Raw genomic sequence first — 288,358 nt, 5'->3', positions numbered from 1 at the left:
TTAAGCCTCCAGCTCTTGATCTGCGCTCAGGTCCTCCTCTCAGGGTTCTGAGTTCAAGCCCCACGTTCTGATCCACACTGGATGTGGAGCCTACTTCAGAAGAAAAGGCATCATGTGGGTCAGACAAGTTTCCTTTCCTTCTGTCCCACACTATTCCTGTGTCACCTGCCCCCTCACAAGCAGCAGGCTGTTGGGACCAAGTAAGGTGAGAGAGGAGAAATGGAGAGAAAGGGACAAAACCTCAGCCACCGCTCTCTCACCTGGAGGCATCTTGGTAACAGGCCTCTTATTTCCAAGAAGAGACTTTTTAGACCCAAGAAATTCTATGGCCACTTGTACGTCCTGTGTATCTTCTTGCAAGCTCTCTGGTCTCCACACTGCTATGCGGCTGCTCCCTATGGGCAGCGTCTGTGCTGTTTCTGCTGAGCTCAAATTTCATTCTCCCCGGGTGTTGGCCTTCCTCTGGAGCATTTACATGGAAGATCCTGAGCACCCAGTCCTGTCTGTCCCCTGTCCCATGGATTCAGTGAAGCCAAAGCTCTAGTCCCGCTTTTCCTCCCCCGTGGATGGTGGGCTTTTCACCCTCTGTGCAGCATCAGTGATATTTTCCCAGCTTGGATACGGTTTCTGTCACGTGTCCACTCTTGGTGGCATAATGCCCTCTAAATGAGCAGCAGCCTGTGCACCTTACGTGGCTACGGGCATCATTCAGGGGCAAAGCAAAGAGTTGTTTCCCTCTCCAGGATCTTCAGAAACGTGGAGCCTGCTGAGTGTGACCCCCTTCCGGCCACGCTCACACAGGGGCGCAGGCCAAAATCCACTTCCCGTCTCTTCCCGCTCAGGCTATTTTCTGGACCTCCCTTCTGGGAGAAAAATTGGCCCTGTTAGGAGACTTTCTCTGCTGAACAAAACATGTGCTAGGGCCAGCAAGGAGTCCATGATGTTCCTTATTGGATCAATATGGTACAGTGAAACTGCCTAAGAAATGTTTTGTCCCTCAACCTTACGTGGACAGTAACAGCCTTTCCGCCCTAGGACTACCTTCTCCCGAGTTTCCCCGTCCTCCCCGAGGGCCAAAGAGACCAGGCATCCTCAGCATTACAGCAATTTGGGAGGCACAAATGAAACACACGGTTATTTAGCATTCTCCAAGGGGCAATAGAATCCAGATGAGTGGACGGACGGAAGGGCAGACAGAAATTGCAGATGAGAAGCTTCAAAAGGCTTCAGAGCTGGGAAAAGGCCCCATAAGTTGGCCCGTGCTACCTTTCCGCAACTCCCTCTTCTAGGGGTACCTGAAGCCTCGAGGCTGAACTTCTTCCCCCGTTCTTTGTTGCCACTACACATGGACAACTCTTTCTCCCAAGCCCTGAGAACTCTCCAGGAACTTCTCTCTAGGCTCTCACACCAAGGTTACTATGAACAGAATGATAGGCATGAGCTACTGGGCCCATCCGAAGGCCCTGCGGAGTCAGGGGGTGATTTTCACCTCAGGGACTCTGCAGCCTGGTCACCTGCCAACACAGCATCCACAGGCTCAGAGACAATGGGGACATCTCCTTCATAGCCATGATGCCTGCCTTTGTACCTGCTCCCAGGGTGGTCTCACAGAGGGGCGGGGGCATCAGACATGGGTGTTCTGAGAGCACTCAGCTAAGGAGCCCTGGGATGGATCCCATTGAAATCTCTTCTCGCTTCAGCTCCGATGCAGTCTCCCTGTCACCAAGGGCCATCCAGTGGAAACTTGACTTTCCCAAGAGCACAGGTGCAAAGTTCCGGGGCACAGACACAGCCAAGCACCCCGGTGGCTGATTCCCTGCAACTGCAGCTGGACCAGCATTTGGACCGTGGTGACAACAGAGCCAGGCTCAGCCTCTCCTCTGCCATCGGGAGCCTGGGCACCAACATGGGTTCTGGGGACCAACCGCCACTGCTCCGAGGTGAGAGGGAAGGTGACTAGGAAGCTCTAGGCCCTGTGTTGGTCATCACAGACTTGTGGCTACAGGTAGCAATGGGATGAGGTTGAGCCCCCACGATGCTGCAATACAGCAAGGTGAGCAAGAGCCTGGTGTTCAGTATCAGCTCTGAACCAGGTACTGGCCTTGCCACTTCCTGGCTGTATAACTGGCCAACTTCCGCCTCTTCTCATGCATTTTCCCTTCAGTCCGCTTACTGAAAACCACAAAAAATGGGGTCTCCGTCTCATTGTTCTTGGGAACATGAAATACAATTCATAGGGGCCCTGATGCAACAAAATTGCATGACAATATGTATGAATTTGTCACATCGAATCCTCAGATGCCTGTGGGGTTTCAACTCTTGGAAATGGTGTCAGGGCATTGTTTCATGTGGGGAAGAGCAGTTTGAGGCAGATCTACTATCCCCGGACCCCATCCTGCCTGCCTTTCTCAGAAAGGCTCATGCGCCCAGTTTTCTCTCCTTCAGCATCGTCAAGCCCATCTGCCCTGTTCGGTGCTCACAGACACTGTAGAAATACTGGCCTCGCAACACCGCGTACTACTGATTTTTGTTTTTTCCTTTTCTAAGCTGAGAAGGGTCCACTTTACCCCATGAAGTATACAGGTCACTCTCTCTTCGGGTCCTCCATCTCGTCCATCTGCTCCCTTCATCTCCGGGGCCTCATGCCCAGCCTCCTGCTCCTCAGGATCCACCTCTGCTCAGATGTCCTGAAGACTGAGCGTTTCCACCCTCCTCTGCATCCTGTCTTCCTTCCCCACCAGCACTCAGAGTCCCTTCCTGGAGCCTGGGGTGCCTTGGGGCTCCTCGGTCAGGAGCTGACCTCCCTGAGAATTGAGGAGATGCCGTTCCCAGGGGGAGGCCACATCAGTAGCAGCACTGTGGCACCAGGGAGGGCCCTGGAGAAAGAGCTCAGTGAGTGCTCGGGGAAGCCCAGCGCGGACCAGGGCCTTAGCACTCACCCTCCTTACTGTCTTCTCCCTGCGGCCTGTCACTTCTCCTTGGCACCCACCGTCCTGCCCCGACCCGCTGGCCCCCTCCCTCTCTCTGTGACTCACGTCCCATGGAGGCCTGAGCAAGAAAAAAAGCTCCATGCCAGCTCCTTGGTCCGCTCTGCTTATAATAACAAAAATGCCTCAGACAGGCTGACTTCTTAACAACAGAAATCGGGGGCGCCTGGGTGGCTCAGTGGGTTAAGCCGCTGCCTTCGGCTCAGGTCATGATCTCAGGGTCCTGGGATCGAGTCCCGCATCGGGCTCTCTGCTCAGCAGGGAGCCTGCCTCCCGCTCTCTCTCTCTTCCTGCCTCTCCATCTACTTGTGATTTCTCTCTGTCAAATAAATAAATAAAATCTTTAAAAAAAAAAAAAACAGAAATCGGTATCTCACCGTTCCGGAGGCGCGCCAGAACCACCATCAAACAGGGACACATTCGGGGCCTGGTGACACTGCCTTCCTGGCTCAGAGGTGGCTGCCTTCTGGCTCTGTCCTCACAGTGCAGAGAGGCGACAGAACCCTGTGAGGTCTCTTTTATAGGGCGCGAATCCCTTCTAGGGGAGGAGCTGCCTCCCAAAGGCTCACCCCATCATACCATCACACTGGGGGATTAGGTTTCATCCTATCAGCTGGGGGTGAATACACAATTACACGCTGGGGCAGATGCTTTTACTCTGACTTGTTCCCACCGACTCCCCCATGGAACATGTCCATGGTCACCTGTTTCTCACCACTGCTTTTCTCGTTCTTTTGGATTCCGTGTCTTTTCTTTTACTCGATGCAGCTGAGCAGAACGGGGGTAGAATGCTCTGGGCCTGTCCGCAAATCCCTCATTAATCACTGACTCCCTTATACATACATATATACATACAGACACAGACATTTCTATCTTAGGTCACACACATGTTGTCTATTCGGTGTGTATATTATACGTAGTGCACAGGTATGAAACGCTGGCCATGTTGATGCATGTTGTATGCATTCCCCAGTGTGCTCTTCCCTGGTTGACCCCGAAAGGCTTCCCTGCAACCTAGACTTTGCTGCGCTCTACAGTCTCTTCTCGACAAGAGTACAGCCTCTTTCCAGCACAATTTCCTTGTGTGTGGAAACTTCTCTTTCCCAGAACTGTTTCTTTTTACCGATCGTTTCTCGTGCTTTCACTTTTGTCCATTGGGAACCTGTTGGCCTCCTGGCCCAGTGAGCCTTACTTGAGTATGAGAGAGAGAGCCAAAACCGGAAGTAATCAAACTGTGTCCACGGGCCTGTGATCTGTCAGACGGCCTTTCTCATTCTGGCCACTGTCCTTCTTTGACATCAATGGAGGTGGAGGTCCAGAAAGATCATGAATCACAGCGGATCCTGTCGATGTGCTTTTCCTTGCAGAACTGGCTTTGGATGCTTCCATGTGCATGAAGAACCCTCCCAAGCTGGAGCGTGATGCTGGTGAGGACTCGAGGGACAGACAGCATGGCTGTCAAATCCATGGCCACATGAAAGCCCTCCGTGTCATGAAACAGAAGATTCCCAAGAGAATACTGCAGTTTGGCCAGTGGAGACTGGCATGCAGATTCCCTGGTCTTCAAGCTTAGGGCCCAGAGGTAATCATGCCTTTGGCGCTTGGGGCATGGACTCCTACTGTTCTCCTGCTGATTAGAGCTCCACCCCTCCAACACCCCCGACCAAACACACACTGTCTCTTCACTTGCTCTCCCTCCTTCGGCCATTCCCACAGCTGGTGCTTCCCCGGTTTCGCATGGGGGCTGCCACCCTGCCGGCCCTTGGTCTCCATCACCGGGATGCAGCTCAACTCTGCTGTGTTCCTGCCGGGGCTGTCCTGGGATTCCCTCTCCCCTCTCTCCACGCCCATGGCGAAGCAGGCCCCACGGCCCTCCTCAGCAGAGCAGCATTATTACACCCATCAAACACTTAGAGCTCTGCCAGAAACCACACGCTTTCTTGGCTTCCTTGCCCTCCTTCCCTGCTTCTCCAATTCCAAGCCTCCTCCTCCCAGGTCCGAGGTCTCAATGAGTCACTGCCACATGCACTCTCCTCTTGGGACGTTCAGGAAATCTGAGCTAGGTGGACACAGAACCCTCACCTGGGACCCAGCTGGTGGGTCAAGCTTCTCCTCAGCCCCTATCATACACGATACAATGAGGAAGGAATATTGCCTGGAAACCCAGTGTCTAAAACATGATCCCTTCCCTGATCGAGGTTGAGGAATTTCAAGTTTCTTGCTTCCTGTGGCAATCAAAACCATGGTTCACAAAGTCACTACGAGGACTTGCCAGCTCCCCGACAGGTCCACGACAGATTGAAAGAAAATAATCCTATGGTGTCATTATACAACATCTCAGGAAACAATCTCAGGACTCCTTCTCCTATCTATCCATTTGCAGGCCCATCAGAACACCCCTGGAATCCATGAGAGGCTCTACGCTTATGGAAAGTTGGGGAAAGAAGGGATGAGAATCTAGAAAGCAAACATGAATCCTTCTCCATGTGCCCTTTACACTTTGCTGAAGCTTATACCTACTCAGACTATTCCTACAAATGCCCCAAGGTCTATCCTGTGTGAGATAACATTCAGAGACCCTTGTTGTCCCTGAGGGAAAATGAAGTGTCCCTGATAACACCCAGGCTGTCCTTTGTGAATTCCCCTTGGGGTTTCTCCTCCCCGGGCTCTTCCCTCAGCACCTTTGGGCTTGTTCCTGGGAGGCCAAAAGTGACCATCAGTATCTACTGCCTGCCCACACCTGCAGATCGGGGGCTGTCCTCTCCCTCCCCACCACAGGTTTGCACAGGGCCTGAGCCTGGCTTTCAGCCCAGGCTTTTCAGTCACAGGTCACATGGCTTTCGGGGGTCCTTAGCCCCTGGGGCCACAGCTCCTCCTCTGCACAGGGCAGAAAAGAAGTTGGAGATACTCATAGGCGCCTGTGGGCTCTCCCAATCTAGGACTCATTCCAAAGCCTGGCCTCCTTTTCAGAAGACTGGGACAAGGGTGAAAAGGGGATGTGTTTGGCTGCCACGGGTCCCCTGCTTCCTGCAGCAGCCTGTCTCGGAACGCGCGTGGTGCGTGCTAGGTGCCCACCTCCCCGGGAGGCGTCGGCAAGCCATCACTTGGCTTCTGATGGAGGGGCTCAAGGGGGAAGTAGCTGCAGAGGAGGAGGTAGTTGGGATCTGGTAAAAGCTCACAGCAGCTTTGAGCTGGGACATCACTAGCCCCCTGCTGGGGGAGCCCAGGGGCCCCTGCATCCTCCAACACAGGCTGCCTATCGGTTTCGTGAAGGTATGACTTCTGACTTGGGGCTCTCAACTCCCCCTCTGCCTGGGTGCAGCTCCCCCTGCAGCTGCTCCTCTGGAGAGGCCTTCAGCTTGCTCCTGCCCTCTGTCACCTGGCCACCACCCCTCCAGGCTCAGCCACCAGTAGCATCTGACCAAGACTCACATTTGATTTCTCTCACTCTTCCTCTCTCAGATGCCAAAGACTGCAGAAACTAAGAAAAGAGAGGCCTCTGTGAATGAAAACCCCATCCTGAAACTTCATCCTAAAACCCCTTCTTTTTCCACTGGATGAAAGGAAATCTAAAGCAGCACATCAAGTTAAAGCCCAAAGAGAGCACGGGAGAGACACTTTGCTGAGAATCCACATCACAATCCCAAGCCATTCTCGATGATTTTTACTGCAAGAGACCCATTGGAGGAGAGAGTTTCTTGCCCTTCAGCTCCAGTTGTGATAAACCCCTCAGGAGACCAATGCCTGCCTAGATCACACCCCCGTTTCCAGAGACCTTCAGTCTTGCTGCTCTCAATTCCATCCTGCAGAGAACCAGAGTCAGCAGCACCACGGGAAGAGGCCACATGTCACACTGGACATTCTGGGCCACCAACTGGGCTATGCCAGAAGCACACAGCATTGACTACACCGTGTTCTTCCTGGAGACGTTCAGCCTGAATTTGAGCACGAGGGAGTTATCAGACACCTTCAGGATGTGGACCATTGAACCAGATGACCGGTCTGTCTGTCTTCACAAATCCCTGTCACCACAAATAAGAGACGGCAACATGGAGGAGAGATAGGTTGGGTTCCAAAGGACGACAAGAATGTGTTGCTGTATTTTCTTACTCCTTCAGAACCCAAAATATCTCCTCACCGTTAGGTGGCTGTCTCCGGTGGTGGTGACATTTCCTTGTTTGTAGGGGACAGGCCACATGTCTAGCTTAATGGCCTACATTCTGAAGTTATCTGATCAGTTCCTCCTGATTAAATTCAGCCTGTGCCTTGGGCCAGGACACTCCATGGTTAATGCTGCATATGTCCCGGCTAGCCTACCCGGAGACCAAGAAGGTCCAGTGTGCCCATCACCACTCCTGTGAGAGCAGCTTTGGTTGCATTGCTATAGAGTACCTATCAGATTGATCTGTTCACAGCAAGACACATGCTTTGCTTTCTGAAATTGGGAATCTGGTACGTGGTGGACCCTGAGGATGGGTGACGAGCCTCTCCTCTTAACCACTTTCTCTAACATGTTGCCATCTTTTACTGCTCCCTGTGGTATCTCCTAACCCTATCTCTGTTTGTACATTGGAAGAATTCTGATGTTTGGATATCTATACAATGTGTATTGGACGGCACTGCACTGTGGAAAAGAACATTCTGTCCCCCTTCTATGTCATTAAAGTTTTTGGTTCGGACAACCACTATGAACTTGTGGGTTATTGACATTGGATGCTCTAAGCTCTCCCTATCATGGTGATTTGGAGGATCGGGACACATGCTCATGGACATGTGCTTGGTTCTCATCGTCACAGTTATACTGAGTCTCCATCACCTTTAGGCTCTACGTACCCTACCGGGAGGACATGTTTCTGTGTTTAGCTCTCTGTGGTATTTCTTTTCTTTTCTGCATGTGCACCTGTGCGCCTATAGGCCTGTCTGCCGTTTAGGAAGGTCGTATACGTAGGGCTGAGCATTACACCGAAAGTCCGTGGACATGTTTGGTTCCCTATGAGCTTGCCAAATTTCTCCCCTTCAGTTTGTCAGTGTGAAGGGATCTCTCGACCTCAAACTTTTGACATTATTGTATTTTCCCTTTCCTTCTGTATCAACCTGACCTGGTATACTACTGTTCCCGCCCAGTGAAACAGATGTTACTTACATCCTATTTTTCCCACCTACTCCACTCCCAGAGTTGTGTCGTACAAATGCCAGTAAGTCTATTCAACAGTGACCAGCTGTTTGAAAGTCAAAGCCTCCTCTGTCATCTCTCATCCGGGGAAGTTCACTTCAAAGGACTCCTAGGGAGGGAATGAGGACTCCGTGAGGGTTGCATATTCAATACTCTTTCTCTACTGCCTGCATACGAGGACATCCTCACTGAATAGAAAGTACTTGCACCACCAGTTTTACGGAGTGTTGAAAGTAAGAGTGCCATACCAGGGAAATACAAACCACACCACGGTGAGATACCACCTCACATCAGTCAGAATGCCTACAGGTAACAACTCAGGAAACAACAGATTGTGGCAAGAGTACAGCGAAAGGGGAACCCTCTGACACTCTCGGTGCCCATGCAAACTGGTGCAGCCACTCTAGAAAACAGTACGGAGGTTCCTCAAGAACTTAACATCCCTGACTCCTAGATGACCCCTCTATGTGTACGTTGCTTTCCTTGCTCTTCTGATTATGTCATAGGGACCACGTTTCACTGGCATCGAGTCCCACATCAGACTCCCTGCTCAGTGGGGAGCTTGCTACCCCTTCTTCGACTCCTCCCCATTTATACTCTCTATCTCAAAGAAGCAGGTAAAATCTTAAACAAACAAACAAAAAACAAGCAACAGAAAGAACCAATGAGATATGCACTCACCCCCGTCAGAATGGCTAAAACCCAAAACATAAGAAACAACAAGTGTGGGCAAGGCTGCGGAGAAAAGGGAACCCTCTTGCCCTAGTGCTGGGCACACAAACCGGGGGAGCCATTGTGGACGATGGTATGGAGGTTCCTCAAGAACGTAACAACAGAACCCCCCTACGATCCAACAGTCCTACTACGGGATATTTACTCTCAGAAATACATAAGCACTAGTAAGCACGAATACATGCATAACCAAATTCTGGAAAGGGCCCAGATGTCCGTCCATAGATGACCGGTGAAGACAATGCGGTATATTTATACCACGGAATATTACTCAGCCATAGAAAAGAATAAAATCTTGCCATTTGAAATGAGACAGGGGCATCTAGAGTATATTGTACTAAGTCAATTAAGTCTGTCCGAGATAGCTCAATACCAAAGGATTCCACTCGTATGTGGAACGTAAGAAACAAAATATATAAGCAGAGCAAAAGAAAAGGGCGCCAGACAAACCAAGAAACAGACTCTTAACTAGAGAGAACAAACTGGTGGTAGCCAGAGGGGAGGGGGACCAGGGAATCGGGGAATGCAGAGGGCGTCAACAAGTGCACTTGTGCGAATGAGCACTGAGCAATGTATGGAAATGTTCAATCACCACATTCTACTCTTGAAACTTATGTTAACACTGTAAGATAACTATACTGAAATTCAAGTTTCAGAAAGGTAAAAACAAGTTTCAGAAGATGGAGCACTGCTTGATAGATTCCTTTGACTTGACCTCGTGCCATTCACCTGGCGGCCTCTTTCTAATCAAACATGGAAACTGCGCGAAGATTAAATGGGGTCAGGTGGGCCAGGTCTCCTTCCATTGCAGAGTCCTCCTCCTTTACTCCTCTGGCGGAGAGACTCGACAGAAAAGATCCGCGTTCTGCTATTCCCACTTTGCTGTTTTAGAGGAACGTTATACGACTCAGTGTTCCCTACTCATATACTCATCACTGTATCAGAACAGCCTCGGAGAGTTAGTACAAATGCAACCTCGTCCTTTTGGTTTCTAGCAATTCTGATTCAGTGGGCTGACGTGGGGTCTGGAATCTTCTTATTAAAGTCCGGTGTTTAGTCAGTTTGGAAACTCCCTGAGATCATGGACGTCCCTTAGAGTTCTTGAGACGCATGATTTCCTACATATTAGCACTTCTAGTCTTCACAGTCCACTTGTTCATGGGAGCTTTCCTTTTTCCTGGTTCACAAATGAAGAAACAAAGGCACACGGAGGACCCAGTTCCCCTGTGACTGGCCCCGGAACCCCTTGTTATGGGGGCTGGAGGCAGGTCTCAGGGAGAGTCCTCTTCTACGCCAAACCCCACGCCCCCATTTGCCAATTCGTGCCTATACCTTTCTGCAAAGGTGCTTCCTTTACCTAGACCTCATTCCTGCCCGAAACCTCCGGGAAAAATTCCATCACAACGGGCTAAGAGCATCATGTTGTCAACACTGGCTACTGACGTGAGACCCTGTGCTTGAAAATTATACTTTGGGGCACCTGGGTGGCTCAGGCAGTTGGGTATCTGACGTGGCCTCTGCTCATGAGCCCAGGGTCCTGGGATCGAGTCACATATCGGGCTCCCCGCTCAGGGGGGAAGCCTGCTTCTCCCTCTGCCTGCATCTCTCCCTGCCTGTGATTGCTTGCTCTCTCTCTTTATCTCCAACAAATAAATAATAAAATCTTTAACAAAAAAAACATTTACTTTTACTTCTTCAACTACCATCGATATATAGTGCTAAGTAGGTTTTAATGTTAACATAGTATTAAGTAGATGTTCATTCATTCCAGTTACTTTTAGTAAAAGTCTTTGGTTATCCTCGTCAAGTGTACCAATGACTTTATTTTAAAAAAATCAAAAGCTTCTGCACAGCAAAGGAAACAGTCAAAACATCAAAGAGGCAACCCACGGAATGGGAGACGATATTTGCAAATGACAGTACAGACAAAAGGTTGATATCTAGGATCTATAATGAACTCCTCAAACTCAACACACACGAAACAGGCAAACATATCAAAAAATGGGCAGAAGATATGAACAGACACTTCTCCAATCAAGACATACAAATGGCTATCAGACTCATGAAAAAATGTTCATCATCACTAGCCCTCGGGGAGATTCAAGTTAAAACCACATTGAGATATCACCTTACACCAGTTAGAATGGCCAAAATTAACAAAACAGGAAACAACATGTGTTGGAGGGGATGTGGAGAAAGGGGAACCCTCTTCCACTGTTGGTGGGAATGCAAGTTGGTGCAGCCTCCTTGGAGAACAGTGTGGAGATTCCTCAAGAAATTAAAAATAGAACTTCCCTATGACCCTGCCATTGCACTCCTGGGTATTTACCCCAAAGATACAGATGTCGTGAAAAGAAGGGCCATCTGTACCACAATGTTTATAGCAGCAATGGCCACGGTCGCCAAACTATGGAAAGAACCAAGATGCCCTCCGGCGGACGAATGTATAAGGCAGATGGGGTCCATATAAACTATGGAGTATTATACCGCCGACAGAAAGGATGAATACCCAACTTTTGTAGCAACATGGACGGGACTGGAAGAGATTATGCTGAGTGAAATAAGGCAAGCAGAGAGAGTCAATTATCATATGGTTTCACTTATTTGTGGAGCATAACAAATATCATGGAGGACAAGGGGTGTTAGAGAGGAGAAGGGAGTTGGGCTAAACTGGAAGGGGAGGTGAATCATGAGAGACTATGGACTCTGAAAAACAATCTGAGGGGTTTGAAGTGGCGGGGGCGTGGGGGTACCAGGTGGTGGGTATTATAGAGGGCACGGATTGCATGGAGCACTGGGTGTGGTGAAAAAATAATGAATACTGTTTTTCTGAAAATAAATAAATAATTAAAAAAAAAATCAAACAAACACCCAGGGTTCCTGGGTGGCTCAATAGGTGCAGCAAGCGACCTCTGTCTGCAGAGTTGTGGGTTTGCACCCCATGTTGGATGTAGAGATGACTTAGAAATAATCCAAAAAAAAGTTTAAACATTGTATATGTGTATGGGGAAATTTTGTACTCAATAGTCCCTCTTGTTCCTATATATATATACATTGTGATTCCTTATACCATAACGTAGTGCTTTAATGACCATAGCTTCATGATGAGCTTTGACATGGAGTGGATTTCTCCAGTTTAAGGCTTCATGGCCATCTTGCTAGTCTCAGTACCTCGATGTGCATATACATTTTTAGGATTAGCTTGCACATTTGCCCCCAATGTGTCTTCTCCCATGTGAGTCCGAATGAAACTCATTTGGTATTCCAATCACCTGGAGTCTCCTAATCTATGCATGGGATAGATGTCTTTCTATTCATTTAGATTGCCTTTAATTTACCCCAGCAATCATTTCCAGGCCTCTCTGTTGTTTTTAGTTACTTGATCTACAATATGGCCACTATGCACATTTCTGGAAGCCTTCAATTACATTATTTGTCAGAGAGAGACACAGTGACAGAGGGAACACAAGCCCGGCCAGTGGGTGAGGGGGAAGCAGGCTCCCCACTGAGGAGGGAGCCCGAGGTGGGGTTCCATCCCAGGAACCTGGGATCAAGACCTGAACTGAAGGCAGAGGCTCAACGACTGAGCCACCCGGGCGCCCCTATTTACAGGATTTTTATATGGAGAGAGAATACTGAAGTCTGGAAAGCACGGAAGTTCTCAGACACAAAGGCACAACATCACCGATCGTTAGGACAAGGACACCCCTATTAGACTTTGTGAACTTGCCTCGATTTCTCCAGCTGGCCAAGTCAGAGGCGGGAGGTACTGATACCAGCAGTTTCCTCCGGAGACCTGGGAAGTGTCGGCTGCTTTGGGCCACCTTGGAACCCAGGTGTTGGCAGGCAGTATCCCAAGGAGCGGAAATCTGGTCCCAGTCTAGGGTCCCTGGGCCAAGGTAGGTCAAAAACACCGTGAGAGACTGGAACAACCACTGACATCATGCCCCAGACAGCACTGGCCACTTCCTCCCAGGAACTCACCCCACCTCCGCTTCTCATCACTTCTGCTTACTCGACAGAAAGCCCTGTGACAGTTGCAATGATGTTGTATTGACCTCTGTATTCACGGCTCCAAGGACCAAGCCAAGCACTGCGGAAGCTCTCAGAAAGATCCCTTCCCCGATCCAACAGAAGTGGTCGAAAATCTCGAATCTCAACTGCAGTCCTAGACCGAATGTCCTGCAGGAATGCTCTCTGCTTTCTCCCAGAAGGCAACAAATCCCCTTCCTTAAAGAGGAGCCGCAACACGCTCGATGTCCCGTGACATGCCCTTGCGGTGCGCTCTGATGAAGAAGGGACTGCCCTCTTGGAGTCTTCTCAAAGGCCCACCCTGTCATTAGGATTCGAGTGCTTGGCCTACCCCTGCGCCCTTTTGCTGAGCAGGGAGCCCCCTGTCCCGCCCCCTCACCATGAGACTTGATCCCGGGGACCTGGGATTAGGACATGAGCAGAAGGCAGACTCTCAAGGAACTGAGACACCCACATGCTACAAGATCTTGTTTGCATTCTCCCACTCACTGCTTGACCTCCCCAGTGAAATCCTCTTGATGTCAGAATTCCACGCTCTTAACACTAAGGACTAAGACTAAGGAAAAATGAGACCCTGAACATATATATGGACAAAATATATAGTGCATAAAGCCCTTTACCACAATACATTCCAAAGAATATTATTGGTATCACTGTCTCAGAGGCAAGAGCCCCCTACTGTGGTCGTTTCTGACCTTACAACAATAGTCTGCAGGAAAGGTGGACCTCTGCAACTCTAATTCAAATGCCCCTGATCCCCCTAGGCCCACACTTACCTGGAAACATCCACCGTAAGGGCGGCTCCAAGGGTGAAGCTCGTGGGCACCTCCTCCTCCTCTGGGAACTGGTACAGTTCTCCAGCAGTACAAGCGAATCCCGATCCATCCTGTGGGGCCCCGCCCCAGGGGCACGGGCTCACTGTGGACTGTGTGACTCTCCGAGTCATCCCCCTCAGCTCATGCTGCCTCATGCATTCCTCGGTTTCCCTTCAGTTTTCTGGACTCCGCCTGGGCTTATTCTTCCCTCCTCGGGCAACCACCTGCACCACCATGGCCTTGTTCTTCTTTGCGATATTCTCGTCTTCCAGACTTGCTGATATCCTGTCTTCCAGCTCCTCTCTCCATTCTCTGTCTTCAGTGTGGACTCAGCCCAGGCTCCTGTGGGAGACACACAGAGAAGGGACCAAGTCAGGTCCCGGCTCCAGTCCCCAGGACTCCATAACAGGCACCTCAGTCCCTCGTGCACGTGCAGACACTGGAGCAGGAAGGGACTTGGGAGAATTTGAATATCAACTGTAATTTACACATGGGGAAACTGAGGCCCACAGAAATTAGGAGAATTTCCCCCACCAGCTGACAGCAGCAGAGCCCCCAGCCAGGCCTTGGCTGCAAACTCCCCTGTCCAGGCTCCTCACTCCCCCTCCAGAAACCCACCTCTGAATATCAGGGGACACTGGTCAATCGAGATTCCACCCTGAAAACAAAAATGGCCAGAAGGAATTTCCCCTGGAATATGCTTTTGTCACAATTCTACACCCCTACAGGTTATACTCAGTTGGCTTACAATCCGGGTGATCTACAGTAAGTACACCCTCAAGATGGGAGAGCAGGAAGGCCTCGAGATGGCAAATGCATCGGGCTGAGCAGTGTCTTTTCTTTTCCTGTCTCACAGAGTATGGGTCATAGCTAAGGTGGTCTCAGCTGACGTTGTCTCCAGTCATCTAAGGAACTCAACCTACTGGTCAGTAAGGGCAGGCCGGGCCCTAACCCAGTTCTTCCTGGACCTGTCATTGCAATCTGACCCCACTGGGGGACTGAAACCACCATGTAAATATAACGAAGCCATAGGTGATTGGAGGACCCAGGCTGGACAGGAGAGCACATGCCTGTGCCTGCCGTTCTTGACCCGATAGCCCCGGAGGGGTGGGAATCCACGAAAGCGCTGTGTACCACCATCCGGGCCTCTGGCTCTTATCAACCTTCCTCCCCTGTCGATTTCACACCTGGGACAACCCATGCAGGAACAAGTCCCTTTGAGCCATTGTGAATCGAGAAACTGAGACACAGGAATCTCAAGACACAGCCAAAGTCATACTTTCCCATCAGGTTTGCAGCTACAGCTACAACTGTTAAGATCCGAGCTCTCTCTTTTTTTCTTCTGCTTTAGGGATTTCTAGAGACAACGAACAAGGCCAGCCTCTCACCCCGCAACGGACACTCCCAGCCTGTATTTTCTGTATTTTCTCATGCTTGTAAGTAAATAATCATGCTTGCAGAATATCAACCTCCGACAAAGCTGCTTGGAGACCTTGATAAAACAAGACAAAACAAGGCCATCTGACAATATTGCTCAGGACAGACAAAAACAAGGTCACAACGCAACCCACAAACCAAACACCGTCTCTCTTCCTAGCAAAATGACTATGACGTCTTGACTACAATCATAGAATTGCCAGTGCTAATAGTGTTCAGTAGAGATCAAACCCCGCCTCTTTTCCAGGCTCCCCCCACATCACCTCCCCAAACTCCAGATCCTAGGAAACGGCCTCTGAGTGTGTACACACTGGGTGTGTCACTTTCTGTCCGCAAGGAATAAAAAAGCTAGCGAGGTCAATGAGAAATGTGTTCCTGGAAATTCAACAGAAAGGAATGAACACCCACGTCCCAGGAATGAACAGCTCTCAAAACCCAGCATCAGCAATAAAGGTGATACTGTCTATGGGATGCCCAGGCTCTGGAAACACAGAAGTTGTTTTAATCCTAAAACAGAAACAAATTAAAATTGAAATAAAATAAAAGTAATAAAATTGAGATAAAATAAAATAAATAATATAATATACATTTAAATAAAATGAAATAATAAAAAGACCATTTCTACCCATGCCATTAGTAAAGAACATGAACCTCGGTGTTCAGGCAGATTTCCCCAGCCCTGGCTGACACAGAGACTGCTCTGGATCTCAGGGTTGAGAGCTGGAGCCACACGTTGGGTACAGAGATCACTTCAACGTAAAATCTTGACAAAATGTTTAAAAATATGCAGCCCCTGCAGGCTGATCCAGTTAAGCCTCCTACTCATGGTTCTGTTCAGGTCATGATCTCGGGGTCCCCACAGGGCCCAGTGAAAGGACCTCTTCAGATTCTCTCCCTTGCCCTTGCCCTTGGCCTATGCCCGCTGTTTGCAGGCTTGCTCTGGGGCTCCGTCTCGCTCTCTGCCTCAAGTAAATGAAGAAAATCTTTTAAACATGACAGAAGAATAAAAACAAAATAGCCACTGAGGATAAGTTAGGAAAGAAGCTAGCTAAGAGAGAACGTGTAGCACAGTATAGCTTAAGAAGGCCTGGGATTAGCCCCCAGCTGGGCTGAGAGCTCCAGCCCTCCCCATAAAAGAAGAGTGAGCTCTCTGATGACCCAACCAGAGGCAGGCACTGGTGCTCTCTGCCGTCTCTAGCCCCAAGCTGCCACGCTGGACTCCTCCTCCTTGCCTAAGTGCATCAGCTCAGCAGACACTGAGCTCAAAAATCAAATCAGGCAAACGACAGCCACGTGCTATCATAGAACCGGGAGCTTGAGTGGGCGGCAAGAGGACAGGCTGCAGAAGGAAACGCTATATTTGCTTCAGGGATCAGTCAGTCTCAAGAGCTCACCACCCCGCCCTATTGAACTGTATGGGGCCCCCACTGCATTCCTCAGGAATCGGGGCCAAAGGCCGAGCTCCCAGGGTTCATGGCGCCTGGCGCCGCCAAGGCATCCAGGACTCCGCGGGCTCTTGGGGTCTCCTTTCAGGCCCTCCCTTCGCTCCCTCCCTCTTCCCACGACCCCGTGGGATGCTGGTCCCCACGCCGTCCCCCTGCTGAGCGGGACACCTGCATCCCATCTCTTGTGCCGCTGCAAACCGTCTTCCTCACACCTGGACCTACCACACACACCTTCGGGCGCTATCTGTCTTCTCCATTTGTTCTCTTACAATTTGGGCTCTGATTCCCAGCTTCTACCCTTCGCGTTATTCCACCAGGCTTTCGGTCGTTGTTCTTCTTCCTACTATTACAGCTTTCATTTTCTAGAGCTAGTTTTCCACGCCCCGCTCCCAGTGAGGCCTCAGAAGCCACAGGAGGCCCAAACCTTGGCGGCTGTCCACATCACTTCCGGCCTGGCCGCCGGCTGGCCATTGGCCAGGAGGGTGCGATGGGCGGGGCAAGCTGTGGGCCTGGAGGAGGGCTTGGAGAAGGGAAAAGGTAACAAGGGAGGGCTCCGCCTATTGCACCTGTCTGGTCGGTTGCTTGCATGCTTTACCAACTAGAAGCATTACTTTTATTAGTTATAGTGAAGGGTGGCAAAATTCTCATAACCTCGTATTTACCATTGCAAATATTTTTCCCAGATTTTTTCAGGTATAATAAGCACATAAAACTACATATATTGAAAGTGTACAATCTGATGACTTATAGTACATATTCCTTATAAAATGATTACTGCAAGCAAATTAATGAGCACATCACCTCACAATCACCTGAAAATTTTTCTTTCTTCCCTTCCTTTTTTTTTTTTTTTGGTAAGCAAGCTTAAGATCTATTTCCTTAGCAAGTTTCGAGAGCATAATACAGTATTATAACTACAGTCACCATGCTATACCTTAGACCCTCATAACTTATTCATCTTATAACTGAATGTTCTTCTCCTTACACCAATATCTCTCCATGTGCCCCACGTCCCAGCCACTGGTAACCATCATCCTACTATTTGTTTCTGTGAGTTGACTTCTTTATTTCTATTAAGTCCATGGATAGATGATAGCACTCAGTATTTGTCTTTCTCTTTCTGACTTTTTTCACTGAATATAATGTCCTGCAGTTACATCCATGTTGACACAAATAGCAGAATTTCCTTCTTTTCCATAACCAAATAACATTCACATTTTCTCTAACATTAACGTATAATGCACATACAATCTTATATTAGTTTCAGGTGTACGGCACAGTTATTTGACAATTACATACACTACTCAGTATTACACAGTAAGTGTAATCATCACCTCTCACTATACCGTGGTATTACAATATCATTGACTATATTCTTTTCGCTAGACTTTTCATGTCCATGACCCACATAATCTTCACCCATGCAACACTTAGGTTGTTTCAGTGTCTTGGCAACAGTGCACAATGCTGAAGTGAACATGGGGTGCAGATGTCTCTTTGAAATCCTGTTTCATTTCCTTTGGATATACACCCCAAACTGGGATTGCTGCATCACAGGGTAATTATAGTTTCATTCTTTTTTGAGAAAAAAAAAATGGCTGTATCAGTTTAGCTTTCTACCAGTGCACAAGGGTTCCATGGTCCCCATAACCTTGCCAACACTGGTTTTCTTTTTTCTCTCCTATAGTAGCAATATTAACTGTGACATAATAATATTTCACTGTGGTTTTGACTTGCATTTCCATGATCCTGTGGAAAGATATCCATTCAGGTCCTTTATCCATTTTTAATATTTATTTTTTATTTTTTATTTTTTTTTAACATACAATGTACTATTAGTCCCAGAGATACAGGTCTCTGATCACCAGGTTTACAGACTTCACAGCACTCACTATGGCACATGCCCTCCCCTATGTCCATCACCCAACCACCCTCTCCCTGCAACCCTCATCCCTGCAACCCTCAGTTTCTTTTGTGAGATTAAGAGTCTCTTATGGTTGGACTCCCTCCTGATCCCATCTTGTTTCATTCTTTCCTTCCCTACTCCCCAAACCCACCCACACTGCCTCTCAAGAACCTTCTATCAGGGAGATCATATAATAACTGTCGTTCTCTGACTTATTTTGCTCAAAATAATACCGTCTAGTTCCATCCATGTCCTGGCAAATGGCAAGATTTCATTTCTTTTGATGGCTGCATAGTATTCCATGGTGCGGGTATGTGTATGTGTGTGTGTGTGTGTGTGTATCTGTGTGTGTGTGTATACACAAATATACATACAAATACCAACTCTTCCTCTTCCATTCATCTGTTGATGGGCATCAAGGTTCTTTCCTAGTTTCACTATTGTGAGGACTGCTGCTATAAACATTCAGGTGCACATGCCCCTTGAGATCACGACATTTTTATCTTTAGGGTGAATACCCAGGAGTGTGATTGCTAGGTCACAGGGTAGCTCTATTTTCAACTTTTTGAAGAACCTCCATGCTGTTTTCCAGAGTGGCTGCACCAGATTGCATTCTCACCAAACCCGTGGGAGGGTGCCCCGTTCTCCACATCCTGGCCAGCATCCATCATTTCCTGACTTGTTTCTTTTTTAGCCATTCTGACTGGTGTGAGGTGGATCACATTCTGGCTTGGATTTGAGTTTCCCTGATGCTGAGTGACGTGGAGCCCTTAAGCATGTGCCTGATGGCCATCTGGATGTCCACTTTGAGAAAAGTCTGTTCACATCCTCTGCCCATTCCTTGATGGGATTATTTGTCCTTTGGCTGTTGAGTTTGATAAGTTCTTTCTAGATTATGGATACTAGCCCTTCATCGGATATATCGTTTGAAAGTATCTTCTCCCAGATTCTCACCCTGAATAGATTTCTTACCCTGGCCAACCCCGCTGAAGGGAAATCATAACACCTAAAAGGAACACAGTTTCTCCTCTCTTCCCCAAGTTGTCTAGGGGGAGTTTTTAGGCACAGCGGATAGATCAGCAGGAATTCAAGTATTTCCTGACAAAGGGTACACCGGTTTCTCCCAGCATTGCTCTTTCATCAGGGCCAGATTTCTGACAGAGAGCTATGCATATTGTTAGAGGAAATAGCATGCTCCTTTCTTTCTACAACCCACCCACTTATGAGCATGCTTTCTTGTTGCTGGATCCCCATCCCCCCATTTCCCCTTCTTACCTACTGGAACAACATGCTTCCCCCAGAGACACACCCAGCTCAGAGGGACCACTTAACCTGTGGGCTGGGGCGGGGGAGAGCCTACACCAAGAACACACATACCCAGAAAGGGACTGCATTCACAGTCAGCCATGATGTGGCTACGTACAGTCTGAAGACCGCCTAGAGCACCATGAGGATATAGTACCGCCCAATTAAGGCTTGTGGGCTTTGTACACCTTTTCTGATATGAACTTCTTACACATATGTTTAGATTCATGCCTGGCCTCAGACAAAATGGAAGAAAAACCATGTGAAGAGGAAAAGATATTACGGTGCTCAATTACACTGAGTTGTGTAATCGCAGTCTCCATTAACCCCTCCTACCCTTGGGCATAGCCCACGAAACTGTTCAGTAGCGTTTCCACATGGCCTCACATAGAGTCTAAGGATACAGTAACTTGAACTGTTACCCCAACGATACACTTTTTTCTCCCCATCCTCTACTGAATGCAAGGTCTTTTGAGTGCCCCTTCCCATTTTCAGAGAGAGACTGCCGTAAGGGAGGAGAGTAATGTGGTCTTCCAGGGAATATTCTCCTTCTTGGTCTACTTCTGTACTTAGTGTGCCAGCTTTTGTTGGCCAGGGGACTTCTGACCACACACAGGAACCCCAACAAATGCCCAAAGTATAGGCCGTCTGGGTTGATCTGGGGAAGTGTCAGCCAACATTTAGAATTCTCTCAGGGCTCAGAATGGCTCTTGATCTGCAAGGACCAAGATCATTCCCCTATCCATTCCTGAGGGAGGAACTCCAGATTCCTGATCCAGCACCTTATGATTTCCAAGGCAACACGCAGACACACGCACAAGCACACACACAACCTCCACTATTTTCTTTTTACTCTTCTTTTTTTAAAAGATTTTATTTGTTTATTTGAGAGACAGAGATCACAAGTAGGCAGAGAGGCAGGCAGAGAGAGAGAGAGAGAGGAGGAGGAAGTAGGCTCCCTGCCGAGCACAGAGCCTGATGTGGTACTCGATCCCAGGACCCGGACATCATGACCTGAGCCGAAGGCAGAGGCTTAACCCACTGAGCCACCCAGATGCCCATCCACTATTTTCTTGTTGGCAAAAACGTTTAGAAGTCTGGGACAGGCAGCTGATTTAGATTCAAGCAAGCATGGGAGAAACAGCGAGAGGGCAAGTCTTGGAACAGCACTGAGCTCCCCACCCAGAAGAGCTCCACAGCCTCAGCCTGGGATGCTGGTGGCAGGGAGAGGCATGTCCTTGGAATGCTGACAAGGAGCAGGAGGATGGGGGGGATGAGTTGGCAACATGGAGTGTGGAAGGCAAGAGAGAAGAGAAGTTGGGAAAGTGAGAGGGAGAGATGGCCTCTGGCCTCTTGCTTGGGGCAGCTCCAAAGCCCTGAGCATTCTGTACAGGGGCCTCTGGGGACACTGCGTTCCTTCCAGTAGGAGTCGGTGTGCAAAGAGCAAGGGCTCCCGCTACTCTTTCTATCCCTATGAGTGCTGATCCAAGACTCCAGGCCTGAGGGGACCTCGCATCTGTCGCTGCTCTTCCCTGCGGGCAAAATGCAGGCGTGTCCCCAGGCAGAGGGACAGAATTCTAGACTTGGCCAGAAAATCTTTCAAAATGGAAAGTGAGAAAAAAGACTTGTGGGAAGGAAGGAACAAAACCACAGTTGACCTTTTACACCGCAGGTTGGAACCGCAAGTACAGGTGCACGTACAGGTGCATTTTTTTTCAACTAAGCATACTACTCTAAAAATGTGTTCTCTTCCTTATGATTGTCCTTATAACATTTCTTTCCTCTTGCTTACTTTGTTTGATGGATACAGTCTAGAGTCCACAGACTTGCACAAGAGCACGTAATCATCTCCTTACGTCTTCAGTAAGGTAGTAAGAGGTGACTCTTACTACCTCAGTCATGGCATGTCAAAACTTAAACACAGAGCTTTTCTCTTTGAGGGTCAGCACCCTTAACCCTGCAATTCTTCAAGGGTCAACCTGCATCTCTACTTACAAAGGACATGCTTAAATACAGAAAATTTTCAAAGCATCCACACACAAGCATATTAGAGTCCATACACACATTCCATAAGGTTGCAGGGTAGCAGCTATACAAAAACCACTTGTGTTTCTATGCACAACCACGGAACAAACTGAGCAGGAAATTAAGAAAGCAATGCCACTTACAGTAGCACCAAAAACAGTAAAAATTTCAGGCATCAGTTCATTGTAGGAGAAGTAAGACTTGTTTGCTGAAAAGTATAAAACACTGCTGTAGGCGAGTAAAGACCTCATGGGAAAAGCCCCTGTGTGCATGTATGGATGATTTACTGTAGTTCCTACTGCAATACTACAGAGAGACCTACAGAGTCAATACGGTCCTATCAATAGTCTTACTCTGCATCTTCTAATGCTGTCAATCGCTTGCAGTACACTGCCTTTCACACATCATCGTTTTCCTCTCTTAAAGATACATAGGGCCTTGTTCATATTTTCCATTGATCTATTTTTCATTTTCAAGTGATGGAAAACTATTAAAATAAATGGTTTCATCTCCTTATCTGGTGGTTCTCACATCTGTGCGCGCTCTGCCTTATTTTCAGGTGACAGATCTGTCTGCTGATTAGGAGTCCTTTCTCCTGTGAGAGCACCAGACCCTGTTCCCTCTGCTGCTTTCCAAGAAGTGCCCCCGAGTTGCAGACCCTGCCTGTGGAAATTGTACCAAACAAGATACTGAGTTACGAAAGATGAGGTTTGGGATTTAGTAAGAGCTGAGGGGGTGCCTGTGCGTCTCAGTCAGTTAAGCGTCTGGCCTCAGCTGACATCATGACCCCTGGGTCCTGGGATCGAGCCCTGCATTGTGCTCCCTGCTCAGCACGGAGCCTGCTTCTCCCTCTCCCTTGCTGCTCCCCTCCTTCAATTCTCTCTCTCTCTGTCACTGTCAACTACATAAATCAAAACTTAAAGAAGAGATTGAGAGCTCTTATGCTCCTGAACCTCCAGGGAATTGATGGCAAGGTCCACAAAGGAGCAGGCCAATATGCCTTGGGGCTTTTCGAGTTGCAAATAGGCACATGCAAAGGCATGATACATGGTTTTGGAAGCTACCTCAGCAACAGATTTGGCCATCACGGCCCCAAAATCCATGATCCACCAGTCACACTGTGCACACATTATCCTGCTTTAACTGTGGCCGATGCAAATTACTGCAAGAACTTCAGAGCATTCCATAAGAACACATCCAACAAATATGGGAATGACATAAAGGGGTGTATTCCTAAACCGGTCCCCCAAATCATAAATCATACGCAATATCAAGTTTACTCACATTTTCAAGGGTCAAATTCTGAGGTACCAGCAAAGCACCTGAGATCCCGGCAACACTAACTGCAGGAACCTGCTTCCCACAGGATGACACGCTCTGACCCAGACAAGAATGTATTATCTCTGAGTTTTCTTCTTTTAACTTTTGTTTATGTATTTGACAGAAAAAGACACACAGCGAGAGAGGGAACACAAGCAGGAGGCATGGCAGAAGGAGAAGCAGGCATTCCACTAAGCAGGGAGGCTGATGTGGGGCTCGATCCCAGGACCCTGAGATCCTGACCTGAACCAAAAGCAGACACTTAACCACTGAGCCACCCAGGTGCACACCATGGAGCTCTTTGGGGGTGATTTCCCACGGCCATGCTTGCACAGCTGATGTGACCACTTCTAGGAAATGCGGCCGTATTAATCAATGGATTCTAAATTTGGTTCCTTAAATAGTTCTACACACATCAGATACACCCTCTTGAGCGCATGCCAGAGAGGGGCCTTCCCAGGGCTCACTAGCTTCCGGGTTGTCCGAACAGGATCTTCACTAGATGTTCACAAGGAAAACTGACCTGGGTACTTCCTCTTTCTTCTTTCTCTCTTTCTTTCTCTTTCTCTCTCTCTCTCTTTCTGTCCTTTTCTTTCTGTTTCTCCCTTCCACCATACTTCCCCTCTCCCTTCCTCCTTCCTTCCATTCTTACCTTTTCATTTTCTCTCTTCCTCCCTCTCTCCCTTCTCTTTCTCCCTTTCTTTTTTTCCTTCCATCCTCCCTTCCCTCCTTCCTTCCTTCTTCCTTTCCTTCTCTTACTCTTTCTTTCTATCTGCCTTCTTTCTCCCTCTCCCAATGCCCAGCAACCTTCTTATACACAATAAGCAAAGAAAGAAAGAGAAAAAGAAAGAAAGAAAGAAAGAAAGGAGGAAAGAAGATCTTAAAAAAGAAGACATAAAAATCAACACCAACATTTGACATGAAACTAATACATGCTGCATGTTAAGTGCAGCAAATTTTTTTTTAACTGTTTCAAGTGATACCTGGGAGGCTCATTTGTTTAAGTTCAATCTCTGGCTCAGGTCAGGATCCCAGGGTCCTCGGATAGGTCCCATGTCGAGCTCCCTGCTCAGTGGTGACTCTGCTTGTCCTTCTCACCCACCCTCCCCCTGGCCACCACTCCTGCTCTCTCAAGCACTCTCTCTCAAATAAGGAAATTACATGCTTTTTAAAAACACTGGGTGAGCCTGGCCGTGGGTATTATGGAGGCTACGTATTGCATGAAGCACCGGGTGTGGTACATAAACAATGAATTTTGGAACACTGAAAGGAAATGAAAAAATAAATAAAAACTTCTAAACAAAACCAACAACAATGCAATTGTCCTCTCTGGAATCAACCAGCTTAGGGGCCTACTTTCCTGTTCCTGTTGCCTAGACCACCCTCCATTTCTCTACCTGACCTACATCCTTCCGCAGGAATGGAGACAGCTCTGAGGTACTGCTGACCCTGGAGGTGGGGCCAGAGAGAAGTCTACACATGGTACAATGGGCTGCCTTTGGAGTCAGCCATAACGTAGCTACAGGCACTTAGAAATGGACCCGATGTACCATTAGGTATGAGCACTGTGACAGTCGGGGGTACAGATTTTACGTATGGTATTGACATCATCTTCGTTGCACAAATATGTGTAGACTCAAGCAGGAGACCATGGGATCAGAAGATTGAAAGAAAACCATGTCAATGGAAAGATACTAAGTTACCAAAGTTACTCTGATGTGTAGAGCTGTTTTCTGTGTTAGCCCTTATCTCCACCACAGAAGTCAGAAAATGTTCAACAGGGTTTCCACTTGCCTTCAGATTCAAACTGAGAATACAGTAATTTAAACTGTGAACCCAAACCTTCCATTTTTTTTTTTCCAAACCTGTGTTGAATACCAGGGATTTCAATTGCCCTTTCCCATTTCCAGTGAGACTGCAGTGAGGGCAGACAATAATGTGGTGCATCCAGGGAACATTCTGTTTCTTGGTCTCCTTCTGTTCTTAGTGTGCCAACTTTATTCAGCCAGTGCACTTCTGAGTGCACATGGAAAACCCAGCAAATACTAAAATGGTAGGGTCTCTGGGTTTCTCTTGGGAAATGCAGACCAATAATTAGGATTCCCCACAGGCTCAGAATGGCTCTTGAACTGCAAGGACCAAGCTTCCCCATTCTTTCTTTCTTTTTTCTTTCTTTCTTTCGTTCATTCATTCTTTCATTCTTTCTTTTGTTCTTTCTTTCTGTCTGTCTGACTGTCTTTCTTCCTTCCTTCCTTCCTTCCTTCCTGTCTTTATTTTTTAAAAGGTTTTATTTACTTTTTTGGCAGACAGATAGCACAAGTAAGCAGAGTGTCAGGCCGAGGGAGCGAGAGAGAAGCAGGCTCTCTGCCAAGGAAGGTCTCCATGTGAGGCTTGATCCCAGGATCCTGCAATCATGACCTGAGCTAAAGGCAGCCGCTTTAGTAACTGAGCCTCCCATCATCCTGACCACATCCTTTCCTTCCTGGGAGGGGAGGGGGGCACGGGGGTATTTCTGGATTCCTGATGCACGCACCTATTTATTTCTTTTATTTGTTTTTTTTGTGTTTTGATTTTTCTGTGTGTGTCTTTGTTTTTGTTTTTTAGCTAGTCTCCATCACCAACGTGAGGTCTCTGAGGTGAAGAGTTGAGCCCGCCATGTGTCCTTTCATACACATTTGATATCCAGGCACATATCATGATTTTCATGTTGGCAAAAATAGATCAAACTCTGGGAATTGCCTTCCATCTGCCCTACTTCCTCTGGGCATGTTTCCTGAGTTGCTGGTGTGTGGGAGTCCTATTTCCCACCCCACTGAAGGAAGACCCTATAGTAAACCATACCACATCCCCGGGGTTCTCTTTTATCCTTTCCATGTAATCCTCTCTGGCTCTCAGTGTGTCTGTGCTCCTAAAGACACCTCTGACTAGGACGCCCCGGGCTCCTGGAGCTACTTTGTACCCAGTTACCCAGTCTGAGAGAATGGGGTGTAAGTGCCGAATATGACCACTAGGACCACCTAACTCTCCTCCCCAAAGGCACTCAGATGCCCATGAAGAGGTACAGGAGGGTGACATCCCCTTTCCTGGCCTGGGGGAGACTAACTCAGGACCACAAGCTACCTCACGGTTCTCTTGCCCCTATCAGGACAAACTTCCCCTACAGTGGTTGTTGAAAACCACCCCTTTCGCAGCCATGAACTCAAAATGGCCACAGACTTAAGGAGAAGAGCCATAGCAATCATTCAAGATGATTACGCAACAGAAAATGGTCAGGACTTTGCATTTAGTGAAGAGTTCTGTCACTGGAGCAAGAGTAAAATATGTAACAAGAAAACTTAAGATGAACAACCTTGCTGCATCCAACATTACCACCGAGAAAAGGAACAGAGAAGACACTGATAAAGAGACAATATTTGCAGATAAATACCCAATGAGGACTCCCATACGCAAGACATAAGGGTACTTTGAACTCACTGAATGGGCAGAAGGAACACGCTGCTAATACAAAGCGAGCATAAGACTCGGATACACATGTTCCCAAAGAAGACACATGCACGGTTCATAAGCCCATAAAACGGTCATCAATGTGACTAGTCTGCAGGGCAATGTATGCCAAACCAGGGACCATTTTGTACGAATGAGTGTGATTCTGTACAAAAGACAATGCCAGATGTTGCTGAGAAGCATTTCTATTCCTTTTTTCTTCTTTTTTTTTTTTTTTAAGATTTTATTTATTTATGGAGCAGAGTGAGAGAGCACAAACAGGGTAGAAGCACTGGGAAAGGGAAGAGCAAGCTCCCTGCTGAACAAGGAGCCCAATGCAGGGCTGGTTCCCAGACCCTGGAATCATGTCCTGAGCCAAAGGCAGACACTTCACCAACTGAGTCACCCAGGAGGCCCTGGCCATTGTTTTCTTAGATATGATACCAAAATTCTCACTAATGAAAGAACAAATTGGTCAACTGGACTGTATCACAATTTAAAACATTGGTGTTTCAGAAGACATTGGTGAGAGAACCCAAGCCATGTCACACATAGAGAGAAACTAGGTGTAATTTCCATACCTGCTGAAGGTCTCCTAAGAGAACACTGAATGAACGCTCAAAAGTCTGAGTGAAAAAAGTCAAGCAAAGAGAGTCAATTATCATATGGTTTTTCACTTATTTGTGGAGCATAACAAAAAGCATGGAGGACATGGGGAGTTAGAGAGGAGAAGGGAGTTGGGGTAAATTGGAAGGGAAGGTGAATCATGAGAGACTACGGACTCTAAAAAACAATCTGAGGGGTTTAAAGGGGCAGGGGGCGTGGGAGGTCGGGGTACAAGATGGTGGGTATTATAGAGGGCACGGATAGCATGGAGCACTGGGTGTGGTGAAAAAATAATGAATACGGTTATGCTGAAAATAAATTAATTAATTTTTTTTAAAAAAGAAAGTCAATAGGAAGAAGACAAACAATCCAATTTTAAACGGGTCAAAGAAAAGGGCCTGGGTGCCTCAGTTGGTGAAGTGGCTGCCTCTGGCTCAGGTCACCATCTCAGGGTCGTGGGGTCTAACCCCCGACCCCTCCATCACTCTTCCCGCTGAGCAGGGTGTGTGCTTCTCCTCTCCCTCTGGCCTCCTCACCCTACCCAACAGCCCTGCTCTTGCTCCCCTTCCCTCTCTTGCAAATAAATAAATAAAACCTTTCAAAAAGGACATACAATAAAATGGATTCAAAGATTTGTAAAAACACTTTAGCAAAGAATACACATGGAAGAAATGGAAGAATAGCGCACGACCTACATCATTAGTTATTAGGAAAATGGAAATTTAAACCACTATCTGTCAATGAAAATGGCAAAAATGAATGGAATCTCCATTCTGAGCCATAGCAAGGAGTCATAGCAAGGAGCAAAGTCACCTCCTTGCTATGATTTCTCATACACTGCGCATGGGAATTTTAAATTCTACAACCACTGCAGAAATAGTTTGGAAATTCTTATTTTTTTGTATCTTTGATTGACTAAAGACTGAGCGACTAAAAGTGAGTGGAGGGAGGAGCAGAGAGAGAGGGAGAGGCACAGAAGCTCAAGTAGACTCCCACTGACCATAGAGCCCTACCTGGGGCTCTGTCTCGCCACCAATGAGATCATGACTTGAGCCAGAATCCATGTCAGATGCTTAACTCACTCAGTCACCCAGGCACCCTAACAGTCCAGAAATTCTTCAAAATATTAAACCTATACCTACCATAGACCACCCCCATTCCACTCAAATGAAAAAAGAAACGGTACATTCCCAAAAAGCTACTGACTATTTCTAATTGTCATTCATCTCCATCCACAGAGGAATGACCACCACAAATTGTGACATATCCAGCTCATGGAATACTATGCGGTTTCACAGAGTAATCTCGTCGCTTACATAACACTATGGGAAGACATGTTCTTTTGCTCTGATAATACCTCAGAGCCAGAAAACATCAAAACAAAATAATTTACATAGCATACGATGGTGTTAAGAGAAAACCTTAGAAATTGCAAATAATTCTACTGTAACAGAAAGCCAATCAATGCTTTCCTGACGTGCAAATGGGAGGGAGGAAATGCTAGAAGGACAAGGAAACTTGTGGGGGCGATAGATGCCTCCACTACCGGGGTGATGCATATATATGCTCAAACTTAATAGACGTAGGACTTTAATTACATACACTTTACTGCATGGAAATTATATCTCAGCGTCCCTGTAGAAACACTTTAAAATACAAAAACAACCTTTCATACCCTGAAACTCAATAAGTGGTTTTGATATCTCCCCCCAAAATCAACCATATGATTTGCAAGGTCAAAAGAGGCAATGCATCATTTCTGGGGATACGAAAATGAATTTATTTATCTTCATCTCAACCTCAAGAGAATATAAATGGAAGGCCCAGTATAGAAGCATGTTTCTCTCTGACAAAGGACTTTTTTCCAGAATTGGGTATCATCTAGTCTGAGGAGATCATCAAAAGAATAAAAGAAATGGCCAAAAGACTCGAAATGAAACTTCACAAAACAAGACGTACCACTGGTTCTAATACTAGCCCACGAAGAGACACAACTCTTTAGCCGTGAGGGAAAGAAATCAGTATACAACGAGATACCATAGCATATGGTAATTGCTTCATAAGCATAGGAAAACCCAATGGGATACCGGCTACACTGGTTTCTTTTTTCTTTTCTTTTCTTTTTCTTTTTTTCTTTTTTTTTTTTTTAAGCAGGACCCAACATGGGGTTCCAGTCCTGAAATCCAGACTTGAACAGGGATTAAGACTTGCATGCTGATCTGTCTGAGCCAAACAGGTGCCTCCAGAAAAGGTTTCAAATGCTCGCTCCTCACTTCACTACAGCTGTGACCTGGGACCTGTGACAAAGATCTTGGGAAGCTTGGTGTTCTTTGTATTTTTTTTTTCTCATCAGGAAACGATACCATCTGAGTTACAAGATAGTTCCTAATATTAAGTATGATCACCTGATACTCTACAGGAACTATACTTTTTGCATAGAAGATAGTTGACCTGGAATTCTCCTTGACACGTTTTCAAAAGCACAGACAGACCACTGACAAAGAACAGACAGGCTGTTTGGAAATAAATATCCTTTCCCCTTTTCCAGAAAGAAATCATGTACACATTAAAGAAAAAAAAAAAAAAAAAAAAAGGAGAGGAACCAACTTGCATGGAACAACGTTCCCAAAACCCTGAAGCAGGTCTACTTTCCATTCCAGTAGACCCGAGATGAAAGTCTTGACGAGGTCCAATCCTGGCAGTCTTCTCCGTGTGGAGGCCACTGAGAAAGTCCACTCTGGCCCTACACGATCTGGACTAGCACACAAGTGTTCCTCAGAAAGATCAACAACGACTCAGCTCGAAACGGCCTGAGCAATTTGTGCAAATGTGCTTGAGTTTAAGACCAGCTCCACTGCAGAACCAGGATTCACCCCTGAATCTAAGCCAGGATGTTCACAGATATCATTTCCAAAATCTCTGTTACAGGCCTTGGCACGCTCCACAGGTGGGAAAACAGGCGCAAGACTATCCATTGAGAGAAATATCAATCAACACTCAACAGGCATTACTAAATAATGTCCAGCAACTACTAAAATGCAGGCAAGCTCTCTTTCAAAAGCCATGTTTTGAGGAACACAGACTTCTACATCTTCATGATTTGGGGTTGGAAGCTGATTGCAAAACCGCACCAGCAACCCAAGAATAAACAGATAAACTAGAATTCATCATCTTAAAAGCTTTTTGTTTCAAGGGTCACTATCGAGGAAGTGAAGTGAAAAGACTATCCACAGAATGGGAGAAATATTTTAATCGTATATATCTGATGAGGTCTGCTTCCCCCTCTCTCTCTGCCTGCCTCTCTGCCTACTTGTGACCTCTGTCTGTCAAATAAATAAATAAAATCATTTAAAAAAAAAAAGGATATCACAGTCACCAAATTCAAGGGGCAAGGGTCCATTTGTGATCTTTGGCACAGTGAGCACATGAACAATCTTATGAGATCAACTTCCTTTACCTTTCACATGGTTAGGACCTAGCTGACAACAGCCTGCCAACCTCTCTTCCTGGAGCAAATGCTGTCTTTTTGACCCTGTATTTGTCTTATTCTTACTGGCTTATTTCATTTAGCATTATGTATCTTATCTCCATCCACATCACTGCAAATGGCAAAATTTCATTTTTTATGGCTGAGTAATATCCCACTGTATATTACTCAGCCATAAAAATAATGAAATTACACACACACCCAACCCCTTCATCGATTCATCAGCTGACAAAAAAATTGGACTGTTTCTGTAATTTGGCTCTTGTAGATAATGCTCCATGTATCCCTTTGCATGGGTTTTTTCAATTCTTTGGGTAAACACTTAGTAGTAAAATTGTTGAATTATATGGTAGTTCTATTTTTTAACTTTTTGACAAAACTCCAAACTGTTTTCCAGTGTGGCTTCACCATTTTATACTCCCACCAGCAATGCAAGAGGGTTTCCCTTTCTCCAATTCCTTGCCAACAGTATTATATTTTTAAATTATTTTTTATTTTCAGCATAACAGTATTCATTATTTTTGCACCACACCCAGTGCTCCATGCAATCCTTGCCCTCTATAATACCCACCACCTGGTACCCTGACCTCCCACCCCCCCCCCCGGCCCCTTCAAAACCCTCAGATTGTTTTTCAGAGTCCATAGTCTCTCATGGTTCACCTCCCCTTCCAATTTCCCCCAACTCCCTTCTCCTATCTCCCCATGTCCTCCATGCTAATTGGTATGCTCCACAAATAAGTGAAACCATATGATAACTGACTCTCTGCTTGACTTATTTCACTCAGCACCAACTACATTGAGATATCACCTTACACCAGTTAGAATGGCCAAAATTAGCAAGACAGGAAACAACATGTGTTGGAGAGGATGTGGAGAAAGGGGAACCCTCTTCCACTGTTGGTGGGAATGCAAGTTGGTGCAGCCTCTTTGGAGAACAGTGTGGAGATTCCTCAAGAAATTAAAAATAGAACTTCCCTATGACCCTGCCATTGCACTACTGGGTATTTACTCCAAAGATACAGATGTAGTGAAAATAAGGGCCATCTGTACCCCAATGTTTATAGAAGCAATGGCCACGGTCGCCAAACTGTGGAAAGAACCAAGATGCCCTTCAACGGACGAATGGATAAGGAAGATGTGGTCCATAGACACTATGGAGTATTATGCCTCCATCAGAAAGGACGAATACCCAACTTTTGTAGCAACATGGACGGGACTGGAAGAGATTATGCTGAGTGAAATAAGTCAACAGTATTATTTCATCTGTTCTTGAGGTTAGTCATTCTGACAGGTTTGTGTTGATAGCTGATCATAGTTTTGTATATCCCTAGTCATCAGTGATGTTGAGTATCTTTTTATGTGCCTGTTGGCCATCTGTATGTCTTCTTTGGAAAAAGAGCTATTCATGTATCCTGCCCATTTTTTATTTCAATTATTCATTTTGGGGGTTTTGAGTTTCTTAAGTTCTTTATATATTTTGGATACTAATCCTTTATCAAATATGTCACTTGCAAATATCTTATCTTATTCTGTAATTTGCCTTTACATGGTGCAGAAGCTTTTATTTTGACAAAGTACTTGATAATGACATGCAAAAGAATGAAAGTGGACCATTTTCTTATATCATACACAAAAATTAATTCAAAATGGGTTGAAGACCTTACTGTGAGACATAAAAACATAGGAGAACTATAGAAGTACTATAGGAGAACTCAGGAAGTAAACTCTGACATTGGCTGTAACAACTTCTAGATATATCTCTTGATGCAAGGGAAACAAAGGTAAAAATAAAACAATGGGACTTCACCAAAATAAGTTGTCTTCTGATTATTAATCAACTATCTTTTCTAAAGTATGGCCTGGCTCCCTTTTTCAGATTGACAGGTCTTTTTACTTATCAAGCAGATACACCCAATGTCCTTTATGTTTATTGTTGTTTTTTGGTGATTGTCCCTTTTTTTGATTTGCATAGTATATAATCAGAATAATTCCATTAATATGTATTTGGCAAGATAAAAGAATTGTCCACTCAGTGACCACCTATAAGATGACTCCTTCTCATTTTTACTCTAATAGCAGGAATAAATGTTTACATGGAGTGGCCCCAAACTATCAACTCTGTATTTTTTTTCATTGTCTATGAGATTCAGTTGGGAAGATTTACTGCCTGTTTCCTTAGAAAACATAAACCTGTATTTCTCAGTGTAAATGTTAAACAGTCTATTCCTTTTTCTTCTTCCATTCCCAACAGTTTGCTCAAGGAAACTCTAATTTGAGGATGCAGTTAGGAGTGACTAAAATACCCACAGTGCGTATTTTAGCACAAGTACTGATATACTGATTTTCACAGTAGTTTCAAGTACAACTAATTTAAGACCAGATCTCCAAGTGCCATTTTAAAATAGTACCAGGCTAGTAAAGAATCACTAAAGAATGACAAGATCCAGTAATGATTTCAAGACAAGTAATACTCAAAATTATAGTTAATTAATTAAATTATTATAATCCATCACAATATGTTAGAAATGAAAATTTGTATTGATACAGAAAATAGACATGGGAATATGAACCCTTTGAATACATAAAAGTAACAAGTCCTCTGCTAGATGAGATCCATGTGGATTTAACCTTTAAAAGAGAAGTGAGAAGAAGAAACCTCCCTAAGTGCTGTTAAGAGGAAAACAGCTGAAATTTAAACATGGGAAATGACTGTCTATCCCTGGTATTGAGGCAGGAGAACTAAGGGTCACTTGTTGTCAAAGGACAGCAAGGGGCCTGGTAGAGTAAGGATGAATGGAGAGGAAAAGTAGAAAGTTAACAAGTGGCTGAATCTTACATAATGCATCAGGGACTCTATCCTTCAATCCCAGATGAGTAACTTGGCAGATGAAACAGTCTCATTCTTATAGGAAACAATTTTATCATTTTTTATACAAAGTCCCTCACATTTAATAAAATACTAAGAAATATGAAAACATATTACTATCATAATAATGCTATCAGACCCAGAAATGTCCAGATGTTGGAATTATCAGAAATAGATTGAGATAATTATGATTAATGTGTTAATTAAGAGAAGTAAGCAACATGAGGGAATAAATAATGCTTTTCAATAAAAAGACGGAAATTTTCAAAAGCACTGAATGGAAATGCTATGATAAAAAATAATCACATTAGGTATTAAGATTTATTTTGGGGGGCTTTCGAGATAACTGTAAATAGCAGATAAAGATCAATGAATACATACATTTCAGACAATATGTGGAAGAATTTATCTCCAGTAGACCTGCTAATTAAAGTCTGTTAAAAGAATTTCTTTAGACTGAAGAGAAAAGATGCCATATAGAAAATTAATTCTGAACAGATAACAATGCCTGGAAGAATAAATATATGGTAAATACAACAATCTCAAAAAAAAAAGAAAACTAAAAAACCTCTTCCTAAATTAGTAGTTGGCCTCATTAATATCCTTCCTCCAGGCTTTAGTTAGGCAAAGGAAGTCAGTAAATATATAGCAGATTGGAAGAGCTATACCATTTTGACTTAACTGATATTATATAACATCACACTGAATATTGGTAAAATACACATTTCTCTCAAATATACTGGATATACTCAGTGATAAAGGCCATATGCTGAGCCATAAAACAGGTCACATTTTGTTAGAAGAGAATTTGTACAGAATTTGTTCTGTACTACAGTAGTATCTAATTCTACTTCACTAAGTAGTATAAATCTAGAAAATCTCCACATGCTTGAAGATTATACAATCTATTTCTAATGGATCATGGGTCTAAAAATTTAAAAATATCAAAAATAATTGAGGAAAACACAACTTATTAAAAGTTGTCTAATAAACTAATCAGTGCTTAGATTTACAGCATTAAGTGCAATAAAGAAAAAGGAAAAAGGAATCCAATCTAGGACATAAACCCACATTAGTGGAGGGATGCCTAGCTGGCTTGGTGAGTATAGCATGTGACTCATGATTTGAGTTCAAACCCCATATTGGGTATTGAGATTGCTTAATAGAAATTTAAAATAATGGTCAATTTTCTCAGCCTCCTAAATTAAATCTCAAAAACAAAATTGAAACCAAAATCTATGACTGATACCATAATAATAATAATGCTGAAATACAGACCACGTTACCCATAATCAGGAACAAGGCAACATGTTTCAGTCTTACCAGAGAAATTAAACAGTTTATCTAAGACCATATAGCTGGTTCAGTCAGTCAATAGTTCTAAAGTCAAATTATACCTCAAAATAATATTTTAATAGCTAAGAAAATAAGAACCAGAGTGGTATTTTGAAAATAAGATATTACAAAGACTGAACAACCACCACCACAGTAAATCACATAAGGAATAATCATTTAAGGCTCTCATTCTCATGTTTTCCGTAGATAGATAGATACACACACACACACACGGATCTCCAACTCTTGTCAATACCAATATTATCTGAGGTTTTCCAAAATTAAATATAAGGCTGTATCAAAATTTTAAAATGAATTATTATAATCCATCACAATATGTTAGACATGAAAATTTGTATTGATACAGAATTATTTGAAAAATGCAATACCATTAATGATTTAAAAAAAAAAAAACTTCCAACTAGACATAGAGGGGAAAGTAATCAAGTTGATTTAAATTAAAACTAATGTCCTATTTAGTGATGAGAAACCAGATACCTTCCCCCTAAGATTATCAATAAGGCAAGGAGATCACCTTTCACTCCCCTTACTACTCGTTGTACTGGAAGTCCTTGCTAACATAGTAAGAAAAAAAAGTACAAAAAAGGGACACAAGTTTAGAAGAAAAAATAAAGGGCAAATGAAAGCACAGAAGAAGCTGCCCGGTGTCTTAGGGCGTTAGGGAATTGCAAATTAAAACAAGATACCACTGTGCATCTAGGATTATTAAAACCCAAAACACTGACACCACCAAAATACTGATGACAATGTGGAGCAAGAGAAACTCTCACTCGTTGCTTGCGCGAAAGAGAATGGTCTAACCGCTTACATGTAGAATACAGTTTGGACGGTTTTTTACGATGTTCGTTACAGTCTTATCACGTGATCCATCAGTTAGTCTTCTAAATACTTACTCACATGAGTTGAAAACTTACATTCACACAAAAGCTGCCTATAAAGGTCCTATCACTTCATTATTGTAAAATATGGGAAACAACCAAAATGTCATACAGTAGGTGAACAGATAAATTGGTACATCCTAACAACAGAAAATTATTCAGCAATAAAGAAACTATCAAGTTTTGAAAAAACAGGGAGAAACCCTCAATATTTACTATGGAGAAGGCTGTCCACAAAGACTACATACGGTATCCTTCCAACTAAATGACATTCTGAAGAGACAAATATATGGAGATAGTAAAAAGACAAGTGGTTGCTGGGTATTAGGGGTAAGAGTGAAAGACAAGTAGACAGAGTACAGGAAAGTACAGGGCAGTGAAAATATTCTGCAGCACATTGTAATGAAACATATACATGATATTATGCATTTATCAAAACTTCCAGAATATACATAAACTATGTACCTCAGGAAATGATAGCATATCAGTAATAATTCAATTTTAACAAAGGTATCACACTAATGCAGCAAATTACTAACATGGGAAACTATATGTGGAGGAAAAGGATATATAGCAAATTCGCAGTTTCTGCTTCGTTTTTCTATAACCCAAAACTAGACTAAAATATAATCTATTAATAAAAAAAAAAACTAATTTCCAGTCTCAGCTCCACATATAAAGAACTTGGAATTTCTTGCTAAGCTATAACAAATAAAAACACAGGAAGACACGGGAATGACGACTTACCGCAGACTCTAGCAGAAATCACCACTGAAGGAGAACTAGGGTAGGAAAGCCCAAGCGAAGTCCCTCTGTTCCTACAGGCTCAACACTAAGTACTCTGACAGTTAAAAACTCGGGGAGAAGAGTCATAAAATGCCGCCACCAGATATACCTCCGCGAGCTTGACGAGGTTTCCTCAATACGTAATGGGGAAAACTTCCCCCACTTGTGCTTCGGGCAGGGGCTGGGGAAAATTTGAAGTTGGTAAAGGTAGATAATTATTCAGGATGAAATGCTGGGTATTTTGGAAGTTATTATACTATTCCTTCTACTTTACTGAATGTTTGAAATTTTCCACAGTAATAAAAACAATGATAGAAAGCTAAAAAAGAATTTTTGAAAAGAAAAAGGACTAACCAGAGCAAACTGCTTTCCCCTTAACAAAGCCTGCCCTCAAGGGAAACTATTTAACCGTAGTTTAACGCGCTGGGGTGTTAGGAGATCCACCTCACCTGCTGAAAGAAAAATAACCAAGTCCAGCCAGTCTAATTTTCTATGGGAAAAAAGTGAAACAGCCAAGTACAGATCATTCTATCCATCCTGTACCACCTAAAGGAAAGGAAAAATCAAACAAAACAAAACTGAGAAATGCTTCTGAAATTCATAGTTCAGAAGAGACATCCATTAACTAAGACTCTGTAATAGATCATGAGGCTTAATCATAGGACTATAGAATGCTTCCCCTCTCCTCATACGCAACACCAAAGGTATTTTTTTTTTTTTTTTAGATTTTATTTATTTACTTGGCACAGAGAGAGAATACAAGCAGGCAGAGCAGCAAGCAGAGGGTCAGGGAGAAGCAGGCTCCTCATGAAGCAGGGAGACCCATGTGGGGCTGGAACCCAGGATCCTGGCATCATGACCTGAGCTGAAGGCAGCTGCTTAACCAACTGAGCCACCCAGGCACCCTGCAAAACTCTTCTTATCCTGGTCCATTCACACAGTACATCATCTCTATCTATGGGGGGGGGAGCATATCAGAAGGGCAAAGAAGACAATTTGAAGAAACAGAGAAAGCATTGGAAATAGACATGGTAAGGATATTGGAATTATCAGACCAGACCAGGAATCTAAAACAGCTGTAATTAATATTCTAAGGGTTATAATGGATGGAACAGATAGCATGCAAGAATACATGGGCCATATGAGAGGAGAAATGGAAACCCTAAGAACCCAAAAGAAATGTTAGAGACAGAACAGACTGTGATAGAAATGAAGAACACCATGAATGGGCTTGTTAGTAGACTGGACACAGCTGAGGAAAAAAATCTTTGCCCTTAATATCTCAACAGGAGCATCCAAACCTTAGGGGAGGGGGAACACCTCAAAACAGACACAATATAATCAGTAGTAATAACATCAGTGTAGCTAAGGATTGCCTACTAATAAATTCTCTAACTTCCACAAACTTGATGAAAAAGTTGTCCTCAAAATACACACTGAAAAGGAAAACTATTCAATTTGTTAATTTCCAAGATGTTTTATTTGTTTTATTAAAACTGAATACTGAAATGCAGCAGATTCAAACATAAAACAATCTTTTTTGTCTTAAAGAATGTGCTAAATTACAAAAAAGAAAAAAAAAGAAAGAAAACAGGAACTATTGGTCCAGGTGCATATTTACTAATATAATAACTTCATATTTTCAGTGGCACTAAAATTCTAAACAACAATAAAAAGAATATATATATACACACACATATATGTGTGTGTATATATATATATTTGTGTGTGTGTGTGGTTTTGGGGGGTATTTGTTTGTTGTTTTAAAGAGTTTTTTTATTTATTGGGCAGAGAGAGAGAGACAGCAAAAGAAGGAATACAAGCCAAGGGAGTGGGAGAAGGAGAAGCAGCCCTGCTGCTGAGCGGGGAGCCCAAAGCAGGGCTCCATCCCAGGACCCTGGGATCATGACCTGAGCAGGAGACAGCTGCTTAATCAACTGAGCCACTTGGGTGCCCCTGTGTATGGTTTTCTGTTGGTAGATAAAACATGCTAATTTACTGGTTATGTGCAAAGGATGGGAAAATAAGTGAAGAGTTTGGAATTGGGAAGAGGTATTTATAGTTTAAATTGGAAAAATAACTATAAAAGGAATTTTCATAGAAAAATATAAAATATAAGCATATTAAAATCATTTATTTCAAAGAAGAGACTATTAAAATGGAATGAAAGAGAAAACCTGTCATATACAGAATATAATAAATATATTTAAGGTACAATATTTTCAAAATTTTAAAATCAAAGAAATGTAAAAATATTTATTAACCAAATGAAAGATGAATGGGGGAGACATTTGATTATGTAATTCAAAATAGAATTAAGACATAAATCTTGACATTTGGTACTGCTTAATATTAACTACAATCTGAGGGTTTTGAAGGGATGGGGGGATCGGGGTACCAGGTGATAGGTATTATAGAGGGCACAGATTACATGGAGCACTGGGTGTGGTGCAAAAATAATGAATACTGTTAGGATAAAAGTAAAAAATAAATTTAAAAAAATATTAACTACAAAGAGAGGTTTGACCAAATTATATAGTCTGTTAATTATATAGTATGTAAATTATATCTAAAGTATAGTACATTATATAGTATATAAATTATATCTCAATAAAACCTTTTTTAAAAAGGTTTCTTTTTGGCATGACCATTAAAGGTAGCAAAGAAGAGCACTACTTGACATCCAAGCATAGGCTGGCAGTTGAAAGCCTACATTAATGTATCACACCATTTCCATTTCTTCTCCCCATTCTTTTTCGTCTCTTTTTAAAGATTCTATATATATATATTTAGAAAGAAAGAGAGAGAGAGAGCACACAAGTGGGGAGATTAGCAGGAGGAGAGAATTAGAGAGAATCCCAAACAGACTCCAAGCTGAGTATGGAGGCTGACTGAGTCTCCACGCCAAGACTCTGAGATCATGACCAAAAGGTTAAGTCACATGCTTAATCTTGAGCCACCAGGGTGCCCCCTACTCCGTTCTTCTTAAGCATCATGGGGCTTCTATTTCTCCAGCTTAGGTTAAATGGGGAAGGATTTATGGTGCCTTTGAAGAGAGGCAGCCACCTGAGCTGGGATTCATTACCATTGTGATCTGGTAATTATGTGTCAACAGTATTTAAGAACAACAGTGCCAATTTCATTCTGATTTTCATCCTGTTCTTTATCCACCACCTCAACAGTTGACTCACCTAAACCAACTTTTTTTCATTTCTCTCATTATCATTTTTATGTTTCTGATAGCCTTCTTTGTTCTTTGGAATGGCTTCTCATTACTAAAGTAATACATAGCAGCTATGGTAGCCAGAGGGTGTTTCCTATGTGGTTTATTGCCCTCTGAACATGAGGTTGAAATATGGTGGCCCAGACAGAAGGAACTGCCTGTATCACAAGGTATATGGTTGTTTGGACCAGAAGGCACATCATTTTGCCTGGGCGATTGCTTGTAGACATAAAACCAATCTCACCTTGCTTGTACATTTAACATTTTAAGGGCTTCAGTGATACTTCATTATATAAAGAAGGCAAGACAATCAAGGGGTAAAATTTTCAGCATAAACTTGCTCAATTCATGACTTCATTTATTCCAAATTCGTCAATTCAATTACATCTAAATTATGGAGAATTTTCTGTCCGTTGAGTTCTGCTGGGACTCAGCCAGACTAGTCCATTCTGTTCAATGATGTCTACCATGAAATTGTAAGTCTCCTGATCATTTAACTAACAAATCTGAGAGAATGAAGATTTATCAGGGACTTGCTAATATTTTCAAACAAAATGTCACACTCCTTTGAACTATATTCACAGGCTTCTGTGGTCCCCTCTCTCCTGTGTCATATGCCTGGGAGTATGACTAGTGACTATTGACCATAGCTGAAAAGATCATAAATGATTACAGTATTCCCAACAGAAACTTCCTTGTACAATAACACTTTTTTCAGTTGTTTGTTTTACCTACTTTGATTGACTCTTTTCTTCTGTTTTCAGCAATTCTACTTACACTAAAAATCAATTAAGTACTAACCCAGTTAGTACTTAACTTCTCGGTCTCCTTCTCCCAATTGTCCTTTCCTTATGAATTTATTTTGTCAGCTCAACAGGAGTCAAATCTTTTCACACATAAATAATAAGCAAACATACAAACAAACAAACCTCTACTACAGAAGTTTTGCTGCTTCATTCTGAGAGTGAGTCAGCAACTGTCCCGGCATTGAAACCTTAGCTCACTCTTCCTTCCTCCTTGCCATATTGAATTGTAGGTCTGAAAGTCAATTCTTCCTCTTCAAGATGCCAGCCTGTAAGATCTACAGTGATTAAATAGCAGCAGTGGTCTTGGGTTCTGATTGATAATCAAACTCATAAAGCACAATAGCCTTCACAAAGCACTAAGTTCATCAGCTTTCATGAAGGTTAAAGATCAGGGGACAGCATGCATAGTGGCTGAAGAGCAATTGTCTCTTGAGTCTCAGAACCAGTTTCTAAATATTCCCGAAATTCCATATTAAGAGTATGGCTGAGATCTGGATTTTTTAAATATTTGTATGTATGTATGTATGTATGTATGTATTTATTTATTTATTTATTTATTTTCATGCACATGCATGAGAGAGAGAGAGAGCACGAGAGCGAGTGTAGAAGCCAGGGAAGAGGGAGAGGAAAACTGTGAAGCAGAATCCCTGCTCAGCAGGGAGCCTAACTCAGGGCTCGATCCCAGGGTCCTGGGATCATGACCTGAATGGAAGGCAGATGCTTAACTGATTGAAGCACCCAAGTACCCTTGATATTGGATTAACTAACATGGAGGTTGACTGGATACTCTGACAAAAAAGTTATAGTGTTATCATGGGTGAAAATCTAATTAGAGAGAGTTAATGAGAAATAGAGGAGGCAGTATAGGCAAAAACTATAGTTAACACTCTCAGTGAGATGTACAACAGGGGAATGGGCAGAGACTTGAAGCAAAGGTCAAGTCAGAAATGGATTTGAAATGGAAGCATTTGCTGATGGTGATAAACCAGTAGAGTAGGAAAAATAAAATATGCAGAAGGAAGAGGGATACATCGCTAGAATGATGTACTTGTGTAGGCAAGAAGTGAGTATTGCACATTGTTGGAGTACTCAGAATATTTCCAGATTGTTCTCGGGTGTCATTATGATACTGTCATTTCAGGCTTCAGAAGAGATAAATAAATGCTAGCAACTCTTTGTTTCATTGCTAGTATTTTCGGTTCCTTTTTGAAAATTTAGCATTATAATTTCTTGTTGAAATGCTTTAGGGTGTATTTTAATTCAGGGAAATGGGGAAATCCACTAATTGTGTCCCTATTCCATTGGCCTGTGAAGAAATGTTTCCCAAGATTTTAATTGCTCCGAGAAAAGTAACAAAATCAAAATCAGTGTAAAGAATCCATGCATAGCTGAGATTTTCTAGGCACTTAGGCAGGAAAAAAAAAAACTGTAACTCACACAACAATGGCACTGTAATCAATGATTTCTGCTGAACTCTTTGCAGAGTATTCACTGGGATTCCAAGTGTGTTTAATATGCAGGAGATGGATGCAATCAGACAAAAAAGGGGAAGGCTTTGCAAATAGGAGGAATGCTCTTCTCTGCTCTGGTTTGTAGTCCCCGCTATACTGATTGTGTTGATAGAGTTTTATTTCTCCCATTTGTTCTTGCCTTTGTCATGATGACATTAATATATTTTTAGGAGCCAAGCAAGGAGAGATGTTGCTTGTATCATGAATTACTAGGATGACAGCAGAGATATTAGATGAAAATCTCTCTCAGGGGGCACCTGGGTGGCTCAGTGGGTTAAGCCTCTGCCTTCAGCTCAGGTCATGATCTCAGGGTCCTGGGATTGAGTTCCACATCGGGCTCTCTGCTCCGTGGGGACCCTGCTTCCTCCCCTCTCTCTCTCTGCTTGCCTCTCTGCCCACTTGTGATCTCTCTCTGTCAAATAAATAAAATCTTTTTAAAAAAAAAGAAAATCTCTCTCAGTACAAGACCAAAGGTGGTAGGTATTAAGGAAGGCACATATTGCATGGAGCACTGGGTGTGGTACATAAACAGTGAGTCTGAGAATGCTGAAAAAAATAAATTAAGATGTTAAGGAAATAAATAAATAAAAGGTAAAAGATTAAAAATATAAATAAATAAATAAATAAATAAAGCAATGCAAAACAAAACATGGAAATCGTTCTTTTCCTTCTCTATTATTTGCTGACCAGCAGTCTGCTTCTTGCTTCTAATCAGATTTCTTCAAGTCCAGAACTATTTAAGCATAGCCATATTTCTTATCCTGGACATTCAAATTTGGCCTCTTTTGTTTTTAAGCCCTCTTTGGGAGTAAATAAATGACTGAGAGTTTTACTGATTTTAAGTTAGAGGATAAGCAATCTGGCCACAGCTAACAGCATCTAGTACTTAAGGGAAGGATTTGACTCCAGTATTAGGTTCTTTCACTTTCCCATCACCTAGCATAGATTGGCTGCAAGTGGCCACAGCAATGTGCATGTGTCCCAACTTGAAATACGTCTTTCAGGCAACTTTGACTTCCTCAGCATTCTTGCATTCCCAGTGATTTAACGATAATGCTTTCCAGCATGTTATTGGTGTCACATAATAATAACAAAATCCCTCCTCTGATTCTAATACATGTTTACCATCTTTTTGAGATTAATCTCAATGAAATAAATTACAGTTTGAAATGTATCTCTCAAGATGAAATTCTGCCAAAATAGAATGTTCCATAATTCATATGATTAGGACAGTTGTGCCATTTCTCTTCTGTGTAGCCCAATTTACAGATGATAGCATAAGGCCCAGGCAAGCTAGTTGATCTCAGGGCACACAGGTTATGTAGCATCCTGTCCTACTGGTGCTTCCACACACCTACCAGGAAAAGACAGCATGATCCAAAAATGCCATGGGACATGAGGTCTTCTAAAAAAACCCCACTGTAATTTTTCAAATTGCTGCCAAATGTCTTCTTCAGAATAGCAGCAAATGTCAATGAAGACTCAAGTATCTGTTCAGGGTAGAATCAATGTTATTCAAACAACAAGAGAAAAACAGACCAGATGCTCTCTGGTGCTGAAGAGAGGAAGAGAGAAGGGCCACTGATTCTACCTATTATTTTGGAGACAATATATCTCTTCTCTGAACTAGAAGATCAGTGTGGCATTGGCTTTGCCTAAACTAGGCTTATTAGTGTGATGACCGAATTCAGCAGTATGTGAGATTTTTTTTTTTTTTTTTTTTTTTTTTTTTTAGGATTTTACTTACTTATTTGACAGAGATCACAAGTAGGCAGAGAAGCAGGCAGAGAAAGGGGAAACAGGCTCCTGCTGAGCAGAGAGCCTGATGTGGGGCTCAATCACAGAAACCTGGGATCATGACCTGAGCTGAAGGCAGACATTTTAACCCACTGAGCCACCCAGGCACCCCAATATGTGAGATTCTTAACTATTAACATAAAAGTGGCAGCAAATACTACATTGCTACCATCTGAGCAAAACAGCCTATAACATCAGCCTTTACTGGCAATGACAGCACCTTTACCTGGCAATTGTTAAATGTTTCACAGAATTCAAAACAGGAGACTAGAGCTTAGATGTCTGGTTGACTTATCTGCATGCTTGTCTAGACATCATCTTGTAGAAATAGTAAAACTTATGTGTTTGGAGAAAACTTTGATTTTGTGGTGGGTGCTCTGATATAAGCATCAAAAAGAAGTTTAGATCATCTTTATAATTTATATAAAAAGGTTCAAGGGAGTCAAGATGGTGGAGGAGTAGCAGGTTGAGATGACATCAGGTAGCAGGAGTTCAGCTAGATAGTTATCAAACAATTCTGAACACTTACATATCTAACAGGAGATCAAAGAGAAGAAGAGCAGCAATTCTAGAAACAGAAAATTGACCACATTCTGAAAGGTAGGATCTGCGGAGAAGTGAAGATAGACCACGTGGGGTGGGAGGGGGTGGCTGGATCCCAGCAAGCAGCAGAGCAATGGAGCACAAAATCAGATTTTTTTTTAAAGATTTTATTTATTTATTTGACACAGAGATCACAAGAGGGCAGAGAGGCAGGCAGGGGGATGGGAAGCAGGCTCCCTGCTAAGCAGAGAGCCCAATGCAGGGCTTGATCCCAGGACTCTGGGATTGTAACCTGAGCTGAAGGCAGAGACTTTAACCCACTGGGGGTACACAGGTACCCCCAAAATCAGAACTTTTAAAAGTCTGCTACAATGAGGGACATTGCTCCAGAGGCTAAGTGCGAGTGAAGCCCTTGCAGGGACAGATGGTCTCGGGCCCCACGGGGTCACAAAAAGGATCAGGAGTGTCTGAGTGCAGCAGACCTCACAGGTATTAAAGTGGGGAAGCTGGCTACAGAGACATAGAAGAGGAGTGAGCTCTCAGCTTGGGGTTACCTTAAACTGTAATCCGTGGCACAGTGAGACCACTGCTCTTTGAGCAGGGACCCCACAAGTGACAGATCCAGGGAGACCCCCTCTGGAAGAGCAGCAGGGATCTGCTGGGCTTGGAGACTCCAAACAGGGCTGTGTGACAGAGACAGAAATGCTCAGTCACAGGCTTGATGAGCTTAGAGGGTGGCCAGAGACCAGGGAGATGGGAGTGATTTAGCGCTTTTCTCTGAGGATGCACTGAGGAGTGGGGCCCCTGAGCTCTCAGCAACTTCAGGCCAGAGACTGGAATGCCACCATTTTCTTTCCCGTCCTCCAGAGCTCTACGGAAAGCATTCAGGGAACAAAAGCTCCCAAGAGTGAACAGGAGCAGATTACTTAGCCTGACCCCTGGCTAGGGTGGTGCAATTCCGCCTCGGGCAAAGACACTTGAGAATCACCACAACAGGCCCCTCCCCCAGAAGATCAGCAGGAACAACCAGCCAAGACCAAGCTCACTGATCAAAAACAGTGGAATTCCAGAGGAGGGGAAAGTGAAGCATGGAATTCATGGCGTTCTCTGCATGATTCTTTAATCTTACAAAATTAGTTAAATACTTTTAATTTTATTTTTTCCTTATTCTAATTTTTTAACTTTTACTCTTTCCTCTTTTAACATTTTTAACTAATACATCTTAACAATACCTATCCTTATTTTTTTTAATTTATATTTTATTTTCAGAAAAACAGTATTCATTATTTTTGCACCACACCCAGTGCTCCATGCAGTCCATGCCCTCTATAATACCCACCACCTGGTAGCCCGACCTCCCACTCCCCACCCCTTCAAAACCCTCAGATTGTTTTTCAGAGTCCATAGTCACTCATGGTTCACCTCCCCTTCCAATTTCCCCCAACTCCCTTCTCCTCTCTAACTCCCCATGTCCTCCATGCTACTTGTTATGCTCCACAAATAAGTGAAACCATATGATAATTGACTTTCTCTGCTTGACTTATTTCACTCAGCATAATCTCTTCCAGTCCCATGTTGCTACAAAAGTTGGGTATTCATCCTTTCTGATGGAGGCATAATACTCCATAGTGTATATGGGCCACATTTTCCTTATCCATTCGTCCATTGAAGGGCATCTTGGTTCTTTCCACAGTTTGGCAACTGTGGTCATTGCTGCTATAAACATTGGGGTACAGATGGCCCTTCTTTTCACAACATCTGTATCTTTGGGGTAAATACCCAGGAGTGCAATGGCAGGGTCATAGGGAAGTTCTATTTTTAATTTCTTGAGGAATCTCCACACTGTTCTCCAAAGAGGTTACACCAACTTGCATTCCCACCAACAGTGGAAGAGGGTTCCCCTTTCTCCACATCCCCTCCAACACATGTTGTTTCCTGTCTTGCTAATTTGGGCCATTCTAACTGGTGTAAAGTGATATCTCAATGTGGTTTTAATTTGAATCTCCCTGATGTCTAGTGGTGATGAACATTTTTTCATGTGTCTGATTGCCATTTGTATGTCTTGATTGGAGAAGTGTCTGTTCATATCTTCTGCCCATTTTTTTGACATGATTGTCTGTTTTGTGTGTGTTGAGTTTCAGGAGTTCTTTATAGATCCTAGATATAAACCTTATGTCTGTGCTGTCATTTGCAAATATCTTCTCCCATTCTGTGGGTTGCCTCCTTTTTTTCTTGACTGTTTCCTTTACTGTGCAGAAGCTTTTGATTTTGATGAAGTCCCAAAAGTTCATCTTCGCTTTTGTTTCCTTTGCCTTTGGAGACATATCTTGAAAGAAGTTGCTGTGGCTGATACCAAAAAGATTACTGCCTATGTTCTTCTCTAGGATTCTGATGGATTCCTGTCTCACATTGAGGTCTTTTACCCATTTTGAGTTTATCTTTGTGTACGGTGTAAGAGAATGGTCTAGTTTCATTCTTTTACATATAGCTGCCCAGTTTTCACAGCACCATTTATTGAAGAGACTGTCTTTTTTCCACTGTATATTTGTTCCTGTTTTGTCGAAGATTATTTGACCATAGAGTTGAGGGTCCATATCTGGGCTCTCTACTCTGTTCCACTGGTCTATGTGTCTGTTTTTATGCCAGTACCATGCTGTCTTGGTGATCACAGCTTTGTAGTAAAGCTTGAAATCAGGTAACGAGATGCCCCCAGTTTTATTTTTGTTTTTCAACATTTCCTTAGCAATTCGGGGTCTCTTCTGATTCCATACAAATTTTTGGATTATTTGCTCCAGCTCTTTGAAGAATACCGGTGGAATTTTGATCAGAATGGCATTAAAATTATAGATTGTTCTAGGCAGTATAGGCATTTTAACAATGTTTATTCTTCTGATCCAAGAGCATGGAATGGTCTTCCATCTTTTTGCGTCTTCTTTAATTTCTTTCATGAGTGTTCTGCAGTTCCTCCAGTACAGATCCTTTACTTCTTTGGTTAGGTTTATTCCCAGGTATCTTATGGTTCTTGGTGCTATAGTAAATGGAATCGATTCTCTAATTTCCCTTTCTGTATTTTCATTGTTAGTGTATAAGAAAGCCTCTGATTTCTGCACATTGACTTTGTATCCTGCCACGTTGCTGAATTGCTGTATGAGTTCTAGTAGTTTGGGGTGGAGTCTTTTGGGTTTTCCATACAAAGAATCATGTCATCTGCAAAGAGAGAGAGTTTGACTTCTTCGTTACCAATTTGGATACCTTTTATTTCTCCTTGTTGTCTGATTGCTGTTGCTAGGACTTCTAATACTATGTTGAACAAGAGTGGTGAGAGTGGGCATCCTTGTCGTGTTCCTGATCTCAACGGGAAGGCTGCAAGCTTTTTCCCATTGAGGATGATATTTGCTGTGGGTCTTTCATAGATAGATTTGATGAAGTTCAGGAATGTTCCCTCTATCCCTATACTTTGAAGCGTTTTAATCAGGAACAGATGCTGGATTTTGTAAATGCTTTTTCTGCATCAATTGAGAGGACCATGTGGTTCTTCTCTCTTCTCTGATTAATTTGTTCTATCACATTGATTGATTTGCGAATGTTGAACCATCCTTGTAGCCCAGGGATGAATCCCATTGCTCATGGTGGATAATCTTTTTAATGTGCTGTTGGATCCTGTTTGCTAGAATCTTGTTGAGAATCTTAGCATCCATATTCATCAGCGATATTGGTCTGAAATTTTCCTTTTTGGTAGGGTCTTTGCCTGGTTTGGGGATCAGGGTGATGCTGGCTTCATAGAAAGAGTCAGGAAGTTTTCCTTCTGCTTCAATTTTTTGAAACAGCTTCAGGAGAATAGGTGTTATTTCTTCTTTGAAGGTTTGGTAGAATTCCCCAAGGAATCCATCAGGTCCTGGGCTCTTGTTTTTTGGGAAGTTTTTGATCACTGCTTCAATCTCGTTACTAGATATCAGTCTATTCAGGTTGTCAATTTCTTCTTGGTTCAACTTTGGGAGTTTATAGTTTTCCAGGAATGTATCCATTTCATCTAGGTTGCTAAGCTTATTGGCATATAACTGTTGATAATAACTTCTGATGATTGTTTCTGCTTCCTTGGTGTTCGTTGTGATCTCTCCCTTTTCATTCACAATTTTATGAGTTTGGGCTTTCTCTCTTTTCTTTTGGATTAGTGTGCCCAATGGTTTATCGATCTTATTGATTCTTTCAAAAAACCAGCTTCTAGTTCCTTTGATACATTCTACTGTATCTCTGGTTTCTACCTCATTGATCTCAGCTCTAATCTTGATGATTTCCCTTCTTATGTGTGGAGTTGGTTTGATTTGTTGTTGATTCTCCACTTCTTTAAGGTATAGAGACAGCTGGTGTGTTCCAGATTTTTCAATTTTTTTGAGGGAGGCTTGGATGGCTATGTATTTCCCCTTTAGGACCGCCTTTGCTGTATCCCATAGGTTTTGGACCAAAGTGTCGTCATTCTCATTGGTTTCCATGAATTGTTTCAGCTCTTCTTTGATCTCCTGGTTGATCCAAGCATTCTTAAGCAAGGTGGTCTTTAGCTTCCAGGTGTTTGAGTTCCTTCCGAACTTTTCCTTGTGATTGAGCTCTAGTTTCAAAGCATTGTGATTTGAGAATATGCAGGGAATAATCTCAGTCTTTTGATATCGGTTGAGTCCTGATTTGTGACCCAGTATGTAGTCTATTCTTGAGAAGGTTCCTTTTGCACTTGAGAAGAATGAGTATTCTGTTGTTTTAGGGTGGAATGTTCTGTATATATCTATGAGGTCCATCAGGTCCAATGTGTCATTCAATGCTCTTGTTTCTTTATTGATTTTCTGCTTCGATGATCTGTCTATTTCTGAGAGAGGCATGTTACAATCTCCTACTATTAATGTATTCATATCAATATGACTCTTTATCTTGATTAACAGTTTTCTTATGTAATAGACTGCTCCCATATTGGGGGCATAGATATTTACAATTGTTAGATCATCTTGGTGGATAGTCCCTTTAAGGATTATGTAGTGTCCTTCTGTATCTCTGACTACAGTCTTTAGTTTAAAATCTAATTTATCTGATATGAGAATCCCTACCCCAGCCTTCTTTTGAGACCCATTGGCATGAAAGATGCTTCTCCATCCCTTCACTTTCAGTCTGGGTGTATCTTTAGGTTCAAAATGGGTCTCTTGTAGACAACATTTGGATGGATCCTGTCGTTTTATCCAATCTGCAACCCTGTGCCATTTTATGGGTGCATTTAGGCCATTCACATTGAGAGTGATTATTGATAGACACGTTTTTATTGACATCGTGTTACCTTTGAAGTCTTTCTTACTGTAGATTGTCTCTATATTTCTGTTCAATGCTATTCTTGGGATTTTTCCTCTTTTATATAACCCCCCTTACAATTTCCTGAAGTGTTGGCTTGGTGGTTGCATAGTCTTTTAAGCCTTGCCGGTCTTGGAAACTCTTTATCTCTCCATCCATTTTGAATGTCAGTCTTGCTGGATAAAGTATTCTTGGCTGCATGTTCTTCTCACTTAGTGCCCTGAATATATCTTGCCAGCCATTTATGGCTTGCCAGGTCTCTGTGGACAAGTCTGACGTTATTCTGATGGGTTTTCCTCTGTAAAGGAGGAGCCTCTTTGTCTAGCAGCTTTCAAGAGAGTATACCTACAATTATGATTCCTCAATTTGACTATCAGGTGTCTTGATGTTTTTCTGGAATCTATAATCCTGGGTGGAGACCATTCAGCCTCTAGTACATGAACACTGGTTCCATTCACTAGATTGGGAAAATTTTCATGAAGAACTTGTTCCACTATATCTTCTCGACTTCTTTCTTTCTCCTCCCCTTCAGGGATTCCAATAATTCTGACGTTGGAAAGCTTCGTGGCATCTTTATTTCCCTGATTCTGTTTTAGTGATTTCTAAGCTGTTTGTTCCAGGCTTCCTCTTGATCCTTTCTCTCTATCTGTTTGCTTTCCAGATCACTAATTCTTTTTTTTTTTTTAAGATTTTATTTATTTATTTGACAGACAGAGATCACAAGTAGGCAGAGAGGCAGGCAGAGAGAGAGGCAAGCAGGCTCCCCACAGAGCAGAGAACCCGATGCGGGACTCGATCCCAGGACCCTGAGATCATGACCTGAGCCAAAGGCAGCGGCTTAATCCACTGAGCCACCCAGGCGCCCCCAGATCACTAATTCTATCTTCTGTCTCAGTTACCCTCGCTTTGAGAGAATTTAGATTAGATTGGAACTCATTGAAAGCATTGTGAACCTCAGCCCTGGTAGCTTTTAGCTCTGCCTTAACATTGTGAACATCCTGTCTGGTCGCTTTCAGCTTGGCCCTAATCAATTCCGTTTGGTCATCCATGGCTTTCTCCAACCTAGCTATTGCCTGGATAATTGTTAGCCTGAATTCTCTTTCCGACATATTGTCTATGTTGATAGCCATTAGCTCTGTTGCAGAAGGTCCATCCTCTGTATTTTTCTTCTGTTGGGCATTCCTCCTCCTAGTCATTTTGGTGAGAGATGACTGAACAGATGTAGCTTGATATATCGACTGTGGTGCAGTCAGGGTGCACCCTGGAACACTTCTGATCAATTAGGATTCCCCACCCAAATGAGAGAAAAAAGAAAAGGAAAAAAAAAAGGGAGAGATAGGAAAGAAAAGGAAGATGAAAGAGAAGGTTCAGCCGAAATGGGCCCCAAGGTAAGATTTATGAGGTATACAAACAAAAACAGACAAACAAAAAGACTGATAAAAGTATATAACAAGAGAAAAAATAATATACATATATGCAAATAAAGGAAGAACCTCGTCGAAAAGAACCCCAAGTGTAAGATTTATATACTATCAGGACAAACACAAAAACACAGAAACACTGGTGGAAGAAAAAGATGGGAGAGTGGTTATAAATTCTCAGTGTGGGTGAGGAAGGTTGTTTTGATCCTTCCTGGATGTATCTTGATATCTTTGTTAAAGGACTCAACTTTCCTAGGATAAAGGGGGATTAAAAATTGGTTTACCGGGGCGCCTGGGTGGCTCAGTGGGTTAAGCCACTGCCTTCGGCTCAGGTCATGATCTCAGGGTCCTGGGATCGAGTCCCGCATCGGCCTCTCTGCTCAGCAGGGAGCCTGCTTCCCCCTCTCTCTCTGCCTGCCTCTCCATCTACTTGTGATTTTTCTCTGTCAAATAAATAAAATTTTTTTAAAAATCTTAAAAAAAAATTGGTTTACCTATAGGGGTAGTATTGAATGGGGAAAGGGGATTATTTGAAGTTTAACACTATATGAATATTAGAAAATAAAAATTAAAAAGTAATAACTAGACTAAACTAAACTAAAATTTTAAAAAATTCAAAAAAATAGAAATGCAAAAGAAAAAGGTGTATGCATCAAAACGTTCAGGTTAGAAGGTTATTATGGAATTTGATGTACTGGACAGCTCACTGTGATGGTAAATAGGTTAAAAAATTATCTATATTAAAAAAATGAGCCAGAATAGTAGGAACAAATTAAAAATAAATTCGTTCTGGGGGAGGGGCCTGCCACGTGGGTTTTCAGTCAGTGATGTTCCCTGAGTTAAGTCCTCTAGTCCCCCTAAAGGGGCGGTGCTCAAGCGGGTGGGCTCTGAGGAAACCGGTTTTTTCAGGCTTTTGTTCTCTGGAGGTTTTTAATGTTTGTTCACCTTTTTTTCCCCCCTCTCACCTTGACCACTTTTGATGGTTTTTGTAGGTTTAGAGAAAAGCAAACTGCACCCTGACCTCCCTCTCAGAGAAAAGCCTCAGTCTGTTCTTCTGTGGGTTTTGCAGAGCCCATATAAATTTCCCCTTGGCCGCTGGCAGAGCAGCTTCCGAGTCGCGATCCCTGGGGACGCAGGATCTTCTGCTTGTACCCAAAATCATGGCAGCGGCTGCTGTCTGGAAGATTCAGACCACCAGAGAGGTTCTAAGCAGCGATCACACACTGAGATTTTCCCGCTGGCCCGGGCTGGGAGTGCCTGGTCTTTCTGGGTGTAAGAACGCCCAGCTTGCGCACACCTCTTTCAGGGGAGGCTGTGGTTCGTGCGTGCGTCTCAGGCTCTGCGAATAGGGTGCAGGTCTGAAAGCACCAGGCTGGGCCTTCGCGCACCTCTCTCGGGGGAGAGTTTGGGGAGCGCATCTTGGGCTCTGAAACAATGGCGCGTATCAAAGAGCGCCAGCTGGGCCTTTGTACCTCTCTAAAGGGAAGATGAGGGGCGCGCGCATCTGAGGCTCTGTAGCAGGGCTCGCGCGTTCTGCCATCCGCGTGGCTCCCATTTCCTCACAGGAGCCAGAACCCACGCATTCTCGGGCACGCTGGCGGCTCAGGGACCAAGACCTGGTTTCTCTGCTGCACTCTCTGGCTCAGCGCCGGGGGAGGCTGTCCTGGGACCGGGGACTTAAGCCCTGTCCATAGCCACCCGGATTCCCACAATTCCCCCCCCCCCCATCCTTTGCTCTTTTGGAGTGCTTTCAACCAGTCTCCAAGTTAATGCTGGCCCCCAGACACAGTGCACTCTCGCTCGTATTAGGGGTATTACTTTCCAACCGCTCACCTCTGGTGGCTCCCTCCCCCTTTTGTTTATCTTCCGATATCAGTCTGCCTTTCCCACTCCGCTTTACCTGCCCACTGGCGTCTTCTGCCCCTGTAGAGATCCAGATGTGTATAATTCTGATCTCAGGCTGATTTCATGGGTGATCGGAGTTCTTTGGTAGGTAATCAGCTCACTTCAGGGTACAAGTTGAAAAGGCGCCTCCTCCTACTTCCCTGCCATCTTGTCCCCCCAAACATCTTCTATTCTTAACAGCTTGAAAGAATTAGTTTGGTTGTTAAGAAATTCTACAGAGTTACACTTTTCATCATCTGTACAATGATCTGTAAACATTGAATGAACAGGATTTGACAGGATAGAGGAAGAATGGACTTTGCTGTGGGGTTTGTGACACTGTTTACTCACTGTTGCCCCCGTGTGGCCACTCTCCAGATAGCACGTGATCAAATGGGTTTGAATTTACTGGATTCAAGGGAGAATAAGACCCAAGAAGGTTGGTCCCTGAATTCCTTACCTCCTAAAAACCATCCTCTTATGAGCAGTGCTATAGATCATGTATCTCTTAACTAGATATTAGCGTTAGGGTCAGGGCCAAGTTACATATATTAACTAGGGACAGCTTTTTGTAGGCCAATCTTACTTGCCTAAGTGGTTTTTAAAAACTATAATGGGAGAGGATATAGTCACCAAAGCACTGAGCACACGACCTGTCCCTGGAAACAGGTCACTAAATATAATTATTGTTTCCTCTTAGCTGAGGGCTAGGAGCTGGTCCTATAGGTACTTGGCAGGTAGCATCTGTGGCCAGCTGGCCATCTCCCCCTGACAGCCACACTCAGCTCAGCAATCCTCTGCTCTGCTCAAGGGCAGCAAAAAGATAGACCAGTCACAGGAGGGACTCCCTCCTGTCAGGTATGGCTTGATTCAGACAGGTAGAGAAGTGGGCCAGCTCACATGCCCATGACATGTTCCTTTGGTTCCTTGCTATTGGCCTCGCCTTTCTGTCACCCTGGTCCTGAACCTTTAGCTCCTGAGAGAACTCAGGTTTGCAGATTTGTGTTGACATTTTGAAGTGTTGTGTTGCCTTTGTTCCCTGTCCTGGGGTTGGAGATGAAGGTGAGAAAAGTCATCCTACTCTGGAAGCAACAAAAAGAAATATCAAGTGTGCTCTGCTGCCAGCACCTCAGGTTTGAAATCCATGGCGAACTACGTACTTCATGTTCTACACAATCAGCTTTAGGGACTCACAGACACAAGTGAAATGAAATCGTATTGAAAGTAATCTTGTTGCCAAACTTTTGCCTTGCAGAAGACAGTTTAGGAACATCGCCCCTTGCCTGAGCTGTCATTTCTGGTCTGGCCAATGCCCAATCACACTGACACATGTAGCCACATAAGGGCACAGCTGTGACATCCTCCTGGAGCACCCCTGGTCCTCCTGCCCCCCAGTCTCACAAACCCTGCACACCCCCAGTCCTCCCAAGCATCCCCATAGTGACACAGCTATGATCGCCCTCCTGGAGCATTCCTGGTCCCCTGACCCCCAGGTCTGGCCAACACTGCACACCCCCAGTACTTCTGTGCATCCCCGTCACGGTACTTGTCACACAAGGCTATCATTTGTTGTCTCTTGGGCTGTTCTTTCTGCTTGGAGTAGATCTCTCTCACAGATGCCTGGCTGGATGACAAGTGGATGAATGGTTTCAGGATCTTTTGTCCTGGAGCAGCAGGCATCCTATAAAACCCCGATGGGCAGGGGGAGTCTCTGTTCCTCTGTGTGCCCCCAGCCTCGGTGGAACCTAGTGTCCAGGACAAGAGACTTGGGAGTCCACCCAGATGAATTTTGTTCTGTGAAGGTGGCTTCCCTCTGACATCACTATGCAACCACATTGCATGGCCATTCCTGTAGGACAGAAAGCATGCTGCTCTATTGTATCCTCCTTGCACACCGTGGCTACCAAAGAGGAAACACACGCTCACCCTCACAAGCTGACACTTACACCTCCGTTTCTGAGCATCACTACCATGGAAATGACAGGGAATTCCCATTGGGCTGCAGACCTATAAACTGCCATTCAAGGTGTCAGTAGAGGAGGATGGAGATGGCGTTCAGGCTAAAAGGATGGAAGTCCTTGCCTCTGGAGGTGAAGAATTTAGATTTGACCCATAAGGCGCTATGTTCCACTCAAAGAAGGGACATGATCTTTGGATCTTTGATACCAGGGCATCGGCACAGACTTTTCTGGAAAGTCTTCTTTAAAGACTTTCTGTCATGTGTTGCAGTCCATGTGGTGTCTCTGACAATTACTCTGCTTTTACATTGTGGCTTGATAGCAGTCACAGACCATCCATAACTAGTGGTCCAGACCCACTTGATTGAAAGAATATGGGGAAAGGTCTCATTTGGCCCATGGGTGGTAGTTTCCCACACCCCAGATATGCAACATGATGGATGGTGGGGGAGAGGGCTCTTCTTTCCCAGTGGCAGAGTGAGAAAACACTGGAATGTATCCTGCTTGACCGCAGCCCCTGCACTTGAAAGGAAAACAACATGATAATGAGATTGGCCAACAATTACAGCCTCAGGAATTCTCCCCCTCAACCCCCACCCTTCTCTGAAGGCCTCAAGCTTCCCATAACACATTTGTCTGTGGTTGAATTCCATGTAGGTATTGTCTGGCTGAGTCATCCCCATGGCCTGGAGGGTATATTTTGCAGGTTATATACCACACAGATGATCATCTTGTTAGGTCAAGACCATGAACACATTTAGGGTTCTCCTGAGTTAGCAGAGGATCTAGCATGTGTGTACTTCCAGGCGAGTCTGATTCAGCCATCTGCAATGTTATGGAGTACCTGAATTCCTGGGCCCTCTATGGCACTGGAACAGGCCTGATCTAGGCTGCTTTTGCAGTTGTAATGGAAAAGACCCTGGCCTGGGTATTACACCCCATGCTTGGTTCTGCAGGCTAAGATCCAAGGTACCTCCCACTTCTTGGCTGGAAACAGGTAACATTCCCATGGGTGAAATAATCCCTGGATCCAGGGAATGGAGCCATGGAGTTTGGCACAGGTTGTTATGACCTCTGTTGTAATAATGACTTTTCTATTGGCCATGGTGGCCAGATCTTCTGAGATGCATCTGTTAATATAACAGATATTAATTTCTGATAGTAAGTGGGTCCAAGGTGCTGTCTTACTGATTAAGTTCTAGAACCTAGGTGAGGTTTGGTGGGCTGAGGTCCGGAGCCGATGACCAAGAAAGAATTCTTGAGACATCTTTGGTGCAAAATGGTGGTTTATTAAAGCACGGGGACAGGACCCTTGGGCAGGAAGAGCTGCTGCCCTGGGTTGTGAGGGATGGCAGGTTATGTATCCTGCTGTTGGGGGAAGGTGAGGGGAAAGGAGGTTTCAGTGGAGTTTTCATATGCTAAAGAGGGCCTACAAGGTGCCAGGATGTTCCAGGCCTGCCGGAGGCCTTGCCCTTGCTGCTGGATCAATGTTGTCTTTAGACCAGCCATTAACATTAAGATCCTTGGAAGACTTTTTGGTGGGGTGTCACAATCCTGCTATCAATCGTCTTTGTTAGTGAGATTTAGGACATTTGTAAGCCAGCTTTTGCTTTGTCCTCAGCCAGTCTCCTGCTCCCTCATCATTACCACCTAACACCTCAGTCCCAGCACCTCAGTACTACTGTAACTGTGCAGAGACAGTGGCTGAGAATGAGCAAAGTGGATGGAAACTTGTCTGGAGTGCACAAGGGAAGCATGTGTTTGTGTGTGTAGGGGGTTGCAGATAAGGTGCTCTGGCCAAGATGTAGCTACAAAAAAGGGGAGACAAGATGGTGGGGAAGTAGGAGGAGGCACCGTTTCAACCTGCCCCCTAAAGTGAGCTGATTACATACCAAAGAACTCCAATAACCCATGAAATCAGCCTGAGATCAGAATTATACACGTCTGGATCTCTACAGGGGCAGAAGACGCCAGTGGGCAGGTAAAGCGAAGTGGGAACCTCGGACTGGTATTGGAAGATAAACAAAAGGGGGAGGGAGCCACCAGAGGCGACCAATTGGAAAGTAATACCCCAATATGAGAGGGTCCTGCATCTGGGGACCAGCATTAACTTGGAGACTGGTTGAAAGCACTCAAAAAGAGCAAAGGATCATGGGGGGGAAATTGTGGGAATCAGGGCGGTTAGGGACAGGGGCTTAAGTCCCTGGACCCAGGAAAGCCTCCCCTGGTGTTGAGCCAGAGAGAGTGTGGCGGAGAAACCAGGTCTAGGTTCCTGAGCCGCCAGCACGCCTGAGAACGTGTGGGGTCCAGCTCCTTTGAGGGGCTGGGAGCCTCGCCAGATGGTAGAACACCGCGCAGTGCTATCAGAGCCTGAGACACGTGTGCCCCACACCCTCCCCTGGGAGAGGAGCGCATGGGTGCCAACCCAGTGCTCTCTGACCTGGAAAGACCAGGCACTCTCAGCCCGGGCCAGCAGGTGTTATGCCCGAGTTTTCACGTCCGAGAGACAACCAAAGAGCCAAGCACCGATGCAATCACACGAGGGTTTATTTGACAAGCTTAAGCTTGGGCCCAAGTATACCCAATGCAGCAGAGTAGGGACTTGGACCCCGATCCAGATTACAGTCAGAGTTTTTAAAGGCAGAGTAGGGGTGGACTCGGTGGTTGGTGAAGACAAAGGGGGTTATGGATGATGTAAGTCTCTAAGGAATTTTGGAAGCAAGGTCTCCAGGACCTTGAGGGGCTAGCTGTTGTCTGGGAAATGGATATTCATTACCAATAATAAAAATCTTCTTGTGAGACCCTTTAGATGTATATTGATGAAGTTCTAGAACCTAGGTGAGGTTTAGTGGGCTGAGGTCTGGAGCCGATGACCAAGAAAGAATTCTTGAGACATCTTTGATGCAAAATGGTGGTTTATTAAAGCATGGGGACAGGACTGTGGGCAGTAAGAGCTGCTGCCCCAGGTTGTGAGGGATGGCAGGCCATGTACCCTGCAGTTGGGGGAAGGTGAGGGGAAGGGAGGCCTCAACGGAACTTTAACATGCCAAAGAGGGCCTACAAGGTGGCAGGACACCCGAGGCCCCACAACTTCATCAATGCTGTCCCCTGGCAAGCCATTAACATTTCTACTATAAAGTGTCTTTGTTAGTGAGATTTGGGTTTAGAAAAAATTTAACTTTATTTAGGGCTTGAGGAACTGAGTTATTTGCCTCTGGAAATTGTGCTATATATAAGGTAACTTCTTTGTTTGTAGATCTCTAGGACATTTGTAAGCCAAAGGAGACTCCTGTCTTATAGGATTGTGATTTCTGCAAGTTAACTATTTGTTTCTAATGGCCATCAGGGGTGCCTCAGGAATGCTCCACATATTACCAAGGGGAGCGGATGGAGAGGGTGTGCAAGGTGCCAGCTTTTGCTTTGTCCTCAGCCAGCCTCCTGCTCCCTCATCAATATCAGTGGGTCATATGCTTGGGAATGATCGCTGACACTATCTTGGAGGTTTAGAGATAAAGTTTCACATTTCTCCTATCAAGTGTCCTTGTTAGTGAGATTTAGGTTAGGAGAAATTTAACTTTATTTAGGGCTTGAGGAACTGAGATATTTGCCTCTGGAAATTGTGCTATTGTTAAGATAGCTTCTTTGCTGCAAATCTCTAGGACATTTATAAACAGAGGGAGACTCCTGTCTTGCAGGATTGTGATCTCTGCAAGTTAACTATTTGCTTTTCCCCCAGGGAGCCAGGGGTGGCTGAGGAAAGTCACACATACTACAAGGGGAGGGGAGCGGGTGGAGAGGGGGTGCAAGGTGCCAGCCTCCGATTTGCCAAAATGGCTGTACTTATGTCAGGGCTATACTCGAGGTGAGTACAGCCTTGTTTTTCTTGGCCTCCACATGGGAAAATCTCAGTATGTGATCGCTGCTTGGAACCTCTCTGGCGGTCTGGAGCTGCCCAGACAGCCACCGCTGCCATGGTTTTGGATACAAACAGGAGATCCTACATCCCCAGGGACCCCGACTTGGAACCTGCTTTGCCAGCAGCTCCGCAGCACCCACAGGGGAGCAAACTGAGGCTTCTCTTTGAGAGGGAGGTTGGGGTGCCGTTTGCTTTCCTCTAAACCTCCAAAAACCATCAAAAGCTGACAAGGTGAGAGAAAACAAAAAAAAACAAAACGAACATAAAAACCTCCAGAGAACAAAAGCCTGAAAAACCGGTTTCCTCAGAGCCCACCCCCTTGAGGAGGGCGGGAGGACTTAACAGCAGGGAACATCATTGACTGAAAACCCAGGTGGCAGGCCCCTCCCCCAGAAAACAAACCAGGAAAGAAAAAAAAAAAAAAAGACAACAAGAGAATGACCACCACTTAATAGAGACAACTTTTATTTTTAACTCTTTCCCACTATTCTGGTTCATTTTTTTTTATAGATAATTGTCGCGAGCAAAACCCCTGCGTCCCACCAGGAGGTTGCAACGTGTAAAGAAGAGATAGAGAGATGGATATGATGTAACTCACTTGATCTTTATTGGGACGAGGTCCGCACCACTATCATGGCCCGGTCACGGTCCCCTGACATTGTCACGGAGAAGGAGACGTCGCCTCACAATCTAGACAGAGAGGTCACCGCAGAAGTTGAGACTGAGAACCAGCGAGTGGTCGGCAACAAAACTGTCGGGGCGTCGGTAACACCGGCGATGATGTCCTCCCGACAGGGAACTTGCTTCACCTCAGTCCAACCCGATGCCTCTTTATATACTGTGCTAAGTCTCCTTCATAAACATGTTACATCACTTATTTTTCTTATGCTTACACACCAAAAACATACACACGTCGTAAACATGTTTTGGTCTACGATATTTCGCACAAAAAAATATTTACAACTTGTTACTCCGCGCTAATCATCACTACACGCATATGGTCTAGGCTTACTTGCTATGTGGTTAGTTTGCAATTTGTTCCTGTTTTTCATTTAGTAGGGGTTTGTACTTACTACATATTATTTATTTATTCATTTATTTATTACACTTTATTTATTAAAGGTTCGTACTCACTACAATAATTTTTTAACCTATTTACCATCACAGTGAGATGTCCAGTACATCAAATTCCATAATAACCTTCTAACCTGAACTTTTTGATACATACACCCATGTTTTTCTTTTGCTTTTCTATTTTTTTAATTTTTTCAAATTTTAGTTTAGTTTAGTTTATTTATTCTTTTTTTATTTTTATTTTCTAATATTCATATAGAGTTAAACTTCAAGGTAACCCCTGTTCCCCAATCAATGCTACCCCTATAGGTAAACCAATTTTTAATCCCCCTTTATCTTAGGAAGGTTGAGTCCTTTAACAAAGATATCAAGATAACATCCAGGAAGAATCAAAATAACCTTCCTTGCCCACACGAGAATTTAGAACCACTCTCCCAAGATGTAGCTCCAACTTATTTAGGTTCAAGAGGGTGTGAGGAATCCTGGTGTTTCACCGTCCGTCATTTTGCAGATGGAGACTATGCCTTTTGCATGGAGTATGGAAAGGCTTGTTCCAAGTATTCTCTTGTTGGTACAGAAGTCGGGGAGAGCAGCACCCTCCATCTGCTTGGATATGCATGAGAGGCTGAGTGCTCTCAAGAAGCTGTCTGGCTTTTGCAGGGCTCACTGTGAGCCTATACACAGGACTGATGAGGACAGTTTACAGTTTCATTCTGAGGATGGAGTCTTGGAAGAATGTGGTGCCCTGGGTAATCCTGGGAAGGGGATAGACCTGGAGTCCACTGTAGAATTACTTCGTGGGAGTGGTGGTGATCTGCAGCATCTGCTTCATGAGATGTCTGTCATTTATTGAGTTCTGGGTATGGTTTCTGTGACTGTGTCCTAATGGTTGGAACTTCCAAGGAGTGGGATTTTTTGGCTTCACTGTAAGAGTTGGTCCACTGGGAGTTGACAAGTCCCATTCTGCTGCTGAGAAGTGTGCCTCCAGAGGTTGGGAGTACAAGCCTAGAGGTCCATGGTGAGGTGGTTACAGTGGTCAGCGTGCTATTGTTATTGAAGTTTTTATGGGTGAATTCCATAGGATGAGATGTTAGATATTATGGTTAGGGATCCTCATTAAGTGCCCATCAAGGGTGCTTTTTCTGAGTTTCATATTTGATATCTTTTTATTGCTTCTAATAGCCCTCCTTGTACTTGGTATTCCAATGAGCAGTGCATTACAACATTGCCTGCATTTGACCCATGTGGTGATGAGAATTTGAGAAAAGAAAACGCTGTCAGTGCTCCCACAAATTATACACTGGAAGAAAAAAATTATAAAATTTTATTTTAGACACAAAGTAGGAAGTATCCTGCTGTGATTCTTAGTTTAAAGCATGGAAGTGGGCCCTCTTTCAGTACTGGTAATGAAATGAGTACCATAGGCCTTCCTAGGGAACATTATCGGATACTATTGGAAACTTGGTCTTTGTTATTGTGGCAGAATCAGGAGTTGACCAATTATTTGTCTCCTGTTTCATTTTCCATGAACATTTCTCCTGTATTTGGATTCACACCTCTACCATTGTGAAGTCATGCCAGCTTTGGCAACAGCTCACCCTTCTCTGTCGAGGGTATGTTTGGGCCAAGATAAAAGCTGTTTCTGGGTACCTGGGAGACTCTAGGACCAGAATACTGTCAGTAGGGAGTTACTGGGATCCTGAATTCCAAACCAGTTCCTGACACCCAGACGAAATACATTTCAGATTTAGAAAGTCCAGATAGAAATTTTGTGTCCACGATGACAACTCAAGAAAATGTGTCATCCCTAAACCTAACCTTTATCCTTAACTTTTTTTTTAAAGATTTTATGTATTTATTTGACACACAGAGATAGAGAGCTCAAGTAGGTAGAGTGGAAGGTAGAGGGATGGGGAGAAAGCAGGCTTTCCACTCAGCAGGAAGCCCAATGCAGGGGTCAATCCCATGACCCTGGGATCATGACCTGAATGGAAGGCAGCTGCTTAACCAACTGAGCCACACAGGTGCCCCCCTTAGCCCCAAACTTTGACACTAACTTAAAGCCCAAACTGGAACCCTGAATCCCAACCAGAAATTGAACCCAAAGCCTGGACTCCAAACCTGAGCCCTGGATCCAAGTCCTGAACCATGAACCCAAACCCTAAACCAGAACTCCGAGTTAATGAACCCTAAACCCAAATCCAAGCATGAACCCAAACCCCAAATTTGACCTTGAACTTTATCCCATTATCCCTGAGTCTTTAGCCCTAAATCATAAACTGAAAGCCCTAATCTCTAACTCTGTTTCCTTGCCCCTCACTGTAAATCCGCACCCTGACCCTAAACCTAAACACTGATCTAGAACTCTGACTGAAACCTGAACCTGAACCCACATTCAAACCCTTCACCACACTTTGTTTATGCATTCGCCATATTTGCACTTTCTACCTTTTGATTCTTGTGAACATTGTTTGGGTTGGGGGGTTAGGTTAGGGTCTTAGATTGGGGACAGAGCCAGGCTTGAGGGTAAGTTGAGGTCAGAGTGTGGGTCTGCGCCAGGGTCATGGTCATATTTGGTGCCATGTGGACACTGAGTGGCAGGACCTCCCTTCTAGCCTCAACTTCTGGCGTCCCAGTCCACTTTACTAAGGCTTCGCTTCATGCTTTCCACAGTTCTAACCAGGTTGTTGTGGAGTGTTGTAGAGAATTGTAATTCCAAATCCCACTGCTTCTACTCCACCCAAGACACAGGCACCCCTAATTTAATCCTCCCATGAGTCCCTTGCTAGCATGCGGCCTCCTGCAAGGGAGTGTGGCCTCTCCACAGTGGGTGAACTGGATCTGGCAGGGCTTGGTCTCCATCCCAAACGAAGTCTGATGTCTTCTCTGCTTCTGTGATGTGGTGCTAACATGGATGTTTGGAAGAGTCATCTCTTCTGTGGTGATTTCAATGTGCAGTCAACTTGTTACAGAAGCACAAATGTGCTTTATCTCCACACTCAGATTCCCTAACTGTCATTTCTTAACCACATTTGCCACTTCAGATGGGATGCTTCAGTGTGTTTAACCCCAAACAGGAACAGTGTCCTGCAGAACCACCACATGACCTGAAATGAGGAGATCCTTACAGCTTCCACCTTATAAAAAAGACCACAGACCCACTTCAACTGTGTCCACCTGCCTGACCATCTGCAATGTCTTTTATTATTCTCTAGGTTTCTTCTGCTGCTTAGGGTAAGGGTTAGGCATTAGAGGTCAGGAGATAAGGTTACAGTTTAGGATTTAGGATTAGGGTTAGTTTAGGGATAAGGTGAGGGTCAGGCTCAGAGTTTGTGTTCGGGGGGTTGATGAAAGTGGGGAATTGCTGGGATGCACCCAGTTTTGCCTTCAGATTTCTCCTGTCCAGAAACCTTTCTGGTGTTCCAAATGGCAGTGTTCTTCTGTGTTTCAGGCTTAGTCTTCCAATATTGCTCAGCCGTCCACACTCCCTTGGGCATTAAAGGCAGACCCTTAGGGATAGACCTCTTAGAACACAACCTAGTGTAAATGTTAGGTGCTAGGCCATGGCAGGACCAAAGTGAAGGTGCATTGCAGCTTCCCAGGAGGCTGAGATGAGGGCATGGGGAAGGATGACTGTCAGGATCCAGATTTGTGTCCAGGGGTCCACTGAATGTGGGCATGGCCTCAGGTGGACATGCAGATTTCTCCTACTCTGAATCCTTATCAGATTTCCAATTGGCATGGATTCCTTCTGGGTGGCAGGCAGAGTCCTCTGGTATTGTTCTGGTGTCACCAACATGTAAGGCATGCATGCCAGAGTCTGGGGACAGAATTCTGAAAACCCAGCCTAGGGCTAAGGTTAGGGCCTATGAGCACATCAGGCATGAACTTCCCAGGGTGTTTAAACCTCTACTGGGGGATGAGTTGATAGAGAACATCAAGCTCCAGCTTTGTATCCAGGGGGCCAGTGAAGGTGGGGGTGACCTCAGATGGGCATGCAGATTTCTCCAGTACTGAATCTTTGCCAGAATTCCAAAGAGAAAAATTTCCTTCAAGGCCAGCTGAGTCCTCTGCTGTTGCCCAAGTGTCCTGAACTCCTGCCCTTTAGAGCATGGACACTAGGGATGGACCCCTCAGAACACAATAAAGGGTTAGAGTTGGACCTAGGGGCATGGAAGGACCAATCTAAAGGTGTTTTAGGTGTGTTCCCAGGGCTGACAGGGTGAGTGCTCTCTCTGAGTTTGTATCCAGAGGTCCACTAAATATGGGCGTAGCCTGAGCTGGGCATGCACATTTCTCCTGTTCTGAAACCTTTCTGAAGATCTAAATGGCACGGTGTCCTTTTGGCTGACAGACTGTGTCATCTGGTATTGCTCTGGTGCCCCCAGTCCCTGGGGATTTGAAGCAAGGCCCTTGGGGAAGGTCCTCTCAGAACCCATCCAAGGGTTAGTGTTAGTGACTAGGGGCATGGCAGGACTTATCTGAAGAGTCCATGGAGAGCTGTCAAAGGGGACAGAGGGTTGAGTTGAAGGCATAAGTGAGGCTGAGTGTCTGGCTCTGGCTTTGTGCTCCCAGCTCAGCAGGGAGTCTGCCTCTCCCTCCCCTCCTCCCTCTTCCCCTGCTTGTGCGCTCTCTAATGAATAAATAAAATCTTTAAAAAATAATAAAATGCATAACCTCCTTCTCTTTTCTACATGTGGTTAATTCCAATTTTTCAGTTCAAATATAATTCATAGGATAACTTCTCAGTTTTATTGACTCTCACGTAGATATCCGTAATATACTGTGCATATTTTTATCATTACAATTTCCATAAAATGATTATAGGTGTGAGACTATGTGTTACTCTTTATCACTAGACCTATAAGAATGAATGATAAGCATATATATTTATTGAATGATAAATATATATACTTAGATGTAGATGCTTATACGACAGGAAATAATGTTCACACTACACAGTATTTTCTTTTAAAGATTTTACTTACTTATTTGACAGAGATTACAAGTAGGCAGAGAGGCAGGCAGAGAGAGGAGGAAGCAAGCTCCATGCTGAGCAGAGAGCCTGATGCGGGGATCAATCCCAGGCCCCTGGGATCATGACCTGAGATGAAGGCAGAGGATTTAACCCACTGAGCCACTCCGGTGCCCCTACACAGTATATTTTTGAAAGGAAAAATCCCAAGAGGAATTTGATAACATTCTTCTAGACTTTTTTTTTTTTTGCCATTTGTACTTTTTATTCATTTTTATTTATTTTCAGCATAACAGTATTCATTATTTTTGCACCACACCCAGTGCTCCATGCAATCCATGCTCTCTAATACCCACCACCTGGCTCCCCCAAGCTCCCACCCCCCCCCCCACTTCAAATTCCTCAGATTGTTTTTCAGAGTCCATAGTCTCTCATGGTTCACCTCCCCTTCCAATTTTCCCCCAAACCCTTCTCCTCTCCATCTCCCCTTGTCCTCGATGCTATTTGTTATGCTCCACAAATAAGTGAAACCATGAGATAATAGACTCTCTCTGCTTGACTTATTTCACTCAGCATAATCTCTTCCAGTCCCATCCATGTTGCTACAAAAGTTGGGTATTCATCCTTTCTGATGGAGGCATAATACTCCATAGTGTAAATGGACCACATCTTCCTTATCCATTTGTCTGCTGAAGGGAATCTTGGTTCTTTCCACAGTTTGGCAACCGTGGCCATCGCTGCTATAAACATTGGGATACAGATGGTCCTTCTTTTCACAACATCTGTATCTTTGGGGTAAATACCCAGGAGTGCAATTTCAGGGTCATAGGGAAGCTCTATTTTTAATTTCTTGAGGAATCTCCACACTGTTCTCCAAGGAGGCTGCACCAACTTGCATTCCCACCAACAGTGGAAGAGGGTTCCCCTTTCTCCACATCCTCTCCAACACTTGTTTCCTGTCTTGCTAATTTTGGCCATCCTAACTGGTGTAAGGTAATATCTCAATGTGGTTTTAATTTGAAACTCCATGAGGGCTAGTGATGATGAACATTTTTTTCATGTGTCTGATAGCCATTTTTATGTCTTCATTGGAGAAGTGTCTTTTATCATTTTTGTCCCCTCATGTTTTACTTTCAGCATTACAAAATTTTTTTAAGCCCTGTCCTGTTGTGAATTAGTTTTTCCTTCTCTTTTTCATATAGGAAGCTTGAAAAGGTTCAGTGTTATGTAATTCCTTTCCACCATATGAAATAAGGTCTGGCTAAGGGGGATTCCCTGAGATTTGGGCTTCATGATGAGGGTTTTAAAGGGTATCATAGTGGTGTCTCTTCATTTATTCCTTCATTTATTCCTTCATTGCTTTTCTCAGATTTTTTTCTGTGAAAGCCTAGTGCAGCCTCTGGAAGGAATTGTGACACTTACTCCAGTCTACACTCCAATGGCATCAATTTCTAATTTTCCAATAAAGCAAGTCTTACTATCATCAATGGCTTCCGGCTGCTGCTGCTCCTGCCTCTCCACAACTGAGGATAACTGTTTGCCTTCTGCTCTGAGTTTTCTGACAGTTCTAAGAAAGTTTTTTATTTTCAGATTGTCCAGATTTCCTTACTGTAGACAAAGAGTGCCAAATTATGACACTTTAACAACTTGGACCTGAAATGAAAGGACTACCTGAGTGAGGTAATGTGATGCTCCCAGTTTTATTTTTGTTTCTCAACATTTCTCTAAGGAAATGTTGAGAAAAAAAAAAAAACAAAGCTGGGGGCATCACGTTACCTGATTTCAAGCTTTACTACAAAGCTGTGATCACCAAGACAGCATGGTACTGGCATAAGAACAGACACATAGACCAGTGGAACAGCGTAGAGAGCCCAGATATGGACCCTAAACTCTATGGTTAAATAATCTTCGACAAAACAGGAAAAAATATACGGTGGAAAAAAGACAGTCTCTTCAATAAATGGTGCTGGGAAAACTGGACAGCTATATGTAGAAGAATGAAACTAGACCATTCTCTTACACCGTACACAAAGATAAACTCAAAATGGATAAAAGACCTCAACATGAGACAGGCATCCATCAGAATCCTAGAGGAGAACATAGGCAGTAATCTCTTCGATATCAGCCACAGCAACTTCTTTCAAGATATGTCTCCAAAGGCAAAGGAAACAAAATCCAAAATGAACTTTGGGACTTATCAAGATCAAAAGCTTCTGCACAGTAAAGGAAACAGTCAAGAAAACAAAGAGGCAACCCTTGGAATGGGAGAAGATATTTGCAAATGACAGTACAGACAAAATGTTGATATCCAGGATCTATAAAGAACTCCTCAAAATCAACACACACAAAACAGATAATCATATCAGAAAATGGGCAGAAGATATAAACAGACACTTCTCCAATGAAGACATACAAATGGCTATCAGACACATGAAAAAAATGTTCATCATCACTAGCCCTCATGGAGTTTCAAATTAAAACCACATTGAGATATCACCTTACACTAGTTAGAATGGCCAAAATTAACAAAACAGGAAACAAGATGTGTTGGAGGGGATGTGGAGAAAGGAGAACACTCTTCCACTGTTGGTGGGAATGCAAGTTGGTGCAGCCTCCTTGGAGAACAGTGTGGAGATTCCTCAAGAAATTAAAAATAGAGCTTCCCTATGACCCTGCCATTGCACTACTGGGTATGTACCCCAAAGATACAGATGTCGTGAAAAGAAGCGCCATCTGTACCCCAATGTTTATAGCAGCGATGGCCACGGTTGCCAAACTGTGGAAAGAACCAAGATTCCCTTCAGCGGACGAATGGATAAGGAAGATGTGGTCCATTTACACTATGGAGTATTATGCCTCCATCAGAAAGGATGAATACCCAACTTTTGTAGCAACATGGAGGGGACTGGAAGAGATTATGCTGAGTGAAATAAGTCAAGCAGAGAGAGTCTATTATCTCATGGTTTCACTTATTTGTGGAGCATAACAAATAGCATGGAGGACATGGGGAGTTAAAAGAAGGGTGTGGGGGGAAATTGGAAGGGGAGGTGAACCATGAGAGACTATGGACTCTGAAAAACAATCTGAGGGGTTTGAAGTGGTGGAGGGGGTGGAAGGTTGGGGGAGCCAGGTGGTGGGTATTAGAGAGCAGGGATTGCATGGAGCACTGGGTGTGGTACAAAAACAATGAATACTGTTATACTGAAAATAAATAAAAAATAATAATAATTATACAAAAGAAAAGACTAGCTGAATTTTAAAGATAAATTAACTTTAAAATTATATCAAGTATCAGTTTATTAATTTTAAACAGCATTATATTGCAAAAGATAAAATCACTATGATATTATTATTTAAGTGTTAAATTTGTGGGAGCATGAATTTCCAAATATTCTATCCATGCTCAAAAACAGAATAGCCAAAATGATTTGAAACATTTGGATTTCAACTTTTCAGTTCACAGATCACCTCAATTGTACTTCTGAGCTCTCACAGTAAACCTATCATAGCTTATTATTTATTTTCAGTTGTATGAAGTATTCTCTTCAGAAGATTATGAAGTGTTTAACTGTAGTATAGGAGTGTAACAAATTTTTTTAATTAAATTTATTTATTTTCAGCATAACAGTATTCATTATTTTTGCACCGCACCCAGTGCTCCATACAATCCATGCCCTCTATAACACCCACCACCTGGTACCCCAACCTCCCACCCACCCGCCACTTCAAACCCCTCAGATTGTTTTTCAGAGTCCATAGTCTCTCATGATTCACCTTCCCTTCCAATTTACCCCACCTCCCTTCTCCTCTCTAACTCCCCATGTCCTCCGTGCTATTTGTTATGCTCCACAAATAAGCGAAACCATATGATAATTGACTCTCTCTGCTTGACTTATTTCACTCAGCATAATCTCTTCCAGTACTGTCCATGTTGCTACAAAAGTTGGGTATTCATCCTTTCTGATGGAGGCATAATACTCCATAGTGTATATGCACCACATTTTCCTTATCCATTCGTCCGTTGGAGGGCATCTTGGTTCTTTCCCTACTTTGGCGACCGTGGCCATCGCTGCTATAAACATTGGGGTACAGATGGCCCTTCTTTTCACGACATCTGTACCTTTGGGGTAAATACCCAGGAGTGCAATGGCAGGGTCATAGGGAAGCTCTATTTTTAATTTCTTGAGGAATCTCCACACTGTTCTCCAAAGAGGCTGCACCAACTTGCATTCCCACCAACAGTGGAAGAGTGTTCTCCTTTCTCCACATCCCCTCCAACACATCTTGTTTCCTGTCTTGCTAATTTTGGCCATTCTAACTGGTGTAAGGTGATATCTCAATGTGGTTTTAATTTGAAACTCCATGAGGGCTAGTGATGATGAACCTTTTTTCATGTGTCTGATAGCCATTTGTATGTCTTTATTGGAGAAGTATCTGTTCATATCTTCTGCCCATTTTTTATATGTTTGCCTGTTTTGTGTGTGTTGATTTTGAGGAGTTCTTTATAGATCCTGGATATCAACATTTTGTCTGTACTGTCATTTGCAAATATCTTCTCCCATTCCAAGGGTTGCCTCTTTGTTTTCTTGACTGTTTCCTTTACTGTGCAGAAGCTTTTGATCTTGATAAGTCCCAAAGTTCATTTTGGATTTTGTTTCCTTTGCCTTTGGAGACATATCTTGAAAGAAGTTGCTGTGGCTGATATCGAAGAGATTACTGCCTATGTTCTCCTCTAGGATTCTGATGGATGCCTGTCTCATGTTGAGGTCTTTTATCCATTTTGAGTTTATCTTTGTGTACGGTGTAAGAGAATGGTCTAGTTTCATTCTTCTACATATAGCTGTCCAGTTTTCCCAGCACCATTTATTGAAGAGACTGTCTTTTTTCCACCGTATATTTTTTCCTGTTTTGTTGAAGATTAATTGACCATATAGTTTAGGGTCCATATCTGGGCTCTCTACTCTGCTCCACTGGTCTATGTGTCTGTTTTTATGCCAGTACCATGCTGTCTTGGTGATCACAGCTTTGTAGTAAAGCTTGAAATCAGGTAACGTGATGCCCCCAGCTTTATTTTTGTTTTTCAACATTTCCTTAGCAATTCAGGGTCTCTTCTGATTCCATACAAATTTTTGGATTATTTGCTCCAGCTCTTTGAAGAATACTGGTGGAATTTTGATTGGAATGGCATTAAAAGTATAGATTGCTCTAGGCAGTAGAGACATTTTAACAATGTTTATTCTTCCAATCCAAGAGCATGGAATGGTCTTCCATCTTTTTGTGTCTTCAATTTTCTTCATGAGTAACAAATTTTTTAAAAATCCTATTACTTACTCATAAAAGTTAATAAAACTGTTTTTTATTTTTAAAAAAATCCTATTACTTCTACACTCGTTTGTACTTTATCCTTACCCTATAGGAACTCCATGGACCTCATTGTCTTCTACTTAGGCACCAGAAATAGTCTTTACTCTTCTACCATCTCCAGCTTCACTGATACATACAATATCCTATGAGGCGCTATATGATAGTTGTTTATCTTAATGCTCTTTAGGCATATTGAGTTCCTTGGGATTCTTAGTCTTACTGAGTTTTGGCATTCAAACTAAAATCTTTTTTCAGACATCAATAGGATTCCTAAGCAAGTATTTGTATTCTGTCAATCATATAATGTCTTGGGTACTTCCCACTTAACAGTGGCTCTTATTATTCTTGATTTATATGTTAATTTAATTATCCACCCATCTGTGCCTCAGTTTCCACTATGTAATTTTCTTAAATCCTTAAGTAGACATGTAATTCTTTCTTCCTTCACTCACTAGTTCCCAAACCCCTAAATTTCAACTCTACCCTTAGAATTGGATAAATGATGCATGTAACATATGGATATTTTATAAAATTACATGGTATGAATAAATAAATGTACATAAGGTGGGAAAGAAATGTCCATAAACTACTCTTTCTGGAGAAGTTAAAATATACACATATTTATCTATTTTTCCCCTTTCGTACATTATAACTTGGGATAAGGATTCTTCTTCTCTGCATTCTATGAAAACTAGTAAGATGAGTTAGCAATTGGCTAGGTTTGCTTTGTGAAAGTACTAAATGTGATCTTTCCTTAATATGAAAATGCTATTTTAAGTAATACAGAAAATTTCATCAGACATTTTTAATGAAATTTTATGAATTTAAATGAACAATATGAAAATTAACTCCAAATTTAATGATAGTCACATTAATTACCAAGAGAGTTTGGAGTTCAAGAAAGTTACTAACAGCTAGACAAAACTAATTTAATCATCAAATTTAAAATCATTCAAGTACTATTTGTAGGAATTGGAGAAAAAGAAAACATCATGGAAGAAAAAGAAAAAATGATGGAAAGGGTGAGGAGAAAAAAAAAGTAGAGAACATGATCTTGGGAAAAATTATTTCAGCTTTTTAACTATATTCATCAATTTGATAATATGGTTTAAAATCCCATTATAGAATGTATGTATATTCATATTTTACTAATTCGTGTTTTTAAAGATTTCACCTATTTGAGATAGAGAAAAAGAGAATAATTGAGAGAATGAGTGGGAGTGGGACAGAAGGAGAAGCAGATTCCCTGAGGAGCAGGGAGCCCAACCTGGGAATTGATCCCAGGACCCTCAGATCATGAACGGAGCCAAAAGCAGTTGTTCAACTGACTGAGCCACCCAGGTGCCTAGGCATTCATTTTTGATAGTGCTTAGACCAGTTAAACATACTTAGTTACAAAAGACTTTCATTAGCATCCCAAGACAACTCCATGGAAATATAGTTGCTATCAGTGGTATCCAGGGTTGTCATTTTTAATTTCCTGTCTACAGAAGTTTTAGAAATGGAGTCTAAGTAAAAGCATTTGTGCACAGAAGAGAGTAACAATGAGTTAAAATAGTTCAGGTCAGTGAAATATTCTGCAAGGTTCAGGAGAGTGTGTGTGTTTATCACTGACAGACATTTTATGTTTGTTCTATGGGTACAAAGTGAAAAACAAACATTGATCACTTCAAAGCTATTTCAGCTAAAAAAGTGCTAATACATTCTTAGCTTTTGAGCCACAGTGAACTCTGTCAGGTCTTGGAGGGATAATTGTGGACTTTTTCAAAAAATAAGCTATGGTTATCAATATTCCCAAATCCTGACAATTGCTCATTTTTTTCCTTTCATCCCAAAAATAAGATAATCAGTTCTTGTGTCCTATTTACCCTGACTTGTTTTATTTCTGTCTTGCACTGCGATTTCATTATTTTTAGTGCTAGAGGCATGTAACCTATCTAAAATACCTGATTTGCATGTTGAATAATTCAGTTGATTCTCTGCATCCATGAGCATGGATGGAACAAAAAACTAATGTTTCATCCAAATAGGACCCAAAAGTATTGGATAATTGCCAAAATAAGAATATAGGAATGTAGTCAAAATATTTGCAGTTGTCATTCTATGAACAACAACAAAAAAAGATTTTAAAACAGCTTTCAGAAAGTATGTTGGACAATAAGTCAGAAAATTAAGGGAGAACTGGGGGGGAAAGGCTAATGGAGAAGTTAAAAATACTAATAGGTAAAGGAGATAGCAAAGTTTACCACACTGAAAGAGAATTAAATGAAGGAATATGTCTTAGAATAATATGAAAATGGTACTAAAATATAGTAGAAAGTTTCTTTTTAGTTAAAAGTAAGGTTTTTTTTTTTTAATCATCAGCAACTATAGTGAAAAGAAAGGTAGTGAACATTCTGTTACTGTTTAATCATTACAAAAAGAAGGGACTTCTGCTTCTCATAATGGAGTAATGGGGAATAGACTTATGTTTCTACTTAAAACAATGGCTTTCAAGAAACTGGAAATCCCAAAAGGTTGATATCCAGGATCTATAAAGAACTCCTCAAACTCAACACACACAAAACAGATAATCATGTCAAAAAATGGACAGAAGATATGAACAGACACTTCTCCAATGAAGACATACAAATGGCTATCAGACACATGAAAAAAATGTTCATCATCACTAGCCATCAGGGAGATTCAAATTAAAACCACATTGAGATACCACCTTACACCAGTTAGAATGGCCAAAATTAGCAAGACAGGAAACAAGTGTTGGAGAGGATGTGGAGAAAGGGGAATCCTCTTCCACTGTTGGTGGGAATGCAAGTTGGTGCAGCCTCTTTGGAGATCAGTGTGGAGATTCCTCAAGAAATTAAAAATAGAGCTTCCCTATGACCCTGAAATTGCACTCCTGGGTATTTACCCCAAAGATACAGATGTCGTGAAAAGAAGGGCCATCTGTACCCCAATGTTTATAGCAGCGATGGCCACGGTTGCCAAACTGCGGAAAGAACCAAGATTCCCTTCAGCGGACGAATGGATAAGGAAGATGTGGTCCATTTACACTATGGAGTATTATGCCTCCATCAGAAAGGATGAATACCCAACTTTTGTAGCAACATGGAGGGGACTGGAAGAGATTATGCTGAGTGAAATAAGTCAAGCAGAGAGAGTCAATTATCATATGGTTTCACTTATTTGTGGAGCATAACAAATAGCATGGAGGACATGGGGAGTTAAAAGAAGGGTGTGGGGGGAAATTGGAAGGGGAGGTGAACCATGAGAGACTATGGACTCTGAAAAACAATCTGAGGGGTTTGAAGTGGTGGGGGGGGTGGAAGGTTGGGGGAGCCAGGTGGTGGGTATTAGAGAGCAGGGATTGCATGGAGCACTGGGTGTGGTACAAAAACAATGAATACTGTTACGCTGAAAAGAAATAAAAAATTTTTTAAAAAAAGAAAGAAACTAGAAATCCTACAAAAAAGGAAAATAATCCTTGAAAAATGTGAAACAAACCAAGTGAGCCCTACTATCACCCAGTTTACTGTAATGAGAGTTCCCAGGCCTTAAAGCCAGAAGGGTAACCAAGGCAGAGGGGTAGATTCCCAGAGTGGAACAGATGTTGCTGAAAGTCTACATAGTTCTAGAGAGTTTGGAGATTATGCTGAGTGAAATAAGTCAAGCAGAGAGAGTCAATTATCATATGGTTTCGCTTAGAAACCTTCTATTTGGGCCTTCTATTTTTGGGCCTTCTATTTTTAGATTTGGGCCTTCTATTTTTAGATTTCGATGAACCTTCTTACTGTTTCTGAAAGATCCCCTTCCTCCTTGGTAAAGGCTTGTTTTAGCAATCTGATGTCCCCACAGCACCCCCTCTCCCCTTGCTGAAGGCTTGATTGTCCCCATAGCCGGATGGCAACACATACCAGGATGTCTATTGTTTGTGATCACCCAGTCTGTCAAGAGAAAAAACAAATGAGGAATAGAGTGTACCTGGGACTTTCCAGAGTGCTGAGCCAAGGCCCACCAGAACAAACCGATGTGTCCTTGCCTTAAACCCAGTGCCTGACAATGCTTGATTTAAGTTAACCAATCAGATCCCTGTAACCAAGCATCTGCTTCTGTAAACTCGCTTCCCGCCACCCCAACCCTTGCCCTATATAATCTGTTCCCCAACTTAGCCCGGCGCGCTCAGCCCACAAAGGCTGTTGCATCCACAGCCGCCTGTGTAACCAATAAACCTCTTGCAATTTGCATCCAGTGGAGGCGTGCTGTTTGATTCTTGGGTGCGGCTCCAGGGTCTTTCATTTCCACGGTGGCTGAACCAGTTTACGTTCCCACCAACACTGTATGAGTGTTGGTTTTTCTTCACTTCTTCACCAACACTTGTTTCTTGTATTTTTGATTCTAGCCATTCTGACAGGTGTGAGGTGATGAGAAATAAAAATTTTTTTAAAAAAAGAAAGTGTTGGTTTTTCTTCACTTCTTCACCAACACTTGTTTCTTGTATTTTTGATTCTAGCCATTCTGACAGGTGTGAGGTGATGAGAAATAAAAATTTTTTTAAAAAAAGAAAGTGTTGGTTTTTCTTCACTTCTTCACCAACACTTGTTTCTTGTATTTTTGATTCTAGCCATTCTGACAGGTGTGAGGTGTGAGAAATAAAAATTTTTTTAAAAAAAGAAAGAAACTAGAAATCCTACAAAAAAGGAAAATAGTCACTGATATATGCAGAGAGTAGCTCAGCATAGTTTTGATTTGCATTTCCCTGATGTAGAGCATCTTTTCATGTATCTGTTGGCCATCTGTACATTTTCTTTGGAGACATGTCTGTTCATGCCTATGTCCATTTTTTAACTAAATGATTTATTTTGGGAGGTGTTGAGTTGTATAAGTTCTTTACAGATTTTGGATACTAACCCTTTAACAGATATGTCATTTGAAAATATCTTCTCCCACTCCCTAGGTTGCCTTTTAGTTTTGTCGATAGTTTCCTTTGTGGTACAGAAGCATTTCATTTTGGTGTAGATCCCATACTTAATTTTGGCTTCTACTTCCATTGTCCTAGCAGACATATTTAGAAAAATGTTGCTACAAATCATACCAGAGACATTAAATCCTGTGCTCTCTTCTAAGGTTTTTATGGTTTCAGGTCTCACATTTAGGTTCATAATCAATTTTGAGTTTATTTTTGTGTATGGTCTAAATGGTTCATAGTCTTGCTATCTAGTTTTCCCGAACACCATTTGTTGAAGAGAGTGGCTTTTTTCCCACTGTATTTTCTTGCCTCCTTTGTCAAAAGTTAATTGGCCACATATTTGTGGGGTGATTTCTGGGCTTTCTATTCTGTTCCCTTGATCTTTTTGTCTTTTTTTGGTGCCAGTGCCATACTTTTTTGATCACTGCAGCTTTGTAAATTAACTTTAAGTCCAGATTTGTAATACCTCTAGCTTTGTTCTCCTGTTTCAAGATTTCTTTGGCTTTTCAGGTTTCTTTCTTGGTTCCATACAAATTTTCAGATTGCTTGTTCTAGTTCAGTGAAAAATGCTGCTGGTATTGATAGGGTCTGCTTTAAATCTTTAGATTGTTTTGGTAGTACGCACATTTTAACAATATTTATTTTCCAATCCAGGAGCATGGAATATCTTTCTTTACCCAAAGAATACAAAAACACTACTTTGAAAAAATTATGTACCCCTAAGTTTATTGCAGCATTATGACAATAGCCAAATTACGGAAGCCGCCCAAGTGGCCACTGATAGATTCAGATGTGTGTGTGTGTGTGTGTGTCTGTACACACATATGAATATTAACCAGCCATTAAAAAAAAAGAATGAAATCTTGCAATGTGCAACAACATGGATGGATCTAGAGAGGATAATGTTAAGTGAAATAAGTTATTCATAGAAAGGTAAATACCATGTAATTGTACTCATCTGTGGAGTTACGGAACAAAACAATAAACAAAGAAAAACAAGACAACCCAAAAAAGTATACTCTTAACTGTAGAGAATACACAGATGGTGCCTGAAGGGGAATTGGGTGGATGATAAGTAAAATCGGTGAAGTGGATTACAAGTATACTTATGATAAAGAGCACTGAATAATGTATATGATTGTTGAATCACTACATTGTACACCTGAAAATACTACAACACCATTAGTTCACTACACTGAAATTAAAATTTAAACAAATAAAAATGAAAGAAGAGAGTCTACAGATCAAAGAGAGAAGACAAGTCACTGATATCTGCAGAGAGTAGCTCTAGAATAATTATGGCATCTGAACTGACACACACACAGGTGAAGAACCTGACAGCTGAAAAAGGACAAATGAAAGGGGCTAGAACAACAGTATCTGTTGCTCTCATGGGGCTGTGCTATTGCCTGTCTGCAAGCCAGAGTGGAAAATCTAATAATTCACAAACCAATGGCAGAGAACCTGAAACGGTTTTCCCTTAGTGGTTGGTATAATTAGCCTTAGAATAAACATCATTCTGTTGTTGCCTTAAAAAAATCTTAAAATACAGATTCAATCAACTAAACTGTCTTCAAGTAGCTTAAATATGTCCTAGCATAAAGCTCAAGAAACTTAGAAATTTTTTATCCTGTGAACTTCCTAACCTCTAAAAAATTAAAAGTCACAGTATCTTTTCACCATTCAAAAATTACCAAGTGTGCAAAGAAGGAGGAAAACATACCTAGAATGAGGAAAAGAAATGAAAGAAACCAGACACAGTAGTGACACAGATACTAAACATAGCACATCAGTAATTAAAGCTATTGTTTATATATTCAACAAGCTAAATAACAGGTTCAACATTTTAAGGAGAAAGATAGGAAAAGAATCAAGTTGACCTTATTGTAGCAAAAATTATGTTTAGCATAAAATAAATACATTGGATGTAATTGCTGTAAGATATTGCAGAAAAAAATTCATAAACATGGATACTTCACAGTAACTTTAAAACAGAAAGCATAATAAGAATGGGAGGAAAACAATGTGATTTGTGATACAACTTCAAGCAGTCATTATACTTAAAATCAGAGTCCCTGAAAGAGACGGATCAAAAATATTTGAATAAATAATTACCCAACAATTTCCCAGTTTGATAAAAACTAAACCCAGGTATTTAGGATGTTCAAGGAATGTTGAGCCCTAATAACACAAGGAAAATTCTACCAAGGACTTTCTTGATTACATGGCTCAAAATAAATATTGGTTTACTGGTTATAAATATTTAAAGACATCCTGAGGAAAAGTATATGTACAGAGAAACAATAGTAAGGATGAAAGTGATTTTTTTGTTACGTCAAAGCAAGAGAGAAAACAATTGATCAACATCTTAGAAGTACTGAACAAAAAATTAAGCACAAATTTGATGAATTAGAGAAAACTCTTATAAAACTGAAGGTAAAAGAATTTTTTTTCAGCTACAACCTGAGAGAACTGATGTACCAGATCTATACTATAAAAGCAAGTAAAGGTAGTCTTTTAGAATTCTGGTCCCATCTAGCAAAGAAGGAAGACCCTGAACTCATCTCCATAGACATCCCAAATTTACACTATTTATATATAGAACAGTTCCTCCTGCAGAAAAGCAGAGGGCATAACTGAACAACCACTGTGCAACAGAAAACAGTAAGAGAGACTTGGCAACACAGGTAACCCCCTCCCCTGACAATGCAGATTGCAACATGGAAAAATAGTACTAAGGGACTAGGAACAGATTTGTCTGTCCTGGGGCAGAGAAAAAAAAGCTGCCATTTTATTTTTAATTTTTAGACAGAGTGTGGGGAGCAAGAGGGAGAGAGAGAAAATCTTAAGCAGATTCCCCACTGAATGAGGAGCCCTCTAGAGGCAAGGCCTGGTCTCATGACCTGAGCTGAAATCCAAAGTAAGATGCTTAACCAACTAAGCCAGCCAGGTGCCCCAAAAGCTGCCATTTTAAAGAGCAACTTCTATATGAAAGATCCAGTTACTTTCCAAGTGCTGAAAAGTTCTCTGGGTTGAAGGGACTGATGAAAACCACTGTTGACTTTCTCCCTCCATCCTGAGAGAGTAGCTAGGGACAGGCTTCCATATGCCATAGGCAGCCTGCAGCTTCAGTGTGCCTCCTAGGTCCTAGCCCACATGAGCCATGAATATCCTGGCTATAAAAAGCTGTAATTTAAAAAGAACGACTAGAAAATAAAGGACCTAGCCGTAGGACCTCCAAATGGCAAGGGAGCTTCAAGAACTTTCTCTGAGTCTGAGGGTCTGGAAAGTGCCACTGCTGACATTCCTTATCTACCTCAATAGTGCAGACAGGAGCAAGGTCTGGCCTGCAGCCTCAGAGAGTCCTGGGCCCCTAAACCATACCCACCCTAACCAACCCATCAAGACAGCCCCACTGTGGAGCTCCCACTCCTGAGTAGCACTCACTACAGCTCTAGCCACTGGGCCAACCACCACCAACTGAGTGCCACAGAGAACTCCAGGCCCATATTGCTTTGGCTCCACACAGCTTGGTAGGGTATTCTTGATGTAGACAGAGAACTCTGTGACCTTCTGGCTCATATCTTCTTCTGCAATAGCCAAAACTCTCAGAGTACCCCCTGTATAGAGTGCCCTGGGAACTGCTAGCCTGTGCCTACCTTGACTCCAGCCTCCCCGCCAGGAGAACCCTTGTGCCGAGCACCCCACCATACCCTAGCATGCTTCACTTGAGCTTCAGCTGTTCTGCCAGGGCACCCTCTCTGTGGAGAGCCCTAGGCCTACCCCAGCCTATGCCCACTTCAGCTGCAGCTGTCCTGCCATAGCAACCTCTGTTTGGAGTGCCCCAGGATGCTGGCCTGTACCCACTTTGGCTCCAGCTGCCCTGCTAAGGTGTCTCCTGTACAGAATACCCCAGGCCCCCTTGCCCACATCCTGGCACAGCTCCATTAATGTCACTAGGGTACTCTCTGCACAGAGAGCCCCAGGACACACAGACTTCCCCTGTATCTTCAATGGTCCTGGTCTCGCCACAGGACCCTCTGTACAGAGAGTCCTGGGACCACTACAGCCCATGAACCCTTGAGCTCTGCCACCCTATCAAGGCACCTGCACAAGTGTCCTGAGATCCCACAACATTACTCCAACTAGTCAGCTAAAGTCACCAGGCATACAGAGTCTACACAGGGAATGACCACACACAAGATCATGACTTCAAATTTAGGAGAAGTAGCTGTGCCACCTAATTCATAGAAACAAATGCAGAAAGTGAAGCAAAATGAGGAAATAAAAGAATATATGCCAATGAAAGAACAAGAAAAAAATCTCAGAAAAAGCACTATATGCAATCTGCCTGATAAAAAGTTGAAATATTTTCCAGAATAGGTCACATCTTAGACCCCAAAACAGTCTCAATAAACTTAAAAGGTTAAAATTATATCATCCAAATTTTGCAATAACAATAGCATAGAACTAGAAAATAATTACAAGGAAAAAAATGGGGGGAAAAAAACAAGCATGTGGAGCCTAAACAACATGCTACTAAGCAACCAACGGATCAACAAATAAAGAGGAAATAAAAAAAAATCTATGGATACAAATGAAAAATGTAAAAAAACAACAGTCCAAAATCTGGAACTCAGTGAAAGAAGTTCTAAGAGGGAAATTTATAGAGATATAGGGCTGCCTCAAGAAACAAGAGAAATCTCAAAAAAAAAAAAAATAATAATAATAATGAAAGAAATCTAATGTTACACATAAAGGAACTAGGAAATGGAAAACAAAGCCCTAGTAGACAGAAGGAGATAATCAAGTCCAGAGAAAAAAAGAAAAAAATCAATGAAACCCACAACTGGTTCTTTGAAAAGATGAATTTACAAATGTTTAACCAGACTCATGGAGAGAGAGAGGACACAAATTAAATGAGAACTGAAAGAACAGTAACAACCAATACTGCAGAACTACAAAGGATAATGAGACTACAGTGAAAAATTATATGCCAATTTATTAGACAACCTAGAAGAAATGGGTAAACACCTAGAAATATACGGTCTTCCAAAATTAAATCAGAAAGAAGTAGAATATTCGAACATCCTAATTACTAGTAACATAATTCAATCAGTAATCAAAAACTCCCATCATTATGTTTTGTGGGCTGAGGGTTGCTGGGGGGAGGGGGGGTTGGGAGAACGGGGGTGGGGTTATGGACATTGGGGAGGGTATGTGCTATGGTGAGTGCTGTGAAGTGTGTAAACCTGGCGATTCACAGATGTATACCCCTGGGGATAAAAATATATTAAATGTTCATAAAAAATAAATAAAAAATGAAAAAAAACCTCCCATCATTACAAAGTTCAGAACCAGATGGATTCATAGGTAAATTCTACAAAACATTTAAAGAACAGTGAATACCTACTCTCTTTGGACCACTCCAAAAAATCTAAGAAGGAAAGTTCCCAAATTCATTCTATGAGGTCAGCATTACCTGACACCAAACTAAAAAATGCTGCAAAAGGAAAACCTGCAGGCCAATATCCATGATGAATATAAATGCAAAATTCCTCAACAGGCTAGTAAAAAAATTTCAACAATACTTTAAAAAGGTCTTTCACCAAAATCAAGTGGGATGTATTCTGGGATGTAAGGGTGGTTCAAAATTTACAAGTCCATCATGTGATAAGCCACATTAACAAAATGGAAGATGAAAGTACTTTGATGATTTGCGCACCTGGGTGGCTCAGTCAGCTAAGCATTTGCCTCTGGCTCAGGTCAGGATCCCAGGTCCAGGGATCGGCTCCCTGCTCAGCAGGGAGCCTGCTTTCTCCTCTCCCTCAGCTGTTCCCCCTTCTTGTAATCTCTCTCTCTCTCTCTGTGTCAGATACATAAATAAATTCTTTTTTTTTTTTTAAGCCACCTGGGTGGCTCAGTCAATTCAACATCCAACTCTTGATTCCAGCTCAGGTCATGATCTCAGGATCATGGTGGGATCAAGCCCCACCTCAGGCTCTGGATCTCTCTCCCTTTGTCCCTCCCCCACTTGCATTCTCTCTCTCTCTCTAAAATAAAACCTTCAATAGATGCAGATAAAGCATTTGATGAAGCACACACCCATTTATAAATAACTATCAGCTAAACAGGTTTAGAGGGAATATACCTCAACACAATAAAGACCACAGATGAAAACCCACAGTGAACATCATACTCATTGGTGAAAAACTGAGAGTTTTTTCTCTAAAATCAGGAACAAGACAGAGATGATCACTTTCACCACTTAAATTTAATATAGTACTGTAATTCCTAGCTCTAGCAATCAAAGAAATAATGGGCACCCATACTGGTAAGGAAGAAATGAAACTGTCAGTGTTTGCAGGTAACATGATATTATACATAAAAACTCTAAAGACTATATCAAAACATTATTAGAAGTAATAAACGAATTCAGTGAAGATGCAGGATTTAAGCTAATACACAGAAAATGAGTTTGAGTTTCTTTTTTTTTAATTTATTTTTTTATTTTCAGCATAACAGTATTCATTATTTTTTTTACACAAAGTAGAAGAAAGAGAAATTAAGAAAACAACTCCATATACAGTTGTAATAAAAACAATAAAATATTAAAGAGAATACAAATATAAAATTATTTCAGGTTCATGGATTGGATTAATCAGTATTGTTAACATGTCCACAATGCCCAGGAAACCTACAGATTCAATGTAATCCCTATCACAATACCAAAAGGGGTACCTGGGTGGCTGTCTTCCTGCAGCTCAGGTCATGATCCCAGGGTCCTGGGATCTAGTCCTGCATCAGACTGCCTGCTCAGCGGAGATGTCTGCTACTCCCTCTCTCTCTCCCCCTGCTCTTGCTCTTTCTCTCCTTTGCTCTCTCAAATAAATAAATAAAATCTTTAAAAAAAAAAAAAAACAGAATTTTTCACAGAAGTAGAAGAAATAGTAAAATTTTTTATTATGGAACTCCAAAAAAAAAAAAAAAAATACAAACAAACAACAACCAAAAAACCCCAATAGTCAAAGCAATCCTGAGAAGGAAAAACAAAGCTGGGATATCACATTCAGATTTCAGAATATACCAGGAAACTGTAGTGATCAAATCAGTATGGTACTGACACAAAGATAGACACATAGAGTAATGGAAGAGAATAGAGAACCTAGAAAAAAAAAACACAAACATATCATATAGTCAATTAATCAATTAATCTATGACAAAGGAGGCAAGAATGGATTCTGATTCTGATAATAGGAAAGGCTTTATAAAAGTGAGGGCAAGAAGTATACAGAAAATCTCTGTACCTTTAGCTCTCTTTGGCCGTTGATGTAAAATTGCTCTAAAAACAGTCTATTTAAGAAAAAAAAAAACAATAAAGGCGCCTGGGTGGCTCAATGGGTTAAGCTGCTGCCTTCGGCTCAGGTCATGATCTCAGGGTCCTGGGATCGAGTCTCGATCGGGGTGTGGGGGGGGTCTCTGCTCAGCAGGGAGCCTGCTTCCCTTCCTCTCTCTCTGCCTCTTGTGATCTCTCTCTGTCAAATAAATAAATAAAATCTTTAAAAAAAAAAACAATAAATGAGAACACCTGAAAGAATGGATTTGTCACTTATATTGAGAATATAAAACCTATATCTGTACCTGTCTTCTAACATGTGTACCAATTCAATGACCTTTGAGTAGAAGATTATAAGTATGGGGAGAATTAGTATTTCTGTTTTCAGTCTAAATTGCATTCCTGCCCCAGTAGTATTTATTATACAACTGATAATCAGTTCTAAAAACAGATAATCTCACAGTTTTGAAGCTATTCTATTGGATAACTGCATTTCTCATAAAAAGCCCCACAAAGGTTTACAAGGTGCAATCACAAAAACATAATTTAATAATTGTCAATCAGGCTTAAAAATGTATTTAAGAACTACATGGTTACTTTTAATGAAAAATGTTTAGAAACCATTAAAATATGTCTTTAGATTTACTTATACAAACTCACCTATTGACCATTATTATATTTATTTGTATTATAAATATAGTTAGATTTCTTATTCATTGAAAATCCTAAAGAACAATATCTTGTGTATATAACAATATCTTTAAAGAATGGATGTATATTCAATACATTCATATAACATCTCTCATGGACACCTACAAAGTGAATTACATTTTGGTTTAATTACCACTGTTACCAACTGGGAAAATGATCAATTCAAATTACAGTAAACAAATACATGAAAAAACTGACTATTTGCAATTACTTAAGCAGTTTACTTTGCACAAGACATATTGGTGCCAATTCTCAGAACTTGTAACCAAATTACAGGTATTATATTTCATCAGATGATTTGGAATGAAAAAATAATTCTTTAAAATTGAGTCAGTTCTCAGAATTTCTCTCAATTGTAAATCAAAATGGCAAAAGTTAAAAAAATTAGCCTATATAAATGTAAATAAATGCATGGAGTAGTGACTTAAATGTGAGTACTAGATACTAAATAACTAATTCATACAGTTCCATAAGAAGTTTAAATAAATAATTTTAAAGGACTTATTTATTTTAGAGAGAAATCAAGAGTGGGGGAAGAGGCAGAAGGAGAGAGAGACAGAGAATCCCAAGAAAATCCTCCTCTCAGGATAAGGCTCAATCTCAGGACCCTGAGATCATGACTTCAGCTGAAATCAAGAGTTGGATGCTTAACTGACTGAGCCACCCAGGTGCCCCAAATGAATACTGTTTAATATGGTCCAACATGACATTAAAGATGATTATCTGACTATGGAACATGTACATTTTATGTTAAACTTAAAATGAACCACTAGACAAAATACTGGTATAGCAATCTGCTTCCACACCACCACATACACATACATTGATTGGAACAACTATTTTGCACACAGAACCAAAGATTCGGGTCAGGGATTATAGCATATAAGTAGAACACAGAAATTTAAGAAGATGCGCTGAGGAAGACAGTATCACACCACTCCAGTTGGTCTGAAGGATTGAATTGCTTTCTTTCTTTTTTTTTTTAAGATTTTATTTATTTATTTGACAGACAGAGATCACAAGTAGGCAGAGAGGCAGGCAGAGAGAGAGAAGGGAAAGCAGGCTCCCTGCTGACCAGAAAGCCCCATGTGGGATCATGACCTGAGCTGAAGGCAGAGGCTTTAACCCACTGAGCCACCCAGGTGCCCCGGTTTAGTTGCTTTCTGACAACACACTCCTTACCTGTTGAATTAAGACCCTTGATCTGTAACAGAACAAATTTATTTTGTTTGATATCTGCAGACTACTGCCCTTTGAGAAATGAAGTATCAGATTTCATCTTACCCACAGAGGCCAACAAGTCTGTTTGAAGCTACCTCAACTCTCTGATTAGCCCAGCATGTTTTTAGGAAAATGTTTTTCTTTGTTTAGGTCACATAAATGATCTTACTAATCTTCCTTTGTGGATCTGTAGACCGTGCCCTCCTTTGCAGAAAGAACAGAGTACCCCTGAACATCATAAGAACAAGAGCCCATTGGAACAACCCCTCCCACTGAGATCATGTTTGGAGTTGGCACCATCAAGTCTCCACATAATCAAGAAATGCTAGACGCCACTACACTTCCTTCTCTGATTTACTTCCCTAAACCCTTTAAAAACACTTGGGCAAGGTAGAAACCTTGGAGTTGGCTTTTGGACAAGAGTCCACCTTCTCCCCAGCCTCCTGAATAAAACTCAAATTCCTTCCAACAAAAATTCATCTCTTCACTACTGGCCTCTTGGGCAAGGGGCAGTCAAATTTGGGACTGGTAACAGGACAGACTCACATATCCCACATCACACATCCCCCATGTCTAGGAAGCTGATCAAAGACAGAAAGAGTGAGAGAGATGCTCTCCCATGGGCAAAGGGTGGTAAAGTCAGTGTCCAATTTCAGGGCAGACACCAGAGCCAACCTATCCCAACACCAGGCTTATGCCCATTATCCTAGGTCACTTCCTGTAGGTTCTAGGGGATGTGGGCACATGCCATGCTCCCAATGTGACTTCCACTGGCAAGACTCCAACCAGAAAAAGAATAAGATGACATTAGTGAGTCTTTACCTATTAAAAGTTACCTTAAATGTAAATGGACTAGAGGCATAAGAGTGGCTCACTTGGTTAAGTGAGCATTGGTCTCCCTGTTCAGTGGGGAGTCTGCTTGAGTATTCTCCCTCTCCCTCTGCCCCTCCCTCCTGCTCTCACAAATGCTCTTTCAAATAAATATTTTTTAAAAAGGTAAATGAACTAAACTCTCCAATCAAAAGACACAGTGGCTAAATGGATTAAAAAATAAATTGTATGCTGGGGCGCCTGGGTGGCTCAGTGGGTTAAAGCCTCTGCCTTCAGCTCAGGTCATGATCCCAGGGTCCTGGGATCAAGCCCCGCATCGGGCTCTCTGCTCAGCAGGGAGCCTGCTTCCTCCTCTCTCTCTGCCTGCCTCTCTGCCTACTTGTGATCTCTGTCTGTCAAATAAATAAATAAAATATTTTTAAAAAAATAAAATAAAATAAATTGTATGCTGCCTCCAAGTGACTTGTCTCTGCTTTAAGGACACAAACAGGCTCAAAGTGAAAACAGGGAGAAAGACATTCCATGCAAATGAAAACCAAAAAAAAGCAGGGATAGATGTACTTGTAAAAGGAACAAAAAATAGACACTCAGTCAAAAATTATAACAAAAAAAGTCATTTTACAATACACAGGTCAGTTTACTGATAGGCTGTAATAACTATAAATAAATATTCATCCAAATAAATAAATAAATAAATATTCATCTAATACTGCAGCATGTAAATGTACTAAGCAACTACTAATATTATCACTATAGAGAAACTTATTGCAATGATAATAAAGGACTTGAAAACCCCACTTTAAACAATAGATATATTACCCAAACAGAAAATCAATAAGGAAACACTGGACTTGAACTACACCAAATGGACCTAAACACATATTCCGATAACTTCAAGCAACATCACCAAAATATACATTCTTTTCAAGCATTCATAGACCTTTTTCTAGGATATGTCTTATCTTAAGTCACAAAATACATGGTGGCAAATGTAAGAGAACAGAAATTATACCAAGTATCTTTTCTGACCACAATGCTATGAAAAGTGAAATCAGTAACAGAAAAAAAATTCACAAGTGTGTGGAAATTAAACATGCTCCCAAACTGACAATGCATCAAAGAAATAAAAATAGAAGTCACAAAAACTTGAAACAAACAAAAATGGAAACATAATATGCCAAAATTTACGTGATGCAGCAGCAACAGTTCTAAAAGGGAAGTTAATGTCTACCTTAAAAGAAAGCTCTCGAATAAGCAATCTACATGTACACCTCAAGGAACTAGAAAAAGAAGAATTTAAGCCCAATGTTAGTAGAAGAAAAAACACGACAAAGATCAGAGCAAAAATATATGGAGGTTAAAAAGACAATAATGGAAAATATTATAACTAAAAGTTGCATTTTTTAAAATATAAGGAAGTTGACAATCCCTTAGCTAAACTAAACAAAGAAGACTGAAAAAGTAGACATTATACCTAGCAGGAATCACCAGGACCAGATGATTTCACTGGTGAATTCTACCAAACATTTAAAAAAAATTAACACCAGTTCTTCTCACACTCTTCTTAAAAACAGAAGAGGAGGGAACACTTCTAAACTAAACTTTTTTTTTTAAGTTTTTTTTTTTTTAATTTGACAGAGAGACTATGAGAGAGGGAACACAAGCAGGAGGAGTGGGAGAGGGAGAAAAAGGCTTCCTGCTGACCAGGAGGCCTGATGCAGGGCTCAATCCCAGGACTCTGGGATCATGACTTGAGCTAATGGCAGATGCTTAACCAACAGAGCCACCCAGGTGCCCCCTAAACTAAACTTCATTTTATGAGGCCGGCATTACACTGCCAAAGTCATATTAGGATACTACATATAGGGATGTTGGCCTGTGGTTTTGTTTGTTTGTTTTAAAGATTTTGTTTATTTATTTATTTGACAGAGATCACCACCGAGCCACCCAGGTGCCCCTGTTTGTTTTTAAGATTTATTTATTTTAGAAAGAGAGAGAGAGCATGAGCAGGAGGGGCAGAGGGAGAGAATCTCAAGCAGACTCTGTGCAAACGGAGCACAGAGCTTGATATGGGGCTCAACCTCATGACCATGAGATCATGACCTGAGCTGAAACCAAGAGTCTGTCACTCATCCAACTGTACCACCCAGGCACCCTCCTTGCCTGTGGTTTTCTTATAAATATATTTGCAAAAAATCTCAACTAAATTCTAGCAAACCAAATCGAACAGGACATTGAGAAGACTATACATCATGATCAAGTAGGATTTTTCCCTGAGATACAAGGGTAGGTCAATATATGCAAATAGTGGGTGCCTGCGTGGCTCAGTGGGTTAAAGCCTCTGCCTTCAGCACAGGTCATGATCTCAGGGTCCTGGAATCGAGTCCTGCATCGGGCTCTCTGCTCAGTGGGGAGCCTGCTTCCCTCTCTCTCTCTGCCTGCCTCTCTGCCTACTTGTGATCCCTGTCTGTCAAATAAATAAATAAAATCTTTAAAAAGAAAAAATATATATATATGCAAATAGTTAAATGTAATAAATTAATAAAATGAAGACAAAATCAGAGAGGGAGACAAACCATAAAAAGACTCTTAATCATAGGAAATAAATTGAGAGTTGCTGGAGGGGAGATGGGTAGGGGGATGGGGTAACTGGGTGCTGGAATAAAGGACAGCATATGATATAATGAGCACTGGGTATTATAAAAGACTGATAAATCACTGACATCTACCTCTGAAACCAATAATACATTATATGCTAATTAATTGAATTTTAATAAAAATAAATATGGAGAAATCTTATAATCATTTCAATAGATGCAGGGAGAGCATTTGCCAAGATTCAACATCCTTTCATGTTAAAAACACTCAAGAAACTGAGTATAAAAAGAATGCATCTCAACATAACAAAAATCTATATTAAAAAACCTCAATGGTATAAAACTGAACTTTCCTGCTAAGATTAAGAATAAGATCGGGGCACCTGGGTGGCTCAGTGGATTGGGCCGCTGCCTTCGGCTCAGGTCATGATCTCAGTGTCCTGGGATCGAGCCCCGCATCGGGCTCTTTGCTCAGTGGGAGCCTGCTTCTCTCTTTCTCTCTCTGCCTGACTCTCCGCCGACTTGTGATCTCTCTCTCTGTCAAATAAATAAATAAAATCTTTAGAAAAAAAAAAAAAAGAATAAGATCAAGGTGCTCACTCTCCGCTCCTATTCAGCACAGCTCTGGAAGTCCCACTAGAGCAATTAGGCAAAAAAAAAAAAAAAAAAAAGAAAGAAAGAAAAGAAAAGGCATCCAGATTAGAAAGGGAGAAGTAAAACTATTTCAGTTTACAGAAAATATGATTTTACATAGAAAATCCTACCCAAAAAAATACTATTAGAACTAATCACCAAATTAAAGTTGCAAGATATGAAATTAATAAAAAAGATTAGTTCTGCCCAAAGAACAAATAATCCAATCAAAAAATGGGCAGAGGACATGAACAGACATTTCTGCAAAGAAGACATCCAGATGGTCAACAGGCACATGAAAAAGTGCTCCACATCACTCAGCATCAGGGAAATACAAATCAAAACCACAATGAGATATCACCTCACACCAGTCAGAATGGCTACAACTGATGTCAGGAAACGACAGATGCTGGAGAGGATGCAGAGAAAGGGGAACCTTCCTACACTGTCGGTGGGAATGCAAGCTGGTGCAGCCCCTCTGGAAAACAACACGGAGGTTCCTCAAAAAGTTGAAAATAAAGCTACCCTACAACCCAGGAATCACACTACTGGGTATTTACCCTAAAGATACAAATATAGTGATCTGAAGGGACATGTGCACCCAAATGTCTGTAGCACCAATGTCCACAATAGCCAAACTACAGAAAGAACCTAGATGTCCATCAACAGATGAATGGATAAAGAAGATGTGGTATATATCTACAATGGAATACTATGCAGCCATCAAAAGAAATAAAATCTTGCCATTTGCAATGACAGGGTGGAACTGGAAGGTATTATGCCTAGCAAAATAAGTCAATCAGAAAAAGACAATTATCATATGCTCTCCTTGATATGAGGAATTTGAGAGGCATGGCAGGGGGTTTGGAGGTTAGGGAAGAAAAAAATGAAACAAGATGGGATCAGGAGGGAGACAAACATAAGAGATACTTAATCTCACAAAACAAACTGAGGGTTGCTGAGGAGAGGGGAGTACGGAGAGGGTGGTTGGGTTATGGGCATTGGGGAGGGTATGCGCTATGGTGAGTGCTGTGAAGTGCGTAAGCCTGACGTTCACAGGCCTGTACACCTGGGGCTAATAATACATTATATGTTAGTAAAAATAATTAATTAAGAAAAAAAAGATTAGTTATGGGGACACCTGGATTAAGTGTCTGCCTTCAGCTCAGGTCATGATCCCAGGGTCCTGGGATCTCAAGTCCCACACTGGGCTTCCTGCTCAGTGAGAAGACTGCTTCTCCCTCTGCCTGCTTTGCCTGCAGCTCTCCCTGCTTGTGCTTTCTCTCTCTCTATCTCTCTCTCTATCTCTCTCTCTCTCTCACACACACACACACACACACAAACAAATAAATAAAATCTTAAAAAAAAAAAAAAAAGATTAGTTGTGGGACGCCTGGGTGGCTCAGTTGGTTGGACAACTGCCTTCGGCTCAGGTCATGATCCCGGAGTCCTGGGATTGAGTCCCGCATCGGGCTCCCACCTCCACGAGGAGTCTGCTTCTCCCTCTGACCTTCTCCTCACTCATGCTCTCTCTCACTGTCTCTCTCTCTCAAATAAATAAGTAAAATCTTTAAAAAAAAAAATTAGTTGTGTTTCTATACACTAAGAAAAAACTATCTGAAAAAAAATACCATTCCATTTACAAGAACATCAAAATATGTAGGAATATCTTTAACCTAGGAATGAACATTTGTGAAAACAAACGGACTTTTAGGACCTTATTATATGTGAGGTAAGTCAGAGAAAAACAAACTACATGATATCAGTCACATGCAGAATCTAAAAGAGCCAAACTCACAGAAACAGTAAAATGGAGGTTACCAGGGGCTGAGGGATAGAGGGAAAGGATAAATACTGACTGAGGTTACAAACATACAATGAGTAGTAAATAAGCTCTAGGGATCGAATGCACAGGATAGTAAAAATAACAATGGTATTATAACCATTGAATTTGCCAAGAGACTAAAACATAATTATTCTAATCACTAAAAAGAAATGTAATGATAGAAGTGCTAATTATTGCTACAATGGCAATTATATTGCAATGTATAAATGTATCAAGTTAATATTTTATACAACTTAAATTTTAAAGTATTGTATATCAAATCTATTTCAATAACAAATTTTAAGATACTGATGAAATAACTGAATTCACTGATGAATAAATGAACATTGTTAAAATGTCCATAGTACCCAGAGCTATCTACAGACTCAGTGCAAGCCCCACCAAAACTCCAATGACAGTTTTCATAGTAAGAGAAAAACTATCCTAAAATATTATGTAACAACAAAAGACTCTGAATCACCAAAGGAATGTTGAGGAAAAACAAAGCTGGTAGTCATTATACTTTCTGATTTCAGACTTTAATACAAACCTGTAGTAATCAAGACAGAATGGTACTGGCATAAATACAGACACACATAAAAACAGAACAGAATCTAGAGCCCAGAAATGAGCCCTTGCATATATGGTGAACTCATATTTCACAAGAAAATCAAGAAGATTCAGTAGAGGAAAGATAGTTTCTTCAATCAGTGCTGTTGGGAAAACTGGACAAAAACGTGCAGAAGAATGAAACTGGACTCCTGTCTTATACCACTCCCCAAACTTAACTTGGAATGGCTTAAATTCTTATATGTAAGATCTCAAACTGTGAAACTACTGAAAGAAGGGAATATGTTCCTTGGTATGGGTCTTGGCAATGATTTTTTTTTTATATGACAACAAAAGCACAAGCAACCATGGCAAAAATAATCACATGGAACTATACTGAATTACATGGGGCACCCGGGTGGCTAAGTCCATTAAGCATCTGCCTTTGGCTCTGGTCATGATCCCAGGATCCTGGGATAGAGCCCCACATCGGGCTCTCTGCTCAGCAGGGAGCCTGCTTCTCTCTGCCTCTCTGCTACTTGTGATTCTGTCTCTCTCTGTCAAATAAATAAATAAAATCTTAAAAAAAAAAAACTATACTGAATTGCAAAGCAAAAGAATTAGGAAAACAAAAAGCAAAAATCTATAAACAGCATAATAAAAACAGCATAAAAAGCATAATCTATAAAAAGCAGAAAATATTTTTTAAAACCATCTATCCAGATAAGGAGTTAATATAAAATCTATATAAATTATTCACACAACTCAATAGCAAAAACCCAAGCAATTTTATTAAAAAATGGGGGGAGGGGGCGCCTGGGTGGCTCAGTGGGTTAAAGCCTCTGCCTTCGGCTCAGGTCATGGTCTCAGGGTCCTGGGATCGAGCCCCACATCGGGCTCTCTGCTCAGCAGGGAGCCAGCTTCCCCATCTCTCTCTCTGCCTGTCTCTCTGCCTACTTGTGATCTCTCTCTGTCAAATAAATAAATAAAATCTTAAAAAAAATAAAATTAAAAAAAAATGGGGGGAGGACCTGATAGACATTTTCCAAAGAAGACATACAGATGGGTAACAGGTACATGAAAAGTGTCCAACATCACTTCATCAGAGAAATGCCAATCAAAGACCACTGAAATAGTATTTCACACCTGTTAAAACAGCTATATTGAACAAACCAGAGACACATGTTGGCAATGCCATGGGGAAAGGGGAGCCCTTGAGCACTACTTTGGGAATATAAAATGGTAAGCCACCAAGGAAATATAAAATGGTTAAGCCAACATGGAAAACAGTATGAAGTTTCCTCAAAAACATTAAAAATAATACTACCATATGATTGAGCAAATGCCCCCCTAGATAGTATATATAAAGGAAATGAAAACAGAACCTTGAAGAGATATTTGTAGTTTCATGTTCATTGTAGCATTATGCACAACAAGCAATACATGGAATCTACCTACATGTATATCAAAAGATAAATGATTGGCCACACTAATCCAAAGGAAAAGAGAGAAAGCCCAAACTCACAAAATTATGAATGAAAAGGGAGAGATCACAACTAACACCAAGGAAGTAGAAACAATCATCAAAAGTTATTATCAACAGTTGTATGCCAACAAGCTAAGCAACCTAGATGAAATGGATGCATTCTTGGAAAACTATAAACTCCCAAAATTGAACCAGAAAGAAATTGACAACCTGAATAGACTGATACCTAGTAATGAGATTGAAGCAGTGATCAAAAACCTCCCAAAAAACAAGAGCCCAGAACCTGATGGATTCCCTGGGGAATTCTACCAAACTTTCAAAAAAGAAATAATACCTATTCTCATGAAGCTGTTTCAAAAAATTGAAGCAGAAGCAAAACTTCCAACTTCCAGACTCTTTCTATGAAGCCAGCATTACCCTGATCGCCAAACCAGGCAAAGACCCTACCAAAAAGGAGAATTTCAGACCAATATCACTAATGAATATGGATTCTAAGATTCTCAACAAGATGCTAGCAAACAGGATCCAACAGCACCTTAAAAAGATCATCCACCCGGGCGCCTCGGTGGCTCAGTGGGTTAAAGCCTCTGCCTTCGGCTCAGGTCATGATCCCAGGGTCCTGGGATCGAGCCCCACATCGGGCTCTCTGCTCAGCAGGGAGACTGCTTCCTCCTCTCTCTCTCTCTCTGCCTGTCTCTCTGCCTACTTGTGATCTCTCTCTCTGTGAAATAAATAAAATCTTAAAAAAAAAAAAAAAGGATCATCCACCATGATCAGGTGGGATTCATCCCTGGGCTACAAGGATGGTTCAACATTCACAAATTAATCAATGTGATACAACAAATTAATATGAGAAGAGAGAAGAACCACATGGTCCTCTCAATTGATGCAGAAAAAGCATTTGAGAAAATCCAGCCTCCGTTCCTGATTAAAACGCTTCAAAGTATAGGGATAGAGGGAACATTCCTGAACTTCATCAAATCTATCTATGAAAGACCCACAGCAAATATCATCCTCAATGGGAAAAAGCTTGCAGCCTTCCCGTTGAGATCAGGAACACGACAAGAATGCCCACTCTCACCACTCTTGTTCAACATAGTATTAGAAGTCCTAGCAACGGCAATCAGACAACAAAGAGAAATAAAGGGTATCCAAATTGGCAATGAAAAAGTCAAACTCTCTCTCTCTTCGCAGATGACATGATTCTTTATATGGAAAACCCAAAAGACTCCACCCCCAAACTACTAGAACTCATATAGCAATTCAGTAACATGGCAGATACAAAGTCAATGTACAGAAATCAGTGGCTTTCTTATACACTGACAATGAAAATACAGAAAGGGAAATTAGAGAATCAATTCCATTTACTATAGCACCAAGAACCATAAGATACCTGGGAACAAACCTAACCAAAGAGGTAAAGGATCTGTATTTGAGGAACTACAGAACACTCCTGAAAGAAATTGAAGAAGATGCAAAAAGATGGAAGACCATGCCATGCTTTTGGATTAGAAGAATAAACACTGTTAAAATGTCTCTACTGCCTAGAGCAATCTGTAATTTTAATGCTATTCCGATCAAAATTCCACCGGTATTCTTCAAAGAGCTGGAGCAAATAATCCAAAAATTTGTATGGAATCAGAAGAGACCCCGAATCGCTAAGGAAATGTTGAAAAACAAAAATAAAACTGGGGGCATCTCGTTACCTGATTTCAAGCTTTACTACAAAGCTGTGATCACCAAGACAGCATGGTACTGGTATAAAAACAGACATATAGACCAGTGGAACAGAGTAGAGAGCCCAGATATGGACCCTCAACTCTATGGGCAAATAATCTTCGACAAAACGGAAAAAATAGTGGAAAAAAGACAGTCTCTTCAATAAATGGTGCTGGGAAAACTGGACAGCTATATGTAGAAGAATGAAACTAGACCATTCTCTTACACCGTACAAAAAGATAAACTCAAAATGGATAAAAGACCTCAACGTGAGACAGGAATCCATCAGAATCCTAGAGGAGAACATAGGCAGTAATCTCTTTGGTATCAGCCACAGCAACTTCTTTCAAGATATGTCTCCAAAGGCAAAGGAAACAAAAGCGAAAATAAACTTTTGGGACTTCATCAAAATCAAAAGCTTCTGCACAGCAAAGTAAACAGTCAAGAAAACAAAGAGGCAACCCACGGAATGGGAGAAGATATTTGCAAATGACAGTACAGACAAAATGTTGATATCCAGGATCTATAAAGAACTCCTGAAACTCAACACACACAAAACAGACAATCATGTCAAAAAATGGACAGAAGATATGAACAGACACTTCTCAAATGAAGACATACAAATGGCTATCAGACACATGAAAAAATGTTCATCATCACTAGCCCTCAGGGAGATTCAAATTAAAACCACATTGAGATACCACCTTACACCAGTTAGAATGGCCCAAATTAGCAAGACAGGAAACAACATGTGTTGGAGGGGATGTAGAGAAAGGGGAACCCTCTTCCACTGTTGGTGGGAATGAAAGTTGGTACAGCCTCTTTGGAGAAAAGTGTGGACATTCCTCAAGAAATTAAAAATAGAGCTTCCCTATGACCCTGAAATTGCACTCCTGGGTATTTACTCCAAAGATACAGATGTAGTGAAAAGAAGGGCCATCTGTACCCCAATGTTTATAGCAGCGATGACCATGGTCGCCAAACTGTGGAAAGAACCAAGATGCCCTTCAACAGACAAATGGATAAGGAAGATGTGGTCCATATACACTATGGAGTATTATGCCTCCATCAGAAAAGACAAATACCCAGCAACATGGACAGGACTGGAAGAGATTATGCTGAGTGAAATAAGTCAAGCAGAGAGAGTCAATTATCATATGGTTTTACTTATTTGTGGAGCATAACAAATAGCATCGAGGACAAGGGGAGATGGAGAGGAGAAGGGTGTGGGGGGAAATTGGAAGGGGAGGTGAACCATGAGAGACTATGGACTCTGAAAAACAATCTGAGGGTTTTGAAGGGGGGGGGGAGGTCAAGGTACCAGGTGGTGGGTATTAGAGAGGGCACAGATTGCATGGAGCACTGGGTGTGGTGCAAAAATAATGAATACTGTTATGCTGAAAATAAATTTTAAAAAAATAATAAAATATGATAAAATTTTTAAAAAGATAAATGAATAAAGAAAAGGTAGTATATACCCACAAAAACGGATTTTTTAAAAAAGATTTTATTTATTTGAGAGAGAAAAAGAGCACAAGCAGGGTGAGGGTGGCAGAGGGAGAGGGAGAAGCAGGCTCCCTCCCTCCCAAGGTAGGGTTTGATACCAGGACCCAGGGATCATGACCTCACCTGAAGGCAGATACTTAACTGACTGAGCCACCCAGGTGCCCCTGTCCACAATAATGGAATATTATTTAGCTCCATTAGAGGAGGGAATTCTGACTTTGCAACAACACAGATGGAGCTTGAGGACATTGAGGGGAGAAACTCAGAGAATGACAAGTATTTTTTTTAAGATTTTTTAATTTATCTATTTGACAGAGAGATCACAAATAGGCAGAGAGGCAGGGCGGGGTGGCAGGCTCCCCGCTGAGCAGAGAGCCCAACTAGGCTCTCAATCCGAGGACCCTGAGACCATGACTCGAGCCAGAGACAGAGGCTTAACCCATTGAGCCACCCAGGCAACCCAAGTTTTTTTTTTTTTTTAATCAAGTATTACTGACTAGTTTCAGGTGTACAATATAATAATTCAATAATTCTACATATTTCTCAGTACTCTTCAAAAGAAGTGCACTCTTAATCCCCTTTATCAATTTCCCTTATCACCCTGCCTACCTCCCCTCTAGCAACCACCAGTCGTCTAATTTTAAGAGCCTTTTTTGTTATTTACATCTTTTTTTTCTTAGTTAGTTTTATTTCTTCAATTCCATATATGAGTGAAATCATATGGTATTTGTCTTTCTCTGACATTTCAGTTAGATTGTACTCTCTAGGTTCTTATGTTGTTGTTTGTGTGCAGACTCTAAAAAAAAAAAAATCTCATAGACAGAGAGAGCAAAATGGTGGTTCCTATCAGCTGTGTGTGGCAGAAATGAGAATTTGGTCAAAGTGCACAAACTTGCAGCTATAATATCACTAAATTCTGGGAATCTAGTGTATAACATCATGACAATAATTAGCGATACTATATTATATACTTGAAAGTTGTTAAGAAAGTATATCTTAAATATTACCACTCTTTCCCCAAATTAAAAGTGAGAAGACAGCGGTATTAACTAAGATTACTGTGGTAAGCATTGGCAATGCATGCCTGTATTTGATCATCAGACTGTACACCTTAAACACATGTTATATGTTAATATTTCAATAAGGGTAAAGAAAAATGAACTTATAAAAATTTAAGAAAAAATAGAATATAGTTAAATCTAAAAGAAGTTACTTGAAGTAAGGGCAAGCTAAAGAGGAATTTTATACAATGGAAAACATTCCCCAATTAATGCTTATGTCCTGCTGACTACATTGTCAGTTGCATGAGAAAAATTTCCTCCTTATTTAGTTAACCTTAATCATGTCTTAATTCTTAGGAATCATTGGGAATGAATGCATGCATCTTTCCAAGGAAATTGCTGACTATTTTATTGAAGCATATTGCTGATTCAAACAAAACTGAGGTTCGTTACTCAGGAAAACCAGGTTAATTAGTGACAGCTTTAGAAACAGTTCCTCTTTAATTCTTGTAAACGTTTGGAAATTTTAATTTTTATTAAAGAGACTGTAATTTTATTATATTAAATAATTAATTTTATCTTCAATAAAATATTTTTGACATTTGTTCATTTGTATCAAAGAACTATAAAAACAACCTAGCAACTTTGAAATGATTAGGGTGTCTGGGTGGCTCAGTAGGTTAAGCCTCTGCCTTCAGCCCAGGTCATGATCTCAGGGTCCTGGGATAGAGCCCCACATCAGGCTCTCTGCTCGGCAGGGAGCCTGCTTCTCCCACCCTCTCTCTCTGCCTGCCTCTCTATTTGTGATCTCTCTGTCAACTAAATAAATAAAATATTTTTAAAAAATGAAATGATTAAACATATAATTCCTTAAATATTTGTTGTTTTTAAGATTTTATTTATTTGACAGAGAGAGAGAGATCACAAGTAGGCATAGCAGCAGGCACAGAGAGATGGGGAAGCAGACTCCCTGCTTAGCAGAGATCCTGATGTGGGGCTCCATCTCAGGACTCTAAGTTCATGACCTGAGCTGAAGGCAGAGGCTTAACCCACTGAGCCACCCAGGTGCCCCTAAATATTTAATTTTTAATTGACTATACAAAGTCTCTCACATTGCAAATAATTTTATAAGCCAAAGTTCAGCTAGCAAAGTAGTGTCATTGTTATTGTACATTATTCTATATTCTCTTTGATGACAGTTGAGCACAATAACAGTCTAATTATATTTCTGTGCTAACATAGAATGCCCTTATTTTTTTCTGAAAATCACACTGGGATTAATCGTTTCATAAGCCCATAATAGCTTGGTCAGTATAATATTACAAGTGTTGAATAATTTAATTTGAATTAATTTGTAGATTATGTCATTTAGAAAAACTATTGATACCTATACAGTTCACTCAAAAATGCTTCTGGTAAATTTTAGGCAAAATTGTTTTTGAAAAATATTTTTGAAAATTTTTAGGCAAGAATTGTTTTTGAAATTTTTAGGCAAGAATTATTTTAGTATTTTTAAGACTTACCTTTCAATATGATTTTTAAAATAACAAATATTTAAGTTGTTAGATCTCTAAGAGAAAAAAAAGATAATTGTGAATTTATTCACAGATCATTGACTAACCTAATGGTGTTTTATAACAAATCATGTCAAGAAAATTATATTCAGTTATTATTTCATTTTACAAGGACATTAGAAATAAAATGGCATATGAAGTATGTAATGATAGTTGATTTTTGTAATATACTTTGTGACAGAGTTTTAGTGGATTTTCTTATAAGTTTTTCTCATTCAGAAAATGATATAACTAATTTCTTCTTTATAAATATTAAAAGAAAATTAACCATGATCATAGAACATTCTTTTCAACATTGATTGTAACATATTTGAACATTTTTATTTGAACATTTTTTAAGCAACAACCAACATTTGATAATCTTTGATTTTTATCGAGATATTCTTATTAGTATCTGTACATATCTTTTTTCCATATTGTGTGTGTATATATATATATATATATATATATATTCATTTTTTCTCCAGAAGTCTTTAAGTACTCTAGTAGCTTATTCAGAGTGGCATATTAAATAGTTAAAAGAGAGAAAAATTTTTGCTTTTGACTCTACACTCATTCTGACCACTTTTCAGGTAAAGGAGACTCAACATCTCCTTCATTGTCTTGTACATTTATATGGTAGTCCTTTGTGTTGACGTACCATTTTTTAAAAATTTTTAAACAGTACCTTAATTTGAACATTTACACTGTTTTAAATTTTTGCCCTAACCAGTGCTGCAATAAATAACACTGGCATCAATTTTTTTTCCACCTTATTTGCAAAGGACTCCATTTAGGTCAGATGCCTAGTAGTAGATTTGCTAAGGACTACATGTAGGTTGGATACCTAAGCAGTGGATTTGCTATCCAGTGTTTCATGGCGGTGTCAGATTTCCCCCAACATATTTTGTATCTTTTACCCATAGACACCAGTAAACTATGAGAATAGCTTCCCCCCACCAAGAAGGGCAATAGTGTTTTGTCCATTTTTGTAGATTTTGATGTACTAACTATTAAGAATTTAAAATACGGTTCTTAAAAAAAATAAAATTAAATAAATAAATAAATAAAATACAGTTCTTCATTTGAAATTCTTTTATTATAAGTGAGTCTGAGCATTTTTCCTAAATTTAAACATAGTTACACTATGCTTTCTGTATTTTTATGTTATTTGTCCATTTTTTTTTTCAAATTTATTTGACAGACAGAGATCACAGGTAGGCAGAGAGGCAGGCAGAGGGAGAGGAAGGAAAGCAGGCTCCCTGCTGAGCAGAGAGCCCTATGTGGAGCCCGATTCCAGGACCCTGGGATCACGACCTGAGCCGAAAGCAGAAGCTTTAACCCACTGAGCCACCCAGGCGCCCAGTATTTTGAATCTTTAAAAGTTATGTTATGTTAAGTTGTGAATGAGAGTCCCTACTGCTCCATATCTTCCCTAGCATTTGGTGGTGGTGTTAGTGTTCTGGATTTTGGCTATTCTGATAGGTGCGAAAGAGAACTTCAAACTTGCTCCCCTGTGCCCCAGCTACAGATGGGTAGTGGCATCTCATTGTTTTAATTTGCATTTCCCTGATGACATATGATGTTTAACATCTTTTCAAATGCTTATTGGCCATCCTACATTTTCTTTGGTGAGGTGTCTGTTAATTGAGTTGTTTGTTTACTTTTTTAAGAAGTTTTATTTATTTAAGTAATCTCTATACCCAGCATGGAGCTGAAACTCACAACCCTGAGATCAAGAGTTGGATTCTAGGGGGGTGCCTGAATGGCTCAGTGGGTTAAGCCTCTGCCTTCGGCTCTGGTCATGATCTCAGGGTCCTGAGGTCAAGCCCCACATCGGGGGTCAGGTGGGGGGGTACTTGGCTCTCTGCTTGGCGGGGAGCCTGCCTCCCCCTCTCTCTCTGCCTGCTGCTCTGCCTACTTGTGATCTCTCTCTCTGTCAAATGAATAAATAAAATCTTAAAAAAAAAAAAAAAGAGTTGGATACTCTAGGCGCCTGGGTGGCTCAGTGGGTTAAGCCGCTGCCTTTGGCTCAGGTCATGATCTCAGGGTCCTGGGATGGAGCCCCGCACCAGGCTCCCTGCTCAGCAGGGAGCCTGCTTCCCACCACTCTCTCTGCCTGCCTCTCTGCCTACTTGTGATCTCTATCAAATAAATAAAATAAAATCTTAAAAAAAAAAAAAAAAAAGAGTTGGATATTCTACTGACTGAGCCAGCCATCCACTCCTTGGCTTTTTTTTTTTTTTTTTTTTTTTAAGTAAATTCTACACCCAACTTGGAACTTGAACTGAGGCCCCTGAGATTAAGGATCACTGCTCTACTGACTAAGCCAATCAGGTGCCCCTTCTTTTTGTTCACTTTTAAAGTCTTCATATATTTTGGATAATAATCCTTTATTAGGTGAGTCTTTTACAAATACTTTCTCGCAGCCTGTGGCTTGTCTTCTCATTCTGTTGATCTCCCACGCCTTTTTAAATTGACATTTCTATAATTTTTCATCAAAGGCTTAAGTGGTTGTAATGGATATAATTTGCTGCAATTTATAAATACTGACATTTGACAATAATGCACTACTCCTTTAAAGATACTCAATGAAATTAGGCATTTTAAAAATACATGACGCTGCTTTGGAAGTGAGAAATGTTATCTCCCTTTCTCCCTCCCCCTCCACTTGTGCTGTCTCTTGCTTTCTCTCTCTCAAATAAATAAATAAAATCTAAAAAAAAAAAAAAAGTGGGAATCTGGAAAGTGAATCTCTTAACACATTCTGAATGTCCATGCATCCAGACAGACCTCACAAAACCATATGAATTGTATACTTACGGAATTTTTAAAGGCTAATATATCAAAATATATCAAAATGTTTTAATTTCATAGTACACTGGCTTGAGAACAAAACCTTTTCTCAACTTAATAGGTCTGCTAAAAAAAAAAAAATTCAACTGAGTAAATTTAATTTATTTCCTTATTTATTTTTAAGGGCAATGGAAGGAGATGGAGAAAAAGAATCTTAAGCAGGGTCCACACCCTGCATGGGGCTCAATCTCAAAACCCTGAGATGACCTAAGCCAAAACCAAGAGTTGGACACTTAACTGACCGAGCCACCCAGGCACCCCCAACTGAGTAAATTTAAAGAACTAACTGGCTTTTTTCCAAGGTTCCATGAATGGGGCAGGAACCCATTTAGCAAATTGAAAGGAGGTCCTAGGGGCTCAGTGGGTTAAAGGCTCTGCTTCTGGCTTAGGTCATGATCCCAGGGTCCTGGATCCCACAGGACCAGGAAGGGAGCCTGCTTCCCTTCCTCTCTCTCTATCTGCCTCTCTGCCTACTTGTGATCTCTGTCTGTCAAAAAAATAAGTAAAATCTTAAAAAAAAAAAAATTACACTCCTAGACAGATTCAACTATAGAGAACAAACTGAGGGTGGCTGGGGGGAATGGGGAGTGGAGGGACAGGTTCAATGGGTAATGGGGATTAAGGAGGGTGCTTGTGATAAGCAGTGAGTGTTACAGTAAATGATGAGTCACTACATTTTATTCCTGAAAATATTACACTATACATTAACTAGAATTTAAATAAAACCCTGAACAAATCAATCAATTAATTAATTAATTAAAACTCCAATCCTAGAAGAGGCTGAAACTGCATTAGCTATTAAATCTTGGTGAGGCCCAATAGTCAAACTATGGAAAGAGACTAGATGTCCATTGACAGATGAATGGATAAAGATGTGGTATATAGACATAATGGAATATTATGCAGCCATCAAAAATGAAATCTTGCCATTTGCAATGACGGGATGGAACTAGAAGGTATAATGCTAAGCAAAATAAGTCAATCAGAGAAAGACAATTATTATATGATCCCACTGCTGTGTGGAATTTGAAAAACAAGGCAGAGGATCATAGGGGAAGAGAGGAAAAAAATGAAACAAGATGAAACCATAAGAGACTCTAACCTCAGGAAACAAACAGAGGGTTGCCAGAGCAAAGCGGGGATGGGAAGGATGAGGTAGGTAGGTGATGGACGTTGGGGAGGGTATGTGCTATGGTGAGTGCTATGAATTGGGTAAGACTGATGAATCACAGATTTATACCCCTGAAACAAATAATACCTGTTGATTTAAAAAAACAATAAGTAGGGGCACCTGGGTGGCTCAGTGGGTTAAAGCCTTGCCTTCGGCTCAGGTCACAATCCCAGGATCCTGGGATCGGGCCCCACGTCAGGCTCTCTGCTCAGTGGGGAGCCTGCTTCCCCCTCCCTCTCTGCCTGCCTCACTGCCTACTTTTGATCTCTCTCTCTGTGTCAAATAAATAAATAAAATCTTTAAAAAAATAATAATAATAAGTAAATAAATAAATAACTGTGAAGATTCAAATGGCAAACAACTACATACACACTCATGGACACCAACAAAACAAAGATAAGATCTTATTTCACAGAATACCTGGTATAAAAAAAACTGCTGAGGGCCCCTGGGTGGCTCAGTGGGTTAAGCTGCTGCCTTCGGCTCAGGTCATGATCCCAGGGTCCTGGGATCGAGTCCCGCATCGGGCTCTCTGCTCAGCAGGGAGCCTGCTTCCTCCTCTCTCTGCCTGCCTCTCTACCTACTTGTGATCTCTCTCTGTCAAATAAATAAATAAAATCTTTAAAAAAAAAAAACTGCTGAAAGTTCAAAGCTGAAGAATATGGAAAATTTAAAATATCAATACCTGTGAAGTTTAATTTCAATAAACTCTTAAAATAGAAACAAAATAAAAATAGAATCTTGGTGAGTCTTAGCAAAAGTGACTCCATTTGGGGCCCATTGTTTCCAGCAGGTCCTTGCTCATTTTTTTTTTTTTCTTACTTCCTCAGAATCGGGGGAGGAACCTGGCTGAATCCATATGACTCCCTCCCTATTTAACTTCATTCTTTAATTGGGGTGCCTGGCTGGCTTAGTTTGTAGGGCACATGACTCTTAATCTCAGGGTTGTGAGTTTAAGCCCCTTGATGGGCATGGGGCCTATCTAAAAATAAAACAAAACAAAACAAAATGAAAAACACATTCTTTTTGCCTTGGGGCCTACTGCTAACAGCTTGATTTTCTCAATGTTCCCCTTTCAAATTCCAGCAAGGATCTGGAAGCCCCAGCTCACTTCATTCCAAGAGAGTCATATCACAGGTCACAGGTTAGCATGTGGCTCAGTACCACCTCTGGTCAGACAGCAAGGGTCACTTGGTATAAATCATGGCTACATAGGGTGGCCCTGTCAACAGCACTAGGAGGGAGACAATTCAATTAGAAGGGGCAATTGGTGTTGCAAAGCCATACAGAGAAGGGGCTGTTATTCACACTTATTCTCTCATATGATTTTCAAAGATTTGAGATATAACCTCTGAAACATTCCTTATTTCTTGTTAATAGCTTAAAATAAATCTGGTGTCAAGTTTATGACCCATCTGCTGAGTAGATCAATCCCATCTGTAATCCTGGCCATGCTACACAGTTGGCAGCCACACAGAAATGTCTCTGGCAAAACACTGTATTGGAATTTAGATTCCTAATGGCAAGTAAAAAGTTAACAGATTTAGAAAATAAGACTGCAATAACATTTTAAAGGTGAATTTAGAATTTAATAAAAGTGTTAAATATTATTTAGAAAACACTAATAGAGAACATTTAAGGTCACAGTTTGGGCTAAGTCCTGTTCTAAGCATTAACACATATCCTAAATTTGAGTCACATAAAGTCTGATGAAGTAGCTAATAATATTGTCCCCCATTTTAAGAGATAAGATAATAAAAGCAGAGAAAAGTAAAATAACTTGTCCAAATTAAAATAATGGAGGTAGAGTTTAAACTTGGGGGGGCATCTGGGTGGCTCAGTTGGTTAAGTGTCTGCCTTCTGCTCAGGTCATAATCCCAGGGTCCTGGGATGGAGCCTCATGTCAGACTCTGCTCAGCGGAGCGCCTACTTCTCCCTCTCCCTCTGCCTGCTGGTCCCCCTGCTTGTGCGCACGCGTTCTCTCTTTCTCTCTCCCTCTCTCTCTCCATCAAATAAATAAAATCTTTTAAAAAAGAATTTTAAAATGTGGGGCACCTGGGTGGCTCAGTGGGTTAAGGCCTCTGCCTTTGGCTCAGGTCATGATCCCAGGGTCCTGGTATCAAGCCCCGCATCGGGCTCTTTGCTCCACAGAGAGCCTGCTTCCTCCTCTCCCTCTGCCTGCCTCTCTGCCTGCCTCTTGCCTACTTGTGATCTCTATCAAATAAATAAAATCTTAAAAAAAAAAGAATTTAAAAATGTATCAGGAGAAGAAAGTTTGTGTTTATATAGAGAACACGAGAAGAAATAAAACATTCTGTAACAACCCTCACTGTAGAGAACCCTGGAAGATGGTTCGAATAAGGAATCCATTATTTGTTTGTTTGTTTAAGATTTTATTCATTTGACAGAGAGAGAGAGCACAATAAGGGGAGTGGCAGGCAGAGAGGGAAAATCAGGCTCCCCAAAGAGCAGGGGGAGCCTGATGTGGGACTTGATCCCAGGACCCCAGGATCATGAACTGAGCTAAAGGCAGTCACTTAAGCTAAAGGCTCAGTCACCTGAGCCACCCAGGTACCCACGAACCCACTATTTGTAATTGGTGTCTGAAGTTGGGGCAGTCTTGTGGACTGAGCCTGTAACTGTGCAGTTGGTGCTAACTCTTGAGTAGTTACTATCAGAATTGAATTAAATTATAGAACACACAGCTGGTGTCTAGAGTTTGAAAATTGGTTGGTGTATGTGTTGGGGCAGAAGGGGAGAACCCGCACATTTGTTGACCAGAGTAGAGAAACAGTTTTCTTTTAACTATTTACTTAGTGCCTACTATGTGTCCATCCTTATGCCTAGTGCTGGGAATGATTCACTGAAAGGGAGAGACCCTCCCTCTGGTGGCTGAAGATGACAAATTAGCAGATAATTACAGTGTATTCAGAATTAGTATTCAGCCAGTATACATTTGTACGGCTATACCAATTTTGCATATCACCCTCGGAAAAAAAATTTAAGTAGTACAATAGTGACAGTTTCCCAAATACATCATATGTTCTTTATGCCTCAGAGATTTTGCACAGGCTAGCCTTAACTAGAATATCCTTTCTTTTTATTTGCCTAGTTAACTCCTAATAATTTTTAAGTAATCTCTATGCCCAACAGGGGGCCACACTCACAACCCCGAGATCAAAAGTCACATGCTGAATGGACTGAGCAAGCCAGGCTCCCCTAATTAATTTTTAAATCTCAACTCCTACCTCTTCTGATTCAGTACTTTGAAATCATAACCAATAAACACCTTTGATTGTTCATATCAAGGACACTCTGAATGTGCATACATTGTATCAGATTTTCAGTTCTTAGATACTTCAATGACTTCTTATTTAGATTTGTAGTTGTTCTAAATAGTAACATGTTCAAAACACCAGAACATGTATTTTAGTTACACATGGCAGTTATTTTAATTCTTTACTCATTTATTCATGAATGATACACATTTTTTTAAAAAGGTTTTATTTATTTTAGAGAGAGAGAGCGTGTATTCACACAGGGGGAAGAGGAGGGAGAGGGACAAGCTGATTCCACTGAGCACTGAGCACAGAACCTGAGGCAGGGCTCAATCCTACCACCAGAGATCATGACCTGAGCCAAAAATCAAGAGTCGGATGCTTAACTGAGTTGATAGCAGTTATATTTGTTTTATTTATTTATTCATTCATGAGAGAGAGAGTCAGAGGCAGAGGGAGAAGCAGGCTCCCCTGCAGAGCAGGGAATCTGATATGGGACTCAGTCCCAGGACATTGGGATCATAACCTGAGCCAAAGGCAGCCATTTAACCAACTGAGCCACCCAGGGGCCCAGCAGCTATATTTATAATAGCCCAAAATTAGATGCCCAAATGCTCATCAACAGATAATTGAACAAATTGTAGGAAATCCCACAATGGAATACTACTGTGCTTTTTAAAAAATAAAATAACCTGTTGATATAAGCAATACTAAATCTCGAGCTTATGCTGAGCCAAAAAAGCCAGGCTAAAAGGGAACTAAGTGTATATTTCCATTTATTTAAATTTCAGAAAAACGCAAACTGACAGAAAAAGACTGGCTAGGGATGGAGTTGGAGGAAATGTGGATTACAAACTCAGGAGAACTTTTGGAGGTGATACAAGACTGTTATCTTGATTGTGGTGATGATTTAATGAGTGCTATGGTCTGAATATATCCCTGCAAAATTTGTACCTTGAAATTCTAACCTCCAAAGTGACCCTTTTAGGAGGTGAGTCCTTCTGGAGGTGTTTAAATCACAAGGTTGGAGCTCTCATACATGGGATTAGTGGTCTTATGAAGAAGACCCCAGGAGGTTCCCCACACTTTTAACCATGTAAGTACAGCTAGAAGGTGCCAACTATGACTCAGGAAGAGCATGTCCCTTGATCTTGGACTCTTTAGCATTCAGAACAGTGAGAAATAAATTACTTAAAAATATATCTGATATTTTTAAGCTATCTTCTTTGTGGTATTTTGTTGTAACAGCATGAATGGACTAAGACAAGGTGTGTGCAAATGTCAAAACTGATCAAACCAAACTTCCCAGCTTTATCTATATGCAGTGTAGTGTTCCTAAGTTAAATATCAGTAAAGTTTATTTATGTTTATTTAATGGGGGATAACAGTAATATCTTCAGGCTGTTGCGGGGATTCATTGACTATGCTAAGTACTTTATCATAATATCTGAGCTCCCTTAGGTTGGTTCTACTGAGACTTTCATTTAAACCTCAATCTCTCAGGATGCCTGGGTGGCTCAGTTGGTTAAGCAGTTGCCTTCGGCTCAGGTCATGATCCCAGCGTCCTGGGATCGAGTCCCACATCGGGCTCCTTGCTTTGCAGGGAGCCTGCTTCTCCCTCTGACTCTGCCTTCCACTCTGCCTGTGCTCGCTCTCTCTCTGACAAATAAATAAATAAAATCTTTTAAAAAAATAAATAAATAAATAAAAAATAAACCTCAATCTCTCTTCTGAGCTCATTTCACTCAAAGTCTAGGGGTAAATGAGTATCTAAGACTACATAGATCACATGTAAAGAATTTTTAAAAGATCACAGAATTTGGCAGTTGGGAGTGTCACTAGATTAAACTCGATACACTTATTAAGCAGACAGAAAAATACACATAAATAAAGAATTCTTTTTCATTGCATTTTTAACTTGGCAATTCATTAGAGGTTGTTATCATCAGTTTTCCTTGGGAAGTATATTTCTATAATGTACAGAAAAACAAGATCTAGTAGGAAGCAAAAACCACTTCTCTCCAAGCTTCAGTTTTTAATGTAAGATAAACTAGAAAGGATGATCACTCATGTACCTCTAACTTTAAATATTAGTCACTCCAATCATTCAATATTATTTACTTATTACTTTAAAAAGATTTTAATTACTGAGAGAGAGGGAGAGGCAGAGCAGGGGGAGGGGCAGAGGGAGAGGGAAAAGCAGGCTCTGCACTGAGCAGGGAGCCCTACCCATGGCTCCATTCCAGGCCCCTGAGATAATGACCTGAGCTGAAGGCAAAGGCTTAACCAACTGAGCCACCCAGGTACCCTCCAACCATTCATTTAACTATCCTTTATCTTTCCTTGCCTTCTGTCATACCAGTGTCCCAGTTTACCTCCTACTTCTCTGTCTTCTCTCACCTGCTCTTTCATCTTCATCCAGGTGTGGATTTCCCCCAAGGTTTCTGTCTTACCATTTTCCCCTCTTCTGGGTAGAAGCCAGTGAAAATTATGATCTCCACTTTCAAACTTCCAACCCCAATAGTTTCTAGGAAAGAGAAAATGATAAAAAGTGCAACAGGGGCAGCTGACTAGCTTAGGCCAAAGAGCATGCAACTCTTGCATTTGGGTGGTTTGAGTTTGAGACCCACCTGCAGAGATTAAATAAAAATTTTTTTAAAGTGCCACAGAAATCAAATAGGATGAAGAGTGAAAAAGGTCACTGAATTTTGGCAATAGCAATTAGGATGTCACTAAGTGAGCCATCCGAGGTTTTTGAGTAGGGGTGTTACACTTTGGGAATGAAGAATCTGGCAGTACTCTCAAGAATGGAGTGGAGCCAGAAAATATTAGGAATATTAGTATCTAAAAGTAGATATGGGGGTCACAGATATAATTATGTAATCACTGGATTTAAATGTCATTAAATTCTGATATTTCATCTTGGCATTCCAGGCACTAACAGTTGCCCAGTTCCATCCCAGCCATTACTCCGCCCATCAGCATATTCCCCAGCTCCCATACTGGACTATTTACCGTCTCACAAGCCTGATCTTTCCTGCTTCTATATAGCCTCTGGCTGTTCTCTGCTGATAACAACTGCCCATCCTGACAGCAGCTTTATAAACTTAAGTGCTTCTTGGAGCCTTCTATTAACTCCCAAATCATACGTATTTCCTCTAGGTTAACAATAGCTTTTGAGTGACAAGACCGATTCTGACTCATTTTTACACCTCCTCCCGCCTGCCTCCCTCCTCCCCCGTTCAGTGCCTCGCCCAGTGTTTACCACTTAGAATGCAACCGCAGAATGGATGAACTCGAGTAGGGAGGAAAGAAAGGCACTTAACAAAGGCGTGTAGAATTCTACAGGCTCTTACAGGTGTAGCAGCTCTTTTAATGCTCAGATGTTTTAACAGCCCAGAACGAGGTCTTCCAGTCTTACAGCTGAATAAATTTGGGCTCAAATAATAAAAACCTCCGGCCGTACATTACAGCCGGCAGATAGAAAGATGTAACTATTTCATCGGAATCACATGGAGGAAATGAGTCCTAATCATTATCCCTTCCAGAGAGTCTTAAAATTGGGAACCCAAGAGAATAGGGTACTTCGTAAGTCACGAATTCGCAACGATATATCCATGCGAACTATTTCATGCCCGGCTTTCAAGAGGAGAAACTGGGCCCCCAACCCAGATTCTAAAACATACGAATTGGACCTTCAACCCCCTCCCCTGCCCCCAAATTCCCAGGGGAAATCTAAGAGTCGGACACCCGAGACCACCGCAGCGACCGCAGCGCGCACAGAACGTGCGGAACTAGGAAGAGGAATTTCCAGCCCAGCTGGGCGTCTCTGATTGGCTGCCGGCTCAGCTTGGAACTCTGGGGCGTGTGACGTAACATCCGCCGGGCCCGCCATCTTGTTCCCAGGGGCAGTTGGCGGAAGGGATCGCGCTCGGTGGCCGCCGGTTCGCCTTCTGCCGGGAGTTCTCGCGCCCGCGTCTCGGCGTCTGCTTTCGATCTAGGGTCCTTTTGTCGGCGTTCCCGTTGCCCTCCCTCATCCAGCTGGGGGACAGCGAGGCGGCCCCCTGTCCTGACGGCGTTCCATGGAGTAGGGTCCCGGACCGTTGTCCCGAAGAGCGAGATCGAGCTTGGCCCCCTCCCCCTCCCTTCTCCCTCCCTCCTTCCTTCCGCCGCAACATGGCTAACAACAGCCCCGCGCTGACAGGCAACTCGCAGCCGCAGCACCAGGCGGCCGCGGCCGCGGCCCAGCAGCAGCAGCAGTGCGGCGGTGGCGGCGGCGGCGCCACCAAGCCGGCGGTCTCGGGCAAACAGGGAAATGTGCTACCGCTGTGGGGCAACGAGAAGACTATGAACCTCAACCCCATGATCTTGACCAATATCCTGTCGTCGCCTTATTTCAAAGTGCAGCTCTACGAGCTCAAGACCTACCACGAGGTGGTGGACGAGATCTACTTTAAGGTACGAAGAGTCTAGGCCTGGGGTGGGGGGTGGGGAGCCGGGATTGGGAGGGTTAAGTTCCGAGGACGGGTTAGAGGAAATGGGCGGAGGCGGCCCTGGAGGTCTGAGGATTTGTAGGTGCGGGAAGGTTGATGGGGGGGGAGGGGCGGTGGTCTGGAGTCGGCCTGGGAGGGTCAAACTGGGGCCGCCCTCATTTCTTTTTCAGATTTTTAGGGCTGGGAGAGCCCGCCACATTGAACTCTCTCCTCCCCCAACCTCCTGCCCACCCCTGGGGGGAGTTGGACGGGAGGGGTGGGGGAGGGGGAAAGAGTAACTGAATCCTCTCCAGTTTACAGCTTTAAAATTATTCCTTTTGACGTGGATCTACTCAGCGCCAACTTGTTGGTGCTTCTCCCGCTCACCCTGGGCCAGGGCGTGTATTGACTTCAGTGTTGGCCTCGTGTTGTTGGTATTCTCTATGCGATCCAGACAGGGAAATGGTCAGTGCGTGTGTCGGGTGGGGGCGGGAGGGTTGAGGGTGGAGAGGTGCCAGGGCAAGAGGTGTACAGAAGGCCTGGAAATTTTCCCAGCAGGAAGTCAGGAGTAAGTGGTCTCAGTTACTTGTGCATTGGGCTTGTTTAGAATTATCTGGGCCCTGGGCTTCTGCGGCAGGGTCGGTGCTGGCTTGGCTGTGCTGGGGAGCTCACCTGGCGCCTCCTCACTGCACTCTTGTCTCAGTTCTTGTTTCGTTAGCAGGATTGACTCAGTCTTGCAGCGAGGCTCGGAGCAGCCCAGGGTCGCAGGTAGAGGTATGCACTATTAATCATGCTCAATCGCCATAAATGCATTTCCCTGATTAAATGAACGGCTAATTAGGTATTTTTTTGGCCATTGGTTTTGGGCTTTTCTTCACCAACTAGATAGGTTTTCTCCACTTACTTGCAAATTATGTAGTTTTAAAGCTATCTTCCAGGCCTCTTAAGGTTAATTAATATTTAAAGGAATATTAATACTAGTCTTAATAATCTTTAAATATTTTAGCGAGAGCATCTAACAGAATACCGTCTGTTTTGTGTATTTGACTCCTAAAACGTTTGACAGACCACATATTTTCTGTGATCTAAACATACCTGTAGAGGGGCTAGCAAGAAGAAATTCTTTATTTGCCTTTAGGTTATATTTTGTCCCCAATCCCTCCCCCCCCCCCACACACACCATCCCGTTAAGTGATTAGGTTATTGAAGAATTTTGAGATACTAGTTGTTTTTGATAGAAAAATCATAGTTTGAGAATACAGTTCAACTTTGGGTATGTAAAGTCACTGAAATTTTCTTATCCTTTTACAAGAATATTGTAAGTGAACTAGGTTTTTTATAGCTTTTAAAAGGTAAGGCCTTTATCAGTATGGATACAGTATGGTGAATATTCTTAGTTTTGTGTAGTAAACTTCAAACAATTGAAAATTGGGTTCCTGCTCTTTCTGTAGCAGGTTCTGTTTAATAATACAGGCAGATGTTAACGTGATTCAGGAAAAGCTTGTTTTCTCAAATTCAGATACTGTGTTTTGAAACAATTCAAGAATGTACTAGAAATTATTTAAATTTAGTTATAAAACTAAAGATCCAGTCTTTGTTATCAAGATGTCCAGATTAAATAAATAATTGACATATGTAGGCTTCTAGTTCTAAGTTGGTTTCGTGTTGTATCCACCCCTTTGCTAGCCTTTAAGGAATTGAAACATCTTTATACAGCAAACTGGGGAAGGAAATAAAACCATAAAGCAGTGCTGAGCATAATAGTGTAGTGCTCACATTTAAATGCATGCTTTTCTGTCTGAAGCCACAGAAAAAAGATAAAAATGTAACCATTGGTGGGGTAAAAATACAGTTTTAGAAATGCATACTGAAAGAACAGAATTTTATTTTGATTTTGTTTTAAGTTAAGAAATAAAGATTTTTCTAAAAGACCTTGGATTCTATGTTATCGAGCTAATTTTCTTTGCCATTTTTAGGTAAATATGTGGTTTTTATAGGGTACTCATCTCAACAAAGATGATACTGTATTGATTATATTTAATATAATGACTAGTCACTCAGTTTTTAACAGTTTATATTCTGGGGAAAAATTGAATTGGTTCATGTAATTAGGCTGAAAATAAATTACTAACAATTATCTGTATAGGTGTGGCCCTTGTAATTTCATCTCTAATCAGGAATGAGCATAATGCCTGTTCATGGTAAAAAAAAAAAAAGTACAAATGAATTTCCATAATTTTGCATTAGAAGTAACTTGTTACTGTTTTAACATGCATATACTTCAAATCATTTTTTAAAAATTTTATGATGTAGAATTTTAAATCACCATAAAATTAAGGGTATTAAATTTTTTTAAATAAATACTAAAACTTCATTGATACTTTTTGCTTCAAGTTGGAGCCTTAAATCCATTTTAAAATGAGAATTTCTATTTTTTTAACAACTCATAAAAAGATACAAAATTGACACAACATCAGATATATTTTTACATGTATATGAGACTCTTAGAAATCTCTTGGTTCCACAAGTATCAGCTCTCTACAAAGCTATTTTAATGGGATTTCTGGTCATAAAAATGTTGAGGTTTTGTTAAACTCCCAACAGTTTTATTGGTGCTCTTTAAAAGCTCAGCAGTTTTTGAAAGATGGTTTACATGTAAACAAAATATATGCATCATGTCAAAGTAATCAGCTTCCAAACTTTTGCAAAAAGCTGCTCTCTTAGGGATTTGGGTTTACTTTAATCATAGTTTTAAAAAAATTAGAAGTATGAATGTTTGTTGTGTTCCTCTTTTCTATTTCAGGTCACACATGTTGAACCATGGGAGAAAGGAAGCAGGAAAACAGCAGGCCAAACGGGGATGTGCGGAGGGGTAAGTAGAAGTACGTGCATTTTTCAGTTTTTCTGTGTCTGATAGCATAAGTTTAAAATTAGGAAACTAAAAGTAACAGTTACTCAAAAATGACAGTTGGCAAAGCTTAGAAGTTTGTTTTTATCTAAATTCAAATGTCTAGTGAATGGGGTTAGAAAGTTGCTGTTTTTATTAATGCTCTATTCTGAGTTCTGGGTTATATCTTATTATTAATACCTAATGGGATTAATAAGTTGGTGTTAAATATTTGTTAGTTATTTTGTTACTTTTTCCTGTTTCCCCTAAAGGTTCGAGGTGTTGGAACAGGAGGAATTGTTTCTACAGCTTTCTGCTTGTTATACAAATTATTTACTCTGAAGCTAACTCGTAAGCAAGTGATGGGTCTCATAACACACACAGACTCTCCATATATTAGAGCCCTTGGATTTATGTATATAAGGTAAATATGCATATATCTACATTTCCATTTAACTCACATTTTAATTCACATAAGCCTAATCAATCTGTTGTAATTCTAGGTACACACAGCCCCCTACAGATCTCTGGGACTGGTTTGAATCCTTCCTTGATGATGAAGAGGTATGTCAACAAGGGTAATAATTAGTTTTCTTCTGATTACTCTCATGTAAAAAGATATAAAAAATATCCTTTATTTATTTATTGGAAGTTTAATGTTTTTCAGGGTTTTCTGTACTTAAATTTATTTCTCATACTTTTGGAATTGCTGTCCTTTTCTAAGACTTAGTGGATTTTATATGTCTTAGATTAACTTTCTTAAATTTTCTCATTTCTTAATTGTTTAAATGGTTTTGATAACTATTGCAGTTTTTTTCTGAGTTTTGTATATGGTGTTGATCTTGACTTGTGCTGTTGATAGTGACTTTTTAAGTGGGCCATGCTCAAGATTGAGGTGTTAAGACATGTGCATACAACACTAATTATAGCACTTTATTCGCTTGGAACTTCAGCTCTATGCTCTAACTGCTTCCACGTATTAATACTCCCACTTGCACAGGAGTGCAAAATTGAAGAGGTGGGTGGGATTTAAGTAGGGTAAGAGTTTAGAGGATTTATTCAAAGTGATCAAAATACTACAAATTTCGCTTTCTGACTCCTAATATGTTACACTTATTTTATAAAGCCAGACGAAAACCCTAAAATTGGGTTCTTGTTTTTAATTTTAAAAATGTTTTTTTAAAAAAGTAAGCTCTATACTCGGTGTGGGACTTGAACTCATGACCCCAAGGTCAAGAGTCATATGTGTCTAAGACTAAGCCAGACCAGTTCTTTTTGTTTAATTATAAATGTAGTTTGTCACTCAGGCTTAACAAGGTTAAGCTTGTTACATATGTTCAGGAACAAAAGTTACTTTCAGAAGCGTTGCTATGTCGGATTTAAATCCTATGTATTAATGTGCTTACAGAGTGAAGTCCAAGATCTCAAAAAGTACTTAATACTTACCTGTATTGTCCGTACATATGCTCCCACCGGTTTGTATTTTAAGATTCATAAAGTAAATTTTGAGTGCTGCGCTTCAGTAGTCTTATTTAAAACATTTATTCTAAGAATTTGTTGAATTAAAGGATAGCTGAAATAGAGAGCTTTCTAGTGTTTTATTATGTGCAGACCTAAAAAAAGTCTCACTCTTGTAGACAAGGAGAATTTTGGCAGGGGCTATTCACTGAACTATTCGTATTTCTGAAGAATAAAAATATGTATTAGGTGTTAAATCACAATCTTTAAAGTTGTTTTTCTTTTTAGAAGAAATTTTTCAGGCCAAAGGACTTCTATATTTAAAAAGCATGTCCCTCTTCATAATTGGTATTGCATTAGGTTTGTTTCTGAATGCTTCTGTTTAATCTGTTTTTTATTGTATTTACAAACCTGAGGATCTCTATTTAAGCTAACTTATTGTTTTCTTCCTTAGATATCTGCAGCGATTATATTTGGAAATACTGTATATCTGAACACTTAAATGTGTGTGAGTGCAAGCAGTTTTACCTTTAGCTCTTGTTTTCCTGTTTAGATAACAAATCTCACTTTCCTTGTGTGCTTGCACTATAGGTTTGGGACTGACAATAGCTGACTAACATGTCCTGAGCTGTGAGAGGGCATAGCAAGAAGGCCTTCATGCGGTAATGACCCTTTTCAGAGACAATGGTCATCATGGATTATGCGTTTCCAATTATTTGTTCATTTATTTATTTTCTACATAACTCTAAATTAGAAACCTCACTGCTTCATGGCAGTTGGTTTGCTATTGCTTCCAGTTTTATTAGGGCTTCATTTTATATTAGAGCTGTTAAAAGATACTCATTAGACCGGATTGTCTGAAGTAGTTCATATGTAGTTAGGCTACAGTGTTAGGAATGATGTGTGCAAACGTGTCCACGGAAAGAAATACATAATTAGTAGGTACGTGGAATGTTTATTTAAGTTTATTGTTCCACAGAGTTTAGTAATATAAGGGGCTGTTTCATATTCCTGTTAACTGAGTGAGATTAGTATACTTCATGCCCATGAGGCTGCAGGATTTGTTCTCACCTGCATGCACACACTAAGCCCAAATATTTCTCTGTATCATTCATTACCAGATTAGTAGGGTACACAGATTACAATTTTTGTTAGAATTTTTTGTATTTGAGATTCCAAAGATGGTAATATTTTTTTAGTATACGTGTGTGTTGAAATTAATTGTTTTGACGGCTAGGGTATCTTTTGTGTTTTTGTAGGACCTAGATGTGAAGGCTGGTGGAGGCTGTGTAATGACCATTGGAGAAATGCTGCGGTCTTTTCTCACAAAACTGGAGTGGTTTTCTACCCTGTTTCCAAGAATTCCAGTTCCAGTTCAGAAGAATATTGATCAACAGATCAAAACCCGGCCTAGAAAAATCAAGAAAGATGGGAAGGAAGGTGCTGAGGAAATAGACAGACATGTTGAACGCAGGCGTTCAAGGTAACATACCTCTTGGAATTACTTTAAAAATAATCTTTGTACAAAGGTCCTTGGAAATCCGTGGCAAACTCAAGAAATTCTGTGTATGCTGTTCATTTTATGAGTTTGTCACTTTTAACCCCAAAAGGTCATTTTTTTTTTTTGCCTTTCAGGGTCTTTAATTGTTCCTAACATATCTGTGTATGTGGGGAATCTAAATGAATAAGAGAAGTTAAATTTTTAGGATTTGTTTTATTCGTTGACATTTTCTTCTTCCTTTCTTAAATATTAGGTCTCCAAGGAGATCACTGAGTCCACGGAGGTCCCCAAGAAGATCAAGAAGTAGAAGCCATCACCGGGAGGGCCATGGGTCTTCTAGTTTTGATCGAGAATTAGAAAGAGAGAAAGAACGCCAGCGACTAGAGCGCGAAGCCAAAGAAAGGGAGAAAGAAAGGCGAAGATCCCGAAGTATTGATCGGGGGTTGGAACGCAGGCGGAGTAGCAGGAGTAGGGAAAGGCATAGAAGTCGTAGTCGCAGTCGGGATAGGAAAGGGGATCGAAGGGACAGGGATAGGGAAAGAGAGAAAGAAAATGAGAGAGGTAGAAGACGGGATCGTGACTATGATAAGGAGAGAGGTAATGACCGAGAAAAGGAGCGAGAGCGATCAAGAGAACGATCCAAGGAACGGAGAAGTAGGGGTGAGGTAGAAGAAAAGAAACACAAAGACGATAAAGATGATAGGCGGCATAGAGATGACAAAAAGGATACCAAGAAGGAGAAAAAACACAGTAGGAGTAGAAGCAGAGAAAGGAAGCACAGAAGTAGGAGTAGAAGTAGAAATGCAGGGAAACGAAGCAGAAGTAGGAGCAAAGAGAAATCAAGTAAACATAAAAATGAAAGTAAAGAAAAATCAAATAAACGAAGTAGAAGTGGCAGTCAAGGAAGAACTGACAGTGTGGAAAAATCAAGAAAACGGGAACATAGCCCCAGCAAAGAAAAATCTAGAAAGCGTAGCAGAAGCAAAGAACGTTCCCACAAACGAGATCACAGTGATAGTAAGGACCAGTCTGACAAACATGATCGTCGAAGGAGCCAAAGTATAGAACCAGAGAGCCAAGAGAAACAACATAAAAACAAAGATGAGACTGTGTGAAATTTTTTTTGTAAAAGTGGATCACATTGAATCCTATAAATGTTTGATTAAATCTGCTTTCTTTTTTCCTCCCAAGTTGAAATTGTGCAGTAGTTAACGCACTCTTCAAGCTCCCTGTAGGCTGCATTTTCATTTCCTCTTTTGTGTAGGGAAGTGCCTTTGTAATCCCATTTATTGCATTGATGTTTTCACCCAGTTGTTGAGTTTGATACATGATGCACAGATTGTTCTTGCATTTTTATTGTTTAATTGTTTTTGAGATGTACAGTCTGTACATATGTCCTGAAAATGTTTTAATTCCTTTGGCATGGTTGCCATGTTGGTTAAATTTGTATAAGGCAATAAACTGCCACTAATTCTATTTTTGTTTTGTAGGTGTGGGATTATGGTTTGTGTACTGAAGTTAGCATGGCTGTGCTTTTCATAATAGAATGCTAAAGACTTTGAGAATGGATCTTGGATGTCTATTATAGGAGAATTTTGTGCTTTCGGTGTACATGAAGGCGGCAGTTGTAGGATTAACATTCTTGTCCACTGTATATTATCTTGGAAGGCTCTTGTTAATATGTTACACTTAATATTCTCCACAGTTAACTTTAGAGAGATTAATGACAAGTTAGTTTCTGATGCAGAGGTTTCAATTAGGCTGTGATTTGATCAAAAGTCCTTTTAGCATTCTACCTCAAAGGGACACTGTTAGTATGCCTAAAATTTATTCACGTAGTTTTTCTTTTTTATTTGGAAAAATACATGACATGTAATCTTTTTTCTTGAATTTCTCAGATTTTAAAGTACTATATTAAAGGAAAAAATTAATGCCTAAAGCCTAGCATTCTTGCAGCAACCCTATACTAACGTGAAATTGGGAGAGGGTGGGGCAGATGAGTAGAGAAATAGATTCAAGCCTCAAGCTTCCAAAGCATTTTTATAAATGGGAAAAAACTTAAATTATGAAACAGCTTGATATAGTGTCCTTTTTTAAAAAATTCAAAACTTTTTTTATTGATAATGAAGATGGCTGTTTGAGTTTTTAAACTTAATCTAGAACAAAGAAATATTAAAAAGTAATGCTGTGCTGCATTATTTAAGATTATCAGCAAATTATTTGATAGATTGTTCTTATGACTTGTATTCTGATTACAGAGAACGATCATGAGTGTGGAATAAATACTGGATTAAATCCTTTATTCTGGGTGTTGGCTTTTCCCCCATTTGTCAACATTTTTTTTAAAAGTATTTTTATTGTGGAAATTGATAACCGTGTTAGAGTCACATTTTGTGTAGAGGGATGGATATCTCAGTGCCCAGATGACAAGTGAATTTTAAACGTGTAGACTAGAATTGGACATATGTGATAGTCAATAATCCTTACTAGAGTTCTTAATATTGGCAGTTCCCTCTGTCAGTGAGTGTTCTGTGTGTCATTAGGTGGTTCTTTTGATTGGGAAATGACTTACTTTTCACATCAAAGGTGCTTATTGAGATACTTTGCACTTACTTGGATTACATGTTAGAATCATTTAAAATTTGGACTTGAAGTAAGTTTTATAAGATAACTCAATTTTTTAGAACAAGAAATTTGAGGTGCAAGGTGATGTGTTCAGTCAGTGCCAAGACAAGGAGTGTTCCAGACAGTCTCTAGCATATTAACATGTTTTATCTCACTGTTTATATTGGCCAACTTGGTGGGCACTCGGCAGCCGCCTTGCAAAAGTGATACATGGGGCAAACAAGTACATTTGGAAGAGTCCATATGTGGGCTTAACATTTGTACCTACCTAACTCCAGAAAAATCTCATTAAATGAAGGAATTCCTCTCTGAAAAAATGCTATGCTTTTTTTTTTTAATAAGTGGAAGATTCCGTCATCTCGCCTTTTAATTGAGCATCAAGTGAATTGACACTAGACATAGAAAAGTATTTTCAAGTAATGAAAGTAGATTGATCTGTTGAAAATATTTTTAGCATTCCTAAATGATGGTGCTACTCCTGAATACAGTTCCACCTGAAATGTTAATTTAACTGTATTTTAGGTAAAGTGTGGAAGATTTATTTTCAGTAGAGGTGAAAATACTATCATAAGCTGTATTTGATTTATGATTTTTAATGTTAAATTTGCTCTCGAACATTTCGATAAGTAGTAGAACATGTTAATAATACTAATTGTTGCCAAATGTATGCATGGTTTAATTTGGAGAGTGGCTTCCTGAAAGACTGGGAAGACAAGTGACTGCAAAACTCTGAATTATTTCTTACAACATGAGCAAACTTGAAAAGCTTTTGATAGAAAGTTAAAAATAGCAACCTCCATCGAGTGTTTGTTCTCAGCTTACTGAAATTACTTTACCTTTTCATGTGTTAATATCTTTCATCTGTTTTCTAATGTTCCGTTTGCAATTAAATACTATACATGGGCCAGTATATTATCAATCTTGAAATTTTAATATAAAATCTTCATTTTAATGCCCAATATATAATCTATTTGTTGGCTATAATGCCTTAGTTCCTCTGAGGCAGTGGTTCTTAACCTTTTGAGTTATGGGCTTTTTGGGAAATCTAATGAAAGCTACAAACCATTTCTAGAAAAATAAAAGTACTGTAAAATTGAATGCAATTTCAAAAGAGCTAGAATGCCCTAGGGCTTCTGTGCTCTTTACTTAATTGTTTAAAAGCTTTGGTTAGATGAACAGTAGTAGTAGGAATGAATAGCAAGTTTAAGTTCCTGAGAGTACCAAAGGCAGTAGTTTCTGGATTTTTTGTTTCTTGGTTTTTTGCTTAAAAGGTGAAATGGGTGAGGGGGGGGACTTTAATGGTACTCAAATATCTTCCCCAAAAGAGTTGTCTTATGAATAATAGTTTTTTAATTTGGGCAGAGATGAGGCTCAGACTGGCAGTCTACACACTTTTCAACTGATTCCAGTGTGCAACACAACTGACCAGTTGACTGGTTCTCACTGGTTATATTGGCCAATTAATGAACTTTATTATTTTTTTTTTAAGATTTTGTGAGAGTGCACATGTATGTGCAGGGAGGAGAGGGAGAAGCAGGCTTCCCCCCTGAGCAGGGAGCCTGAAACGACTTGATTTCAGGACCCTTGGATCGTGACCTGAGCAGAAGGCAGATGCTTAACTGAGGCACCCAGGTGCCCCTGGCGAATTAATGGACTTGAAATTAGTTCAGGTCCTAATCTGATTCTGTCGTGGAAATGCTATAGTCAGCCTTGACTGACATACTTACTAATGTAATTATGGGAAGAGCTTATTTTTATGGAAAAGGAAACACTTCTTCCTGATCGTCTGTCTCTGAAATTCCTTCCGTCTGTCTGGTGGGATCTCACAGCACTTCACAAATACTAATGAAGTTACACTTCATTTTAGGATCACTGGCTACCAACATTCGTTACTGTGGGAAGCATGACAGAATAAAAACTGAAAAATGTTACATAGCCCAGACCATTGATAGTTGAATTTCTACCACATAGTTTTGATCCATAATGTTTTGCACAGGTAGAGTATATTCAGAGTGGGGAAAGTTGTCTTTGAATTTCTATCACATAGTTTTGATCCATAATGTTTTGCACAGGTAGAGTATATTCAGAGTGGGGAAAGTTGTTGCAGAAATTGAGTTCTATTTGTTCAGCTAGAACAGTTGACCCTAAATACACAAGCCATGAGGTGTTTTTTGTTATTTAATCACAATGATCAGGAAAAGGGACATCCTAAGGAAATCTTAAGCTTCCCTGATGTGCAAATACCTAAAATCCACTAGTCTAAAGCTAATTTTCCTTGGTCGGTACTTGTTCTGGCCATTCTGGAGCTGAATTATTTCTTCATTGGGTCCTTGGATTTAGTCACTCCCTGCAAATTCCACCAGCCCTGGCCTCCTGACATCCCCAGTAAATATACAGTCTAAGGGAGAGAAAAAGTGCTTGCTGAGCAAATGGAAGAGAAGAACTCTTGCCTTCTCTACTCCCTCCTATTTAGAAATTCTGAAGTTATCGGTTCCTTAATAGTACCAAAAGGTGAAATTGCTCTAAGTGCTGGACCCATGCAGCCAGTCCAGGTACTGGTTCAGTGAGCATTCCTTCCAGAATGACTCCTCTCTCATCCGCATTCTGGGAAGTCCTGGAAGCCCCGGGTCCTGAAATCAAGTCCTGTTTCAGGGTCCCTGCTCAGGAGGGAAGCCTGCTTCTCCCTCTCCTCCCTGCTCATACATGTGCACTCTCACTGGGCCTATACAAGGGACTGCCACTGACTGTGGACATGCCATTTATCAGTTTACTCAGTTCCCAAGTCCCTCTCTATTCTACTTTGTGTTACTGGGGCTGTGCCCTCCAAACATTTCTTTATGTCTGTTAGCACTATGTTCAACTTGTCAGGAGAGGGTACTGGAGGGATGTTGCAGAAGAAAGGATCTTGTCCTGGGTCTGGTGTGTGTGCTTTTTTCTTGCTTCTGCACTGTGGGGGCTCAGGGCACCTCCTGGGAGAGTGCTTCCCAGCAAGTGCACCAGTCCCCCTCCCAGCTTCCCAGCAAGTCTTCAGGCAACTTTCCAGCAAGGCTCTTTGGCAGCCCAGTGGGTTGCTTCCAAACTAGTTTTGTTGACACCATCTCCTCTCCAGCCCTGTGCTTCAGTAGCAAACAGTGGGTCACAACCACACCCTCTCCAATACTCTGACTCTCAATAATCTTGCAAAGGAACCTGTTCCAAATGTGTTTCTTACTTGGGTCACTTGCCTTGGCTGTAGACATAATGGCTGCTCCTATAGCCACTGTTGCTGTATTGTTGAGTTTTCTTTACCCTTAGTAATTAATCCCCAGTGACTGAGTACTAGTTCTTTATACCACACTTTGCCTGTTCAAGTTACTGTGTCTCACGTTTGGACTGGGCCCTGACTGGTACAGTGGATTAAGATGCCAATCATAAGGATACCCACCTGGTTGATAACCCCTAATGTAGTGTAGTCTAAGTCGCTCAGACCATTAAGTTTGCTGAAAACAATGTGAATCAGACCGACTTCTTGACGGAATTGTGACCGAGAACGAGGAATAGTCCAGTCCTTAGAAGAATGGACAAGACTTGTGTAGTTGTCACAGGAGGATGCCCACATGGAAGAAATGGCACAATTAAATACCCTCTACCTGCCTGGCTTCCTGCTGACTTTCTCGTTGTCTTAGGTGTTGTTTTTTGTTTTTTTTTTTCTGGTCACTGGATATACTTGTGATTTCTGCTTTCCTTAAGATGGCTTGAGTTGCTCTTCCTTGGGACCCACAAGCCTAACTGGTTTCTTTAATCAGAACCATCAGAGATCCCTGATCAGTGAAGGTCTGTCTTCCTGACATTTCCTTGACATTTAATTCTTTTCTGTGCTAAGCACCAGTAAAAAAAATGTCATCTACTTAACTGGACCTGGCAGAGAAGTCACCAAAGAAGTTCTAAATGCAACTGCTTTTCCTTGGCAGAAATGGTGTGCCCAAGGGCAGAAGGGGATGTGCAGGTTTGAAGAAAAATGGAGTGAGAATTAGGGCCATATCAATCTCACTGTGTCCAATTTTCTCCTGGACGATCAGTGTGATTCCATGTTCCTTCTACGACACTAAACAACTTTTTTATTTCCCCTGTAATGACTATCTGAAATCCTCACTAGATTCTTAAGTCTCTTACTACACCTCCATACTCATGCTCCCTTCATATACAGAGAATATCAGGTTAAAAAAAAAAAAAAATCCCTCAACTCGCTGCCCTCTCTCCCCCAAACCACAACAGTAGCTGCATTCATGTGTATCCTGTTTTCCTCCTCACCTCTCAATTTTAATCCTTCGTCGAATGTTGTAAATTCTGCCCTACACTTTTACTTCTACATTTGTGTGGCCAAGACTGCCAACTATCCAATAACCATTCTTCCCTTCTTCCATAGCAATACAATGTTTTTACTGTGTATGCCTTTTTTTTCTTTCAGCTTGACAGCCATGAGACCAACTTCTGCCTAATGGGATATCACAGGCAGCAGGAAACTTCCTTATGAGTTTCTTGGCATAAAGTTCATCTCCCCCCTCCCCACCCCCACCTACCTGAATTCTGCTGCTTAGAACTTTGATATAACTGGAGCTTTATTTTTGGACCTTAGAAATGAGAGCTTCACACTCACAATGACAGACTACAAAATTGAAAGGAGCCTGGGTCTCTGCAGACTCCCATGAAATAGGACTGCCATCCTAGCCTTGGATCCTCTGCCTCCACTATTTTATATCAGAAAGAAACTTCTGTTAAACCACGTTTTTTATAGGTTGGGGTTTTGTTTTGTGTTTTGGTCACTCCCAGAAAAGCATAATCCTAACATTACAGTTTTGATATCTGTAATTATATACCAGTGACAAAGCCTAAAATATTTAACATTCGTTTAGTAAAGGAGGTTGGATGTCAGGAAGCATAGACACAAGCATTGTGAGCTAGAAAGCTTATGCCCCTTGATACGCAGCAGCCTAACATTTTTCTCTCTCTCATTAAGGTTTTTGTCTTTATCTTTTATTTTCAGCTTTTCTCCAGGCCTTCGGATTCTTGAGTAATTTTCCTACCAGCACACTAAGACTGTTTAAACAAACTCGCTCTTGCAGCCACTTACCCTCTAGGTGCCTTAGCTCCATACTCCTTAGGACCTAAACTCCAGTGTTTACTGCTTTGCAGAATTCTGGTCCTCAAAGAATTACAGACAGCTGGTAAATTTAGAAATGCAAAGTTTTAAAGTAAATTTATGTTAAAAAAAAACAATTGCTTTATTTGTACCATTTACCCATGGAACTGCTCAGCAGTACTACTCATAATGATTTTGACAGCCACGAAGTTGACATTAGCCAGAACCCAATTCATAGCATAAAATCATTGTACCTTCAGACACTGCTTCTCTGTCTTCTCTGAACCTCCTACCTCTTCTAAAGCTCTTGTCATCCACTCTCCCACAGCTCATGTCATCCACAGACCTTGAGAGATACTCCCCTAGAATTTTAACACTTAGTCTAACACAGGTCTCCATACCTCTTTTCTCATGCCTCCTGCCATGACTCTTAGTGATTCCAATATCCACTGAACAATCTTTCCAATATTCAGAACTCTCAATTTCATGATCTCCTGACCCCCAGTGATTTTCTTCCTCCACCTGACCTTACCTGCCAATTCTGATGGTTACATCCAAGAAGTGGCCACTGTCAAGAACTCTCAATTTCATGATCTCCTGACCCCCAGTGATTTTCTTCCTCCACCTGACCTTACCTGCCAATTCTGATGGTTACATCCAAGAAGTGGCCACTGTCAAGAACTGAAACTTGACCACAGTCTCCATTTCAAACATCCCATTCTCTCATCACCAACTCCCACATTTTCTGTTTGCTTTCCTCTAATACCCTTTCCACCACTTCTTGAACTCTGCTGGGCCCTCTAGTGTGTTGTCCCTGCCAGCCCTTCCCCCTGCATTGCAGTCCCCTTAGCTTCACTTCCTTGTCCACCAGCCTAGTTCCCCAGTCCGATATCACACATCACTTCCTTGTAAACACCTCGTTTCCCTTGCTGCAGCCTCTCTCCATTGTGCTTGTCTGGCAATTCCCTAATTCTAGTTATATCAACCCGTAGCCTTCTCTGTGTCTGAGCAGCTGGACTTGACTGGAGAACATTTACAATCGTGCTGACTGGCGTCTCTTATTTTTTTTTTTATTTTTTTTTATTTTTTTATTTTTATTTATTTTATTTTTTTTAAGATTTTTTATTTATTTGACAGACAGAGATCACAAGTAGGCAGAGAGGCAGGCAGATAGAGAGTGAGAGAAGGAAGCAGGCTCCCTGCTGAGCAGAGAGCCCCATGTGGGACTCGATCCCAGGACCCTGAGATCATGACCTGAGCCGAAGGCAGCGGCCTAACCCACTGAGCCACCCAGGCGCCCTGACTGGCGTCTCTTAAACTCATCACCATAAACTTCTGCAACTCTGGGCTGCTGTGAACCTGAGCAGGAGTGCCTCTCTAACCTCACCCTCACACAGTGCTGGTGGATGCCAAAGTGTTCCATTCCCCTCTCCTCTCCGGACTTGTCCTGAATTCAGGCCACAGGCACTTCTCTTCCTTCCTCTCCCAGTTCACTGGGTGTGGAAAAGGGTGCCGACTTTGAGCCCGGCAACTTTTAGCCAAAGGCAAGTCTGAGAGACTCAGGGGGAGCTGTCCACCACCGACACTCCCTACAGCCCAGAGGGTGAGTGCCGCCATTGCTCTACCAAGCCCTCCTGCTCCTCAGGGCCTTTGTCTTCCCTCCTCCCTCTGTTCGGCAAACTCTTTCCCCAGGTTTCCAAGGGCCCCTCCTCACTTCCTTGAGGCTTCTGCTCAAGCACCTCATTGCTAGAGAAAACTTCCCTGACCACAGTAAATAAACTCTGCCCCTCAATATTCTTTCCTGTTGCCCTACTTTTTCTTCAAAACATTTAACAACACCTGAAATAGTAAATACTTATGACTTTAGCTGCTTATTTTGGCCTTTCTCTACTAGAGTGTATGCTCCATGAGTACAGGGCTTTGGTTCGGTTCTGTTTGTGTCCCCAGTGCCCAGCATAGATCTGGTTATACAATAAGTACTCAATATATATATATATACTTGTTGAATGCACAAAAATGCCTTGAATTCATAGTAGTTCATTTCCAGAAAGCAGAGTGGTCTGTTTTTTTATTATATTTTTAAAAAGATTTTATTCATTTGAGAGAAAGAACATGAGCAGGGTGAAGTAGGGGCAAAGCAAGAGGGAAAAGCGGACTCCCCACTGAGCAGGGATCCCAGCGATGACAAGGGCCTCAATCCCAGGCCTCTGAGATCATGACCTGAGCCAAAGGCAGACACTTAACCTACTGAGCCACCCAGGCTCTCCCAGAGTGGTTTAGGAGAAGGATACCAGTGTTAGACTGTTTTGTTTTGTTTTTAAACTTATTTAAAAAAAAAAAAACTTATTGTATATGAATACATATACATGGCATACATATGTATTTGTGGTCCCATAAATATGTGTGTAGACTTCTACATAAAATAGCACTCCGATCTCACCAGGACATGCATACTTTTCTACACGTCTTTGCTAAGAAAGACATGTAAAAGATCATATTTAGGCTAATGGTTTTCTCTCTTCCTAATCAGGGAAGTTTCTGCTTGTCTGACCCACTTCTTATGAATGATGTAAGGCAAAGTGCTCCCCTCTTCCACATTATTGAACTTAACCCTATTTTATTGGGCAAATGGGGAAATGGACTTTGTAAGTCTCTACATAGCTCAGTCCAGAATTCTGTTAGAAATATGGTAAATACCTCCATCCCTTTCTAACCAAGAAATCATTTTGTAGCTACTTTGTAGCTTACTTTTTAAAAATGTTCACAGGGCGGGCACCTGGGTGATTCAGTCAGTTAAGGGTCCACCTGTTGGTTTCTGCTCAGCTCGTGATTTCAGAGTCATGGAACTGAGCCCCAAGTCAGGCCCTGTGCTGGGCATGAAACCAGCTTGGGATTCTCTCTCTCCCTTTCCCTATGCACCACCCACCACCATCTCCTCGCCCTCTCAAATAAATAAATAAATAAATGGTAATAGGAATTGCCATATAATTAGAGAATCTCTTGGCCTCTAATTCTAATGGTACCTTTCTTTCGGAGGCTCCTGATAACTATTCTTTTCTTTTTTCTTAACTTGCTTCTTCGGAGCATTGAGCCTACCTAGATCAGGAGTGCAGTCAAGCAATTTTCTTTCTGAAAAGTCCTTCCTCCACTGTGTAGTCTTTCTTCTTTGTCCTTCTTAGTCCACTAGGGAAAAGTTCATTTTTCTTTTTCAAATGTTTCATTTTGAAGTAATTATAAATGCACAGGAGGTTGCAAAGAAATGTACAGAGAAGTACCATAAACTTCTCCAGTTTTCGTCAATAGCAGTAATATCTCATGCACAATGGTACAGCCGCAAAGCCAAGCAAGTGGCGTGGCTACGATCCATAATTCTCATTCAGGTATCACCGGTTAATGCAGGCATATGCATCCCTGCGTGTGTGAGTGGCTCTAGGTGATTTTATCACATTTATAGCCTTGTATAACCATCACCACAATCAAGATGCTCAACAGGGGGCACCTGGGTGGCTTGGTTGGTTGAGTGCCCTCTCTCAATTTTGGCTCAGGTTGTGGTCACATGGTCCTGGGATTGGGCCCCACGTCAAGTTCTCTGCTCAGTGGAGAGTCTGCTTGTCTCCCTCTCCCTTTGGCCCTCCCCGTGCTCACTCCCTATCTCTCTCTCAAATAAATAAATAAATCTTTAAAAAAATGATACTCAACTATATAATCACCATGAGACTCCCTGTATATTTAGACCCACCTCCTCCTCCCCCATCCCTAACTCTTGACAACTGTTAATCTGTTCCCTATCTCTATCATTACATTATTCCACAAATATTACATCAATGGAATCACGAGGTGTGTATCTTTTTGAGATTGGCTCCTCGTTCAGCATAATTTTGTTGAGGTTCATCCAAGTTGCTGTGTGTATCAATAGTTTATTTGTTGTTCCTTCTTATTGATGGGTAGTAGTCCATGTTTAACCATTCACAGGAAAAGGCTTTTTATGTTTCAATATGAGGCAATACTCATGGTCTTTTTTTTTAAGACTTCATTTATTATTTGCAGAGAGATCACAAGCAGGCAGAGAGGCAGGCAGGGAGAGAGGGGGAAGCAAGCTCCTCGCTGAGCAGAGAGCCTTATGTGGGGCTCAATCCCAGTACCCTGAGGCAATGACTTGAGCAGAGGGCAGAAGCTTAATCCACTGAACCATCCAGGTGCTCCAATACTCATGGTCTTAGTCATATTCAGGGAATACCTGTATCTTGGTAGCTACTCATGGTATGCATCAAATAAATACCAAGAGATGGGGCACCTGGGTGGCTCAGTGGGTTAAGACACTGCCTTCCGCTCAGGTTATGGTCTCAGGGTCCTGGGATCAAGTCCTGAGTTGGGCTCTCTGCTCAGCAGGGAGCCTGCTTCCTCCTCTCTCTCTCTCTCTCTCTCTCTGCCTGCCTCTCTGCCTACTTGTGATCCCTATCTGTCAAATAAATAAATAAAATCTTTAAATAAATAAATAAATACCAAGGGATATATTTTTCCTAACTTATCTCTGGACATCAGAAACTTTTTCAAATATCAATTTTTCATGGTGCAAAAACGTGAGTTCAATTATACCGCAGCCATATTCATTAAAAAAAAACTGAAAATTTTTAAAATTAAGATTCCTATTAACCTTGAACAGTTCACTGGCCTCTTTAAGAAAGAAAAAGTTGATGTCTGTGAAATTAAGTTTACGAAGAGAGAAGCAAAAATTTCTGGTAACTCCAGGAGAACTTATACCTGCTGGAAAATTATGAGCCATCTTGTAATAAAAGCTTTCTGCTTGATTCATAAGCTCACCTAAATAGAAATTAGAACAACCCCATGTTTCTGGTAAGACGGGCCACATATAATAAGATCCACTCCCAGATTAATAGAACTGGATGGCAATTTTTGCAAAAACAAAAGCAAAACAAAAACAAAAAAACACACAAGGAATCTTTGCAATAGTCATGCATCATTGTTAGAGGAGCAGTCATTTCATAAATAAAAAAGAATCATGCTATATCCCCCTCATGAAATGCTCTTCCTTTACTTTCAAACAAAACAAATCCAAGCTATCTCCTAGGCTCATTTCCAGACCCTTCTCTACAATTCTTCCAAATACACAGCCCTCTATTCTTCCTCCAACTCATGACATCAGTGAAGTGGCACTTCTCAGGTACTGCCATGTAAATATTCTGCTTGAAATTCTTTTAATTGAGTATCTCACTGGGTTCTGAGTTTCTCTCTGCTGTTTATTGCCATCTTGTTTTTAACAGCAAAATAAACCTGGAAACATCCCAAAGTATCACATCCAATGCAGTACTAATTACATAAGTTATAATTAGCCCTAAAAAATGATAAATATAGGCATGTATTTAATGTTGTGGAAAGATGTTCATAGAACATACTAATGTCTATTATCGTACTATCATTGTCAAAGAGAAAACTAAGCACTTCCTGTATATGTAACTATGATAATAACAAATTATACATAAAGAATGAGAGAGATTTAAAAATTAATAATGCAGGGTTATGTATTTTCCCTTTAATTTTCTGGGTTTTTTTCAAAAATTTAATGATAAACATGAGCAATAAAAACAGTAAAAAATTAATGTTACTATATACTATATACTATACCTGTATATAAGTTTTTTGGGTTTTTTGTTTTTATTTAAATTCAATTAACATCTAGTTCAGTATTAGTTTCAGAGGTAGAGGCCAGTGATTCACTAGTCTTATATGTGCCCTCCCTAATGCCCATCACCCAGTTAACCCATTCCTCCCTCCCCTTTCCAGCCACCCTCAGTTTCCTATGATTAAGAGTCTTTTAATGGTGGGCACCTGGGTGGTTCAGTGGGTTAAGCCGCTGCCTTCGGCTCAGGTCATGATCTCAGGGTCCTGGGATCGAGTCCCGCATTGGGCTCTCTGCTCAGCAGGGAGCCTGCTTCCCTCTCTCTCTCTCTCTCTCTCTGCCTGCCTCTCCATCTACTTGTGATTTCTCTCTGTTAAATAAATAAATAAAATCTTTAAAAAAAAAAGAGTCTTTTAATGGTTTATCTCCCTCTCTGATTTCATCTTGTTTTATTTTTCCATCCCTCCCCCTATGATCCTCTGTTTTGTTTCTTATATTCCACATATGAGTTGGGATCATATGGTAATTGTCTTTCTCTGTGTACATACATTTTTGTATGGACATATGTTTTCACTTCTCTTGGGTAAATACTTAGGGGTGAAATGATTGGGTCATATACTAGGTGTATGTTGTACACACAAGTATGTCCAGGTATATATCTTATGTAAAGTGTTTATTCAAATCTTTTGCTTATTTTTTAATGAGTTGTTTGTTTCCTAATTAGGTTCTGAGAGTATATACATATATACATAGATAGTTTTAAAATTTTTAATTAAAAATTAAGTATGTGATTTGCAAATATTTCCCCCTATCTGTGGTTTGTCTTTTCATTCCCTTAATAGTACAAAACTTCTTCATTTTGATGAAGTCCAATTTATTAATTTTTTTAAAGGGATCATGCTCTCAGTGTGGTATCTAACAAATCTGCCTAATCTAGAGATTTTTTTTCTATTTTTTTTCTGGAAGTTTTATAGTTTTAGGTTATATTTAGGTCTATACTCCATCCTGAGTGAATTTTTTATATAGTGTAAGATATGGATAATGTTCTTTGCATCTCATTATTTAATCATTCCAGTGCCATTTGTTGAAAACAAATCTCTATTAGATTGCCTTTGATGAAAATCAATTGTCTATATATGGATGGGTCTATTTCTTGACTCTCTATGCTGTTCCATTGATCTATTTAGTTCCATTGATTTATCCATCTTGATGCCGATCCTTATAATCAGTTAATCCTGTCTTAATTACTGTAGCTTTATAATAAGTTGAAGTCATGGGTAATAAATCCACTCCCTTTTAACCTATTTTCATTGGAAACAGGTCAGACTGATAAATTTTAATCCCAGCTCTACCATGTAATACTGGTGTGATTTCATACAAAGCAGTTAGTAATAATTACTCATTTATATACTTGTTTATCACTAGAATTAAATATTAGAGTGTTTGGGGCACCTGGGTGGCTCAGTGGGTTAAAGCTTCTGCCTTCTGTTCAGGTCATGATCCCAGGGTCCTGGGGTCTAGCCCTGCATCTGCTCAGCAGGGAACCTGCTTCCCCTCCTTCTCTCTCTGCCTGCCTCTCTGCCTGCTTCTGATCTCTGTCTGTCAAATAAACAAATAAAAATATTTTTTAAAATAATTAAAAATATTAGAGTGTTTGAATTAAATACTTATAAAGAGCTTGAACTAGGATGATGCCTCTGGAAATAAAAAGTACTGGAACTACAGAGTGGCATGTGGGATGGACTCTGCTATCTTTCTCTGCACAGGGATATCCTCTTGTCCTTCCATCTTTTTTTTAATAGATATAATTGACAGATAAAATTGTGTAAGTCTGAGGTATACTAAGTGTTGTTCTGATACATGTATTGCAATATGATTACTCTAAAAGCATTAGTTAATACCTTTATTACATCACATACTCATCATTTTTTTGTGTGTTAAGAATGGTTAAGATTGTAACATTTTCTGTTTTTCAGGTTTTACTGATCAGGCTCGTGAGCCAGTCAAAATAATGTTTGTGATCCCTGTGACTACTGATTCTGCCCTTGGAGCAAACTGAATAAAACAAAAAGATGAAAACTGAAAAAAAAAAAAAAAAAAAAAAAAGAATGGTTAAGATTTAGTCACTTAGCAACTTTGAAGTTCATAATACAATACCATTGACTATAATCACTATGCTCTCCATTAGGGCCCCAGGACTTATTTATCTACTCGTTATAAGTTTATATTCTTAAACAACATCTCTCCAATTCCCCTGCCCCCAGGCCCTGACCCTTCATCTTAGATATTGAAGTTTTGCACCAAATTGCTCCAACTGCAGACTGATCACGTTGTACTGCAACAACAACAATGAGAATGACAAAATAAAGGTGAAAAAGAATTTTAAAAACTAGTCAGGACCTCCCAGTTTAGGATGGTCATTCCATTATATCAACAGTTTTCTATGCAGCTTTGTAAAATTTTACTTCAAAAAAACTTTTTTAAAGAAGAGAGTGAGGCAGGCACCTGTGTGGCTCAGTGGATTAAGTGTCTGCCTTTGGCTTAGGTCACGATCCCAGGGTCCTGGGATGGAGCCCCTTGTCCAGCCCCTCAGGCTGCCTGCTCAGGGAGGAGTCTGCTTGCTCTTCTTCCTCTGCCCCTCCCCTGTCTGAGATCTCTCTCTCTCTCAAATAAATAAATAAATAAATAAATAAAATCTTTTAAAAAATGACTTTAAAAAAAATGAAGAAAGCATTCTACACATTACCTTGAAACCCAGGTTACAGTAGCTTTTGGCCAGTTTGGTGGTGTTTTCTTCACCTCTTCTTTTTTTCAGTCTTCGCAATACCAGTCCCTGCCAGTCTCCAAGCCCCCCCCCCCCGCCCCCATAATAGGTCAGCAGCACACTAAAGGGGAGGAGCTACTTCCCAGGATCGCTGCCCTGGCAGCCCAGAGACCAACAGTGCTGCTCTCCTGGGGACCAGAGAGGACCCTGATCACTCTGTTGTGTGCCATGTGAGCTCTATGTCCAACAGGATGGCTGGTGGACCCAAGAAATGTTGGTCTTTGATTGGATTCAGTCTTATCTGTCTTAAAATGGTGAGTTCACATTTCGACCTACCTGCAATTATTTAGGGGGAAAAAAAAAAGACATTTATTTACCTTTTTCTTTTTCTTGAGAGACTGCAAGTGGAAGATAGAAAACAAAATACCTTTGGACCATAGGAAGATTTTACATGTTTGCATGTTTGAAATTTAATGCGGTTTACTAAAGAAAGAAAGCAAGATTATCTTTATATTTTAAGAACAAAGATTTCTGTAAAATCTGTCAGCAGCTACTGACTCAGTTCAATAGGCAGATCCAGGGAGAAAAATGAAATAGTAATGTGATCTGCCTCCAGCCTCTAAATTCTATTTAGGATTCCTTTGTGGTAGATTTGAGTTCAGGAAATTATTTGTGCAAATAAATACTCTATGGATTCAAATATTACTCACATTATGTATTAAAATGTTGTGATAAATTTATTACTGCTCTGATCTATGTTTTATGTTTCCCCAAATGGTATTTTTCTTCATGGTTCTAATTTTTATAAACTTTCCTTTTCAGGTTGCTTCAGCAAAAACAGGTAAGATTTTTTGAAACGCATTTCTCTCCCCGTATTTTATGTTAATTTCCATTGTTAATTCTTGAACTACCCTGAAATAGAAAAGCTATACCAGCAAAAATATTCAACATCTTCTGAGCACCCACACTGTGAGTCTAGCTGGTAAGACAAATACATGAATCAAACCTACAAGTTCTCATAAGATATTCCTACTGAGTACTGAGATGGATGGAAGGTCATATAGTCATGGATTTTCTCAAATACGTGTAGCCACCAGTAAAATACTATGATGATTATCAATCTAGTCAAAGAAATAGTTTTAAGCATAAATAGTATAGAATCTAATTTATATAATTTTTTCTATTTGTCTTCTGATAAATTAGAGGAGAAAATTAGAAATTTTTTGAGGAAAAGTTCATGACTCTTTACTGTAAAAAGAAAGGATTTTACACTTCTAATAGTGCATCCTTCAAACACAGAAAATGATAACTCAGAGCTAGAAAAAAAGGCTTTCTTTTAAAAAGATTGTATCTTTTTTCCTGAATAAAAGACTGGAGGCAAAGAAAGTATCTCTAGAAAACTTGCCTAGCTCCTCCATTCTAGAAATCTAAGTCCCCTGAAAAGAAATGTATATTCAATGAGATTTTGATTATCTGGAGGTCCCATGTAATATTGATTATATAATCAAAAATGTCTCATGGCAATTCAACTAAAATGAGAACAATTATTATTTTGTCTGTATCATAGGAAAGGAAATACAAATAAGGCAGCTTAAAATTTGGGTGTTTTTTTTTTTTTAAGAAAAAACTTTTTAGGGACACCTGGTGGCTCAGTGGATTAAGCCTCTGCCTTTAGCTCAGTCATAATCTTGGGGTCCTGGGATCAAGCCCTACATTGGGCTCTTTGCTCAGCGGAGAGCCTGCTTCCCCCTCTCTCTCTGCCTGCCTCTCTCTGCCTACTTGTGATCCCTCTCTCTGTGTCAAATAAATACATAAAATCTTAAAAAATAAAATCCCATTTATTTTGGGCATCTGGGTGGCTTAGGGGGTTAAGCCTCTGCCTTCAGCTCAGGTCATGATTTCAGGGTCCTGGGATTGAGGCCCACATTAGGCTCTCTGCTTCGGAGGGAGCCTGCTTTCCCCTCTCTCTCTGCCTGCTTCTCTGCCTAAAAAAATTTTTTTAAATTTTAAAGTAATCTCTACACCTAATGTGAACCTTGAACTCACAACCCCAAGGTCAGATGCCCCCCAAAATCAGGCACATTAAAATAAATAAATAAATAAAATATTAAAATATTAAAATTTGGCATAGTTATGTATGACTGACCCCTAACATCTATGCATGTGTAGTAAGTTCTCAAAATCATCTCATGCTTTATTTTTATTTACTTACCTCATACTAGAGAAGCCTTTAGGAAGGCCTATGAAGCAATGAAAAGGACTGGTTGGCCGGATACAAAGTAACTTTTTAAGGAAGTGGCCTTTAGGGGGACAAAATCTAGTTCTCTGCCTCTTAGAATGTCCCAGGACACAAGGGACACACTGAGCTCTCAGAGCAGGTCCCTTTTTAGTCCCACACTCTCCATACCATTTGAGAGAAAGAATGGGGAAGGCTGAGATGATGCTGTTAATTGATTCAACCTGGCTTTCCAATAAATGGAATGTATTTTATTGACATTGTAAAGGAGGTTTCCTTCTGGATACGTGCATTATGGTTCTCTTTGGGCTCTGGAGTAGGCTCTGTATCTTTGTCTGGCCGAAAGGGCTACCAAGCTAATTTAGACCTCCTTGAGTTGGTAGAATGTACAGATGCTGAGAAGCAAAGGGTTTCACTCTTCACTGATCAGAGTGATTGCTTGCAAATCTGGAGAATAAAGTTACCTCTTTCATCAAAGCAGTAAGTGGGCCAAACACAGAACTCAGAAAGACGGAAGAATTGCTTCTAACTTCCAGAGCCTTACCCATCCCGCTCGGGCTTCTCATCTCTTTAATGGAAACATAGTACAGAGGTCTTGACCTCTCACTGCTGCTACTGCTCAGATCCTGCCTAGAACCACAGGCAATCTGTCTCTCCTGTGCTTACCCCAGACACTCCCCAGATTTTCACCTTCCCTGGCACTTGTCCTATACCATGTGGTCTGCTCTTCCAAACCCAAAACTTACTTGTCTTGGTACACACACACACACATGTACTAACCCTCCCCACCTTTTGAAGTGCCCTTGCACACACTTTTACTTAATCATTACAATAATCCTAAAATGTAAATATTTCACTTTTTTTAATATTTTGCATTTCAAAGTAAATCCTAAGATGTAGATAGTATTAATATTCTGCATGGTCAAGGGAGAAAACAGAGGCTAGAGGTTAAATGACTTGTACATGCTCCCATGCAAAAGTAAATGGCAGAGGGGCGCCTGGGTGGCTCAGTCCTTAAGCGTCTGCCTTTGGCTCAGGTTGTGATCCTAGGGTCCTGGGATCAAGCCCCGCATGGGGCTCCCTGCTCTATGGGAAGGTTGCTTCTCCCTCTCCCTCTGCCCCTGTTTGTGTTACCTCTTTCACTGTGTCTCTCTGTCAAATTAAAAAAGAGAGAGAGAGAGAGAAGTAAATGATAGAGCCAGGGCTCCAAGCCAGAGTTCCTGGATCCAAATTCTGGGCCGCTTCCACCTGTGTTCCATCCTGCTGACACTGGCTTCCTGCGTTACGGCTCTTGAGCAAAGGTGCCTCTCCCAGCTCACTTCAAACGGGCAAGTTTTGTGGCATCTTCAGGCCCCTTGATGGGCCCGTGAGGGGATCATCTGTGTCGTGCTATCCTTTCAGAGGCCTCTCAAACCCTCTGTGAATCCACTGTCAGGCCTTGTCTTTCCATGGATTGTTTGGTTGTCATTTTTCCAGGAAGTTAGTCCATTCCAGCGTGAAGCACTAACTAACACAGAAGATAAGATAAACCACGGGACAAAGGAAAAAGGAGTTGAGAGATCTCACCAAGTTAGTTAGAGGAAAAAAGGCCGATAACACAGGACAAGTAAGTGGGAGCAGAAAAGGGATGAATGTGTGGGAAAGATAGAAGTGGGGGCCCTGCTGGGACTTTTTAAAAATTTTAATATATTTTTAAATATTTATTTGTTTACTTTGAAGAGAGAGAGCGCACGCGCGACAGGGAGGGGAAAAGGGAGAGATCATTTTAAGCAGACTCAGCACGGAACTGGACACACGGATGGATCCCCTGACCCTGAGATCATGACCTGAGCTAAAACCAAGAATCCGATGCTTAACTGACTGTGCCACCCAGGCAGCCCTTGCTGGGGCTTTCTATCCTGTAGTGGGGGAGAGGGAACATGGATGCTTTCTGCAGAGTCACCTTCTGTTGGCAAATGCCTAAGATGCGCAGGCCTGCTACTTTTCCCCAGCATATATAACTTTCATAGTTCTCTTTTGATGGCAAAGGAGTCCTGGGTGATGTTCAAGAAATGTCTGGCCAGTGCACAGTGGAGACTTTGTTCGATCTTGCAGCCTGGTTATTTCTGAGTTGCTGCCAAAGCCAACTCTCTGGGCTATTGGTGCAAAAAGAGAAGGTTGTCTGTGTCATGCCCATAGGGATTCGGCTGGTAGGGTCTGCTGGGGGGAGGGAGTTGATACTGGTAAATCATACATGTGGTCTGTATTTACTTTTTCTCCTCTTTGCCCTATAGTTTAGTTTGGAATTTGGTATATAGGGGTTTTACCCAGCAGATGCAGCATCATTAAAGAGAAAAGGCTAAGTGCCAGTTCCAAACTTAAAACCAGCGATTTTTTATACGACCTTTCTTTCCACTTGGACCTCCTATACACGGGGCATGTTCTGTGTCTGTGGACTTTTGCAATTTAGTACATCTTGTCACCATGCCTGTATCTCCTACCCCTTCCCCAAAGTGTAGGAATGCCTTCTATACACTCCTAACATAAACATTCGTATCCCTCAGACAGACCATGGCCTGGCCCTGATGAGGGGGGACCACGGTATCTCATTCTTAAGCCAGAACAGATGTTTTGATGGAGAAGGAGAGAATAAAGTTTATTTTTATTTTATATGGAAGAATCTAAAAATGATTCTATTTTGATATCATGGAAGTATAATCGAGCTATCCAAAAGCAACTCAATTCTTCCTCTTCTATTTAGTTTAAAAACCCTGTGGGAAATGTGCAAGTACATGAGATGGAGACAGAGCCCCAGCAGAGGTGGGACCCTCACCATCAGGCCAAGGCAGTGGAGTATAGGTGAGGGGAAGGGAGGGAAGACCAGTGGTGGCAGAGCAGGCCCAGGAATTCACAGAGTGCCAAACCAGAAATAGAAGCCTCGAGAATAAAGCCCCTCGGTGACTCTCTCCTTTCTCTTGGAGTTCTTTCCCACAATCATGCCCCACTCTTTTTTTTTTTTTTTTAATAGTCTCTCTGCCCAATACGGGGCTCAAACTCACAACCCCAAGATCAAGGGTCATGTGCTCCACCAACTGAGCCAGCCAGGAGCCCCACTCTTTTAGCCCGACTCTGATTTAACTCTTCTAGAAGTTCAAAAAGTACAAAATATCCTAGAGGCAACTGGGAAAAATTTTGAAATCCTGTTCCTGAATGACAGGTTTGAGATTTCTGTCTCTCTTCTGGAGAATAGCTCTGCCTTTCTTTTTCTCTGTTTTGTCTTGATCCTGAAGGGCAGGGGTGTCTGGCTGACTCAGTTGGTAGAGCATGGGCCTCTTGATCTCAGGGTTGTGAGCTCGAGCCCCACATTGGGTGTAGAGATTATTTAAAAATAAAATCTAAAAATAAATAAAAATTTAAAAACCTGTCTTTTTTAAAAAATGATTTATTTATTTACTCATTTAGAGGGAGAGATAGAGAGAGTGCAAGCAGAGGGAGGTGCAGAGGGAAAGAGAGAGAGAATCTCAAGCAAACTCCTGGCTGAGCACGGAGCCTGATGTGGGGCTTAATCCCAGGACCCTGAGATCATGACCTGAGCCAGAACCAAGAGTTGGTCACTTAACTGACTGTGCCACCTAAGCGCCCCTAAAATAAAATCTTTAAAGAAAAAAAAAAAAGAAAGAAAGAAAATGAGGGCAAAGTTTATGTCTAAAGGATGACATGAAAATGACTTCGTCTGAGAAGTAAAATGATGAAAGAAGTCATCTTCATAGGTATCCTAGCTAATGTACAACTTCAAAATCTCTTCCAACAGGAGCCTGGGTGGCTCATTTGGTTAGGCGTCTGACTCTTGATTTCCACTCAGGTCACAATCTCGGGGTTGTGAGATGGAGCCCTGTGTAGGACTCAGCTGAGTGTGGAGTCTGCTTGAGATTCTCTCATTCCCTCTACTTCCCACCCTCCCTCACTCATGCAGGCTCTCTCTCCCCCTTTCTCTAAAATAAATAAATACATAAATACATAAAATCTTCAAAATCTTTTACAGCTCCTGAAATACCCACTATCGATCAGGCCTATTCAAAAATCAGCAACAGTATCACTGTGGAATGGGCCACAGTGCCAGGGGCCACCAGTTACCTCCTCACAGCTGAAGATGGAGACACTGTCATTGAAACCATGGTGGCCAATTCCCCAGGCACTGTGACAGGCCTGAAGGCTGCAACCTTGTACCAAATCACCATCAGATCCATCAGTGCCACTGGGAGAAGCCAACCATCACCTCCGAAGCAGGCAAAGACAGGTAGCTGGATGCTTCTTCCCTGTTGAGCTCTCATGACCTAATCACTTATATGGAAGCTTCAAGTACATGGTATAATTTAGTGTCACGTGAGTGCCTACGATTTGGGGCCCACAGGTAAAAGCCACCAGATGGTGTTTTTGGCAATTCAGATATCTGTGGGGGAGGTGGTATTTAAATTCCAGATGCTTTGGAAAAGAAAACCCATTTCTGGGCATCTTTAAGAACATCCCTGCTTTTAAATCTCTGAAAAAAGGGATTTCTGTTTTTAATCTTGGTTATCTGTAAAGACTGTGCTAAATAAAGAACACATAAAAGGGATTTTGCTACATTTTGTCTTACTTAAAATAAAAACACTTAGAGTTTGTCATCAGCGTGACTTAAACTGAGTTGATAAAGTTGTACCTAGGCATATTTCTAAAAGGTTGTGTGCACATTATAATATTTCAAACCATCATTTCCTCCATTGAGTTATTCTGTAATTACAAGGATGTTTTCTATAATTTCTTACAAAACTCCAGTTGAAACTAATGCCTAATACTAGAGTTTCTCTGTTCCCCATTCCTCTGCCAAGTCATTTATGATTAATACACATGTAGATAGCCATTATTGAATGGAACTGTGCTGTAAATCCTTCAAAGCAAATAATTATTTCATAATATGGAAGACCAACTTCAAATTACTTATTCCTAAATTTGAATTATCCTCCACTGCAAATGCATGTGTTTTTGTCTTTGTAGTGCTGGCTGCACCCATTCTAGAAGTAAGCTCTCCAAGTCCAGACTCTATCCTTGTGCAGTGGGAAGCTGTATATATGGCAATTGCATTCTCTGTGTCCATCATGCGAGCGAATGGTTTGGGGAGAATATGGAAAGAGAATACCACAAACACCTCCTTGACATTCAGCAGTTTAGAAGCTGGGACTCTCTACACCATAAAGGCCTACGCATGGAATGCTAATGGTACCCCTGGGGATGACTCCACCTGCAATCAGAGAACAAGTAAGGACTTCTAGCTCAGCCCCCAGCAATCCCCCTCTTGGTGAATGAGAGGGACTCTGCATTGTAGCCATCAGTAGTGGTGTTAAATGATAAGTACAGAGCAGCTGGCAGCAGATATTTAAGTTTATTATGAGTTTATTTATAGTGCCTTGACTGTTCCTCCTTGGTAGTTTAAATGCTGACTGCGTGTATAAAGACATGCCGCTCAGAATACACAGAGTGTGACTTCTCCCTCCCTGAGAGCTAGCTTACTTTCAAGCGTGCACAGTTGGTCTCCCACAGCAAGAGATGGCCTGTGGATAGGTTTACCAGTCTCCCATACCCTTCCTAGGTTCAGACAGACAGCATACACAAAAAGAATTGGGACAAACAGGAATTCATTTATTCAGTACACACTTGGTGAGTGTGTTGTAACTTTGAGTGGGCATTGTTCTAGAGACCCAGCACCAAACTAAACAAAGTTCCTGTTGTTACGGTACTTAATGCTGGGCTGCGAATCAGAGTTTCAGATATATTCCTCAAAACCTCACTCTTCATAGTCAATGGCAGTCTCCCTGGAAGTGTACGTCTGTGCCCAGACTTCCTCTTTTTATTATTTTATTTTTTTATGAAGCCCTTCATGACTTCTCCTGTCATCCTTGTGCGGGGATCATGCTAAGCCATAACATGCCAGTTCTGGTGTGTGTGATGCTGAAATGAGCATGAAAGTAACCGTCTTTGTAAGAACACCAGTTATATTGGACGGGGCCTATCCTCCTGACCTCATCTTCACTGATTGCATCTGCTATGACCCCGTTTTCAAATAAGATGACAGTTGGAGGCCCTAGGGGTTAGGACTTCAACATAGGAGTTTTGAGGGGACTCAGGTCAGCCCCTGACAGCTCCCCAGTACTCTACTCGTTTTTCCTGCCTCTCTCATGCCCTACAAGGGAAGGGCTGGTTGTCCTAAAATACTGTGGGCAACCCTTACTATGTTCAGGCCTAGAATTATCTCAGAGCAGATCTGTGACTTCAGCTAAGCTAACTATGAAACAGGGCAAGGGTCCTGTGAAGATGGCCTATAGGCGGAACATGGCAGGTGCCTGCCTTGCAGAGCAAGAGTTGAGTCTGTTTCCTCCAATGGGGCCTTCCCTGGGTCCAGAAGGTGCTGCATATGCTATGCAAGGAGGTCTCTGATGCCTGCCAGGTGGCCCTCATTATAGCACGGATTCTGGACAACTGAGACCAATTTCTCTCCTCCCAGCCAAAGACGATACTCCTCAAGTTTTTTCAAGAGGCTAACCCTGAAAAAAGAGAAGGCATATTTCTGAGAATGTAGAGGGAGGTATTTTGGGAGACACTAAAATGACTGCCTTAATGTATGACCATCACACTTGATACGTTCCTTCCTTCCCTTTGATTTAGAATGGAACGAAAGACTTGTCTTCTAGAAACAGTTATAATCTAAAAGCTCTTACAGAAAAAGTCTTAACAGGTGTCAAAAGTAAAAAAGGGAGGGGTTGGCTCAGTCTGTAGAGCATATGACTTTTGATCTTGAGATTATAAATTCAAACTGCAAATTGGGTGTAGAGACTAATCTATAATCAGTTAACTGGCCAACTCTTGATTTCTGCTCAGGTCGTGATCTCAGGGTCATGGGAGAGAACTTGCATCAGGCTCCATTCTCAGTGGGGATCTCCCTTTGCCCCTCCCTGCACTTGTGCTCTTTCTCTCTCTCTCTGAAAGAACTAAATAAATCTTTAAAAAATAAATAAATAATGACAAGTAAAGAAGGGATGTTGTTGAAGCCCAATTCGTTCACCCACATCAACCAATAATAGAATATTGGACCTACCACTTAATAATAACATGCCTACATGGCCTTTTTGGCCTTCACATTTATAATTTCATTTAATTATCCAGTCACTTGTTGTGCCGAATGAATGAATCATTCATTCAAAATATGCTTCTTTACCACCTATTTGTGCTAGGGTCTGATCTTATTAGATCCATTTTACAGATGATAAAAAAATTAAATAATAGACTAAATACCATGGCTAAGGTCACATAACTAGTCATGAGTTTGCACAGTCAATGCAGATGTGTTACTCTAAATCCTAATGTCATGCTCTAAACATTAGCAGTTCTCCTACTGTCATGGTGCCTCATCCTCTGAGCTCTGCAATGCTGTTAGGCCAAATCTTATTTGGGTTCTTGAGGCTACTGCACAATCGTAATTATTTCTCAAAAATCTAGGTCCTCGGGCTCCTGCCAACATTCAAGTCTCTTTTGACAGTGGGGCTCTGAGAGCCTCTGTTTCATGGACCCCGACGGAAGGAGCTTTCAACTACACCGTGATGGCTTTGAGTGACTCTTCGGAGCTGATCTGTCATACAAGTCTCAGTGCCTGTACCATCTCCTCACTCCAGTGTGGCACTGAGTACCTCATTTCAGTTTTAGCGAGTAATGATGCTGGTTCTAGCAAATCAACTTCTGCGGAGGCCCTTAAAACTGGTACGTAAACAACAGTGAGATCACTGTGGGGCTGGCAACCCAGGGCGACTGCCAGAAGGGAAACAAAGAATCACCTGATGATGTTCCAGAACACTCTGGAAGCAGTGAACATGAAAGCCTGGTCTAAATGAAAGCATTGAATTGGACATTCTAATGAGTTTTAATAATGTGATAGGGACACCAGATAGCAGGCACTGGAAACAGCACTTCTTTGAAAATTGGTAGGAGTCCTGGCTCCTATTCTAGTCTATCACTAATTAATTTCCTTTATCCTTCGTAAACTCATACAAATTCTAAGATCCAGTTGGAGTGATCCACAGCTCTAACTGTGTGGTATGGATAACAGCCTCTTCCTACCCTATGCTTCACAGACCTAGACCTTGTGGGACCTATTTTGGGGGGGAGGGGCAGGGAGCTATTTTTTTTAAGATAAAGATGGGTGGTCTATAATTCTTAGTTTGTGTTTCCCATTTTCATCTTACCAGAGAATAAAGATTTACCTATGTGGAGGTTTACTCCTCAATTTAGAAACATCTGTATGTTTTGGTGATGGGAACTAGCATTTAGTGAAGACCTACTATATACCAGGCACTATCAATAAATTATATTATTTAATTTTCATGACATCTCGATGAGGTGGGCTCTATTAGCTCCTTTTTCGGGCAGAACAATTTTAGGTCTGAAAAATGAACTATTTTTCCACAGGCATACCAGTAATAAGTGCTAGAGCTAGGATTCAAGCCCAGGATTATGGAATGTTAGTCCTCTAAGCCAAAGAAAATGTAGATAATCACAGTAATGTTCACTTTACCCAACAGTCAGAGCTGTATCACTCTGAGTGTAAAAGGCTTCTGAACAGAGAGGAAAAGAGCCATCCCCAAGCTGATGCACTGAATTTCGCAGGGAAAAAGTACAGCCAGGTCCTCAGATCCAGTTTCTTATGGTTCTGTTAAATTATAGTCATGGATAGCATACCTGGTGACTTGACTTCTCTTTTGACAGCTCTAATTTACTCTGGACGGCACATTAGAAATTGTTATGGATGGGGTCTGGAGAGCTGAGGGTGAAGGAAGAGATAAGAATACGCTTTCTTTTATTTTTTTTTTATTTTTTTAAAGGTTTTTATTTATTTGACAGAGAGAGAGACACAGTGAGAGAGAGAGAACACAAGCAGGGGGGAGTGGGAGAGAAAGAAGCAGGCTTCCCGCTGAGCAGAGACCCTGATGCGGGGCTCGATTCCAGGACCCTGAGAAGACAACTGGCCTAACAACTTAACAACTGAGCCATCCCAGGCACCCCTAAGAATACATTTTCAAAAGCACAGCAGATCAAGTCAGTCATTTCATGAGGGAAAGAACCATGTAGTGTTCCCCAATCTTGGATGCACAATAAGAGAACCTGGGGAGTTTGAAAAAAAAAAAAAAATCCACCCAAGACCAGTGAAATTGGAGCTGCTGGGAATGGAGTCTGGGTATGACTAGTTTGTAAATCTCCTAAGTTAATTCTAATGCATGGCTGGGGTAAAGCACCATGGAAGGAATCCTGCACATTGATGGTGGGGAGACACCACCGCGCCTTGGGTTAAAAACAGTCAGTCAGGATCGTGGGAACGGCCCACACTGATCAATAGAAGAACTATATTTAGAAAGTGCTATGTGTTTCCTGGGTTTCCGAATTGTGAAGTATATTTTAGGAAGATTGCCACTAGAGATGGCCAAGATTTTAAAAGCATAGAACTCGAAAGAATAAGCTTCATTTGAATTCCTTCCTTCACACTGTGCTGATCCTGGCATTGCCTTCACACGCAAATGGGGAAAGTATTAACCAAGAGGATCCGTGTCTGCTTCTGACATGGTCTAGCATGTACTGTGTGAGATAAGTTTTATAACACGTGAGAACGTCTCGTTGCTGTGCTCATGCTATTTGATTTATTCCTTGTATTCCAGACAGTTGCAAAGATGCAAAGAAAATTTCCTGCAGGACTCTCATAGCTGTTCATTATGTACCATTTCCTAGTTGCTTGTGCCCCCGGAAGAGTGACCATTCGAGAAGATCCTCCAGGCCATCTGTCTGTGGCTTGGTCCAATGTAGATCTGGGCGATTACTACGTGGTCTTTGTGAAGAGCGATGATGGCTTGGAAGTTCACTGCAACACCTCCCTCACCCAGTGCAATTTCTTATCTGAATGTGGCTTCACTTACTTTATCAGTGTTTTTGCCTATAACAAGGCAGGGCAGAGTCCTCTGGGGGATGTGTTCAATTACACCACAGGTAAGTTACCCTTGATGCTTGTAAAGGGAGTGCTGAAGTCACTAAAGTCAGCAGCTCATAGATCAACTGTTGCACTAATTGACCTACATAGACCACCCGGGAGGCATTCGAGGGCTAAGAATAGAAAGAGAATCTCTCCTCTCACATTCTTTCCAGATCAGGAAATTTTGGCTTCCTGGACTCAAGCTTGACTGGAATGAAAGACTTAGGAGTGAAAAGAGAACAAAGAAAATAGTCATTCCCACTTGCTTTGAAAAATTAAAACCTCCACCAAGATCTACTCAGTGTTCAGCACTCTGCACAGGGTGCTGAAGGGGAAGCAGTCCTCCCGTCTCAAGAGTTCATTCTTTCCCCAAGACCCAAAACCAGGGACGCAATTGCAAAGGCATGGTGTGGAAGGCTCTGCAGCACGGCTCCTATGTTTAAGGTCTAACTTGACCACTGACTCACTTGCAAAATGAAGATAATGACATATACCTTGTTAGCTTCTTAGTATCCTCCATTGCAAAATGGGACACGCAGTGAGAGCATGAATATGAAAAGGTCTTCATATATGCTGAAGCACAATGCACAGTATTTTCGTTAGCATCCTTATTACTGTTATTCTCCTCTACTAGGCTTGGATCTTCTTGCTTTATTTACCTCTTGATCCTTAATGCTTATCATAGTATGATTAGCCTAAAGAGAGGTTTGATTTTTGAAGAATGAATGGAGTGAGTGACTTGAAATCAATTAACCATGCTGACAAATAAGAACACTATAATATCATTATGTAAATAACACTATTAGCAGGGTTACAATAAATTTTACCAAGATGAAGGAATCAAATAATTGGTACTTTTGGAATATGGAGTAGTAAAGGGCTACCAATCAAGTCCCAAGAGCATAGGAGGGTCTTCCAAAAGGAGTGACCTTAACCTGGATATTGAAGGGTGGATGGCAAGGTCATCCCGGAGAAAATCCAAGCTAAATTAGACATCTGTCAGAATCTGTCCATGACATAATGTAGGGTCTCTTCTAAGATCTGCTAACATAATGGTGCCCCCCCCTCCTTCAGCCCTCGGTTTCATCTGGTTAGTGTCAGAAGACTGATAGGATCAGTCTTTAGACTAGCTATGATTTTTCTCATGCAGAAGAGGGAAACAGCACTCCAAGTATAGAGTTAGCAGTCTTTGAGGCATAGGGAAATGAGAGCATATGTGGGGTGGGGAATTGAGAAGACTGGTGTGAGGGTGCCTGGGTGGCTCAGGCCATGATCACAGGGTCCTAGGATTGAGACTAACATCTTGCTCCCCACTCAGCGGAGAATCTGCTTCTCCCTCTCCTACCCCTCCTCCCTGCTCATGCTGTCTCTCTCTCTCTCTTAAATAAATAAAACCTTTTTTTTAAATTTTAAGGTCTTTAATTTCAATTATAATCTATAAATGGAGATTAGTTTGGATTGTATGACAGAGGAGACAATAAAACTCAAATAAATAAAATCATTTTTTAAAAAAAGAAAGAAAAGGGAGAAGACTGGTGCGGCAGGTGTTGGGGAGGCATAGTTCATGTGGACTGGATGCAGCTTGCAATGACCTTGGACATCACATGCATAGGGGAATTATGCTCTCTGTAGTGGGTGTTAGAGCTGGACAGACCTGTAGGAGATTCTCTCTCTCTCTCTCTCTCTCTCTCTTTTTTTTTTTTTTTTTTTTGAGAGAGGGAGGGGAGGGACAGAGGAGGGAGAGGGAGAGAGAGAATCTTAAGCAGGCTCCACACGCAGCCAGGACCCTAGTGCCAGCTAGGTCATGACCTGAGCTGAAATCAAAAGTCAGAAGTGTAACTGACTGAGCCCCCAGGCGCCCCATGGAGATTTTTGCAGCAGTTTAGGAGAGCGGTGCCAAAGCCTCTGGGCATAGGGAGGTCAGGTCCCTTTGACATTATCGCTCCTTTACTGACCTCCTGCTCTCTCTGCTCCTGCTTTCAGCCCCCTGTTGTCCTACTGACATCAACCCTGTGTTGGTGTCCAGTGACAGAGTAGAGATCGTCTGGTCTCCTGTCCGTGGTGCCGAACTTTACGAAACCAAAGCTGTAGACGGGTTCACTGTGGTTGAGTGCAATGACACTGCTCCTGCTTGCACCCTCTCAGCTCTAGAGTGTGACACCAAGTACAACGTCACAGTGTACTCCTTCAGTGAAGCCCGGGGCAGCAATATGTCCTGTACTTCCCGATTGATAACCACAGGTATGGTGCAGCTATGACTTCCTTCACTGACCTTGGAACAGTTCACCCCAGCTATGCCCCTCAGGATGGGCATTCAGTAAGAACTGTAAAACAACTCTGTGAGGACCAGTAGAGGCCCTGTCTGAATATAGAAAGGCTGAAGAGAAGGTAGAACAGTGGAAGTGGGAAGAAAAAGAACACAAAAAAGGAGGTCATGGGAAGAGTGAAAGGTTTCCCCAGTGATGACTTCAGCCATTCGGTTCCTCTGACTTTTGGGGGGCTTACCTGTATTCACACCATGAAGATTAAGCCCACAAATATTTGTCTTTCTTTCTCTCACTCTCTCTTGAGAGAGAGAGAGTTGCAGTGAGGAGGAGCAGAAGGAAAGGGAGAGAGAGAGTCTTTTTTTTTTTTTTTTTAAGATTTATTTATTTGACAGAGAGAAATCACAAGTAGACAGAGAGGCAGCCAGAGAGAGAGAGAGGGAAGCAAGCTCCCTGCTGAGCAGAGAGCTCGATGCGGGACCCGATCCCAGGACCCTGAGATCATGACCTGAGCCGAAGGCAGCGGCTTAATCCACTGAGCCACCCAGGCGCCCCAAGAGAGAGAGAGTCTTAAGTAGGCTCCACACCTAGCTCGGAGCTTGAGGTGGGGCTGAATCTCAGAATCCTGAGATCATGACCTGAGCTGAAATCAAGAGTTGGATGCCGGGCACCTGGGTGGCTCAGTAAGTTAAGGATCTGCCTTCAGCTCAGGTTGTGATCTCAGGGTCCTGGGATCAGGAACCCCACTTGTCCAGGGGTCTGCTTCTCCCTCTCCCTTTCTCCTTCGCCCCCCACCCCGCTTGTGCTTTCTCTCAAATAAATAAATAAATAAATAAATACTTCTAAAAAAAGAGCTGGATGCTTAACCGACTGAGCCCCCAGGTGCCCCAAGACCCCAAATGTTTGTCTTAATAGTTTTTGCTTACAGAGTTCAAAATGCCTCTTGGGCACTTGGGTCGCTCAGTCGGTTAAACATCTATCTTCCACTTAGGTCATGATCCTAGGTTCCTGGGACCAGGATTAAGTCCACTGGGCTCCCTGCTTCTTCCTCTGCCCCACCCCACAACTCGTGTGCTCGCACACGCTCTCTCTCTCAAAAATAAATAAAGAAAATATTTTTAAGAAATATTTTCCAGTGAACCCAACACTATAGGAACCTAAGACTATGCTTCCCTACAAAGCTTCTATGAATCTGGCCTACGTGCTTGGTCTGGTTGAAAGTACTGATGATCTCACTTGGGGGAAAGATCAGTTTTAGACCAAATGGCACACCTGCTATTTTTGACTCACACTGTTTCAGTGAATAATCTAAACTCTCTTAGCTCCTTGCAGTCCTGAGATAAAAAATGTTTCAAAGGATGCATTCTCCACAATTAACGTGCACTGGCGATCCACTAACAACGATGCCACGTACACAGTGACCGCCCAGGGAGAGACGGGGTTGTTCTGGTGCAGCAGCACGGGACAGTCCTGCGCCATGGCGGGCTTGCCCTGTGGCTCGGTGTTCTCCATCACTGCGGTAGCCGAAACCCAGGCCGGGAGGAGCCTGCCCAGCTACAGTGTGCCCCTTGAAACAGGTAGGCAGCAACCACCAGCCTGAACGCTGACTTCGGTGTGATCCTTAGATATGGTTCTGAGTTGTGAACATTCTCATCTGATCTACCCTGCATGTGATAGAAACACTTTAAACTCATAAACAGCTTGAGTCTTAGAAAATAAACCTTGCAATCCTAGGACACGGTTTCTGTAAAAATAGCATCGGAAGACTCTAATATAGTCCCACGCTAACATCCAAGGAGGAATAGATGGGCTTTGCAAAACATGGATTTGAATTTCTATTCCTCTGTGACATCATCTTCCAAAACAACGAGCAAGTGGCCAAATAGGCTGGTTTATTTTTTATTTCTTTGGCTCAGCCCTTTCAAGTCTTTCTGTATATAATACTTTTCTGAGTTTCAGTTTTCTAATTGGTAAGAGGGGGATCATGAATTCCTTTGGAGGGGCAGCGGGGTGTGAATGTTAATGCTGCAAGCACTTAGCACGGGGCCTGATACATAGTCAGGACTTGATAAGAGAATGCTGTTCCTGCTTCATAGCGCAGGGCGTGAGGCAAATTCAGCAAATTACTTAAAGGCTTTGGACATTATTTTCTCTCATGTACAATGGATAGCACTCTAGACTGTAAAAGCTGAAATGTAAAAAGCAGCAGAACAGAGATGATGTCCAATACTCAAGAAGATTCTAGATATCTTAGATCCTGAATCATGGGCCCCTAAGAATTGAGAATTGCTGTGCTCTTCTTCGGTGGCTAAAAATATTACAAGTTTTTATATCAATTATGCACTATGAAATGCATGAAAAAAAGCAAAATACATTTAATTGTAGAGGCTATGAAATGTTATATTGAGAGAAGAGATGAATGAAGTCATTGCTTTGAAATTTGCAACTGACATTGCTAAGGTTGTGCAACAACAAAGGATTTTTCCTTGTTCTGGAAAAAATTGGAACTCACGTTACCTACAGCTAGTTAGTGCTCCATGTTCTTGAGGAAAGCACCTTCTAGGTACACTTGATGTTAAAAAGCATATCAGAGGAATGAGATTTTGCTTAACAAAAGGAGATTTTGATTAACAATGCAAGGTTTTGAGAAATTTAGGATATTGAATGAAATACAGACAAAATACCATTCTTGGTCATTTTCCACAATAAATACCCAATTCTTTCTCCTTTTCCCCACCTAAGTGCCATGCTGTCCAGCTGGTCTGACAGTAACTCAGGTCACACAGTCAGTCATCAACGTGAGCTGGACTATTGGGACCGGGGCCCAAACCTATGTGACAGTTCTAGAGTCACACACCGGACAGTCGAAGTGTCTCACCCATCAAACCCAGTGCCTCCTAGGATGCATCTCCTGTGGCGTCAATTACACGGTGGCGTTACAAGCGATTAGTGCCACGGGGCTGATGGCGGACTGCACCTACCAAAGTTATTCCTCCAGTGAGTGACTTCTAAACTCCAGCCCTGTGGTGATTGTGAATCCAGTCACATGCCCCTCCTTCTCATCTAAAAAGATGCTGCCCCTCCATCTAGCTAGCATTATCTGTTCAGATTACTTTCTAAAATGTTTACAGTTTTCCTCTTGACTTAGAGCCTCAGTGCTTCAGAGGCTCCTGTTGGTGGCTGGTGAATTGATGCCCTTGGTAACACGGTGCAAGTATCCTTTTTCCGAAGGGAGGACAGACAGCACAGAGTAACTCAGTCTGGCAGAGTTTTCAGAAAGCATCAAGGACACACACTCTGGCTTGAATTCTTTCTTCCCATTATATTATGCTATTACCTCTCTCTTCTAAACCATGCCAACCCCCTCTCTGGTTTCTTATTTCAACAGGCTGAAAGAACACTGTCTACTGACAGTTTTGGATCTTGTTCTTTGGTCTTCAAAGACCAAACCATTAGGGAATAGCAGAGGAAGGTAGAAGTGGTACAGGGTTGGCAAATAAAATTCTCTTGTAGGATTCTAATCCACTGCAGTGGCTGCTTGGAGCCCTGTTTGGGGAAAGGTGAGGGAGAGGGAGAGGGAATGGGAAGGAAACGGAAGGAAGGGGAAGGAAAGGAAAAAGAAAAGAAAAGAGGAGGGGCGCCTGGGTGGCTCAGTGGTTTGGGCTGCTGCCTTCGGCTCAGGTCATGATCTCAGGGTCCTGGGATCGAGCCCCGCATCGGGCTCTCTGCTCCGCGGGAAGCCTGCTTCCCTCCCTCTCTCTCTCTCTCTCTCTGCCTGCCTCTCTGCCTACTTGTGATCTCTGTCTGTCAAATAAATAAATAAAATCTTTAAAAAAAAAAAAAAAGAAAAGTGGAAAGGAAAGGAAACAAAACTCCTGAAAACACCTTTTTAGTGAGAAGGAGTACAGTGATCAGTTAGTTGTATCTGCCCCCAGGGTATGGGATGGGAGAGCTGAAATATAAATTTGCCACCCCAAGGACAGTAGAAAGATTCAACCAGGAGCCTAAAGACACGGCTTCTTATAAGCTGTGTTGCCTTTTCTTCCCTGATTCTGTTTCCTTAGCGGTAAGGGAAACAGAAATAACTATAACGTGGAAGCATTTATAACATGCTATATACCTGTAAGCTGTTTCATACTTTCTTTGGATCCATTGTTGTCCATTAGATTTTGCTGCCTAACTTCTAACCCTGATATCCAGTTCCGGGAATATGGCCCACTGCTTACATTTCATGTGTAAAAAACTTCTTCTTCTCTTTTTTTTTTAAAGGAAAGACTAAATCTAACAAATCTGATTATCTGTAACTGAATTTTTTAATTATTATACAACATTTTTATCTTAGTTACAGAGTTACCCTGACTGAGTACTGCCTGACACAGAATGTGTGGCCTGCTCAAGGCATTTAGAAAAGAAAAAAAGAAGGACCTTGTAAACTAGCACGGATGCAGTGTGGATGGGCAAAGCCTGGTCACTGCTGTGTAAGTGACCGCCTCCCAGGCGTTGTGCTGCTCAGTCAGCAAAGCAGGTCTTTTCAATTAAAGCAGAATGTAGTTAACTTAAATTCAATCCCATTAAAATCATATAGAACCAGGGCATTATGAAAGCTCTTGACAAAGATCCTGTACATTTGACTCACACAGTTTGAGATACAATTTGTATCTGCCCAGTGGGGAGTTTGGACTCACCATTGTTCTCTATTAAAAATTCGTGGTCCTGGGGCGCCTGGGTGGCTCAGTGGGTTAATCCTCTGCCTTCGGCTCGGGTCATGATCCCAGGGTCCTGGGATCGAGCCCCACGTCGGGCTCTCTGCGCTGCAGGGAGCCTGCTTCCTCCTCTCTCTCTGCCTGCCTCTCTGCCTACTTGTGATCTCTGTCAGATAAATAAAGAAAAAAAAAAATCATGGCCCATGTCACCAGTACACATGGATTTCTAATCATGGAAAGAACCTGAGTACCCCTTCAAAGAATGCTCTAATCATGTATTATTTAGGTTACTTATATTGTTTCCCCAGAGTAATAAGAGGCATGTTTATCTGATGGTGGAGTAATTTGTGTCGGTTTGTTTTTATCCTTCAGGTGCCTGCTGTCCTTTGGGAGTGAAATTATACAGGCTGGGCCCAAATGGCATTCGGATCCACTGGCAAGCCCCCAGGGGCTCTGCAAATTACAGCACTGACCTCTACGGTTCCAAAGGCATTTTCACCTGCGCCCCAAGCGCTGGCCTCAGTTTTTGTGATGTCACCAAGATACCCTGTGGGGATGTATATACCGTGATGGTCTCCCCAATTGCTGAGACAGGACTGAAGCTTACTTTCTGCCCCAAAAAGATATATTCAGGTAGAGCAAGTTACAACCCTTTGTTTAAAAGTAATGCTGAACTCAGTCTGTGAATTAAGACTCAGAGCAATCCCTCTTATTTGCTATGTAGGAAAGTCAAAAAGCTGTGAAATGTTTACTTCCTGACGGTTAATTCTGGCTACGGGGACCTCAAGCTTCTTTGGAATTGTGGTGCTTTCTTATCATATGATTTGGAGACACTCCTCTCTTCGCTGTGCCTTTCTTTTTCAGAAAAAGGACCAGATGCTTGCTGTTTAAATAGTAAAGCAGATTTTAAATGCTCTTCTGCTTTGAGACTTGGGAATAGAGTTTTAACACAGTCTCAGAGATAATGGAAGATACCTTGAAATGTTGGAAATTAAGAGATTTGAATCTTTGCACAAGATCAGACTTATGACTGAGGAGAGGTTGAAGGATCAGGGAGAAAATAAATTTGTAAATCATAAGCTAGGTTTGGAAATACGAGTGGGCATGCAGTCTGTGATCACAAAACAAGACTGTCAGCAGCTCTGTCTCACCAGACCTAGCAGAGAAACACTAGCAATTTTCTTGCCCTGTATTCCAGCACCTTCTGCTACTTTGCCAAGGGCACAGTCATATATTTTTCACATATTTCTAAAAAAATTTTTTAAGAAAAGAGAGGATAAGGCCCTAGAATTTTATAGGTGATCACAGGATGAGGAATAAATACCCTCAGAAACCTTTACTGAGGGGCGCCTGGGTGGCTCAGTGGGTTGGGCCGCTGCCTTCGGCTCAGGTCATGATCTCAGGGTCCTGGGATTGAGTCCCGCATCGGGCTCTCTGCTCAGCGGAGAGCCTGCTTCCCTCTCTCTCTCTCTGCCTGCCTCTCCATCTACTTGTGATTTCTCTCTGTCAAACAAATAAATAAAATCTTTAAAAAAAAAAAAAAAGAAACCTTTACTGATAACCAGAATCTAGAATTCCCAGTTAGGTATAGGTGACAAGAAGACTCAAATGGCTCCTGGACAGAACCAGGCCAGTTCCTCTCATCGGTGTTCTTGCTGCCCTTGTCTGTCATGCTCTGATTCCTTGTTTTTTCATTATCTTGTCCACAGGACAATCTGGCCCAGAGTACTGCCCTATGGGAAGGGACAGGAATAGGTTCTTGGGGTGAGGATCAGCTCTTCAGGGAAAAAAAGACTTCCACTCAGTAACAGTGCTTCATCATATCTGCATCACGTTTTACAGTTTATCAAGTGTTTTCACATTCAGTATCTCATTGAATGCTCAAAATAACTCTGAGTTAGGTTCAACAGATTATATTATCTTCGATTTATAAGTGAAAAAAGCAGAGCTTCCAGACTCCCACATCTCTACCTATAGCCCTTCTCTTCTTCTAACCCTAAAATTCATATTCATATACCTCTACCTGGAGGTGCCCCAGGCATTTCAACTCCTCAGGGCCAAAGGGAACTCCTGATCTTCTCCTGCAATTTCTAATCTTCCTCCAGGCATCCTTGTTTCGGGTATGGGAGTCAGTTTCCTTTTCCCTCACCCTCCCTATCTCAGTGGTCTCCAAGTCCTGGACTGTTCATTTCATGATGGTTTGTTTGTTGTTGTTTTTGTTGATGTTGTTGTTTTTTAACTTTTCAAGTAATCTCTGTACCAAAATGGGATTTGAACTCACAACCCCAAACTCAGAGGTTGCACGCTCTTCCAGCTAAGCCAGCCAAGTACCCCTCATGATGGTTTTTATTTTTTAAAATGATTTTTAAAATTTATTTGAGAGTAAGAGAGCACACTTGCAGGGGGAGGGGCAGAGGGAGAAGTAGACTCCCTGTTGGGCAGGGAGCCTGATGTGGGGCTCAATCCTGGGACCCCAAGGTCATGACCTGAGCCAAAGTCAGCCACTAGACCCACTGAGCCACTCAGGCACCCCTCATGATGGTTTGTTTTTGTGTGCGTGTGTGTGTGTGTTTTTAAAGATTTTATTTATTTATTTATTTATTTGTCAGACAGAGATCACAAGTAGGCAGAGAGGCAGGTAAAGAGAGGAGGGGAAGCAGGCTTCCTGCTGAGCAGAGTGCCCGATGCGGGGCTTGATCCCAGGACCCTGGGATCATGACCTGAGCTGAAAGCAGAGGCTTTAACCCACTGAGCCACCCACTGAGCCCCCCATGATGGTTTTAAAATCCAACTTCTCTTCTCTCTCTTACACCTACTGCTGTATGATAGGCCCTCACCACTTTCCCCCTACAATACGGCACCAGTCTTGTCTTCCTGAGCTGATGCCAGCCTCTATACAATTACCAGAGTTGTCATTCCAGGTCACTGATCCAACTGTGTTTCTTTAATGCTTTGAAGTCCTCAAAGTGTTCCATTGCCCAGTAAGATAAAAGTCAGTACTTTGAGCATGACTTTCAAGGCTCCTCCTAGTTTGTCCATAGTTGGTCTTCCTACACCTACATTGTGCAATAGTATTTAATGCAAGCCATATATGAAAAGATTTAAATTCTCTAGGAGCTACATTAAAAAATTAAAAATAAGAGTGCCTGGGTTGCTCAGCTGGTTAAGTGTGCCTTTGGCTCAGGTCATGATCATTTACACACACCTACCCTCACCACACACTTACTCCATGCCATATCATGCTTCTGAGCTGATACAGTACTCTTCTCTTCTGGAATTTCACCTCCACCAAGGGAACTCCACCAGCCACTGTGAAGTCTTCTCCAATTTCTAGAGGCTGATTTAGTTTTCTTGCTCCCTCTTTTATGACCCCTATATCACCTGAAACTTTACCACACCGTATGACTGTGAGTTGAAAATGTGTTATATTCCCTAACAAATGGTCATCTCTGGACTCTCAACACGTAGCACATAACTATCACCCAATATATTTTAAATTTTAAAAATTACTGAGTTAGTGAGTTTCTGTGCTTGTCTATGATCCTACAGCCAGTATGTTAGCCACCAGAAGTCCTCGTTGGCTAGAGCTCTGATACCCTCTGGTGGGATGCCATCTAAAGGCTGCAGTCATTCTACTTTAGTAAGGATTGGGCGCCTAGACTCAAGTTAGGGAATGCACTTTTGCTCCATCTCTGTGGTAAAACCAGGAGTCTGAGGGAAACTTTTTGGTTTTGTTTTTTGGGTTTCATTTTTTCAATATCAGTGATATTGATCAGTGCCTTCCTTTGATAATTAGGACAATACTGTAAATGATACTAATGACTAATATTTATTGAGCATATGTGCCCAGCACTATCCTAAGGGCTTTGCATATACTAACTCAATTGGTCCCTGTAACAGCCTTATGAGGTTGGTGTTCTAATTCTTATCACTTTACAGATAAACTAAAACACAGAAAAGTGAAGTGACTTGCCCAAGGTCCTACTGCTAGTAGCTATCTCCTCCTATCACTCAAGCTGGTTCTTATTCATTTTTTGGTTGACTAGCCCATTATTCTTTCTTTTTTTTTATTTTATTTATTTATTTGACAGGCAGAGAGGCAGGCAGAAAGAGAGGGGGAAGCAGGCTCCCTGCTGAGCAGAGAGCCGGATGTGGGGCCGGATCTCAAGACCCTGAGATCATGACCTGAGCCAAAGGCAGAGGCTTTAACCCACTGAGCCACCCAGGTGCCCCTAGCCCATTATTCATTAAGTTATATCTTCACTATTTTTTTTTTTATGTCTTCACTATCTTGAATATATTAGTTAATATATTTTAAATGCTTTTGTTGTTATTCATTACAGTAACCTGCTCCGGAAGTACACTTGGAATGGGTAAGTCATTTTTCTCATGGATAAAACAAAATTTTTTTTGTTGCTCTTTTGGGTGTCATAATGAAGTAGGGATCAAAGCTGACTCTTTCTGTGATGTGAGAGGTTCTTGGCTTCCCCTCCCACAACCTTTTCTGCCTTGTTAGAATGCCTCCCCTCAGATTCCACCAGTTGAGACAAATTCCTTTGCATTCAGAAATCTTTTCATCCTCCTAGGGTCCCACAGAAAAATGGAAATAGGGTTCAGTAGAGGTAGCAGCTTCATCCTTCACTTCTGAGACTGGTTCCCAGCCCTGCTGGACAGTGAGTCACCTCGAGAACTTAAAAGTAATTGATGCCTAGGTTTTATCCCCACAAAAGCTGATTTAATTAGTCTGGGATAAGTCTGGGCATTGGTATTTTTCAAAGCTCTTTAGGTGATTCTAAAGCAGAGCCAAGCCCAAGAACTACAGCTTTCAAGCAGACCTTCTCAAACTTTATGTTGCATACAAATCCCCTGGGGCCTAGTTAAACCAGGTTCTGATTTGGTGTGTGTGGGAGGATCTGAGACTTTGCACTTTAATAAGGTCCAGGTGATGCCAGTGACATCAACACTGCATGTCTGACCATGCCTGTAGCAGCCAGGTGTTAGAGGGAATCTGCTAACAGCCCACAAAAGCCCAATACATCTGCTTCCAGTTTGCAAGGGTGGATATGCCCAGTGGAGGAAACTCGGGGTGCTAAAGGGAAGTTGGACAAAGGATAACCCTTACCACCTGCTTGGCTGTGCTCAGGACTGATCTTAGCTAGGACACTACTAGCTGCACATGGAGGCTGCTCTTGGAATGGCTGCAGGGATGACCACAGAGCTGTGAGTGCTGACCCGTGAATAGCACGGGCCGCTTCACAAGGACTCGTTGCCATGCCTTCTAGGCACCTGCTTGGTTCGGGGCTTTGGGAAAACCCCCAGGAAATACTATCGACTCCAAACTACAGACAGGGTGAACACACACACACAGCCACTTGCCCAGTCAGACATAGCTGACCTCAGAGGGTAGGAGTGAAAATGAAGTCTTCCTATCCGCAAACTCCCCAGAAGAGCCTCCCAGTTTGGACTGGCTCCCCATCCAACATTTCCTTCCACTGGCAGAAACTGGGTGTGGAGTTTCTTTCCACTGCCTCTTCTATTTCCCCTCCTGATCCGTTGCTTCTCAGAGGACAGCAGGACACATGCTTTCCATTTCTTGTCCACCACAGGTCTGAAATAAGCAGAAGCCCCATTCATTTTTAAAAGGTTTTTGTTTCCAGCAACTATTGGGAAGCCAGCCTAGCTGATTAAAAACAACTAAGGAAACTTCTAAATTATAAAACATTACTTTAAAAAACTCCCAGAGGACTCATGACTGCCAGCCCTGGTCTTCAGTGAAAAATGTACACAGGCCTGGGTCTGCATTTTTGGAAACTATGTCCAGTATTAGAACAGTATTCAACCAGGTTTCCCCTGAACCCCACAGGGGTAAGAGAAGTGACTTGGGGGTCCCTGGCAGGAGGTGAGTGGTGTGTTATGGAGGCCATCCCTAAGATTTTGTTAAAGACAGAGTTGAAAGTCTTTAAAAAAAAAAATGCTTGAAACCATCACTCATAGACTTTGCTACTCATCAGCATCACCAGGAAGCTTGCTCAAAATGTATAGTCTCAGGGAACATCTGGCTGGCTCAGTCAGTAGAGCATGTGACTCTTGACCTCAGGGGTTGTGAGTTCAAGCCCTACCTTGGGTATAGAGATTAGTTTTAAAAAAATCTTCTGAAAGAACGTTTTATAAATGAACAATCCTAGGCCCCACTCTGATTTATTAAATCCTCGTGTGATTCATATGCATTTTCAAATTTGAGAAACACTGCTTAGGTATTAATTCTCAAACTTTGATGTATATCAGAATCTCCTGGAGAGCTAATAAGGAATGTAGAGGGGTGCCTGGCTCAGTTGTTAGAGCATGTGACTCTCGATCTTGGGGTCCTAAGTTTGAGCCCCATGCTGGGTGTAGAAATTACTTTTTAAAATGTAGATGCCCAGGCCTGTAGAGGTGGGATAGGGTCTGGGTCTCTGTATTTCTTTTAGGTTCCCAGTGATTTTGATACTCTGGGGTTTGAACAGTTTGATCATTACTCTTCCCTTCCTCTGTCCCTCTGGGCTGCCCCTAACCCTCACTTCTCCATTCTTTATCAAGGTTGACCCTCTCTTTAAGTACATCCTGCAAGATTCTCAGAAATAAGAGTAAGCCAGATCATTTGAGAGTTTCCACATCATATGGAATTCATTATATCTAGGGAAGAATTCAAAACTGTTGTCTCCAGCTTCAGCATTTCTCCTCCGTATACATGGGATTGATCCAATTAGGTCTCTGGGAGACATGGGGCCCCCAGATACAGCAAGGAAAGTCTTGGGAATCTCATTGGTCTAAGACTTTTTTTTTTCCTTGAAAGATTTTATTTATTTATTTGACAGAGAGAGAGAGAGAGAGAGCCAGAGAGGGAACACAAGCAGGCGGAGAGGCAGAGAGAGAAGCAAACTCTCTACTGAGCAGGAAGCCCCATGTGGGCTCAGGTCATGATCCCAGGGCCCTGGGATCATGACCTGAGCCGAAGGCAGATGCTTAATGACTGAGCCACCCAGGCACCTCTGGTCTAAGACTTTTGATCTTCCTTGTCTTCTGGACTATCCTAAAGCTGTTCAACAGCATGAATGGACTAAGAGAGATCTGGGTTCAAATCTCTCTGCTATCACTTATGCTTACATGAGGTGCTTCAACCCTCCCTCAGCCTAGGTTTCCTGAAAATTGGAATAATCAACTCATCAATGTTATGAGGATTAAATGAGAGGTAAACTGTGGGACACAATGACAGGCCCATAGAAAGCACTTAATAAATGGTAGTTATTATTAATTCGGATCCGTTTAAACTCATCTCATGCTCTACTATGTGCCAGTTATTAACCTTTTAGTTTGGTACTTCTAACTAACATACTTGCATTGTAACTTCAGTCCTCATAATACCCTAACTCAGTGGATCTCAAAGCCTGGTCCCAGGGCCAACAGCATGAACGACATCTGGAAACCTCTTAGAAATGCAGTTTGTGGGGCTCCACCATAGACCTGATGAGTGGTGGGTCAGAAATTCTAGGCCTAGGGTCCGGCAACCTTTGTTTTAACAAGCCCTCTGAGTGATGCTGAGGCACGTTAAAGTTTGAGAACCACAGCCCTAAATCAAAGATGCTACTATGATCCTGGAAATTTGATTCAGGTTGGAAGAGAAGGGGAAAACCATCTATCTGAGGCAAGGGTGCTCTAACAGGGGGTAGCCTGACATCACTCCATAGAGACCTTCTTTGTCCTCAACATCCAGCCTCACCTGTACTTTCAGGGGAATTTTCCTCCCCAAAACTCCCTCAGCAGTTAAATGGGTTTATAATGTTGTCCCGACACAGGCCCCTGGTTCAGTAAAACATGGGAGCTGGCTGAGAACATAGCAAGTTGGCCTGTGGTAGAGAAGATAGTTCTTTGTCCTGAGTGGGCAGTCTGAGCTCTGAGAGTCTGTGGGTGGGGTCATTTCCTAAAGCAACCTGGTGAGTCGGAACCTACTTCTCAGTTTCTTCTAGCCATTTGAACAGTTCAGATTGTCTTAATTTCCTGTTTCCTTGCCACGAAGTGCTACAAAAATAGCAATTCAAATCAAAACACTAAGCTAACTTTCAGAGATATTTGGGGGCTTTTTAGTTTAAGAAAATGTCTGTATTTAATGTATCTGTGGCTTCTTCCCTCCCTTGCCCTTTCAGTGATTTACAGAGGGAAAAGAAATGCAGAATGATACAGTGAGCCACGGATAAAAACAGAGGCTTAACCTAGTGAGTGAGTAACTTAAATTGAAATAGTATGAGTTGAAGGCAAAGTTTTTTTTGGCTTTGTTTAAAAAAAAAAATTCTTCCCATATTTTTTCCAGGGTTGACTCCCTTGTTAGTATGATAGAGGTGGAAAATCTCTGCTAGAATAAGAAAATGCCTCTAGGGTAGGATAAGCTCTCTCAGCCTCTGGAAGAACAACTCTGACTCCACAACCTGAAGGCAAGCAAGGTCAGATGAGTCCTCACCTGCACAGGAGTTCAAGATCTGCTGTGAAGAGGACTCAGTAGAGAAAAAAATCCATAAAGTGCTCTGAAAGACTGCCACAGTGAGTTCACACACTGGGAAAGTTCTGGAAACATAAAAGGTCTGCTTCACAGAAACGGCCTCTGAGATTTTGTAGCCAAACACTACACACAGACTTCAACACATCCACTTCATAGCTATTTCATGGACACCAGCTCTTGCCACACAGCACTCTTGCCATTCAAGGGCTGCAAATGTTCATTCCCTGAGAGCTTGAAATCCACCATGCAGAGACACTGCTCATCTCAAGACAGACCTCCAGCAGGACCTTGCCATAGGTTGGAGAGCCTCATCTTCCAGGGAAGACTGTAGTAACAAACATCCTCATCTCAAGTTAGGAGGAAACCAAACTGCTTGTAGTGTTGGCCATCCCAGAGCATCCTGTGATGTTACCTCTGCGTGAGCATCTGCACGGGCAGAGCTGCTGGCCTGTTGCTGGAAGGATTGTAGGCAAGGTTGTGACTGAGCAAAGACTTTGATGGAGGGACAGTCAAAGCAAAGCCTTCCTAAGTGGCCGACTGACATGCACACACGTTTTGTGGGGAGGACTGTCAATCTTGTTGGTCACATCCCCCACTCACACTGCACTATCTTCATCTTCGGAGAGGAAAGACAATGATATATAAACCTATCGTACCTAAAAAAATGTGTGTCCTTTGAGAGCTTATTAAAAAATAGTATGAGTAGGGGCACCTGGGTGGTTCAGCCAGTTAAGCATCTACCTTTAGCTCAGATCATGATCCCAGGGTCCTGGAATTGAGTCCCACATTGGGGTCCCTGCTCAGCGGGGAGCCTGCTTCTCCCTCTCCCTCTGCTGCTCTCCCTGCTTGTGTGCATACACTCTCTCCATCCAAAAATAAAGAAAATCTTAAAAAAAAAATAGTGTGAGTAGGAAAAGCAGAGTTTGTTGCATCAGAGAGCACCACAGAGGAGGGCTGAGTTTAATGCACTTTTGTTCTTAAACACGAGTATATGGACAGGAGATGGACTAGGTGCATCTACGTCACTTGGAGAACTCATTGCTTAGTAAGGATTTCCAGACATCACCTCTGGAGATTCTAGTTCAGTACATCTGGGACCAGGCTTGGGAATCTATAGTTTTAACAAACTCACCAAGTGACATATAGCCAAGTTTGAGAAACTTAGAAGGTTTGCCTTGGGGAGCTCTTCCCAAAATTCAGTGATAAGAGGCTAAGAAGTGTTAAAAGATAAACTGAGGCATATTAAACATTTTAAGAGTTTGAGCCAAACCTGATTCTAATTTAGTAGCACCAAACCAGAAGTCATTAGGAGCACTCCACTGACAGAATCTCAAGGAAAGACTTTCATAGAGAAGAGACAGAAGCAAAGCAAGAATATTATTTGATTGGCTATAGCTTAAGTGGTTTCCATATTTGGGAAAGCCTAATTGGCTGTTTGATTGATTGTCTTTAGATTTTGATGTCTTCTTTTTTTTTTAAGATTTTATTTATTTATTCGAAAGAGAGAGATCAGAAGTAGGCAGAGAGGCAGAGGGAGGGAGGGGAAACAGGCACCCCACTGAGCAGAGAGCCTGATGTGGGGCTTGATTCCAGGACCCCGAGGTCATGATCCGAGCCGAAGGCAGATGCCCAACCAACTGAACCACCCAGGCACCCCTGATTTCTTTTTTTCTTGAGATTTTATATATTTACTTGATAGAAAGAGAGCACATAGGCAAACACAAGGAGGGAGAGAGGGAGAAACAGACTTCCCTATTGTGCAGGGAGCCCAACACAGGGCTTGATCCCAGGATCCTCATGACCTGCGCTGAGAGCAGATGCTTAACCGACTGAGCCACTCAGGTGTCCCAGATTTTGATTTCTTAACCTTGAGACATGCATAGGCTTAGGTTTGGTTTGCTTACACAGGCTGCTAAGGCATTAGTACCACCTCAGTTTAATAGCCTCCTTGTTTAACAGAAGGCAGAGGGGGTTGGCATGTGAGGAACCATTGGTGAGACGATCTGGAGGGGTCTATGAGATTCAGAGTGGGTCCATGCTGTGTGAGGGCAACCATGAACTGGGGCAGTGTTCTGGGCTGTGATGCAGGGCCCATGTGAGACTGTGTGCTGAGCCCACTTGCCAGCAGGGTGTTCTCTCCATATAGAGCTGTGTCCATGGCTGACTGGAATAGCCACAGAGCCAAGGGCTAAGGCCAAATGAAGGTAAGAATCCCTGGTTCTAGGACATTGGGGATCTGGGACCAGTACACCTCAATCTTATGAATACCAGGACACAGAAAAGGAAATGGCCATCTACTTTACTGAGGCATCTGAGGCTGGGCTGTTTTGGTCAGAATTCTACAGAAGACAAGATGGTCCACATTGGGTGAACTTATATAAAAGCAAAACATGGGTGTAGCACATACCATGTGCTTCTAGGTGCTTTCCAGATACTCAGTTCATTCTCAGAACAACCTTATGAGCTAGATAATATTACTCTTTTATACAGACAAGGAATATAAGACTCAGAAAGGTCAAGTAACTCACTCATGTTTACACAGCTAACCACTTGAAACACAAATTATCATGGGGCCACATAAATATGTAGCATTGATGAGACCTACTAATCCATGATATTTTTTGGAGACTATTTCTCTGGATTATCATGATTAAGTCACCAGTTATTAAGGAAGAAGACCTGGAAATAAGATGGTGAGTTAATGAGTTGCCCTAACTCAAGAGCTTTTATGTTCAGCCCTTGTTATTTTGATTATTTTTCTTCTTTCAAATTCTTTCAAAACATCATACATAGATGTTTTGCCTCTGACCAGTGTTGTTGGATTTTACCCTACATTCTGCCTTGTCATATTCAGGAGACTCAAATTCCTTGTTCAAGGCAAACAAACAAATTTTGTTTGTCAAGGCAAAAAGACAAATTCCTTGTCTAGGCAAATTAGGAAAGACAGCTCAGGGAGCTTATATAAAATTGGGGGAGCAAGGGAGGTTAAACAATACAGTACAACAGAAAAGGCAATCATCTTGGAGCCATTCTGAGGGCTTACATGATTTATTTAACTTCTGAATCTCAGTTTTCACATCTGTAAAATGCCAATAAGTACTTTCATCTTGTTGGGCTGTGTGAGGTTTTATCATATTTGTAACACATAAATGCAATGAAACTGAGGTATTTGAAGTCACACAGCTACTAAGAGGCAGAGCCAGGATTTTAGGCTAAGTCATACGTTTGTTCCACTGTAACACTCTGCCACCTTGGAATGTAGCCTTCAGGGACATGAGCTACAACTGTACCCCATGTGATCCAAGTCAAACTTCCAACCCCAGAAGGCCTTTCTGTGTCATTCCCTGGCACCTGGAGGCTCTTCACCCACCCCACTTCTCTGTCTTGGTTTAACTCTCTAGGGCAAGAAGTTCCATTTCAAAAGGGTGAGTCTGCACTGTCATGTCTTTCTCTCAGGGCTTGAGGCTCCACCTCCTATACTCAGCAGAATCTGATTTTCAATTGAAAGGGGAGAGGGAAATGATGTGTTCATTTGTTTAAGATCCTGAGCAACTGAGTCCATTTAAAGTAGGTTTAAAAGAGGTCAGGGTTCCAGCATCCATTCCCATATAAGCCATGAACGGAAAAACCATTAACGCCACAGGGTGTGCTTGAACCCAAATTATGGATGCTTTTATTCTTCATTCTCCTTTTCTCTCCTACAGAGCATATATTGCAAATTATCCCACAGACTACTCTACTGCCTTATCCTAGTCCCCACTCTACCACAAGCAGAGTATGTTTCCTTGTCTTTAAGGGTTGCTTTGAGGATCAATGAGATAATCCACTTACCATGATCCCTTGCATATAATAGCACTCAGTAAATATCAGTCACTGTTATTATGAGTATAGTAACTAACCATTTCCACTTTCCTATTAAGACTATCAGTTCTTGGGACGCCTGGGTGGCTCAGTTGGTTAAGCAGCTGCCTTTGGCTCAGGTCATGATACCGGCGTCTTGGGATCGAGTCCCGCATCGGGCTCCTTGCTCGGCGGGGAGCCTGCTTCTCCCTCTGCCTCTGCCTGCCATTCTGTCTGCCTGTGCTCGCTCTCTCCCCCTCTCTCTCTGATAAATAAATAAAATCTTAAAAAAAAAAAAAAAAAGACTATCGGTTCTTTGCAAATCTGCAGGAAACTCTACTTCCTGACAATGTATATGATTGCTATGTCACAGATGGGGTTCTCAGCAACTAAACTGATTTATTTTGTGATTGATTACTTTGATTTCATCCCCAAAGCACCCTCTCAGGAAATAGCTCTCTGCCAAAAATTTCTTTAAATTTCGTAACTGTCCGGAGAACACACACCCACGCGCAAAAGCAGGGGCAGCAGGACTCTATCCCAGAACCCTAAGATCATGACTTAAGCCTAAGGCAGAGGCTTAATCCACTGAGCCATCCAGCGTCCCAAGACATTCATTTTTTTTTTTTTCCAATCAACTTTTGACTACCTTCAACATGCCAATAATGGAGGTCTCAAAGGAGATTTAAAATTCTTTGGAAGTGGGTTTTTCATTTATTTGAGTGCCCTGGAAGTCTTGCATAGTTAGGGACACACTGGAGGGGACCTCAAAGTTCTACACGATTATTACGTCCTTGAAAAATGAATAAAATAAGTAAGGGATAAATTTTCTATTTGGTAGTTGAGCTGGCTATTGAGTGTAGTGTATTATGAATTGTTTCGCAAAGTGGAGACTTCTTTTGCAAAGAGAAGGAAGTACTTCTTCAACTACTGTATGCGTGAATTCGGAATTTCTTACATCGCCTTCTCTCTCAACCCACAGGAACGATTTTGCTTTTGACCTCAGAGGTCGACGCATTTCTGCTAATGGAACCTCCCGTTAGGGGGCGCACGACTGCCCCAGCCGATTCCACCCTCACTGCGCAGCCTCGGTCCAGGAGTGGGAGGGAATCCCCTTGCAGTCGCGCGTGGCGTCACCGGAGGGCGCGGCCAGTCAGTGGGGGCAGGGCCACAGAGCTGCTTTCGCCCTGGTAAAGTAGGTTGCAAACGGGAGGCGGAGGCTGCTCTTCTGCAGTGTTGGGAAGATGGCGCCGCCGGTGACGGAACGGGGGCTGAAGAGCGTCGTGTGGCAGAGTGAGTGCGGTGGGGCAGGGGCTAAGCGTGGGAAGGCCAGGAGGCCGCCACACTGTGCCTTGCTTTCCTGCCCCGGACCAGCAGTTTCTTAGGGAGCCGCCGCGGGCACTTGTTGCTTTGGGACCCGCGTCCCTGCTAGGACTTTTTCCTGCTTTCCTTCCCACCCCTATTTCTTGTCAGCACCAGAATGGGCGGGGTGGAGCGAGTGGCCTTCTCCCTCTCATGGGGCACCGCCTCGTCTCGGCCTCGCTTTGGCCCCGAAGCCTTGCCCTGGGTGGAGCGGCCCCCAGCCTGGCTTTTTCTCGCGCGGCCCTTGTGCCTATCCTCGGCGGGGCTCCCAGCGCTCCTCTGCTCCCCCCGGAGCCCCGCCAGTCGGTGATGTCTCTTCCACCCGGGACAATCTGCACTGTGTTTCTGTAACCCGCCCCTCCCCTTCTCCCCACACTTGTTTCCAAAGACTGCTTATTCGGCATCTTCGTTTTAGTACCAAGCAGGGTTTTAGAACTACACTTTCCGGTCCTCTAAAAGAAAAACAAAACCTTTCTGTTAAATAGACCCTTCTTCCGTATTCCTAGAGGAGCCCACTTTCTAAAGAGTTCTGGAGAAGGAACAATTTGAATGATTAAATCTCGGAGCAAAAGCTGCACCTTCTCTCTCTACACGCTCTGGGCCACTCCCTGCTGTTCCGACTGTACTACTGCTTGTTAGGTACTGATGTTCTGTTCTTCTGCCTTAACATCTACGATTTCATAAAAAATCACTCCAAAGCTAGGTCTGACAGGTTAGAGAAGGAATGAAACCAGAAAACAGGAAGAACCATCATTGTTTGGCTTGTGAGTTCAAATTAATTATGGCCTAGTAGTGGAAAAGGAGTAACATCTAATTAGTATTTCTGACTCTGGTTTGTTAAGCAAAGGATAGACATGACTTAAAATTCTGGGAGTGGGGCGCCTGGGTGGCTCAGTGGGTTAAGCCGCTGCCTTCGGCTCAGGTCATGATCTCAGGGTCCTGGGATCGAGTCCCGCATCAGGCTCTCTGCTCAGCAGGGAGCCTGCTTCCCTCTCTCTCTCTCTCTCTCTGCCTGCCTCCCCATCTACTTGTGATTTCTCTCTGTCAAATAAATAAATAAAATCTTTTAAAAAAAATTAAAAAAAAATTCTGGGAGTTACAGAGTTCCTTGTATAAAATTAAAACTCCAAATCAGTAACTGGCATATTGCTGAACATACTAGATACTTAAAACGACTGTATAAATAGAAGGGGGAAAATAAGTTATGATAACATGTTTTTTTAAAATTTGATAATAATAGGGTTAGCATTCTGTTTTTTAAGATTTGCATGGGTGACTTAAGATTTGGTACTATTTTTCAATCACAGTGATATGTAAGTACATATACATGAAAGTGGTAGTGAATTGCATTGTAAAAATAATTGCCAAGCTATATAACATCAGCATTTATAAGAAAAAACAGCTAATGACAATAACATCCGTTTTGATAGTGTGGAAACTGGGCAAGAGGCAGAGTTTAGCGATAACAAAATTTCTGTCTAGTGCTGTTAACTTGAGGTTGCACCAGGATGTGAGATGGAGTGTAAGATAAGATGGGAGACTGAAAGGAAGGAAAGAAATGTCAGGGTTAAAAAACAGTTATTTGAATCTTTGTGTAAATAGAAACATAACTAAAAAACAAGATGACATTCATTCATCATATAGAGAGTAAAGTAGAAAGAGAGAGAAGAGGGACTCTGAGTTCTGTTAGCAAAAGAGAATAGAGTCTGTAAGAAATGATGAAGGAATCTCCTAAGAGGTAGGAGAATACTACTCTTTTGGTTTTGCTAGATTGATCTAGCTAGATTTGCTAGTTGCATCATGGTAGAAAGCTGAATAACCTTCAAATTACCCAAAATGTAGGGAGAAGGAAACTAATATTTCTTGAACATTTATTCGGTGTTAGGCATTATTTTTTACATCTATGAAAATTTGGTAAGAATGATTCTCTTTATTTCATAGATGTTGAAATACATACATATCTTCATAGATACTAAAATATTATCATAGCTGTATCATATTATCATAGCCATATTATTCATAATAGCCAAAAAAATCAACCCAAATACCTATGGATTGATGAATAGATAAGTAATAAGCAGTATGTCCTACAATGAACTATTAATAAAAAGAAATGAACTACTGATAGATGGTACAGTATTGATGAATCTTGAAAAAGTTGTGCCAGTTGAAAGAAGCCATTCACAAATAACCACATATTGTATGACTCTGTTTACATTAAATGTCCAAAATTGGAGATAGAAAGTAGATTAGCAGTTGTGTACATCTGGGAGGAGGAGAAGATGGCGTGATTCAGGGATAATGGCTAAGGGGAGGGTTTCCTTTTGGAGTAATGAAAAGGTTATAAAATTGATTATGGTGGTGGATGCCCAACTCTGAATATACTGAAAGCTGTTTAATTGTACACCTTGGGTGAATTGTATGGTACGCAAATTATATCTCAATAAAGCTCTTTTTTAGAAACCTGATAGAGCTATTAAATATAGACTTAGTATTCACACCCAGGTCCTTCTGGCTGCAGAGTTAACATGTCATGTGTCTGTGAATTTCTGTAGTGTTTAATTTAAACCTTAGTTCAGAGCCTTATCTCATGCCCAGTTTATTGCTGTAGCCCCACCTCCTTACTAACACTCCAAGCTCTTGCTCGTAGCCTAACTGGCCAATAGCTGCCAGAATAATTTTCTTGTTACAGTGCAGTGCTGTGACCATGCTGATCTCCTGTTTGAAGACTGGAGAGAGTCCCTCCAGTTGTCTAGAAATGATTTCAAATACTTAGTCTGCTTTTGAAGACTTATAACCTGACCTTAACCTACCTTATTTTCTACCTTTTCCTTGTATGATCTTGATGTTCAACTAGTCTATACTGTTGAGTCTTCTTGAAATCTTCTCCATCTTTATGCCAATTTCTGTTCAGAATGCTTCCCTTATGCCTGTTCTTCACCTGTCCAAATTTTAGCTAGCCTTCAAATCTTGGCTCAAATGGGGCTACTATCTCCATAGTGGCTTCTTATTTTAACCCAGCCTCTTAAATTTCTGGAGCATTTGAAGTATCCTTCTCAAATGGCACTTTTCACTACTGCCTAATGTGTCTTGATAAGCTTTTTAAAGTTGGGTCCACTCTTGTGTCTTCTAGAGCTATAAATTCCAAACAGGCCCTAACAAAATGCAAATGCTTGTTAAAAGTAAATAGTAGATTATTTTTATAATTTTCTCCATTTTTTGCTACCCGAAGTCCCCCATTTGTTCAATTACTACTACTGAATTCCTGTGGGAATACAGCAGTAGAAGACAGAGACGTTCCCAGCCTTCTCAAAGCCTGCATTCAAGTAGGAAATAATAGAAAATAAAAATGTAAACAAGAAATAAGCAACATTTCAGTTTGTGAGATATATATATAGGCTACTTTAGCTAAATGGATCTGGAAAGGTTTCTCTGAGTAGGTGACATTTGAGCTGAGACCAAAAACATGAGAAGGGATCGATCAGCTTTTAGGGACTGTCTTAAAAACACTTTTTTTTTTTTTTTAAGATTTTTATTTATTTATTTGACACGAGAGAGAGAGAAAGAGAGAAGTAGGCTGAGAGAGAGAAGGGGAATTGGGCTCTCTGCTCTGCAGATGCAGTGCTCGATGCAGGGCCGAGGGCCCTGAGATAATGACCTGAGCTGAAGGCAGAGGCTTAATCCACTGAGCCACCCAGGTGCCCCTTAAAAACACTTTTTTAAAAAAAGCTTTACTATTTTGAGTGCAAAGGCTATATTTATTTGCAAAACTAATTTCCATACCTAAAATCAGCATAAGTTTCTAGTGGTTGGTATTACTCAGTTGCCACTTTTTGCTATAGGAAAGCACTAGCAAAAAAAAAATCACTGATAAAAGGTTTTAAATAAAAATTTGATGAATCAACTTAAAAAATAAAGCAACAAAACAAAGCAAGCTCAAGCCACCTGTGGCGGCTTTTTTCCTCATTGCAGTCTTGTCTGTAAGTAGTAGTCTGATGTCTGTGATTCTTAGCACATGTTTTACAGGAAATGTTAAGAGAAAGTTGCTCTACAAAAATTACAGATAAAAGTAATCAGAATGTATTTAAGGCAGTCCTTTATATGTTTAATCATAAGCTTTTCCCCTTTTTCACATTTTCCTTCCTTTTTAGTCCTTATATTTAAAAATGTGACTCATTTTTTTTTAATTTTTAATTTTTTTATTAACATATAATGTATTATTAGCCCCAGGGGTACAGGTCTGTGAATCGCCAGGTGTGATTCATTTTTTTCAGTACCTAACATCAACATAGCATTTTCCATGCTATTTCATAATCTTTACTATTAACATTTTTAAGTGTCTAAATACCTTGATGTGGCAAAAACAATTTTGGTAGCAAAAGATTGTCCCAGCCTCCCTCTCCAGATACAACTACTCTTAGGTTTCTTACAAATTCTTCTACAAGTTTTCTATTAAAATATAATCACATATAAAATATATTTTTGCTTTAATCAGTTATTTTTGTTTTATGTATTTTTTCATTCTGGTCATTTTAACTTTATCTTGTCAAGCAAAATTTTATTTTAATTTTCAGATATTTGCACAGTCATGTATTTTTTAAAATCAGTATTAATTGAGTATCTATGCTACACACTATCTTAAGTGCATATATATCTTGGCTTCCTGGAATTCACAGTTCAGTGGGGGGTGATGGCACACAAGTAGCACGTGCTGTATTAGCAATGCAGAATGTTTCATGAAAGAACAGGAAAAAAGGAATCATTGCCCTTCTGGAAGTGGATCAAGGAGGCCTCCAGAGAGGAAGGGCAATTGAAATGTGGTAGGATTTTGCCAGACAGGGAAATCTGAGCCATGGCCCAATCCTTAAAGTACAGTTTTTATGGGAGAGGCAATAATTCCTTTTGAATATGGAGTATTTTTTGCAAGTAATAGGGTGATGAAGACCAAAAGGTAGGTTGGACCTAAATAGTTTAGACATTAGGCAGTGAGGAATCATTAAAAAGGAAGGTTTTTTTTCCTCTTTCAGGTATCAGTCACCAGCAAAAAAAAAAAATCAGTGTCTAGCATTTTTGAAATTCTGTTGGAACAATGCTGAAAGGAAGTTTTCTTGTTTCTGTTTTGAAGGAAAATAACTAAGATTTCATTAAGCATATAGCTAAGTGTGCTAATGCTAAATTGACAGCTGAATGGATTTTTATCCATGTAACTGCCACCCAGATCAAGATACAAAATGCTTCCAAGTATCCCATAACTCTTCCCAGTCCAAATCCTACCCTCTTCTCCAGAATAACTATTATACTATTCTGACTTGTATTACCATTAAATAATTTTTGAAACAGTAGCTTTTTATTTTCACACCCTTATGTTTAAGAGAGAAACCCTCCGGGGCACCTGGGTGGCTCAGTGGGTTAAAGCCCCTCCCTTCAGCTCAGGTCTTGATCCCAGGGTCCTGGAATCGAGCCCCGCATCGGGTTCTCTGCTCCGCAGTGAGCCTGCTTCCTCCTCTCTCTGCCTGCCTCTCTGCCTACTTGTGAGCTCTCTCTCTGTCAAATAAATAAATAAAATCTTTAACAAAAAAAAAGAAAGAAACCCTCCAGACCTTTTTATTAACATATAATGTATTATTAGCCCCAGGGGTACTTCTGTATTTTCTTTGCAGAAATACAGAATTCACTACGTCCCTGCCTAGAAATATTAGTGCTTTAATAGTTGCCTTTGTATACATTTAGTTGGTCTTAAAGTAGTCCTCAGTTTTCATATATTCTACTTTCTTACAATTTTTAAACAGTGTGCCTTAAGCCCTAATTGGTTTTTCCCATGTGCAGTTTAGTCTGTTCATTCAGCTGACTAATAATGAGTATTGCATTTGTTCCTGTCCTGGGCTCCTGGATTTACCTTTATAAAGATTCTTACCTGAGATGCCCAGGTGGCTCAGTCAGTTAAGCATGTGACTCTTGAACTCAGCTCAGGTTTTCATCTGAGGGACTCGAGTTTAAGCCCTGTGTTCGGCTCCATACTGGGCCTGGAGCCCACTTAAAAAAAAAAAAAAGATTCTTACCTATTCACTAGATAACTTGGGCCACAGTTCAGCAAAATCTGTTGGAATCCTAATTGGGAATTAGTAACATGTACAAAAGTTTTTTGAGAATGTACATTTCTTTATGGTCCCACAAGTCTGCTTTTTGACTCTTTAATTTTTCAAACACATTGTCATTACGCATTACTTATAAAAGACTGGTTTATTATTTCTTCTCATTGGACTAAGAGTTGGGAAACTTGATTTTCATTCCAGATTATATTTAACTTTCAGAGCTTAAAGAATGAAGAGTTTGGACTTAAATGTTCTTTAAGATTTTTCAGCTTAAATTCTTTATGATTTTGTTTTTTAGATCTTCACTTTGTTATATTTTCTTTATTTCCGTTTGCATTCCTTTTTGTTTTTTGTTTTTTGGTTTTTTGGGTTGTTTTTAAGATTTATTTTTTTGTGGTGCCTGGGTGGCTCAGTCATGAAGCATCTGCCTTTGGTTCAGGTCACGATCCGGGATCGAGCCCCGCATTGGGCTCCCTGCCTGGTGGGAAACCTGCTTCTCCCTCTCCCACTCCCCCTTGCTTGTGTTCCCTCTCTTGCTGTGTCTCACTCTCTGTCCAAAAAAAAAAAAAGAAAAGAAATTTATTTATTTGTCAGAGAGAGAGAGAGAGGTAGTATGTGCACACAAGCAGGGGGAGCAAAAGGTAGGGAGAGAAGCAGGCTTCCCACTGAGCAGGGAACCCCATGTGGACTCTATCCTGACCCAGGATCATGACTTGAGCCAAAGGCAGACAGACGTTTAACTAACTGAGCCACCCAGCCATCCTGTCCACTTGGATTCCTCATAGTTTTCTCTTATCCCATAGTATTTCTTTTATGTTGTTTTGTTTAGGTCATAAATATTTAATATTAGGTTTTCATTATTTAATGACATTTTACAAATCATTTGTGTCTTAAGGCGTTTTGCTCTGACATCTGCTTACCATGATTCTTTGCTCCTTGTTAATTTACTTAGGCATGATTTTAGTCCAACTTTAGCAAGTTAAAATGAATTCCATATGTATTAAAGATCTAAAGTATAAAATGTAAAACAGCGAAATGTGGAGAAAATATAGGCTAGCATGAGTTAGATTAAAAAAAAAAAAAAAAAAAACAGTCGGGGCACCTGGGTGGCTCAGTGGGTTAAAGCCTCTGCCTTCAGCTCAGGTCATGATCCCGGGGTCGTGGGATGGAGCTCCACATCAGGCTCTGCTCAGCAAGGAGCCTGCTTCCTCCTCTCTCTCTCTGCCTGTCTCTCTCTACTTGTGATCTCTGTCAAATAATAAATAAAATCTTAAAAAAAAAAAACTATCTGGTAACCCACATCCCATTTAAAAAAAAAACTTGATTAAGTAAAAATTGTAAATCCCTATATGGTAGAAGACACCAGCTAAACTATAGATTAGAAGAAAACACTATGCGTAGGAAGAAAGGGTTAATATATAGAGTATCTGCAAATTGATAAGGAGAAGATAATGACTCAATAGAGCAATAAAGGATGTAAACAGGTGATTTGAAGGTTGGGATATTGATTTGATTGTTTTTAGTGGAAATACAAATCAAGACCAGTTTCTTTCTTTGACCCATCAGACTGATAATCATGTTGTAATTGGGAAGCTTGCTGGTGGGAATGCGAATGGTTAAAAACTTTTGAGAAAGCATTTGGCAACATAGAGTAAAATAAGAGACATATCTTTTGATGCCAACAGTCTCTTACAGAGCCTCACCTTCAGAAATAAAAATAATGGTGAATAAAGATATATGTATAGGGGTACCTGGGTGGTTCATTTGGTTAAGCATCTGACTTTGGCTCAGGTCTTAATCTCAAGAGTTGTGGGATGGATCCCTGAGATGGACTCTGTGCTCACTGGGGACTGTCCTTGTCTTTGTGCCCCTCTTCCCTCTAGTACATGTACTCTCTCTGCCTTCTCTCTCTCTCTCACTTAAATAGTCTTTTTTTTTTTTTTTAAGATTTTATTTATTTGAGAGAGAGCATGAGAAAAGAGAAAGAAGGAGTACACACCAGGGGTAGGGGTAGAGGGAGAAGCAGACTCCCTGCCAAGCAGGGAGCCCAATGTGGGAGTCAGTCCCACGACCCTAAAATCATGACCTGAGCTAAAGGCAGATGCTTAATCAACCGAGATGCCCTCAAATAAATAAAGTCTTTTATTTATTTATTTATTTATTTTTAAAGATTATTTATTTATTTATTTGACAGAGAGAGATCACAAGTAGGCAGAGAGGCAGGCAGAGAGAGAGAGAGAGAGGAGGAAGCAGGCTTCCTGCTGAGCAGAGAGCCCAATGCGGTACTCGATCCCAGGACCCTGAGATCATGACCTGAGCCAAAGGCAGCGGCTTAACCACTGAGCCATCCAGGCTCCCTAAATAAAGTCTTTTAAAAAAAGATATATGTATAAAGATCTTCATTGCAAATTATAGTGGCAAAAATGAAACAGGATGACTACCTGTCATATAGGAGAATAGTTGAATAAATTATGGTGTTCCTGTAGTAAGGAATGTAATGTAGCTATCAAAAAGAAGTATTTGTATCTGTGTGTTTATATTGTATAAAGGGTATCTATAATGTATGTTTAATGAAAACAAGCAAGTGACAGTAATGGATATATGTTGATTCCATTTTTGTTAATAATCTGATTATTAGAGAAAAACCCTCATAGATGTTAGAACAGGATGATAAATTGGAGTGGGAGGCAAAGAGACTGGCACTGTTACAGTGTTGGTCCAAGAAAGAAGGCCAGATGTGGCAAAGGAGATAGAAAACAGATGGAGAATATGAGAGAGATTCTGGAGATAGAATAAATAGGATTTAAGCTGGGGGAGAGTCATCTTACACTAGGATTCAGGTCTAGGAGAGTAGGCAGCAGATGATGCTGTTTATTGGTAAAGGGAAAGAGAAGGAACAGTTTTGGAGGGAAAAAGCAGTTTAGGTTTAGAACACAGGGTTAAGTGAAAAGTTGTATCTAGTGAGCAGGTGGAGATATATAGGTATAAATCACAGAAAAAGGAGCTGAATTTGAGATCTGGATTTAGATAAGAACAGATAAAGAGGGAAGGGTGCCTTTTCCAGGTCCATGTTGAGATTGTCTTTAGTACTGGTATTTTTCCCCTCTTATTTCCTTCTTTATGAATTACACATTGCTAGGCTTTTTGGTTTCCTTAAAAACTGTTATTCATAGATGATTTCCTATTTTCCAAACAAACCAGTTTCTTTTGTGTTGTCACCAGGTTTGTTAATAGTTTCTCTGTGATTTAAGAGAACTGTACAAGTATACCTTCCACATTGCTGATGCACACTAAATTAGCTCTAGTTTCATTTTTCCCTTCAAAGTTTTCATTTCCTCTTTGGTATTATATTTAAATATATCTCCTTTTATGTTTAGGAGAAAGAATGAGCAAAGCAGAGTGGTTGGCATTAATAAGTTGTTACTTGGGTAGCATTTGGACTGGTGGAAAATCAACTTAGAGAGTAGTCAGAGGCCACTTGCTAGAGGATGTTGAATAGTAAAATCTAAATTTTATTCTGTAGGCAGGAGTGAGCGCTTGAGAGAATTTCGAGGTAGGCTTTGATGTAAACAGAAAATTGTGCTTCAAGAAGATAACTGACAGCAGTGTGGAAAAAATGGATTGAACTGCCAAAGGGGTTGGAGGTAGAAAGCAGGACATTCAAGTAGGAGACTATTTCAGTAGTTCAGTGAGAGATGATGAGAATCAAGGCAATGTTGGGGTAGTGGCAGTCACCAGATAAAACAGTCAACACTGCCTTTTTATTGGATATGGGGGAACGGAGGAAATATCCAAAGACTATGACTAAGAAAATGCCAATGAAACCTCTTAGAAATGGAGAAGTCTTAGAAATAGAGAAGTTTTTAGGGAACTATAATTTCAGTTTGAGGTATATAGAAGCTTAAACCTATACTGCATAATTGAAGGATAAGATATAAGATATGAAGGATAAGATATAAGATTTGTAGAAAATAGAAGGACTACTGGGGTTACAGGATATGGGGAGAACTTGGTCAAAGAGTACAAACTTACAGTGAGAAGACGAGTAAGTTCTGGGGATGTAATGCACAGTAGTGTGATTATAGAGAACAACACTGTATTATATACTTGAAAGTTGTTAAGGTAGATAGATCTTAAATGTTCTCACCTCCCAAAATAACAAAAAGGATGGTAATTATGTGAGGTGTTAGAGATGTTAAGTAACATTACAGTTGTAATTATATTACAGTATATGTGTATCAAGTCAACACATTGAGTATCTTAAAGTTGTCTTTTATGTCAGTTACATCCCAGTAATGTAGGGAAAAAAGTGAAGGGTGGGTGTGATAGATGAAACTTTTAAGAATTAATATGGTTTCTGAGGAAGAGAGTAGAGAAGCCAACTGAAGGAATTGAATCTTTGCAATATATCCATATTTGGGGTGCTAGAGAAACGTATGTAAGGTCATATAATTTTCATTAGTATTTGGAGGAAATACCTTCTTAGTTCTGTAACGTTAGTTGATATGATTTCCTTTGATGTCCTTCCGAACATACCTTACCTATGATCCTATCACTTTTCATGGATGCCCCTAATTTCTAGTCCACAAAGCTAGTTATTTCTTTATTGTCTATTTTTAAGACGCTGACACTATCTAGGTATCTTTGGATTCCAAGGCAGCACTATCCAGTAGAAATAGAATGCAAGCCACATAAATAATTTAAAGTTTTCTAATAGCCACATTAAAGAAGAGTAGAGAAATTGATAAAGAGTATTTTAATAATAAATTTCTAAAATGTTATCATTTAAACTGTAAAAATTAAAAAATTAATGATATTTTCCTTTTTTTTTTTTTAATTTTTATTTATTTATTTGACAAAGATCACAAGCAGGCAGAGAGGCAGGCAGAGAGAGGAGAAGCAGGCTCCCCTCTGAGCAGAGAGCCTGATGCGTGGCTCGATCCCAGGACCTTGAGACCATGAGACCATGACCTGAGCGGAAGGCAGAGGCCCAACCCACCGAGCCACCCACGCGTCCCCCCCATTTCTTTTTTAGTACGTCTTTGAAATCTGTTGTGTGTTTTATACTTCCAGGACATCCCAGTTAAGTGGCTAACCAAATTTTAAGTGCTCAATAGTGACATGTAACTAGTTGCAGTATAGAAACAGTGTAGTTTCTATGGTTCTAAAGATTATAATGAGATGAATTCTTCCAAGGGAACTCTTCAATCTGCTCCATCATAAATTCCATGAGCATTTGTTTCTTTGATTTTCAACTTAAGGTATATAGAAATAAAGCAGGCTTAGAAAGGGAAGTAGCATAATATTTTAGTGTCTGAACTCTGCCTGAGAAATCCTCATCTCTGCCTATAGAGTAGAGGAAATCAGTGCTTTAGGCTTAAACTAGCATTCAACATTCTAGGCTTTTGCCATTATTCTCACTTATTATTATAATCTTCCTAGCAAACATATCTAAGCACGTTAACTAGTATTCCTTAATACTTTTAAGCCTTCCCAATTACAGTAAAACCTTCCAGATCACACTTGTTATGATGAGATTTAGTAAATCCTTATTAAATACACCCTGCTTGAATATTTCTACAAGCATTAACTTAAATATAAATTAGAAAAGTTCAAATGAATTATATAAACATCTCATAACAGGAATTAGTGAAATTAGAAGTTACAATAATTTATATTTTAATTCTATTTTATTTATTACATACCACTTTTTATTTTCAGAATTGAAAATCGGGCGCCTGGGTCACTCAGTTGGTTAAGCAACTGCCTTTGGCTAAGGTCATGATCCCAGAGTCCCGGGATTGAGTCCCTGCATTGAGCTCTCAACTCCACAAGTTTCTCCCTCTGACCTCCCCTCTCATGCTATCTCTCATTCACTGTCTGTCTCTCAAATAAATAAAATCTTTTTTAAAAAATTGAAAATTAACAAAACATTAAATGTGGGGAATTGCTTATTATGACATGAACAATAGATATTTGTATGAATTGCCTATGTATTATTTAATATATAAGAAAAAAATTTTGTAAATCAGTGAACTAATTTAAAAAAATATATTTAGATTTTGAGTATTATTGAAAGGAACATGTAAATATTTATTGATTATAAATGAAGACTGAATATTTGTATCTAGTGCTATAATATAAATTGTTGAAAATTGTAATGCAGTAAACCAGGAAGAAAAGTAACTAGTTTCAATTGTCAGATATAATTTAGCAATGGGATTTTCCTGTGAGTTTTGTTTTCATCTTATTTACTTGGGATTTAAGTAGAATAGGAGAAAGCAAATTAGTTAATAGTTTCAGAAATATTTTTGAGATATATTTACATACTGAAATATATTCTTAAGTATATTAGCCTTTCGTAATACTATTCTTTTAAGATTTTATTTATTTATTTATTTGAGAGAGAGAGAGTGAGAGGAGGGAGGTCAGCAAGAGAAGCAGGTCAGCAAGAGAAGCAGACTCCCTGCCGAGCAGGGAGCCCAATGTGGGACTCCGTCCTGGGACTCAAGGATTGTGACTTGAGTCGCTTAACCAACTAAGCAACCCAGACACCCTTTCATAATATTTTTATTCTCAAAAGTTTAAAAACATATTACAGTTTAAATATAAGTAGGGGGCACCGGGGTGACTCAGTCAGTTGAGTGTCCCAATCTTTATTTTGGCTCAGGTCTGATCTGAATGTCATGGGATGGAGTCCCCAGTTGGGTTCCCCAGCTCAGGCATGGGGGAGTGAGGAAGTAGTCTGCTTGAGGTTCTCTTTTCCTCTGCCCCTCCCCCAGTTGGGTATGAATGCGTACTGTCTCTCTAAAAATAAATTTATAAATGTTAGGTATTAACAATAATTGGATTTGGGGGCACCTGGGTGGCTCAGTGGGTTGAAGCCTCTGCCTTCAGCTCCTGTCATGATACCAGGGTCCTGGGATCGAGCCCCGCATCGGGCTCTCTGCTCAGCAGGGAGCCTGCTTCCCCCTCTCTCTCTGCCTGTCTCTCTGCCTACTTGTGATCTCTGTCTGTCAAGTAAATAAATAAAATCTTTTTTAAAAAAATAATACTCTCTGCTCAGTGGAGAGCCTGCTTCCTCCTCTCTCTTTCTGCCTACTTGTGATCTCTCTGTCAAATAAATAAATAAAATCTTAAAAAATAATAATAATAATAATTGGGTTTTTACTTAGAATTTAACAAGTATCTATACTTTTTATGTAGGTTAACAGATTTTCAATTGGATACTTTCCCAATGATTTTGATATAGTTGTTTTTGAGTAGTTACTCTATTACTCTTTTTCTAGCTGTTGATTAAGATTCATAAATTTTTTTTTTTTTTTGGCAGAGATAAAAGCAACAGTGTTTGATGACTGCAAGAAAGAAGGCGAATGGAAGGTAAAATTTGCATATTTTGCCCTTTAATTGAGGACATCAATATACTGTCCTTATTATACTTCTGTAATGGTGTAGTCTGGAACTGTACTGATTGCGTTCAAATCCCAGCTTCACCACTTGATAGCTGTGACTTCTTGGATAAATTACTTGATCTCTCTGTTCCATGTTTATAAAATAGGGTTAGTATTACCTCATGGTGTGGTTGTAAAGATTAATGAATTAATCCATGGCAAATGATTAAAATAGCGCCTGGAATATTTATTATTTCATAAGTGGAATTTTATAATTTTAAGAAAATTTGATGTTAAACACAAGATAAATTTAAGATGAACAAGTTATCAAAAATAAAACAAACAAGTTCTCTTCTTCAAAATGGAAATGTTTCTGTTTGCTTACTTATTATGATATTATATGTATGTATATTGAGAAAATAAATCTCCGGGTCATACAAGTTAAAAGGTGAGTTGAGATAATTTTGCCTGTTGTCCTAATATTTTCATTTTATGTAATATAAGGTCTATATTTGAGTGAGTTTAATGTATTCTGTGTTTTGTGAATTCTTGGCAATCAAGTTCTTATACTTTCTTAATTTATATTCATTTTAAGATCATGCTTTTAGATGACTTTACCACTAAGCTTTTGGCATCATGTTGTAAAATGACAGATCTTCTAGCAGAGGGTATAACTGGTAAGTGTTACCAATACTCATCATCAAAACTTTATTTATTGTGATTGGGGAAGTTTGAAGTATTAATAAATTTTATTTAGTCATTGTGTTTCTGAGGGGGTTATGTTTTATTCACTGGACATTCTTTTCTCTGTGGATCTTCAGAATAACCCTTGGCACTCTGAAAAACAATCTGAGGGGTTTGAAGTGGCGGGGGGGTGGGAGGTTGGGGTACCAGGTGGTGGGTATTATAGAGGGCACAGATAGCATGGAGCACTGGGTGTGGTAAAAAAATAATGAATACTGTTTTTCTGAAAATAAATAAATTAATTAAAAAAAAAAGAAAATCCTACTGTGTAAGCCTTAGCCTATAGTACTCAGTGTGTCTGGGAACTATGCCATATTGTATAGAAAATAATCCCTTTTTTGCAAATGGTTTTAACACAAAAGTAGAGAAAAGGTGAGGAAGAAGAAAAATTCAGAAATTAATTCAAGAAATGACATGTACAAACTGAAAGTTTAACTAAATCTCCATGCTTTTATCACTTACATTTTCTGAGAGGCAGAGATCCATTCAATGCAGCTCTCCTTCTAGAACTGTTGGCATATTCGTGTCCCTGTTACTCTGCTAATAATATTCTCCCTAGGACCCATTATGACTCCACTCCCTTCATACTTTCTTAGCTCCATGCCCTGCTCTCCTGAGTGCTGCCTTTACATGAAGTTTGAACCTTATCTACAATATACTTTTATTCTTTTGCCTTAGTCTCTTTCTGCATTATTAATATTTTCTTCTTTCCTTTTCCCTTTGCAGTCTAGTGAAAAATGTAAAGTTCATTGCCACATGAAGCTTTAGAAAACAACTTTCTAGAACTATTACTCATGACATGACTGTTGGCTTTTAACCATGGATCTTATGCAAGGACTAATAAACACAGGAAGAAACCAATAAGATATGGTTTCACTTATTTGTGGAGCATAACAAATAGCATGGAGGACATGGGGAGTTAGAGAAGGGAAGGGAGTTGGGAGAAATTGGAAGAGGAGGTGAACCATGAGAGACTATGGACTCTGAAAAACAATCTGAGGGTTTTGAAGGGGCAGAGGGTGGGAGGTCGGGGTACCAGGTGGTGGGTATTATGGAGGGCACAGATTGCATGGAGCACTGGATGTGGTGCAAAAATAATGAATGCTGTTATGCTGAAAATAAATTAAAAAAAAAAAAAGAAAAAAAGAGTAACCCTTGGAAGTTTTCTTTAGCTGAGACTATAATTCAGTGCCCTGATCAAAACTAAGTCAGTTGCCTTGTTGAGTTTGTTACTGAAATTTTTAACTGTTATATATTTGATAATGGTTTTGTATGATCCATGACAACCCTTTAAAGAGATTTTAAATATCCTCACTGGTAATGAGGAAACTGAGGCTCAAAGTTTAATATAGGGGTGCCTGGGTGGCTCAGTTCATTAAGTATTTGCCTTTAGCTCAGGTCATGATCCCAGGGTTCTGGGATCGAGCCCTCTGTCGGGTTCCCTGCCCAGCAGGAAGTCTGCTTCTCCCTCGCCCCTCTGTATGTGCTCGCTCTTTCTAGCTCTCACTCTCAAATAAATAAAATTTTTTAAAAAGTCAAATATAATTATTTTATATTTTGGAATTTAATGTAGAATGTGTGCCCTCTGTCACTGCTACTTGTGAGGTTCAAATGTACACCAGTATTTTCTTTTTTTTTTTTTAATTTATTTATTTATTTGACAGAGGGAGATCACAGGTAGGCAGAGAGAGAGGGGAAGCAGGCTCCTCACTGAGCAGAGACCCCGATGTGGGACTGGATCCCAGGACCATGAGATCATGACCTGAGCTGAAGGCCAAGGCTTAACCCACTGAGTCACCCACATGCCCCTACACCAGTATTTTCAAGAAAACCTGAGCATTGTATACAGCGGGAGGATTATCTGAAAGTTTTTATAATGTTTATTTTGATATTTATATGTCAGATCTTTAACATAAAATATTTTATTATTGATTATATATTTGTAATATCTAATTTGTAATATATATTTGTTTGTCTTTATGGTATTTATGGTCTTCTCAGTGGATTAAAGCCTTGATTTTTCTACTGTTGGACAAATGTAATATTGATTAAGCCACGAAGTTTTTTAAGTTTCCAGAGGTCATTTTGATTTGCAACTAGAGTGAGAAGCATTTGTTAATGTGAATAAAAGCTGTGAAGCTACAGAACAGTTTTGCACTGTAAGGTTTTATTGAATTTTTGTAGACCATTGTTCTTACTGTATGTTCAGTGTTCATAGATACTCTTCAAGGAAAAGATTCTGTTGCCAAGTAAGTTTGGGACTTTCCAGAGGTTTTTTTAATATGCTATCAAATATGTGGATTCCCCTGGGTTTAGGTATAGTACTCAGTTTTAATAATTTGACCACAGAATGCTTTTTTTTTTTTTTTTTGAGAAGCATTTCATAAGGACTGTTTATCATGGAGCACATTGCTTCCTTATATCCTCTGCTGTCACCTCGGTTTGCTCTGGTTTAATCATCATAATATCTACCAACTTGAACTTGCACAGTCCTTTTGAGTCCCACATGGGCTCTCAAATTGAGATTCCCTCAATTAGACTTGGTATTGCAGGTTTAGTGATCATACTTTCTGTCATCATTCAGGTCATTTCATTAAAATATTCAGTAGTGTCTTAGAAGTTTTAAAAAATTGATGAGAAAAAAATGAATGTAGGATGCTACGTCAATGAAGAGTAAAGCTAAGTAGAATCCTTAAAAAATAAAGTAAAGCTAAGTAAAAGCCTTTAAAAATCCTTAAAAATAGACTGGGAGTTAGATTATTCCTTGTCACTGTTATAGGAATTCCCTGGTGGTCTAGTGGTTAGGATTCGGCGCTCTCTCCTTGTCACTGTTATAGGAATAATTATAAAGATCCTTTTAAAAAATCTCTTAATAGATACCCATTTTCCAGGAATTAAAGAAGTGGCACTTTGTGCTATTAATAACAAGATATTTAAGAGTATTTTCAAAGTCTTTTCTAAATCATATCATAGTATTTTCACATTTTAACATGTACATTACTCACCAAACATAATATATGCAGCATAAGACGACTGTAAGACACTTCATTTTGAGGGTTAAGCAATAAAAAGTTTATAAGATTTAACCTTGATCTCTTTTTTCTTTTAAGATTTATTTATTTGAGAGAGAGAAAGAGCACAAGCAGGAGGGACAGAGGGAAAGAGAGGGAGAATCTGAAGCAGACTCAATGTGAAACCAGTTTCAGGGCCTGATCTCACAACCCCAAGTTCACTACCCGAGCTGAAACCAACAGTTGGTTGCTTAACTGACTGTGCCACCCAGGCACCCCAACCTTAATCTTTTTTTTTCTTTTTAAGATTTTTTATTTAACAGAGAGACCGATAGAGAGGCAGGCAGAAGGAGAGGAGGAAGGAGGCTCCCTGCTGAGCAGAGAGCCTGATTCGGGGCTTGATCCCAGGACCCTGAGACCATGACCTGAGCCAAAGGCAGAGGCTTAACCCACTGAGCTACCCAGGTGCCCCACTAACCTTAATCTTTTAAAGTTGAAATTACAGTTGTTGGGATTGGAGATAAAACTAAATACACCCTTGGAAACCTTATTTGACATCCTAATAGAAGCTATGATAAACCTATACTTTACTAGTATAAATGTAGGGAGGAAAAAGATCAATCCCCAAATTTACCAGAGAAGTCCCAAAAGTAGCCTCCCTATCAGAGTAATCTCCCTGTCAGAGTAATCTATCTTTTTTTATTTCTTCCTTTCTTTTTTATAAGACTTTATTTATTTATTTATAAGATTTTATTTATTTGTCAAGAGAGAGAGCACAAGCAGGGTGAGCAGCAGGCAGAGGGAGAAGCAGACTTCCCGCTGAGCAGGGCACCTATTGCAGGACTCCATCCCAAGACCCTGGGATCATGACCTGAGCCAAAGGCAGACGTTTAACAGACTAAGCCACCCAGGCGTACCTATTTATTTTATTTAGAGAGAATGTGCTTGCATACAAGTTGGAGGTGGCAGAAGGAGAGAGAGTCTCAAGCATACCCCCCACTGAGCACGGAGCCCCACACAGGGCTTGATCCCATAACCCTGAGATCATGACCTAAGGCAAAATCAAGAGTTGGATGCTCAACTGACTTAGCCACCCAGGTGCCCCAAGTTTAATCTTTTTAATTCTTTCTGGGACTCTTGACAGCTTTAGTCTTAAAAGATGGTTCTCTTGATTTGTGGAATGATACTTCAGTTTTTTGTTTTTTGTTTTTTGTTTTTTTAATATAGCTTTAACAGTTAATTTGACAATTTTGAGTTTCCTAGTTTTAAATTTTCATCGTTTCATATAAGTTAATTTTATGAACCTCTTAATTTCAATAGTAAAACTATAATTGAGTAAATTTTGATATTTCATTATTAAAAATACTTTATCAGTATTGCATAGTTTTAAAAGAATAAGTTAATTAGGAGTTTATTTGAAGAATATTAGTAGTTAAAACTTGGATTCTGGAGTCAAACAGATCTGGGTTGGAATCTTACCTGTTCTACTTTCTAGCTGTGTAACTTCGACAAGTTATTTAACAACTTCAAGCCTCAGTTTCCTCATTTGTAAAATAATTAACTTAAAGGTTTGTTATATAAAACTTACTATAAGGTTTAACAGATAATTCATGTTAAGTGCTTAACCAAATATCTGGTATCATATTGCTATTATAGTAAAATATTTTTAAAAAGGAATACATATTTTAATTTTTACTCTATTTTTCTTGCTTGCTTCATGGCATGTTGCTTGCTTATGCCGGCAGACCCAATTATGAAATAGCTGCTTTATCTTTTTTTTCTCATGATGAGCACTTAGACCTGAGTTTCATTTTAGGGAAGGTACATTTTGGTACTTTTTAAAAAGATTTTATTTCTTTTTTTATTTTAGAGAGAGGGTACAAGTGGCAGAGCAAAAGGGAGAGGGACAAGCAGACTCTGTGCTGAGCATGGAGCCTTATGTGGGGCTCAATCCCCAGATCCTGAGATCATGACCTGAGCCAAAATCAAAAGTTGGACGCCTAACTGACTGAGTCACTCAGGCATCCCTACATTTTGGGGATTTTTTGATTTATCAGATGGAGGGAAAGAAAATGTTAAACCCAGTATATGTGAATGTGTTTCCCTATTAGAAATAAGAAGTAAAGCTTATTTTAAAATTGTTTCCATTGTTTGGTTTTATAAAATTACTTTTTTTTTATTAGTTGTGGAGAATATTTATAAGAATCGAGAACCTGTCAGACAAATGAAAGCTCTTTATTTTCTCTCTCCAACATCAAAGGTAAGTATTTTGAATCTTTTTTTTTTTTAAAGATTTTATTTATTTATTTGACAGAGATCACAAGTAGGCAGAGAGGCAGGCAGAGAGAGAGGAGGAAGCAGGCTCCCTGCTGAGCAGAGAGCCTGATTCGGGGCTCGATCCCAGGACCCTGGGATTATGATCTGAGCCGAAGGCAGAGGCTTTAACCCACTGAGCCACCCAGGCACCCAGTATTTTGAATCTTTAAAAGTTATGTTCATCATTTACCATTGACCCCATTTTCTCATAGAAAATTCAAATGAAACATTCTTTATTAGAAAAATAGTGCCATAAACTAGTTTGCTTAGGAAAAGTTTTTCTATGTTAGAAAATTGTTTCATTTGCACTCTTCTCAATGAGAATATATATAAGTGAAAGAATTTCCTCCCCTCCCCCCATATATGAAAGCAGAATTTAATTGTATAAAACAGTAGCGTTTCTTTGAGTAATTTGTTACTCAGTGATGTTCCTGTACAGTCATATTTTTGGGGGTGACAGAAATGTACATAAAAGAAACAATCTTGGATTAATCCTTTATCTTAGTGACTTCTCTATGGCATACATTTATTTATACATATGCACACATGTATTTATGCATATAATCATGTATGTAAATAAATTTTTTATGTCAAAGGAATATCTCAGTTTATGATCAGTGATTGAGCTCATACCTAAAGCCAAACTTTTATTTTTTTTTTTAAAGATTTATTTTTTATTTTTTATTTTTTTATTTATTTGTCAGAGAGAGAGAGAGCGTGAACACAGGCAGACAGAATGGCAGGCAGAGGCAGAGGGAGAAGCAGACTCCCTGCCGAGCAAGGAGCCCCATGTGGGACTCGATCCCAGGACACTGGGATCATGACCTGAGCCGAAGGCAGCTGCTTAACCAACTGAGCCACCCAGGCATCCCAAAATTTGAATTAGTAGCCTAGAAGGTCAAAATGGAACATCTCAAAGCAGAAAAAAAAGAAGTCATGGAAATTATGGGGGAAAGATAAGAGGCTTGCTGTATAGAGCCATGAGATCTAACAGAAGTAGTTCTAGGACTTCCAGAAGGAGATAACGGAATAGATGGAGGAGAGAGCATTAAATTCTAAATTCTTCATTTTTGCTGCCAAACCATTGTATCTTTAAAACTACCAACACTAAAAAAAAATAAATAAATAAGTAAAATTATCAGCACTGAGGCATGTAAGAACTACCAGATTGTATTACCTGCCATTCCTTCTCCTTGCAGTCATTTCCCAACCTCTGGGTCTTTCATTATCCCTTGACAGTTTTACGCCTAGCTCACTGTTAACTCTCTTCAGCTCCTCTTCAATCATAGCCAGTGGCTTCATTATCCGGGTAGATAACCTTTCTAGTATATTCATTGGCTTCTCAACTCTTTGATTTGTTACCTTCTAATCTTATGTTTAGCTTCCCTGTCACTGAATTGTTCCTGGATCTTCTCATTGCTGAAACCTCTGTTCATAACGTATGACCTTACTACTTGGGTTTTTCACTATTACTGGCTAGACAAAATAGCATTTAAAAGAAAGTCAGTTTATAAAGTAAACTTTTGGAAAGTTAAGATTTTGTTTTATTATAAAAAAGAATAATCTTGTTTATTTCAAACACCTAGCATATTTAAATTAGTATTTGATTATATGTATATTAACATCTAACCTTTTTTAAGTCTGTAGACTGTTTTTTACGTGATTTTGCAAGTAAATCTGAGAACAAATACAAAGCAGCATATATATACTTCACTGACTGTAAGTAGCTTTGTAGAAGTATTATTTCATTGTTTAAAATCTATCAATTATTAGTTATTTCTTATAATACTATTATAATACTATGATTTTCTATTTATTGCTTATTCTAATTAGGTTAGAAAGAATCTAAAGATATAAGATCATATTCTAACTCATTTAAGGTGATAGAAAATTAAATTCTGAATTAGCCATGTTTTGCTGGTATACAGTGGTAGGGGGTTGGTGGTGAAGGCTGTCCCTCAAATTTTATGCTGATGATAGGATAAATGTTTTTTAATTAAAGTTTTAATTGGGTATTTGATTATATAATCAAAAATAAGACCCTTTGGGAGAGTACGAAGAAATTGCCATCTGTTTGGCAAATATTAATGGAGAGAATCTGTCACATTTCCCTTACCATACCATATGTTCAAATAGAAAGCAGCTAAAGTAAAGAATCACAGAAAAGTCTAGAAACACATATAATTCTGCTTTATGTTATACCTTACATAATAAAACTGCAAAATGAAAGTGCCATTCATCTAAGTGCAGCCTTGGTCTGTGCTATTAGAGATTCATCATTTTAAATAGTATATTGTTTTTCCTGTAAGTTATTATTTATTTCATGCCTGTAGTAGTTTTCATTTTAAAAGTGTCATGCCATACTATTTATCTTTTAAATAATTTTATTATATAGAAATTCGTGTTTATGGAATTGATAAAATTTAATGAATGTGAAGCCTCTTAACTTAAGGAAACTTAAGGCTAAAGAATATAATGTTAAAAGACTCTAGAACCCAGTGGTTATGTTCCAACCTAGATTAAAGGTGGTTTTGGAAGGAATAGACTCTAAGGTCCAGAATTTATTAGTCTTAGGATTTCCTGACATTAGAGAAGTTCTTCTAATACATACAAGGAAAAAAACTAACAATTTGTGTGGTATGGTTGCACGTAGTGGCAGATTTAGAAAAGTAGTATAAATTCCTAACAAGTTCTGAAAGTCCTGTAAAAGTTTATTAAGTCATGGGTTTGGACCTGATTTTCTGTCCTGATAATTTTAGTTTACTGCGTAAACATCAGTTTAAGGAAATAATCTTAGCTTATGGTGCCTATGAATGGAGAAAATGGAATTTCTATTACAGCCCTCTTGGCTAGAATATCTGCTCTGTAAAGGGAAGAAGAATATTTACATATTATCTCATCCTCTTAGTAAATTACTTTATAAAAGTCACTAATTTATATGTAAAAAATAAATATTCTTGGATGTTTAAATGATTTATTCAAAAGAATAAAAATTTAGATGTAGTTACATGTTTTGATTGTTCTTCCTCTCTCTCAGTTTGCCCTGATAGTCTCTTTAACAAAATTAAAGCTTCTTGTTCCAAGTCAATAAGAAGATGTAAAGAAATAAATATTTCCTTCATTCCACTTGAGTCTCAGGTACTTTCTCTTTATTTTTAATTTTAGTTCATAATAGATTTTAGTATGTGTATTTGGTGATTTTGAACAATCCACAAATAATCATTTCTCATGATAAGGGAAAGGATATGAGCATAAATTGGAAGAGAACATGAAAGTGGAGCTTAAATTTCATGGCTGTTGCTAAGTGCTGTGTATGTCAAGTTTTACAGCACTGTTAGATTATGAAATCAAAAGATTTTGAGCAGTCTATGTCAGATGACTCAAAAGAAATCGTTTTAGCTTCTGTGACCATTTGTGATATTAAAACAAATGTTCATCAATAAATATTTTCTATAACATTATAGAGATTATCTTAATTTATGAAATTTTTAATTTTTAAAGTTCATTTTGACATTGGAATAGTTATAAGCCTTCAATTAATAATAATAATGGTGATAGGAAATACCTACATCGTATTCTCCATGTGCCAGACTCTTTCCTGTTTTCAATAAATATATTCATGTAAATTCTCATAATAGTTCTATGAATAGATAGTAATCCTATCTTCATTTTAAAGATGGGGAAATCAAAAAAGTTAAGTAGCTTGCTCCAAATCAAACAGCTAGTACATTGCTCAGCTCTGATGTGCTCTGTTCTCTGTATTTGGATTCTAGCATTTCATAGAATTGTAATAGCTCACTGTTGTTTGGAACTATAAGGTCAATATATTAAGAGACAGGAAGGTCCTAGAAAAGGGTTTTTTCCTTTAAGCTGTTGCTGTTTTGGGCAAAGAAAAATTAAAATCCAAATCATAAAATTTTAAGATACCTGTTTAACATTAGACTGTTTCCAAAGGTTACCTTAGACCTATTCCTTTGAATGTGATATGTAAGGTTAATGTAGGGTGAAATAGGCTTCCTAAATGATGTGGGATATAAATGGTAGTATGAGAAATATTACAAGCATATCCAGAGCATCTGCTGTACAAATGGTAAATATAGTTTTAGTCTCAGAATTCATTAAAATTCTGCAGTTGCTGTATTTGAAGGAGAGATTTGTGTAGCTTTCTGACCAATTTGATTGTTGATGGAAATAACTTGTCTTTGTCTATATAGAGAAATCTCATGAGAATCTTCTTACTGGTCTTTGCAAAATGTTGTGATTATTTAAGGTCCTGTCTACTTTTTTTTTCCCTTATCAAGTTTTGCCTTTATTTCCTTGATAAATATCTTCCGAGGGTTTACTTAGTAAATTTAACTGTTACGGAGAAATTATAGTGAAAATATTTTGAACTCTTGTTCATTTATGAGTGAAGGTATAAATTAAATACAACTAAGTGGTTTGAGCTATGAGTGTAGGCGTATATGAACATTTATCAAGATCTTGTGCAATGGACATCATCTGCTAGATGCCAAGTGGTTTGCTCTACTGGGCATGGTATATGCCCTACACACACACAAGTGCTATAATTGAAATCCAAAGAATTTATACATCTTCAAAAAGATATCAATTAAGATTAGGTTTAACTGCATAGAATAGAAAAATTTACTTTCAGTAGCTTAAACAAGATAGAAATTTATTTTTTCCTAATGTAAAAGAAGTCAGGAAATGGGTTATGTATGGCTGGTATGCTGGCTCTACAGAATTGTCAAGGGCCTACTCTAGGCATGACCCTCATGGTCCAAGGTAACTGTAGAATCATTTCATCTTTATTTGAGGAAGCCGGGTGAAAGAGAGAAAAAAGGAAATATATAGATTTCATTTATGTCTTGTTGGCTAAAATTTAGTCATGTGGGTATACTTAAGTGTATAAATGTAGTCTTTTATGTAGGCATATGTAGCTGCTTCCTCCAAAGAATTGGTATGGTTACTGAAAATTAAGGGAAGAGTGGTTTTGGGGGAGGCAGCTCACAGTCTACCACAAGAGAAGAGAGATTAATTCATACTAGGAGAATGAGAAAATATTTAATGAATGGATAGAATTTCATAAGGTAGTAATGAAGAGGGAAAGAAGAGGAAAGTGAAAATAGCCTGAATGCAAAGATACAGAAGCAGAAAAGTGCAGAGAAACAGCAGTAGTACAGATTATAAGGAGTGAAGATACAATAGATAAGTCTATCTCTAAGGTAGATTGGGACTGTGTTGTAGGAGGCTCCAGGTCCCACCAAGAATAGTGGTGGAAAATGCACTGATACAGAAGACCATGGAACTCCTCCTAATGTCTTTAAGGAAAAGTACAAGTCAGGAAATCACTGAGGAGAGATTGTCAAAATCAGATATGATAGTGCTCCAAAGAAAAGCTGGACGTTAAGCACATTTAGAGGTTGCATGGAGAGGAAGGAGGTTGATTCACTCTTGAATTTGAGTCAGAAATTAAAGAAACCTCTCTCTTTCCCTCTCAGAGGGTTTAAGATAATTAGTGCTATCACATACACATTAAAGCAGTTAGATGGAAAGCATTCAATAATATAGGGGAGTTTCATTACAGTGGACCTTAGGGAGTACAAAGAATCTGGTGTAGTTAGTATAGAGGGTACTAGAGTGTGTCTACATAGAAATAGAGCTAAGCCAATTATAGATTAGCAAGAAAAATAGATAGAGATGGAGAAAGTATTTTTTAAATTTTTTTTAAGATTTTATTTATTTATTTGACAGAGATCACAAGTAGGCAGAGAGGCAGGCAGAGAGAGAGGAGGAAGCAGGCTCCCCGCCAAGCAGAGAGCCCCATGTGGAGCTCCATCCCAGGACCCTGGGATCACGACCTGAGCCTAAGGCAGAGGTTCTAACCTGCTGAGCCACCCAGGCACCCTGAGAAAGTCTTTATTTAAGGAGCTGATTATGGGTCATAAAGTTGAAGAAAGTATTTGGTAATAGTTTAAAGGAACATGTAATGGTGGTGATGGAAAGTGGAGAAGAGGAAAAGGAAGAAAATGGAAAAAATTTGAGGGTAGAATGAAAACCAACTCCAAATTTCTCTTGGGTTCATTGGAATATTAGGTAGCTTAGATTAATTTAAACTGTGGTAACAGCTCCTTAAATCTCAGTATATTAACAACAACCAAGTTTATTTCTCATTCATGTTATTGTCCATTATGGTTTGCCTGGGGCTTTGCTCTGTATATCTTCATTCCAGCACTGAGGCTGAAGGAACAGCCCTTGTCTGGGACATAGCAGAGGGAAAAGAGAAATGGTGGAGTCACACAATGGCTTCCCCCACCCATGTATGCAGAATGACTTTTAAAGCTTTTGAGGGGGAGTAGCACATGTCACTTCTATTCATATTACAATGACCATAGCCAAGGCTGACTCCAGTGAGTGAGAGGCCCTTTAGGAAAGGAAAGTATTTTTTGTTAAGAATAGAGACAGAGAGGAGAGTTAGAGAGCAAGGGTGTTGGGGTGGGAGAGGGAGAGAATCTGAAGGAGGCTCTACACCCAGTGCAGAGCCCAGTCCAGGGCTTGATCTCACAACCCTGAGGTCATGACCTGAGCCAAATCAAGTCGGACTCTTAATTGATTGAGCTACCTAGGTGCCCCAGGCCAGTAAGGCTTTATTTTAAATTACTATATAATATATTATTTGTTTTGGGGGCACAGGTCTGTCATTTATCAGTCTTACACAATTCACAGTGCTCACCGTAGCACATACCCTCCCCAGTGTCCGTCATCCAGCCACCCCACCCCACCTGCCCCCCTCCACTCTAGCAACCCTCAGTTTGTTTCCAGAGATTGAGAGTCTGGGTTGTTGGGGGGAGGGGATTAGGGAGAGGGTGGTTGGGTTATGGACACTGGGGAAGGTGTGTGCTATGCAGTGTGTAAACCTGGCGATTCACAGACCTGTACCCCTGGGGCTAATAATACATTATATGTTAATAAAAAATTTAAAATTTATTTTTTAAAAAAAGCCTCTTATGGTTTTTCTCTCTGGTTTCATCTTATTTCACTTTTTCCTCTCTTCCCCTATGATCCTCTGTCTCATTTCTCAAACTCCACATATCAGTGAGATCATATATAATTATCTTTCTCTGACTGACTTATTTCACTTAGCTTACTCCCCTCTAGTTCCATCCACATCATTGCAAATGGCAAGATTTTATTTTTGATGGCTGCATAATGTTCCACTGTATCTATATACGATATCTTCTTTATCCATTCATCTGTCTATGGACATCTGGGCTCTTTCCATAATTTGACTATTGTGGACATTGCTGCTGTAAACACTGGGTTGCACATGCGCCTTCAGATCACTACGTTTGTATCTTTGTGGTAAATACCCAGTAGTGCAATTGCCGGGTCGTAGAATAGCTCTATTTTCAACTTTTTAAGTTGTCCAGAGTGGCTGCACCATCTTGCATTCCCACGAACAGTGTAGGAGGGTTCCCCTTTCTCCATATCTTCCCCAACATCTGTTGTTTCCTGACTTGCTAATTTTAGCCATTCTGACTGGTGTAAGGTGGTATCACATTGTGGCTGATTTTTGTTTCCCTGATGCCAAGATGTTGAGCACTTTTTCATGTGTCTGTTGGCCATTTGCATGTCTTCTTTGCAGAAATGTCTGTTCATGTCTTCCCAGGGCAGTAAGTATTTTTGAACAGATATTATCTACCATTGTGTTATAGTGTACTCTAAGGAGTGCTTTTTGGAAGTTAATACAACAGCCAAAACTTTGAGCAACACAGACAGAAGTGGATTAGCTATGGCTAACTCTCATTCTGCGTTCAGCCTGTTGCTCTTGGTTATGTGTTAGGTTCAGAGAGATGAATGACTGTACAGTGAAAGGAAACTTTCACAAGGAGGGTTATTCATATTTCAGTAGTTAACCTATAATATTTATTACATACCTATTTTTACACTCACTCAATACGTTATCCTAAGGCTAAGAGGAATTGCTACAAAATATGCTAACATATTTTGTTTAAAAAGAAAAATAAAAATAAGTTTAATAGAGAACTTTCAACCCCCATTAGAGAACTTCTTTTGTACTCTTCGAATAACACAATAATAGTAAATCTCTAATCCAGTTCTTTATACATAAGTAAATGCTTTTGTTAATTGAATGACTGTGTCTTTGAGGTTTCATTATATCTGTGATTAGACCAATTACTATGTCTGGCACAATACTGTGATTTTGGAAAATATGTTTCTATTTTAAAGACATGAAGAGTATAAGCTAAAGAATTAAAGAAACATCTCAATTATGGAAAGGTTCTAGGTTATTCTCTAATAGATTAAGATTTTTAATGTATGTCAAATATATAGACCAGTTTTGTCTTTGTTATATTTGTGCCAGGTATTAGATTTTTATTTTAGTTTGACTACCTCAGATTCCTTCATCTGTTGCACAGGTAGTGAAAAAACAAACAGTACAATCTATATATGAAACAAGAACTGAAGGAGAGAGGTAGACTAAGGAGAAAATGAGAGAGTGAGAAAAGAAATAAGGATGAAATCAAGAGGACAGAGAGAAAATGAGAGTTGATTAAGGTAAAGACACAGTGGTCTCAGGAATCAGCGTGGTTAGTGCAAGTAATTTCTTTTGATTTCCAAATAATAGCTGCATTTTCCTTGATTGATTTTTTTTTTCATTACATCACCAAATTAACAACAGTTTGACCTTTTTTTTTTTCTTGGCCTAACTTAGGTTTATACTCTTGATGTACCAGATGCATTCTATTACTGTTACAGTCCAGACCCTAGTAATGCAAATGGAAAAGATGCCGTTATGGAATCAATGGCTGAGCAGATAGTTACAGTGTGTGCTACCCTGGATGAAAATCCTGGAGTAAGATATAAAAGGTAAAAAACACTATTATGCTTAAAAAACACTTAAAAAACACTTAAAAGGTAAAAAACACTGTTATGCTTCCTGCTTGGTCTCCAGTGTAGAGGTAGGTAATGTCTCTGTGCTTATGTTTATTGGTTTGCAGTTTATTGTCCATGTAGAATTATGCTGTATATATAGAAGATTTAAAGTTTAAGGTTGAGGGGTGCCTGGGTGGCTCAGTTGGTTAAGCATCTGCCTTTGACTCAGGTCATGATCTCCAGGTCCTAGGATCGAGCCCCAGGGCTCTCTGCTCAGCAGGGAGCCTGCTTTTCCTCTCCCTCTATCTAATGCTCTTGCCTACCTGTGCTCGCTTGCTCTTTCAAATAAAGAAAGAAAATCTTTTTTAAAAATTTTAAAAATAAAGTTTAAGATTGAAATTTCAGAGCAACTTATAGCCTCTGTTACTAAATTTCAGTGCTTAAATTTAGTATGGGGCACCTGGGTGGCTCAGTGGATTAAGCCTCTGCCTCTGGCTCAGGTCATGATCTCAGTGTCCTGAGATCGATCCCTGCACTGGGCTCTCTGCTCAGCAGGGAGCCTGCTTCCCCATCTTTCTCTGCCTGCCTCTCTGCCTATTTGTGATTTCTCTTTCTGTCAAATAAATAAATAAACTCTTTTTTAAAATTATTTTGATATGATTTGCAAATACTTTTTCATGGGTTTAAGGAACGTTTAGGAAATGTCTCTATTGCCATATAGAGAATACAGTCTTAAAATTAATGTTCTATTAAATTTTCACTGAATTTGAATGGCCATATTATCTGAATAGTGGTTTTAGTGTTGAAGTATGTATGTATTTATTTGTCAGAGAGGGAGAGGGAGAGCACAAGCAAGGGGAGTGGCAAGCAGAGGGAGAAGCACGCTCCCCCCAAGCAAGGAGTCTGAATGTGGGACTCCATCCCAGGACCCTGCGATCATGACCAAGCTGAAGGCAGACACACCAAACTAACTGAATCACCCAAGTGTCCCTCAAAGTATTTATAGTATCTAATTCCAGTGGCCATTTTAAATAGATTACTGTTTTTTTTTTTTAAGAGATGAAGTTTGACTTTAATACTATGTACCTTTATTTATTTGCTTTTTAAAAATAAAATTTAGTGTAAATTGCATAAATTATATGTGTATGGCTTGATAAATCATTCCAAAGTGAACATATCCCACTAACCCCATCAAGGTCAAGAAATAGAACATACATGGCATCTCAGAGGTTCTACTCATGATCCCCCTTGATGACCACCCCCATCCTCCTCCCCAAAAGTCACTGCTATCCTGACTTCTAACACATATTTTAGGTTTGCATGATGTCGAACTTGGTGAAAATGGAATCATATGATATTTTTTTGTTTCTGGCCTCTTCGTTCAACATTATGTTCTGAGAGTCATCTGTTTTGTATGTAACCAGCTTGGATTTTAATCTCTGCTAATTGCTAGCTGTGTAGCCCTTTTGCCCTCAGCTTCCTTATCTATGAACTCTGTAAAGCATTCAGAATAGTGAATGGCACCAATAAAATGATAATAGTAAATATACAGTGGTACAACTAATAAGCATTGTCGCTCATTTCTCTTTTAGAATTTTCTTTAATTTAAACATTGGCATTGGTCGGGTTAGTTGGCTGAACTGTTCAATGTGATACTTTAAGTTACATTACTCTTAAAAAAATCTGTTAATTACTTAGAAAAATATAACAAATCTCCTTAATTCAGATGCTACCTAATAAGCTCTACTCATACATACATCAGATATTAAAAACATTTTTTTTTTAAATTTTATTTATTTGACACAGAGAGAGAAATCACAGGTAGGCAGAGAGGCAGGCAGAGAAAGAGAGGGTGAAGCAGGCTCCCTGATGAGCAGAGAGCCCGAGAGTCTCAGGACCCTGAGACCATGACCTGAGCCGAAGGCAGAGACTTAACCCACTGAGCCACCCAGGCGCCCTGAAAACATTCTTTTTCTTATAGGTGATAAACTAATTACATTCTGAACTCAGGGAATAGAGAGCTAAGTGGTTTATCTTCTGCTAGAGTTCAGTTGCTGTTCAAGTTTCTGCTCTTGGTGTTGGCTCTGTTCAGGATGAGTAAATATAACCAATTAATAATTTAAAAGCTCACCAATGGACCTGTCTTGAATTACTACAATAGTTATAGAATAATCCAGTTATATCTTATGGATTGTTAAAGTGTAATTCAAACATAAAATTACTTCCCCTTGAAAACATTTTAAAGCAAAATGTGTAATAAATTGTTATATGTAGTTGCTGCTTTATTTATTTTTAAGGTAGTAAACCTAAAGAGTCTTTTAACTTTGAATCCCTCACAACCTTCTGTTTTTGAGATTGGTGTGCTAATTGAGGAGCCTTTCCCAGCATTTTTCTTGTAGACTCAAAAGCAACACAAATGTAACTGGTCATGAAGATGTAATTTAGACTGTGATTTTATCATTTTAGTAGAGAGTGATATAAAAATTTTATGCAAAAGATTATATTTGAAATCTGATTAGATGTTAGAGAAAACATTGGGAAATCTCACTGCTAGGAGGAAGGATAATAGGTCAACTAATTTGGAGAGTAATATGCTAATATCTAAAAATGTAAAAAATATATACTTTATGACTCAGCAATTATACTTTTAGATGTAGAAAAACGTACGTGGAGACTTATTTACAAAGATAATTGTTTCAGGGTTGTTTGAAATAGTGTGAAATTAAGAATGACTTAAATGTCTATCTTTAGAGGCACCTGGGTGGCTCAGTGGGTTAAAGCCTCTGCCTCTGAGCCTCTGCTCAGGTCAAGATCTCAAGGTCCTGGGATCGAGCCCCGAATCTGGCTGTCTGCTCAGCAGGGAGCTTGCCCCCGCCCCTGCCTGCTTCTCTGCCTACTTGTGATCTCTGTCAAATAAATAAATAAAATCTTTTAAAAAAATGTCTATCTTTAAGGGAATGAATGCATGAAATCCAGTATAATTATATGATGGAATACAATGAATTAATCTGATGTATGTCAACATAGATAGATCTCAAACATATATAGAACATATACTATTAAACATTTATAAAATAGTAAATATATATAACAGCGTTAACAGGAAGAATACACACCAAATTCATGATAGTGGTTGCCATTGGGGGTTGGATAGAGGTAGAGGAGAAACCTAGGAATTGGGAAGGGAATAAAGGGAACTGCAATTTTATTTATATTATTTTTTTACATTAAGAAAGTCTTAAGTACATATGATAAGGTCTACATTTGTAAAATCCAGACAAATTGGTATAACATTATATTTGATATATTATTATCTGAACTCTGTTTATAAAGTCTTTTAAATTAATAAATTGTGTTGTTTAATTTTAGAATTCAGCTTTATGATATTATAACATGTTTTGAAAGAAAGATAATTGTTTGAACATTTTTTCCACTTTCAGTAAACCTCTAGATAACGCCAGTAAGCTTGCCCAGCTTGTTGAAAAAAAACTTGAAAACTACTACAAGATTGATGAAAAGAGCCTAATAAAGGTAGTGTATAAAAGGCAAATAGTGATTATGCACAAAGTCTGTCTTATTTCTTCATAAACAACAACAACAAAAACTAGTGTTCATTTTCCAGTACTGATTTGGGAATCATTAACGTAGATGATAGCTGAAAGCTTAATAGTGTGGTTTTGTGGGGAAGATAAAGGTTTTGAAATGAGCACTGTATCCAAATCCTGGCTTTGCCATTTAATTCATAGATACGTCACTTTGGTTAAATTATGTAACTTCTTATGTAATTTTCTAAGGTTTTTTATCTGTAAAAATAAGAATATCTTTTTTAAAGTAGAGATAGGGTTAAATGAGTTTTTACTGTTAAAGTTCTCATAATGATGCTTACTACTGAGTAAACAATAAACACAGTTATTATTACTAGGTCTGACTTTGCACAAATTATCTACTTTCAGTTGTATTTTCATCTATAAAATGGATGAAATAAATGTATAGCTTGCTTGGTTGGTGTGAAGATTAGGTGAAATAATGTTTCTGGCACATATAGGAATTTAATAAATGGCAGCAGTTGTTATCTTATGAAGATAATATAATCAGAGACTAAGATTGGGATTTGGAGACTACTGCATTTAGGCTTGGGTTAGAGAATGAAGAATCTGAGGAGACGGAAGGAGGTGGGGCTAGGGGGCTAGGGACCCATATGAAATGAGTGGAAGAAATTGTTGCTAAGTTAGAACTAAGAGGAGATGGGCAAGGGAACCACTGATACAGTGTTATTTAATAAGTGGAATGAAAAGAATAATACATAGCATGTAATGGGAATGTAGGCAGGGGCTTAAACTTTTTCTAACTGGAATCTTGGAATGCACCACATAGGAATAGACTCTTTAGCTTAAAGCACAAGTACAGTATTATAGAAGAGGGACATTATTGCTTAGATAACCAGATTCTTTGGCAGAGGCATAATGAAAAAGGGAAATTCACAGACAACTGCACTGGAATGAGTGGGTGTAAGCTTAGATGTAATGTTAGTTTAGAACTTTAAAAGTTACTAGAGGTCTGGTGAAAGCCATTCTGGTTATAGTTAAGAAGACAGTGGCTCGGTATATAGCATAGTAATGTAATAGTCAGTAAAGTATGTTGAATGAGGGAAGAGATATATGATCAGTATGTTAGTAAATATCCTTTTGTCCTTCATAATTTCAATGGAAAAAAAAAGACAAAAGGCACACACACACAAAAATTGTCATTTCCAATTTTCCTTCAAACACTTGATACTTTTCCTTCGCTTAAAGACATGATGAAGTGTCACCTCCTTTTAGAAGCATTTCCTGAATGCTCCTCAGGTCAAATGATACTTCCTTCCACATATTGTCATAACCCCAAGCCTTGATATAACACTTATATTGCACTTTTTCCTGTTTGTGTTTTTGAGTACTTACAACTTAGATATATTGAAGGCTTACTAAGTGCTAGTTACTAAATGTATTATGGTGTTATTACATTAAATCTTACAATAATATTACACAGCAGAAGTTCTAGTTTTATTTTGTTTTACAAACAAGAATACTGAGATACTAACAGGTTAAACAGTTTGTCCAAAGTCTTACAGCAAGATAATGGTCAAGACTTGGATTTGTGTGATTCCAGAGTATGTGCTTTTAACCACTGTACCATACTGGCTCAAGGTTTAAATGAGTAAACAGTTAATTAAACATTTTTTAAAGGTCTATTTCATGTAATTTACCTGAGTCTCATCTATGTAAATAAATAGGAAATGTTTGTCTAATGAGTTGTAGTTATTTTTTTTTCTTCTAAGATTTTAATTAAATTCAAGTTAACCTATAGTGTAGTATTAGTCTCAGGAGGAGAACTTAGTGATTTATCACTTGCATGGAGTTATAGTTACTTCTTACTGCTTTAAATAATAACCCAAAGAATTTATTACTTTCTGAAATGAAGTATCAAAGATACTGATAATAACAATACCTTTCCCAGAACTATTATTCACTGTTTAATGATTAGTGATGTTTGTAAATTAATAACAAGACTTTCATTTTGATTTGCCATCTTCGTTGGCATCAGTATAGTCTTTTTAATAGTATAACAGTTAAGAGCACAGGCATGGAGTGAAACTGACCTGGATTGGAATCTCCATTCTGCCACTTACTAGCTGTGTAATTTGGGCAAGTTACTGAATTTTAAGCTTAATACCCTCATCAAATGCAGATAATAATACTGCCTCACAGGGTTGCTATGATAATTTAATGACTTATTTTTTGCTTAGCACATGTGCTTAGATTCTTAGTAGTAACTGCTGTTCATAATTTCTATCAGTTTTAGTTTATGGAGCTGAATTCCTAAGAAAATGAATTTTAGTGCAGGGCAAATGTTTCTTTTTTAAAAATGAGTTTTCACAATATTGTTTTATTGTATATAGCCCCTTAATCTAATTATGAAAGCTTTTGTTTTTGTAGTCTTGTTTTTTTCCCTTACTGTGCCACTCCGATTTTTCCATTTTAATAGAACTTCACATTCTTAAGAATGAGACAGAACTTAGGAAAAGTTTGCTTTTGTTTTCTGAGATATTAACAAGGTGTTCACACAAAGAAATTGAAGTTTCTGAAGATAATTTTATCTTGTTATTCCAGGGTAAAACTCATTCCCAGCTCATAATAATTGATCGTGGCTTTGATCCTGTGTCCACTGTCCTGCATGAACTGACCTTTCAGGCAATGGCATATGATCTACTGCCAATTGAGAATGATACATACAAGCAAGTATAACTTGAAGGGCATATAAAGGGCATATACAAACAGGATATATAGGATTTGAGCATTTAATGATTCATTTAGGCACCAGAAATCTAAAGCCCCTGTAACTTTGATAATCAGAAACTTTATCATTCTCTTACCCTGTAATCAGAACGTATTAAAAATATCTGGACCTTGTAAGTTAATGGGTAATTTGACTGCTTTGAAGCTTTTTTGGTGTAGTTGCTTCCTTAACTATGTGTATAACAAAGCTACATTTAAACAAGTAGAATTTGGACTTTTTGCTTATGTTCAGAGTAAATACCAGGCCAACTACTATATATTTATTGAAGTGGAAATCATATTCAAACTTTTTAGGCCATAATTATTCCAGATCACACACAAAAAAGGTTCTGTGTGTATGACTTGTCAATATAATGTATTTAAGAAGATTAGAAGACTAGAAAACTGAATAGGTTTACTACTGAGAATAGGCATAATGTTACTAATTTGGTACCTGTTAACTCTGGTATAAGCATATTTACTTTAAAAGTAATGCCAAATAGAAAGCTAAATGAAAAGTGATATAGCTTTTCTATCAGGGAACTATTTTACTGTATTATTGTGAATCATTATGAGGGTATACAGGTGTACATATATGTTTATATTTACATTTTGATATCATAATCTCTAAGTACAAATTGGCATTTTTCATTAACTTAGTGATTTTAATTAAAAAATCTTTTTTCTACTGTATGTATTGTATTTATGTATTTTCTATTGTATGTTTATTTGCATTCTGGTCAAATCCTGGCTTCTGAATTTTTCTCTGTAATTTATATTAATGACTAGTGACATGGAGAAATCAGTATTACAGTTTTTCTAATACAAAAATAGTTTCAAGCAGTTTATTCAGATTTTTCAGAAGAGATACTGTTTACCTGTCTTGTCCTTTAGGTTTCTAAACCTGCATTGCTCAAGAGATTTAGAAAAGTATTAAACTAGAAAAGAAAAAAAAATTAAACTGATAGACACTTAATAAGTCTCTCCCTTACTCTTAAAAAAATTAAACCTTGCTTTCCTTGCCAGCAAACCTAGGGAAATAATTTTTTTTTTCTTTTTAAGTAGAATCCATGCCCATTACAGAGCCATTGCAATGAGGGGCTTAAAGGGAGATTAATATTTTATTTAATTACTTAACTTTGGGAGGGAGGGGCAAAAAGAGGGAGAGAATCTTAAACAGGCTCTACACCCAGCACGGCCCCCAAGATGGGACTTGATCTGACCTGAACCAAAATCAAGAATTTTGGACATTTTAATGGACTGAGCCATCCAGGTGCCCTGAGAGATAAATAAATATATATATATATATATATATATATATATATATATATATTTTTTTTTTTTTTTTTTTTAAGATTTTATTTATTTGACAAACAGAGATCACAAGTAGGCAGAGAAAACAGGCAGAAAGAGAGGAGGAAGCAGGCTCCCTGCTGAGCAGAGCCCAATGCAAAGATGCGGGGCTTGATCCCATGACCCTGGGATCTTGACCTGAGTTGAAGGCAGATACTTTAATGACTAAGCCACCCAGGCACACCCGGAGAGATAAATATTTTGTCCACACTGGGTGTGGAGCCTGCTTAAGGGAAAGGCTTTAAACAAAAACAAAAACCAGCAATAATCCCTATTATGAATCAGAGAAATCCAGAGATAAGACTAAGATGGAAGATTGAACTCCCTATGGTTTGTGCTCTATTACAGTTGTTAATGGAAACAGTACAATGCAGGAAATTCTAAGTATCCATATTCCATTTTTTATCTTGATGATCTCTTTAAATGTAGTCTTAAAATGGGGTTGTCTTTTTTAAGTATTGTTAGGCTTGCTGCCCTAATCTTTGTTTATAAATCAAAGGTTAAAGATGTTGTGTAAGTACAGTGGCATTTTAAATGGCAAATGGGCTGCTTCTGTCCTTAGTTTGTTCTGTTTAAGCACAATCATTGTACCTTTGGGTATCTGCACTTAAGACTGCATATGTAAATGGTTTTATAGGTGGGGCCTGTAATTTGGGGAGTTACAGAAGTGATTGTATTCATACAGTAGAAATCTACATTTAGAGCTAATCTGATCTAGAGCTGGGAAAGTTTAAAGCTGTCCTTTCTAATCTTGGCTCAGGAGATTGACAGTTCCAAGGGTGATTGAATCTCCCTAGCTCTACAGATGAAAGGAGTCTCTGCATAAAAAGGGAAGAGAGAAATAACATATGGGGAGGCAGGAAGCCCATTTTGAGTAATTTCATGAACCCCTTGAATTGCTTACTTCAATAGTACTCATTAAAGCAATCACAATTTTTTATCACTACATTAGTTTTCTCTCATTTCCTTTCCCATTCTTCAAAGGAGGTGTGGTTATAGGATTAGAGAAGAATATAGAAACAGATGATACATGTTTATGAATTTACTTACTTGGATACATGTTTATGAAAATGTTAACTTTGCAACACCTTCAGTATTTAATAGCCTACATTTGGAGGTGACATCTCTGTTCTTTTCTTAATGCATATTTGATAGTTGCACTGATGGTTATGAACACATTGAAATAGTATTTGAAGCAATTAGAAGATATTAATACAAATTTAGTCTTGTTCTTAGAGTTGATTGTAGAATGTTGGATATTTGTTCCATAAAACAACATTTTGCTGAGCTAAACTCTAACATTTGAAAGCAAAAATGTCTTGGTAGACATAGCACTTTGATTTCTAATGTAAGAATAGCAAGCAATATGCCTTAGTTTTGAGTAGGTATTCACTGTCATCCTAAAATACTGGATTGAATGTGTCTATTGTTCGATTTCTTGAGCTCTGTCTTAAAATTATTGTTTGTAAAAATGTTTCTTCCACTTTTGGTGGGGGATAATCCAAAAGATTTATATTTCTGTCTACTTGTAGATACAAAACAGATGGGAAAGAAAAGGAGGCAATCCTTGAAGAAGATGATGACCTCTGGGTCAGAATTCGACATCGGCATATTGCAGTTGTGTTAGAGTATGTGAACCCATTTTAATTTTTATTCCATATTTTTTAGGCACTAAGTTCATGAAAGTGTATTTTATAATCTTAGAATTTTTCTGTAAAGAGTAACACCTTAGAAGTCTAAAGAATTTTCTCAAATTTGACAGGGAAATTCCCAAACTAATGAAGGAAATTTCATCAACAAAAAAAGCAACAGAAGGAAAGGTAAGACTTTTATTTAACATTCAAAATAATGATGGTGAATTTTAAAATGTGTTTAAAATTTTTATTTTATCTTTTTAATTTTCCATTTTGGGAAATTTCTAGTATATACAAAAGTAGAGAAAACAAAGTCCCATGTGCCCAATATCAGTCTCAAGCGACATTTTGTCTGTCTTGCTTCATTGAGTTTATTTATTTATTTTTTATTTTAAAGATTTTATTTATTTGGCAGACCAAGATCACAAGTAGGCAGAGAGGCAGGCAGGGAGAGGAGGAAGCAGACCCCCCACTGAGCAGAGAGCCCGATGTGGGACTCAATCCCAGGACCCCAGGATCATGACCTGAGCCAAAAGCAGAGGCTTTAACCCACTGAGCCACTCAGGTGCCCCGAGTTAATGTTTAAAAAGCCATTTAGGCAATTTCATCAGTGCATTTTTGCTAGATTTTTAAATTTTGAGGTATAATTTACCTGAGTGCATAAATCTTAAGTGTATACTAAGTAACTTTTTACATATACATATATATGTATATATCTTAAGTGTATACTTAAATCTTAAATCTTATACTTAAATCTTAAGTGTATACTAAGTAACTTTTTACATATACATACATATATATGTATATATATGTGTGTGTATATATTTATGTATATATGTATGTACTTATGTATATATATGTATATACATACATATATATATTTGGAACTACCACCTTAATCAAGGTAGAGAACATTTCCATCTTTCCAAAAGATTATGCAATAATATCATCTATGAATAAAAATATTTAGCCTGATCCTTTCCAATCTTTATACATTTTAAAACAGTTTACTTAGTGGTTAATATCTCCTAGCTCTGTAATGTACAACAGAATTGATTATAGAGGATATCCTTGTCTGATTATAGAGGATATCTTTGTCTTATTCCCAGCCTTAGAAGAAACATGTTTGATATTTTACCATTGAGTGTTATGTTATTTTAGGTTATTTTAGATATATCCTTTTTTTCCTTTTTTCTTTTCTTTCTTTCTTTCTTTCTTTTTTTTTTTTTTTTTTTAAGAGAGAGAACACAGTTGGGTGGGGCAGGCAGAGGGCAAGGGAGAGAGAATCCCAAGTAGGCTCCACACCCAGAGTGGAGACCAGTATGGGGCTCCATCACACCACCCTGAGATCATGATACAAGCCAAAATCCAGAGTTGGGCACTCAATTCACTAAGCCACCCAGGCACCCCTTGATAAATCCTTTATCAAGTTTATCCCTTCTGTTCTTAATTGGCAAAACAGGTTGTTGTTGTGGTTTTTCTGATTAGAATGGTTGGAATTCATCGAATGCATCTGTTGAAATTATTTTTTTTCTCCTTTTTTCTGTAAATGTGATAACAAAGCAGTCGTGCATTCCTGGAATAAGTTGCACTGGTCTTAATGCATTATCCTTTTCCTTTGTCACTGAATCTGTTTGCTAATATTTTGCTTAGGATATTTGATTCCAGGTTTATGAAAACTATTTCTCTGTAACATTCCTTTTTTTTTTCTTTTTTAAGATTTTATTTGTTTGTTTGTTTAGAGTCCTGTGCATGCAGGGGAGGGGCAGAAGGAAAGGACGAGAGAATCTCAAGCAGACTCTGTGCTGAGCTCAAGGAGCCCAACTTGGGGCTTGATCTCATGACCTTGAGATAATGAGCTGAGCCAAAATCAAGGGTCAGACGTTCAACCAGCTGAGCCACCCTAGCGTCTCAAAATGTATCATTATTGTAGTCTACCTTAAAGTATACTTTTGCATCTCCTGAATAATTTTAGAACCTTATAACAGTTTAGCTGCATTTACCCCCTTCCTCTTTTGTGCTAATGTTGTTAGATATTTTACTCAGCATCTATTAATAAACTTAAGATGTTATTTTTGGGGATGCCTGGATGGCTCAGTTACTGAACTTTTTTTTTTCAGGCTGTTGGCAATTATGATAAATCCACAATAAAACATTCAGGTTTTGTGTGAACAGATGTTTTCATTCACTTGGGTAAAGAATTAAGAGTGGGATTGCTGAGGGGCACTTCAGTGGCTCAGGCCATTAAGCGTCTGCTTTCAGCTCAGATCATAATCATGGGACCCTGGGATTGAGCCCTACATTGGGCTCCCTGCTTGGCAAGGAGCCTGCTTCTCTCTCTACCTCTTCCCTTTGCTTATGCTCTCTCTCTCTTGCTCAAATAAATAGATAAAATCTTTGGGGGAAAAAAGTGGGATTGCTGGGTCATATAGTAAATGTATGGTTAACTTTATAAGAAAATTCCATACCGTTGTGGCTATGCCATTTTACGGTCCTGCTGGCAATGTAGGAGAGTCACTGTATTTTTAATTTCTTATATTGCATTTAGTTCTAAGACATTCATTGCATTTTTTTTTTTTAAGATTTTATTTTTATTTATTTGAGAGAGAGACAGTGAGAGAGAGCATGAGCAAGGAGAAGGTCAGAGGGAGAAGCAGACTCCTCATGGAGCTGGGAGCCCGATGCAGGACCCGATCCCAGGACTCCGGGATCATGACCTGAGCCGAAGGCAGTCGTCCAACCAACTGAGCCACTCAGGCGTCCCTCATTGCATTTTTAAAATAAATTCTACTTTTCTGTTGAAATACTGTATCTTTAATCTGTTTAGTCCATCTTTTCCTGTTTTCTTTAACATAAATATGTTATTTTTTAATTTCTTTTCTGTTAACTCCCAACATCTGGATGGTCTTGGGTCAGCCTCTTATTTTTTAACTCCAGTATAGTTTGACATACAGTGTTATGTTTCAGGTATACAGTATAGTGATTCAGTAATTCCATACATTACTCAGTGTTCATCATGATAAGTACACTCTTAATCTCTCTTACCTATTTTACCCATCCCCCTACCTACCTCCCCATGGTAAGCATCTGTGTGTTCTCTCTAGTTAAGAGTCTGCTTTTTGGTTCATCTCTTTTATTCTTTGTTCATCTGTTTTATTTCTTAGATTCCATGTGAATTAAATCATGGTATTTTTCTTTTTCTGACTGACTTATCTCATTAGCATAATACATTCCAGCTCCATCCATGTTGTTTCAAATGGCAAGATGGTTTTTTTAATGTCCAAATAATATTCTGTTGTATATGTATACCATATCTTCTTTGTCTTGGGTCTGCATTTATTGACTATTTTATCACTTTGGTATTGATCACTTTTTTTAAGATTTTATTTGTTTGACACAAAAATTTGTTTGAGAGAGACACAGTGAGGGAGGGAATACAAGTAGGGGGAGTAGAATAGGGAGAATCAGGCTTCCCGCTGAGCAAGGAGCCTGATGCAGGGCTTGATCCCAGGACCCTGGGATCATGACCTGAGCTGAAGGCAGATGCTTAATGACTGAACCACCTAGGTGCCCCTCACATTTTTCTGTCTTACATGATCAGTAATATTTTAGCATACTTGCAGAGACTCTAGATGATGTTCTCTCTGCAAAGACTATTGATTTTGTTCTGGCAGCCATTTAATTTGCTCATAAATAACCTTAATTCTGTTGAGACATCATGCCAGGTGCTGTTAGGGTGAGTGTATTTCCTTTTGTACTTAGCTCAAAGACAGTCCTAGTACTGCACATCTGGGATGTTCACTTGGCACTCTTCTTTGAATCAGAGAATACCAGTATTTTCTTGGCATTAAGACCCCTCTGAAATCCCTGTCTAGCATTTAGCGTCCCGGCAGTTGTTCTGTGCTAGGCCTTTAAGAGTTTTGCCCTTTACACACGCAGCTTAGCATTTGGCTAGGGCTCCAAAGGCAATGCCTCTTTGAGTTACATCTTCAAGTTATGTTGTGACTGACTCTTTCCCTCTAGCACCTTGCCTCCCAGACCCTTCCTCACTAGCCACAAACTCTTATCTCTTTTTCCTCTGTCTAGAGAGACTAGTGCTTTTTACTTGATCTCTCTATCCTTTTACCACTTTTAGAAAGTGTCCCAGGGAAAAGCCAGGATGAGTGCTAGAATCACCTGGGCTTTCTTTTGCTTAAGTATCTTAACTGTGAGCTCTTTTTCTTATCCATTGCCTGAGAGTTGTTGTCTTGTTTATTTTGTCCAATTCTATTTTTATTTATGGGGAGAGAATAATTTTGATATCAGCTACTTTATTGTGACTGAAACTGAACGTCTCTTGAATGTGTTTTTTTTAACTTGTCAGATACTTAGAAAATTAGCAATATAACTGCAAGATTTAAAAATTGTTATATGGAGGGGTACCTGGGTGACACAGTCAGTTAAGCATGTGATTCTTTGTTTCAGCTCAGGTCGAGATCTCAGGCTTATGAGATTGAGCTCCACTTTGGACTCCACACTCAGCATGGAATCTACTTAAGACCCTCCCTCTCCCTCTGCCCCTCCTCTCTGGGCATGCGCTTGCCTTCTCTCTCTCTCTCTCTCTCTAAAATAAATAAATTAATTAAATCTTAAAAAAAATAATAAAAAGAAAAAGAAACCTTGAGGGTTTTGAAGGGGCGGGGGGTGGGAGGTTGGGGGAACCAGGTGGTGGGTATTAGGGAGGGCATGTATTGCATGGAGCACTGGCTGTGGTGCTAAAACAATGAATACTGTTACGCTGAAAAGAAATAATAAAAAAAAAAAAAGAAGAAGAAAAAAAAATAAGAAAATATAAAAATTGTTATAGAATACCTGAATTATAAGTTTGCTTTAAAAATGTTTGACTTCTTTTTCTAGACATCGCTTAGTGCTCTTACCCAACTGATGAAAAAGATGCCTCATTTCCGTAAACAGATTACAAAGGTAAGCAATATTGTGTATGAGATACTTTACCATTTTTAGTTTATTAGTCTGTCCACTTCTATAGTCAGGTTTAGTAGTGGGTGTCATGGAATACTTGGTGTTAGTTATACTCTAAAATTTTACTCTAGGTCTGAGAAATTTTCCAAATATCTAAGCTTCTCAGTAGTGTTCTTTGTATGTAATCTATACTCATCCAAATCCAGCTTCAGATTTTTGTGTCTTTGTCTTCAATAGCCAGACAGAGAATTTTGTATTTATCAACTTAAGAAAATGCAACATTATATTAACCAGCAGTTGTTGTTCTACTTGGTTCTTTCAGAGTTATGTATTAGTAGTTAGGAGCAGTTAAGCCATGTTGGCAGGTAAACTATTCTTTTTGCTGTATCAGTCTTTCCTGTGAGTCATTATAAATCATTTTTTATCATACAGCACCCTAATCAAGGACCAACAATGTAATTTCAAAAACATTTTTCTGCTGGGCTTTCAGGACTTAGCTTTTTTTTCCCTCATTTTTCCTTCATTTTCAACACTCTTAAACACATATTCATATTTTTGCTCTCTGTTGATTAGCCCCTGTGGACCATATTAATTCTCACTTAATTCTTACTTTTTCTTCTTTCTTGGGTTATTTTACTTGTTTTTCATGGTACCTCTTTTTTGCCTCAGCCCATAATTTCTTTCAGGCCTATCTCAAAAGTTTAATATCACTTGCACAAAAAGGAATTAAACTACTTTAAGCAATTGAATTCTTTTGTTTTTTTTTCTTTTTTTCAGCAAGTTGTCCATCTTAACTTAGCAGAAGATTGCATGAGTAAATTCAAACCTAATATAGAAAAGCTCTGCAAAAGTGAACAGGTATGTACAGAGTAAGAAATAACCTATGTCATCATAAATTTCCGGATTGAACTTTGTAAGGTGTACTAAATTGCAGAATCTCTCTTAGAAGGGGGATCAATTAGGCAGTATTTAAATACATAATTTCCAGAGCAGCTGAGTGGCTCAGTCAGTTAAGCATCTGACTCCTGATCTTAGTCAGGTCTTGATCTCTACAGGGTTGAGTTCAAGCCCCATGTAAGGCTCCACACTGAGCATGGAGCCTACTTAAGAAATAAAAATAAAGGGGTGCTTGGGTGGCTCAGTCGGTTAAGCTTTTGCCTTGGCTCAGGTCAGGTTCCCAGGATCATGGGATCAAGTCCCACGTGCGGCTTCCTGCTCAGCAACGAACCGGCTTTTCTCTTTCCCTCTGCTATTCCCCCTGCTGGTATTCTCTCGCCTCCTCTCTCTCTGTCAAATAAATAAATAAAATCTTTAAAAACAAACAAAAAAATAAATAAAAAGAAATACATCACTCCCCACCAGCATTTTCAGGTAGCTATAAGTAGTATCACAGTAAGTAGTCCCTCCTAATCTGTGATTGTGCATTTCTGGTTAAATGTCATAATTTTAGGGTTTGGAACATTATTTCAGAATACCTCTGATTGTCAGGCCTTTCTGAGTAGGGGCAACATTTAATGCAGCACTTTGCAGTGTACTGCATTGGCTCATTTTACTTGTTTTAGAACCCCCCCTCACCATAATGTCAAAAATGTTTAGACCAGTGCTAAGAGAACTAGAATGCAAGCCCTATGTAATTTTATTCATTCATTCATTTATTTATTTATTTATTTTGAGACAGAGAGAGCATGAGCAGGGGAAGGGCAGAGGGGGAGGGAGAGAGAATCTTAAACTATAGGGACTCAATCCCATTACCCTGAGACTATGACCTGAGCCTAAATCAAGAGTCTGAAGCTTAACCAACTGAGCCACCTAGGCACCCCAAGCCATATGTAATTTTAAATATTGTAGTATAGTTGACTCTTGAACGAAGATCAGAGGTACTGACCCCCCACAGTAGAATATCCATGTATAACTTTTGTCCTCCCAAACCTTGACTCCCCCCACACTAATAATGTTCTGTTGACCAGAAGCCCTCCTGATAAGCAGTTAACAAATATTTTGTATGTTATATGTATTATATACTATATTCTTATAGTAATGTAAGCTAGAGAAAATGAAATGTTTCTTTAAAAATCGTAAGGAAGAGAAAATACATTTAAAGTGCTGTGCTTTATCTATTGAAAAACCCATGTATAAATGGATCTACACACTTCAAATCTTTGCTATTTAAGGGTCAATTATAGTCACATCAAAAGGCAAAAAGAAACAAAGGTAGTTAATTTTAATAATCTATTTGACTTAACCTAATGCTTTTGAAATCTTATTTCAACATGTAATCAATATAAAAATTATTAGCAAAATAATTTACATTCCTTTTTTACACATCAGGTCTTCAAGAAACTTGGCGTTTTCACTTACAAGCACATCTTAATTCAGGCTAGCCATGTTTCAAGTACTCATTAACCATATGTAGCTCAGGGCTACCATATTAGCATAGGTTTAGATTAATTAGTTTCTCTCTGAATTATTTTTTTACTTTTTATATTTTGTAGAATTTGTAGTTTACCAGTGATGCCTACACTGGAAGTATCATCAATGTTACTTTAAGATGTGGCAAGATTTGGGGCACCTGGGTGGCTCAGTGGGTTAGGCTCTGGTCATGATCTCGGGGTCCTGGGATCGAGTCCTGCATTGGGCTCTCTGCTCAGCGGGGAGCCTGCTTCCTCCTCTCTCTCTCTCTGCCTGCCTCTCTGCCTACTTGTGATCTCTCTCTGTCAAATAAATAAATTAAAAAAAAAAAAAAGATGTGGCAAGATTTAAGATATCTTTTTAAAGATTTTATTTTTAAGTAATCTCTACACCCAATGTGGGGCTTGAACTTACAACCCTGAGATCAAGAGATCATGCTGTACTGACTGACTGAGCCAGGAGCCCCTGGATCTAAGATATTTTTAACTGAAAAGTGAATTTGGATTATAGGTCACTGACTATATTTAATTGTCATTAAGGACCTGGCACTTGGAACTGATGCAGAAGGACAGAAGGTGAAAGATTCTATGCGAGTACTTCTTCCAGTTCTTCTCAACAAAAGTCATGATAATTATGATAAAATAAGAGCGATTCTACTTTACATCTTCAGTATTAATGGTAATAGAGACTTTATTTCATCAATATACTAAAATACTCAGCTCTAAAATCCCTTTATAATAAGTAATTTACTGTTGATCATAAGAGAGTCTTAGAAAATTCAAAGGTAGTAGCTGACATTGGGTAAGATAAAATATAAGGAAAAATAGGAAATTGGGAGAAGACCAAAGGGTATATAATTTAATGTTTGCTTTTTCTTTAATAAGCTTTATATTCATGGGTACCACCTGAAACCTAGACATGATTGTGGTAACAGTTATGTGACTGTACACTCGTATTTTTATCTAAGGAACCACGGAAGAAAATTTGGACAGGTTGATCCAGAATGTCAGAATAGAAAATGAGAGTGACATGATCCGTAACTGGAGTTACCTTGGTGTTCCCATCGTCCCCCCAGTAAGAAATCTCACATTCAGTATATATTCATATCGGTACATATGTGGTTGTTTGCATTAAAAATGTTTTCTTATATGGGAATCCACATAGTCTTCTTAATTTCACTCTATAAATTCGGTAAGTAAAAAATTTTTAATTTTGTTTTCTTTTCCATATGTATTTGGAAAAATACATTTTTCTAGTAAATTTATATCTTATGTCTTCTGTTACAATTTGCTCTTTTGCTTTTTTCTCTGATTCCCTTTATAGCAAATTTTGAAAGAACTGTGTTTAGAATCTCTTTCCCATCAAGTTTTATAGAACTTTTGAGTAAATATATACTGTTACACATTTTTATCTTTAGAGCACAAAATATGGTGAATTTATGTGATTCCATCTATTCAGATTTTTTGAGCAAGCATTTCCACTCTTAGTTGTTTTTTTTATTTTTAAGATTTTGTTTATTTATTTGAGATAGAGAGTGGGTGAGAGAGAGAGAGCATGAGCCAGGGAGCGGAGGGAGAGGAAGAAGCAGACTCCCCACTGAACAGGGAGTCCAGCATGGTGCTCAGTCCCAGGACCCTGAGATCATGATCTGAGCCAAAGGTAGACACTTAACTGACTAAGCCATGCAAGTGCCCCTCCACTATTAGTTTTTACTTGTATTTACTTTAATTTAAATACCTTTTTAAGAAAATGTAGTGAGAGAATATTACTAAATAAGATTAAAGGTTTTAAATTTTTTTCCTCTATTTGTATTAGTCTCAACAAAACAAACCGTTAAGAAAGGATAGGTCTACAGAAGAAACTTTTCAACTCTCTCGATGGACACCTTTTATCAAAGATATTTTGGAGGTACAGTCCATTAAATTTTACTTATACCCTAATTGTGTTCTGTACAGTATTCTTTACTTTTTGTATGTTTATCAGTCTGAGATATCTGTTAGTCAGGAATTTCTGCAGTACTGGGAGGGTTCACAAAAGAAGGCTGTATCTGGGGTCAAGAGAGGAAAAGAAATTTGAAAATTCTTTCCTTGAAGATCTCAAGTAAACTTACACACTGACTGACTCAAAATAAATAAAAGTAAGCATACATTACTATCTTGTGAAAAAAAACCTGTTTTAAATAACTATATGTAGCAGAAGTGTAAATAATTTATTTGAATGAAAGTTCAACAAAATAATATTTGCATATGACCACTGTTAGAAAGTGACTCCAGTATTCTTGGAAAAAGTGTGTTATTAAACTGTAAATTGTAAACTGTAGTTTGCTATTCTATCCAACAGATGGGTTATGCCTTTAGTACTGTTTGCTTTTAGAAATATTCAATTATGGGAAATTAGAAAATGATTAGTAAAAGTGGTATTATGAGAATAAAATTATGACATTGGTTCTTCAATTATAATAATACAGTTTTATTTATTCCAGTTTTCCTTTGTCTTAAACCTGTTTACTTTGCTTTGGGAACTAAATGTGTGTAATTTAGGACTATGATTTTCCTGTTTTGCTTGGCTAATTTTATGTCATCCACACATTCTTAATAATAGATGAAAAGTTTAAAGAATCTAGATAAGAATCTAGAATCAACATAAGATTTTTTTTCTCTTCCCATAACAAGGATGTAGCTAAGTAGTCTTTCTTGGATAGTACTTTTGAAATAAGAATTGACTTCCTGAACCCTGTACCGAAGATTTGCATGTTAATTTAAAAAAAAGAAAATCCAGTTTTGGCCCAGTGACATTCTCAGCCTTCAGGATTTCTCCTGAAACTTGATTTCTTCTTGCTTCTTACAATTTTAATGAAATATTCATGGACTACTGAGTACCTTGTGCTCATTCCTTATGCCCACTTACTAATAATACCTTTTACACTGCTGTGCTATAAAGCAGTGGTCGCCAAACTGTTTTAATCATGCATACTTAACCATAAAAATTGTGAACATGAGCTTGTACTGTCATTATTTGCAAATTATGTATTACTGTACTGGTGAAGCATAATCTTTATATATAGCATGTCTTACACATATACGTATATCATAAAATGTAACTCTAAAGCAGAACATTTTTTTTTAATGAAAAGGAAAACTCTCTCATCCCATTGGATTGTTTTGATTACCCCTAGGTCAGGGATGCACAGCCTATTTTAGAGCAACTGCAAAGAAGGGCCAGGCCTGGACTCTCCAGTAGCCTAAGAGGTATGTCAGGACTAGGATGGTATTTAGAAACCCCTAGCACTCTAGAGATAAAAGGTTTTGATAAGGTCTCTGCAATCCTTTACACCAGTATGGAGACCCTGCAAATGAGGAAATGTAGACATTCACTTAATACTGGTTTAATAAGTAAGTAAAGGATTGCATTAATTTTTGAAGCAAGTAAAGTTTAATAAGTTTCAGAGAGAGGGCTAACCTTATTTTATTAAATATTTACATATCTTTAGGTTCCTTAATTGTAAACACAAGTTTTGAGTCTTACGCAAAATATACAAAATTTGAAAATCCTAGAATGTACGTTTTTTTAAATGGTGTTAATTCTTTTCTTCTCTAGGATGCCATTGATAATAGATTAGATTCAAAAGAATGGCCATATTGTTCCCAGTGTCCAGCAGTATGGAATGGCTCAGGAGCTGTAAGGTAAACCTATCAATGAAAGCCAGTGAAATTTTCATTATGATATTGCAGACTAACAACTGAAATGGTACCAAAGTAACTCTTACGTTGGCAACTCTTCTGGAAGCATAGTCACTAAAGAAGCAGTTTTTCTTTAACGGTAGCCTATTTTAAATGAGTCCAGGTAAGCAGTATGAAAATGTACTTTATCATTAAAAAAAAAAAATGAGTGCCCTACCTTATGCAGGAGTGTCATCTCCCAGCCCCTCCCTACTTTGCACAATACTAAGGCTTTGTCTCTTTTGTTCATTAAATAGGTAAATGATTAGACTAAGTCCCTTGTTTGCTAAGATTAGACTAACACTCCATAAGGCAGGCCAAGACTCAACTCAGTTTACCACTCTAGTTTTAGCTTCCTCTTTATTGCTAACCTTTGGAGATTTCAGCTGTGCTTTTAAGAAGAAGTTCACTCCTAAAAATGAAACAAGATGGTACCAGAGAGGGAGACAAACCATAAGAGACTCTTAAGCATAGAAAACAAACTGAGGATTGCTGGAGGGGAGAGGGGTGGAGGGATGGGTAACTGGATGAAGGACATTGGGGAGGGTATGTATTGTAATGAACACTGGGTATTGTATAAGACTGATGAATCACAGACCTGTACCCCTGAAACAAAGAATATAGGTTAATTAATTGAATTTAAATTTTAAAAAATTTAAAAAATAAATAAAAAGTTCACTCTTACTTAACCAAAACTTCTATGTGCGTTCTAGAGTAAGATTTTCAGGATCTAGGACTTTAATTGTTATTTTTATATCTATCAAAATGTAAAACACTGGCACAACATATTATACCTGTATATGAAACTAAATAAATATAATCCCATTGTCCTAAAATTGCTGTTCAGAAATTTAATTCAGAAATTTAAAAATTGTTAGTCACATAATTGTTTTGAGCAGTATTATCTCTTTTTTGTTGTTGTTCTTAATCTATAGCTCTTTGGAAAAAGAAATTTAAAAATGTATTTATATTAGAGAAAGAGTGTGTGGGTGTGCAAGAGTTGGGGTGGGGACAGAGGGAAAGAATCTTAGGCAGACTTCCCACCGAGCACAGAGCTGACCCAGGGCTTGATCTCACAATCCTGAGGTCATGACCTGAGTCAAAATCAAAATTTGGATGCTCAACCAACTGAGCCACCCAGATGCCCTTGAAATAGTTTCTAAACCAAAATTGCACTTTTAATGTCTCTTTGAGTTGCTTTATATGGGAATCATGAGTGTATCTTATTCCTGTTTCATCTTTCAACACCAGTTACTGATTCTCTTTACTTTCTTCCTGTTGTTTACTCCCTCTTCATTCCTTATGATGGCAGATGGAAATTATCTAAACAAGAGCATAATTTAAAGTTTACCATGGGATCCTACATTTCAGGGTCTTAGAGGTCCTCTAGAACATGGTTTCCAAATGGCTAGCAAGATGATTTTAGGGGGATATTTATTTTTACCTAAAAAGGGGGGATATTAAGTTTTATTAATATATACCAGTATACATACATAATTTATAAACTAATATATATTTTTAATAGAAGTACATAAATTTTTATTTTGAAATACTTTTCACATAAAAGCTCAAAATTTTTACCAGTGGAATATGAGAACAAAAAAAGTGATTCCTGTGATCTCGAGCCGTGCTACCCTGTAGAACTTTTTTGCAGTAATGGAAATGTCATATGAGTAGCCACATGGAGCTGTCAGCTACTTCATATGTGACTAGTGTGACTGTGTTTTTAATTTCACTTAATTTTAATTAATTTAATTTTAGTCTCATGTAGCTAGTGGCTACTGTATTGGACAGTGCTATAGAGCATCTGGGGGAGGAAATGATAGAAATATTAGCTCTTATTTATTGAGTGCTTCCCTTGTACCAGATTCCATGGTTCATGTATCCTCTGCATTATTTCATTTAATCCTAAAAACAACCCTTGAATATTAGAGAGAGGTTTAGCAACTTGCCAAAAGTCTTACTGAATTAGAAAGAAGCAGAATCAGAGTTGTAACCAGGTCTTTTTTTAACAGCTTTATTAAGATGTGATTGACTTAATAGCAGTATATGTTTAAGATCTACAACTTGGTGTTTTACTACATGTATGTTGTAAAATGACTACCACAAGCTAATTAATAATCCATCACCTCCACAGACTTACTATTTTCTTACGTGTGTGTGTGATGAGAAGGCTTAATTTAATCATTTAAGATCTACCCTTTTAGCAGATTTCAAGCATACAATATAATTTTTGTTAACTATAAGTCAACATGCAATACATTAGATCTCTAAAGTTTATTCATCATGCATAAGTGAAACTTTGTGTCCTTTGGCCGACACTACCTCATCGCCACCCCCTAAGTCCCTCGCAACCAACATTCTCTTCTCTGCCTTGTGAATTTGACTGTTTCAGATTCCACATAGAAATAAGGTCATGCAGTGTTTATCTTTCTGAGTCCAACATAATTTCACTTAACATAATGTCCTTCAGGTTCATCCAGGTTGTTGCATTTGGCAGAATTTCCTTCTTTTCTTAATTTTTTTTTTTAAGATTTTATTTATTTGAGAGAGCATTCGACCATGAGCACAGGCTCGGGAAGGTGTAGAGGGAGAGGGAGAGGGAGAAGCAGGTTCCCCACTGAGCAGGAAGCCTACCTCAGGGCTCAGTTACAGGACCCAGAGATCATGACCTGAGCAGAAAGCAGATGCTTAATTGAGCCACCTTGGCACCCCTTTCCTTCTTTTTTTTTTAAAGGCTGAATAATATGGGGTGCCTGGGTGGCTTAGTGGATTAAAGCCTCTGCCTTCAGCTCAGGTCATGATCCCAGGGTGCTGGGATCGAGCCCCATGTCGGGCTCTCTGCTCAGCAGGGAGCATGCTTCCCCCGCTTCTCTCTCTGCCTGCCTCTCTGCCTACTACTTGTGATCTCTGTCAAATAAATAAAAAGAAAAAAATCTTTAAAAAAAAAGGCTGAATAATATTCCACTCCATATGTACGTTACATTTTCTTTATTCCTCTCTCCACCAATGGGTGTTTAATTGTTGTCCATGTCTTGGCTACTGTGAATAAGGCTGCAGTGAACACAGGAGTGCAGACATGTCTTCAGTACCTCCTACCGTCCTACCTCACTAAGTTCCAGCATCAGGTGTCCCAGTACCACATTGGCTCCAAATCTGTACCTATGCTTACCTCCCTGTACCTCTCGAAAACAGAACTGACACTCCTATTTCATATGAAGAAGTAAGAGAACTTGAGAAGTCTATGACTTTCGGAAGTTAAAAAAAAATGGGAGTGGCACTGAAACAAGAGGATTTTTAAGACTTCAGAAAGTCAGACTTTTGGGGCACCTGGATGGCTCAGTCAGTTAAGCATCTGACTCTTGGTTTAGGCTCAGTTCATGGTCTCAGAGTCCTGGGATCAAGCCCCACGTTGGGCTTTGTGCTCAGTGGGGAGTCTGCTTGAGTTTTCTTTCTCTCCCTCCCTCTGCTCCTCCCCCGCTACAGTTGTTCTCTCTCTCTCTCTCTCTCTCTCAAATAAATAAATCTTTTTTTTTTTTTTTTTTTTAAAGGTAAGTCCTAAGGGCGCCTGGGTCTCTCAGTGGGTTAAGCCTCTGCCTTCAGCTCGGGTCGTGGTCTCGGGCTCCTGGGATCGGGACCCGCATCGAGCTTGCTTCCCTCTCTCTCTGCCTGCCTCTCTGCCTATTTGTGATCTCCCTCTCTCTCTCTGTTGAATGAATAAATAAAATCTTAAAAAAAAAAAAAAAGGCAAGTCCTAGACATTTTAGGTATATAGAGTGTCAGCTCTATTTTGTGGGTAAAAATCCTGAACTAAGTTATATGTGATATGCCCAAACTCTATTAGGTCAGACTTAAACTTGAAGTGGGGCTGTCCTACCTAAGCTGTCTTGGTTCTCTAGTCATACCATAGTTAATTCATTTCCATAAAATCAGGGTAATTGGTGCCAAATTTGAGTTTGCTTGAGTTGGGCTTTTTAAAAATTCTCAAGTGGGTGCCTGGGTGGCTCAGTGTGTTAAAGCCTCTGCCTTCGGCTCAGGTCATGATCTCAGGGTCCTGAGATTGAGCCCCACAGTGGGCTCTCCGCTCAGTGGGGAGCCTGCTTCCCCCTCTCTCTCTGCCTGCCTCTCTGCCTACTTACAATCTCTGTCAAATAAATAAATAAAAATAAAATAAAAATAAATTTAAAAAACCCTACAAGCACTATGGCTTTGGAAATGTTTTTAACATGTTTCTATGTGTCCATTTTTTAGTGCTCGCCAGAAACCCAGAACTAATTACTTAGAGGACCGAAAAAATGGGTCAAAGCTGATCATTTTTGTAATTGGAGGAATTACGTACTCTGAAATGCGTTGTGCTTATGAAGTTTCTCAGGCACATAAATCCTGTGAAGTTATTATTGGTAAGACATTTTTTCCTCTTTTCAGTTTTTTTTAAACAAACTAAATGCAGAACTTTATGTTGTAAGTTACATGTAGGTCTAAATTGTTGAATGCAAAAAAACTTTTTAATCCTAGTGTGTTTTATTTGATGTACTAGAGTTTTTTGTGGTTGACTTTTTTGGTAATTTGATTTTTAAATATTCTGATTTTGAGGGAATGACTTCAAAATGCTGTATTATTTAGATATTATTAGATATGTCCTTTAAAATATTATGTTCTAGTCTTGCCCTTATTATTAAACAATTTTTTTTTTTATCTTTTATAAACATATATTTTTATCCCCAGGGGTATAAGTCTGTGAATCGCCAGGTTTACACACTTCACAGCACTCACCAAAGCACATACCCTCCCCAATGTCCATAACCCCACCCCCCTTCTCCCAACCCCCCTCCCCCCAGCAACCCTCACTTTGTTTTGTGAGATTAAGAGTCACTTATGGTTTGTCTCCCTCCCAATCCCATCTTGTTTCATTTATTCTTCTCCTACCCACTTAAGCCCCCATGTTGCATCACCACTTCCTCATATCAGGGAGATTATATGATAGTTGTCTTTCTCCGCTTGACTTATTTTCACTAAGCATGATACGCTCCAGTTCCATCCATGTTGTCGCAATGGCAAGATTTCATTTCTTTTGATGGCTGCATAGTATTCCATTGTGTATATATACCACATCTTCTTTTTTTTTTTTCTTAAAGATTTTATTTATTTATCAGAGAGAGAAGGGGAGAGAGCGCGCACAGGCAGACAGATTGGCAGGCAGAGGCAGAGGGAGAAGCAGGCTTCCTGCTGAGCAAGGAGCCCGATGTGGGACTCGATCCCAGGACGCTGGGATCATGACCTGAGCCGAAGGCAGCTGCTTAACCAACTGAGCCACCCAGGCGTCCCTATACCACATCTTCTTGATCCATTCATCTGTTGATGGACATCTAGGTTCTTTCCATAATTTGGCAATTGTGGACATTGCTGCTATAAACATTCAGGTGCACGTGCCCCTTCGGATCACTACGTTTGTATCTTTTTTTTTTTTTTTTTAAGATTTTTTTTTATTTATTCATTTGACAGAGAGAAATCACAAGTAGATGGAGAGGCAGGCAGAGAGAGAGAGAGAGAGAGAGGGAAGCAGGCTCCCCGCCGAGCAGAGAGCCCGATGCGGGACTCGATCCCAGGACCCTGAGATCATGACCTGAGCCGAAGGCAGCGGCCCAACCCACTGAGCCACCCAGGCGCCCACTACGTTTGTATCTTTAGGGTAAATACCCAGTAGTGCAATTGCTGGGTCATAGGGCAGTTCTATTTTCAACATTTTGAGGAACCTCCATGCTGTTTTCCAGAGTCAAACCTCCAGTTTTGATTGTCAGCATATCCATGTATCGCACAAAGTAGACAAAGTACTAGAAGTGGTTTACTGAGCATGCTGTGCAGTGGAGGAAGGAATAAGATATTGTGGTGTAGGCAGATTTCAGGAATGTGTCTTATAGAAATTTTGTTAAATTGTCCCAAGCTATGACACTTGGCAAATTTGAGAGACAGGGCAATATAATTAGCCAAGGAGAATCTACTTAACTGCTGGCCTCTGAAAATTTATCTTTTCTCCTACCAGGTTCTACACATATTTTAACACCCAGAAAGCTTTTGGATGATATAAAGATGCTGAATAAACCCAAGGATAAAGTCTCCTTTATTAAGGATGAATAATGATTTTTTTTGGAGATTCTTATTAATAGATTCAACTAAAATAAATCAAGACAAGTTTGCTATCATGTAATTTAAACAATGTAAATATTTTGCAGAATACTGATTTTTCAAATATATTTCTTAAGGGACTTTATGGTTACATATCATTGGATTTGCCATTTTTAATAATTTAAATAGTGTCGCTGCTTTGTAGATGATGAGAGGAAATGTTAAAATGCTTTCTCAAAGGAAATTTTTCGCCTCTGGAACTGAATATATTAGAATTGTGGGTGATTCTTCATAACTACCTATGTACATACTAATTACCAGATACTTATCTGTCTTATGCTCAAATATAGTTTTTTGGGAAAGAATGATTTTAAATGAAAAGGCTGTAAAAGTAAAAACCTGTAAGTGTGTGTGTCATAGAATGATTTTCTGTAAGTGCAGTTTTTTTTTTCAATTTAAATTGATAATTTCTTTTATGTGTAAAATAATTCTGTCATTAATAGAAATAGAATAATTTCACAGTGTTTACTGTCTTCCCAGATACTTCTAAAGAACACAGTTTTATATAATTTCAAACTCATGTATGTTTAAAGCAGAAAACCAAAAACAAGTGTGAATATTCTAAGAGAAAATAAATGTATAGTTACAAAAGTTACCTTTTGGGGGGGAAGGGGAGGAAGGGGAAGTTGGGAAGTTTAAAAGTTCTAAATCAGAGAGTTACCAAAAAAGAAAAGAATGCACCATAATCTTCCTATCAAGATAGCACCTATTGACTTTATAAAATCAATATAATATTTGTGTAAGGTTGGATAATAAAAGGATATTTCTGCACATGTGTTATGCAAAGGGAACATCTTCATTTCAAATCTCTTTTTTTACCTGGCCTCATAGTAGCCTCACGATTTTATGTATTACTCATCTTCAGAGTTTTGCTCTTACATATAATGCTGCCTTGTTTGGATACATACCTTTGCAAACACTCACAAATACTTCTATAATATAAATTTCTAGCAATGGCATAGCCGGTCAAAGTATGGGCCCAGCACGCTTCCTCTGCACTACTCTGCTTAGCCAGTCAAAGTATTTGTGCATTTAATATAGTTGACTTTTTAAAGCCAAGTTTGGGGGTGTTGACCCCTGCCCCCACACCTCAACCATGCAGTTGAAAATCTGTTGAAATACTGTTTATCCCTCAAAAACTTTACTACTAATAACCTGCTGTTGGCGAGAAGCCTTACTGAAAACAAAGTAGGTTAGCACAAATTTTGTGTTGTATATATTTTATATTGTATTCTTACAATAAAGTAAGAGGAAAAAAATGAAAAAATCATAATACATTTACAGGGGTGCCTGGGTGTCCCAGTTGGTTAAGCAACTGCCTTTGGCTCAGATCATGATCCTGGAGTCCTGGGATTGGTCAGGCTCCCTGCTCAGTGGGGAGTCTGCTTCTCCCTCTGACCCTTCCCCCTCTCATGCTCTCTCTCTCAATCTCTCTCTTTCAGGTAAATAAATAAAATCTTAAAAAGAAAGAAAGAAAATGTGTTTACAGTACTGTACTGTATTTATCCCAAAAATCTGTGTATAAGTGGACCTGTGCAGTTCAAACCTGTGTTGTCCAAGAGTCAACAAGTTGATGGATATCACCATTTTAAATTTTTATGTAGAAAAACCCATCGCTTTTCCTTTTTGGCTTCTGAATTGTATGTTGTACTTAGACATAACCTTTTTTCTTTAAGATTTTATTTATTTGAAGGAGAGACAGTGAGAGAAGGAACCCAAACAGGGGAGAGGGAAGAGGAAGAGCAGGCCTCCCTCTTAACAGGGAGCCCAACGCGCACAGCTCAATCCCAGAACACTGGGATCATGACCTGAGCCAAAGGCAGACACTTAACAACTGAGCCACCCAGGTGCCCCTAGAAATAACCTTTTACAACTAAAATGATAAATTCACTCATCGTTTCTTCTGGAACATTTCAGTGGGTTTATTTTATTTTTATAGATAATTCATCCATCTGGGATTGACTTTAGTGTGAGAATGTATGCTAGGTATTGTCTCTTAGCCCTTGCATTATGTCCCAGGCCTCCCCATCTCATACCCCATCTCATACAGGGGATGAAAGACTAAAAATGAAGTTTGGCAGACTCAGAGATAAGCAGGGTTCAGGACTGGTTAGATTCTGCCAGTGATTTGCATTTGTTCAAGATGTGGAAAGTAGAGATCATCTACCATAATGTACTAGTGGACAAGCTGCTGCCTCCTGAAGTTGTAGCAACTAGCCTCCACGTTTCAGTCTGTTACCAGCTGCATGGGCATGAGGCAGTGCTGGTGGCAGCAATGGCGCCGACTTCTGTGCCTTGCATCCCAGAAGATGCTATAATCTTGAGTCTAAAAGTGTGTTGGTCCCCAGTTGCTGCCCCTACAATTTTCTGATTTTTTTTTTAAAGATTTTATTTATTTATTTGACAGAGATCACAAGTACGCAGAGAGAGAGGAAAGCGGGCCTCCTGCTGAACAGAGAGCCCGATGTGAGACTTGATCCCAGGATCCTGAGATCATGACCTGAGCCGAAGGCAGAGGCTTAACCCACTGAGCCACCCAGGTGCCCCTCTCTGACTTTTTTTTTTTTTTAAAGATTTTATTTATTTATTTGACAGAGAGAAATCACAAGTAGATGGAGAGACAGGCAGAGAGAGAGAGAGAGGAGGAAGCATGCTCCCTGCTGAGCAGAGAGCCCGATTCGGGACCCGATCCCAGGACCCTGAGATCACAACCCAAGCCAAAGGCAGCAGCTTAAACCACTGAGCCACCCAGGCGCCCCCCTCTCTGACTTTTTTTAAAAAAGATTTTATGTACTTACTTATTTGAGAGAGACAGCACAAGCAGGGGGAAAGGCAGAGGGAAAAGCAGACTTCCCACTGAGCACATAACCCAACTCAGGGCTCAATCTCAAGATGCTGGGATCATGACCTGAGCTAAAGTCAAATGTTTAACTGACCGAGCCACCCAGGTGCCCCTTTTTCTCTGGTTTTTAAGGACCTGTATTAAATTCTATTCTTTGATATACCTGCAGAGTTTCCATTCCTACAGGAAACCCTGACTGATAAAGTATTTAACAGGGATCCAGCCTTCTTCCTAAGTAGCCAGTTACTGTACCAAAAAAAGATTTTGTTTATTTGTGAGAGAGAATGAGAACACAAACAGGGGGAGCAGCAGGCAGAGGGAGAAGCAGGTTCCCCACAGAGCAAGGAGCCCGTTGTAGGAATTGATCCCAAAACCCTGGGATTATGACCTGAGCTGAAGGCAGCCACTTAACCGAATGAACCACCCAGGTGTCCCATAGAATTATACTATTATTAACAATTAATATCCAGAATACTTTCCTTGATTTTATAAATCTATATCGATATTGATATTAGATCTATAAAATCAAGGAAAATATATATATATATTACCACAAAGTAAAACAACTACATATGTTATATATGTTATTCAAATCATGTATTTGGCTTAAAACTGGCCTAGATTTATTACAAATTCACTTAAATGATGGCTACAGACAGTCACAAAAAATGATTCTGGCTTTTTTTGTGTGTGTGAAAACCATTCTAAAAATCAATATAATTTAAATAGGTATTTAAACCAGAGCTAAATGAAAATTGGGCAATCCCTCTTTCCCTGTCTATTCTGAAATGCTAACTTTTTTTAATAGACTAAGTTTATATTTGTATTTTGATCTATTTCTGAATTTTCTTTTATTTTTTTTTAAATATTTTATTTATTTATTTGTCAGAGAGGGAGAGAGAGCGAGCACAGGCGAACAGAATGGCAGACAGAGGCAGAGGGAGAAGCAGGCTCCCTGCCAAGCAAGGAGCCCGATGTGGGACTCGATCCCAGGAGCAGTCCCCGCTGAGCTGAGGCTCAATCCCAGGACGCTGGGATCATGACCTGAGCCTAAGGCAGCGGCTTAACCCACTGAGCCACCCAGGCGTCCCTGAATTTTCTTTTATTGACCTATAGTTCATGCCTTCTTGCCTATCTATTTTAAGTGTCTCATTTGCCTTCAGGCCAGGTCATGATCCCAGGGTCCTGGGATTGAGCCTCAGCTCAGCGGGGACTGCTCCTCCCTCTCCCTCTGCATGCCACTTCCCCTGCTTGCGTTCTCTGTCAAATAGGTAAATAAAATCTTTTTTAAAAAATTTAAGTAAGCTCCATGCCACCATGCCACACATGGGGCTAGAATTCATGACCCACCCCAAGATCAAGAGTGGCATGCTTCACCAACTGAATCAGCCAAATACTCCTAATTCATGGTATATTTTAATGTGTGACAGATATAATCTCTACTCCACCCACACCTAAATCAGTTATTTTTCAGAGATTTTCTAGCTTGTACCTTTTTCTAAATGAACTGTAGTGTCATTTTGTTAATCCCAAAGGTTATTTTGGTATTTTCATTAGGTTTGCAATAAATTTGTAGGTTAATTTAAAGAATTGACAGCTCAGGATGCCTGGGTGGTTCAGTCGGTGAAGCATCTGCTATTGGCTCAGGTCATGATCCCAGCGTCCTAGGACTGAGTCCCATATTGGGCTCCTTGCTCAGTGGGGAGTCTGCTTCTCCCTCTGCCCCTCACCCTGCTCTTACTCACTCTCTCTGAAATAAAATCTCTAAAAAAAAAAAAAAGAATTGACAGCTCTATAATACTGAAACTTAAAATTCAGGAATACAGAATGTCTTTTTATTTACACAAATCTTTATGACCTTGAAAACCTTTATTTTTCTTCATATAGGTACCGCAGTTGCTATAGTATCTCTCTTTTGTGTTTCCATGTGAATTGGATCTTTTACATTATTTTCAAACATTTTTTAATATAGGAACGTTACTGATTTGATATATTCATTTCATAACTTGCTAGTTTACTAGATGGTGATAACAAAATAATAACATGCAAGTGCTTCCTTAGAGCTTTATATGTGCCAGGCACTGTTTCAAAGTGCTTATACTACCTCATCTAATCTTGTGAGGCTAGGCACTGTTATCATCATCTCCATTTGAAAGCCAAGAAAACTAGGACACAAAAAAGGTTATGTAATTTAATCTGGGTGTGCATGTGGGTAGGAAAGGCTTGTTCGTACATGGCTGGGAACAGTTCATTGCCGGTGAAAGGGATGGTGTTTGGGACCTGTGTTTTGTATGAGGCTCTTGTGTATCTTGGTTACTTGCTATCTGCCCAGTTACGTGGAACAGAGATTTACAGTGATCCAATGCCCTGTGGCAAATAGAGCCAAGAGTGTGATGGCAGCACACACTGGCCCATTCATTTAGTTAACACCTCAGTGATAGTATACTTTGTCCTATGACAGTGATGTGAGATCCTTTGAGGCCTCCACTTTACATATACTTCAAGCTTAGAATTAGAGAGATCATGTTTCCTAAATCTCTTATTGAATTTGAAGACATGAGTTGTCATCTTTCATAAATTCCTGGTATAAACTGTTCCCACCTCCAGAATTAGAAATTACAGATTCTGATAAGACCCTCTGAAAGACACTTCGCTGTTGCAAGTAACTGAAACCATTTATTTACTCTCTTGGAAGCTCACTTTTGCTTCCTGTTGAAATGTGCTCAATTTATAAATGGGTTCACATTGTTCAGCCATAGTCACAAAAAAATAAGAATATCAACCATTCACAGAGACACAAAAATTCTTGGATTTGAGCCCCAAAGGCCTAGACCCTGACAGTTCATTTTGTAAGATGTGATGCCCCTATAACTTAGTTCTGCTGTAGGTTGTTTGTAACCCTTTGTGCATTCTGTCAGGTTGCACGCAGGTTTCTTTTAAAATCAAAGAAACAACAAAGTCTTCATCCCACAGCAAAATTTCTACTACCAAAACAACATTTTGTGTATTAAGCATACTCAAATTCAGTATGAATTAGGTCTATCTTAAATCCTTAACCATAAGATGACAGTTGAAAGGAGTGATTAAAAGATGAGTTGCATTTGTTTGACTTAATAAACTGAATGGCTAGAATTTTTTTTATTAAAGAATTAAAGCATTCCCCCTCATCCTGCTTCTTGCTCTGGCAGCATCAAGCCAACAGAGCACAGCTACACATTGGAAGAAAAAGGCCTCTGGACAGTGGAGCTGCCACCTGCTGCTCTCAGCAATGGTGAACCCTTGACTCCATGTTAGAGATGCAATGACTTTTGGGTAATGAGCTGGTTTCTCTGGTCTCTTACTGCAGTTAAAATTTACACAAAGAAGGGAGGAAACAGCCAAGGCTACATGGTCAGTAAATATAAAGTCATCTTTGTAAATCAGAGCCTAGCACTTTTCCAGAAATTCTTAAGGACATTGCCCTGTTTCTGTTTCTTGGATTAAGCATGTTGCAGTGATAATCCTCAATCATGATGGAAATGTAAAATTACCTTTAGAATACAGTTTAATAAAGCAGAGATGTGCCATATTTTTAAATAAGTGATTACAGTAGTTAAGTTACTTTAAAGGTTAGTTGAGGGTTTAGGAACATTCATTTGTGGTGGTCCTTTCTAGCCTAGGTTCCATGGATTTGCTTTAGGTGACCATGAACTTTAAAAAAAATTGTGTGTATTCTTACATCCCTTTTCCCTGTAAGAGGGGGGCTTGGGGAAGGGAGAGCCCATAGCTTTCAATAGTTTTTCAAAGAGGGTTGGACCCAGAAAAGGTTAAGAGCTAATGATTTGTACGATAACCCTTGAACTCTTCAGAGAAGTTTAATTTTAACCTTGGGGACAGGATAGTGATGCTTGGCACACAAAACAAGTTATCAAGTTGTGATTAAATTTAGGTAAGTGATAAATCTAGAAGCCTATTAGTATACGCACAGTTTAAGCTCCCTCTTTTAAAACACTACTACCTGGGGCGCCTGGGTGGCTCAGTGGGTTTAAAGCCTCTGCTTTCAGCTCAGGTCATGATCCCAGGGTCCTGAGATCAAGTCCCGCATTGGTCTCTCTGCTCAGCAGGGAACCTGCTTCCCTTTCTCTCTCTCTGCCTGCTTGTGACCTATCTCTCTGTCAAATAAATAAATAAAATCTTTTTTTAAAAAATAAATAATAAAATGCTGCTACCCATCCTCACTCTCTTCGTTATGATGCTAATAAGACTTGAAAAGTACCTTCAGTCACAAAGTCAGCGATATCTTCCATCTGGCCTCTGCTTTATCTCTTCTAAGGCACTCTAAACCAATTCCCAAGCCCTAAGGTTAAAAATAGCCCATTCTTCAGCCAGCTAGACAAATAGCAGCTGCCTTCGCCACAAAAATCTTCAAAGTGGGGGTGGATCAACTCTGCTTACCACTGACTAAAGCTCTGGGGGTTGGGAATTGTTGACTGGAGTGAATAGAGACCTCAGGAAGCAGGGAAAGAGCCAATCTTGGGCTGCTCTGTCATGAAAGGTTATAAACCAGTCTTAAAGAAGCAAAATAAATACATAAATAAATAATAATAAATTTTTTAAAAGATTTTATTTATTTATTTATTTGACAGAGATCACAAGTAGGCAGAGAGGCAGGCAGAGAGAGAGAGGAGGAAGCAGGCTCCCTGTGAAGCAGAGAGCCTGATGTGGGGCTCCATCCCAGGACCCCAGGATCATGACCTAAGCCGAAGGCAGATGCTTTAACCCGCTGAGCCACCCAGGAACCCCATAAAAAATTTTTTTAAAACAAAAAAAATGTCTTGTTCTGACGGTCTACACAAAACGCTATATACATTTAGTTAATCACTGGTCCATAGTTTTAGAGAATTGTCTTCACTTTTGTCCCAAATTCATTAATCTAGGACTAACATTTTTGCATCTGATTCAGGAGATCTTCACATAGTTCACAGTATAAACATAAGAATTTCATACTGTACAGAAAGTAAAAGTAAAGATTCTTCCTTCCCTGAATGACACCCAGGTTCCATTTCCTAGAGGTCCACTGAATAGTTTTGTGTATTTTCCCAGAAAATATGTATGCCCTTTGAAAAACATACACGAATGAGGGCACACTGCATGTATTATTGGTCGTTCTTGCTTTCTTTCACTATCTTGCAAGATAATCTGCCTCATTTTTTTCCGCAGCTACAGAGCACTAACTGCATGACTGTTATTTATGAATCTCCACAGGGGGTATTAGATGAGTTCCATATGGGGACTCTTCCCCTCCGTGCTCCAGTGGCTACCCCTGCGTAATACCATGACCTATTATGTGAGTTCTCTAGGAAGTAATTTCTAATAGTGGGGTTGCTGCTCAAAAGGTAAGTGCTTTTATACATTTGTAGGATTTGATACCAAGTTGCCTTCCCCCCAGGTTACACCAATTTACACTTCCATCCCCAGGGTACAAAAGCATCTGTCACCCCCAACCTCGCTGACACTGGCTTTTCTAAACTTTAGTTTTTGCCATACTAATAGGCAAAAGTATATTTTGGTTCTATCCTTTTTTTTTTTTTTTTTTTAATAATCTCTACACCCAAGGTGGGGCTCAAACCCTTGAGCCTGAGATCAGGAGTCGCATGCTCTTCCCATGGAGTCAGCCAGGTGCCCCTAGTTTATTGCTTTGATTTTTTTTTATTAGGAATTAGGAATAATAGATTTATTTTAAAATAAATACTTGTTGATTCAATTTTAAGAATCAGGGTCCGTTGTTTTTTTCCTTTTAAGCACTTTGTGCGCCACCCCTCTCCCCCCATGGTTTTGCTGTTTTCTCTAGAAAGTCACCTTCCTAAATGGTATAAGAAGATACTTTGGGGAGGAAGATCAAGTTTTCTTTGCATTTCTTTTTTTTTTTTTTTTTTTTTTAAGTCCTCGGTTGCCTTGGGTTGAACTAGTATTTCAGTTGATTCCTCCATCTCTTTACTTTGGCAAGATCTTCTGCAATAGTTCTAATCATTCGATCAGTGGTTTCTTTCAAAATGGTTGCTGTCCTTAGGGCGTGATCCAAAGACAAGTTTAAAATCTACAGAGGAAAAATCCACACATTTTATTTAAAGTTACTGTTTCTGTTAATTGGGTTATCTCATTATTAAACATTACAAGGTGGAATTTTTGGAGTATTCTTTTCCCACCCAGTCTATTCCTGTTTTTGACGGTTGGTTTCCTAGGTAACTGGTCTGAGATGGAATATATTTTTTAGGGAAAGGGACAGAGAAAAAAAAAAAAAACCACCCAACACGTGACCAATGAATGTGACTCAGAGGGTGAGATCAGCAACCTGCTGGGTCGCGCCCAGCCACAGAGGAAGAGATCTGTGAGAAAGAAGGCAAGCTCTTGGAGGTCGTCAAAGGAGACGGAAGGGTCATAACCCCTGAGAGGGCACCCACGGAGACTAGTGCTTGTGTTGAAAGCGTTTGAAATGGCCTGGGATTTGACTGGAAAATAGGGAACTGCAGGCAGCTCTAACCCCACTGTCACTGGAACAGACTTGTGAGCGGCTGGAAACAAGCTGCTGCCTGCACTCCCGGCCCAAGGGATCCTGCAGCTGAGGCACCACCCACAAAACACTTTCTCCAGGAAATTTCCCTTGGAACCAATTTAGGAATAATACAACCATGTAGCTGCTCATGCTGTGTGTCTTTATGTTAGTGCTGAGCACAAGTTGATTTTAGTGGAGCGTTTTCTGGTCCCCCCATAATGTAATAATTTAAAAGCCATCAGTTTTGTGGTCAAGACCATACTTACAAGCTGTAAGGATTCTAGAATGGTTTTTTTCCTGAAGCTCCTCACCTCAGATTCTGTTTCTTCAATACTGCCAAAGTTGGTTAAGGACTTGCTTCCCAAAATCCTGCAGGAGTGGAAATGGGGTGAGGGTGTAGCAAGGTCTGAATTATAGGTCATGAAAACCTTAAGATTGTTTCTGGAAGGCAAAAGCATAATTGTATAAAGCTCCCCTCTCCCTCTAGCTCTGTAGTGGTTCAGGAATGACTGTGTGTGTGTTGGGGGTGAGGAGTTTGTGCAGTATCTGCCTTTTGTAGCTCCCATAGTCCTGTTGTGGCTGACCACAGAAATGATTTGTTCCATGACCGTGAAGGGTGTTTTCTCCCAGAATCTGTCTTCAATTGGCACAGAAAGAGGCAAAACTCCGACTTTTATTCAGTTTTCATTATTTTTCGAGGCTGCCTTCTACCCTGCATATTTATAAAACAAATGCACACAAATCTGCCAATTGAAGGCACTTTGAGTTGAGTTCATCTAGCACCAGTGAGCTTAGAGCAAGGAGGCAGCAGCAGTAGAAAGATAAAAGCAGCACCTCTTTAAACAGGCTCCCCTGGACTACTAAACTAGAAGTATCACTCTGTCTCTTGATGGGCTGGGTGAATAATGGGGGCCACTGTCACCATGTAACAGTTGTTCCAGTTGTGCACTGCATAGCTCTGGGAGGTTTCATTTACAGTGTATGCGAAGGGCACTGCCTGATGTTATGCTTTGCACAACCATACTAAGAGATGCCATAAGACCTTGCATGTTGACAAATGGGCCATGGATTCATCCTCACATTCCCCCTGGCTTGAGATTCCTTCTGTTAAGCAGTACTTCGCTGGTATATAAAACACTTGCGGCAGTCATCTCCAGAAAGTGGCTCTGAATGCTATGACCCGAAGCCCCCCTTCATTCCTCTCCCCTGCCACATTCACATGACTTGGTTCTACAGGTTAGTTTAACACATTGAATCTACCATCCAGTTGAGAGCATCAGAGAATATCAGCATCAGGAGCCCCTAGCTAATGAAAGACTCCAGGCAGGGCAAGGCAATGTGGTGCAACGGGAAGGGTGTGGGCTTCAGAGTCCTCTGTCTCCCCACATCCAATCGGTCACCATGATCAACAATAACAGCCATCACTTGCTGAATGCCAGGTACTTTTCCAGGTGCCTTATATGTATTGACCCAATCCTCAATGAGTTTGGCACTATTATGATTCCCATTTGGGGAATACTGGGGAAATATAGTGAGGAAAGGCAGGCAGTCAGAGGTCAGGCAACCAGCTCAAGGACACAGAACGAAGATGCAAACCAAGATGTCACCAGAGCCACATTCTTAAACACTACACTGCATTATGATAGTAGCTACTGAGTTCAGACTTAGTGAATGAGCACAGAGCCTGAACTATTAACCACTCTGCTACACTATTATTGATTCTGCCTCCTAAATAGCTCTTGGATACTAGACCTCTCTCTCTCCTTCTCTACCACTCTTGAACAAGCTACTATCATCTCACTTGGACTATTGCACCAGCCTCTTACTTGGCCTCTGTGCTCCAATCCTTGACTCCTCTACTCCATTCCTGCTCATTTAGTAGTTAGAATGATCTTTTAAAAATACTAGGAAACTTTAAAAACGCCTTGGTTAAAAACTTCATTGGCTTATTATACTCAAAAGTCTGAAATCCTTCCTGTAACTTACAAGCCCTTGCATGGTCTTGCCCTGCCCATCCCACCAGCTTCCCCTCACCAGCCCCATCATGCCCCACAGACACAACCACTGCACTGGTCTGGAATTTGCCAGGGGGCCTTCCCACTCCAGCAAGCTCTCTTAAACTGGAATGGCTTCACTCTTACCTTTACACCCCCTTGCTAATTGATTCATACTTATCCTTTGGTGGTCAGCTTCCCTGACCCCCAAATTAGGTAATGGTACTCGGTACACCCTCTTTTTGGCACTTACAAAGACTGGCTCTTCTACCAGGAAAGTAACTTCCATGAGGTCAGGGACAGTAGTTTAATTTTTCACTGTGTCCTAAGAACCTGGCACAGGACCTTGATGTTAACACTCAAATACTTGTTGAATGAATACATGTATGTTTGAAGTATTAGCCATACTTTCATTTGAATCTTGGCTCAACTACTTATGATCTAGGTGATCTTGGGCCAGTAATTTCATGCACTAAGCACATTGTATGTACCCAACTAGTGGGTAGTCATATTTGTTATTATTAATAATAAAATAATACTTACTTTCCTGGTATGGGCTCATGTTCATCATGAGAGGATTTTGGATTCAATGTCTGGGAACAGATCCATTCTGGCTTTGAACGAGCTGAAAGATGTTAGTTAGCTATGATTAAATTCAGAGCATCAGAAATGATCCCCAGGGGCACCTGGGTGGCTCAGTGGGTTAAAGCCTCTGCCTTCGGTTCAGGTCATGATCCCAGGCATGTAGGATTGAGCCCCATACCAGGCTCTCTGCCCGCAGGGAGCCTGCTTCCTCCTCTCTCTCTGCCTGCCTTTCTGCCTACTTGTGATCTCTCTCTGTCAAGTAAATAAATAAATAAAATCTTTTTAAAAAATGATCCCAGACTTTTCTGTGTGAAATATTTCATGAAATTTTAAGAAGAAAATTGGGGAACATAGAAAACAAAGAACTTTCTATCAGGTATTCTGAATTCAGGAAAAGAAATTTAACTCATTTATCTTAAGAAAATCAACCTTTAACAGGGGTTTTATCAGTAGCCATGAGACCAGGAGTCTAGGTTTAGGTTTGCTGGGAGCTAGCTGTGTGACACCTGAGCATGCCATCCAGTTTCTGTGGACTCAACTACTTCATCTGACAAGTGGAGGGATTATCCCCTTGACGGGGATTGAGGTCTTCTCCAAACACAGGAGCAAGGTTTCTAGGAGTCAGAAACTAAATTATGTTACTAAGATAATTCCAGAAAATAGACTAAACAAAAAAGATAAATGTAGGAAAGGCACCATGGAAGACAAGAATGCCAGGGAAAGGAAGAAAGAAGAGTAGTGGCCAATAAGTCTGCCTTCTCTGTTGCTGGTTCTCCTTCCCAGGTCTCCTGTCTTATTCACCAGTCTCTTATAGCTAGGCTTCACTCCCCCTCAGGAGGGTCCCATTTGATAAGGGAACTGGGAGACATTGTCCCTCAGACATGGAAGGCAGAGCAGAAGCCAGAAGGTCCAAATTAGACATGTTGACCACCCAAACCTAAGTTGTGATGAGCAGAGATACTAATGAGTTTAGTCTTAATCCTTTGCTAGTCTCCAAATACAATTTTGGATTTTATTTGAAACATAGAAACTCAAAGTTGGGGAGGGACCATAGGGTCATCTGCTCCAGTTCTAGTCTGGCCTACAGATTTGTACATCCTGACAAAGTACATTGTCTCCGGATGGGATCTGTAGAGACATCTCTGCAGATGGGGCTCACGACCTCCCACAAAAGCCCACTCCATTCCAATTTCTGGAAGGTTCTTTTCAATGTTGAGCAATACCTCTCCAAGACTTCCACCCTCTCGGCCACTGTACAGTTACTAATGTGGCTCGAAGTCACACTTCCAGTGACTCAGTTGACCCCTCATTCCCTCATGTATCGGAATGACAAGTCTCATGGGCTATAAACCCAAAGGCCAAGGAGATAGTAAAAAATCTGCTCTGTTACTTCTGCAGAGTTTTGGTGGCTGTCATCTTGACAGAACACATCCACTTGAAGGATTTGGCATCTGGGGACATAGGAGGCACACAGCTGAGTTCAATCTGATAAATGGCATTCTTTCATCTTGGAAATTGGCAATTGTGAAAGATAAGAAACATTCTCCCTGATGCCCTGTCCACAGATAAGGAGAGAAAGAGCTGGAGGTTTCCCACAAGGAGAGGATGTTAAAGAACCTGATACGGCTGCCATTCAGAAGCAAAACATGGAGTAGTTCCTTCCTTCCCTTTTGTTCCCTTAGCACACTCTGACTTTACAATTCTAGCACCACATTTTGCCATGAACTTTACTTTTTGAGGGATGAGTTCCTTTCATAGAACTCCTTGGGGAGGGAGGAGCTGTGTCTTATTCATCTTTATAAATAAATGTTTGTGGGCTTTTAATTTTTTCCAGTGACAGCAAAATTTTGCATTGAAATTAGCAAAATGATGTTTAAGGAGTGTAAAAATAGTGTTTTGTTTTTTTTTAACATGCCAACTTTTAGTAGGGACATATTTAAAGCTTTCACCACTCCTGAATAATAGCAATACTAGTGGCGACCTTTTGGTTGGTCATTTGTATAGTAAATATTTACCATTTGTTACCTACTCACACTGAGTTAGCACATAATAAGTTTCAAGGTCCATTATTGCCATTATTGCCAGGATTTTCTGTCTCCCAGCCCTGGCCCAGCCTCTAGCCATCCAGGATGCAGGAGCCTCAGGTGAGTACTAGAGAACCAAGGAGCAGACTGGAAAGGGCAGGGCATCCCCCACCCCAAAGGGGAGCAGTGGTCGGTATGATACAGGTCCCCCATGCCTGGGAGACCACCCTGCTTACAAAGATGAGATCGTGCAGCAGATGTACTTACAAGGTGAAGAATTTTTATTTTCGTTTAAAAAGCAGAGCTTGACAAAGGCACTACTTTCATTAGGATTTAAGTAATTCTGTCCTGGCATGTTGTATTTGTAATGAAATTCTAAAAAGAAAAGATGAAAAATACAACTCATTGCTGGCAAACAACAGCCGTGCCCACTTAACGCCTTCCTTGCAAGGCCCCTTTGTCACACTCACCTTCAAGTGGCTTTTTGCCACAGACTCTTCTGGAATTATGACTCTTAGTGCCACAGATCTCACACTGATTACTTTGCAGTCCAGTCCCAGAAAGAGAAGAGCAGTTGGGGCCTGCATCAGAACCTGAAAAAGCCCAAGTTACAAAAAGAAAGTGTGAGTTTTTTCATCAGAGTGATAAAATGTGGTGTGGAGAGTAGAGCTTGAACCTCGCCAGGTATGTAGTTGGTGCCAGAGTGTTCCACTTCCCCAGTTGTGTTCCCAAGGGGAGCTGCCAGCCTTGGGATGATGTTTGGAATCCCCTTATGACAACTGAGAGATGTTTTGATAAGGAGCAGATTTGATATGAAAATCTTAAAATTTTCCTTGCACATGGGGGTGCTTAGTGAAGGTCTGTGGAATTGATGGGTCTGTGAAAATGTGGCCCACAGAATCAACTACAAATGCAAGATGGAGGGGTGCCTGGGTGGCTCAGTTGTTAAAACCTCTGCCTTCGGCTTAGGTCATGATCCCAGGGTCCTGGGATCGAGCCCCGCATCGAGTTCCCTGCTCAGCAGGGAGCCTGCTTCCTCCTCTCTCTCTGCCTGCCTCTCTGCCTGCTTGTGATCTCTGTCAAATAAATAAAAATCTTAAAAAAACAATGCAAGATGGATATTTTTCCAGATTTGCCCTGATACACCCACATTCTTTTCTCAGACCCTGTTGTGGCCAAGAGCTTGTGTTTTGTCACCCAGACATTTGGAAAGATGGTTTATCTTTTCATCAAATCCATATGCCGATATGGGCAACTGAATTATAGCTCTGTCTTTATCCATGCCACAGAGGCTAGCAGTTGAGAGCGTGTATATCTAACGCAGGTCTAGAACCCCACAGGCTGTGGACCATGGAGGACTCCAGGTAAGGCTAGAGTGTAAGAGCCTGGGCCAGACGGATGAGCACATCAGGCTTGGGTGTCCAAGCAACATCTCAGGTCCAGGAGGGATGAGACCAGGGGACAAAGTCTCTGCCAATGCTACCTGCCTCACTGCTCTGGTAATTATGCTCATTTGTAACATTATCTTTCAAAGAATAAGTCACAATGGAATGAGTTCTAGAGATGTTTATTCTTTTCCATATCTCAGTCAGTAGCCACTGAGGGGCGCCTGGGTGGCTCAGTTGGTGAAGCATCTGACTCTTGGTTTTGGCTGAGATTGTGATCTCAGGGTCATGAGATCAAGCCCTCTGAGTCGGGCTCCATGCTCAGTGTGGAGTCTGCTGGAGATTCTCTCCTTCCCCTCTGCTCCTCTCTACCCCCACTTGTGCATATCCTCTCTCTCTCTCTCAAATAAATAAATAAATAAATAAATAGATAGATAGATAAAATCCTAAAAAAAAAAATAGTCATTGAATTTCTTCAATCCATAACTCAAAGAAATTGCAATAGAGGATTGAGGGCATACCCTGAGAAGGTTGTATAGTGGAAAGGCATGAGGTTCAGATAGACCTGAGTTTGAAGTCCGGGTCTGCCATTAGTTAGCCGTGATGGTTAAAAATTTTTCCACAAATTCTTCAATATGTTCTTCCGAAGGCAGAGCTTAATTCTTCACTCCTTGAGTGTGAGCTGGATTTAGGACTTGCTTCTCACAAATAAAAGGACAATGTTGATGTATAGCTTCCAAAACTAGGTCATAAAAGACACCAAAGCTTCCATTTTGGTCTTTCTCTTGGATCTCTTGGCTGTGATGTCATAGTGACATTCAATGTGGGCCTACTAGAGAGGTACACATGGTGAGGAACTAAGACCTCCTCCAATGGCCATGTGAGTGAACCATCTTAGAGGCAGGTTCTCCAGTCCCAGTCAGGCCCTCAGATGATGGCGATACTGGCCAACATCTGACTATAGCCTCATCAGAGAACTTGAGCCTAAATCACTTAGCTAAGCTGCTCCCAAGTTCCTGACCCATAGGAATTCTGAAAATGTTTGAATTTATTTGTTATTTTGAACCATTAAGTTTCGAGATACTTCACTACACAGCTGTAGAAATATACCAGCTCTTTGATTGGCAAGTTACTAAATTTCTCAGAGCTTCCATTTCCTTATCTGTAAAATAAAGATAATTCCTACTTACAGGGATGTAAGGATTGCTAAATGTTATGCACCATGTCAACAGTTCTCAAATATTTTACATCAGAACGCTTTTACACTCTTAAAATTAAGAACCCTAAAGAGCTTTTGCTTATTACAGTTTTTATCTATCATATATCATAATATATGCCATTTTTTGACCTGTGGTGAAAAATCTCATCCTGCATTGGAGAAGAGCTGTTATATGGCATTCAGTTGGTTGAAGATGGACTGGTACAGAGATATCTAAGGCTTTTTGGTTTTCAAGTAGAATTTTAAACTGAAACATTTAAAAATATTTGATTTAGTTCATCATTTACAACCAACAGTAAACCATTTCATGCTGACAAAATAACTTTTTTTTTTAATTTTTAAAAGCTTTATTCATTCATTTAAGAGAGAGAGCGTACACATGTGCTCATGGAGGTGAGGGGCAGAAGATGAGGGAGAGGGACAAGCAGACTCTGCACCGAGCCCAGGGCGCAATACAGGGCTTCATCCCAGGATCCTGAGATCATGACCTGAGCGGAAACCAACGCTCAACGCACTGAGTCATCCAGGTGCCCCCAAATAATGGGTTCTTAATGCAAAAGAGCTATTTTTATTTTTATTTATTTATTTTTTAAGATTTTATTTTTTTATGTGACAGAGATCACAAGTATGCAGAGAGGCAGACAGAGAGGCAGGCGGTGGGCAGGGGGGTGGGGAGGCAGGGGAAGCAGCGCTCCCTACTCAGCAGAGAGCCCGATGCGGGGCTCCATCCCAGGACCCTGAGATCATGACCTGAGCCGAAGGCAGCAGCTTAACCCCCTGAACCACCCAGGCGCCCCAAAAGAGCTATCTTTAAAAATTAAAAGAGTGGCTGTATTTTATGTTTTGACAAGTGACTTGAGTATCTGGCATGATAGAAGGCTCTGGATCCCACCACTTCATCTCCATTCAATCGGTTGCAGTATTGGCCTTGCACGGGGATGTAGCTAGGAAAGAGAGGGCCTCACAGCCCCGCTGAGACCTTCTGGGCCTTCTGACCACACTTGGAAAACCTGTCCTGGTATAGCAGCTGGTAGGTGTTCAATCAATGAAACATTACTATGACTATTAGGAAAGGAATCATTGGGGTGCCTGAGTGGCTCAGTCGGTTAAGCATCTGCCTTTGGCTCAGGTCATGATCAGGTCATGATCCCAGGGCCCTGGGATGGAGCCTGTGTCAGACTCCCTGCAAGCTCAGCTCCCTGCTTCTCCTTCTACCCCTTCCCCTGCTCGTGCTCTTTCGCTACCTGTAACTCTCTCAAATAAATAAATCTTTTAAAAAAAGAAATTGAAAATGAATCATCTACTGAGAAGAAGTAGTAACTACACATGACAGAGCAGAAAGAACACCAAGTCGAAGGAAGGGCTCTTGGCCAATCACTCTTATGAGCGTAAACAAGCCTCGTTAGCTCTCTGGCCCCGGGGTTGTCGTGTATAACAGGGAAGACCGGGCTGGGGTGGGGACCCTCAGGCTGGGAGCTGCCTGAACAGGCAGGCCTCGGCCTCACCTCTTCCTCAGGCAGGGTGGTTCTGCCTGGGGATGTTTTTCTGCTTAAACTACCTTTGGAGGAAGGCTCCTCTGACTAAAAATATCATTGAATTCCATGCCCTGCGTGCTGTCCCGGTCTCCCAGCTCTCTTTCTTTGCTTCTGTGAAATGTGTATGGACAAGTCGGCAGCAAGTCTCCCATGGCCAGGAAGCTCAGCAGGCGGGGATTCTGGGTCATGCTGGAAGGATGACACCCAGAGCTAAGGCCACCTCACAACTGAGTGCATGGAGTCCTGGGACTCCCGCACAGACACAGGAGGCGCTCTCACCCTGTCTGACCACATTTGATCCATTTGAATCTATTCCATTATTAATTTTTTACATAGTGCCAAAAACATACAATCTGCAACCCCCACATCTGGGTAAAGCTGCTTGGTGTGGCCGGTGGTCTGCCGGCAGGGAGCAGACCCATGGAGGGGGACCTTGAGGACGGAGCCCCCACCTCCCCAGGCCCCTCAACTTACTGTGAATCGAATTTGCATGCAGGGACTTTTCTTGAATGGCGGGGGGACACCTTCCACAGTTGATCCTCCTGTGCCCTTTTTTCTCCGCGTTTTCCTTCCTATAAAAGGTGCATAAGATCCCATAAACTTTAAGCCCACTTCTAGAGATCGTGAGCATACTGGTAAAACCGAAATGTTAAATTTCTTGTATCAGAGCCTGGGACAATGCAGGAGTGGCGTCTTGTCCTCAACACAGAGATCCCTCTACCTGCCTTTTGGAGAGCTTCACTATAAGAAACTGTACCCAGCACCACCTGGCCTAGTAAGAATATGTATACTAAATGTTAAAAAATAAATCTGTTTTTTCCCCAGAGGACAATATCTAATCACCATGCACACACATGCAATGTAGAAATTTGAAGCATGGAATTGTAAAATTTGGAGTTTTCTTCATATTCATGTCTCAAAATCAACTCTTTTCAGGGGAAGAAGCTGTGCTCCCTCTCAGTATTGGGTCACATGGCTTTGGCTCCATACATGCAAGCTGAATGTGTCCAGAACATCCAGCGAGCGGGATTTCAGCTGTACAAGGCCACCAGGGGGCACCAGAAAGATGGCTTCCAGTTGTCTTTTACCAGGACACTTTCTCTGACCTGTCTTTCGCTTCAGCCTCCCTCCTTCTTCATGGAAATTCTAACTCCTTGAGAGAAATTCTAATCCATCACAATTCTTAATAAAGCCCTCGCTCAGCCCCTGAGGTACAGTAATAGCCCTCCAGGAAAGTTGCTTGTTCTCAGTGTGGAAGGCACTGTGCCCTTGATGTCCTAGACAGAGCTGGTGAAAGAAGGGGGGGGCAGGGTACCAGGGCAGGGCACAGGAGGAGCAGCCCCAGGCGTTGCTTGGCCTACGCAGCATCCCTCAACCGCACCCAGGCCCGCTGACCTCCGGTGGAGAGGGGCCCTGTGCTTGGAGTTAGTGGAGCTGGGGGCTGAGAAGCTGGGTCCCTCCCCTCCCCTTGGAAAAACATGCTTTCCTCCTGACTCACATATTTTCTCACACCTCATTTTCTGTCTCCACCCTCTGCCTTCGGGGCATTTGAACATCTGCTCTTCAAAGTGGAAAACTTGGATCTCTTTCAAGAGAGTTCAGTCCCACACATGACTTTCTTTTTCTGCCTCTTTTAAGCTTCTTTGTGCACTAAAATCTTCTTGCCAAACATAAAAGCTAAGGGCGAGTCTACTTAAGGAGACAGGTTCCCAAAAGGACAAAGTAGCTAAAATCCAAAATCTTAAATCCAAAATCCTACTTCAGACATAGCACAAAGGGATATGCATTTTATTTGTAGCATATTTATCATCTATTTGCATATACATAAATATCCCTTGAATATCAGCAAACTTCATAAAGCAATATCCTATCTGAGAGATATCTAATCTTCTAGAAGAATAAAGAGTGTATGTAGTCCTTTGTTCAATTAATCCCTCAGGTATTATGTAGTTTACCAAGATATCAATTTATAAATTTATAAATTTCAATTTATAAATGAATGTACCCCAGTCATACATTCATTGTTAGATCTAATCATCACACTCGGCTGTGCTTTTCCTTTCCTCTTGCCTGTCATAAAAGAGAAAATTAAGTCTGGAACATCGGTCCCTGACTTGGTATTTAAAAGTATCTGTAGGGTCTAGACTAGGAATTTGAAAGAGAAGCATTCAATACGTTGCATGCTTAATTAAAACATTTTTTTTTAACGTCAAACTGTTTTTATTATACTTACTACAATTTAAAAAATTCCAAAACCTTGGTTTCATTCAATAAATAAAAATAGTTGGTCTGGGGTGTCTCAAGGAGTAGGCGTTATTACTGCCCCTTATATTTAAAGGAGAGTCAAAGCTGATGACTGGCATGTTGGTTTAAAGCAGTTGTCCATACCAGATGATGCATGGCCATTTTTAACACAAACACCCTTCTGTTTTGGGGCGGGGCGGGGACGGACATTCACTTAGGACAAGCGCCCATTCCCGTGGTGGAATCCTTTCGAACTTCAGACCTTGTCATCTGCTTCTATTAGAGTCTATTATGTGTATGTAATAATAGTTGCTAAACATCTCCTCCCTCCTTGACTCTTGACCTTTCCAAGGTAAGTTAGCCCAGCTTTGGCTTGCATCCAGGATACTTCCTGAGCATATAGGTGACGCCTCTCACTAACAGACAGAAGCAGCAAATAAATGATTCTGAATCCACATGGGCTAACGAGCAAGCCAACTAAAGTTTCAAGAACATTACGGATTTCTCCTTAGGATTTTATATGGATAGGTTTTATTTTATTTTATTTTATTTTATTTTTTTACACAATTTACAACTTCTTAACCTCTGGAATGGGGAGAAGTGAACCCTGAGAGGTGGAATTAGGTTTATTTCTAGTGGGACTGGGGACAGAAGGAGGGAAAGGGCAGATTTTCATTCACCACCAGGAGGTGGTCTACAAATGGTGCACGGTATTCTCCTCTTTGGGTAATGTTCTGAGGGAGCGTACAGGACTTAGCGACCCTTCGTGTGTGCTGTAGCTACGATTCTTAACCAGGGGGAACTTCTGAGAATCACTGGAGCAGATTTAAAAGAAGTATTCCTACCAGCGCTCCAGTCCCGGTGAGGCTGACACAGGAGGTGAAGTTGAAGCGTGCGCATTATTTGACAATCTCCCGGATGACTCTGATGCTCACCCCACTGGAGAACCACCGCGAGAGCGATTCGTGCATCGAGAGGGAGGCGGGGCCTGCCCAGCCCTGCCATCTGTGATTCTGAAACTTAGCCAGCGGTTGCTGGCGTCTGTTCAGTTCATCTGACGCCCACTCTCCCTGGAGCTATCATCCTGGCTCTGGCTCCCACCCATCCTAGGGATTCAGCAGCAAGAAGCCCTCACCATTCAAGAACTCCGTGGCAAAAGGCACAGCTTGGACTGGTCATCTGCGCGTGGTCTCGGTCCTGGTTTCCCGAGGTGGTGTTGGGGTTCTCCTGCACCACAAAGCACACACAGATGTGGCTCCGCGCAAGGAAGTGACTCAGGCCGCCACCGCTCACGCACTGAGGCAGCTGAACTCACCACTTCGGGACTCCTTCCCTTGGATTTCTCCGATTTCTCCCCTTTCTCCCTCGGTGGGGTCTGTGCTGTAATGGCCTGGGGCTTAAAGAGAGAATGTTTCAACACTGGCTTGGCCTCTTGCATTCTCCAAACATTTAAAAATTTTTTTCTTTCCTTAGTTTGGAATTACCCCAGGCTCCGCAGGAGGATGAACAGATTTAGGAAGATAATTTTTAAATCCATCAATCTGACCACTCTTCCTAGAGCTCTAAGAGCTTTTCCAAAGAAATGCATTCAACTACAAATTAAAACAGGCTTTAGGGACTATTCAGAGGCTGAAATTATTGTTTATATGTCCCTTTTTAACACAGAAAAATTACACTACTTCACCAAAAGGCCTGACACCACCCAGAGTGTATTTTTTACTACAGTTTTACCCTTTCTGCAAACAGAAAATGTGCTCTTTTTCCCCCATTATAAACAATGCTGGCACAAGCATCGTTGTACAGATAGCTTTTTCCATATTTTGAATTACTTCCTTAGGAAATGTGTAGGTCAAAGGTTGTGAACATGTTTGTGTGATGATACCTGTTGCCAAATTGCTTTCCGCGAACGCTGTAAGAATTACACAGCCGCCAACAATGTGGGCAGCTCAGTTTGAGCACACCCTTTGCTGCCTCAGGAATTATCCTTGAAAATGCTTTTGTTAATTTAAGAAGCGGGGAGGTGGCACCTCATGTTAATTGCCTCTGTTATTAAAAGAGATAAACATTTCCCCATGTGCTTATTTATTGGCTGTGTTTCCTACTTGTGACTTTCAGTTCATCTCCTTTGTCCATCACTTCTTTGGAGATTTTCAGTGTTTCCTTACTAGCAGAAACAACCATTTGTTGACTGCTCATTGGGCCAGGTGCCCCTTTGTTCCTTCTCGCCATCCGGGCATCCTGAGGCTCAGAGAATTTCAGCCAGTTGGCAAGGTCACAGAGAGTAAGTGGCAGAACTGGGATTGAACTCTCCCCTTCTGCTCATGTTCTTAGCCACAATTCTCCTGCTCCTTTGTGAACCTGTCAGAGCCCTTGGTATAATAAAAATCTCAATATTGAACATTATTTGTTCCTAATATTTTCCAACTTGTCTGCCTTTAAAAGAAGGAGGCTGTGGTTTTGGTTTTGCAAATAGTTAAAATGTTGATGTTGCCAAAGAGGAGGTGGCAATGGCCAAGAAACATATGAAAATGGGTTAAATTCCACAGTCTAAGGAATATCGGTGAAAACAATGAGACACCAGTTTCATTTATCACTTTGACAAAGGTTGAAAAAGAAAAAGAGAAGATTCCCAGGGTGGGCTTGGGGAGATGGGGGACACACAGCTCCTTTCCGATGTACAGCTGGGGCCTGACACACCTTGCTAAGGGCCAGTTTATCAGAATTTTCACTCTGCCTCTTTAACTGTTTTTAGTCTAAGGAAATAATCAAGTATGGCCCAAAGATTGCATATAAAATGATGTTCCTAAAGTAGTGTTTGTTATATCAAAGAACTGGAAAAAAACAAATGTCCGTCAACAAGGGATTGGTTAAATGACTTGGTAATGAAATACAACGCAGCCCTTAAAAATGAAGCTGTAGATTCATTCTACATGATTGTTGAGGTGCATGTGATAAATGTTAAAAGAAAAAAAGCATCATAAACCTATATAGCATGATCCCAGTTTTGCAAAAATTTGTGTCTTCAGAAAAGAAAAAAAGACTAGACAGATACACACTAACATATTAGCTATGATTTTCCTCTCTGTGAAATGTTCTTCTTTATACTTTATCTTCTCGTTTGTTTTCCAATAAGCATAAATTGTTTTTATAATTTAAAAATTAAAGAATTTGCCCCGTGTTTTCTTTGATCATTTCTCACTTTTAGGGGTTGAGGGTTACCCCTCCACTTCACAGATAAGGCAGATTTACATGAGCAGAATGTAGGCAAGTGCCCTCCACCTGAACTGGGAGACCTGGGATCCAGTGTCCCCTGACGTTTGTGCCCGTTTGTGTCCTCACCTTCCTAAGCTTCCAACTCTTCTTCTGTCAAGTCTTTGCCAACTGTGAGCTCTGAACCAACGTTATTCTTTTGTTGCTCTCCTTTTAGACCCATGTGTTTTTAATCCCAGTACTTCCAGCTCATTCATAATGAAATAATCTCAAGCTGTGGGCCCTAGACCAGCAGCCCTGGCATCACCTGGGAGCTTGTTAGAAACAGAATTGCACGCTCACCTCAGGCCCACCGAATAAAGCCTGCATGGAGGAAGATTAACACATGATTCCTGGGCGCACTGCAGTTGGAGAAGCCCTGATCTGGAACAGGTACCCGAGGCAAGTGTCTCTGAGAGTAGGAAACAAGAGCCATACCAGCAGCTGTCATCAGCACTGACATCCAAGGTGTCAGTTGGTTTCAGAACCCAGGGCTCCCAATGAAGCCTGTTTTAGAGCCACACTCGGCAGCACTGGCTTCAGTCAGAGATCCAACAGAGTGAATGCAACCTAGCAGGTCTGAGCTGCTGGATGTGCCCCTGGGATCAGAGGACCACCTCATGGCCATTTGATCTGGTTAGTCTGTGTTGGCATTGTTTTGGGGACTTTGGTGTTTTTGTTTGCTCTTTTGGGTTTTTTTTTTTTTTTTTTTTTAGGCAGTTTGAACTTAGAATCCATTCTTGAGCTCCATGGGAGGCCCACTTTAGGGGATTCTTGGGCTAAGAGTCACTGGGAATTTAATGGCAGCATTCCTGGGACCATGGGAGGGAGCAACCTGAAGTAGCATGTGGTGGGGACATCTTGTGGCCACTCTCCCTTTCTCCTCTCACAACTGGTCAGGCTCTCCCTCAGGAGCAATAGCTGTGAAGGAAGGGGCCTGTCGTGGCCCCAAAGGACACCCCCATGTCCCTTAGGAATCCGTGGCACCGCACAGAGGGACTGCCTTAAGAATTGCAGTTCCACGGGGAGGGACCCACATCAGTTCAGCATCCCCACTGCACCCCTAAGGCATGGTCACATCCTGCCTAGAGTCCCTGTCCCCAACCCTCCACCAACCTGCCTCCTTCTCAGCTCTCCCTCCAACTCAATTTAAATCTTACCTTCCCTGACCTTGTTTCCCTGCTCGACTGGGCCCTCCCACAGTGAGGATGTCATATGCCATTACTGAATAGTCACAAAAGCTAACACCCAGCTAGTGTGCCTCCTACGAGCCAGGCCCCGCTTCAAGCGCTTTACCTATATTAACTCACTTCACACCATAACAACATCGTAACAATTTCTGACAAGCTGCCAGATGATGTCAATGCTCTTGGTCTGGGGACCACATTTAGAATTATTTCATTACAAATTAATTGGAAGTGCCAGGATTAAAAATCCGTGGGTCTGAAATGATATGACAAAATTACAGTGAGAAGTAAATAATAGTAATTCTGTTGGTTCAGAGCTTCACAGTTTACAAAGACTTTTTGCAGAAGAGGATTTGGAAGCTTAGGCTGGTATTATTATCTTTATTTTAGAGAGAAGGAAACTGAGGCACAAAGAGGTTACATAACTTGCCCAAGGCCACAAAGCTGATGAGTGACAGAGTTGGTATTCAGATCCAGGCAGTTCAGCTCCAGAGTCATAGGAATGTGTCACATTAAGTACATTGCACGTCTAACATTCTGTCATTACATATTGATTTTATTTGTTCATTGTATGTATCCCTTAGAGATATGTAAGTATCTTGAGGGCAGGTGGTTTGTCGGCTTTGTTTATGTTATACCTTAATACCTAGAAAAGTGCCTAGCATTTGGCAATAAGTGTTGAATGAATGAATGATTCTCACAATAGACTCTTTTTTCAGGGATACTTAGGACAAAATTCTAGAGCTCTCATTATTTCACAATAGTTGCTGGTAAACTTGGGACCCAGTAAAGAAAAGCAAACCCAGATCTGAGGAAACTGCTGGAAGGAAGGCTAGGCTCACTCCCTGGGCTCCCTCATACCACTGGGAAGCCAATTCCTGTTCACAGCTGGGAAGTGTTGGAACTGTTAAATCCACAAGAGCTCAGAGGTTACTATACTGAGCATTCATGCTATACCAGGCATTCAGTCAGATGTCTGAAACACAAAGATAGGTACAAAGGCACAGGGAAAAGTGAGACACAGTGCTGTGGGAACACAGAGGTCCAAGCAGAGTTCTGCCCGGGGTGGGGGACTGTGTGTCAAAGTTACATAAATGGCCCAAATCAGAAGCTTAGCCTTGAATGAAATTTTGCTGGGAAGGTTAAGTGTTTTGAAGGGGCAAACATACTCCTTTGGCAGGGCTAGCATTTATGTAAGCTTCAATATCTTGTTCTTAACCATGACAAAAACCTATTTAGATTTTGAGAATCAGCCACAGGTTGTGATTTCAAGTACTGTATGAAACAAAAGAGTCACTTTATGGCAATTATCCAGATGATTCAGTTTCTCAGAATTTTAATTTAGTCTGAAATGTTTCTGATAGTTGAGGCTACAAAAACAAAAAGTGTAGAAAAACAGTGGTGATTGCTTTGAATTCCTAATCTTGCATATGTAGACAATCCCAAAGAATTTAACTTGAGAGAAGGAAAATGCAGAAGTGGACCCATGGGAAATAGTTCTTCCCACTGAGTGTGTTATTTTTTATGTAGAAAAGGGAATATAAGACTATTAAGAAGAAAAATTATTTCTTCCAGGCACAATCCACAAAAATGTTGCTCTTCATCCAGAAGAAATAGCTTTTCAGTGGTTCCTCAGTTTAAACTGCATTGTGACATTTTAAACTAATAAGATATTTAAAAAGCCAACACTTACAATAGCTTCTAATTTTTAAAAGCTGGTTCCACTTTAAATAATATGATTCATGGGACCTTGGAAAGTTAAATTTTCATGAAATATTAAAATAGAATTCATGATTTCATGATTTAGGATTCTATAAGTGCACAAAAAACATTTTTCCTGGCATGAAATTAGGCTGTAGGTTGCTGCATTACCTCATTTGAGGGTGGAGAGGATGTGGATGCCAAGTCATCCGGGATGATTGGAGAGCTCACGGGAAAAGAGACGGCTGAAGTACATTTGCCCTTATTAATTTTCTCTTTAACATCTTCAAGTAGCAGCTCCAACTTGAAGATTTCACCTTCCACTTCTCTAATAAACATAAACAGGCATCTTACTGGGTATGCAGTCAACATTCTAATTAGTAACAACAGTTCACGAATATAGCATTGATCTATATCATTAATGTGGTTTGGCTTCAGACAGGAAGGATAATGGACACCCGCCCTGACATGCATCCTGTTTATAGCCTCACTCCAAAGGCCTGGGCTCTAGTCCTCATTTTGTTATTCATTAGCTGTGTATCCTTGGGAAAATCACTTCATCTTACTGTGCCTCCAGGGTCTCAGCTATAACATGGGGAGAACAAGAATCTGCTCTCTGGATCTAATTATTTTGACGTCCCTTATAGTTCTAAGAGCTATGATTCTATAGAAATAATGATTTATATCAATTGAAAAGAGGAAGGACATGAAATATCTGAATCATTTGATTAACAAGCTTGATCTGTAGGCATATGTACATACATGTATGCATGTATAAACAAATGTGTACGTGTAAATGTGTACATAAATATAAATATCGCTTTTTCCCAAAAAGAACCCAGTTTCTTCAAAGTCTATTTTACCTCATATTAATCCACAAAGCAAAACCTCAACAAATTTCAAAACATTAAAAATTGTACCACTGCTTTCTCACTAAGATCAGGAAAAAGGCAAGGATGTCCCTCCAACCCTCTTTTTCAACATTGTGCTGGAAGTCCTACCTAATGAAATAAGATAAGAAAATATAAGGTACATATATTGGAAAGGAAGAAATAAAAGTGTCTTTGTTCACAGATGAAAATCCTAAAGAATTAGCAGAAAAACTAGAACTAATAAGCAATTATACTGAGGTTGCAGGATACAAGGTTAATATACGAAGGTGAATCACTGAGCTGTATACCATCAATGAACAAGTGAAATTTAAAATTTAAGACACAATACTATTTACATTAAGATCCAAAAAAAAAGAAATACTTAGGTATATTTACAAGACCTATATAAGGAAAACTATAAAACTCTGATGAATGAAATCAGAGAACTAAATAAATGGAGAGATATTCTATGTTTGTGGATAGGAAGACTCAGTATTGTCAAGATATCAGTTCTTCACAACTTGATATATAGATTCAGTGCAACCCCTATCAAAATTCCAGCTTGATCTTTTGTGGATACTGACAAAGCGATTCCAAAGTTTGTAAAAAGAGACAAAAGACTCAGAATAGTCAACAAAATATTGAAGGACAAAAACAAAGTTGGAGGATTGATGCTATCCAACTTTTTTTTTTTTTAAGATTTTTACTTATTTATTTGACAGAGAAATCCCAAGTAGGTAGAGAGAGGAAGGGAAGCAGGCTCCCTGCTGAGCAGAAAGCCAGATGCGGGGCTCGAGCAGAGCTCGATCCCAGGACTCTGGGATCATGATCTGAGCCGAAGGCAGAGGCTTTCATCCACTGAGCCACCCAGGCACCCCATACACTACCCAACTTTGAGACCCATTATAAAGCTACACTAATCAAGGCAGGGGGGTACTGGTGAAAGACTACACAAATAGATCAGTGGAACAGAATAGAGAACACCCAGAAATACACCCACATACTCACCTGATGTTTGACAAAAGAACATGGCAATACAATGCAGCAAAGTTAGTCTTTTTAACAATTGGATATCCACAGGCAAAAAAAAAAAAATTAATCTAGACACATACCTTATACACTTTATAAAAATTAACTCAAAATGGATCACAGACCTAATATAAAATGCAAAAGTGTAAAACTCCTCGAAGATAACAGAGTAGAATACCTAGATAATCTTGGGTATGGTGATGACTTTTGAGATAGAAAACCAAAAACACCATTCATGAAAGAAATAACTGATGAGCTAGAGTTCATTAAAATTAAAACTTCTGTTCTGCTAAGAAAATGAGAAGAAAAGCCACAGACTAAGAGAAAATATTGACAAAGGACTGATAAAGGACCATTATCCAAAATATACAAAGAACCCTTAAAACACAACAATAAGAAAACAACCAGCCCAATTTTAAAATGTGCTACAGACCTTAACAGACACTTCACCAAAGAAAATATACTAAAAGGAAATAAGGCTATGAGAAGATGCTCCACATCATTCATCACCAGGAAAATGTAAATTTAAACAATGATGAGATACCACTAGACATTATTGGAATGGCCAAACTATGGAATGCTAAGAACACCCAATGCTGGCAAGGATGTAGAGCAATAGGAATTCCCATTCATTCTTGGTGGGAATTCAAAGTGGTAGAGCTACTTTGGAAGACAGTTTGACAGTTTCTTTCAAAACTAAACATATTTTTACCATACGATCCATCAATCACACTCCTTGGTATTTACCCAAAGGAGCTGAAAATTTATGTCAGCACAAAAACTTGCATACAGATGTTTATAGCAGCTGTACTCATACTTTTCAAAATTTGGTTGCAACCAAGATGTCCTTCAGTAGGTGAATGGATAAATAAGCTGTGGCACATCTAGACAATGTAATATTATTCATCCCTAAAAAAAATGAGTTATCAAGTCATGAAAAGACATGGGGGAACATTATACACATATTACTGAGTGGAGGAAGCCCAATCTGAAAAGTCTACATATTGCATGATTCCAACTATGTGACATTCTGGAGAAGGCAAAACTATAGGAACAGTGAAAAGATCAGTGATTGCCAGGGGGTAGGGGAGGGATAAGAAGATAGAGTACACAGGATTTTCAGGGCAGTGAAAATTCTCTGTGATTCCATAAAGATGGATACAAGGTATCATACATTTGTCCAACACCAGAGAATATACATCACCAACAGTAAGCCCCAGTGCAAACTATGGGTTTGAACAACTACAATTTAGCTGTGTAGGTTCATCAGTTTTAACAAATGTATGGCTCTGGTGGGGGATGTTGATAATGGGAGAGAGGCTGTGTGTGTGCAAGCAGAGGTATATGGGAAATCTCTGTACCTTACTCTTCATTTTCCTGTGAGACTAAAGATAATCTTAAAACATCTTAAATTATACCGTCCACATTCTTTGATCACTGGAAATTAATAACAAAATACAGCAACAAAAACAGCAACAAAACACTCATCCTAATAACTAACTGTTGGGTTACTAGGAAACAAAAATAGAGATGAGGGGTGCTCTACAAGCAAATAAGAAGTGAGCAAACAACATGTAAAACCAGTGTAATGTAGCTAGTACAGTACTTGGAGGAAAATTTATAGCTTAAAATGCATTTACTAGGGGGAAAGTTCAAAATCAATAAACTAAATATTCAAAACAGGAAGATAGGAAAAAAACACAATATAAAACCCCCAAAAGGAGAAATAAATGGAACTGAAAAGAATTTGATCAATAAAATAAAAAATTTTCTTTGAAAATCTCTATAAAAATAAACCAGTAGAAAGTGACTGAAAAACATTAAAAATGAGAAAGGAAAGATAACAGAAGAAAAATTTTTAATCAAATGGGATTGAACGACTTTATACCAACAGTTTAGAATCTAGATGAAATGGACAAGTCTCGGGGCGCCTGGGTGGCTCAGTGGGTTAGGCCGCTGCCTTCGGCTCAGGTCATGATCTCAGGGTCCTGGGATCGAGTCCCGCATCGGGCTCTCTGCTCGGCAGGGAGCCTGCTTCCTTCTCTCTCTCTCTGCCTGCCTCTCAGTGTACTTGTAATTTCTCTCTGTCAAATAAATAAATAAAATCTTTAAAAAAAAAAAAATAAATGGACAAGTCTCTAGGAAAGCATAAATTATTAAAATCTACTAAAAGAGAAGTAGAAAATCTGAAAAAACTAACCAGAGGAAAATAGAAAGGATTATCAAAAACCTACCCCTACAAAAGGCACCAAATCCAAGTGGGATTATGAATGAGGTCAAGAAAGACTTGAACCCTTTTGGAACATGAAAAGGGAAAATTTCCCAAATCATTCTAAAGTTGAACATTAGGATGTTGATTAATACGTTAATATTAATTAATTATAGACTAATCTTTATTAATAGGTTTAGGGAATAAATTAAATAGATTCCTAAATCCCATTTGGTTAAACATTTTCCTAAATTTAAAAAAAAAATTAATCCTAGTAAACTTAGGAGTAGAAGAAAACTTTCTTGATAAAGCTTATCTACTTGAAATTACAGCAAGCATCATACTTGGAAAAAAATTCCCTTACTCTTTAGAACGTGACAAGAATGCCTGCTTTTGCTAGTATTATTTATCATTGTTTTGGAAAACCTAGCAAATAAATCGATAAAAAGAAACGTGATGTTAAGAATTGGTGGGAAGAAAAGATAAAGTATAAATATTTAGCAGGGAATGGGAGCGGGGAGAACCCATCATTATTTTCAAAGGCTATGACTGCCACACCTAAGATAATCAATGGATAATCAATGGTTAATCAAATACTAAAAGCAAACCTGTGTAAGGTAGCCCAGCACAAGTTAAATATGTGATTTTTCTTTATTTCCTATATATCAATTATGGAAACATCTATTACTAATGCCCAGAAAACCTACAAAATAGCTAGGAATAAGTCTAACAAAACATGCATGAAATCTACACGAAGAAAACATGTTCCTGGATGGAAAAACTCATTGCAAAGATTTCAACTCTAGCTAATCTGTAAATTCAACACAATCCTGAACAAAATTCTAGTGGAATTTCATTAAGGAAGTTTGGTGAGCTGATTATAAAGTTTCTGAGTAAGAAGAAAGTACAAGAACAGCTAACAAAACTTAAGAAATATTTCAAATGTACACTAGACTACAGTAATTTAAAACTATGTGGTTAGTGTGGAAATAGAAACATAGCTCAATGGGATGGAACAGAACCAGTCCCATCTACACGTGGAGGGTTTTTTTATGGGATAAAAGTGGCTTTTTCATCCAGTGAGAAAGGCTGCTCTACTCAGTTAGCGGTGGTACAAAGATCTAAGCGTGGAAAACCGTATCGATACTTAAGTAAAATATAGGAAAATATGCTCTAATCCAGCAGGCAGACAAGAGCTAGCAGGGGACAAGGAGAAGTTGGAAACTGGAAGGAACTGAAATGGTAGCGCAAGGCCTGAAGGTAGTGGGAAGAAGTGGGCTCAAGGACCATGGCCAGGTGGGTTGGAAGCAAGCAAAGGAAGAGAGAGGAGGTGAAAACACGAAGATCTGGGGATGGGGAAAAGACTTTTTTTTTTAAAGTTTATTTATTTTTTAGTAATCTCTACTCCCATTGTGGGACTTGAATTAACAACCCTGAGATCAAGAGTTGCCTGCTCTTCTGACTGAGTCAGCCAGGTGCCTCAGAAAAAACATTTTTGAGGGAATCTGTGATCTGTTCCATAAAGCAGAAGACAAGATTGTATGCTGATGGTATCAGAGAGAAGGGATTGGTGGAGACAGAGCCCCACCCCTTGACTCCTTGGCTTTCAGTGTTAGTGTGTGAAACCATTATCTGACAAACAAGCTGCATGAAATAAAACAACTATTTATGCATATTACTTTTTTTTTAAAGATTTTATTTATTTCTTTGATCAAGAGAGAGAGACAGCAAGAGAGGTAACACAAGCAGGGGAAGTGGGAGAGGGAGAAGCAGTCTCCCCCCTGGAACAGGGAGCCCGATGTGGAGCTCAATCCCAGGACCCTCTTACCACGATCTGAGCCAAAGGCAGATGCCTAATGACTAAGCCACACAAGTGCCCCCTGCATATTACCTTTTAAAGGCAATAATAAGAAGGTCTTAATAAGAGCACATTGTGGATTTAAACCAAGTAATTAGTCAATGAATCAGCAGAATTCTTTCCCCTGCAAAACGTTATCTACCATGGCCTTTGGATTCAACACTTAGAAGGTTTTGGACAATTCCATGGGGTTCTGCCCATTGCCACATTAGGCCCATGCGAGACAAGAGGACCAGTGTTAAGCCAAGCAGCCTTGCTTGCTCTGAGCCGGTTTTAACTCAGTTTTGAGAGAGACTGGGTCCTTCCCTTGCCCCAGTATTGAAAGCTTTTCCTGTATCTGGGATATAATTGCAGTTGAAGCTCTTTTGATGTATACTGGGTCCAGAACACCGTGGGCGTAACTAGGATATAAATACAGCATTGCATAACTTTGGTCTCGTTGTGCACAGAGGCCTGACTTTAAAATGACTGCCCAGACAAGTGGGAGTCCTTGGAAAATAAATATCCTTACTCTATTAGTTTTTAAATAAATAGTGAAAGTATGTAGAGATCTTTCTTTTCCCAGAAAACAAAATAAGCCTTTGGGAGGAAAAATCAATATTAAAACCTCATCCCTGCTGTCTAATTACTCAGTAGTGCAATACCAGTAGACAGAGATTTCATTCATTTTGAAAAAGTAAAATTGTACTTTGGGGAAAAATATTACCTTAGGACACTAGTGCCAGAATAGAAACCATTAAAGTAATCTGGCCTCAAGAATGATTCCATGTGAAAAAATGCTATGAATACAGAGAGCTGAACTTAAAAAGATTAAGCCTCCTAAATGGATTCTTTTCATTCATACCAGGAAATTAAATGGAAACAATCCTAGGCTGGAGTCCTGGAACACCTCTTAAAATTATTTGGATTGGAGAAAGAGGCGCACAGGACCATAAAAAATGGCCAATTGGAAACTTCAATGAGCTTGCTTCCAAGTTTCTCATGTGAACTAACTCAGGAGTCATCTTGACCTTTAAGCTTTAACATTTTCCCTTTATGGGGAGTGGTGGGACCCTCGGCCCCAACAGCCTAACAATGGTCCTCTTGGGCCCCCTACCCTGCTGGAGTTGTCTGTGGATGGGAAAGAAAAGGGGGAGAAAGAGACAGAAGAATCAGACGGGGGAAACAGGGGCAGGAGTGGGGCAAAGGGCAGGACACGGGGAGCTTGGAGAAAAGGCCCCCTTGCGTTAACATGTGAACCTATCTAAGGTTTTCTCGTGTTGTTCTGAGTCTCAGAACCAATTCTGACATCCAACAAAGGACTAAACTGTAGCATAAAAATCTCTCCTCCAGGAGACAACTGTTCATTTCGAGGACTCCATCTGCGCCGATGCCCTGCCCAGGACTTCATATGTACCGGGAATTCCACACTGCTTGTTGCATGGGGTAACTAACACCTGTTCACCGGTGGCAGAGTTTTTGCGGACCCTAAGGGGGCTGTGCAAACTCTCGGCCGGCAGCCACATCAGAATCCCACCTGAAGGAGGTCGCCTCTGCCCCCTCCACCTCACACAGTTTAAGCCTGACCTTTCTGGATCAAAGTCACCGACAGCTGGGGATTCATGCCTGTGAACTTGCTTCAAAGTCAGATGCTTCTCCTTGTTGTCCAGAAACTCCTGCTCCAGCAGTTCAAGATGTCCCTGCAGTTTCTCCAGGACCTGTAGCAGCAAAGTCACTGAAATCACACACATGGAAGCCTCTGCATGTAGTTGGTTTCCCCCCAGATACAAGGAGGGTATACTCTACGCTAGTTTCAAAACAAAGCCACCATCCTTCTCCTGGAAATTTTTTTGTTTCAGAGTCTGACATCTAAAATACAGACAACCCAGAGTCATCTCTGTGTATACAACACCCTCCTGGTACACAGTTTTTTCAGTACACTGACCTGATTTCTCTCCCAGAGCCTACCCAGGAAGCTCTAAACTTCCATAATAGGATAGCAGTAATCATGTGCTTTTGCAGAATGATTTGTAGCTTACAGAGCACTTTCCCATGCATTGTCTTACTTAAGCCACACATCCGTGTTGTAAATGTTGCCAAATAGATGTTGTTATCTCAGATGTATATGGGAGGAAATTGAGCTCTAGGAAGTATGTCCAAAGCCACACAGATCTTAAAAGCAACTAATGTTAGAGGACCCGAGTTTGAATCTATGGCCCTTGGACAGTGAGATGCGGAAGGAACGTCAGGAAGTTTAGCTAGAGCTTCAAATGGGTCTTCGAGACGCCCACACACGCAGCCCTGTGCAGATGAGTACTTAAACCGTGCAGATTAAGGTCTGGTCTTGAAGTGTGCAGGCCTTGGCCCTGTGGCCCCAGTAGCTAAACATTCCCTGAGAACTGCCTGTGTGGGGCCCTGGGCCAAAAGTACGAGGGATACACAATTCTATCAGGCACAACACGCCCTGGTCTCAGGGGGTTTATTCTAGTTGGAAAAAGAGACTGGATTCAAGGGTTTTGCCTTGACTCGGGAGAAGTGAGATCTAAGTCAGGCTTAAAGAATGCTCAGGAGAGCCTGACCAGGCAGCATTCGTGAACGTGGAAAGGAAAGGATGACTGGAGAGATGTTGCACGTAGCACAGTTGGGTTACAGGATCAGATACCCTGGGGTTCAATTTCAGTCCTGTTACCTAATAATTGTATTATTTTAGTCAACTTGAACTCTAAACTTCAGTTTTCTCATCTGAGATAATAATAGCCCTCACCTCATATTGTGAAAATTACATGAGTTAATGCTGAGTGCCAGGATCATCACCACCAGGATTAATTCTGACTATTAAAAATGAATAAACAAGTTTATGCTGGTCAAAGGGCATACAAAATGGCAGGTGTAGTAGATGTTTTACATGTCCTCTGCCCAGACTCATCCTCCATTTTTCTCTGTGCCCCAACCAGAAGGTTCACCTTCAGTGGGCTACATCAACGAGCTCCCTTGTCCCGGCACTGGTTCCAGCCAATGCAAGGCAAAAGGAGAAGAGAGAAATGAAGACGGATGACTTAGGGGTCTTTTTATCCCTGATGTCCTCCTGCTTGTTCCAGCTACTCCTACTGCTATAACTGTTCTCCCGAGGCCCCCAGATCTGCTGTTCCTTCTATGAGATGCTTTCTGTCCCTTATTGGTTTCCCCTTGCCCACACCATTGTAAAATGCTGCCTTATTAAATTCTCCTCAGTTGTTCCACTGGAGTAAACTGTCAAGGTCCCTGCCAGGACCCTAATGGGTACTGCAGATCTCACAGATAATGCTCAGGTTCCGAGCTTGGGAGGTAGAAAAAATGCAAAACCCCTGACTTAAAATGAGGAATCTGAAAAGGCTGACAGATTTGAATGAAGCTGTCGATGTTGGACAAGTAGAATTTTCAGCAAGAGCGGGGGACAAGTAGAATTTTCAGCAAGAGCGGGAGAGCCAAGTGAAGATAAGCACAAACATTTGGCGCTGGAGATAAGAAGTTAGGACCTGTAACTTAGGAATTGGTAGATGGTAAGAGCAGTGAAAACCATGAGAAGGAATTAGGCGTTCAAAGGAAAGGGAAAAGAGAGAAAGACAATCACAAGCTATAATTTAAGATCTTGGGATTTAAATTGTATTGTGTCATAGACGAAGGCAGAGCACGGTTGTCTAGCCATAAATGTACCTCCTTTAATTCTCATAGCAGCTCTGAAATGGGAAGACACACTGCACGTCTGAGATCTTACAACTAGTACTTAGAACTAGAATGCTCCAACAATCCAAGTGCTTTCAATTCTGTCGTGCCACTCATGCTGAGGTTGGTTTTATTTTTTAATTTGACAGAGAGAGGGAGCACAAGCAGGGGGAGTGGGAGAGGGAGAAGCAGACTCCCCACTGAGCAGGGAGCTTGACACGGAACTCCATCCCAGAACCCAGGGAAGGATGCTGAAGGCAGATGCTTAACAACTGAACCACCCAGGCACCACTTTTCATTTTTAGATCTTTTTTTCCCCTGAGGTTAGTTTTAGCCCTGATGTCTAGGGCTTTGACTCCCTCTTCTTTTACCTGTCTCTGTTTGCTGATTCTTTCCTTGGACTTCTTTATGGCTTACTTTATATGTTGCCTGGGCAATTTCATAGCTTCAGCCAACAGCTATACCCAAATTTACATTTCTTCCCAAACACTGAGGCCTTCGAGGCCCAGTACCATTGGTCTAATTGCCTATTAGATCTCTCCAATTGGATGTCCTGTAAGAACCTCAAAATGAACTTGGTGCCTTGCTTCCTGCTCACCTCCCACACCCACTAGGAACTGGATCTTCTATTTTTAGTCCTTACCTTGGTTGCCCAAGCTAGAAATCTGAAATTCATCCAAGCCTCCTCCCTTCCTTTATTTACCCCTCTTAATCAGCCACCACTTGGTTAAACTCTTAGACATCTTCCCCTCTCCATCCTCAATGCCAGTTTTGGTTCAGGGCCTCCTAATTTGTTGCTTGGAGTATGGCTTCCTGGCTACAGACTTGCCCCCTGGGTGCTTGCCATTTCTTGGCTTTCAGTCCCCCATCACTGAACCTCAAGGTAAAATCTAAGCTCCTTAGCAAGGGTTAAAGGTCTTTCGTAATGAAGTCCTTAACACCCTCTCTAGTTTCCTCCCTTTCTCTTCACCACATGAACCCCGAGCTCCACCTGGTCAATTACAGTGCCATACAGCTCCTCAAACTGTCAGCACTCTCGGCTCCTGTGCCATTGCACGGCTGGTTCCTTTTCTTGGAATGGCCTCTTGCCCCTACTTTGCCAATCTCATACATATGCATCCTAAAGTGTCAAGCTCAGAGGTTGGTCCCTTCCAGGGAGCCTTCTCAAGTGCTCTCCAATTGGCAAGGGTGAGCCTCTTCTAGTTGCCCTCAGCACCATATGTAACAGTTCTCAAGCTTCATGTTGCTTCTCTGTTTATCAACCTGTTGTTTCTAGGAGACTGTAAGCCACTCTTCATCTCCAGATCCCTAGTGCCTGGTACAGAGTCTGGGACATAGGAAGTACACAGTAAGTATTTGTTGAATGAATGAGTGAATGAGTTATTTAATTAATATGAAAAACAAATGAGTAATGCACTGTTGCACTGTGTCTCTTAACATTTGGGTCTTCCTGGGTTTTGTCTATGCTGTCTGGTTTCTACTGCACAGCCTATTCTGAGCTTTGTGGTCCTTCACTTCAGGAGTTCTGATCACCTGTTGTTGACCTAATGTCCTGAACAGTAACTTTGACTCTGCACATTTCTGGCTCTAGCAATCTCAGCTTTTTGCCCCATTGCCGTGCTCCACCCCCATGTTCCACAACCCTGGCACTGATGAACAAGGCTGTGTGGTTACAATAGAAATCAGTGATTTGATTAAATGCAACAAGCAAGGATGTGACAGTCACAGACTTTGATCTGAAAAGCATAGCTTTAAGATCAGTTTCAAGTTTTCAAAGTTTTTATATATTGAGTTGTCAGATACTGGGAAATTTTATAACCTGTATCCTCCAGAACCCAACAACTCTGGATGGGCTTGCCCTTTATAATAACTCACATGTTACTCTCTTAAGCCTATCATGGTCTCAGATTTATTGTGGGGTGACTGCTAGGGAATAGCAGCCATAGGTAATAGATTCCCTTGACAATGAGAGAGGGCTAAATGCATACAGAAATAGAATTCTAAGTTCTTTTAGCCCCTGTAACACAAAGCCCCCAAGCCTCAAATAACCAATGAGATCCTCAGCCTCAGTCTATTGGGAGGTAGGGTGGGAGGATGGGAAGATGGGGAAAGTGGAAATAGGGTAAATTAAATGCTAACAACATTTCCTATTAGTTACCCAATATATTAAGCTTGAAATATGTTATTAAAGACCTTAATGCAATTTGACTCATCATTAATAATTAAGGGCAAAATATATGTAAGACACAAGGCCAGGCCTCTGGAGGTCACTGTCCTTTATCTTCAGCAGAGTTTTTCACCAGAACATTTCCACTCCCACCAATGTAGGGGAAACATGGTGCTATAAAATCATTTGTATTTACCCATGTCAAATTCCCTAACAGAGATGTTTAAAACTGGATAAAATTTATTACCAGACTCTTGTCTTGCAAAAGATAGGGAGAGTCCTGCACTATGCTTTTGGAAAACTCTTGTACCTGCAGGGAAAAAATGCAATATTTCATTAATGGCATGATATCTTACATCTGAATTTGGTCACTTCTATCCATCATAGTAAGCTTTAAAAATATTACTTTAGTCTTCAGTTGATCAGTCTGTTCTTTTAACTTCTGGCACATCTGTTTCCCTTGGGTTATCTTCTGAAATATGTAAGAAGAGCTTGGGGAAAGGTCTTTCTGAGTGATTGATGACACCTTAAAGAGACTCATCTCAGATTCTATTCCTGTATAAGAAAGAATAAGTTTTGGCTTCCATTCATCTCAACTTGACTACAGACTTACTAAGTACTAAAAACAGAAGTCTGTGGCAACCATCACCATTTGTTATTTAAAAAGAGGTTTCAAAATGTATATCTAGGGGTGCCTGGGTGGCTCAGTGGGTTAAGCCGCTGCCTTCGGCTCAGGTCATGATCTCAGGGTCCTGGGATTGAGTCCCGCTTCCTCCTCTCTCTCTCTCTCTGCCTGCCTCTCTGCCTACTCGTGATCTCTGTCTGTCAAATAAATAAATAAAATCTTTTTAAAAAAGTATATCTAAATCGTAAAGGTTTAAAAATGTTTGTACCTGGGATGCCTGAGTGGCTCAGTCGGTTAAGCATCCAACTCTTGATTTCTGCTCAGGTCATGGTCTCAGGGTCATGAAATCCAGCCCCACATCAGGGTCCAGGCTGGGTGTGGAGCCTGCATAAGATTGTCCCTGTCCCTCTCCCTCTCCCTCTGCCCCTCCCCATCTCCTCATTATCCTCTCTCTCTCTCTCTCTAAAAATAATTAAAAATCAAATCAAATATTAGTACCTGTGAGATGTTCTTGGTGAATATGTATTGTGGGCTCCATCTGTACAATTAGAGTATAAGAAAACATTATTTAGGGATGCCTAGGTGGCTCAGTCATTCAGTGTCTGCCTTTAGCTCAGATCATGATCCCAGCGTCTGGGATCGAACCCCATATTGGGCTCCCTGCTCAGAGGGAAGCCTGCTTCTCCCTCTCCCACTCTCCTTGCTTATATCCCTCTCTCACGGTCTCTGTCAAATAAATACATAAAATCTTAAAAAAAAAAAAGAAAACATTATTTATTGTTAATACCATTATTCAAAAAGATACAAAATGTTGTGGTCATCATGGAGACAGCCCAGAGTTGTGTCAAGACATGCGTCTCTGATGCCAAGGTTGAATTCCACTCTGACACTTAACTGCTGGGTGACTCAAGACAATTACTTCATCACTGTGAACCTCAAATTCCTCAGCAATAAGATGAGGATAGAAATAGAACCTACCTCCTAGGGTTGTTATGCAGATGAAATGTTAGGTATTACCATAAGATCTGGCATGTGGTTAAGCATTCATGACATATCAGCTGATACTACTACCATGTTCGATACTATTACAGGGAATACTGAAACATTTCTCCCAAAACTGGACCATAAGCTCCATGAGGGCAGGGGCCATCATTGGTCTTCTCACCAGCGCTGTAGCTTGTGCTCTCACTAAAACTATGCACACAGTAGACACACTCTAGAGAATAATATAAAATCATATGTGTTAAGTTCCAAAATGTGAGTCAAGATAGTGATTACTCACCACAGACTAACAGGACAGGAGCTTAAATTTCAGGGTGACTCACCTTGAGGGTCTTCCCACTGTTCTCAACACATAAAGCTCAGAAACATGCCCGTCCCCAAGCGTTCAATGGCGGTGGTCAAACTAGACTTTGGTTATGACGAATATCTCAGTTGTATGATGGATAGTCTATTCTCCCGCCTTAATCGACAGGACTAGAGAAAATCAGACACCTGACTTTAGACTGCCACTGACCAGAGAGAGGTGAGCCTAATAGCCATTCTGTTCCTACTAACCTCAGGGCACTGAGGACTGTGCCCCCTTCCCCCAGGGGTGTTTTCCTGCAAGCCAAATGAGAACCCCTGAGATTTGCCAATGTCAGACACAGAGAAGCACAACAGTCAAGGCCAGGCGGGTTGCTGACTTCAGGTGTGGGGCGGGGGAGGGAGCAGGGGGAGTTCTGCTCAAGTTCCCGAGAGCGTTCAGATGAAAAGAAGGAAGCTGAAGCATGAAGGGGTGAAAATGGAAACAGGCAGAAAGTGTTCAGTCCAGAGTGCCCTTCATACAAAGTTTAAGGGAAAGATCGTACTGTCCTGATAAAGTGCCAGAGAACTAAAATGTTTACTTTGATCATTGATGTGAATTTACCTAACTACTGAACCTTAAGTAATCAATTAGGTCCCAAGCCTCAATGTGTTGAGAAGTTGGATAGGGGATGGGAAGAAGAGGAAAGGGGAAATAGTATAAATAAACATTAATAAAATTCTGTCTTTGGGGGCATCTGGCTGGCTCAGTCAGTAGAGCATAAGACTCTTGATCCTGGGGTGGTGAGTTCAAGCCCCAGGTTGGGTGTAGAGATTACTTAAAAAAATAAATAAATAAAATCCCAATGTAAGCATTAAAAAAAATTGCTACTAAATTGTTGCCAATATAGGAAGCCTGGAATGTTATTAAAGATCTAAATATGATTTGATTTAGCATTAATAACCAAAGCTGTGATATATGGAAGGCAGAAGGCCAGACCCTTGGGAGAATCAGGCAATAGAAAGATGAAGACAAGGTTGTTGCCCTCCAGAGTACTCAAGTCTAGTAGAAGAAACGGATATTTCTGAATTATCATGACCCAAAGCAGGCTGACATAAATGCTCTGACAGAAACCTAAACATCCGAGGATGTGAAGGAGTGACTGGGTGGGAAGCAGGGTCGGAAAGTCCCACGGCCAATGGGGAACTGAAGGAGGCCATGAAAAAGCAACAGTCTTTGATAAACAGAGATGGGATGTTCCATTTAGGGCAGGAGTTCTGAGAGTAGGAGCATGTGGGCCAGAGAGTTTGGGGACCAGCAAGCCCCCTATGACTCCTGGGGGATGAGAGCAAAGTTTATAAGGATAGGATGGAGCCCCCACTAAAAATGGGGAAACCCAAATTCCAGATCAAAGAATTTGGAGTTTATTCTATGAGGTGTTGTTGTTCTTCTAGCCCCTGATTCTTCTCAGAAAGACACCCGCTGAGCTTCTGACAGGTCAGTTCCATGTTCCTCACAAAGACCCACACTGATACGGGTGAGCAATGGCCCTGATCTTGCATTTCTTGCAGACCACTTTCACTTACCTCTATCTGTTGTGAAGGTTCAGCAGTTTTCCTTTTCTGCCCATGTCTCTCAATACAGTTTGACCTAGACATGCTTTCTAAAATATCTTGCACAATAGCTGACTTATCTCTCAATTTAGGAGAAAAGTTGGCTTGTTTATCTGTTGTAAGTGGTTTATTAATTGTTTTATTTTTAGGGCTTTTCCCTTTGGGAACAACCTTAGGGAAATCAGATAACTGGTAATGAGCCAGACCAGGGCCATGTTTGAACCCACTGCCTGAAACTGCTTTGCCAGTCTGCAGTTTCTGGAGTGGCTGCCCTTGGCAACTTTTTGGTTTATCATGTGGACTCTTGATTTTAGTTAGAAAATGTGAAGTTTCTTGATGGCTGCTCTCTCCAGCAGCCTCTAAATCAGAGGCATATTCTTCTCTCACAGTTAGAGAACAACAAGGCATTTTGCTGTGTTCACCACCCTTTTGGGGGCTCAGTTGGTCTGTGAGTTCTGGGGTTTGTTCTTTTGGCCAAGAATTCTTAACATGGTGCAAAATAATATTTTTAATAAGAACTTCATCAGAACTGTCGGCATTAGAAATCTCTGGGAGAGTTTCACAATTAATGTCTTGACCTTTTAATAATTCCTCATTGGAAAGATGATGGAGTAAAATATGAGAAATGTTTGACTTTGAAGGGACTCTTTCATTAGCTCGAATATCAAGATTTGTGGTGGATTGTTTCTTTTTATCATAGCTTTTGTTGATAACAGTTTTAGTCATTTTACCCAGAGTCATGGCCATGTCTGCATGTCTGCAAGTCTCTTTATATGTAGCCTTTTCTTGAAGGTCATCTACTGTTAGAAGAATTTGATTTGAAACATCAAGGACATCATTTTTTGAGGTAAAATTGTAATCATTGTATATCTTAATTTGGGAGAAATCCCTATCATAAGGCAAATCTTTCTGTTTCTTAGAAGTTGTATCTTCTGAGAAATGGGCTTTGTCCATGTATGTGCGGCCTGGCCTTCTTTTTCCCTTGCCTATTCTTGAGGTTCTTAATTATAACAGTAGATCTTCTGGTTTTCATTGATTGTCTTCATTGCGTGTCCTATTCTGTGCAAAATGAGAAGAACCTCATTGTTAAATATATTGGAATAATGTATGAAACTATGTTTATATTGCTGTTGATGCCAGAACAAAACAGATGCTTTTCATTTAACAAACACAAGGCAAAATGCTCAGCCAAGTGGTATATAAACAAGGAATAAAGGAAAAAAAAAAAGTTGGGAGGAGGCTTTACATTTTTTTATTCATTAAATTTTGAGGGAGAATTTGGTCTCTAGTTAATGACCAAATATTTATCAATCTCTCCTTGGAAATGCTATTTGGAATTTATTCTCCCAAAATAGGAGCTTAGGCTGCAAGTGAAGAATTGCCATGCTAAAATGCCAGGGCTGTCACTTGTCTACACATCTCTGACAGGCCTCCACATTGTATGTTCCTGAAAGCTGGCTCAGCTCAAACACCACCAGCCTTCTCTGTGCTGGGGCTTTTTCTTCTGTCCCTCCAGACATTCTGGCTCCCTTCTGATTTTCTCTTGTATGTTAAAGAAAGGCAGAGAAGTACTAATAGAAATATGACCAAGGAACAAAAAGTCCTTTTGAACACCTGGAGGCCGGTCTGCCACCAAGCATCCCTTTTCTGATTAAAACCCAGGCAGAAGTGAGTCAGGGAGGCTACCTTGCTCTGAGCAGTCCTGACTTGTTGCCACAGCCTGGGGGTAGCAGTGTATCTTAGGGATACTCTTGAATATGGTCAGAGCAAAACCATCTGCCATTTGGTATCAGTCTTTCTTTCTTCTCAAACAAAATTGAAAACACCCATTTAGATGTAGCCTCGCGATTTGCGAACTTTTGGAACAACTCCTTAGAAGCAGTAAGATTTCTTCCAGTTTTAGGTGGAGTAACTGAGGTTCTGAGTCAATTAGGGGGCCTACCACCACCGGCTGCCTCCCTTGCCCATATAATGACAGGTTTGGATGAGTGGATCTCTGAAGCTGTCTCTCCCTCTAATTTTTTATGAGTTTGTGAACTGGTGGTTTCTTAGATAACCTGAAAATCTAAAATTATATGTTTGACCAAAAAATGAGCCAAGGAAAAGGAGTACAAACTAAATGTGGTAAAGAGGTCTACAGAACATCGTTCAAAATCTTAATTTGTAGATATGTGTCAATGTTAGAGAACTCAAATCAAACATATTTTGTTTAAAGTGAGAGGGGAGAGAATTGGGGAAAGGAGAAGGAAAGGAGGGGAAGAGGAAGAAGAAGAAGAGGGGACGGAAAGAATAGGGAGAGTGGGAGGATAGGAGAAGAAGAAGAAATACTGCAGAATTATTTTACATTATTTAGTGCCTAATATTCATTGTAAAGTGAGGTGTATCTTCATGAACGAATTGTAGGCTCTTCCAACCCAAACTGAAGAATAAGGGGAAATGCTTCTCAGGAAAGTCAAAGGCACAGTGGGAAAGCAAGAATTGAGAGCCCTTGATGTGAATTCCAGCTTCTCTACTCATTAGCTATATGCCATCGGGCAAGTTACTGAATTTTTCTGAGCCTTAGTTTCCTCTTCTGAAAACTCAGAATAATACCTAGTTCACAGGATTGCTAGAAGAATGTGATAATGCATGTAAAGCTCTTGGCATAGTGTTTGGTATAGAGTGAGCATTCAATAAGTGGTAGTTTAAAAATCAAAAAAACAGTCTCAGTGTTGAAATACTGAAGAATGCCCAGAGATGGAAGGCTGGGTTACTCTATTTGTGGGGATAGAAATAGCCTACCTGAGATATGATCTGATCTCTATAAGAGTTTTTAACTATTTTAAAAATCGACCTGTAAATGAATATGCTGTTTGATAGTGAAAACAATCACTAAATAAATTTAAATAGAATATGTCTAAGACATCTAAAAGACCAACAGGTAGATGAAAAGATATTCAACATCACTCATCATCAGGGAAATGCAAATAAAAATCACAATGAGATATCTATCTAACACCTATTAGAACGGCTATCTCCAAGAAGAAACCAACAAATGGTGGTGAGGATGTGCAGAAAAGAGAACCTGTGGAACACTGCTGGTGGGAATGTGAATTGGTTCAGCCACTATGGAAAACAATATGGGGGGTTCTTCAAAAAAAATTAAAAATAGATCTACCATATGATCCAGCAATTCTACTTCTGGATTTATACATTAAAGAAATGAAAAGAGAATACCAAAGAGATACATGCACTTCCATGTTTATTGCAGCATTATTCACTCTAGCCAAGAAATGGAAAAAACCTAAGTGCCCATCAGCAAATGAGTGGATAAAGAAAATGAGGAAGAAGGACATCCTTCCATTTGCAACAACATCAATGGACCTTGAGCACATTATACTAAGTGAAATAAGTCAATCAGAGAGACAAATACTGAACAATATCACTTAGATAAAGAATCTATAAGTGTCAAACTTCTAAATACAGAGAGTAAAATGGTGGTTACTAGGGGATGGGGGGGTGGAGAGGACAGATGTTGTTTAAGGGTATAAATTTTCAATGAATAATAAATGGGTGCTAGAGCTCTAATGCACAGCACAGTAAATATAGACAACAATATTGAATTATAATCATAAAACTTGCTAAGAGACTAGAACTTAATTATTCCAACCACTAGAAAGAAATAATAATTATGTAATATGATAGAGGTACTAATTACCACTGGAAGGGGCAGTCATATTACAATATATAAATGTATCAAATTAACATGTATACACTTTTAAATTACACATACTATGTGTTAAATATACCTCAATAAAAAGCCTGCTTTCTGAGAGAAAAAAGAATATCTTCAAGTGCCTACAGAGAAAAGAGAAAAAGAAAGACACATTCCAGTTTTGCAGGACTTTTAGTGGCCCAAGTTACAGCCCCAAACTCATCCTCACACCTTCCTTGTTCTTGAGATGCTCTTTGTTGACCTGTAAGCCCTTTTTGCTAAGAAAGAAAAGACCCTTTGTTAGCCGGATCATCCACTTAAACTGATAATATTTAATTTTTGCTAAGAAAAAGAAAGAGAGAGACTACCAACGTAAGCCAGAAGTCTGAGAAACTCTATCATCAGATGTGGGAAAACAGCTTCTCTTGTTATTATCGTTATTGGTGTGTGTGTGTGTGTGTGTGTGTGTGTGTGTGTGTATGTGTGTACAAAATATCCAATGGGTTTTGTCTGTAAAAGGACAATTTACATCCTTAGCATTATAATTATAGGGCCTCTTACAGTTAGCTGGAAGGAACTGGAACATCTTCTCATGTCAAAACTCAGCTCGATCTTGGAATCCAACAGTGAATCCAAAAAGATTCTGGTCAGAACCCAACAGAACCTTTCCATAGGCCCAGTCCAATTTACTGAGCTCAGGTGAACATATTTAGGGCCGTGACTGCTATGTGTACTGACCATTATGTGCTCAGCAATAGCTCACAAATCACCCTGAACACCGAGCAAATGAGGCTCACAGGTCCTGGTGACCCACACCTGTGAAAACACTGCAGTCTGGGCCTTAAGCAACAGGGGCTCACCATGCTGCCATCTGTTTCCTGTGTGGTTTACTTTTTTATAAAATCTGAATTTGGTGTTGGGATGCTGACTTACGCTCACTAATTTGGCCAGTTCAAAAGAAGATAACCATGGTTGGGATGACTAGGGATCTCATGGAATCAGTTAAGAATGTTTATAGAAGGGGCGCCTGGGTGGCTCAGTCATTCAGCGTCTGCCTTTGGCTGGGGTCATGATCCCAGCGTCCTGGGATCAAGCCCTGCATTGGGCTCCCTGCTCATCAGGGAGCCTGCTTCTCCTCTTCCACTCCCCTGCTTGCTTTTCCTCTCTCCCAGTGTCCCTCTCTGTCAAATAAAATCTTTTAAAAAAAAAAAATGTCTGTAGAAGGGAAAACCAAAACTCCTTAGTAGTTAGAGGTTCAAGAGGGTCAGTGAGTCACTGTTTCTGGGTAGTAGGTGATGTTTGTTCTATTCGATAAGCCCATTTAGTGGTAATACAATGTATCACATTCTATACTGGAGGATTATTTCCATCTTCAGTGGAAAACTGTGGGACCATGTGCCTGTGACAGTCACTTACATCATCCCTAATACCCTCCATTCTGTGTTTAGACCTTTGCTAGCCACCAGACAGGCTATGACCCAGAGGCAGAAGAGAAAGCAGACATTGTTTCTACACACCCTAAAATAAATTTAGAGAATTTATTCACTAAATAGTGAACCAATTTAGTGGTTCACTAAAGTATGAACCACTTAATACTCAGGTCTTGAACCCCACTCTTCTAAGATCAATCCTATGAAGTGTAATAAAAATAGTTGACTGTTGGATCCAAATTCTTCTTCCTCCTTTATATGTGTGTCAGGAAGAATGTGAATAGGTTACAGTTAGAAGCTATAAGTTCATGATCCAATTTTTTTTTTTTTAATTGTGGTGCCTGGGTGGCTCAGCCTCAAGCCCAAGTCGGACTCCCTGCTCTCTCTCTTTCTCTCTCTTTCTCTCAAATAAACAAAATCTTTTTTTAAAAAAACATTTTTTAATTTGGGGGGCACCTGGGTGATTCAGTTGGTTAAGTGTCCGACTCTTGATTTTGGCTCAGGTTATGATCTCGGGGATATGAGATCAAGCCCCACATTGGGCTCAGTGGAGAGTCGCTTGAGATTCTCTCTCTCCCTCCCCCTCTGCCCTCTGCCCCTCTGCCTGCTCTCTCTCCCTCTCTCAAGTAAATAAGAAAACAAAATCTTTAAAAAAAGATTTTTTTTTATTTTTAAGTAATCTCTACAACCAACATGGGGTTCAAACTCACAACACTGAGATCAAGAGTCACAAGTTCTACTGACTGAGCCAGGCAGGTGCCCCCACAACAGTATATTGAACAGCCTAGAACAATATGCTGCTCTAAATCTTCACCCAACACATGCCACAGTCAACACAAAGAGGCAAAACAATAGCAGTAGCAATAGAAACTCACCTCCACCTTGGGGGGTCTCTGCACATCATAGAGTGAACCCGTGAACCTTTCGATATAGAGGAGCAATCCTTTCATTCTAAGTCATCTTTCTTTTATTCAATAGTAGGAAGTTGGCTGCAATTAAATAATAGAACAAAAACTGAGCATCCAAATCATGGTGTGCCTACTTCTTCCATGTTCCTTTAATTGCAAGAAACCAACTTTGAAGACTACTAAGGAACTTCTGATGTGACCTAAGCTTCTCTGTGTGCGTGTGTGTGTGGTCTTTTTTTTTTTTTTTTAAGATTTTATTCATTTATTTGACAGATAGAGATCACCAGTAGGCAGAGAGGCAGGCAGAAAGAGAGGAGAAAGCAAGCTCCCTGCTGAGCAGAGAGCCCGATGCAGGGCTCAATCCCAGGACCCTGGGATCATGACCTGAGCCAAAGGCAGAGGCTTAACCCACTGTGTGTGGTCTTTTAAGAGCATTCAAAAATACTTGGTTTTACCCTTTAATTTTCAGATTCTCTCCCTCTATTTCCAGGTCCAGATGTCTATTTACCCACAAAGACAAATAGGAGATGGTTCAGAATAATATGTCCTAGGCCATGCCCGGAGACCAGGTATTCATGGATTGTGTATCCTGTGTATGGTGTTTCTAGATTCAAGTATTTTCAAAGGTAATATGATACAGGCTCCCTCTGCAATGACTGCATTTGATTACATATGGAAATGCTATCAGCTAACTTTATCTCAGAAATATGGCTGTCCACAAAGGCAGTGTCTATAGCTGTAACCGTATACCTTTCATCGTGGCTGTCTGGTTTCCTCCTGCTGTGGATTGGCAGAAGAGGCCCTGTGTTAGAGAACAACAAATCAACCCAGTGCTCCCTCGAGACCCATATGGGTATATTATTTACAGCCCATCTTGGAGATGTAGGCCTGTGCATGAGTCTGAGGACCACCTGTTCCAAATTATTTGTCCTGAAACTATTTGAAAAATCCAAGCAAAAAGCTTTTGAAACTGTGAGTGAACTAGTATTTGGAGAGGTTTCTTCCCTGTGTTTTACCAGCAGCCTTTGCTTGGTGCTCCCGTTCTTTTGGGGGTGAGTGCTGTCTCTTTATCTAATTTTCCTGTTGACACAACCAGGCAGTCATCTTGGATTATCTAATTTATGCTGTAAACCACAGACCTTTGCTGTACTTTGGAAACAGAAAACTCCTGCCAATTGATTTCCTAAAAATAATTCTAATCACAAATTTTAAAGAACGTTGATCAAAAGAAGTTAGAAGTTTTTAAAGAATTTTTTAAAAATAACATTTTTCCTTTCCCTAAACTTTCTTGCTTAAGTTTGGCAACGCCCAGAGATAAGATGGGCCAGAATATAAATTATATCCTTGTAGAAATATAATAGCACCACTTTCTTAACCCCTTTCTTTATAAAAAGCCCAGAGACTCCCCCCAACATGACTATGATATAAATATCATCTAATATAATGCTGAAATGCCAATTTTTATTGGACAATTTAGCTTGCTTGATTAAAATCCTAGAAGTGAGGGTGCCTAGGTGGCTCAGTGGCCCAGTCACCTTTGGCTCAGGTCATGATCTCAGGGTCCTGGGATCAAGCCCACATCGGGCTCTCTCCTCAGCAGGGGCCCTGCTTCCCTTCCTCTCTCTCTGCCTGCTTCTCTGCCTACTTGTGATCTCTGTCAAATAAATAAATAAAATCTTAAAAAAAAAAATCCTAGAAGTGACAGCCATACAAAAGGAAAATAATGCTCAGCACCCAGCCTATTATGATTGGCTTGTGGAGGCTTCATAAACATTAATTAAGGCACACAATACCCAGATGAAGTATTTCTTCATCACTCAAGCAATATCACCACCTCAGAAATGGAAACTCAAGACAGCGCTAAACAATTTAGGCCAGGAAATAATTACCTACTCAAAATATAACAGTGCTTTGCAGCTAAATAACACTTTTTTTTTTTCTTTTCAGCGTAACAGAATTCATTGTTTTTGCACCACACCCAGTGCTCCATGCAATACATGCCCTCCTTAATACCCACCACCCAGCTCCCCCAACCTCTCACTCCCCTGCCCCTTCAAAACCCTCAGGTTGTTTTTCACAGTCCATAGTCTCTCATGGTTCACCTCCCCTTCCAATTTCCCTCAACTCCCTTCTCCTCTCCATCTCCCCTTGTCCTCCATGCTATTTGTTATGCTCCACAAATAAGTGAAACCATATGATAATTGACTCTCTCTGCTTGACTTATTCACTCAGCATAATCTCTTCCAGTCCTGTCCATGTTGCTACAAAAGTTGGGTATTCATCCTTTCTGATGGAGGCATAATACTCCATAGTGTATATGGACCACATCTTCCTTATCCATTCATCTGTTGAAGGGCATCTTGGTTCTTCTTTCCACAGTTTGGCAACCGTGGCCATTGCTGCTATAAACATCGGGGTACAGATGGTCCTTCTTTTCACAACATCTGTATCTTTGGGGTAAATACCCAGTAGTGCAATGGCAGGGTCATAGGGAATCTCTATTTTTAATTTCTCGAGTAATCTCCACACTGTTCTCCAAAGTCGCTACACCAACTTGCATTCCCACCAGCAGTGTAAGAGGGTTCCCTTTTCTCCACATCTTCTCCAACACATGTTGTTTCCTGTATTGCTAATATTGGACACTCTAACTGGTGCAAGGTAGTTCTCAGTTTGGTTTTAATTTGAATCTCCCCAATGGCTAGTGATGATGAACTAAATAACACTTTTTAACCAAGAGTATTCAACCACATTACAAACTCTAACTAAACACTCTCAGAGACTTAATAAGTATCTCCCTTAACCTCATCAGATTGAAAGAGAGAAAGCAATTTAGCCAAAATTACACAAAGGGTCACTAGCCATGCAGATTCAGTCCCTTGGATTCTAGAATTAGGTGGAAAGTGAAGAAAACAAGGTTTATGGAGGGCGCACTATGTGCTGGGCCCTTTGGATATTTCATCTCATCAATCCTCTCCTTGGTCCCTGATAAATACTCTTTCCCTGCTATAGGCTAAGGAAACAAGCCTAGTGGAGCATCTAGGACAGCTCAGTCTGATTCCAAAGCCAGCTTGCTTCTGCTCCTATAAGACCACATGTCACAAAGTGAAAGAAGAAATAAAAGTAGTCAGATTCAACAGATACATACATATAGATAGATAGATAGATAGATAGATATCTACACACACACACACACACACACACACACACACACACACCAGATACACACATATACACAGGACTAGTAATTAATTTGCTATTCCTGATGTAGGCAATTCTCCCAAGCTTAGTGGCTTAAGACAACACAAATTAATTATCTTTCAGTTCTGGATGTCAGAAGTCCAAAAATGGATCTCAGTGGGCTGAAATCAAGGTGACAGCAGCCTGCATTCCTTCTGGAGGCTTTAAAGGAGAATCCATTCCCTTGCTTTCTCCAGTGTCTAAAGGTGATCTACATTCCTTGGCTGGTAACCCTTCCTCTATCTTCAAAGCAACATCATGTCTTCACTCTCTCTCTCTCTTTATAAGGATTTTACTTATTTATCAGAGAGAGAGAGAGAGAGAGAGAGGAAGTGAGCACACAAGCAGGAAGCCCGATGTGGGGCTCAATCGCAGGATCCCAGGATCATGACTTGAGTCGAAGGCAGACACTTAACCAACTGAGCCACCCAGGTGCCCCACCATCTTCAAATCTCCTCTTGACTCTGACATTCAAACCTCCCTTTTTCACTTCACAGGACCTCTGTGATTACAAAAATGGGTCTATCTAGATAATCCAGGATAACCTCCTCCCCTCGAGATCTCTAACTTAATCACACCTGCACAGTCTCTTGTGACCTGTAAAGTGACATTTTCATAGGTTCTATGGATTAAGATGTAGGTAACTTTGGGCACCATTATTTTGCTTACCACAGTACCCTATTTTATATTTTGGAGAATTTTTAGAAAACCAGGACCTATGCCTCATCATTTCTTCCCCAGTTAGTATCTCTTGTGCCCATTATCCCCCAAACCCTTCCTAAAATGGAGCTTTGTTATCTCATGGAGCAGCCTTGTTGAGATACAATAAATACTATAGGAGGACATACCACAAATGGAGAAGGTTTAAAAAAACAATAAATGATTGGGACACCTAGGTGGCTCAGTCAGTTAAGTGACCGACTCTTGGTTTCAAAGTCCTCGTCTCAAGGTTGTGAGATCGAGCCCCCTGTGGGGCTCATGGTCTGTGCAGAGTTTGCTTCTGCCTCTCCCTCCCCTCTGCCAACCTCCTCTGGCCTTTCCCTTGCCCACTCACTCACCAGTGCTCTCTCGATCTCTCTCTCTCAGATAAATAAATAAAATTTATTTAAAAAAATAAAAAACCATAAATGATAGCTATTTATGCATGCAACCACCTAGAGGCATCTCAAAACAATTATGCCATTTGAAATAAGCCCCCAAAAAGTACACATCTATATAAAATTCTACAAAATGCAAAGTAATACATAGTGACAGAAAGCAAGTCACTGGTTGCCTGAGGTTGGGATGCAGGTCCAGGGAAGAATTACCAAGGGGCATAAGAATGTTTTCAGTATTGATGGATTTTTTTTTATTTATTCATTTCAGTTTTATTTAAATTACAGTTAGTTAACAAACAGTGAGATACTGCTCTCAGGAACAGAAGCTGGCTAATTCACCACCTGCATAGAACCCCCAGTGCTCATCCCAACAAGCGCCCTCCTTACTGCCCATCGCCCATCTAACCCATCCCCCACCCACCTCCCTCGGATTGACGGATATATTGATTGTGGTGCTTATTTTGCAGATGTATGTCACAGAAACATCAAACTTGATAAGTTGTGTACTTTACGTGCTATTTATTATGTCAGTTGCAGCTCAATAAAGGTGTTAAAAAACATACATGAAAAGAAACTTTAAAATCCTCCAAGGCACACAAGAACTTCATAATTGAGGTTAAGAATCAGAGAGAAACTTCGGTTCCGCTGCAATAACCTCATCTATATAGTTGTCCAGAAAATTCTTATACGCCTCATTCAGATATTACCATGTCAGGATGATTGAAGATTTGCAAGCAGAACACATTTGGGAGATTATTTTGCATATTATCTAAGCTTCTTTGCTTGGCATGTGGGGCCCTTTGTGAGCTGTGTGGGCCGCCTACCTCTCCAACCTGTCTTCCTGCCACACCTGGACTTGAAATTCATGCTTCAACAATGCCAGGCTATTTACAGCTGTCCACACTCACCTGTGTTTGCTGTCTCCATATAATGTGCTGCTGTCCTCTCTGCCTCCTTGGCCAAGAGAAGCCATCACCTCCTCCGCTACCTCCAATTCCTGGACAAGCATCTTAGGCTGCACTTTCCCCACTGTATTATAGGTAATTGTTTAGCCTCTGTCTCTGTCACTAGCCTCTCTGAACTCCCAAATGTGGCGTATAGCAGAGACTCAGCAGTTATCTCATGGAATTAGAAATGTTCCCAGTAGGTCATAGACACAAACCTCAACCATTAGGGTATGTACAGGGAAGGACATCCACCAAAAGAGGAGTTTGGCTATTGGTAGATGAAGGCGAGAGTCTGGTCATGAAGTTGGTGACAAGGACACCAACTACAACCCCAGCGAGGGCAATGGTTCTCAGTAGGAGGCAAGGCCACTGCAGAGGGTTGCAGAAACTGTGGTGTGTTCTTGGTCATCACGGCGCTGCCTGACTGGGAAGGTGCTCCTGGCATTGAGGACCTAGAGACCATGGTGGGAGCTCAGTACAGAGCAGCCCTAAAAGAAGAATGATCACCTCCAAAGTGCCAATAAGGCCTTCATTTTAAAAATAATACTCTAGGGGCCCCTGAGTGGCTCAGTTGGTTGAGTGTCTGCCTTTGGTTCAAGTCATGATCCCAGGGTCCTGGGTTCAAGCTCCGAATTCGGGCTCTCTGCTCAACATGGACTCTGCTTCTCCCTGTCCCTCTGCTGCTCGCCGGGCTTCTGCTCCCTTATTCTCTCTCTCTCAGACAAATGAATAAAATCTTTAAAAAAAAATACTGCTCTGAAGAGAAAAAATCTTTTCTCTGTAAAGACTGAAAATGCTCCTCTTCCTTAGTGCTTCAGGTGAGGGGAGTTGCATTCAGGGAAGGGCCAGAATCCTCTCGCCCCGCTGCAAACACTTGCTGTCCTTGTCCCTGTCTCCTGCCCCAGCCACGTTTCTCTCCTCCCTTTTACTGTCTACACTTCATCTCTTTTGTTCGTCAGATACCCGGTCTCCTTCATACACTGGGGCCTTCTTTTCATGCTGTTTACTCTGCCCAAATCGGCCACTCCACCTTCTTTCCTCTACCTGGTTATTTCTTACTCATCCTTTGGTATGTCATTTCCTCTAGAACCTTCTGCCACCTCCTATACGAGACCTGTTTCCCCTGATAGAAGCTTTCAGAGCCTTCTTTGTATCTCTCTAATAGCCTTTTATAATTCTAAAATATTGGTGGAAGGAGGAACGAAAGAGAGAGAGGAGAGGAGGGAGGTGGGAGGAAGAAGAAAGGCAAGCAGAGAGGAAGACCCGTGTGGCTGTTTGAGGAGAGTGGAAAGAGCATACATTTTTATAAGCCAGACTCTTAACTCTCCTCCTTATTAACTGAGGAACTTGAATAAGTTACCTAAGTAATTTGCACCTCGGTTTCCTTATCCACAATATGAGCATAAAGGATGTTTGTGGGACTTAAATGACAGAAATAGAGTATCTTGCTCAGTGTCTGACACATGGAGGGTGTTCAATAAATGTCAAATCTTTTTTCTCTCTCACTCTCCTCTTCCCCTAAGGGAAGGACTTGTCAATATAGAGATTTAACTGAGGAAGCTGGACTAAAAAATCCTTTATGCCTAGCTTGATGGAGCGAACTTCTATAAGCCTTCATAATGGGTTTAAGGGACTCACAAATGTCTTTTTTTGTTGTTGTTGTTAAACTTTTATGTATTTGTCAGAGAGAGAGCACAAGCAGGGGGAGCAGAAGGCAGAGGGAGAAGCTGGCTCCCCACTGAGCAGGGAGTCCCCGATGTGGGAGTCAGTCCCAGAACCATGGGATCACGATCTTAGTCAAAGGCAGACACTTAACTGACTGAGCCACCCAGGCATCCCAAGACTCACAGTGTCTTAAAGAAAGCCTGTGGACAGGGGGTGGGCAGTTGTAATGGGTGATGAGTAGAAGCAATGAAGCAAATTCATAGACATTGATATGGAGTGTTGCTCAATATTCTTGAAAGACCTACTCTTCATAATCCTTCCAGCACGCTAGCAAGTATATGTAGGATGACTATACCTGATTTCATGGAAGGAATGTGAGCTAACCAGGAAGTGAGGCACCTCTAAAAAGCTATTTAGTCTTTTATGTCTGTGACATCACAGTCTCACTGAGGTCCTACTGATGCCCCCCTCAAAAAAAAAAAGGTTGGGAGAGGGTCAGTGACACCTATCTGAGGTGGCGTCTAGCCACTAAAGTAGAAAGAGTTCTAAATGACCACAATTTACGTTTGTATGATTTGCCGTCAAGGGAACCTCTGGGCACATCTGCAATCCCATAATTAAGACTGATAATAACGTCATAAAATAATGGGTATAATCTTCAGAGGAGAACATTTGCATACACATATTATCCTAGAGGCAAACAGACTCTTAGAAGTTCAACACACAGGAGATTGCCAGGCTAGTCATGAAAGTCCCGCCTCCTTTCTAAGTAATCCACCCTACTAAGTGATATTTGGAATAACAGAGTAGTAAGTAGGTCTCATTGTGCAACTTCTTTTGTCTGTGACAGTACGTGAATTAAAAGTACTTGATTGCCTTGCTAACAGGGAGCCTCCAGATCTACTGTGAAGCAGTGATACTGACCACTTCAACTTTAAAGAACACCCAAGTTAACCCTGTAAAAGAACACAGGGCTGTTTCCTGGTTAAAGTTCCGAACTACTTACTCAGACGGGCTTCTTAAACCGACCTTCTTTGTGATAGTCTCACTTGCCTTTACCAGTTCCTGTCCTGGATTTGAAGTAGAAAGTTCTGTGTCCTGGAAAGCCCTCAATCCAAGAATGATTAGCAACCCTAACTGGGCAGATTCTGTCACCCCTGCCAAACTCCTAAACTGTTATCTCCTCACCCCTATTTACCCATTTCATATGTATGCATTTTTTAATTTTTTCTGTTTTTTTTAATTTTTTTATAGAAAGCCACCAGAGGGAAGTAACAGAGCTCACTTACAGGGGAATATTCAGATCCATAGTATTTTTTTAGTTTTAACTTTTTAAAAAAAATTGCTTTATGCTTTTAGCTTATTGTTTAAAATGGGAAAAGTACAGAAATGTCCAGACTCAGATGGCTTCAGTCTAATTCTTTCTAGTGTTTATTAAACGTGTTTTCCATAGTTAGGATCATAATAAATAAGCAATTCTGCAACATACATTTTTAACTGGACAAAGAACATTTTCTCGTGTTCTTATACTTTGAAATAAATGCCTGTTTTTAATAGTTATATCCACTACATGGCTACACTGCAATTAATCATTTTCCTAACAACAAACATTCAGATTGCCTTCAGCTTTCAATATTTTTAAATGACATAACAGTAAATATCCTTACCTATACCCTAAATTATTTCCTTGGAATAAATTCTCAGGTGGGAAAGTATTAGGACAAGTATAAAAATTTTAATGTTCCTAATATTGATTTCAAAAAGTCTGTACAAGCTTATATTCTCACCAGCAACATGGCAGTGATATTTCACATGCTCCGTAACATTGAACAGTAACATTTAAAGAAATTTTGGGGGGCACCTGGGTGGCTCAGTGGGTTAAAGCTTCTGCCTTTAGCTCAGGTCATGATCCCAGAGTCCTGGGATCAAGCCCCACAGTGAGCTCTAAGCTCCACAGGGAGCCTGCTTCCTCCTCTCTTTCTCTGACTGTGTATCTGCCTACTTGTGATCTTTGTCTGTCGAATAAATAAATAAAATCTTTAAAAAAAAATTTAAAAAATTTCACAAAGAAATCTTTTTCAATTTTAAAAAAAGGTATTTCAATGTTGTTGGTTTTTTTTTTTCAAGATTTTAATTATTTATTTGACAGAAAGAGATCACAAGTAGGCAGAGAGGCAGGCAGAGAGAGAAAGGGGGAAGCAGGCTCCCCATGGAGCAGAAAGCCCGATGCGGGGCTCGATCTCAGGACCATGACATCATAACCTAAGCTGAAGGCCGACTCAACCCACTGAGCCACACAGGCGCTCCATCAATGTTGTTTTAATTTGCAGCATCTTGATGACTGGCAAGGTTGGACATTTTTCATGTATTTATTGATCTCTTTTTTTTTCATTTGTGAATGATCTCAGTCCTTTGCTCATTTATCTTTTATCCACAATATGACTAGTTTTTTCTTATTATAAAAAGTAATACACATTCATTATGAAATGTGTAAAAAATGTTAATATAGTGTTTTATATATGCTCCTTAGAGAACTCAATCCAATCTATTGTATCTATGTCATCAAGTATACATCTAAGCCATCATTTTTTTGAAGTATAGTGGACACACAATATTACATTAGTTTCAAGTTTATAACATTGTGATTCCTACAACTCTATGCATTATGCTATTCTTATTAAAAGTATAGCTACCAAATGTTACAATGCAACCCTATTGTAATACCATTGAGTATATTCTCTATCCTGTACCTTCCATCCTTGTAACTCACTCATTCCATAAAAGAAAGCCTGTACCTCTCACTCCCCTTAGCCCCTTTTTGTTCAATAGCCCCCCCACTGTTCCCTCTGACAACCACCAGTTTGTTCTCTGTATTCATGGATCTCTATCTGCTTTGTTTATTCTTTTTTTTTTTTTTTACTCCACATATAGGTGAAATCATAAGGTATTTGTCTTTCTTTCTCTTGCTGACTTATTTCACCTAGCACAATACTCTCTACGTCTATCCTTATTGTCACAAATGGCAAGCTCTTTTTTTTTTTTAAGATTTATTTATTTATTTGAGAGAGAGCGAGCCAGGGGAGGGGCGGGGGAGAGGGAAGGAATCTCAAGCAGACTCCCCGCTGAGCATGGAACCTGACACAGGGCTTGATCCTATAGCCCTGAGAACATGACTTGAGCTGAAATCAAGAGTTGGATGCTTAACTGACTGAGCCACCCAGGAGTTCCATGTTTTTTTTTTTTTTTAATGGCTGAGTAATATTCTCTCTCTCTCTCTCTTTATATATATAAAGAGAGAGGAAAAAAAAATATATATATATATATCTTCCTTATCCATTCATCTATTGATGGACACTTGGGTTGCTTCCATATCTTGGCTATTGCAAATAATGCTGCAATAAACACAGAAAGGCATATATCTTTTTAAACTGTGTTTTCCTTTTCTTTGGGCAAATACTCAGTAGTGGAATTACTGGAGCACATGGTATTTCTACTTTTAATTTTTTGAGGAACCACTATACTGTTTTCCACAGTGACTGTACCACTTTACTTTCCTACCAACAGTGCACAAGTGTTCCTTTTTCTCTATGGCCTCACCAACACTTGTTATTTCTTGTCTTTTTGATACTAGCCATTCTGACTCATGTGAGGTGATATCTCATTGTGGTTTTGATTTGCATTTCCCTGATGATTAGTGATGTTGAGCATTTTTTCATGTATGTTGGTCATCTGTATTTCTTCCTTGGAAAAAAGTGTGTATTCAGTTCCTCTGCTCATTTTTAATTAGATTATTTGGGGTTTTTTGATGATGAATTGTTTAAGTTCTTTGTATATTTTGGATAGTAATCCCTTTTTGGATATATCATTTGCAAATATCTTCTCCCATTTGGTAAGTTGCCTTTTTATTTTGTTGATGGCTTCTTTGGGCAAAATACTTTTCATTTTTGTGTAATCCCAATAGCTGATTTTTGCTTTTGTTTCCCTTGTCTAAGGTGACATATTTAGAAAAATGTTGCTAAGATTGATACCTAAGGGATTAGTGCCTGTATTTTCTTTTGGAGGTTTTACTGTTTAGGGTCTCACATTAAGATCTTTTAAAATATTTTATTGAGAGAGAATACAAGCAGAGGGAGAAGCAGGCAAAGAGAGAAGCAGGCACCCCGCTGAGCAAGGGAGCCTAAAGCGGGGCTCTATCCCAGGACTCTGGAATAGAGTCGAAGGCAGACGCTGAAGGACTGAGCCACACAGGCACCCCTCACATTTAGATTTTTAATCCATTTTTGTTTATTTTTATGTATGGTCTAAGAAAGTGATCCGATTTTATTACTTTGCATGCAGCTGTTCAGTTTTCCCAGCACCATTTATTGAATAGACTCTCTTTTCCCTATTGTACATTCTTGCCTTCCTTGTTGTAGATTAATTTGCCTTATATAAGAATAGGTTTATTTCTGGGCCATTCTTTGCCATTGATCTGTCTATTTTTGTGCTAGTACCATACTGTTTTATTACAACTTCATAGTATATCTTTAAATCTGGGATTGTAATACCTCCAGCTTTATTTTTCTTTTGATTATTGCTTTGGCTACCCAGGGTCTTTTGGGGTTCCATACATATTTTAGGATTATTTGTTCTAGTTCTGTGAAAAATGCTATTAGTATCTTAATGGGGATTGCATTGAATCTATAGGTTGCTGTGGATAGTATGGACATTTTAACAATATTAATTCTTCTAATCCACGAATGTGGGATGGCTCTTGTTTCTTGGGAGTTTTTTGATTACTAATTCAATATCATTACTAGTAATCAGTCTATTCAGATTTTCTACATCTTCCTGATTTGGTATAGAAAATTGTATACTCCTAGGAATGTATCCATTCCTTCTGGGTTGTCTAGTTTTTTCCCATGTAATTTTTCATTGTAGTTTCTTACAATCTTTTGTACTTATGTTGTGTTGCTTGTTATGTCTCCTTTTTCATTTTTTATTTTATTTATTCATGTCCTCTCTCTTTTTTTCTGGACAAATCTTACTAAATGCTTATCAATTTTGTTTCTTCTCAACGAGCTAGATCTTGATCTTTTCTTTCTTTTTTTGTCTATTTCATTTAATTCTGATCTGATCTTTCTAAAAAAAAAAAAAAGATATTTTTATTTATTTGAGGGGGATTGGGCAGAGGGAGAGAATCTTAAGCACACTCCCTGCTCAGCAAAGCCCAACCTGGGGCTCCATCTCACAACCCTGAGATCACGACCTGAGTCAAAATCAAGAGTTAAATGCCTAACCACTGAGCCAACAAGGTGGCCCTTAATTCTGCTCTGATAATTTTCTTCCTTTAAGTAACTTTGAGGTTCAGTCTTCTTTTTCTAGTTTTTTTATGTGTAAGGTTAGATTGTTTAAAATCTTCCTGTTATTTTGTGGTGAGATTTTGGACTGTTGTGTTTTAATTTTCATTTGTCTCCCTGTATTTTTTAATTTCCTTTGATTTCTTCATTGACTCATTGGTTATTTAGTCTTCATGTGTTTGTGTTGTTTCCAGTTTCTTCCTTGTGATTGATTTCTAGCTTCATACCATTGTGGTCAGAAAAGATACTTGATATGAGTTAAAGCTCCTTAAATTTATTGAGACTTGTTTTGTCACCTAACATGTGATCTATCCTGGAGAATCTTCCATGTGCACTTTAAAGAATGTGTATTCTGTTGTTTTTGGAGGGAATGTTCTGTATTTATTTGTTAAGGCCATCTGATCTATTATGTCTTTCAAAGATATAGTTTCCTTGTTGATTTTCTGCCTGGATAATCTATTCATTGATGTAAATGTGGTGTTAAAGTCCCCTACTATTATTGCATTACTGTCAATTTTTCTCTATATGTATATTAATATTTGATTTATGTATTTAGATGCTCTAATATTGAGTGCAGATATACAATACTGTATCTTCTTGTTGAATTGATCATTATGTAATACCCTTATTTGTCTCTTGCTGTGGTCTTTTTTGTTTTGTTTTTTTAAGAGAGAGAGTGGTGGGAAAGAGGAGAGAGAGAATCTTATTTCTTAAAGATGTATTTATTTATTTGAGAGTGAGAGAGATCAGGGATGTGGGTCAGAGGGAGAGGGAAAGAGAGAATCTCAAGCAGACTCCCTACTGAGCAGGGCACCTAATGCAGGGCTCTGTCTCATGATCCTGAGATCATGACCTGAGCCAAAATCAAGAGTCAGGCACTTAACCGACTGAGCCATTCAGGTTCCCCTGCGGACTTTGTTTTAAAGTTTATTTTATGATTATTAGTTGAATTTTAATTTTAAAAATGTCAAAAAACAAAATACATAAAAATAAAAAATGAAGTTCATTTTATATGATATAAGTATTGCTACCATGGCTTTTTTTTTTCTTTTTCTTGTTTCTGTTACATGAATATCTTTTTCCATCCCTTCACTGTCAGTCTATAAGTGTTTTTAGGTCTGAACTAAATCTCTTGTATGCAGCATATACTTGGCTATGTAGGTCTTATTTTTTCATCCTTGCCATCACCCTATGTCTTTTGACTGGAGAATTTAGACCACTTGTCTTTAAAATAGTTATTGATAGGTATGTACTCATTGCCATTTTGTTAATTGTTTTCTGATTGCTTTTGTAGTGTCCTGTTCCTCTTTCTTCTCTTGCTCTCTTTCCTTGCGATTGATGACTTTCTTTAGTGCTATACTTGGCTTTCTTCCTCTTTATTTTTAGAGTATCTTTTATAGGATTTTGGTTTGTGGCTACCATGTGGTTTATACATAATATCCTAAGTATATAGCAGTCTGTATTGATGGTCACTTAAAGTCAAACATATTCTAAAAGAACTTCATTTTTACTCCTCCTGCCACATTTTATGTGTATGCTGTCATATTTCACACCTTTTTATGTTGTGAGTCCCCATAACTAATTTTACAGATATATTTTTAAAATTGTTATATGTGGGGCGCCTGGGTGGCTCAGTGGGTTAAGCCGCTGCCTTCGGCTCAGGTCATGATCTCAGGGTCCTGGGATCGAATCCCGCATCGGGCTCTCTGCTCAGCAGGGAGCCTGCTTCCCTCTCTCTCTCTCTCTCTCTCTCTCTGCCTGCCTCTCTGCCTACTTGTAATCTCTGTCAAATAAATAAATAAAATCTTTAAAAAAATAAAATTGTTATATGTTAGGGTGTAGATCTCCTTGGGTTCATTTTGTTTGGAATGCTCTGTGCCTCCTGAACCTTGGTATCTGTTCTCTTCCCCAGATTAGAGAAGGTCTAAGCTATTTATTTCTTCAGATACCTTTTCTGTCCCATTCTTTCCCTGTTCTCCTTCTGGCACCCATATAGTGCAAATGTTTGTTTACTTGTTATCCAAGAGATCCTCTAAGCTAACCTCCTTTTTTTTGTTGTTTTTTGTTTTTTGTTTTCCTTTTTTGCTGTTCAGTTTGGGTGCTTTCCATTACCCTGTCTTTCAGATCACTGATCTGTTCTTCCATATCCTCCAATATACAACTGATTTCCTCTGATGTATTTTTCATTTCAGTTTTTGTATTCTTTTTTTTTAAGATTTTTTTTTTTATTTATTTGATAGAGATCACAAGTAGGCAGAGGCAGGCAGACAGAGAGGGGGAAGCAGGCTCCCTGCTGAGCAGAAAGCCCGATGTGGGGCTCGATCCCAGGACTCTGGGACCACAACCTGAGCCGAAGGTGGAAGCTTTAACCCACTGAGCCACCTGGGCACCCCTGTATTCTTTATTCAGTTTGGTTCTTTTATATTTTTTATTTCTTTGTTGAAGTTCTCACTGAGTGTATCCACTCCTCTCTTCATTTTGATTGATGTTCTATGTTTGTTTCTATGAATTAGGCAGAACAGCTACTTCTTCTAAACTTGAATGGTTTTGTGTATGGTCATTCCCTGTGTAGACTGTGTATAAAGCCATCATTTTTAATGGCTGTTTAACATTTTCATTGTAGGGATGAACAAGTACTGTTTTCACTAATCTCTGGGCATATAAGTTGTTTGTCTGATGTTTCTATATTGTAAATGTGTGATGAATATGATGACCATCTGGTACATTTATTTTTATTTTGCACACTGATCATTTACATTTATTTTGCACACTGATCATTTAAATTCTAATTCTAAAAATAGAATTATTTGGTCAAGAGGTACTGAAACTTTTGATATATACTACAAAATCTCCCTTCAAAATGAGTTATACCAATTCCTAGCCCCAACAACAACATGTGAGAAAATTAATTTCATCATATCCTCACCAACATTAAGTATTATCATTCTTTTTCATCTACAATCTGGTAGGCAAATATATAGATAGATAGATAGATAGATAGATAGATAGATAGATATAGATATAGATATAGATATAGATATAGATATAGATATATAGATATCTTATTGTTTTAATTTGTATTTAAAAACTGGTGACACTGAAGTTCGTATGTGGGCTGATTGTGGTCTCTCAAAATTCCTTTGTAAAGTGCTAGTCCTTGTCCCTTGTCTTTCTACTGAGTTGTTGCCATTTTTTCTGTTGGGCTGTCCCATTGTAAGAACTCTTTAAATATATTTAGTATTAACCATTTGTCCATCACATATGTCTTCATTTGTCATTTTCCTTTTGACTTTATAAGAGGTAATACAGGAAGACATTAAAAGCATGGCCCCTGAGACAGACTGGCTTTGCCATTTGCCAGCTGTGGTATATGCTGCTTTGGTTCCCTGACCAGATACCCTTTTACTCACCAGTACCCTCATCTCCCAGACCTGCAAATGACCTGTGGCTACTGAGGATTACAGCTGTCCCTCTCTCTGTAGAGTTTGCACTACAGGGAGCTGGGGAAGCTATACCCCACCCCATCCCAATACAGGGATACAAAAAGCTGCCACTCTTCTGCAAAGTGCGAGGTAATTTTATGGTTTATGCTCTGGACTCTAGAAACCTCCCTCTATGAATCAGACCAAGGCTAAGAGTTTCTAAGATTCATTCTTAGTGGCTGTTTTTTTCTTTCCTATCCTGTTTCATCTCTTTCCCTAACAGGTCATCTTGAAAGGCCCTTCCTCAATAAATCGTGCATATATAATCCTTGTTTCAGGATCTGCTTCTAGGAAACCAACCCAAGATTCCATAAAATGGGTATGCTATCAGTACCTATGTCACAAGGTTGTTGTAAAGATTAAATATTAAAATAATAGTATCTTATACTTACCATGTATAAGGCATTGTCTTAAACACTTTACACATATTAATTCATTTAGTTTTTATCATCAGTGAGGGTCCAAGTATAATCCTCAAACATGTAACTGCTTAGAACAGTGCTGGTATATATTTAGCATCAATAATTCTTAGTTAACATTATTTATTGTTCTACATTTCTTTTTTTAATCTTTTTTAAAAGATTAATTGATTGATTTTGTATAGAGAGAGAGAAGAGAGGGGCAGTGGTAGAGGGAGAAGGAGAAGCAGACTCCTCACTAGCATGGAGCCTGACAAGGAGTTCCGTCTCAGGACCCAGAGATCATGACCTGAGCCAAAACCAAGAGATGGTTGCATAGCCAACTGAGCCACCCTGGCGCCCCCTATAAAGTCATTCTACATTTCAAATGGAAGAGTAGGTCTGTTAAGAGGCTGTTTTCCCTGGATTTTGAGGTCTCTTTCCCATGCTCATTTTCTTAGGTATTCCTTTGGAAAGCTCTTCCCCCTCATTTTTTCCCCCTTTTTTTCTCCAAAAGATAGAGCTACCAAGTCCACATTAAACCCCACTAAGTTTGAGCTATCTAATAACCTTGCATATCGTAAAGCTAAGCACACTCATTGCTCTCTCCCTTCTCTGAGGCACTGGGAAATAATCAAGAAAGCATCAGTATCAGCAGTGTTTACACCAGAGGGCTTTTTGTAATGGAAATGCAGTAAAAACCCCACTGCAACTCCCTAGCACCCAATATAGTGTTTAGCACACAATACGCATTTGAACACATGTGTTAGATAAATGAGTGAATTTACAAGGCAAGAAAGAACAATGACATCGGTTAATAGTGGTATCCACATACTTAAAACACTTACTGTGGTCATCACCTCCTTCTAGCGCCTTCATCCATCTAATATCATTTTCTTTTTTTTTTTTTTTGAAGGATGGTAACCTTTATAACTTCAGTTAGTGAGGGTCTGTGATGGCAAAATCAATTTTTGTTTGCCTAAAAATGCCCTTATTTCACTTTCAGTTTTAGAAGATATTTCCACTGATTAAATAATTCTAGGTTGACCGTTATTTTCTCTCAGCACCTTCTTTTGGCTTATATTTTTATAAGTGCAAAGTCACCACCTGTCAGCTAAGTGTTGTTTCATTAGAGTTAGTCAGCCCTCTCTCTTGCATTGGTTGTAAAGTTACTTCGTTTTTGGTGCTCTGCATTTTCATTATCTTATGTATAAATATCTTTTTTCTTTTTCTCTTTCTAAAATCTTGCCTAAAGTATTGTCCATTTTCTTCTCATTTTAGTATTTCAATTAGACACATGTTAGATCTCCCTTTATCCTCCATATTTCTCTTTTATGTGAAAAAATTAATTTGGTTCTATTTTCTAGTTTGCTAATTTTCTCTTTAGCATATCTAATCTGCTCTTAAACCTGCTCACTAACTTTTTTTTTTAGAGAGAAAGCACAAGAGCATGCAGAGATGAGGGGAGCAGGGAGGAGAAGAAGAGATAGTCATAAGCAGGTTCCATGCCCAGCACAGAGCCCAAAGTGGGGCTCAATCTCATAACCCTGAGACCATGACCTGAGTTAAATGCTGGGGTGTCTGGGTGGCCCCGTCGGTTAAGTGTCTGACTGTGGCTCAGGGCATGCTTTCAGGGTCCTGGGATCAGTCCCCACATCAGGTTCCCTGCTCAACAAGGATCTGCTTCTTCCTCTCCCTCTTTCTCTGCCCCTCTCTCACTCATGCTCATTCTTTCTCTCTCTCAAATAAATAAAATAAAATAAAAAAGATTTGGATGTTTAACCAACTGAGGTACCCAGGTATCGCTTGCCTGTTGACTTTTAAATTCTAATTATTATGTGTCTGCTTTTTAAGTCCAATTTTTTTAAAAAAAATTTTTAATCCTGCATGTTCATTTTTGGCAGAAGCTGCTCTTTATTTATATCTTCAATCTTTTATTTTATTGCCTTAAATCTATTAAACATATTTTTACTCTGTGACTGGTAATTCCAATTTCAAAGTCTTTAAGAGTTTGATTTTGTTTTTGTTTTTTTTTCCCTGTAATTCTTGTACAAGATTCTTTGTTTCTTTGTATGATTTGTAATTAATTGGACTGAAAGTTCACATTCCCTGGAAATTTGCTGTGTAAAATTTAGGGGTTTGGATCAAGTTCGTGTCTTAGCCAACTTGAGCTGAAAAAATACCATAAACTGGTTTGCTTAAACAAAACATTTGTTCCTCGCAGTTCTGGAAGCTGGGAAGTCCAAAATCAAGGTGCCAGCAAACTGTGTCTGATGAGGGACCATTTCTTGGTTCTTAGAGGGCTGTTATCTCACTGTATACGTGAGAGTGAGGCTGCTCTTTGGGTCTTTTTTTTTTTTTTTTTTTTTTTTTTTTTTTTTTTTTTAATAAGGGCACTAATCTCATTCAGGAGTGCTCCTCTCTCTTGATCCTCTGTGACCCTATACTGCCACAATGGGAATTGTGGGTTTAAACATTTAAATCTGGGGGAGATACATTCAGTCTCTAAAGGTGATTTGGTTTACCTTTGCCAGTTGTCTCAGGGCACCATCAACCTGAAACCACTTTAAAGTAAATTATGTGCTTTAGTTTCAGACAAGCCAGGTAGAACAGATTATTGCCTTTGATAAAAAAAATTAAAAATAAAAAATTTTTAAAAACCCACAAAGCAAAACACACATACACACACAAATATCAGGAGATAATTCCTTCTCTATTCTATGTTAAGGATGATTAGAGGCAATTTTCTTCTGATAAAAGGTTGGCGAGGACTTTGGGAGATCCTGGCTTGTGTGTAGAGTCTCTTCTTAGATTCTCCATCTTGGTAGGACCAAGCCTTTGTCTCTTTTTTCCATGTCTCATGAGACTGTGACAACTGAAACTCAAGTTCATCTGCTTATCTATTTACTAGTTCCTAGCTTCTGAGTAATCCTTACTTGAAGCCTAGGTCATTGATAAATTTTCTATTTCTTAAAAAACCATGAGAGACTATGGACTCTGAAAAACAATCCAAAGGTTTTGAAGGGGTGGGGGTGGGAGGTTGGGGGAGCCAGGTTGTGGGTACTATGAAGGGCATGTATTGCATGGAGCACTGGGTGTGATACATAAACAATGAATTCTGTTACACTGAAAAGAAATGAAAAAAAAAATTTGAAAGCATTTTAAGTTGTTTTCAGTGGGAGAGTTGAACAGGGCATATGGGTTATTACTTTCAGACATGGAAGTCTACAGAGTAATTTCTGAAAAATTCCAAATTTCTAGAAAAAGTAAAAGAATATTACATGAATTGTATAGTACAACAATAAGAGATATAGCTTCACCTAGGCCTAATTGTTAATATTTAGCTTGTATTTCTCTCCTTTGTCTTTTGCTGGACCATTTTCATATAAGTTGCAGAAATCATGGTTTTTTATTCTGAAGTACTCCAGCTTGCATTTACTCAAAATAAAAAAATTCTCCTATATAACCATAATTCCATGTCACCTCTAGGAAAATTAACAGTAATTCTATAATATTATTGAATATATTATCTATATTCAAATTTCCCCAGTTGTTTCTAAAATGTCTTTTATAGTCTTTCTCTCATTCTCTCTCTCTGATTTAGGACTCCACAAGATTCATGTACCTTTTTTGGTTGTTTTGTTTTTCATGACAATGATGTTTGTGAAGAGTCTGGGCTAATTATCTTACAGAATGTCTGAAATTCTGGTTTTCAGAGTGTTCCTTTAAAAATAATTATATATATATATATATATATATATATATATATATATGAATGATATAAACAATAGACAATGATATAAACAAATGAAGTTACCCCTGTTTACAATCTTCCTCTGGCTACTATAACAGTTAGAAAGTAAAACCCAAACTCATCGTCCTGGCTTTACAAAGGTCTACATGGTCTGATGTGATGTCATCCTATATGTTCTTCTCTACCTCACTTCATTTAAGCCATAGTGGTCTTTTTCCAGTTTCTAAAACCAACAAAGCTTGCCCTCACAGGACTTTGCATTAGCTTCTCCTTTTGCCTAATATTCTCTTCCTTGAGCTTTGCTTAAAAGATGGCTCCTTATAATTAAAGTCTTGGTTTGAATACTGTCTTCTCAAAGTGGGCCTTCTTACCTTGACCCTCAATGTAAAGTTGCCTTTCAGTCACTCTCACATCACCCTCCTTTGAATTCTTTGCATGGTACCTGCCACAACT

General features: G+C 40.4%; 4 protein-coding genes across 15 annotated transcripts; 3 read left to right on the top strand and 1 right to left on the bottom strand.

Moving 5' to 3' along the window:
• The first annotated feature begins 109,535 nt into the window (after positions 1-109,535).
• Positions 109,536-118,935, top strand: PRPF38B (pre-mRNA processing factor 38B). Of its 5 annotated transcripts, XM_082686549.1 has the most exons (8): positions 109,580-110,133; positions 110,462-110,612; positions 110,869-110,921; positions 112,951-113,019; positions 113,307-113,458; positions 113,538-113,598; positions 115,752-115,975; positions 116,247-118,935. In XM_082686549.1, the coding sequence occupies exons 1-8, from the start codon at positions 109,852-109,854 to the stop codon at positions 117,106-117,108; spliced, it is 1,854 nt and encodes a 617-aa protein (XP_082542675.1). In that variant the 5' UTR covers positions 109,580-109,851; the 3' UTR covers positions 117,109-118,935. The 5 variants fall into 5 exon arrangements, with proteins under 5 accessions (XP_082542672.1, XP_082542671.1, XP_082542675.1 ...); XM_082686546.1 differs by lacking the exon at positions 110,462-110,612 and having other exon boundaries at positions 109,536-110,133; XM_082686545.1 differs by lacking the exons at positions 110,462-110,612; positions 110,869-110,921 and having other exon boundaries at positions 109,543-110,133.
• Positions 118,936-132,389: 13,454 nt separating this feature from the next.
• Positions 132,390-159,575, top strand: FNDC7 (fibronectin type III domain containing 7; the record flags this gene model as incomplete). Its single annotated transcript, XM_082687593.1, has 12 exons — positions 132,390-132,453; positions 132,962-132,980; positions 138,397-138,651; positions 139,389-139,649; positions 141,885-142,142; positions 144,159-144,413; positions 146,380-146,637; positions 147,983-148,237; positions 149,403-149,657; positions 151,736-151,996; positions 155,707-155,736; positions 159,544-159,575. Exons 1-12 carry the CDS (start codon positions 132,391-132,393, stop codon positions 159,573-159,575), a joined length of 2,202 nt encoding a protein of 733 aa, XP_082543719.1. The 5' UTR covers position 132,390.
• Positions 159,576-164,835: 5,260 nt separating this feature from the next.
• On the top strand, positions 164,836-226,543 carry STXBP3 (syntaxin binding protein 3). 3 transcript variants are annotated; one of them, XM_082687591.1, is made up of 20 exons: positions 164,836-165,026; positions 178,518-178,567; positions 179,174-179,255; positions 184,517-184,593; positions 186,290-186,368; positions 187,687-187,787; positions 193,387-193,541; positions 196,988-197,078; positions 199,697-199,821; positions 202,747-202,842; positions 202,977-203,034; positions 207,745-207,810; positions 208,585-208,665; positions 210,756-210,894; positions 211,184-211,290; positions 212,032-212,124; positions 213,814-213,899; positions 218,187-218,335; positions 222,526-222,658; positions 226,149-226,543. In XM_082687591.1, exons 1-19 carry the CDS (start codon positions 164,978-164,980, stop codon positions 222,615-222,617), a joined length of 1,776 nt encoding a protein of 591 aa, XP_082543717.1. In that variant the 5' UTR covers positions 164,836-164,977; the 3' UTR covers positions 222,618-222,658; positions 226,149-226,543. The 3 variants fall into 3 exon arrangements, with proteins under 3 accessions (XP_082543717.1, XP_082543718.1, XP_082543716.1); XM_082687592.1 differs by lacking the exon at positions 226,149-226,543 and having other exon boundaries at positions 164,878-165,026; positions 222,526-222,679; XM_082687590.1 differs by lacking the exons at positions 222,526-222,658; positions 226,149-226,543 and adding an exon at positions 219,976-220,889 and having other exon boundaries at positions 164,881-165,026.
• A 2,085-nt stretch (positions 226,544-228,628) lies between these two features.
• AKNAD1 (AKNA domain containing 1) lies at positions 228,629-266,296 on the bottom strand. Of its 6 annotated transcripts, none has more exons than XM_082687586.1 (15): positions 266,210-266,296; positions 261,928-263,013; positions 259,555-259,594; positions 258,838-258,986; positions 258,679-258,741; positions 254,150-254,280; positions 246,787-246,943; positions 241,794-241,874; positions 241,614-241,705; positions 238,709-238,806; positions 234,566-234,688; positions 234,363-234,470; positions 232,030-232,111; positions 229,804-229,933; positions 228,629-229,036 (listed from the first exon to the last, which is right to left on the bottom strand). In XM_082687586.1, exons 2-15 carry the CDS (start codon positions 262,906-262,908, stop codon positions 228,905-228,907), a joined length of 2,367 nt encoding a protein of 788 aa, XP_082543712.1. In that variant the 5' UTR covers positions 262,909-263,013; positions 266,210-266,296; the 3' UTR covers positions 228,629-228,904. The 6 variants fall into 6 exon arrangements, with proteins under 6 accessions (XP_082543712.1, XP_082543714.1, XP_082543710.1 ...); XM_082687588.1 differs by having other exon boundaries at positions 229,804-229,861; XM_082687584.1 differs by lacking the exon at positions 228,629-229,036 and having other exon boundaries at positions 229,047-229,933.
• Positions 266,297-288,358: the final 22,062 nt, after the last annotated feature.

Source organism: Mustela nivalis (genome assembly GCF_964662115.1).
Source record: "Mustela nivalis genome assembly, chromosome: 10".
In the NCBI taxonomy this organism is placed as follows: Eukaryota; Metazoa; Chordata; class Mammalia; order Carnivora; family Mustelidae; genus Mustela; species Mustela nivalis.
The sequence above is the reverse complement of the archived record's forward strand: the minus strand, read 5'-3'. Positions and strand labels throughout refer to the sequence as shown.

What these genes read in the sequence shown, in the direction of transcription:
- PRPF38B (XM_082686549.1), top strand. Translation starts at nt 109,852, where the DNA reads ATGGCTAACAACAGCCCCGCGCTGACAGGCAACTCGCAGCCGCAGCAC. An exon ending in AAACGGGGATGTGCGGAGGG is followed by an intron (nt 113,020 to 113,306) that starts GTAAGTAGAAGT and finishes TTTCCCCTAAAG; the next exon opens with GTTCGAGGTGTTGGAACAGG. An exon ending in CTTGGATTTATGTATATAAG is followed by an intron (nt 113,459 to 113,537) that starts GTAAATATGCAT and finishes TTGTAATTCTAG; the next exon opens with GTACACACAGCCCCCTACAG.
- STXBP3 (XM_082687590.1), top strand. Translation starts at nt 164,978, where the DNA reads ATGGCGCCGCCGGTGACGGAACGGGGGCTGAAGAGCGTCGTGTGGCAG. An exon ending in AGAAAGAAGGCGAATGGAAG is followed by an intron (nt 178,568 to 179,173) that starts GTAAAATTTGCA and finishes ATTCATTTTAAG; the next exon opens with ATCATGCTTTTAGATGACTT. An exon ending in CCTGGAGTAAGATATAAAAG is followed by an intron (nt 193,542 to 196,987) that starts GTAAAAAACACT and finishes TTCCACTTTCAG; the next exon opens with TAAACCTCTAGATAACGCCA.
- AKNAD1 (XM_082687584.1), bottom strand. Translation starts at nt 262,908, where the DNA reads ATGGACAAAGCCCATTTCTCAGAAGATACAACTTCTAAGAAACAGAAA. An exon ending in CCTCTCCACCCTCAAATGAG is followed by an intron (nt 241,875 to 246,786) that starts GTAATGCAGCAA and finishes TCTCTCTTTAAG; the next exon opens with CCCCAGGCCATTACAGCACA. An exon ending in TGGCAAAAAGCCACTTGAAG is followed by an intron (nt 234,471 to 234,565) that starts GTGAGTGTGACA and finishes TTTTCTTTTTAG; the next exon opens with AATTTCATTACAAATACAAC.